The 288,358-nt window shown below is 45.7% G+C and overlaps 1 protein-coding gene across 2 annotated transcripts; it reads right to left on the bottom strand.

Moving 5' to 3' along the window:
- Positions 1-361: 361 nt before the first annotated feature.
- On the bottom strand, positions 362-208,066 carry gfra4a (GDNF family receptor alpha 4a). 2 transcript variants are annotated; one of them, XM_080194898.1, is made up of 9 exons: positions 207,816-208,066; positions 104,980-105,258; positions 69,996-70,076; positions 58,729-59,074; positions 53,256-53,365; positions 51,003-51,137; positions 48,113-48,276; positions 25,609-26,302; positions 362-2,681 (listed from the first exon to the last, which is right to left on the bottom strand). In XM_080194898.1, the coding sequence occupies exons 1-8, from the start codon at positions 207,853-207,855 to the stop codon at positions 26,159-26,161; spliced, it is 1,299 nt and encodes a 432-aa protein (XP_080051024.1). In that variant the 5' UTR covers positions 207,856-208,066; the 3' UTR covers positions 362-2,681; positions 25,609-26,158. The 2 variants fall into 2 exon arrangements, with proteins under 2 accessions (XP_080051024.1, XP_080050954.1); XM_080194828.1 differs by lacking the exon at positions 362-2,681 and adding an exon at positions 18,075-19,593.
- Between the last annotated feature and the right edge of the window lie 80,292 nt (positions 208,067-288,358).

Below are 288,358 nucleotides of genomic sequence, written 5' to 3' on the forward strand. Positions count from 1 at the left end.
TGATGATCTATATCCTTGAATGAAGGAACTAAGTGTACTGTGGACAAATTTGCTGACAATACAAAAATCAACAGGAAAGCAAGGTCTCAGAAGGATATATGCTGGCATTTTACGACCTCGCTTGGGTGAGGCTTGTAAAACACCGCCCGAGGCCAACAGAGAATTCTGTTCTCCGAGCCTGGGGGTGGTGGGTGTGATGGTAAAATTCAGGCAACAGAGTCTGCAAAGGGACAAAGATAAGCCAAGTAAGTGAGCTGAGCATAAATTTGACTCATTATGGTCACGTATTAGTATACAGTGAAAAGTATTGTTTCTTGCATATTATACAAAACATACCACAGAGAAGGAAAGAGTGCAGAATCTAATATTAGTCATAGCTTGGGTGCAGAGAAAGCTCAACTTAATGTAAGGTCCATTCAAACGTTTGATGGCAGCGGGAAGAAGCTGTTCTTGAGTTGGTTGGTACGTGTCCACAGACATTTGTATCTTTTTCCTTATGGAAAAAGATGGAAGAGAGTATGTCCAGGGTACATAGGATCCTTAATTATACTAGCTGCTTTTCTGACGCAGCAGGAAGTGTAGACAGAGTCAATGGGTGGGAAGCTGGTTTGCGTGATGGACTAGGCTTCATTCATGACCCTTTGTAGTTTCTTGTGGTCTTGGACAGAGCAGCAGCCGTTCCAACCAGAAAGAATCCATTCTATGATGCATCTGTAAAAATTGGTGAGTCGTAGCGGACATGACAGACTTCTTTAGTCTCTTGAGAAAGTAGAGGCATAGTTGAGCTTTCTTAACAATAGTATTGGCATTGAGTGATGACATGGAGTTGGTGGTGATCTGAACACCTAAAAACTTGAAGCTCTTGACCATTTCTACTTGACAAATTTGGCGTAAGAAGTGTCATGTTGGAAAATGTGAGCTTATCTACTTTGTTAGGAAGAACAAAAAGGGAGATTATTATATAAATGGAGGAGCTGCAGAGTGCCGTAATACAGAGATAGCTGTGGTGTGGCAGTCATGTTACTGGGCTAGTAATGCCCAGGCTCAGAGGACATGAGTTCAAATCCCAAACGGCAGCTGGTGGAATTTAAATTTCAGTTAATAAATCTGGAATCAAAAAGCTAGTTTCAACAATAGTGACTATAAAACATTGTTGATTGTTGTAAATCACGAATGCGCTTTATTCATTTCATGGGATATAGGCCTCACTGGCTGGGCTAGCATTTATTGCACAGCCCTCATTGCCCTTGAGAGGTGGTGGTGAGCTGTCTTGAGCCACTGCAGTCTCTGAGGTGTAGGTACACCCACAGTGCTGTTAGGGAGGAAGTTCCTCGATTTTTGACCCAGCAACAATGAAACAACGGCGATATATTTCCAAATCAGGATGGTGCATGGTTTGGAGGGGAACTTCCTAGTGGTGTTCCCATATAGCTGCTGTCTTTACCATTCTAGTTGGTAGCAGTTGCAGATTTGGAAGATACTATCGAAGGAACTTTTATGTGTTCCTGCAGCGTATCTTGTACAAGATATGCACTGTTGCCATTATGTTTCACTGGCAGAGGGACCAAATGTTTGTGGATAATCAACATAAGAACATAAGAAATAGGAGCAGGAGTAGGCCATCTAGCCCTTTGAGCCTGCCCCGCCATTCAATAAGATCATGGCTGATCTGAAGTGGCTCAGTTCCAATTTCCCGCCTTCTCCCCATAACCCTTAATCCCCTTGCCTACCAAAAGCCTATCTACCCACGTCTTAAATATATTTAGCGAGGAAGCCTCCACCACTTCAACGGGCAGAGAATTCCAGAGATTCACCACCCACCAAGAGGGCTGCTTCACCCCAGATTGTGCCAAAATTTTTGAGTGACAAGGGGCCAAATGCTGCCTTGATGTCAAGGGCAGTTACTCTCATCTCACCTCTAGAGTTCAAGCTCACAGCAATGTGGTTGACTTTTAATCCTCTGACATTGTTTAGCAAGCTAATCAATTGTAAAACAACTCAAAAGTCTACAAAAAAGCATGAAACTGACAGATCACCTGGCATCAACCTGGGCAGTAAGAAGTCTCACAACACCAGATTAAAGTCTAACAGGTTTATTTCGTAGTAAATGCCACTAGCTTTCGGAGTTCTGTCTCCCTCGTCAGGTGAGTGGAGTTCTGATCACAAACAGCGTTCTGATCATATAATGGCACACAGTTTACAGGATACTGATTAGAATGCAAGTCTTTACAGCTAGTCAGCTAATCAAATCTTAAAGATACAGACAATGTGAGTGGAGATAGCATTAAGCATAGGTTAAAGAGATGTGTATTGTCTCCAGCCAGGACAGTAAGTGAGATGTAGAAAGCCCAGGCAAGTCATGGGGGTTATAAATAGTGTGACATGAACCCAAGATCCCAGTTGAGGCCGTCCTCAAGTGTGCGGAACTTGGCTATCAGTCTCTGCTCAGCGACTCGGCACTGTCGTCTGTCATGAAGGCTGCCTTGGAGAACGTCTACCCAAAGATCAGAGGCCGAATGCCCGTGACCGCTGAAGTGCTCGCCAACAGGAAGGGAACAGTCTTGCCTGGTGACTGTCGAGCAGTGTTCATTCATCTGTTGTTGTAGCGTCTGCATGGTCTCCCATGAACATACCAGGAGCAGAACCAGACATACTTAAAATGAGGTGTCAACTGAGTGATCCTGCAACACAGGAATAAATGGATGCCAACTTAGACAAAGCAGCAAGCAACAGCATTCAGCAAGCACGCAGCCAATGGATCATAGAAACCCTGCAATGCAGGAGGAGGCTATTCAGCCCATTGAGTCTGTACCGATTCTCTGACAGAGTACCTTACCAGGGCCTTTCTCCCACCCTATCCCCGTAACTCCATATATTTACCATGGTTAATCCATCTAAACTACACATCTTGGGACACAAAGTGGCAATTTAGCATGGCCAATCCACACCCTACAACCAAAGCCATAAGTGAACCCAGGTCCCTGGTGCTGTGAGGTAGATCAGAGCTGAGTTTTGCAGTCGTGCCACATGCAGTCATGAATGGGCAGACAATTAAATGACTAACAGGGGTCATAGTCATACAACACAAAGAGCGGTCCTTTGGCCCGTCAAGTCCGTGCTGGCCATCAAACACCAATCTATTCTAATCCCATTTTAGAGCATTTGGTCTGCAGCCTTATATTCCATGGCATTTCAACTGCTCATCTAAATACTTCCTAAATGTTGTGAGTGTTCTCACCTCAACACCCTTTCAGGCAGAATTCCAAATTATCAGCAATGTTTGGATGAAAAAGTTTTCTCTCACATCCCTCTAAATCATAGAATCCCTACACTGCAGAAGGAGGCCATTCTACCCATTGAGTCTGCACCGACCACAATCCCACACAGACTCTATCCCCGTATATTTACCCTAGCTAGTCCCCTTGACACTAAGACACAATTTAGCATGGCCAATCCACCTAACCCGCATATTTTTCGACTATGGGAGGAAACTGGAGCACCTGGAGGAAATCCACGCAGGCATGAGCTGAACGTGCAAACTTCTCACGGTGTTCCGAGGCCAGAATTAAACCCAGGTTCCTGGTGCTAGGAGGGAGCAGCACTAACCACTGTGCCACTCCAAATCTCCTGCTCCTTATCTTAAATCTACGTTCCCTGGCTACTGACCTCTCTACTAAGGGGTAAAGTTACTTCCCATCTACCTTATCTATAATCACTCAATTTAGTACACCTTGATGAGGTCCCCTCAGCCTTTGCTGCTCTAACAAACTGGAAAATTAGCCTATCAGCTTCCCTTCAGAGCTGAAATGCTTCAGCCCAGGTAACATCCTGGTGAATCTCCTCTGCACCCTTTCTAGTGAAATTACATCCTTCCTACAGCATGGGAACCAGAACTGCACACAGTATTGTAGCTGTGGCTGAAAGGGCGATTTATACAGCTCCATAATAACTCTCTGCTCTTATATTCTGTGCTTCAGCTAATAAAGGCATGTATCCTAAGGGTGGACAATAAATCGTGGGATAACCAATGACATCCATGCCCTGTGTAAGAAGGAATAGAGGGATCCTTACACACGGATTTCAAAAGTTAGCATGTCGGTGTAATCCATAATTAGGAAGGAATATTGAATGTTGAGTTTATTGGAGTATAAAAATAGAGAAGGCTTGCCATAACTGTACACAGCATTGGTATGACCATATCTAGGGTACTGCAGACAGTTTTGGTCTCAGAAATTGGCTCACTGGATGAATGAGTTGTCCTATGAGAAAGAAATTGATGAGGTTGAGCCTTTATTGATTGGAGTTTAGAATAAGAGGTGGTGATCTTATTTAAGGTTCTAAGGGGGCTTGGGAGTAGAGATGTTGAAAGGATGTTCTTCATCATGGGGGAACCAGAATGAGGTAACGTATAAACACATAGATTAGGAGCAGGAAGAGGCCACTCGGCCCCCTCAGCACACTCCATCATTTAACTAGTTCATGGCTGTTTGTAACCTCAACTCCACATTTCCACATACCCCAATAACCTTTCACCACCTTTCTCATCAAGAATCTATCTACCTTTGCCTTAAAAATAACCAAAGATTGCCTTCTCCACTTTTTGAGGAAAAGAGTTCCAAATCTCGTGACCCAAGAAAAAAAAAATTCTCCTCATCTGTATTAAATGGGCAAAACCTTATTTTTAAACAGTGATCTATTGTTCTAAATTCTCCCGCAAGAGGAAATACCCTCTCCACATCCACCCTGTCAAGTCCCCTCAGGATCTTATGTCACTCTTTTAAACTCTAGCAGATACAAGTCTAACCTATCCAACCTTTCATCAGAAGACATCCCATGTATTAGTCTGGTAAACCTTCTCTGAACTGTTGTTAATGCAGTTACGCCTTTCCTTAATTAAGGAACTCCCTGCTTATATATTCAGTAACTATAAACAATAACTTTCTATAAGCTTTCCTATTTACTTTCCTATAATGTCCCGATCCCAACTTAACTTTCCTATCTTTGTGTCATCTGCAAATTTAGCAACCACACCTTCAGCCCCTTCATTCAGGCCCCCCCCCCAACTCCTCCTCCTCCACCCCCCCCCCCCCCCCCATATAAATATCTCCCACTTCCTACACCTTTTAACTTTGACAAAGGGTCATCTGGACTCAAAACATCAGCTCTTTTCTCTCCTTACAGATGCTGCCAAACCTGCTGAGATTTTCCAGCATTTTTTCTTTTGGTTTCATAAATTGAAAAAGGTTCAGGCCCCAGCAGTGATCCCCGTGGCACACTACTGGTTAAATCTGGCCAATCAGAAAATGAATCATTTATGTCTACTCTGTTTCCTGTCAGCTAGCCAATCTTCTATCCACACCAATGTGTTAATCCCACTTCTTACGAGTGAAGGAGCAGAGAGAGAGAGATAAGCTTTTACCTGTTAAAAACCTGTTTAAATAAGTTTAAAGCACTTTGTTCTTTGTAGAACTGTTTAAAGCATTTATTGTATTTACTGCTTTAAGAATTCTGAGGGAGTGGTTAGCAGGCAGTTGTGGGCCATCAGCTTTAAATCAGCGCCAGGTTTAAAAGGAGGCCTGGTGTAGACAGCGGGCAGCGTCTGAGCGGGCAGTGGAGTGAGAGGGAAGTAGAGTGAGCAATTAGGGCTTAATATCAAAAGGGCTGGAGAGAAAAAGGGCCAGGTGAGTTCGTGTGGAAATTTTCAACATTACTACAGTGAATAATGGAGGGGCATGTGATGTGTGGTTTCTGTATGATGTGGGAACTGGTGGACCCCAGGGTCCTCCCCAGTGACCATGTCTGCAGTAAGTGCAGGTTGCTGGAGGAGCTCCAGCTCAAGGTAGATGAGCTGGCCTCTGAGCTACAGACACTGAGGCTCATCAGGGGGAGAAAGGGTGCCATTGTCAATGGGGTGCAAGAGACATCCACCCCCCCTAGACTGGCTTACTGTAAGGGTCAGGAACAAGAGGGGGCTGCTGAGAGGAGGAAGGAGGGTGGGGAGAGGAGGCCTCAGACTCTCAAGCTGCATAACAGGTTTGAGGTTCTTGCTTCCAGTCTGGACAAGGACGAGGGAGGTGAGGTCGGTGAGCAGACTGCACACGGTACAGTGATGCAGCAGGACATAGGCAAAGAGAAGGGGAAAAGGAACGTAGTTGTAATTGGGGATAGTGGGGTTAAGGGTTTTGACACTGTCCTTTGTCACAATGACAAAGTGCACAGAAGGGTGTGTTGTCTGCCTGGTGCTCGGGTCCGGGATGTTGCATATGGGCTGCAGAGGAACCTGGAGTGGGAGGGTGAGAATCCGGTTGTTGTGGTTCATGTGGGTGCCGATGACGTAGGCAAAATGCAAACTGAGGATCTGGGGAGGGAGTATGAAAAGCTGGGAATGGAATTAAAAAGTAGAACCGACAAGGTGGTCATCTCTGGGCTACTGCCTGAACCGAGTGCAGACGGGTGTAGGGTTGATAGGATTAAGGAAGTGAATGGGTGGCTCAGGGATTGGTGTGGGAGGAATGGGTTTGAATTTATGGGGCATTGGCACCAGTATTGGGGTAGGTGGGACCTGTTCGGGCGGGATGGGGTTGGTCTGAACCGTGCTGGGACCAGAGTGCTGGCGAATCGTGTAAAGAGGACTGTAGACAGGGCTTTAAACTAATTAGGGGGGGGAGGGTGTGAGGGTAGGTGACATTACGGGGTCTAAAGTTAAGGAGACGGTACAGGTAAGGATAGAGGCCGAGGATGTCCCAATAATAGAGGGAGTAAGGGGCGTGAGTATGGTTGGTGGCGTTCCGGCAAATAAGGTCCAGGTGAAGGCTGGGATGAAGGCGCTTTATCTGAATGTGCGAAGCATTTGGAATAAAGTGGATGAGTTGGTGGCGCAGATCGACACAAATGGATATGATCTGGTGGCCATTACAGAGACGTGGCTGCAAGGTGACAGGGACTGGGAGCTGAATGTCCAGGGGTATCAAGTGTTTAGGAAGGATAGGTGGGAGGGAAAAGGGGGGGAGCGTAGCTCTGCTGATTAAGGATAGCATCACGGTGGTAGCAAGGGATGATATTGGAACCAAGGAGCAGAACGTGGAATCGTTGTGGGTAGAGATCAGGAACAGCAAAGGGAGGAAGACGCTGGTGGGTGTCGTCTATAGGCCCTGGAATAATGATCTGGAGGTGGGGCAGGCTGTTAACGCACAAATAAGTGCGGCGTGCAGGAATGGGACGGCCGTAGTTATGGGGGATTTCAATCTGCATATTGATTGGTCGACCCATGTTGGACAAGGTGGGCTCGAGGAGGAGTTCTTGGAATGCTGCCGGGATAGTTTCCTGGAACAGTGTGTGTTGGAGCCGACGAGGGAGCGAGCTATCTTGGATCTGGTGCTATGTAATGAGGCGGGTAGAATTAGGGACCTTGCGGTGCAGGATCCTCTTGGGGAGAGTGATCATTGTATGGTGGAGTTTCTGGTGCAGATGGAGGAGGAGAAAGTGGGTTCCCGGACACGCGTCCTTTGTTTGAACAGAGGGGAGTACGGTAGGATGAGAGAAGAATTGGTGAATGTGGACTGGGGGAGCGCATTGGAAGGTAGGTCTGCTGAGGAGCAGTGGAGGATCTTTAAGGAGATCTTTCTTGGTGCTCAGCAGAAATTTATTCCGATGGTCAAAAAGGACCGTAGGAGGAGAGGTAATAAGCCGTGGATAATGAAGGAGGTGAAGGAAAGTGTTAAATTAAAAGTGGAGGCGTTTAGAGTAGCTAAGAGTAGTGGGCAAGAAGAGGATTGGGAGAGGTTTAAATGTCAACAAAGATTGACAAAGAAGTTGATAAAGAAGGGTAGGAGAAACTATGAAGCTGGGCTAGCGCTTAATATAAAAAAGGATAGCAAGAGTTTTTATAAATATATAAGGAAGAGGCTGGCTAGGGTGAACGTTGGTCCCTTAGAGGATGAGAAGGGGGACTTAGTGGTAGGGGATGGGGATATGGCTGAGGTCTTGAATAACTTTTTTGTTTCAGTCTTCACGGAGAAGGACGTGAATAATTTGCCGGATGTTAGAGATGGAAAAGTGGTAGGACTGGAGGGTCTCGATGACATTACTGTTACTAGAGAGGTGGTGCTCGACAGACTGGAGGGGGCTGATTGTGGACAAGTCCCCAGGACCGGATGGAATGCATCCGAGGGTCCTGAAAGAAATGGCGGAGGTGATAGTGGATACCTTGGTGGTTATTTTCCAGACGTCGCTGGATTCTGGGGAAGTGCCGGAAGATTGGAAAATGGCTAATGTTACGCCATTGTTTAAGAAGGGTGCCAGGCAAAAGGCGGGGAATTATAGGCCTGTTAGTTTAACGTCTGTTGTAGGTAAAATGTTAGAATCTGTCATCAAGGAGGAAATAGCGAGGCATCTTGAGGGGAACTGCTTGATAGAGCAGACGCAGCACGGTTTCCTTAAAGGGAAGTCGTGTCTGACAAATTTACTGGAGTTCTATAAGGATGTGTCTAGGGTGGTGGATAGAGGAGAGCCGGTGGATGTGGTCTTTCTTGATTTTCAGAAGGCGTTTGACAAGCTACCTCACAACAGGTTATTGCAGAAGGTCAGGGGGCATGGAGTTGGGGGTAGGGTGTTAGCATGGATAGAGGACTGGTTGTCAAATAGGAGGCAGAGAGTGGGGGGTCAATGGGTGCTATTCGGATTGGCGGATGGTGACTAGTGGAGTGCCCCAGGGGTCGGTGCTGGGGCCTCAGCTATTTACCATTTATATAGATGATCTGGAGGAGGGAACCGAGTGTAGGGTGTTGAAATTTGCTGATGATACCAAGATTGGTGGAACGGCAAATTGTGCGGAGGGTGTGGAGAGTCTGCAGAAGGATCTAGATAGGCTGGGCGAATGGGCCAGGAACTGGCAAATAGAATTTAATGTTGGCAAGTGCGAGGTGGTCCACTTTGGTAGGAATAATGGTAGGAAGGATTATTACTTACGTGGCGAAAAACTGCAGCAGGTGACGGTGCAAAGGGACCTCAGGGTCCTTGTGCATGAGTCGCAAAAACCCAGCTTGCAGGTGCAGCAGGTGGTCAGGAAGGCGAATGGGATGCTGGCCTTCATAGCGAGGGGGATTGAATATAAAAGTAGGGAGGTCTTGCTGCGGCTGTATAGGGCATTGGTGAGGCCGCAGCTGGAGTACTGTGTGCAGTTTTGGGCGCCGTACTTACGCAAGGATATTTTGGCCTTGGAGGGAGTGCAGAGGTTTACTAGGCTGATGCCGGAGTTGAGGGGGTTGAGCTATGAGGAGAGGCTGAATAAATTAGGCTTGTACTCGTTAGAGTTTAGAAGAATGAGGGGAGATCTCATTGAGACATATAAGATGATGAATGGGATGGATAGGATAGAGGTGGAGAGACTCTTCCCGCTCAGAAAGGATAGTAGGACTAGGGGGCACAGCCTCAAGATAAAAGGGGGGCGGTTTAGAATGGAGTTGAGGAGGAACTTCTTCACTCAAAGGGTGGTGAATCTCTGGAATTCTCTGCCCGTTGAAGTGGTGGAGGCTGCCTCGCTAAATATTTTTAAGACGCGGGTTGATGGGTTTTTGATAAGAGAGGGGATTAAGGGTTATGGGGAGAGGGCGGGAATGTGGAACTGAGCCACGACAGATCAACCATGATCTTATTGAATGGTGGGGCAGACTCGAAGGGCTAGATGGCCTACTCCTGCTCCTATTTCTTATGTTCTTATAATCTTTAATGTGATACCTTATCAAATGCTTCTGGAAATTTAAGTATACTACATTCTTGAGCACCTCTTTATCCACAACACGTGGATAAAGACTCTAATAAATTGGTTGCATGATTTCCTTTTCACAAAAGCATGTTAATTCTGTCTGAATTCCTTGAACTTTTCTCAGTGCCCTGCTATAGCACATTCGATAATGGCTTCTAAGATTTTCCCTCCAACTAGCCTGCAGTTTCCTGCTTCAATTTTCTGGTCTGAATCTGTCATCCTGCAGTGATATCTCGGTAATTGCTGTCAGGTCATACTTATTTTTCTTTTTCTGTTCTCACTTATCTATTTTGTTATGAAAGCACTCAGATAGACTTTACCTTAGTCCCTTAGTATTATTTTTGTAATCTCCAACCTTACCTGCTGGTGTACTCTTTGATTTGTACTCTCTGCCTCTTCCTGTCAGTCTGTTTATCATTTTTCATATTAACACCTTTCTTTCTTGCCTTGTTTCTACTCTTTAGTTTACCACATCTTTTCAACTTTCATCCCTTATCCCCACTGTTTAGTTTAAAACTCTAGTTATGCAGCTCACTACTAAACAGATCCCAGCATTGCTAAACAATCCCAAAGATTATCTTTAAAGTTCTGCTTCTCAATTTGATGCCTAGGTCGTCACACTGGCAACGCATAGCCTCATTCTTAGTTCTACCTGTTTTGTATATAGACCATGACAACTGGATTCTCCCTCTCCCAGTGCAAATTCCACTCCAGCTCTGAGCAATATCCTGAACCTGGCACCAGACCCTTCTGGATTCTTGCTCTTTGCTGTAGAGAACAGTCTTATCTGCATAAGACTTATCTTGGATAGTCACATGAGCAGACTGGGAATGGAGGGATACAGAAGAATGGTCTAGTTGGACCAATGAGCGGTGCAGGCTTGGAGGGCCAAAGGCCTGTTTCCTGTGCTGTATTGTTTTTTGTTTAATCCTCACTGTACTGTCCCCTATTACCACTAAATTACTTTTTGTTTTGCCCGCTTAAATGGCTTCCTTTAGAACAAAGAAAATTACAGCACAGGAACAGGCCCTTCGGTCTGACCATGCTGCCCGACAGAACTAAAACCCCCTTCCGGGGACCATATCCCTCTATTTTCATCATATTCACATATTTGCCTAGACACCCTTAAAACTACTGTATCTGCTTCCACTGCCTCCCCAGCAGCGAGTTCCAGACGCACACCACCATCTATGTAAAAAACTTGCCTTGTACATCTCCTTAAACTTTGCCCCTCATACCTTAAACCTATGCCCCCTAGTAATTGACTCGTCCACTGTCGGGAATAGATTCCAATTATCCACTCTGTTCATGCCTCTCATAATCTTGTAGACTTCTATCAGGTCACCCCTCAACCTCTGTTGTTGCAGTGAGAACAAAGCAAGTTTCTCCAACCTCTCCTCATGCTTCCATACCAGGCAACATCCTTGTAAATCTTTTCTACCCTCTCCAAATCCTCCACATCTTCTGGTACTATGACGACCAGAATTAAACACTATATTCCAAGTGTGGCCTAACTAAGGTTCTGTGATGTCGCAACATGACTTGTCAAATTTTAAACTCAATGCTCCGGTCGATAAAGACAAGCATGCCTTATGCTTTCTTGACTACCATCTCAACCTGCATTGCCACTTTCAGTGACCTGCGTAGTTGTACACCCATATCCCTCTGCCTATCAATACTCTTAAGGGTTCTGCCATTTACGTATATTTCCTATCTGTATTAGGCATGCCAAAATGCACTCCCTCACATTTGTCCGGATTAAACTCCATCTCTCCACCACAAACTGATCTGCATCCTCTGATGGTCCTCATCGCTATCTGCAAATCCACTAACCTTTGTGAGGTGATGCATTTTGGCCGGAATAATGTAGGGGGGAGTTATATGGTAAAGGGTAAGCCCGTAAGGAGTGTAGAATCGCAGCGAGATCTGGGGGTGCAAGTGCACAAGTCTTTGAAGGTGGCAGTGCAAGTGGAGAGTGTGGTGAAGAAAGCCTATGGTATGTTAGCCTTTATAGGAAGGGGTATAGAATATAAGAGCTGGAGTCTAATGTTGCAGTTGTACAGAACATTGGTTAGGCCGCATTTAGAGTACTGCGTCCAGTTCTGGTCGCCTTACTACCAGAAGGACGTGGAGACTCTGGAGAGAGTGCAGAGGAGGTTTACCAGGATGTTGCCTGGTATGGAAGGACTGGGGTATGAGGAAAGATTGAAGAAATTGGGGCTCTTTTCCCTTGAAACTCGCCGACTGAGGGGGATCTAATAGAGGTATATAAGATTATGAAGGGTATAGATAGAGTAAACAGAGGTAAGCTATTTCCTATGATAGAGACACGTAGGACAAGGGGCAATGGACTTAAGGTGAGGGGGAAGAGGTACAACACAGATATTAGAGGGAGGTTTTTCACACAGAGGGTAGTGGGGGTATGGAATGCTCTGCTAAGGTGGTGGAGGCAAACACGCTAGAGTCATTTAAGAGTAACTTAGACAGACACATGACTGGGTTAGAGATGGGTGGATATAGGAGATTGTTTTAAATAAGGGTCATTAGCATTGGGGGCGTCCCTGGTAAGGTAAATGGACATGGTATGATAATAATGTTTTTTCTCTTTTCATTCACAGGTTTTAAGTCGGTCCACCTCGTGTCCAACGAGGGGCATACACGCGATGGGTCGTACTGGGCTTGCTCTTGATTGTTCGAGATGGGCCTAGTGCTTCATGTCGTTAGTGTGTGCCTAAACTGGACCAGATACTGGGCAAGATGACAGCTCAGTGACTATTACTGATTGCTGTGCAGACACATGCATTTGGGCCAGTGTCTGTGGGACTTTGCGCATTCTCCCCGTGCTTGCGTGGGTTTTCTCCAGGTGCTCCGGTTTCCTCCCACACCCCAAAGATGTGCTGTTAGGCTGGAATAAATTGTCTCTAAATCAGTTTCCCTCAATCTGGATGGTCATAAAACATTAGACAGGGGTCGTGGGTGGAGAGGGGGACTGGTGGTGTTGAGATGGCGGCGTGGGCTCATTGGGCCGAAGGGCCTGTTTCCCGGGCTGATTTTGTTCTTTGTGTCATCTAATCAAATCAGTTACATTTCCTCCAAGTCATTTATATATATTACAAACAGCAACGGTCCCAGCACTGATCCCTGAGGAACAGCACATGTCACGGATCGCCATTCAGATATGCACCCTTCCACCTTACCCTTTGTCTTCTATGACCTTGTCAGCTCACCTCCCATGCGACTGCACCAGTCTGCCATGAGTGATTGTTCAAGTGCTCAGCAAAAGTATATACCAGTGATAAGGAAGGACTGTAGAAAAAGAGATAATCCCCCATAGATATCTAAGGAAATAAAGGAGGGTATCAAAAATGCTTACAATGTGGCAAAGATTAACGGGAACCTAGAGGATTGGGAAATCTTTAAAGGTTGGCAGGAAGCCACAAAAAAAAAGCCATAAAGGTAAGATGGATTATGAGAGTAAACTAGCTCAGAGTATAAAAAGATAGCAAAAGTTTCTACAAATATATAAAACAAAAAGAGTGGCAAAAGTAAACATTGGTCTTTTAGAGGACGAGAAGGAGGATGTAATAACTGAAAAATGAGAAAATGGCTGAGGCACTGAACAGATATTTTGTGTCGGTCTTCATAGTGGAAAATACAAATAACATGCCAAAAATTGATGACATGGCTATGAAGGCTATGGCAGGTGTGAACCTAGAAACTATCATTCTCACAAAAGAGATAGTGTTGGGCAAGTTAATTGGGGTTGTGTGGGGGGGGGGGGGGGGGGGCTAAAGTTAGTCAAGTCTCCTGGTCCTGATGGAATGCATCTCCATCTCAAAGAGATGGTGGGAGAAACAGCAAATGCACTGGTGCATTTACCAAAGTCCGCTGGACTCTGGGGTGGTTCCTGCAGATTGCAAAACAGCACATGGGATGCCACTGTTTAAAAAATGCAGTAGCCAAAAGGCAGGTAACTATAGGCCAGTTAGCTTAACTTCTGTAATAGAGAAAAATGCTTAAATCTGTCAGCAAGGAAGAAATAGTGAGACATCTAGATATAAATTGTCCCATTGCTAAGATGGAGCATGGGCTCATGAGGGGCAGGTTATGTTTGACTAATTTGGTGGAATTCTTTGAGAACATTCCACATGCAGTGGACAATGGGGGACCTGTGGATGTAGTGTATCTGGTTTTCCAGAAGGCATTTGACAAGGTGCGGCACCAGACTGCTACATAAGATAAAAGTGCACAGTGTTATGGGTAATGTATTAGCACGGATAGAGGATTGATTAACTAACAGACAGCAAAGAGTTGGAATAAATGGGTGTTTTTCTGGTTGGCGATCAGTGACTAGTGGTGTGCTTCAGGGATCAGTGTTGGGATTGCAATTCTTTACAATTTACATGGATGATTTGGAGCTGGGGACCAAGTATCGTGTGTCAAAATTCGCAGATGACACTAGATGGGTGGAAGAGCAAAGTGTGCAGAGGATTCCGAAAGTCTGCAAAGGGATATGGATAATCTATGAACGGGCAAGGGTCTGGCAGATGGAGTACAATGTTGGTAAATACGAGGTCATCCATTTTGGTAGGAACAACAGCAAAATGGACTCTTATTTAAATAGTAAAAAATTGCAGCATGCTGCTGTGCAGAGGAACCTGCTTGTCCTTGTGCAGGCATCTCAAGGATTTGGTTTGCAGATAATTAAGAAGGCAAATGACGTTTTTGTCCTTCATTGCTAGAGGGATTGAGTTTAAAAACAGCAAGATTATGTTGCAGCTGTATAAGGTGCTGGTGAGGCCTGTGTACAGTTTTGGTCTCCTTACTTGAGAAAGGATATACTAGCACTGGTGAGGGTGTAGAGGAGATTCACTAGGTTGATTCCAGCATTGAGAGGATTGGCTTACGAGGAAAGATTGAATAGACTGGGGCTATACTCATTGGAATTCAGAAGAATGAGGGGAGATTGTATAGAAACATGTAAGATTATGAAAGGACTCGATAAGATAGAAGCAGGGAGTTGTTTCCACTGGCAGGTGAAACTAGAACTAGGGGGCATAGTCTCAAAATAAGGAGAACCAGATTTAGAACTGTGTTGAGGAGGAACTTCTTCACACAAAGGGTTGTGAATCTGTGGAACTCCCTGCCCAGTGAAGCAGTTGAGGTCATCTCATTGAATGTTTTTAAGGCAAGGATAGATAACTTTTTGAACAGTAAAAGAATTAAGGTTTATGGCAGGTAAATAGAGCTGAGTCCACAAAATGATCAGCCATGATCTTATTGAATAGCGAAGCAGATTCGAGGAGCCAGATGGCCTACTCCTGCTCCTAGTTCTCATGAGGGGCCTTTGTCAAATGCCTTACTGAAGTCCATGTAGACAACATCCACTGCCCTACCTTCATCAATCATCTTTGTCAAATCTTTGAAAAACTAGATCAAATTACAAAACCACGTTGTCTCTCGCTAATACGTCCACTTATTTCCAAGTAGTAGTAAATCCTGTCTTGAAGAATCCTCTCCAATAATTTCCCTTCCATTGATGTAAGGCTTACTAGCCCATAATTACCTGGATTATTCTTGCTACCCTTCTTAAACAAAGGAACATTAGCTATAGGGGGTCCCAGAGGATTAGAGAATAGCTAGTGAGGATAGGGCAGCATAGTGATACATTGGTTAGCACTGCTGCCTCACTGTGCCAGAGTCCCGGGTTCAATTCACGGCTTGGGTCACTGTCTGTGAGGAGTTTGCACATTCTTCCTGTGTCTGCGTGGGTTTCCTCTAGGTGCTCTGGTTTCCTCCCACAATCCAAAAATATGCAGGGTAGGTGGATTGGCTATGCTAAATTGCCCCTTAGTGGTGGAGGACCAGCTAGGATAAATGCATGGGAATATGGGGATAGCGCCTGGGTAGGGTTGTGGTCGGTACAGACTTAATGGGCCAAATGACCTCCTTCTGCACTGTAGGGATTCTATGATACAAAGACTTCACTCAAGGCCCCAGTGATTTCCTCCCTTGCCTCTCTCAGTATTCTTGAGTATATCACATCAGGCCTTGGGGCCATGTCTACCTTAATGTGTCTCAAGAGCCCCAACACCACCACCCTTTTGCCTCAAACTATCCACACACTCTTTCCCAGACTCATTATCCACAAAGTCCTTCTCTTTGATCAATACTGATGCAAAGTATTCATTTAATACCTCACCCATTTCCTCTGGCTCCCCGCATAGATTCTCTCTGTCTTTGAGTGGGTCAACCCTCTCCCTGGCTACCCTCTTGCTCTTTATGTGTGTATAAAAAGCCTTAATCCTGTTGGTTAATGATTTTTTGTGATCCCTTTTAGCCCTCTACTCCTTGCTTAAGTTTCTTTCATTGTATTCCACATTTGCTTTGTATGTTCCCAGCCACCTAGCCTTGACAAGTCCTTCCCTTTTTCTCTCTGACTAGGCTTATAATATCTCATTATCCAAGGATCGCAAAACTCACCATACTTATCCTTCATCTTTACAGGAATCTGCTGGTCCTGAATCCCTATCAACTTACACTTGAAAGCCTCCCACATGTCCTTAATTTGCCCTCAAACATCTGCCCCCAATCTACACTCTCCAGTTCCTCCCCAACATTGTTGTAATACGCCTTCCCCCAAATTACACTTATCTTTATCCATCAGTACCTTAAAGCTTACTGAATTGTGGTCACTGTTCCCCTACTGGCCAGGCTCACTCCCCAATTCCAGGTCCACTGTGGACTCTTCCCTAGTTGGATTATCTGCATACTTTTTCAAGAAGCACTCCTGAATGCTCCTTACAAACTCTGTCCCACTCATACCCCTAGCACTAAGTAAGTTACTATGGTGCATTGGTACAATGGGCATCTCATCCATTCTGCGGCTCTCACTCTCATCCAAACAAGCTGAAAGAGCCTCAAACTGTTGGACAAAAGCAAAGGCTTAGGGCCCATACCCTCTGGGTCCTCTTACCACCACACTCAGTCTCTGACCAAAGACCAAATCAGAAGCCCCTGTCCAGTGTGACTTTCTCCTGGTACATGGTATTCAGGTAGTTTCCCCCCTCCCTGGATTGTCACAGTGTCTGCCACTCAGCGACTGAGCCTAGCTCCCCAATCCACAAACACTTATTGCACGTATATATCCTGGACCATACAGCCTCAAGGAGCATCCATTTGCTGCATCTGCCTTTCCTGCCATCCTTTAACTACTCAAGTTATTTTATTCAATTCATTACTTTCTTTTTTAAAAAACATATTTTATTAACCTTACCACTAGTTTGTATACTTTAAATCTTACAAACAAAATAGACCATAACCAATTAGCAGATCCTCACCAAACTACTAACTCCTACTCCTGCAGTACAGCAAGAACTAATTCCTACAGGGCATAAATGTTAGCAAAGGTGCAAAGAAGCAGCTTCCTTATCCAACTCCCTTAATCACCCACTTCTAGCACTCCCTTTAAGATAGAAATGAGCATTTCTTCTGAGGGCAAGTACTTTTTGGAATTCTTTACTCTTGAGAGCAGTGGTTACAGAGACAGGGTGGAGCTGGTCTTAAGACTGCAGAGCTTTAATAACAAGGCTCACAAACAAAGGATGCACAAGCTTGGAATAAAGATTAAGTTTAAAATTGGATAATTATATCATGGGCAATGAGCAAAGAATCAGAGGACACAATTAAAAATTCAGAAACTTTGAACAAGGTCAGATTACTTTATTCATCCAGAAGATAATGGATGTAACATATGTAAAAGCTTTTGGTCACTGAAACTGTGATCATTATAAATGGGGAGTGAGGAGAAATGGTTGATTGACAGGGTAAGGGCAGAGATCCTGGAGGTGGCGATTCATCAATTAATTAGGTAGTCGTACACTGACCATGTAAAGAACAGGATTAATTGACAGATGTCCTGGTCTGACTGCAAGCTCTAGGTTTGTAGGTAATGCAGTGCGAATAAAGGACACTCACACCTGATTTGTTTACATTTTAATATGTATAATAAAAATCACTCATTACAATCAAAAGAAAATTCATACATAGCTTCCTAACAACAAGGACTCGTTGCCATAATGAGAACATTAGCATGAACAAAATGTTGTTTGCATGGTGGATGGGGGAGGGAAGGCGAAGAGGGGTGGATGAGGGGAGGGAAGGCAGAGAGGGGTTGGGGGGGGAGGGAAGGCAGAGAGGGGTTGGGGGGGGAGGGAAGGCGAAGAGGGGTTGGGGGGGGAGGGAAGGTGAAGAGGGGTTGGGGGGGGGAGGGAAGGCGAAGAGGGGTTGGGGGGGGGAGGGAAGGCGGAGAGGGAAGGCAGAGGGGTGGGGGAAGAGAATTGCCAGAATAGACATTGTACACCACAGAACAGGACACCCAGGTTCCAAATCAGTACACTGACATTTAAAGTAAAAACAAAAAGTACCGTGTGAAAGGAATGGCAATACATTGAATTGCAATGTTAACCCTTGTAGTTTCCCACCCCATAAGATGGTTGACAAAAATCAGCCAAGAATATGAGTAACACGTACACCTGCTCACATCATAGAACGTGGCCACATATACCTCAGAAAATCAGCTTGTTTTTAGAAAGACTTTCCGTACAGAAACATCTACAATTTTAGAAAATGTTTGACAATGCTTCATAAACTTCAGCAATGTTGCTAGCTTATGGTCTTCGCTGAATAAGCTGTGGCAGGGTGAGGTTTTAGTAGGCACTGCTACAAAAGTTAATCACTCAATATCTCTTTCCCGCTCCCCCCCCCTCAAATTTCTGTTAGATTTTCTAGAAGTGGCTCATTGTCAGCTTTGTACCAATTTTACAACTGAAGGCAGTACAAGGTCTGGTGACAGTTCAGGGTTCCCTCTCTGCTGCACCAATAATGTGTTCCTAACTGAGCCCTTAACTTCATAACAGCATTTCCATCTCCAAGTCAGAAAGTGCAGGGGATTCAAACCTTCAGCCAGACAGTTCCAGCTTTGAATTCTTGAGTTCAAGGCGCTCTCTCACCCAGTGAATACTGGTAAATCCCCACCATTGCATGGACTGTGGAATGCCATCAAATTTTGCCTCCATGTAGGTCTAAGCATCTTATTGGCTAACGTAAAGATGGTTACGATCATGGAAGGAACATTAATGACGTGACTGTTTATCAATCTGCAAATCCTTCCAGTATTTCACACAATTTATCATGCTTACACTCAACTATATGAAGCAGCTCAATTTGATTACTGTAGAACTTGTGTGTTGTCAGCTAGTATCACTGGGAACTGGCTTAAGGCTATTTACACTTGGGATTTTTGCAATCAGAAGCAGACTTCACAGCAGAATGACAAAGGCAGCAAACACATGCTGCCAGGGGTGGTGATCCTCTCCTAAGCCACACACCGCCCTATCTTGAAAGTATATCACTATTCGTTCACTGTCGCTGGTCAAAATTCTGGAATGCCTTAAAAGCACTGTGGGTGTACCTACATCACGGACTGCAGCGGTTCAAGAAAGCAGCTTATCACCATCTTCTTCTTGGCAATAATGTTGGACTCACATCCTCTGAATAATTAAAAATAGCTTCCCAGGTCAGGTCCTGATGAAGAGTCAAACGCAACGTGAAAAGTTAACTCTGATGCTGCCAGACCTGCTGAGTATTTGCAGCATTCTGCTCTATCTTTCTCAAGTCGTTTACTTGGGCTGACTTTAAATCCAGATCCAAAATTTAAAGGCAAAGTTTTTCATCATGGGGCGACGGAGGATAGGAGAGAGAGTAGCCTTTGTGCTGGTTCAGGTGAAGGCCCACTCTCATTACGTTTAAAAGTTTCCCCAGTGTGCATCCTGCATCAGAACGAAATGTTGAGATCAGGTACGTGATAAATTAAATGCAACATAGAACTCCCTCTCCTTCAGCAAAGGGAGATATTGCCCATATTCTTACCCCAATGCATCTCAATGCCAATCTCTAGAGCTCCTACATGCTCATGGCAGCCATTCCTGCCTCTAATCAAATATTTTCACAGTCAGTTTAGTGCTGTGAATTCAAGAGCTAATAGTCACTGAGCTGTGACTGTCCACAACTAATTCCGGTTAGAGCCCTCGCACATCCTTCAAAGAAGGCTCTATCATTCCATCGGTTTGAATGGATTCTAACCCACTTTCCTCAGCTAAGAACTGTGCTCTGAGAGAAGGGTATTTCTGGCACTATGGGATATTCTTCCTTTTTAAAAGAAACCTTACACAAAGTATAAGTTAAATAGGTACAAATGCAAATCTCTGACAGCACGGTAGCACAATGGTTAGCACTGCTGCTTCATAGCTCCAGGGTCCTGAGTTTGATTCCTGGCTTGGGTCACTGTCTGTGCGGAGTTTGCACACTCTCCTTGCGTCTGCGTGGATTTCCTCCCACAGTCCAAAGATGTGAGGCTATGCTAAGAAATTGCCCCTTAGTGTCCAGGGGTGTGTAGGTTAGAGGGATTAGTGGTTATGATATGGGGGTAGGGCCTGGGTGGGATTGTGTTTGGTGCAGACTCGATGGGCCGAAGGGCCTCTTTCTGCACTGTGGGGTTCTATGGTTCAACATCAAATAGTCAAATTGTGAAGAACTGGGCAGAAACTTTCAGTAAAAATACAGCCTTGAAAACTGGAATCTGTGGTCCACGAGGATGCGTGGCTGGAGTTGGCTGTGGGATTGTAGGGAAATAGGATTAATTGCTTTTTCTAAACATTTAGCTGTGACAATTAAGACATCCTATTTATCAGAGAGATGACTCATTGAGGTTATTTCCTAAAGTAAGAAAGCCTTTAGTGGCATGCAAATGATTCATTATTCCAACAAATACTATCCTCCAGTTCTGTCAGCTGTACAGAGCTTTGCAATTGGATGTCTCATCTTCCATTAGCTGTGTTAACAACCATGACAGGAACAAAAAGAGTTCATAACTGGGGCACCAGATCAGGGTTTTACTAATGTAAGGTGCAGGGTGCTTTAGCCGAAGATAATTGTGAAATGCTGGGGAATTCATAGAACAGTGCAGCACATAAGACCATTTAGCCCATCAAAGCTGTGTTAGCTCTTTGAATTAGTCCCATTCTCCCTTTCCCACAGCCCTGCATTTTTCTTTTCAGTTTTTATCCAATTCTCCTTTTGTAAGTTGTTAGTCCAGCTGTTTTTCAGACAGCGCAATCCAAATCATAATATTTGTAATTATGTTTCCCTTCATGTCGCTTTTAGTTCTTTTGCCAATGACCTTAAGTCTAAACCCCCTGGTTAAAGTAAAAGTTTATTTATTAGCCACATGTAGGCTAACATTAACACTGCAATTAAGTTACTATGAAATTCCCCTAGTCACCACACTTTGTTGCCCATTCAGGTACACTGAGGGAGAATTTAGTATGGCCAATGCACCTAACCAGCATATCTTTGGACTGTGGGAACACCCAGACTCTCCGCCCACTCCCTTAAATCCAGTGGGCAATCACTGGAAACATAGCTTAACCTAATTTTCTGCGGGTTTTTTTTTGGTTCCCTCCAAAATTGCAAAAGATGATGGACGGATTCATATAGACTTTCAGGATTTGTTTTTGCTGGTTAAATGATTCCTGGAACATAGTTGTTCTTCCTGCTTACACCGTGAACTCACACATGATAGGTCCCTTATGTAGGCATTAATAATTTGAACATCACAGATGGGTCTCTGGATCATCAATGTAGGTGGTACATAACATATAAAAATAACTCATTATGTATTACATCAGATTTCATGGAATTCTGATTTATACTCTGCGTCCTTTTACAGTGCAGCATTTATTAAAATTTGCTGAAATAACAACACCTATTTGAATTTCTATATAATTTTATCTACCCTTTACAACTTGGCAGAAGGGGGCTCAAACTGTTCTTTTAATAAAATTGCTTTGAGTTCATGTGACTGTTGCAAGATGACATGAGTCTTGGCAAAGCCATTGGGGTGGAAGTGAGAAGACCAATTAGCACCAGTAGTGCAAAATAGTTTGCAGTCCACTTTACACCATGACCACTTCCTTTCCTGAAATCAATTGATATCAAAGTCAATCTTTTAATTCACTGGCATTTATTGCCCATTCTTAACTGTCCTTGAGAAAGTGGCTGTGATCCACTTTCTTGGCAAGTTAATGGCTTGCTCAACCATTTCAGTTTACAGTTAAGAATACATTGCTGTAGATTTGGCAACACACGCAGACCAGACCAGGTGTGCATGGCAGATTTCCTTCCCCTAAAGAATGTATCATAGAATTCTTACACTGCAGAAGGAGACCATTCGACCCATCAAGCCTGCACCAACAACAATCCCATCTGTATTAACCCTACTAGTCACCCTGACGCTAAGGGACAATTTAGCATGGCTAAACCAGCTAATCTGCACATCTTTGTGGGAGAAAACCAGAGCAGCAGGAGGAAACCCAAGCAGACAAGGGGAAAATGTGCAAACTCCACACAGTGACCCAAGGCTGGAAATGAACTCACATTTCTGGTGCTATGAGGCAGCAATGCTAACCACTGTGCCACCGAATGGAGAGCAAAACATTTTACAACAATCCATAGTTTCAAGGTTATTATTATTTGTACGAGCTTTTACTTCCACATTTTATTTAACCAACTGAATTTAAATTCCTCAGTTGCTGAGGAGGGGGAAAGAATTGCTAGCTTAGGTCTCTGGATTACTAGTTAGTAATGTACTAAAACAGAAAGGATGGCATAATGGATATGCCAGTTGAAACAGGCTGCTCATTTATCAGCCCATTTTGCACCTTGCCAATGACCAATTTCATCCCTCAAGTTCCCAATGATCTGGATACATGCCACATGTTCTCTTTAGACATACCACTAAACTAAAAGCAAAACACTGTCAATGCCAGAAATCTAAAAATAAAAACAGCAAATGCTAGAACTCAGCATATCTGGCAGTTTCCATTGAGGGTGAAACAGAGTTAACGTTTTGAGTCCAATATGACTAGTCTTCAGAACTGTACATCAGGTTGGTGTCATCACTGATGGCCAAGTGAACAAACTGGATCATTAAGGATTCTTTCTTCAAGACGTGGAACCAAGTGTAGCCAGCTATTTAGTCAAAGGGTACTTTACTTCCTCGAGCAAAAGCTCCTTTTTGTCAGTGTTTAGATGCTCATGTTTCAATACAGGCTCTCACTGATTTCCAAAGAACAGACCAATTGCCACCAACTACCCACACAGCCTGAAGCAATGCAGGCCCAGTTGGGGTCAGACTGAACAAGTTCCCTGGTTTGTCAAAGGTACGATTGTGAGAAAGCTGCATGCCATTCCATCTACTTTCCATTCCAGATGGAATTTCTCAACAGCTCAGGGGGGCACCTTGTAGTTGCAGCCAACAAAATTGCTTCATTCTACTGCGGAAATAATTTGGTTTATTTTCTCATAATCTTCCTTGATCAGCGTTCCTCCAGCCTTACGTTCTAGTTGGCACTTTCCATTCATGTCTTCAAACGTCTCCTCCAACATCGCAAGTTAACATAACCCTGGACTCTGGAACTATTTTTCTAAACTCCACTAACTCGCTACATCTCTCTCCACTTCTAAATACACTCAAAACACATTAGAACATGCCTTTGGTCATTTACACCAACCATATCCTGGTGTCCAGTTTACCCCTTTATGAGGGATGTTGGGATGTTTCATCATTTTGCAAACAATGTGAGTGTAAAGCTCTGCTAGCAGTTGCTAAAGAATGTTGCCTTTAAGGTCCCATTCTTAATCTCTGAAACTTATAGAAGCATCCCAGGGAGAATTAAAGCTCAAGGTGGCTGCTCCTATCTATTGTCACTGAAGAATGTGACTTGGCGACTAACTAACAGAGAATGGAAAGTGCTTCCAGGACAAAGCGTTGCTATTTAACTTTGGTTCTGTAGACTGGCTCATATGAGGAAAGATGGTAATGCTGTTGCACTGTGTACAGTTCAAGTTTATCACTCCTTCAATGATGACATTAGAGGCACACAGTACAGTTCCTCAGATTCAGCACTAAAACCATTGTTGTTTGTTGCTCTTGTGAAGGTGGCAGTTGGCCTTTCTAATGCTGCAACAGTCCATTTGTTGGTGTTACCACAATACTGTTAGGTAAGGAGTTCCAAGATTTTGAGCCAGGACCCAGCATTCAATAAATTGGTCCAAAACACACAGGTTAACCATTAGCAAAAGCATACTATAGGGTTAACAATATTTTTCTAAAAACAGTTTAAGGACCATTAAGGGTCATTAATTTTAGGGATGAAGATGAAAGAAACTCAATACAAGTAATAACAAAAATAAAGGAGGTGCCTCTGATGGCTAAAAGCAAAATACTGTGGATACTGGAATCTGAAACAAAAACAGAAAATGCTGGAATGTCTCAGCTGGTCTGACAGTATCTGTGGAGAAAGAATAGAGCTCTGACAAAGGGTCACCCAGACTTGAAACGTTGGCTCTATTCTCACTCCACAGATGCTGTCGGACCTGCTGAGATTTTCCAGCATTTTCTGGTTTTGTTCCTCTGATGACTAGGTGGGTTACGTGGTCCAGAGTCATATCAACCAGGTAGGTCACAGCATTGTGGTTTCTGTTGCGATTTCAGCCAGACCAGGAGTAAAGAAAGAACTTGCACCTTTCATAACCTCAAGAAAACCCAAATAATTTTACATCCAGTTATGTAAAAGTAGACAATCAAATTGCAGTTGAAGCTACAATTGAACTTTTTTGTGCAGTATTTCTGCTTTCATTTGGAAAAAAAAGTTGCATAATTAAATAAACTGCAGATGATTCTCTGTGATTGTTACAAATTTACCCACATATCTGAGGAAGCCAACAAATTGTCCTTGGGATCTGGGGAGCTGAAATTCGGCATGGGAACTGCCTGAGATGATAAAAATCAAAGTGCAACAATGTGCATTTATACAGTAAAGGCAAAATACTGCAGATGCTGGAATCTGAAGCAAAAACAGAAAATGCTGGAAAATCTCACCATGCCTAACAACATCTGTGGTGAGAGAATAGAGCTAATGTTTCAAGTCAGGATGACTCTTCCTCAGAGCCAATATTTATTCCTTGGTCAACACCAAAATTAAGTCTAATCACTATAACATTGCTCCTTGTGCAAATTGTATTTCCTGTTGCATTTCCTACAGTCTAATTACATCTAATTACATTTCAGAATTAGTTGGCTGTCAAGCAATTTGGGACACTGAGATTGTGAAAGGTGTTATATAAATACACTACTGTAAAATGATTCAAGTGTATTGAGTGACAGGACTATTTTGCTCTGGGTAGCTAGCTGATGCTGTATTTCAGAATTGAGTACATGGGAGGGGAGGGCTGGGACTTTCTATAGCTGTGTCTCTGAAGGCTCATAAAGAGTCCCCAAGCCTGTGCCAATATTAATTGGTGTCTCCCTCACTTTTTAAGTCTTAACTACCAGAATTTCTCGCTTTTTATGGCAATGAGAGCCACCTTAAATTGCAGAACCAAATGACAATTCGTGAAAAAATAAATGTGCCAAGCCCCTCTTTAATTCGACAGCTCCTTACCATTTGACAAGGATACTTTATACTCTACACTTCAAATTTAATGAGAATGGATCATTAAGTTCCGATCCTGAACGTTGCAAAATGGGTACTGACGCTTATCACAATTTTTATTTTTTTAAAATTAATTGTGGTGAATTAAGTACCTTCGAAAACTGCTGGAAGGAAAAAAGCTTTGGGATGTCAGGCTGGGGCCAGTTTCCTTCCCCACCCAGACAGGTGAAGTTAGATTAAACTTTAAACTGGGTACTTAGCTGCTGCCCTTTAAACATAAAACATCCTTACGTTCAGAAGGCGGTATGAGCAGTTGTTGAAAGTTCTCCAAGGATCATCCTTGCTATTGTTGACACTGACTCATCAGCAGAAAGTTATCAACTAACACCATCCACCCCTCAGGAGGAAAGTAGGCCCCTCAAAATGGCTCCCCCGGAAATGCGTGCACCTCAAAATAACTCCCCCGGAGATGTGTGCTGTAAAATGGCTCCCCCCGGAGTTATGCGCGTCCCAAAATGGCTCCCCCGGAAAATGTCGCAGAATGGCTTCCCCGGCAACGTGTGCGTCACATGAAGGTTCCTCCGGAAATGCGTTCGTCACAAAATGGCTCCCCCGATGGAAGTCTTTCCGGTTGATGGCCGTTTAGAATCTTCGCCCGGTTTAAAAACAGAATGGAGTTCCAACGGCACCAAACCGCTTGTGTCTCTTGTTGTAAAATGTTTGTTGGCCTGGAGGGAGGTGAATGAAGTTAATATACATTGCGTTTGTATATATATATTTATATATATAGGTGTGTGGATGGAGGTTGATGGGGATCCTTCCAGCCCAGTGTCTGCATTGTTCACATTACAAAGTGAAGGTGGATGGAGGTGAGCAGCAGGACAGCCCAGACCAGCTCCACTTGGCCTCCCACAGCCACCGCCAGGCCCAAGGCCTCGGAGGCCGAGCGTGTTGACTCCCTCCACAGCGGCCTCTTGTCAGCAACCTGCAAGGAGAGACCAGGAATGAGACCAATATAATCTTATTTATTCATTCATGCCACAAGTAACACTACACTGTGAAAGTCCCTGAGTCGCCACGCTCCGGCACCTGTTTGGGTGCACCGAGGGAGAATTTAGCATGGTCAGTGCTCCTAACCAGCATGTCTTTCAGACTGTGGGAGGAAACCCACACAGACATGGGGAGAACTCCACACAGACAGTGACCAAAGCTGCGAATTGAACCTGGGTCCCTGGTGCTGTGAGGCAGCAGTGCTAACCACTGTGCCACCCATATCTTCGTAACTACCTTCATACTACTGTCGTTACTCAGAAGGTAGTAAGGGTATGGAATGCCCTGCCTGCAACAGTTGTGGACTTGCCAACTTTAAGGGCGTTCAAATGGTCAGTGGATAGGCATATGGATAACATTGGAATAGTTTAGGTTAGCGGGTCATTAGATTCGTTCCACTGGTTGGCGCAACATTGAGGGCCGAAGGGCCTGTACTGCGCTGTAATGTTCTATGTTCTATAACAGAAACTTCTCACCTCAGGAACCATTCTTGGGAATTTTTTCGTCAGGTGTGTGTGTGACCCACACACACGCCTGACGAAGAAACAGCGTTTCCGAAAGCTTGTGGCTTTACTATGAAATAAACTGGTTGGACTTTAACTTGGTGTTGTGAGACTTCTACCAGTGAGGTTCCACAGGGATTAATGCTAACGCCACAACTGTTTACAATATATATTAGTAACGAGGAGGAAGAAAGTGAATGTACTGTAGTTACATTAGTAGAAGATACAAAAATAGGTAAATTGCGACAGCAATACAATTTTCAAAGGGATAACGATTAGTTAAGTGTTGCAAAGTTAGTGTTTGTAAAATTGTCTGTTAAAAAGGTGGTGTTTTCTGTACTTAATGTTTTGAAAAAAAGAGATGCAGGTGTACATCTGAAACATTATATCGTGGCCAGGCAGTAGTGTTGTCAAGACAACAAGCTGCTTTTGAATTTTGCCAATCAGTTTAAACTAGGCACCTAGCTAACAGCAGTCTGTTAGATTTAAATTTGATGTTTTCATAATCAGAACCAATCATATTGTGGGGCTGTTGGTATGTCATCAGAGGTATAAGAGACAGCTCTCAGCTTAAGGGAGAAAGACAGTAACTACCATCTGCCACTGTAACGAATCACATTAATGTCTTAAAAGAAAGCCTCATCTCGATAGTGAAGATAGCAAAGAAGTCAGTAGTTTCCGGAAGATAAAACCTGGTTGTATTTTTTGTTAATAAGTGGAAATTGTATTTAGCTAAACAGTATCCCATTAGAACAATGTTTTATTTGGTTTGTTAACAGTTTAGTTAACCTGTTCACTGTTAGTTAGATGAAATAAAGTGTTACTTGTTGATTTTACAAAGAGAGTCTGAGATAATTATCTTGATTTAACCACTAAAAGTTGCTGAAGAACTGATCGTACTGTTTCTCACATACTTCTAACAGATTATAAGGCGAGCTACTCCTCCCTGGAGTGGTTAGGTGTCAGCTGTTGGAGAGAGGATCAACCTCTCCCTCTCTAAATGGGCAAAAACTTGGCAAATGGAGCAGAATGTGAGAAAATGTAAAGTTGTTCATTTTGGACAGGAGAATAGAAAGTATTATTTAAATGGAGAAAAATTGCAGAAAGCTGTAACACAAAGTGACTTGGGATACTTGTGCCCAAATATCAAATGTATTCAAGAGGTGGCTAGATATAGCACTCCGGACAAATGGGATCAAAGGTTATGGGGAGAAAGCAGGATTAGGCTGTTGAGTTGGATGATCAGTCATGATCATAATGATGGCAGATCAGCCTTGAAGGGCGGCCTCCTGCTTCTATCTTCTGTGTTTCTATGAAAACATAGGACAGCACATTGGTTAGCACTGCTGCCTCATAGCGCCAGAGACCCAAGTTCAGATCCAGCTTTGGGTCACTGTCTGTGTGGAGTTTGCATATTCTTCCCATGTCTGCGTGGGTTTCCCCCCACAGTCCAAAGATGTGTGGGTTAGGTTGATTGGCCATGCTAAATTCACCCTAGTGTCAGAGGGATTAGCAGGGTAAATATGTGGGATGATGAGAATAGAGCCTGGATGGGATTGTAGTTGATGCAGACTCAATGGGTTGAATGGCCTCCTGCACTGTAGGGATTCTATGATTCTGTGAACCACAGAAAGCTTGTAGCAGCTAATTAGGAATGTTGGCCCATATTTCAAGGGGGTTAAGGTATAAGACTAAGGAGGTCTTGCTGCAAGTCCTGGTGAGACCACATTTGGAGTATGTGATTAATGTTGCTTCCCTGTTTTAAGGAAATTCATTATTTCATTGAAGGTAGTTCAAAGAAGGTTCACTAGGCTGATTCCCAGTGTGGAAGGATTGTCTTATGAGAAATTTAGAAGACTAAGAGGCAATCTCATTTGAAACAAAAGATTCTTAAGGGGGTGGCACAGTGCTTAGCATGGCTGCCTCACAGTGTCAGGGACCCGGGTTCGAGCAGACCTTGGGTGACTGTGCAAAATTCACACAATCTCTCCATGTCAATGTGAATTTCCTCTAGGTGCTCTAGTTTTCTGTCTCAGTCCAAAAATGTGTAGGTTTGGTGGATTAGCTATTGTAAATGTGCAGGCTTACAGAGATAGGGTTGGAGTTTGGGCTGGGTACGGTGCTCTTTCAGAGGGTTGGTGCAGACTTGATGGGCCAAGTGGCCGCCTGCGCTGTAGGGATTCAATGATTCTTAAGGATCTTGACAGGTTAAATACTAAGAGGATGTCTTCCTTCATGGGAGATTGTAGGACCAGAGGGCACAGTCTCAGAATAAAGGAGCGCCGATTTAAGACTGACACCAGGACGAATTTCTTCTTTGAGGGTTGTGAGTCTTTTTAACTCTTTGCAACGGAGAACTGTGGGGGCAGAGTCATTGTGTATATTTAAGACAGTAAGTTTATAGGGAAAGGGCAGGAAAATGGATGAGGAATTTAGGATCAGTCATGAGTCCATTATTAAAGATGAAATTGCAGAGTACTTGGAAGTACATGATAAAGTAGGACTGACTCAGCACGGCTTTGTCAAAGGGAGGTCATGTCTGACAAATCTGTTAGAGTTCTTTGAGGAGGTAACAAGGAAGTTAGATAAAGGAGAGCCAGTGGACGTGATTTATTTAGATTTCCGGAAAGCATAAGAACATAAGAAATAGGAGCAGGAGTAGGCCATCTAGCCCTTAGAGTCTGCCCCGCCATTCAATAAGATCATGGCTGATCTGTCGTGGCTCAGTTCCACATTCCCGCCCTCTCCCCATAACCCTTAATCCCCTCTCTTATCAAAAACCCATCAACCCGCGTCTTAAAAATATTTAGCGAGGTAGCCTCCACCACTTCAACGGGCAGAGAATTCCAGAGATTCACCACACTTTGAGTGAAGAAGTTCCTCCTCAACTCCGTTCTAAACCGCCCCCCCTTTATCTTGAGGCTGTGCCCCCTAGTCCTATTATCCTTTCTGAGCGGGAAGAGTCTCTCCACCTCTATCCTATCCATCCCATTCATCATCTTATACGTCTCAATGAGATCTCCCCTCATTCTTCTAAACTCTAACGAGTACAAGCCTAGTTTATTCAGCTTCTCCTCATAGCTCAACCCCCTCAACTCCGGCATCAGCTTAGTAAACCTCCTCTGCACTCCCTCCAAGGCCAAAATATCCTTGCGTAAGTACGGCGCCCAAAACTGCACACAGTACTCCAGCTGCGGCCTCACCAATGCCCTATACAGCCGCAGCAAGACCTCCCTACTTTTATATTCAATCCCCCTCGCTATGAAGGCCAGCATCCCATTCGCCTTCCTGATCACCTGCTGCACCTGCAAGCTGGGTTTTTGCGACTCATGCACAAGGACCCCGAGGTCCCTCTGCACCGTCGCCTGCTGCAGTTTTTCGTCACGTAAGTGATAATCCTTCCTACCATTATTCCTACCAAAGTGGACCACCTTGCACTTGCCAACATTAAATTCCATTTGCCATTTCCTGGCCCATTCGCCCAGCCTATCTAGATCCTTCTGTAGACTCTCCACAACCTCCGCACAATTTGCCTTTCCTCCAATCTTGGTGTCATCAGCAAATTTCGACACCCTACACTCGGTTCCCTCCTCCAGATCATCTATATAAATGGTAAATAGCTGAGGCCCCAGCACCGACCCCGAGGCACTCCACTAGTCACCATCCGCCAATCCGAATTGCACCCATTGACCCCCACTCTCTGCCTCCTATTTGACAACCAATCCTCTATCCACGCTAACACCCTACCCCCAACTCCCTGTCCCCTGACCTTCTGCAATAACCTCCTGTGAGGTACCTTGTCAAACGCCTTATGAAAATCCAGAAAGACCACATCCACCGGCTCTCCTCTATCCACCGCCCTAGACACATCCTCATAGAACTCCAGTAAATTTGTCAGACACGACTTCCCTTTAACGAAACCGTGCTGCGAAAGCCTTTGACAAGATGCCACATAGGAGACTGTTAAGTGCTCGTGGTGTTAAGGGTAAGATCCTGGCATAGATAGAGGATTGGTTGACTGGCAGAAGGCAGAGAGTGGGGATAAAGTGGTCTTTCTCAGGATGACAGCCGGTGACTAGTGGTCTGCCTCAGGGGTCAGTGCTGGGACCACAACTTTTCACAATATACATTAACGATTTGGAGGAAGGAACTGAAGGCACTGTTGCTAAGTTTGCAGATGATACAATGATATGTAGGCTGACAGGTAGTATTGAGGAAGCGGGGGGGGGCGCTGCAGAAGGACTTGGACAGGTTAGGAGAGTGGGCAAAGAAGTGGCTGATGAAATACAATGTGGAAAAGTGTGAGGTTATGCACGTTGGAAGGAGGAATGGAGGCATAGACTATTTTCTAAATGGGAAAATGCTTAGGAAATCAGAAACACAAAGGGACTTGGGAGGCCTTGCTCAAGATTCTCTTAAGGTTAACGTATAGGTTTAGTCGGCAGTTAGGAAGGCAAATGCAACGTTAGCATTCGTGTCGAGAGGGCTAGAATAGAAGAGCAGGGATATACTTCTGAAGCTGTATAAGGCCCTGGTCAGATCCCATTTAGAGTATTGAGCAGTTTTGGGCTCCATATCTAAGGAAGGATGTGCTGGCCTTGGAAAGGGTCCAGAGGAGATTCACAAGAATGATCCTTGGAATGAAAAGCTTGCATATGAGGAAGGGTTAAGGACTCTAGGTGTGTACTCATTGGAGTTTAGAAGGATGAGGGGGGAACCTTTTTGAAACTTACAGAATACTGCGAGGCCTGGATAGAGTGGATGTGGAGAGGATGTTTCCACTAGTAGGAAAAACTAGAACCAGAGGGCACAACCTCAGGATAATGGGACGATCCTTTAAAACAGAGATGAGGAGGAATTTCTTCAGCCAGAGACTGGTGAATCTGTGGAACTCTTGCCACAGAAGGCTGTGGAGGCCAGGTCATTGAGTGTCTTTAAGACAGATAGGTTCTTGATTAATAAGGGGATTAGGGATTATGGGGAAAAGGCAGAAAAATGGGGATGAGAAAAAAAATCAGCCATGATTGAATGGCGGAGCAGACTCAAAGGGCTGAGTGGCCTAATTCTGCTCCTATGTCTTATGGTCTTATGATCCTATTGAATAGTGGAGAAGGCTTAAGGGGCTAAATGGCCTATTCCTGTTGCTATTTCTTGTGACCTTGTGATCAGGGTGACCAACTCTGTGGGTGGGGGGTCATAATTAAGGGACAGTTCTGTGGAAGGGTCATTTTGCTCTTGAAACATCCAGCGTTCGCAGTATTTTGCTTTTATTTAGTTAGCAGCACTTTGGCTTGGGGGAATTGTACAAGTTGGCAGGGGCACCTATGGGAGTGGGCGGGCAGGAAACAGGAAGGAATGGTTGGACGTTTGGGAGGCATAGGGTGTGAGGTGCTGGTGAACTTGTGAGTGTGTGAACAAGCAGCCAGGAGTGGTGCCAATGCGCATGCACAAAATGTAAAGATCTGAAATACACAATTACAGGACAATCGCGTAAAATTCTGAATTGTTTTTTACCTTGTTGTCAGTATATACCCGATTCCCTTTTGAAAGTTGACAATGCATGTCTGTCTCTTTAGATCATTTATCTACGGTATTTGTCTCACTATATTTGTCACCCAACAAGTCAGCACTGACATGTGAGAAACACCTGATCTCCATCCGAATCCCATTTACCAGCACTTGGCCCTTGAATGTTATGATGTGCCAAGTTGCCATCCAGATACTTTTTAAAGGACGTGAGGCAACTCCCCTCTACCGCCCTCCCAGGCAGCACATTCTAGACCGTCACCAACGGATAAAAATGTTTTTCCTCATGTCTAAACCTCCTGCCCCTCACCTCGGACCTATGTCCCCTCTTGACCTATCCATCAACTAAGGGGGAACAGCTGTTCCCTGTTCACTCTGTGCATGTCCCTAAGATCGGGTCACCCTTCAGTCTTTTCTGCTCCAACAAGAACAACCCAAGCCTATCCAACCTCTCTTCATAACTTAAGTGTTCCATCCCAGGCAACATCCTAGTGAATCTCCTCTGCAACCTATCCAGCGCAATCACAGCCATCCAATAATTTGGTGACCAGAAGTGCACACAGTACTCTAGCTGTGAATTCACCAAAGTTCTACGTAACTCCAACATGGCTTCCCTCCTTTTGTACTCTATGCTTCAAGTGTATGTATTAATTTTGTTTTCTGGATGCATTTTTCAATCTTCTTGTAAAATTGTCATCAGGCTCATCTGATTCCCACCTCAGACTGTGAAATTCATACCAGCTGATCCGATGATTTGACTGTGTAGAAAAATGTTGCTGAGTTTTCAAAGATTTTATCAGCGTTTTTACTGTTGTCTTTACTCAGCTCCAGACTATTAAATAAATTGAACCCTTTCTCTCCCTGTAGCTGATTTTGCAACTGACCCTTTCCTCCTCACTAGTGTCTTTCAGAAAGCTACATTTCTACTGTAATTCTGTTTAAATTTCTCAAATGCCACTGAGAGATTGCCAGCTTCGCAGTTCATCATGGACTCTAGCTGTTTGTTTATTGCTGCTGCAACCATTTGATTCACATGCGATTCACTAAGTTTTTCTCTCTGGCACTAATTCTGGTTGATTTTTCAACCTTATTCCACAGTGATTTAATTTAAGATGTTTGGATTTCTAGTCACGGATAACCACTGCCACCATGGGTTCCCATAAGTAATAAATAATCACAGCTTAGGCTCAAAATGCTGGAGTTGTGCTCCATGTGGTTGGTAGACCGATAATGTCACTTTTTTCAAATTCATTCATGGGACATGGGCGTCGCTGACTGGCCAGCATTTATTGCCCATCCCTAGTTCCCCTTGTTCGTAGTGCAATTGAGAGTTCATTAGAGGTTCATTAGAGTTTATAAGTGTGAAAGGGGATCTCATAGAAATTAATAAAATTCTAACAGGATTAGACAGGGTAGATTCAGAAAGAATGCTCCCAATGGTAGGGGAGTCCAGAACTAGCAGGCATAGTTTGAGGATAAAGGGGAAACTTTTCAGAACTAGTGAGGAAAATTTTCTTCACCCAGAGTGGTGAATGTGTAGAATTCATTACCGTAGAATGTAGTTGAGACCAAAATGTTGTCTGAATTCAAGAAGAAATTCGATACAAGGGATCAAGGGATATGGGAGGAAGGAAGGATCAGGATATTGAATTTTATGATCAGCCATGATCAAAATGAATGGTGGAGCAGGATCGAAAGCTGAATTTCCTATTTCTGTTTCTATGTTTCTGTACAAACAAAGCATATTGTTCATAGAGAAGGAAATCAGAGGGTGCACAATGTAATGTTACAGTAATAGCTAGGGTGTAGAAAAAGATCAACTTAATATAAGGTAGGTCTATTCAAAAATCTGATGACAGTAGGGAAGAAGCTGTTCTTGAGTTGATTGGGATTTGACCTCGGAGTTTTGTATAATAGTGCATTCTTAGAGTTGTCACAGTTTTAGAAGCATACAATGAGAGTAAAGATAGAATTAGGGGGTGTGCTGGGCACGGCTCGGAAGAAGCAGCCACTTTCCGGTGCCACCTTCCTGGCTATATAGTGGAAGCAGACACATTAGCAACATTCAAGGTGTATACTGATAGACGCATGAAAGAGAGGTGAATAGAGAGATAGAAACTGTGTATTGGCACAGGCATGGTGGGCTGAAGGGCCTGTTCCTGTGCTGTATTCTTTATTCTTTAGGAATAAGTCCATCTCCACGGAAACCTTACTATATGGAGGCAAAAATTAGAATATGAAGCTGAGAGGAGATTTAAAAGAAGGCTGTTAGGAGATTTGATAGAGATATTCAAAATTACGAGGGGTCCAGACAGATTAGACAGGGAGAAAATGTTCCCATTCGTGAAAGAATGAAGAATGACAGAGCACAGATTTAGAGTAATTGGTATAAGAAGCAAAAGCAACATGCAGAAGTACATCGTCACACAAGGTCTGGAATATATTGCCTGAGAGTGTGGTAGAGATAGGTTCAATTGAATAATTTAAATTTAACTGTTACCTGAAAATGAACAATGTACAAGGCTTATGGGGAGAAGATGGGGGTGAATTGCATTTGGAGTGCTTGTGTACAAGTGGCTGAATGGCCTACGCTACAAGACTACTGATAAACAAGACAAAGAAAGTGTGCCAATAAATTGAAATCAACAGAAATATGAGGTGGAATTTTTCCGTCCTGCCCACCATGGGACACAGACCATATGTAGCTCCATTGAACTTGGGTCAAATTTTCCCGTTTTGGGGCGAGTGCGGCTAGTAAAATCCCGCCCGTTTCTGCAATGTCTGATGGGGATTTTGTAACAACATGCACAACTAAGGAGGACATTTTGAAGAAAGCAGGCAAGGCTTTTTTTTGCATATGATGACCAAGAGACAGCTACAACTCTCGGGCACGTTCTGAGGAAGTAGAATATCTGATAATGACTGGCAAAACAGAGCAGGGGAGACACAGAGGAGGAAATACACTGACAACTTAAGAAGAATGGTACAAAACCAAGATGTAGGCTGCTACGATGGACAGTGAAAGTTGGAGAGCCATGATCACTGACACTGGCTCTCCGCTGAAGACTTATCACTGAAGAAGACTTATCAGTCTAACCAGCCATCATTAGCCTTGTTATCCAACCACACATCTATCCACCAATACATCTTTCTACCTCTGTTTGTCTATTAATCTCTCATTGAGTCTAACGTGACCCACATAAATAAACCATGCAATTGCTATCTGTCCATTTATCTATTTACTCCTGTCTTGCACAACTTATCTGTAATTTGATCGATCGTGGAATGAAAGCACAAAAAAGGCTATCTGTCCTATCATGCCTGTGCAGGCCCATTGAAAGTTTTTAAAAATGCATATCTACACACCCATTCTTCTGGGGGAATAGTGGTGGAAGGATTCCCGAGCTGATTATCAGCCTGTAGAACCGTTCCTTCCCTGGCTAACAGTTCCTGTTGTTGGACTTGAAACCAAAGTTTCCAGTCGTGTGGTGGGGGCGCTACCACTGTGCCACAAGGCCTCCTCTGAAAGTGTGCCAGTTAATCTCACCAGGCAACGGCCTTGCCATATTATTGCTAGACTACCAATCCAGAAACTCAGCTAACATTCTGGGGACCTGGGTTCAAATCCAACCAAGGCAGATGGTGGAATTTGAATTCATTGTAAAATACCTGGAATTAAGAATCTACCGATAATCATGAAACCATTATCGATAGTCAGAAAAACCATTTCCCTGGTCAGGCCTACACGTGACTCCAGAGCCACAGTAATGCGGTTAATTCTCCACTGCTCACCAAAGGCAATCAGGGATGGTCAATAAAGGCTGGCTAGCCAGTGATGCCTACGTCCCACAAGAACTCCTCTTTCCTATACCCATGCAAGAATTCCTCTTCAACTGAATCAATTAACTGAACTCCCTCATCCCTGTATGAAGACAATGTGTGAACTACACATTTAAACTTACTGCAAGGATACACTTGAATACAGCACAGAAGTGGAACCCAGAGGACATAAATGGAATGGGTGAGAACCAACAGTAGGAAAAGTATTACATGTGATAATGGAAAGGAGGACAATTTACATCAAAGCCAGTGCAAGAGGCAGGTGCACAACATAGCAATGTAGAAACACCAACACAGATGAAAAGATGGTGCACCAGAGTTTTGTATACTACAAACAAAAGAGGACCCAGCACTGATCTCTGCTGGCTCATTCCCCAATACCAGGTCTAGTACGGCACCCTCCCTGTTTAGATTGTCAACATACTGTACCAAAAAGCCCTCCTGGACACATCTAACAAATTGCTCTCCACACAAGCCCCTGGATGTAAGAAACTCCCAGTCAATATGGGAGAAGTTAACATAAGAACATAAGAAATAGGAGCAGGAGTAGGCCATGTAGCCCTTCGAGCCTGCCCCGCCATTCAATAAGATCATGGCTGATCTGCTGTGGCTCAGTTCCACATTCCCGCCCTCTCCCCATAACCCTTAATCCCCTTGCTTATCAAAAACCCATCAACCCGCGTCTTAAAAATATTTAGCGAGGCAGCCTCCACCACTTCAACGGGCAGAGAATTCCAGAGATTCACCACCCTTTGAGTGAAGAAGTTCCTCCTCAACTCCGTTCTAAACCGCCCCCCCTTTATCTTGAGGCTGTGCCCCCTAGTCCTACTGTCCTTTCTGAGCGGGAAGAGTCTCTCCACCTCTATCCTATCCATCCCATTCATCATCTTATATGTCTCAATGAGATCTCCCCTCATTCTTCTAAACTCTAACGAGTACAAGCCTAGTTTATTCAGCCTCTCCTCACAGCTCAACCCCCTCAACTCCGGTATCAGCCTAGTAAACCTCCTCTGCACTCCCTCCAAGGCCAAAATATCCTTGCGTAAGTGCGGCGACCAAAACTGCACACTAAGACAGTTTCTATGGAATGCCCAAGTTACCTGTTAGAAAACTCTGGTCTCCACAAAATGGTTATCACAGCATCTGTTCTATGAAATCACATGTGATTCCCATCTAGCACATTTTTAGCACAAAGATGCCCAGCTAACCTGTATAACCTTCTCAAAAGTATATCAAAATACAGGTAAAGGGAACCAGTGTTTTCCTCTATCTCTTGATTTCCTTCCTCTCCTGCAGGAGTAACAACTATTGTTACTTCTGTAACAATAGTACCAACACTATTGGATATCTTCATAGAAGAGACCAGATAGTGAACATTGAGAAAGTTTTTGAAGCTGAAGGTGACCATCACAGCTAAGTCAATCATTCTCTCTATCTGACAATCACAGTTCCCAGAAAATGTTACTCACCCCCAAAATAGTGAAGTTAAGCACCAACCAATCAGGGGTAATAAAGGAAGATTTTTAGTAGGACAGAATTGAATAACTGAAGAAACACCACATTCTGGAAATCTGACACAGAAATAGAACTAGTTTGTGATACTCTGATCATTCCAATTTCAGAGGCAACCTTATCTGTTATGCTTTGTAAATAGCGCTGTCTGATCAAGTTAAATGATGACACAATTTAAAAGTGGACGATTTAAATGGTGGTAACTATATGTACGCTGTTGTGAATTTTAAAATGCAGCAAATTGCACAACTTGTCCAAATATAAATGTAACTTTTCAAGCCAGCTAATTCGTAGTAGTTTAAAGGCAGTGTCCAAAGTACTGAGTTTAAACTAGTTTATCCTACTCTGAACTTTTAAACTCATTGTCACTGCACTTCATGAGATCTTCTTTGACTTGATTGATAAACCATTTACTTTAGTGTTTTCCACTTGACTATATTCTGTGGCCTCAATTTATTTCTTAGAGATAAGCATAGACAGGCTGTGACTACAGTGTATTAGTGATATAATCAGTCTGCCTGTGTTGTTCCACTTCCAATTGACTTTAATAGAATGTGGATGAGACCCATTTTAAAGACAATTTTTCCTGAATACCTAATATTTTCACTTGGTGTTTTAGTTCTATTGTTGACACCCTGAGGGGCCAGATTCCTCTTTTACCCTGTGATCTCATTTTGCATGGTCAAATTAAACCATCCTGTCTTCTATATTTGTTTTTAGTGCCCTTTTGAATTAGTAGCATTTAATGTACCATTATAGTCGAGTGTGATGTACTTCCTTGAATGCAGCTCCTAACACCCTATTCCTTTGCTAAACACAATACAAGATACTAGCTCAAACGCATTCCTGCCATTTGAGCCCATTTTGTCAACTATTGTCTCTCCTGATCAATCTGGCTTTATTAAGGGTCAACAGTCATTCTCTAAAACAATGGCCTTGGGAGAGGCGATGTCCTAGTGGTAGTATTGCTGGACTATTAATCCAGAGACTCAGGTTTGAATCCCACCATGGCAGATGGTGGAATTTGAATTCAATAAAAAAAATCTGGAATTAAGAATCTACTGATGATCATGAAACCATAGTTGATCGTTGGAAAAACCCATCTGGTTCCCCTTTAGGGAAAGAAATCTGCAGAAATCTGTGGCCAAGAAGGTGTATGGTGTATTGGCCTTCATTAATCGAGGGATTGAGTTTAGGAGTCAGGAGGAACTTTATAAGACCCTTGTCAGACCCCACTTGGAGTACTGTGCGCAGTTCTGGTCGCCTCACTACAAGAAGGATGTGGAAGCTATTGAAAGGGTGCAGAGGAGATTTACAAGGATGTTGTCTGGATTGGGAGGCACGCCTTATGAAGATAGGTTGAGGGAGCTAGGTCTCTTCTCCCTGGAGAGACGAAGGTTGAGAGGCGACCTGATAGAGGTTTATAAAATGTTGAGAGGAATAGATAGGGTGGATTCTCAGAGGCTATTTCCCAGGGCTGAAATGGTCGCTATGAGAGGACACAGGTTTAAGGTGCTGGGGAGCAAGTACAGAGGAGATGTTAGGGGTAAGTTTTTCACTCGGAGGGTGGTGAGTGAGTGGAATCGGCTGCCGTCGGTGGTGGTAGAGGCGAACTTGCTGGGGTCTTTTAAGAGACTTCTGGATGAGTACATGGGATTTAATGGGATTGGGAGTTACAGATAGTTCTATGGCCTGGTAGGTAGGGATATGATTGGTGCAACTTGTGGGCCGAATGGCCTGTTTGTGCTGTAGTGTTCTATGTTCTATGAAGGAGCCACAGCAATGTGGTTGACTCCCAACTGCCCTCTGAAATGGCCTAGAAACCCACTCAGTTTAACAGCAGTTAGGGATGGGCAATAAATGCTGGCCCAACCAACAATGATGTGGATATGCCGGAGTTGGACTGGGGTAACATCGCTCGACAATCACCAGGCAAGACTGTTCCCTTCCTGTTGGCGAACACTTCAGTGGTCACGGGCATTCAGCCTCCGACCTTCAGGTAAGCATTCTCCAAGGCGGCCTTCATGACACATGACAGCGCAGAGTCGCTGAGCAGAGACTGATAGCCAAGTTCCGCACACATGAGGACGGTGTCAACAGGGATCTTGGGTTCATGTCGCACTATCTGTAACCCCCGTGACTTGCCTGGGTTTTCAAAACCTCACTTACTGTACTGTCTGGAGACAATACACATCTCTTTAACCTGTGATCAGTGCTCCTGCCACACACATTGTCGGCCACTTCAGGACTTGAACAGCAGGTTAGGTGTAAAGATTCGCATTCTAATCAGTAATCTGTAAACTGTCTGTGCTTTATATGCTCTGTCTGAGGCCAGAACTCTCCATTCACCTGACAAAGGGGCTAACCCGAAAGCTTGTGAGTTTACTATCAAATAAATTGGTTGGACTAAAACCTGGTGTTGTCAGACTTTTTACTGTGTCCAACCAACAATGCCCATGTCCCATGAATGGATAAACTATTTATTATTATTCACCCCAAGTCTCCTTCTCCTCTTCCAAGTTATACTTTTCTTAGATGCTGAAAAAGCTGACCATGTATTCAAAGTTTTAGAAAAAAATGATTTTGAGCCAGTTTTTATCTTTTATAGATCTCTTTATGCCAGTGATCTGTTGTAATATCTGATCCAATACCCAATGTCCTTGACACTCTGCTCCAGTTTGGTAAATTTTCAGGCTATAAACTAAATCTTGAAAAAAGAAAGTTTGTTTTTTCTGATTAGTCTTTTTCCATTGGCCTCATCTTTTGTCTTATTCCCCTTTAATTTGGCTTCGGATAGTTTTACTCACTTGGGAATATCTGTAACATGATTTCAAGTTACAGTAAAAGTCTCACAACACCAGGTTAAAGTCCAACAGGTTTATTTGTAGCAAACACCACTAGTTTTCGGAACTCCACATCATGACTACCATCGACACAGGGGAGATGCCAGAGGGAGAACAGCTAATGTGATTCTGCTATTGAAGAAGGGTTGTAGAGATACGCCAGGGAACTACAGACCAGTGAGTCTTACATCAGTGGCAGGGAAACTATTGGAGAAAATTCTGAAGGAGAGCATCTACACTTGGAGAGGCAAGGATTGATCAGGGATAGTCAGCATTGTTTTGTCAGAGGGGGGAATCATGTCTAACAAATTTGATTGAATTTTTTGAAGAGGTGACCAGGTGCGTAGGTGAGGGTAGTGCAGTTGATGTAGTTTTTATGGATTTCAGCAGTCTTTGACAAGGTCCAACAGAGGAAACTTATGAAGAAGGCAAATGCATTTGGGATATAGGATAATTTGATAATGTGGATTCAAAATTGACTTAGTTGTAGTAAACAGAGTGATGACAGAAGGCTACTTTAGTGATTGGAAGCAAGTGTCCAGTGGCATATCTCAAGGATCTGCACTGGGTCCCCTATTATTCATAATTCATTTAAATGATATAGATGACTATGTGGGGGATAGGTTTGGTAAGTTTGCAGATGACACAAAGATTGGCTGGGTGGTTGACAGTGAGGTTGAGTACCTCGGGATACTCAAGTATCTTGGGAAGATGGTCAATGGACAGATGAGATGGTCAAATGGACAGATGGAATTTAACCCTGAAACATATGAGATAATACTTCAGACGGCATAACTTGACAAGGAAGTACTCAGTGAACGACATGACACTAGGAAATCCTGGAGAACTAAGGGATCTTGGTGTTTTCGTCCATAGATCTCTGAAAGACGAAGAGCATGTTGGTGGGATGGTTAAAAAAGGCATATGGGACACTTGCCTTTATGAATCAAGGCACAGATTACAAAAGCAGGGAGGTCATGTTGAAATTATATAGTACTTTCGTGAGGCCACAGCTACAGTACCATGTGCAGTTCTGGTCACCACATTTTGGGAAGGATGTGATTGCACTGGAGGGGGTACACACCACGATGCTGGCTGGGATGGAACATTTAAATTATGTAGAGAAGTTGGATAGACTTGGGTTGTTTTTGTTGGAGCAGACTGAGGGTGACCTGATCGAGGGGTACAAAATTATGAGGGACATAGACAGGATGGATATAGAGCAGCTGTTCCCCTTAGTTGAAGAGTCAGTTATGAGAGGACACAAGTTAAAAGTGAGGAGTGGGAGGTTTAGGGGGGAATGTGAGGAAAAACCTTTTTAAAGGGTGGTGATGGCCTGGAATGTGCTGCCTGGAAGATTGGTAGAGGGCAGTTTGCCTCACATCCTTTAAAAAGTATCTGGATGAGCATTTGACATATCATAACATTCGGGGCTACGGGCCAAGTGCGATTAGGTATCACCATCGCTGAATCCCCCATAATCAACATCCCGGAGATTACCATCGATCAGATACACAACTGGGCCAGCCTTATAAATGTGTTAGGTGTTTCTCATGTGTCAGTGTAGACTCAATGGTCCAAAGGGCCTCTTCTGCACTCTGTGATTTTGTAACATTCTTTTGAGAATGAAACCTGTCATGCTTTAATTTAATTTAATAAACATGTCAATAATTTGGTTTCTTAATGGTGCCATATGAAGGCTGATGGAGGCATTTATTTTCCAACTCACCTGTATGCAGAGCCATAGGGAGAAGGAATCCTCCTGATTTAGTAGCACTACCATTTTCCATTGTCAACCATCTGCTTGATTGGCATTTGCAGCTTACCCGCGATTTGTTGACGAAACCCAAGGCTCAAATGGATACAAGCCACAGTTTCTAGTAAAGTCAGAGTGCACCACTAATTTCAGGCTAGAAACAAATAAAGGCCAATTTCTAGGCCACTAGCTCCCGCTAGGTTATAGGTGCACTTGGAACTGGCAGTTATCTCAAACTCCGCTAAAGCATCCATCCTTCATGTGTCAAACAGTAGGACAGTGTCAACCATTTACCTACCCATGAATATTATTACTGCCATGCAAAATCCTGCCTTTAGCCATTGCACACGCACCCACACTCTCATCACAATAGGGTAAGGGTCCTGGTTGATGTTATTTTTCCTTGCCATCCCTAATCAAGTGCACTTGAGGCTATTTGTAACTCCCAGCTATTAATGTCATGGGATCCACTTCCTCAGGATGTACCACAAATATCTGCCTATTTACCCATGAAACCACTTGACCACATGACAGTGCAGAGTTGCATCAGGATATCTGTGAAGCAATCATGATTATCCTTTCAAGCGAATAAAGAGCACAACGGCAATATGGACAGGCAAGATACTCAGCCTCTCGAATCTGGAGACAAAGGCCGTTCACAGCCAGCCGCTGCTGCAAGCTAGGATGGAGAATTTAGCATTCAGCCACATCTCCGTTCACTACAGAAAATCCCACTGGCATGAATGGCCGGAAAATCTTGCCCAAAGACAATGAGACATCTCCATGCGAAACCATGTTGGTTCAGACATTGTTTTGACTTCATATAACCATCTAGAAATTATATCTGTCATTATGGATAGGGCAGCACTGTGTCACAGTGGTTAGTAATGCTGTCTCAGAGCTCCAAAGACCTAGGTTCAATTACTTGGGTCACTGTTGGTGTGGAGTTTGCACGTTCTAAGTGGGTTTCCTCCGGGTGCTCCGGTTTCCTCCCACACTCCAAAGATGTGTGGGTTAGGTGCATTGGCCATGCTAAATTAACCCTAGTGTCCTTGGGATGTGTAGGTTAGAGAGATTAGCGGGGTAATATGGGGAGAGGGCTTAGGTTAGATTGTTGTCGGTGCAGGCTTGATGGACCGAATGGCCTTCTTCTGCACTGTAGGGTTTCTATGTACCATTACTTATTGTTGAGTCATTTCAAATTATCCCTTCACCAGACAGCCTGAAATATAAGTAAATTTGCTTAGCCTTTTGAACTGTCCTTATGAGTGTGTGAGTTAAAAGTGTAGGGATGTGTACATATCACCACCACTATCACATCCCACCCCACCATCCTGCTCCCTCACCACCACCCTACTCCAACCCTCAGAACCCTCTTTTCCTGAGGACAGTTCTGGTGGCATGCAAAAATGCAACTGTATCCCACCATGTTCTGTTTGCACTGGACACTGGAGTTACTGGAGTGTCCAGCATTCAGAGCTCAGCATGGTGGCCTCAGAGGTGGAATAATTGGGGGTCTTTGCAAATGTTATTGGAGTGTGGCCATACATGAGTCCAATCAGTTTAAAAAAACATCAATTTGTTCAGGCAACTCACTGCCTTTCTTCTTCCAACTACAACTGGCCACAAAGTCTTTGGGCCTGTACTCGTTGGAGTTTAGAAGGCTGAGGGGGGATCTTATAGAGACTTACAAGATAATGAAGGGGCTAGATAGGGTAGAGGTAGAGAGATTCTTTCCGCTTAGAAAGGAAAACAGAACTAGAGGGCACGGCCTCAAAATAAGGGAGGGGGGGGTGCAGTTTAGAACAGAATTGAGGAAGAACTTCCTCACTCAAAGGGTAGTGAATCTCTGGAATTCTCTGCCCATTGAAGTGGTGGAGGCTACCTTGTTGAATATATTTAAGTCACGGGTAGATAGATTTCTGGTAGACAAGGGAATTAAGGGTTGTGGGGAGAAAGCGGGAAAGTGGAACTGATCCAATTCAGATCAGCCATGATTTTATTGAATGGCGGGGTAGGCTCGAAGGGCTAGATGGCCTACTCCTGCTCCTATTTCTTATGTTCTTATGCTTAACTCATCTGCCCTGAATGTGACTATGGTTCCACACACTAATGTGGTTGACTCTTCTTTCTGAAGTAGCCTAGCAAACCACTCCATTGCACCAAGTTACTAACAGTTTAAGAATGATTACCCACCATCCCTGTTAAAAGGGCAACTGAGGATGAGCAATAAACACTGGGCTTGCCAGTGACATCCACGTCCTGAAAATGAATAGTAAAAATAACTTTGATGGGTCTAGTGGATTTCACTTACCCTTGATCGTTCTGTTGATTGAAACAATACAAAAATTAATGATTCATCACATCCCTCCCAAGAGCCCTTCCACTAACAGCATCAATACTCATTGATTATCTTGGTCAAAATAGTTTCTAAGAAGGCTTCCTACTCGTTTCAACTTGATTAATAATAATCAGGTTTGGACTGATGAGTAGCTGCTAACATTCATGCCATGAAGTGCCAGGCAATGCCATCAAGAGAAAATCTAACCACCTCTCCTTGACATTTGATGAATCCATCGCTGAATCCCCCACAATCAACATGCCGGGGGTTGCCATCGATCAGCTACTGAACTGGACCAGCCTTATAAATACTGTAGTTGCAGGGTTGCGAATTCTGTGGTGAGTAGCTCACTTTGTGTCCCCTTTCACCTTTCACCCTCTCAAGGCATATGTCAGGAGTGTGATGGCATATTCTCCAATGAGTGCAGTTCTAACAACACTCAAAAAGCTGACATCATCCAAGATAAAGCAACCTGCTTGATAGATACCCCATCTACACTTTCTACTTCACTCCTTTCACTATTGATGTATAGTGGCAGCAGTGTGTACCATCTAAAACATGTACTACAGAAAGTCGCCAAGGATCCTTCGACAGCATCTTGCAAACCCATGACCTCTACAACAGGAAAGGGCAGCAAATGCAGATACCACCACCATTTGCATGTGAATACCATTACCTACAAGTTCCCCTCTAAGTCACATATCATCCTGACCTGAAACGATGTAACCGTTCCTTCTCTGTCGCTGAATCAAAATCCTGGAACTCTCTTCCTAATAGCACTGTGAGTAATTTTTAAAAATTCATTCATGGGACATGGGCATTGCTGGCTGACCAGCATTTATTGCCCATCCCTAGTTGCCCTTGTTCAGAGGGCAGTTGAAAGTCAACCACGTTGCTGTGGCTCTGGAGTCACATGTAGGCCAGACCAAGTAAGGTTGGTGAATTTCCTTCCCTAAAGGACAATAGTGACCAGATGGGTTTTTCTTGACAATCAACGATGGTTTCATGGTCATTAGTAGATTCTCAATTCTAGATATTTTTTACTGAATTCAAATTCCACTATCGCGGTGGTAGGATTCGAACCCGTGTTCCCAGAACATTAGCTGAGTTTCTAGATTAATAGTCTAGTGATCAGACCACTACGCCATTGCATCCCCTTGCCTACACCATGGACTGCAACCACCACCTTCTCAAGGGCTTAGGAATGGGTAACAAATACTGGCCTTATCAGTGATGCCCAGATTCTAAGAAAAAATATTAAAAAAACCCAGCCCAACTCCATTTAGTGGGATATATGCAACTTTCCACAAAAATGTAGCTTGCTGGCAAATCCCACATTTCTCTTACTAGAAAGAGGAAGAGACTGCAATGATGTAAGGACTGTTCCAGTATTCATAGGAAAAATAAAAACTCTCTTATCAAAAATAGGGCTCATAATTTTAATCAAGTGCCTTCACAATTACTACGAATATTGTTAAATCCCACCTCCAAAGGATTGCCATAAGGGGACAGACACAGGCAACCTGTGAGGAGAGAGGAAGGAGGAAAGAGATTGTGTTAGCCTCATTTGCAATTTGCCTTGGTCTTTGTGGGACACTCAGTTTGTAATTGTGTTGAATTTGGATTGTGTTTTGGATGTGTGGTGATCCATTCAGTTTATGACTGAAAATCTCTCACCAGGAGGAAGAAGACTCCTTTACAGCCAACCAAGTACTTTAGATGAGGAAGCAGCACAGAATTATTACAAAAGGTAGGGCATCGTAAACCATATGAAAAGCTGGAAATTTCAAAGAATCATAAAAATCTACAGTGCAGAAGGAGGTGACTTGGCCCATCAAGTCTGCACCGGTCACAATCCCACTCAGGCCCTATCCCGCTAATCGTATGTACTTATCCAAGACAGTCCCCTAACACTAAAGGACAATTTGGTGTGGTCAATCTACCTAACCTGCACATTTTTGGAATGTGGGATGAAATCAGGGCACCCGGAGAAAGCCCATGCAGACACAGGGAGAACATACAAACTCTACACACACAGTGACCCAAGCCGGGAATCGACCCAAGTTCCTGGCACTGTGAGGAAGCAGTGTTAACCACTGTGCCACCTTTGATGCAAGTGGAATACCCGGGAGGATGTGGCAAAGTTCCCTTGAATTTCCTTTTGCTGTGTATGACCTGCTAGTCATCCTGGACAGTTTCTTTAAGATTGCCAAGTGCTTGCGTGCACAAGCACACATCTCGAAGAGAATGTTGGCTGTTGCTGATCATTTCCTGCTCCTCACCACCTGAAGCAGCCGTGAGGCTGAGGAGGAACACTGGCAAAGTAACCCCAGGCTGAAATTTAGTTCAACCTTTGAAAATGTAGCATAGACATTTAAAACTGAGATAAATGTAAGTTAGTCAATGCTTAACAGATGCTGCCTGCCAATCAGCATTAAGTGATTGTCTGAATAGGGGCTAATTAACATGAGCAGTAAGTGACTATAACTCGGGTATGGCACAAAAAGGCATATAAAAGTAAACAATATCTGCTGATGCACAGTGCGTAAAGGCCGGGAGTTTGGTGCAGAGGGTGAAGCAAGTACTGTTTTATTGCCTCCAGCACATGTACTGGTTTGTGTTACAGGTAAATATTGAATTTAATCTTCCTACACATTTAAACTATATCAAGAAATTAGTTGAAAGACTGCAAATTTTAAGTTGATTTAATGAATAATGAATTAACTAAATAAAACAATGTTAAATGGGGACTGACTGCAGCATAATGGAGTTTGTGGAGAGCATTATGATCCCAGAAAACCATGTCTGCAGTAAGTTCCTTCATCTGGGGGAACCTCAGCTCAGAGCTATTGAATGTGTTCATGATTGTTGACAAAGCCTGAGAAAGAGATTGAATAATGCCTGTCCTGGAGTCCACAGATGGTATAAGTCCAAAAAATCAGGTGTCGAAATCCCCCTCACCATCACCATAATATTGTCTGGAAAGATTTCCTGAACACAAGTGGTTGATAGAAAGGAACTATGAGAAATACTGTAATGAGAGATGCTTGAGCAAGTGACTAATTAACGCAGCCTGGCCAGCACAGAATTAGAAACTGTTCATGACCTTCCAATACTCTGTGTAAGCAGCGTCCTTTGAGTGTAGACAGTGTGGCTATTCAAACTCAGCATCACAACCAGGTTCAGTCATATCTGTCATGTACATAACCCCTATCAACAAGGATCCCCTGCCAACAGCAATACCCTACAAACAAAGCTGTTAGCAAGAGGGATCCTCACTCATTTCTTTCAACTCTGTAGCACAAAGGTGCTTCTGTTTGAGGTAGTCTACATCACCAAGCATTAGAACGAGATCTTACTAGTCTGCATGGTTCAGTACAACTCTGCACAGTGGGAAGATCTTTCTCCTTCTTTCCGTTCCTACCTGTGTGGTTAGTGATGGACTGAACACATTTTCTTCTTGGTGTGAAAGATCCGTGTCATTTGTGTGTTTGTCCACTCGGGTCTGCGATGTGGGGAGAGTTGATTGTTGAACACTAGAGCCTGTATTAAGATCTGTCCCATTTCCAAATGCCTGAAATGCATTCTCTGCAGATAAAGAAAGACAAGTTTAAACCCAGAAAGAACGGGGCCTCAGTCTCGATTCATCACCCTGTATGAAATGTTGCCCTATCTCCTGAGGATGCTGTGATGCATTATTTTCCGCTTTAACCCACTCGCTACTTCTCAATTTTGTGTGTTGCTAAAAAAAAGACATGTTGTCAAAGCTTTTCATCTTGCACTCATTAGGACAATGTAAATGGAACCACAGTTTATACTGCATGAGAAGATTGATTGGCAAGTGGACTATGATTGGAAGAGGCATTGCTATGTAGAATGTACCAGTGGCTGGCAACTGAATGCCAAACTTTGCTTAAATTCAAACCAGGTGAATTGACTCTAATTGGTGAAGGCAATGCCCTGTGGAATGAATCATGATATGGCTGTTACCTGTTTTTAGTTGAAAAAGGCACATTGTGTATACGTGTTTCTTTGGTCTGCGAAGGATAGAGTCCTGTGTGTGAATATATGGAGTTTCTAGTACAGGTAATTGAGCTACACTGTGAGTTGACTGTTAATTATAATATGTTAGTCATCAATGTAATTCTTAGCATACTCAGGATTATTTAGCATTATTTTGTCCAATTGTGGAATCGCATTTAATGTTGGATACTGTGACTGGAATTTTCCCATCCCATCCATTACAATTCCCAAGGTGGGACAGGAACCATGCAAAGGTCCACTGACTGCGGGTAGGATTTTCCGGCACTGGGGCGAGTGCAGCCGGAAAATCCCATCAAACATTTTGAGTTTTGCATGATATGGAGATGCCGGCATTGGACTGAGGTGGGCACAGTAAGAAGTCTCACAACACCAGGTTAAAGTCTAACAGGTGTATTTGGAATCATAAGCTTTCAGAGCACTGCTCCTTCCTCAGGTGAGTGTGGAAGGAGCAGCACTCCAAAAGCTCGTGGTTCCAAATAAACCTATTGGACTTTAACCTGGTGTTGTGAGACTTCTTATTGAGTTTTGCAAGTATGGGTTGGTTGACTACGGTCTATACTTCTCTGAAATTTTCCTCATGTCTTCTCTAATTCTTCTACCAATCACCTTAAATCTGTGCACCCTGGTAATTGACCCCTCAGCTAGGGGAAACAAGTATTTCCTGTCTACCATGTCAAGGGCCCTCATAATTTTGTGCATCTTAATTAGGTCACCCATCCGCTTTCTCTATTCTAAGGAAAACAACTCTAGCCTGGCTAATCTCTCCTTTGCAGTAATGTGTACCCTACCACCTCTTAAATCATGAGAAAAAACATTGAAAAATAAAGAGGTTTAATATAACAATCATGAGGTTGTATTTTTATTAAACCAAAAGAGATTGACAGTTGATTTTGAATTCTCAGTAGTGGCTTATTTAAACTCCATAAAAACTAGATTAATGCATTACAAAAAAACCTTGAAAAAAATCCTACCTGATACCTTGGTGTGATCATGGATCCATCAAAGTCCACTGTCTCATTCCCTTCTCAGAGAGCATTGAGCCTGCATCAAATGTCCTGGATGCAGGATTCAGGTTCAGGCCTCACTGTTACTGGATGCCAGATAGGGAGAGGAGAGGGTTTATCATGCTTTCAACTCCCTTTATGGCCTTCTGATCCCTTCCTATTTGTAACTTCCCATGTGGTATCTTTGTTCCTCTAAATTCAAATTGAACATTTGGGGATTTAATTGCTCCACTATTGGTGGCCATGACCCTAAGCTCTGGAATTCCCTATCAAAGTTCTCCACCTCTCCACCTCTGTCTACCTTTAAAATGCTCCTTAAAATCTGTCTGCTTGACTGAAGGTTGTCTTCACTAATATCTCTTTAGATGGCTCTGTGTCAGATTTTGATTTATAATGCTCCTATTTTATGTTAAGGGTGCTACTCAAATGCAAGATGCTGGGGATAAACAGCTTTCCTAAATATTGTGGCAATCTACACTCCTTGGGCTGTAAAGTGCTTTGAACAGCCAGAGGTCATGAGATTTACTTTCTATGAAGATCTTTGAGTACCAAGTTGGGAAAAAAGGAGCAGTAGAGAATTAAAGGAAAAGGTCTTTGATTGGATGGTGATCAGAATGACAAAACTGATGATGATGGGGCAGCACAGTGGTTAGCACTGATGCCTCACAGCGCTAGGGACCCAGGTTCAATTCCCAGTTTGGGTCACTGTCTGTGTGGAGTCTGCACATTTTCCTTGTGTCTGCGTGGGTTTCCTCCAGGTGCTCCGATTTCCTCCCACAGTCCAAAGATATGCAGGTTAGGTGGATTGGCCGTGCTAAATTGCCAATTTAGCAGGATAATCACATGGGGTTACGGGTTAGGGCCTGCGTAAGATGCTTGGTCAGAGAGTCAGTGCAGACCTGATGGGCCAAATGGTCTCCTTCTGCACTTAGGGATTCTATGCTGCGAGGCAAAATAATGGTCAAGCAAAGAAATAAAGCTGGATCTAGAGGAGGTGAATTGTTAGCAGCAGAGAAAGATATTGATAAATTGGCAAAGCGAAGTGGCTAACCCAAGGAATGTCATGGGGGAAGGGAAGGGCAGGGGTATGGGCCATGTACCAGGAAGGGAGCACCAGCTCAGATCACCTCTCCAGGCTCTGGTATAGCAATTCACCAAAATCAGGACTGTTTTAGCTCAGATTTCTAGCATCCACAGCATTTCAGTTTGGTTTTAGGCAATAAATTAAATGTCAGTTACTTCCTGTTACCAAGTGGTCTTACTCACTGAGGCAGATGTTATCCGTGAAGAGGTTAAGGAAGCTCTCGCAGTCCTCCCTGTGATTTCCACTGCCACTGCAGGTACACCAGGGCGCTACATTGGAGCTGGAATTGTCAATGTAATTTGGGGTGACCACAGTACCTAACAGAAGAGATAAAGAACAAAACTTAACAGCTTCACAACAAAGGAAGATGTGATGGGCACATTTGAGAGACCATGAATGAGGATCACTGGTACGTAGTTTTTAAGAGTTATGTTCGTAAACTTCATATTCCTTCGGTTCCATCACTGCAGATATGTTTAGAATGATACTTCAGCACGTGGTTAGCTATAGCACACCCACTGAAAACACACAAGGGCCTGAGGTTTTTGTTTGTTGTGTGTACGCATTCCATGGGCCTGGGAGGTGGGTGTGAACCACGTTCCTGGCCATTGGTCCTGGAGTGCAGGTGGAATTTACTCTAGGAAAGGCTGACTGCTGCCAGGGAAGGCAGAAAGATGGTGGGCACCAAGAAAATGCAGCATGCATGCTGGCAATTTGATTGTGTTCCCTCAGGGGAACAGCCACTGCAGAACTGAGTCAAAGCACTGCAGACTTATGAAAAATAAATTGCAAGAGAAAAGCTATGCAAAGAGTATCCAGACAGCACATTCCAAAGCAAGCCTCAGTCCCCAGATACATTTTACATTTTATTTTAACCCTGACACTTTATCCTGCCCTGCAGAAACTAAAACATAAAGGCTGCCTTGGCCAATTGTCCTGCCCATCAACTTGTTAAAGCAGACAGGCCATGTAAAATTGTGTTCCTTTGACCTCCTTAATTGGCTAAACTGCCTGTCTGACTGTTAGTGAGCGTGCTTCCAACTCTGTCCACCGAAATATTGCGCGAGTGCATAATAACGTCGGGACATGCGTCTGATGTCTTCTGGACAATTTCACACACTTCCGGGTTGGGTGTGAGCCCGCTTGAGATATTTAAAATTCTTGTCAAGGTTTTTAATTGCTGCAAGGGGATTTTTTTTAAGAAAGGGGGAAGGGAAAAGATTAAATAGTCCCTCCATGCACTAGGAGTATTTTCATTGCCTTGGTAACAGTGCCAGGACTTGAAGAGGGGGGAGTGAAATAACCCATTGAGGTGACACCCAGTGACCGCTGCTGGAAAGTGAACATGCAGCTGGGACATCCGAGATCGTTCTGGTGACGTGGCGTCAGCTGTGGTAGTACCCTCACCTCCAAGATCCATTTCATAAGCATTTTGAAAAGACGCCAAGTTCTCCCCAGCATTTAGGCCAATGTTTCTCAAACAATATCACTAAAAATAGTCATTACGGTCTGTGGGACCTTGCTTTATGCAAAATTGGCTATCTTATTTCCTACTTTGAAACAGTGACTGTACTTCAAAAGTACTTCAATGGCAGGGAAGGGGAGGCAGTGTTATTGTCTCTGAACTGGTAATCCAGAGACCCAGTGTAATGCACTGGGGACCCAAGTTTGAATCACAACATGGGCAGATGGTGAAGCTTACATTCCATTAAAATCTGAAATTAGAAGTTCAAAGATGATGATAATGAAGCCATTGTTGGTCATTGTAAAAATCCATCTGATTCATTCCTTCCTTTAGGGAAGAAAATCTGCCATCCTTACCTGGTCTGGCCTACATGTGACTCCAGACCCACAGGGCAGCACAATAGCACAGTGGTTAGCACTGCTGCTTCACAGTGCCAGGGACCCGGGTTCGATTCCCGGCTCGGGTCACTGCCGTCTGGAGTTTGTATGTTCTCCCCTTGCCTGTGTGGGTTTCCTCTGGGTGCTCCATTAGGTGCATTGACCCAAACAGGACTGCGGTGACTAGGGGAATTTCACAGTAACTTCATTGCAGCATTAATGTAATCCTTACTTGTGACTAATAGATACACTTTACATGTGGATGACTCTTAAAAGCTCTCTGACATGAGTCTAGCAAGCCACTCAGTTCAAGGGTAATAGCCCTTGGCCCAGCCGATGACGCCCACATCTCATGACTAATAAATAAACTTTACAAATAAAAGCAAACTTTGGAACTGCAAATAACCTGCAGATCTTTCTTTTCTCTCCTTACATGATTGGGAGTGGGTAGACTGTTATTCTGTACCTAACATATGATGTGTGCAAACACCAGGGATGGCAGTGAGATTTTGAATGGGGAACGTTAACCAGCATAGAATTCAGTGCAAAATTGAAGTAACAAGCAGCTAAGAGGCAAGGCCCCTGGATCTTACCTATGATCCCAGTGTATGAGAGCAGACATGCAGCGTAGTTCTCCCTGAGACAACCACTCACAGACTGTGTGGAAGGCTGACAGCTCGTTTGGAATTCTGCTAACCTTGATCTGTCGGGGAAGGCAAAGAAAGGGAGAAATAAAAATTGGGGTCGTGTGACTTTCGAGCCAAGAAAGCGTAAAACAGTGAACCCTTCTCCTTCGACATGTTAGCGGATGCAATCTGTCACAACATCAGGACAACAGTTAAGTTGTTTCCATCACAAATACTTCTCTTTTACTTCACTAAGAGTGACTCAAACACTTGGTACAGCCTGATTTGTATTCTCAGAGTACAGCGTAAACTTATGGAATAGGCCAAGATTGACAACTATCAACCTAGCAAGTGTATTATTGCAGAATTGGGTTTCAAAAAGGTTGAAACCCCTAGTGAGACATTACTAAATGTACAAGTAAGACAAGTCAGATCGACTTGTATAAAAGTTAGTAGTTGGAGAATAGGAAGCTCTGAATTTATAGGTATTCTGCAAACTGCCACAAATTAATTGACTTCCTGCGCCGTATCTAAGGGAGGATGTGCTGGCCTTGGAAAGGGTCCAGAGGAGGTTCACAAGAATGATTCCTGGAATGAAGAGCTTGTTGTATGAGAAAAGTTTGACGATTCTGGGTCTGTACTTGTTGGAGGTTAGAAGGATGAGGGGGTGATTTTATTGAAACTTACAGGATACTGTGAGCCCTGGATAGAGTGGGCGTGGAGAGCATGTTTCCACTAGTAGAAAAACTAGAACCAGAGGGCACAACCTCAGGCTAAAGAGGTAATATTTTAAAACAGAATTGAGGAGGAATTTCTTCAGCCAGAGAGTGGTGAACCTGTGGAACTCTTTGCCACAGAAGGTTGTGGAGGCCAGGTCATTGAGTGTCTTTAAGACAGAGATAGATAGGTTCTTGATTAATAATCAAATCACATTTGGAATATTGTGTTCAGTTCTGGTCACCTCACTATAAGAAGGATGTGGAAGCATTGGAGAGAGTGCAGAGGAGATTTACCAGGATGCTGCCTGGTTTGGAGAGTAGGTCTTATGAGGAAAGGTTGAGGGAGCTGGGGCTTTTCTCTTTAGAGTGGAGGAGGATGAGAGGTGACTTAATGGAAGTTTATAAGATGATGAGGGGGATAGATAGAGTGGACGTCCAGAGACTGTTTCCTCAGGTGGATTAGCTGTTACTAGGGGGCATAACTATAACGTTCATAGTGGGAGATATAAGAGGGATGTCCGAGTAGATTCTTCACTCAGAGAGTGGTTGGGGTGTGGAATACACTGCCAGCTGTGATAGTGGAGTTGGAGACTTTAGGAACTTTCAAGCGGTTATTGGCTAGGCACATGGAGTGATAGGGAGTGGGATAGCTTGATCTTGAGTTTGGACATAGCTTGGCACAACATTGAGGGCCGAAGGGCCTGTACTGTTCTATGTTTCTAAAAGCTGGTACAGGGACAATGGGCTGAATGGCCTTTTCTGTGCAGTATCATTTGTAACATGGAGAAGTGTCCTTATACTGGAATAAGTCTTAACTTTATATGGCAAATGTTGATGTCTGCCATGCCAGCAGAGAAACTTCTCGCTGTTTGATGCATTTGAATGGTGAGGCACACCGACAGGATGTCATTTCCAAAAAGCTAAAAGCAGGGCTGCAGCTGTTGAACATCAGCTCTGAAATTTTCACATTTAAACACACATCTGTCCTCACTTGATGTTGCTGCATGATTTGCACATAAATAAATGTGAGCCTTGCTCTTATTTTGACAGTAAATTCCAGCCCAGCAATGAAGGTAAACTTATATTTCACTCCAGAGAATAGGTTAATAAGTTGCTTTTCTTCCCCCTTGCTGGATTTTGAGTGTTTTCTCTTGTAATTTGTTTTCAGCAGTTTGATAAACTGGTGATAAAGGAGCTGTTACGAATGCAGCCTTCAAGTGTAGTGTCTCTTCACAGTGATGCATTCCTGCTTTTATTCCACCGAGGGACCGTCTTGACCCCTCCAAGCTCCCCTCACTTGGGACTCCCACTATCTGGAAAGCACACAAAATAATATTCCTGCTCAGCCTTTATTGGAGATGAATAATAAATCATATTTAGGTCAGATCACAGGGGTTTATAAAATCAAATGAAAAGCAGTCCTTGAAAAATCCAACTACCTATGGACCACAGTAACTGTTCAAAGGAGAAAAAAACCCCTCCAATTTCAATGAAAATATCTATTACATTGGAAATCTGGAATACTCAGTTCTATGAGAAACATCTGGAGATATGTTTTCTGTCAGTCCCTCTGGACTGTCAGAAGTAAGATAAGAAGAGTGGGCTTAAATAGTTTCAGTAGCGCAGCAGTAATAACATCCACACAAAATAAATAAGGAGATAAAGGTAACTGTTCACTCACTCTGCATTTCCTTCAGTGTTCTCTGCTTCCAGGATTGGGGGGGGGGGGGGGGGGGGGGGTGTGGTGCGGGGCGGTGGCAGGGCTGTGTAATTTTAACCTAATCATTCACGGAGGGAGACTGCCGTCCATTTAGGGCGAAGTAGAAAGGGTCGAGAGCTTCGAGTTTTTAGATATTCAGGTCACCAACAACCTATACTGGTCCCCCAATGCCGACACTATAGTTAAGAAAGTCCACCAATGCCCCTACTTTCTGAGGTGAATAAGGAAATTTGGCATGTCAATTACAACTCTCACCAACTTCTACAGATGCACCATAGAAAACATTCTTTCTGGTTGTATCACAGCTTGGTATGGCTCCTGCTCTGCCCAAGACCACAGGAAACTACAAAATGTTTTGCATGTAGCCCAGGCCATCACACAAACCAGCCTCCCATCCACTGACACTGTACATACTTCCTACTGCCTCGGAAAAGCAACCAGCATAATTAAGGACCTCACACACCTCAGACATTCTCTCTTCCATCTTCTTCCATCAGGAAAAAGGTACAAAAGTCTGAGGTTACATACCAACTGACTCAAGAACAGCTTCTTCCCTTCTGCCATCAGACTTTTGAATGGACCTACCCTTGTAAGAAGCTGACCTTTCTCTACATGCTAGCTATGACGAGGACACTACATTCTGCACTCTCTCCTTTCTTTCTCTTCGTGTGTAAGAAACAATACTGTTCACTGTATACTAATACACGTAACAATAATAAATAAAATAAAATCATTTCACACTATCCCATGTTGCCTACTATTGACTTCAGCAGGAAGTAAAATGGAATGCGTTGCAAATTAGAATCTGGAGATATAGCCTCAGAGTAAAGGGACAACCCTTTAGAACTGAGATGAGCAGGAATTTCTTCAAATTTACTTATTAGTGTCATAATAGGCTTATACTAATACTAATATACTAATGAAGTTACTGTGAAAATTCCCTAATTATCACACACTGGTACCTATTCGGGTACACTGAGGGAGACAGAATTTAGCATGGCCAATGCACCTAACCAGCACGTCTTTCAGACTGTGGGAGGCAGCTGGAGCACCTGGAGGAAACCCACGCTGACATGGGGAGACTCAGCACAGATAATGACCCAAGCCAGAATTACAAGGACCCAGGTCCCCGGCAGTGAGAGGCTAACTACAATGCTATTGTGCTGCTCCTTAATATTCTTCAGCCAAAGGATGGTGAATCTGCGGTATATATTGCCACAGAAGGCTGAGGGGGCCGGGAGTGTATTTAAGACAGAGATGGATAGGTTCTTGATTAATAAGGGGATCAAAGGTTACAGGGAAAAGGCAGGAGAATGGGATTGAGAAATATATAAGCCATGATCGAATGGCGGAGCAGACATAATGGGTCAAATGGCCTAATTCTGTTCCTGCATCTTATGGTCTTCTGGACCTGATCCCACCAGACAGATCAGGAGCATAAGATCAGGAGTCAGCCACTTAACACCTTAAGCATGTCCTGTTAGATGCTCAAGATGATTACAACTGATTTGCAAGTTGATTCCACATACCTGTCATTACCTTATATCAAGTAATACAAAATCATCGAATCATAGAAAGTTTACAGCACAGAAAGAGGCCACTTGGCCCATCATGTTTGCACTGGCCAGAAAAACACACCATACGGCCTAATCCCACTTTCCAGCATTTGTTCTGTAGCTCTGGAGGTTTTGGTGCTACAGATGCACATCCATGCACCTTTGAAATGAGATAAAGATTGCTACTTCCTCCACCCTTTCAGGCAATGCGGTTGACTCTCAACTGCCCTCGGGCAACAAGGGATGGGCAATAAATGTCCCACAAATGTATAGTAAAAAGGCAGTGAGTTCCAAACCCCTACCATCCTCTGGGAGAAAAACAAAGTTTATCATCTCTCCAAAGATTAGGTTGATTGGCCATGCTAAATTGCCCCTTAGTGTCCCAAGATGTGTAGGTTAGGGGGGTTAGCATACGTAGGGTTACATATCAACTGACTCAAGAACAGCTTCTTCCCTGCTGCCATCAGACTTTTGAATGGGTCTACCCTCGTAAGAAGTTGATCGTAAGACAAGAACACATTCTGCACTCTCTCCTTTCCTTGCTTTTGCGTGTAAGAAATGATACTTTTCACTGTATACTAATACATGTGACAATAATAATCAAATCAAATCATACATAGGGTTATGGGGATAGGGCCTGGGTGAGATGGTGGTCGGTGGGCCGAATGGCCTCCTCCTGCACTGTAGGGATTCTATGATTGTACGATTCTTCTAAACTTCCTACCAATCATTGTAAATCCATGGTCCCTCGTCACTGATCATTTTGCTAAAGTAAATGGGGCCTTTCCCATCCACAAAGGACAAAGAAAATTACAGCACAGGAATAGGCCCTTCGGCCCTCCAAGACTGCCCCGAATCCAGGCTCCTCACAAGTGCCCGAGGGGACATAGCCTCAAAATAAGGGGGAACGGATTTCGGACTGAGTTGATAAGGAACTTCTTCACCTAAAGGGATGTGAATCTATGGAACTCCCTGGCCAGTGAAGCAGTTGAGGCTACCTCATTGAATGTTTTTAAGGCAAAGATAGATAGATTTTTGAACAGTAAAGGAATTAAGGGTTATGGTGAGCGGGCAGGTAAGTCAAGCTGAGTCCACAAGAAGATGGGCCATGATTTTATTGAATGGCAGAGCAGGCTCGAGGGGCCAGATGGCCCACTCCTGCTCCTAGTTATTATGTTTTTAAGTTTGTACATCCTAATCAAATCTCCCCTTAGCCTCCTCAGATCCAAGGAAAACAACCCCATGCTATCTGAGATAAAAGCAAAACACTGTGGATGCTGGAATCTGAAATAAACACAGAAAATTCTGGAAAATCTCAGCAGGTCCGACAGCATCTGTGGAAAGAGAATAGAGTCAATGTTTCGAGTTGGGCTATTTCACCAAATCACTCCGGTGTGTGTGTCACCTCACTGAGACAGCCAGTTTGCACGCTGCGTTATCTTTACCTGCAAACAACATTCATCTTGCACGACTCCAGCAACGTCAAGCAGTTCTGTTTCTCCTTAACGTAGTACGAACACGACGGGACGATGGTTTGCCTTCTGCGCTCCGCGCACGCCGTGTCCTCGCAGGGGCAGAAGAGCAGCTCATGCGTGAACTCGACGGGCACGCGGTCGAAGAACTTGCGGAGGGCTTTGTGGCACTTGGGGTGGTTGCAGGTCTCGGCCTTGCTGGAGCGCTTGATGCAGGAGGAGACGTACTCCGTCCGCAGCTTCTGGCACGACTCGTCCACGTTGCAGGCTTTGGCTGCGTCCAGGCAGCGATTGGCTCGTGTGATGCCAATGTCAGATCCTGTGAAACCAATTGGACAAACATTGAACCTTCCTATAGACCTTGTGCAAACTGAGGTGACGATGGCCTACAATCACGGCACACTCCGCAGAGACAGGAAGTGTACATTTACAGAGAAACTCCAGCCAATAACCACATTTATTTGACAAAAAAAAAACCTGGATCAATGCGGCAAATCTGTTAAAAACATCACCAAAATCCTGTGATTTGCTCCGAACTGGCCTCACTTTTGTTAGGACGTGGCAGCCATGTTGCGCACAGCAAGATTCCACAAACCAGCATTAAGACAAACGGAGGTTTAATTTCTGTTTTCTTTTTATTAGCTGTTGTAGGAGAGAAGGTGAAATGAATCCCCGATCAGGATTTTAGATGCCTGCAGACAAGGCAGAAGAAAAGCAAAGTGTCTCTCCATTCATTATTCCAACGCTAAATGATTATTTCAAAGTCAAGAGACCAGAGGAGAAGTCTGGAGTTTTCTTAGGGCAATATACAAATGTATGAATATACGAATTCGGAACAAGAGTAGTCCGTTTGGCCCCTCCTGCCAGCCCTCCCATTCAGTTACATTATGGCTGATCTGGTTGTGGCCTCAGTTTCCTTCCTACCCCCAATATCCTTTGACTCCCTTATCAATTAAGATTCTATCTAATTCAGCATTGACAATATTCAATCACCCTGCCTCCACCATTCTTTGTGGGTGGCACAGTGCATAGCACTGCTGCCTCACAGCACCAGGGACCCGGGTTCGATTCCGGCCTCAGCTCACCGTCTGGGTTTGCACTTTGTTCCCCTGTCTGCACTCTCCGAGTGCTCCGGTTTCCTGCCACACTCCAAAGGTGTGCGAGTTCGAATCATAGAAACTCTGCAGTGCCAAAGGAGGCCATTCAGCCCCTCGAGTCTGCACTGACAACAACCCTACCTCGGCCTTATCACCGTAACCCGACATATTTACCCTGCTAATCCCTCTAACCTATACATTTTGGGACATGAATAGGCAATTTAGCATGGCCAATGCACCAGCTCACACATCTTTGAATGGTGGGAGGAAACCGGAGTACTTGGAGGAAACCCACGCAGACATTGGGAGAACATGCAAACTCTGTACAGACAGTGATCCAAGCCGCAAATCGAAATCAGGTCCATGGAGCTGTGAGGCAGCAGTGCTAACCACAAAGTTACCACGCTGATCCATAAGGTTAAGTGGATTGGCCATGCTAAATTGCCCCATACTGTTAGGGAAACTAGCAGAGTAAATGCATGGGGTTGCAGGGATAGGACCTGGGAGGGATTGTTGTTGGTGCAGGCTCAAAGGACTGAATTATCTCCTTCTGCACTGTAAGGATTCTATGGATTCTTGGCAAAGCAGGTCTGTCATTTGAGGGAAGATGAAACCGGTTAGGATTATATTCACTGGCGTTTAGGAGAGTGAGAGGGGATCTCATAGAAACTTATAAAAGACAGGGTAGATTCAGAAGGAATGTTCCTGATGGTGGGGGAGTCCTGAGCTAGGGGTCACAGTTTGACGATAAGGGGTAAACCTTTTGGAACTGAGGTGAGGATAATTTTTTTCACCCAGAGGGTGGTGAATGTGTGGAATTCACTACCACAGAAAGTAGCTGAGACCAAAACGTTGCCTGATTTCAAGAAGGAATTAAATATAGCTTTTGGGATTAAAGGGATCAAGGGATATGGGAGGAAGAGGGGATCAGGATATTGAATTTGATGATCAGAATGAATGGCAGAGCAGGCTTGAAGGGCCGAATGGCCTACTCCTGCTTCTAGTTTCCATGTTTCTATGAAAAGAGTTCCTTGGACTCATGGCCCTCTGGTAGAAACACAATACATTTCATTTCTGCCGTAAATGGAAGGCAACTCATGTTAAAACTATATCCACCTAATTCATCCACAAGGGAAAACATCCTTTCAGCATCCTCCTTGTCAAATCCCATTTCAATAAGATCACTTCCAAGCTCCAATGGATCCAACTCCACCTGTCCAATCTATACTCATAGGGTGACACCATTAGTCCAGCAATCAGCCAAGTGACCCTTCTCTGAACTGCTTCTCATGCAATTATGTCCTTTCTTAAATAAATAGACAGAGTCGCTGATAGTGCCAGGGATTGTCAGAGGATAAAACAAGGTATAGACAGATTGGAGACTTGGGCACAGAAATAGCAAATGGGGTTTAGAACATAAGAACATAAGAACTAGAAGCAGGAGTTGGCCATCTGGCCCCTCAAGCCTGCTCCGCCATTCAATAAGATCATGGCTGATTTTTTTTGTGGACTCGCTTCCACTTACCCGCCCACTCACCATAACCCTTAATTCCTTTACCGTTCAAAAATGTATCTATCCTTGCCTTAAAAACATTCAATGAGGTAGCCTCAACTGCTTCATTGGGCAGGGAATTCCACAGATTCACAATCCTTTGTGTGAAGAAGTTCCTCCTCAGCTCAGTCCTAAACCTGCTTCCCCTTATTTTGAGACTATGCCCCCTAGTTCTAGTTTCGCCTGCCAGTGGAAACAACCTCACTGCTCCTATCTTATCTATTCCCTTCATAATCTTATATCTTTCTATAAGTTCTCCCCTCATTCTTCTGAATTCCAATGACTTTAGCCTCAGTCTATTCGGTCTCTCCTCATAAACCAACCCTCTCAACTCCAGAATCAACCTAGTGAATCTCCTCAACACCTCCTCCAGTGCTAGTATATCCTTTCTCAAACAGACCAAAACTGTACACATTACTGCAGGTGTGGCCTCACCAGCACATTATAAAGCTGCAACATAATCCAGATACACCACATCCACAGGTTCCCCACTGTCCACTGCGCATGGAATGTTCTCAAAGAATTCCACCAAATTAGTCAAACATGACCTGCCCTTCATGAACCCATACTGCATCTTCCCAATGGGACAATCCAGACAAATTCAAAGTGATGCATTTTGGAGGATCAAATTTAGGTGTGAATTATACTGTAACTGGCAGAACCCTTAGGAACATTAACATACAGAGGGATCTGAGCGTGCAGGTCCACAATTCCCTAGAAGTAGCAATACAGGCGACCAAGGTGATTAAGAAGGCATATGGCATGCTTGCCTTCATCAGCTGCGGCACTGGGTACAAGAGTTGGGAAATCATGTTGCAGCTATATAAAACCTTAGTTAGGCCGCATTTGGCGTATTGCGTGTAATTCTGGTCACCACATTACCAAAAGGATGAGGAAGCTTTAAAGAGAGTGCAAAGTAGGTTCACCAGGATGTTGCCTATGAGGAGAGGTTGAATAAACAAAGGATTGTTTTCGCTGGAAAAAGGAAGGTTGAGAGGAGATCTGATAGGGATTTACAGAATTATGAGGCACAGACAGGGTGGATAGTCAGAGGCTTTTTCCAAGGATGAAAGTGTCAATGACAAGGGGGCACAGGTTCAAGGTGAGAGGAGGAAAGTTTAGAACATAGAACATAGAACATTACAGCGCAGAACAGGCCCTTCGGCCCACGATGTTGCGCCGACCAGTTAAAAAAAAACAATGACCCTCTAACCTAAACCAATCCCTTTCCATCCATAAACCTATCCACAGATCTCTTAAACGCCCCCAAACTAGGCGCATTTACAACTGCAGCAGGCAGGGCATTCCAATCCCTCACCACCCTCTGGGTAAAGAACCTACCCCTGACATCCGTCCTATAACTACCCCCCCTTAATTTAAAGCCATGCCCCCTCGTGCTAGCTTTCTCCATCCGAGGCAAAAGAGAGATGTACGAGATGTTTAAGAGAGATGTATGAGGGAGGTTTTTCACACAGAGAGTGGTGGATGGCTGGAATGCACTGCCAGAGGAGGTGGTGGAAGCAGGCACATTGGCAACATTTATGAGGCATCTGGATGGGTATATGAATAGGGAAGGAATAGAGAGGTATAGACTGAGTAAGGGAAGAAGATTTTTTTTAGTTTAATTAGGGCATCATGGTGAGTACAGGCTTGGAGGGCCGAAGGGCCTGTTCCTGTGCTGTACTTTTCTTTGTACTCCAGATGTGGTCTCACTAATACTGTGTACAATTGTAGCAAAACATCCCAACTTTTATAGTCCATTTACCTCACAGTAAACAACAACAGTCCTCTTGCCTTCCAAATTATCTGCCATACCTGTGTACGAACTTGCTGTGACTCAATGTGGTTGACTCTCAACAGACCCCCAGGGGCAACTAGGAGTGGGCAATAAATGCTGGTCAGTCAGTGATGCCCATGTCCCACAAATGAATAAAAAATAAATAGAAAGAAACGTTCATATACCAGAACACCTAGATCCCTATATACCTCAGAGTTCAATTACTAGGGGGCATAGGCTTAAGATGCGAGGGGCAAGTTTTAAAAGCGATGTACAAGGCAGATTTTTTCACACAGTGAATAGTGGGTGCTTGGAACTTGTCATCGTGGGAGGTCGTGGAAGCGGATACAGTAGTGACTTTTGAGGGGCATCTTGACAAGTACATGAATGAGATGGGACTAGAGGGATATGGTCCCCAGAAGTGTAGATGGTTTTAGTTAAGTTGGTCAGCATGGTTAGTGCAGGCTTGGAGAGCCAAAGGGTCTTCCTGCGCTGTAATTTTCTTTGTTCTTTGTGCAATACTTCCCTGTTAAACAATTTGCTGCCTTTTTATTCCTGCCAAAGTGCACAAGTTCGCACTTTCCCACATTATACTCCATCTGCCTTTTTTTGTGGCCACTCATTTGACCTATCTGTAACCCTTTGCAGACTCTTTATGTTCTCTTCACAACTCCCCTTCCTACCTATCTTTGTATTATCAGCAAATTTAGCAACCATACTTCTGATCCCATCATCCAAGTCATTTATATAAATTGTAAATACCTGAGGCCTCAGCATTGATCCCTGTGGCACTCCACTTGTCACATCTTGCCAACCCAGAAAAACCCATTTATGCCTACTCTGTTTTCTGTTAGCGAACCAATTCTCTATTTATGCAAACATGTTACCCCTATACCGTGAGTTCTTATATTCTGTAATGACCTTTTATGTGGCACCTTGTCAAATACCTTCTGGGAATCTAAGTGTACCTCATCCACAGGTTCTCCTTTATCTACACTGCTTGTTACTTTTTCAGAGAACTGACAAATTAATTGTTACAGAGCGTCATTTTCAGTACAGTTTGTGTCAGCCTTTCTTCTATGTAATTATCTTACTGGCATCTGTTGAGGGTTCTGAACATGTGTGGGTTTTGGGGGGGGCGCTTTTCAGTCTGCAACTGAGTGTTCTGAAAGCAAGACCTGTTTTACTCATGCTCTCGCTTTCAATTATCACTGTTATTACTGTTCTCTGAGTAACTGTTCCTGTTAAACTTTGTTACTTATATAAAGTTCCTTTTTAACAACGCATTCAACTACTTTGTGATCTCAAGTTACCACATCTTTTTTGGCAAGAAGGAGAAAATGTCAGGAAAAGAATACAACACCGGAATTCTACTACCAATTCCATGGAATCAGAGCAGGCAAGGGCGGACAGTGGAAATGTCCACTGACCTTGGGCGAGAATTTCCAGTCTCGGTCGAGCGAAGCCGTAAAATCCCACCCAAGGTCTTTTGATGTTCAGTTTAGCAACATGAGATCACATGGAGTGAGTAGCAAGCCTATATCGTGAATTTATTCGAAGGAATTTCAAGTTAACAGCACCATGAGTATGTTCAGTGCTCAGTGTTCAGGTGAGTTCAATGAAAGAAGTGGGGACTGAGCTGAATATACAGAGAGGTTACATGATTTCTTTAACCCTATATTCCACACCCTCTCCTTTCCCTCTCCCCTACGTACTCTATAAATGGCATGCTTTGTCTGTACAGCATGGAAGAAACAATACTTTTCACTGTATCCTAATATATTTTAATAAATCAAATCAAATGGGATGGAAGATAAGGTGAAATTCTCCTATGTGTGTGTGGGATGAAGACTTGTAAGTTAATAAGGAATCTGGTCATGCCACGGAAGCCAGGAGACTTTTAATTTGCAGATTTTGTTGCTCTGATCCAGAATTATCAGAACCCAAGGCCCTTGGTGATTGTGCAAAGATTCAAATTTCATAACCATGTTTGAAAACAAGGTCAATCAGTAGCAAACTCTGTGGCAGAATCACGCCAGCTTTCACAGCATAGTGATTTCGGAGCAGTTGTAGAAGATATGCTCAGAGATCGGCTGGTCTGCGGAATTAACGAGGACAGCATTCATCATTCGGTTGGATGAAGCCTCACGAGGATCCTTTAGCGAAGAAATGCGGAAGCGCAAAAAACAAGGCGGAGGCTGAGCAAGAAAATTTAAACTCGAGGAAGCCTCAAGCAACTATACACCATGTGGAAAGTTCGGAGCAGGCAGAGGAGCATACATACAACATGTTTAATGTTAATGGGGCACAAGTGCAGCCTATTTATACTACAGTGGCAATGGATGGGAAGCAAATGAAGATGGAAGTGGACACAGAAGACTCCACATCCTTTATTAATGAGGAGACCTGCAACCTGATATGGGACTCTAACCGAGCGCTAGTCCTTACTCCTGCACACATATCTACAGTGTTGGCTCCACTGTACCTACAACGCACAGAGGAAGGCTTTCAAAGATGTGAAAGCGTTGCTGCAATCAGCTAATCTACTCATCCATTTTGATCCAGACAGGGAATTTATCCTTTCATGTGAAGCCTCACCCTATGGTGTGGGGACAGTACGTTCCTATTTAATGGAGGACCAGTCCAAGACACCTCCTGATTTTGCACCTAGGATGCTGACAAAAGCTGAAACGGTACCTTCATAGTTGGACAAAGAGGGTCTAACTATTGTTTCTGTGGTGAAAAGATTCCATCAGTACCTCTACAGGAAATTCTAGGCCGTTCATTTTTGCTCAGGGCAATCTCCTTAAATACTTACACACCTTCTTTACTGAAAATCACTCTCTCAACTATGTATCAGCTGCAAGAACTTATTCTTGTCTTTAGGGACATTCCTTTTTTAGGACAAGACACCTTCTCATTATGTTACGCATGACGTCATATGGGACAAGTCTTCATGTGACTCACTGGAGTGTAACATTGTCTTTTCTCTCTGCACAGGAGAATAGGCCACTGAAGGACAAATAGGACATGCAATTGCCAGATGGATAGGAGAGGCTGTAGGAGTGAGGTTGGAGGTTAAGTGGCAAAAGAAGGTTGCTAAGAGCACAGGATTGTTACAGCACAGAAGGAGGCCATTCAGCCCATTGTTCCTGCATGAGCTCTGTGTAAATCTCATGTCAGGCAGCGTTGATGTGTCGCACATTTCGTAAAGATTTGCAATGCTCTTCCATTCATCCTCTTCCTCTTCAAGGAGGCATTTTCTTGCATGTACAGCTCAATAAACTCTGTTTTTTGTTGCCTTGGAGGAAGAGGCCAGCCACTGCCAAGGATTCCGAGGGCACTTCCATATCAAAAGCTGTGCCATGTTCTTGCCAACTCTATCCTGGTACCTGAGCTGTGAGGCATCACAGATAATGCTTGCAAGGTGTTAGACACCTGAAATCTGAAAAATGTCACAACACCAGGTTAAACTCCAACAGATTTCTTTGGAATCATGAGCTTTCGGAGCGCTGCTTCTTCATCAAGTGATTCCCTTGTGATTCCAAATAAACCTGTTGGACTTTAACCTGGTGTTTTGAGACTTCTTACTGTGCCCATCCCAGTCCAACGCCGGCATCTCCACATCTGGAAAATCATTGAGCTCTTGTGAGAGCAAGAACCGAGGAATGGAAACGAGCTATCGAGAGGAGTTAGAAGTCTTGAAGGCAATAGAGTTCCCCTGTGAATTAAGTACAGCAGAGTTCCCTGGGAAATGGATGTGAAAATGTTTCACTGCAGTTCCCACACTTACAGATGGGCAGCACAAGGGACAATGGGGTGAGAACTCTGATAACTACAAGCCAGAACAGTAGGTACGGATGTTTGGATGGTGTAACTGTATAGGTATACTTTGTGAGTAAATAATTATTACAATTGGACAAGCAGGAAGAGAGGCTATAACTGGTGAACTATATTCGCCTGACATAAATGAAGTAATCAGAACTATTAGTTGTAACTGGATATCAAAGACTTCAGAATAGATTAATACTTGTGATAGGTATACGTAAATCATTTGTAAGATAAGCAAAGATATAATTGTGTGTGCTATGTACCACTGTGTAAGCCACCTGAGGCAGACTTCCTTGCTATAGTGCGAACGAAGATCAATTTAAAACTCCAAAAGCTTTGCCTGGTTTGTCGATGGTAGCAAGGTGCGATTTTGCTGGATGGCGGTGAAATTCCGTATCAGTTTCTACTCAGAGGGGCGGGGAGAAAGAGTTATTCTTGGTTGATATATTTCAGCGTGCTAGGTCTCAGGACTTCAATTTGCAAATGAAGAACGGTTCAAGAGTATTGATTGCGCAAGAGGATAGAGGAAGTGAAGACTGTCTCTATGTACATGAAGAATGGTGGTGAGCTATGCTCTTAAATTCTCTCCCTATACCTTCATAAGGGAGAGTTTCAGACAAGAGTCAAGTACCCCTGTCTACTACAAAGACCAGAACAAACCTTCCTGAGAGCTATCTCAGGTGTGTGGGATTCAAGGGACAATACACGCCAGGCAGCCACAGTTCAACCATGACACTTAGTGATCAACTCTTAGAAACAGAAGATTACAAGCAAGAGCAAGTTAGCTGAAGGTTAGTCATATTGTTAAAAAGTAGCTGTAGAAAGAATATATTTTGTTGCTATTTCTTGTTGAATGTCATTTCAAATAAAGACATTTTGGTCACAGTGGAGAATTCATTTTCATTTCTCCTTTCAACTCTTCCCAGTTAGATGATGGCATGGGAAATGTGGATTTATGGAAAGAGCTAGTAGAGATACAACTGGCCGAATGGCTCCCTTCTGTGTTGAATTTTTCAGATAGTGGAGTCCAGAGAATCCGCAGGGAACAGGTCCCCAGTGACTCTGATAGGCCTGCTCAAGTCAGCATTGATTGGTGGTAGGTCGGACTTTCATCTTCACATGGGAGGAAATCCCGTCTTGGAGTGCTGATGGCCAATCAGATTGGCCAATAGCTCTCCAGTCCATCCAGGCACAGCACTGCAGTGGCTGGAAAATGAACCGCAATGCCGGACCCCGTATAAGCACAGGGAACTGGTGTGAGGTAAGCGGCAGGGGTCTTAGGGAAGGAAGGGTAGGGGATGCCCTAGGGGTGGGAGAGTGAGGGGGGTTCAGCATGAGATCATGGGTAGTGCAATTTCCTGTTTCCCACTCTGAGGTATCGTGAAAATTGAGGCAGGGCTGGAAAAGGGCCTTGGGTGGCCATTGAGTGGCTGCTTAAGGGCCTTGATAGAGACAAGAGCGGACTTCCACCCTGCCCACCCCATCATAAAATCACACGGTAACACAATGGTTAGCACTGCTGTCCTCACAGTGCCAGGGACCCAGGTTCGATTCCCAGCTTGGGTGACTGTCTGTGTGGAGTCTGCACGTTCTCCCCATGTTTGCATGGGTTTCCTCCAGGTGTTCCTGTTTCTTCCCACAATCCTGGAGGAAATGCATCTAACTTGCTGGTTAGCTGCACTGGCCGTGCTAAATTCTCCCTCGGTGAACCCAAACAGTGCCTGAGTGCGGCGACTAGGGGGATATCCACAGTAACTTCATTGCAGTGTTAATGTAAGCCTCCTTGTGACACTAATAAATAAACTTAAAACTTTAAATCGCATCTAAGCTGGGAGGGCAGGATCCTCGAGGGAATATTGTCCGTGCAATTTCAAACTCCCCCCTTGCCTCAAAACGCACCAACGGAGTGTAGAATTCAGGCCAATAATTCTGTAAGTGGCTAGCCATGCCCATCTGACACTATTTGAATGTGGTAAAATGGACTTGCAGTGCACCTTAAAGGGCATCGACATTTTGATGAATAAACTAAACCTTTAATGTTCTCTTATTGGACTTAAGATGGTATCTTAAGGGTGCATTTTTCTATTTGCCACCGTATGTGTCCCATTGCCTACTCCAAAACAGATAAACCCAGAACCTGACCTCAATTCAACATCCCCAGCTGAACAATATGCTGGTGTGGAGAACAGGAGCTGCATTTTAGAAATAGGTACGGACAGGAGTCAGGCAGCACTGCGGTTTTGCACCACCTGCTATTGTACCAATGATCTGGAGTCTGCCCCAGTTTGGAAGAGGCCGGGTTGGGATCAGAGCAGCCGTGTGTAAGCAGCTCTGAGTGAAAGTAGGGTCAATAATGGGGCTTTATTTCCAACGCTGAGTTCAATTTCTGGTCAGGATTGCAGGCAATAAACATCGGACCATGGCTGTGCAACTGTGACAGTCTCAGGTTGGAAATGCTTTTGGGAGGACAGAGAGGGCTGGAGGTTGTGTTGAAGTCCACCTCTCATGGCTGTCGGGCCACATCCCACAGCTGCTAGGAGTCCCATGGATCATGGTTAGGCGTCTGTGGCATTTCTAAATGGGCTGACCTTTGCTTCCAAGGGTGAGGCAGCCATATTGAGGCAGCAGCTTTCTCTATCTCTCATGGATCCCACCTTGGCCTGGTGGTGTGGCCAGTTTGTTAGCCCTCCCATTGGTGCTCCAGTTGCGTGAGCCCCACCTGATGTCATCCTTAACTGGATGGTGAGCTTACTCCTTGCCCAACCTAATGCCGACTTCAGGTTTGCAAACCCAGGCTGAAGATACAGCCCCAGGAATTCAGTAAGGAGATATTTGCCTGAGCCTGGGGTGATGCAGAGTAAGTGCCACAACTGTGCTGCTGGCATTCCCCACTCCAAAACTGCCTAAACAGACCCACTCAAACACTCAAGGCTGTGTCCATGGGCACTGGAGAACCCTTCTATCTAATAAATAGGAGACTCACCTGCTGTTATTGAGGCCAGTCTGGCATAGTCATATCCCCTCTTGCTGGGCTCATAGGGTGAGCTATCGTCCATTTCCTCACCTGCAAACCAAAGAATTTACAACATTATGCTCGTGTCTGCCTATTTCACATCTTTTTTAACCAGCTCACTGTGTAAATAGGATGAAATGTAGGGCTGAATTTTACTCTGCCAGTGGGTTTGTGAGACATGGAGATAGAGGGTCTGGCAAACTAACGCAGCAACAATAACCTCTCCCTCAATGTCAGTAAAACGAAGGAGATTGTCATCGGCTTCAGGAAGCGTAAAGGGGAACATGGGTCTGTCTTTATCAATGGGGATGAAGTAGAAAAGGTCGAGAGCTTCAGGTTTTTAGGTGTCCAGATCACCAACAATCTGTCCTGGTCCCCCTGTGTCGACACTATAGTTGAGAAAGCCCACCAACGCCTCTACTTTCTAAGGAAGTTTGGCAAGTCAGCTATGATTCTCACCAACGTTGACAGATGCACGATAGGAAGCATTCTTTCTGGTTGTATCACAGCTTGGTGTTGCTCCTGCTCTGCCTAAGACGACAAGGAACTACAAAAGGTTGTGAATATAGCCCAATCCATCACACAAACCAGTCTCCCATCCATTGACTCTGTCTACACTTCCCGCTGCTTTGGCAAAGCAGCCAGGGTAATGAAGGACCCCATGTACCCCGGACATTCTCTCTCCCGCTTTCTTCCATTGGGAAAAAGATACAAAAGTCTGAGGTCATGTACCAACTGACTCAAGAACAGCTTCTTCCCTGCTGCCATCAGACTTTTGAATGGACTTACATTAAGCTGATCTTTCTCTATACCCTAGCTATGATTGTAACACTACATTCTGCATTGTCTCCTTTCCTTCTCTATGAATGGTACGTTTTGTCTGTATAGTGCGCAAGAAACAATACTTTTCACTGTATGTTAATACATGTGACAATAATAAATCAAATCAAATCAAATTTCCTTGGATGGGCTTCCGTTGGGTTCCTACCTGCCCGACCTCTCTGTAATTTCTTGTTGGAGCGGACGAGGCCTCGGGCTCTCCCTTGCTCCAACTCAAGCATTCAAGTGGCTGATCGTTGACCATTTAGGGCCGTTTCCAGCACAGCTTCAGTCTTCAGGCTGATGGGAGGATGGGAAGTCTGAAAATAAGTCGGGTTCAGGCCTCAGGTGGGAAGAAGCAGCCCCCTTTTATCATTGGGCTCCTGCAAATCCCTCCTGACTAACATGTGGGCCAAACTTGAGAGAGCGGTCCCACAGATTAGTTAAGCATAAGCCTAACATTGTCACCAAATCAAACTTTACAGCCGATGTCAGAGACTCCTCCATCACCATCTAGAAAAACAAGGGCAGCAGGCACATTGGAACACCATGATCTGGAAGTTCTCCTCCAACCTACTCACCATCCTGACTTGGAACTATATATTCGTTCCTTCACTATTGCTGGGTCAAAATTCTGGAATTCCCTCCCTAATAGCACCGGGTGGGTGTACCTGCACCATGTGGACTGCAGCAGTTTAAGAAGGCAGCTTATCACCACGTTCACAAGGGCTATTAGGGATGGACAATAAATGCTGGCCCAAATCTCATATATAAAAAAAAATTTCTGTTAGGATCTACTGAGCAGAGGTGGCGGCACATTGGTATACAGGGAGGGACAGAGAGATCCTGCGTGTCCTAAATATTGATTCCTGACACCATAAAGTCATTAGGTCTGTAGGTCAAACATGGGCAAGGAAGCTTTCTACCAGTTACCACCTATGACCCATCTCAGTTGATTAATCCGCCACTCGCCATGTTGAACAAAAATAGAACGAAGCACTAAGGGCGGAACATTCAGCCAGAATGATGGTATATTATGAAGCCAGACTAGACCCCAACAATTTACCATTTTGGCATTAGTGTGAGGATATGATATTTCACTCCAGGTGTGATTCTACTTGCAAACAAGGAAGATCTGAACAAAAAAAATTAACAGCACAGTTTAACAATAACAAATGAATTTGCTTAACCTTTAATAACTGAACAATACTTAAACATGTCAATATACAAGTCTTAACTGCTAACCTATCACTATGTGTTCCAATTCAAGCAGTATTTCTCTTCCTCTTATACAACCCATCCAAAATTAGTTAGCAAAACATAGGCATACTTACTCTGATTTACATTAGTAACCCTGCAGCTCTCAGAGAGGTCTTTTCAGGGAGAGAGAGAGAAAGACTATTTTCTTCTGGCAGTTCAGGCAGCAACTGTTTATGTTAAAAATGAAATTGAAAGCCTTTCTTTTCTACAAGCTGAGTTTCTGCTATTAATCACATGATTCTGTCTCTGTGAATCCACTGAATCAAACCTCTATGAAACCCCAGGAGGAACCCAAATAAACACAAATGCATTAGCTCTGCTTAAACAAACACTGTGTCTAAAATTAGTACTCATCTTGTGCTTCCAGTTATTAATTTAAAGGTTTTCTTTGACAAAACAGCACCCTAAAAAACAGAGCTGAATTCAAAAATACCCTTTACAAGGAACATAATATAAATATATATCTTAAAGGCACAGTGTCATTATACAATTTAACAATGAACTGGAGAGGTACTATATAATAATCTATCCTCATTGATAGAGGACTTGAGCACTTCATGAAGAAGACAAGGCTGAAGCATTTTCAATTATCTTCAGCCACAAATGCTGAGTGAATGATCCATCTTGGCATTATCATGAGGTTCCTACCATTCTCAATGACAGTCTTCAAATAATTCAATTCACCGGAGACACTGAATAGTGCAAAGGCTATGGACCCTGGCAACATCTGACTTTGTGCTCCAGAACTAGCTGTGCCCCAGCCCAGTACAGGTACAGTTCTGACAACTGCCTGAAAATGTGGCAAATTACCCAGGTAAGTCTTGTCCACATAAACAGTACAAACTCAAACTAGGCAATTGCTTCTTCATGAATTTAGTCTCCTTCATTAGTAAAGTGATGGAAGGAGTCCCTGACAGTGCCATGAAGTGACACTCAGCAATATCCTGCTTGCTGATGCTCGGATTGTGTTTTGCCAGGGCCATTCAACTCCAAACCTCATTACAGCCTTGGTCCAAGCATGGATAAAAGGGATGAACTCACAGTAAGGTGAGAGTGACAGACCTTGACATCACAGCAACATTTGAATGGTTGGGCCAAGGTCACTTCCCTAAGAAACTCCTACAATGCTGTTCTAGGGCTGTGGTACTTGGCCTCTAATAAGCACAACCATCCTCGGGTGTGGCATCAAAGAAGTCTAGCAAAACTCGAATCAATTGGAATCAGAGGGAAAACTTTCTACTGGACTGCGTCACACCTTGCATTAAAGAGGATGGTTGTGCTTATTAAGGACCAGGTATCACAGCTCTAGAACAGCACTGCAGGAGTTTCTTAGGGAAGTGACGTCAGCCCAATCATTCAGCTGCTAAATAATTGACTCTCATTGTGTTTAAAATAAAAATGAAACTAAAATCCTTCCTTTCCTGCAAACTGAGCGCCTCCAATTAATCACATGACTTTGGCTCTGTGAATCAAGCCAATCTAAACTCAACTCATTCCCTATAGTTGAGAAATCCCACCAACGCCTCTACTTTTTCAGGAGACAGGAAATTTGGCATGTCCTCTACAACTCTCACTAACTCCTACAGATGTACCATAGAAAGCATTCTTTCTGGTTTTACCATAGTTTGATTTGGCTCCTGCTCTGCCCAAGACCGCAAGAAACTAAAAAGTGTCGCGAATGAAGCCCAATCCATCTCTCAAACCAGTCTCCCACCCATTGACTCTGTCTACACTTCCCGCTGCCTTGGAAAAGCAGCCAGCAAAATTAAGGATCCCACGCAACCCGGACATTCTCTCTTCCACCTTCTTCCATCAGGAAAAAGATACAAAGGGTTGAGCTCATGTACCAACCAGCTCAAAAACAGCTTCTTCCTTGCTGCTGTCAGACTTTTGAATGGACTTACCTCGCATTAATTGATCTTTTGCTACACCCTATCTATAACTGAAACACTACATTCTGCACTGTCTCCTTTCCTTCTCCATGAATGGTATGCTTTATCTGTATAGTGCGCAAGAAACAATACTTTTCATTGATACATGTGACAATAATAAATTAAATCAAATCAAGTGGGGTGGTGGTTGATTGCACAATGTTCAGCTAAGCAGGCTTGAAGTTCCGAATAGCGGACTCCTGCTCCTAATTTGTATGTTTGTATCTGCAGTAAGACCTGGCCAATATTGAGACTTGGTCTGGTGAGTGGCAAGTAGCATTCTTGCCACACAGGCAATGACCATCTGCAATAAGAGCAAATCTAAGCATCGTCCCTTGACATTCAGCGGCACTCCCATCGCTGATTTCCCCCACCAACGACATTCTGCGGTTACCAGCAACCAGAAACCCAACTAAAATGACTGCGGTTCCGAAAGCTGGAGAACAGGCTGGGAATTCTGCAGTGAATAATTCTCCTCCTAACTCCCAGAGACTGTCCATCATCCGCAAAACAAAGTCAGGAGTGTGATGGAATAGTCCCCACTTGCCTAGATGAGTGCAGCATCAACAGCATCCAAGAAGCTCAGTACCATCCAGGACTAAGCAATGCTTGCTTGGCACCTGACTCACCATTTCAGAGGGCAGTTAAGAGTCAACCACATTTCTCTTGGTTGAGAGCCTCGTGTAGGCCAGACCAGCTAAGGACAGCAAATTCCCTCCCCTAAAAGTGAACTTGATGGGATTTTACAATAAACAATGATAGTTGTTATGGTTAACATTGCTGAGGCTTGGAATGACATCATCATTGGAGAGGAAGTCATTGGAATTTAAAGTTTATTTATTAGAGTCACAAGTAGGTTTACATTAATACTGTGAAAATCCCCTAGTCACCACACTCCAGCATCTGTTCAGTGAGGGAGAAGTTAGCATGGCCAATGCATCCAACCAGCACATCTTTCAGACTGTGGGAGGAAACCGCAGCACCCAGAGGAAACCCACACAGACATGGGGAGAAAGAGCAGGCAGTTACCCAAGTCGGGAATCAAACCCATGCCCCTGGCGCTGTAAGGCAGAGGTGCTAATCATTGTACTAACGTGCTGCCACATGGTTGACAAGTAGTCATCTAACCCCACTTTCCAGCTTTTGATCCGCACTCGTATCACACAAACTGTGTGGTCCAAGGGGGCAGTTCACCATCACCTTCTCAATAAGTACATCACAAGGACAAATTTTTAAAAACTACCTGAATAGGAGAAGCATAAAAAGATATGGAAAAGGAAATCAGTCTGGATTCACTGGAGAACATTACAGAGAAAGAGAAACAATGAAGAGTTTTCAGTGATTAGAGAGGACTGATAAGAATTTCTTTGACACAGCAAGTCCTGATCAAGATCTCATTGCCCAGAAGCTGATTCATTAGTAACTTTGAAAAGGGAATTAGATAAGTGCTTGAAGGGAAAACATTGCTTAAAACAGCAGAAGAAAGGAGAAACTAATTGAATAGCTCTTTCAAAAAGCCACGTACATTAAGCTCAGTGATTTCCTCCTTTGTGACTTCTTCGACCAGCTCCAGTTGATGGGATTGTTCGGTCAAATGGGCTCTTTTTGTTCCATCCTATCTTTTAAGTTTATTTACTACTGTCACAAGGAGGCTTACATTAACACTGCAATGAAGTTACTGTGAATATCCCCCGAGTCGCCACACTCCAGCGCCAGTTTGAGTTCACTGAGGGAGAATTTAGCATGGCCTATGCACCCAACCAACATGTCTTTTAGAATGTGGGAGGAAACCGGAACCCCTGGAAGAAACCCACGCAGACACAGGGAGAATGTGCAAATTCCACACAGACAGTGACCCAAGTTGGGAATCGAACCCAGGTCCCTGGCGTCGTGAGGCAGCACTGCTAACCACTGTGCCGCAGAATCCTATGCCTCTGGAGGTGGCGATATATAGGATGAGTGCACACAATTAGCCTCAGCATTGCTGAAGAACACAGCCACACTGTGAAGTGTCCAGGTGACCAGCAATGGCACCTGTTGTCACACACTGTCCAGAAATGGCTACTTTTGGCGGGGAAATCATATAATTCACAAGGATCGCGCTTTCTGCAGTCTAAGTACCAAACAGCACCTTGGCATTAACTGAGAAGGCCTGAGTTTCCGCCCACCTATTGAGCTATCAGTCTCGGCTCACTGCCTCTAATTATCTGGCTCTTTGCACCTTGCGTATCGTCTCTTCCAGGAGTTTGCTTCACGGGGGAACAGGAGGAAACCGGGGAAAATTACTGGCTTGACATCCCAATGATAACTCGAGCTGCTGCGGATCTGTTTGCAACTACTTCCAGCCAGACGGTGCTCGTGGCAAATTGGCAAGCACTGCTCCCATGCCAGCTCTCCCACCACCACCCCGGCTTCTCCACTCTCCTCTCTACATCGGCTCAGCACTGTCAGAATTTGACTGCAGGCTGCCACTGAAAATGTGATCTAGCTGGGTCACCTTCAAAGATTTATTTTTTTAACTAAAACAAATCCACCTCTCTAAACTGCTGGACAGTATAATATGTTCTGTGGGTGGGGGCACGGTGGAGGTTGCTCGTGGTGTCTGGCTTGGAACTAGGGCAGCCCTCCTCATGGTGAGGAACAGCACTCAGCACCTGAAAGCTGCCCAGTGCCACTGCTCCTAATGGCAACTAATTAGGCAGCTAGCCTAGCTAGACGTGCGCTGCCCTGTATCTGAACAGCAGGAGCAGACCAGCTGGGCCTCAGTGCCTTCCGCGGACCCCCCCCCAAAAAAGAACCTCCCAACAACATTTCAAAGACATTTTCAGCTGAAAGCCTTTTTCTCCTTAAATTATTTCCTCCCAAAGTTTGAGAAACTTAGGTAGAATGGCCAGCAACAACATCACAATATGTTCCAGGCAACGATGAGCGATGTGTTGCATCCCCTTGAGTATCATCCATCCTTTGTGCTTTCTGGCTTTTCGCCCTCTGGGATGAGGAATGGTAGAATTTGAAAGCTTCCTTAATGGCCATTCCCCTCCCTCTCTCCTCCCCCTTTCCACCGACAGATTTTCCAGATGCTTCCATCTGGTTTTCGTCAGGAAGGAGTAAACCAAGCTACATCACCCTCACACCACACCCTGCCCCCGGTGCCCCACCCAATCCCCCACCCCCACCCCACCACCCCCCTTCCACCTCCTGTCTCTCCAGCCTTAATGATCTATTCCAATGAAAGTGTTTTCTTCATGGGGGTCGCTCAAAGGCTGCCAAGGAGATTCATGTCTTTGCTAATGTATTCTACTCAAGGTGGACTGTCAACTTAAAGAATAACATTGTCCCCACTGAGATATTAAAATTAATAAGCTCCAGTTGTGCGAGCGAATCCATGTAGGTCCAATTTAAGGAGTCACTCTGAAGGGGAAGGAGAGAAGGCTCAGGCCAAGTACTTATATTTTCTGGAACACTCCCCCGATATAATATTGAAAACAAATGTTGCTCCAAACTTTGCCATTAGCCTTTTTATTAACAATACGCAGCACACCAAGGTGGCTCCTTTGTCCATTTGGAGCAACACACCTTATTAGATGAACACCTATGAAGAGATGGGGTGGTGATGGCCTCGTAGGTATTATCACTAGACTATTAATCCAGAAACTCAGCTAATGCTCTGTGAACCCGGGTTCGAATCCTATCACAGCTGATAGTGGAATTTGAACTCAATGAAAAAAAATATGGCCATGACCGTGAAACCATTGTCAGTGATCGGAAAAACCCATCTGGTTCACTAATTTCCTTCAGGGAAGGAAATCTGCCATCCTTACCTGGTCTGGCCTATGTGTGACTCCAGAGCCACAGCAATGTGGTTAACTCTCAATGCCCTCGGGCACCTAGGTATGGACAATAAGTACTGGCCAGCCAGTGGCACCCACTTTCCATGAATGAATAAAAAAAATTGCGGGGGATGAAGGGGATTCTCTGGCCTTCCCACTGACTGCACCCAATGCCACCAGGAACCCATGGTAGGGGTGTGCCGTCAGCAGGAGCAGAAGATCCCATCGGCAAGAACTGTTGGATAATTCCAGCCAAAGTCTACATACACGATGAACACCCGAATCAACAGCATCAGCGAGGTAATTATTGGGATGGGAAAGACCACTGAGGCTAATGATTATTGATCAGGATAAATGTGCCGTCTCAATATACCTGGGGTCACTGTTGAAAATTAAAGGATCACTCATTTAGGACAGAGATGAGGAGAATTTATTTCTCTCAGAGGGTGGTGCGTCTCCCTTCCTCAAAAGGCAGTGGAAGCAGAGTCTTTGAATATTTTTAAGGCTGAGCTCTCAGCTCTTGACTAACAAGGGGGGGTGAAAGATTATTGAGGTTGAAGTGGGGTTGAAGTTACAATCAGATTAGCTACGAGCTTGTTGAATGGAGAAGCAAGCTCGAGGGGCTGAGTGGCCTACTCCTGCTCCGAACTTGTGTGTTTGTATGTTCGTATGTGCCTCAAAGTATCCCCACAGGTAGCTATCGTCAGCATGAGAACTGAGCCCAAACTGGACACTGCCATGCAGTAGTATTTGCAGTGTATGTTAGAACAATAAAGAACTATTTCCTGAGCTGTCTTCCTGATAATGACCATATTCATTGCCATCAGGCTTGGACTGAAATAGTTTAAATGATGGATGGAACTCACAGGGTGGGGGGTGGGTGAATGGGGACTAACTGCATTAAAGAAGTTTGGTGCCCTAGGAAACAGTGAAATAGGGGACTGTGTAAAGGATTGTAATTTTAAACTCTGAGGATAGAATCATAGAACCCTACAGTGCAGAAAGAGGCCCTTTGGCCCATCGAGTCTGCACCGAACACAATCCCACCCAGGCCCTACCCTCATATCCCTACATATTTTACCCACTAATCCCTCTAATTAGGGATTAGAGGGATGTGAAACATCCCTGGACACTAAGGGTCAATTTAGCATGGCCAATCAACCTAGCCTGCACATCTTTGGACTGTGGGAGGAAACCAGATCATCCGGAGGAAACCCACGCAGACATGAGGAGAATGCGCAAACCTCCACACAGACAGTGACCCGAGCCGTGAATTGAACCCGGGTCCCTGGAGCTGTGAAGCAGCAGTGCTAACCACTGTCCTACCGTGCTGCCCCAGAACAGAGAAAGCAGCATGGCATATAGACCATTCAGCCCACTGTGCCTCTGCTAGCCCTTTGAAAGAACCACCCACTTAGACCTGTATCTTGCTCTTTTTCTATAACCCTGTTTATTTTTTTTCCCAAATTTATTTTTTTTGAAAGTTACTATCGAACCTGTTTTCATCACCCTTTCAAGCAGTGCATTCCAGATCACAATAACTCATTTTCTGGCCACACTTGCCCCAAGACTGGAAAATCCTGCCCGAGGTCAACGGACCTTTGCATGATCCAGGTCCCACTCGCTATGGTTCCCGTGTTGGGAATGGTGTAAAGGAACAAATATCTCCTCAATCGCTTCCTGGCTCTTCGCAATCATCTTAAAATACAAGAGCTTAACAAGAAGCAAAGAGGTACATGAGCCAAAGGGGGATTGGTAACAATAGACACAAAAAAAGTGGAAGAGAGAGAGAGAGGTGGGAGCCAGAACTAACACAGGCAACAAATACGTTTCGAGCCCAGTGTTGGAGGGTAAAGCCTGTTAACATGAATGTGGAAGGGAAAATAAGTGGAGGGCTTTGAAAGGGGGGAAGAAAATCTTGCAGCAGTTACTGCAGACATAGGGAACTCATTTGGGCGGCACAGTGGTTAGCACTGCTGCCTCACAGTTCCAGGATCTGGGTTCAATTCCAGCTTTGAGTGACAATGTGAAGTCTGTCCATTCTCCTGGTCTCTGCGTGGGTTTCCTCCGGGTGCTCTGGTTTCCTCCCATACTCCAAAGATGTGTAGAGTAGATGGATTAGCCATGGTAAATGTGCAGGGTTACAGGGTTAGGGCGGGGAGCAAGCCTAGGTAAGATGCTCTTTTGGGCAATTGGTGCAGACGCAATGGGCCGAATGGCCTCTTTCTGCATAGCAGGGATTCTATGTCATTTCCAGATGAATATAAACGCAGGGAGATTGGTGAGGAGAAGATTGGTGACATCCAATTGTGAGGTGGTAAAAGCAGTTGGGCTTTGATGATGGAATGTAAGGGATAGGGATGCAGGTGGGCAATGTTGCAGATTCCATAGAATGGACATGGTGACAAATTCTGGGGAGATGGTAGCATGGAGGTAATGTCACTGGACTAGTAATTCAGGGGCTCAGGCTAATCTTTGGTGATACAGACTTAATTCCCACTACAGCATCTGGTAGAATTTGAAATCAATGAATAAAATCTGGAATTGAAAGTAAGCCTCTGTAATGGTGACCATGAGACGATCTTCGATTGCTGTAAAAACCCATCCAATTCACATATGCCAGCCTTTCCCCGGCACTGCCCAAGGGGCAAAGTGGCAATGCACGAGGGGCACTTTGGCACTACCCATTGGACATCGGGCAGTGTCAAGGGGGCGGGGCCTATGGGAGCAGGGCAGAGAGGGGATCAGTAGGGTAGGGTCCCACTGCTACTCTGAATAGGGATCCGTGAGGGAGGGAAGGGGCTGATGGGGGCTAGCCATTGGTGGGCAGGGGGCTGTCGGGTGGGGGGTGTTTATGACTGCCGGGGGCGCGGCAGTCAAACTGGCCTGGAGGCATCCAGGAGGCCAGCCATTGGGGGTGGGGGTGGGGGGTGGGGGTGGGTTTGGAGGGCTGATCAATGATTGAGAGGCCAGCAGTACCGTGCACTGCGCTTGTACTGATCTCTGCACTGACAGATTGGCACACGCGCAGTGGCCTCCTCAGCGCTACGCTGCCGGTCTCTCCAATGGGAATAGGCTTCGGCACAGAATTTAATCGCGAGTCTCGCTCAGACACTCTGCAGTGCTCAGAGTGTGGGAGATTCATTTTGAAAATGAAAACAGCAGGAGTTACTTCAGTTTTCATGCAAATTCGGAACTTAGAACATTTTTGGGAGAATCTCGGCCGTTGTATTTGATTTCATAATACTGATCACTAATTTGCAAATAACTGTGATTGTTGTGAGTGATACAATTAATGCAGGTTCTTTGTTCCAGCTGAATATTTCATGAATGCACAATAATATAATTTTAGTGCTTCAAATGTGATAGTGGCACCGATATGGAGACTCTGAGACAGACGGGAGTATATAATTCCCTTTAGGACTCATGTGCAGAAAAGATTTATGAGAATGGATCCCGACATAAGGGACTTTAGTTGCATGGATAAATTGGAAAAGCTGTGGATTTCTTTTGAGAAGGGAATGTTGAGAGGAGATTTGATAGAGGTGTTAAAAATTATGAGAGGCTTAGAGAGCAGATTCCCATCACTTGAACCAGAGGATACTGGTCAAAGGTGATTTGCAAAAGGAGCTAAAGTGTCATGAGAGAAGGCTTTTTTATGCAGTAAATGAGGGAGGGCGAACAGTCAGAGATCATGGTCCACACTGGGACCAATGACATGAGTAGGAAGAAGGGATGTTCTAGAGGAGTCAAGGATGGAATCTCTCTGGCTAGAGGTACAGAATGAAAAAGGTGCAATAGATCGATTAACCGAGGTTATTCATAAAGGCCTGGTCTGAGGTGTGGTGATCCTTAGGTTAAATCATCATCAGTCAGTTCTCTCCCTTAAAGGGGAAAACAGCCTATGGTCATCTAGGACTATGGCGACTTTATCTAATATTTATATGCTTATAGAAGACTGTGAGATTCTCTTTGACGTTAGCTGTCAGTATCTTTTCATACTCTCTCCTTGCTTTTCTTATTAATTTCTTCACTTCCCCTCTGCTCCTTCTATAACACATTGATTGGTGTGGTATATAGACTACCAACTAGTGGGGTGTACAGAAACAAAGTTGCAAAGAAATTTCAGAGAACTGCAAGAATTATAGAGTAATTATAATGAGGGACCTCAGTTATCCAACTTTAGGAATAGTGCAAAGGGTGAAAGCTCCCGGAAAATATTCAAGATAATTTTCTGTAACCATATGAGAGCACAGGCACTGTTGGACCTGGTTCTGGGAATGAAATGGCCCATGTGAATCAAACATCAGTCAGAGAATATTTAAGGACAGTGAGCATTGTATATAAGGTTTAAGTTGGTCATGGAAAAGAATAGAACTCTTACAGTGGCCATTTGGCCTATCGGATCTGCACTGACCCATCTTTTTATCGTACCCAAGTTCCATCCCTTTACCCCTCTAATCTACACACCTTGGGACACTCAGGGACAATTTAGCATGGCCAATCCACCGAACATGCACATCTTTGGACTGTGGGAGGAACCGAAGCACCCAGAGGAAACCCACGTTGACATGGGGAGAACATGCAAACGCCACACAAACAATGATCCAAGTCTAGAACTGAACCCGGCTCCCTGGCGCTGTGGGGCAGCAGTGCTATCCACTGTGCCACCATGCCACCCACAAGGACAAGGAATAATCCAGATCCGGAATAATTATTTGGGGAAAAAAAACAAATGCAATGGGATGAGAACACATTTGAGTCAAGGGAGTTAAAATCAAATGTTGGCAGAAAATGATGGCTGGACAATAGGCAAACTTCAAAAAAAAAGTATTGCAGACAATGTCAAAATATATTCCCTTCAAGGGCAAGGGAAGGTGGGACAAATAAATATAGAGCATCCTGCGTGATGAGAAAGATAGAAGAGAAGGTGAAAAGAAAAAAGTACATGCATGACTGATGTCAGGTAGAAAATACAATGGACAGTCAGGCTGAATATGGAAGAACCAGAGGGGAAGTGAAGAAAAGCAAGGAGGGAGTATGAAAAGAGACTGGCAGCTAACATACAAAGGATCGTGAGCGAAGCCCAGTCCAACACGCAAAACAGTCTCCCATCCATTGACTGTCTACACTTCTCGCTGCCTTGAAAAAGCAGCCAACATAAATTAAGGACCCCACGCATTCCGGACACTTCTAACTTCTTCCTATCAGGAAAAAGATACAAAAGTCTGAGATCACGTACCAACTCACTCAAAAACAGCTTCTTCCCTGCTGCCATCAGACTTTTAAATGGAACTACCTTGCATTAAGTTGATCTTTCTCTACACCCTAGGTATGACTGTAACACTACATTCTGCATTCTCTCTTTTCTTCTCTATGAACGGTATGCTTTGTCTGTATAGCACACAAGAAACAATATTTTTGACCGTATAGGAATACATCTGACAATAATAAATCAAATTAAATAAAAAAGCAATTTCACAGTCTTCTATAAGCATATAAATAATAGGTAAAGTTGCTATAGGTAATTCTGTGTATTATCTCCAAATTGTAAATTATGCCCTCCCCTCAGGTATGTGACCCCTCCCTCCTACCTGACACGGAAATTGTTCCCCCCTTCTGACCTCCCCAAGGCATCGCCTACCCTCCTGTCCCTTGGACCCCAGGACTTGTCTGAGGTGTGCTCCTAGGCCTCAGGCTCAGGCACGTCACTGCAGTACCTCTTTTGGCCACTGCAGCGCTGTAACTGGAGGGACTGAAGAGGTGTCAGCTGATTTGATTCTACAAGGTGGGACTTCTGTCCAAGGAAAGACGAAAGTCACGCCTGCTGCCAATCAATGCTCAGTTCAGTGCGTCACTCAAAAATTCAGCGGGGATGTGTCCCCTGTCTACTGTCAGAATGGTGGGTGCCATGAAAATTATAGGCCTGAAATTTCAGGCCTAATGTTGAGGAGAAATTTCTTCACCCAGAGGGTGATGAATGTGTGGAATTTACTACCATGGAATGTAGTTGAGGCCAAAACGTCTGATTTCAAGAAGAAATTAGATATAGCTCTTGGGGCTAAAGGGATAAAGGGATATGGAAGGAAGGGGGAATCAGGATATTGAATTCGATGATCAGCCATGATCAAAATGAATGGCGGAGCAGGCTCGAAGGGCCGAATGGCCTACTCCTACTTCTAGTTCCTATGTAGGACAAAATTGATAGTCATTTCAGCAAGTGTAGGATAATTAAAGAAAGCCAGAATAGATTCAATAAAGGAAAACCATATTTAACTAACTTGCTGAAGGTTTTTGAGGAGGTAACAGAGAAGGTTGATAAGGACAACACTGTTGATGTTGTACATTTTGCTTTTCAAAAGACATTTCGTACAGAACCACACAACAGATCAAAATTTTAGCTCAAGGAATAAAAGGAAAAGAAGTCACTTCAATAAGAAACTGTCTGAGTGACAGGAAACAAAGTGTAAAGAGTAATGGATGTTTTTTTTAATTGGAGGAAGGTTTGCAGTGGAGTTCCCCAGTGGTCAGTTAAGGGATCATTACTCTTCCTGATATATCAGTGACCTAGACTGGGTGTCCAGGATGTGGTTTCAAAATTTGCAGACGATATGAAGATAGGGAACGTTGTCAGCTATAAGGAGGATGATCCTAGGCTGGCATGTTATGGCCATTCACACCGATGAGATTTTTCCGTCCCGCTGCAGTGAATGGTATTTTGGCTGGGCAGTAAGTTCTCCGACCACCCTGCAGCAGGAGTGTGGTACGAACAGGTGAGATCACGCCCTTAAACTTCAAAGGGACATAGATGTGTTGGTGGATTGCGGTAGATAAAGTTCAATGCAGAGGAATGTGAGGTGATTCATTTTGGCAGAAAGGATATGAAGAGATAGTAAAAAATAGAGGGAGAAACTTTAAAGGAAGTGCACGAACAGAAGAACCTCAGCTTTGACAAAGGGTCGTCTGGACTCAAAATGCAGCTCTTCTCTCTCCTTACAGGTTATAGAAATCATAGAAACCCTACAGTGCAGAAGGAGGCCATTCGGCCCATCGAGTCTGCACCGACCACAATCCCACCCAGGCCCTATCCTCATAACCCTCTAACCTACGCATCTCAGGACTCTAAAGGGCAATTTTTAGCATGGCCAGTCAACCTAACCTGCACATCTTTGGATGTTGCCAGATTGTGCTAAGATTTTCCAGCGTTTTCTCTTTTAACCTCAGTGTATGCGTTATTGATGAGGGTAGGGCATATCGAGAGAAGAATTAATGAAGCATAAAGTATCTGAGGCTTTATTAATAAGGATATTGAATATAAGAGTAAGGAGGCCATGCTGAGCTTGTATAAGGCACTAGTTAGGCTTCATCTGGAATACTGGACCAGTTCTAGGCAGACAGGATGAGAAAGGATGTGAAGGAATTGGAGAGGGTAGAGAAGATTCACTAGAATAATTTCAAGAATAATGAACTGTAGCTTTGAGGATAGATTGGAGAGATTGGGACAGTTTTTCTTGGAGGAAAGAAGGCTGAGAGGAGACTTGATAGAGGTATTTAAGATCCTGAGGGCTGTGGACAGGGAGAAACTTTTCCTTCTCAAGAGAGCATCAAGAACTAGAGGGGCAAAGATTCAAAATAATAGGCAAAAGGAGTAAAATTGATGTGAAGAAAATATTTCACCCAGAGGGTGGTTGGAGTCTGGAATGAATTTCCTGAGAGGATGGTGGAGGCAGGTTCCATTGAGCTGCTCAAAAGATTATCTGAAAAGAACAATGTATAAGTTATGGGGGAAAGGCAGGGGAGTGGGATTAGATACAATGCTCTTTCAGAGACCAATGCAGTCTTGATGGGCCGAATGGCTTCCTTCTGCACTGTAAAGATTCTGTGAAGTGGTTAGAGTCTGGAATGCACAGCCTGTCAGAGTGACGGAAACAGTTATAATCGCGTCTTTCAAGAAGCAGTTGATTGGGAAGCTGAAGAGAAAATCTTTGTAGGGTTGTAGAGTCAGAGTGGGTAAACTGCTCTTGCACAGAATTGACATTGGCTTGATGGGCTGAATGGCCTTCTTCTATGCTGTAATGTAGGGTTAAATTGTCTTACGAGGAAAGGTTAAATAGTTGGGACTCCACTCTGTTATGAAGTTGCATATGTAATGTTAAAACTGTGGTGTTTGAAAGTGTAAAAAGTGAAAAGAAATGCTAAGAAAAAACAGCAGAAATCATGTAGCATTGTCTCTTTAAAAGCTGATTTGTGAGTGCCTGATAAATCTGCTTTGGGTTCGATGCTGAAATGTTTAAATTTCAGAGAGCAGGCTGCAGAAGCAGCTCTTTGCAACACTGTATCAAAACCTAGAAGTCAGTGTTCCAACCTAACCAAAACAGGCTTTTGAATTGGACCAGTGCACACTGAGACACAAAACCACTGGAATTCAAATGTGAAGGTTGTAGACAGCTTCAAGCCACTCAAATTGCAAGAATACTGTAAGGTATATGAGGTATATGAACCCGGTATATGAACCAGGTATATGAACGCGGACAAGGGGAAATAACTGGCAGAGTATGCTTTCCGCCTCTTAAGTCGGAAGGAGGGAAAGGCGAGGCTCTCAAGTAAATCCTGCAGTTGCCTGTATGTCTTTATAGAGCCACCATTAGAACAGAGAGAGATGCCAACCCAGAAAGTGTTCCGGACATGAACATCATTGAAGAAAGTTCATATTTCCAAAGATGCCTGTTTGTATTTTACTCAAGAGTGACTAAATTCTGAAATAATTTATTTCATTATTCCTGAATGAGTCTTGTAATATTCGAGCGGCATTCTATTGGGATTTTATTCAGTTTGTTAATTGTTTTTAATAAGGTTGTCACCAGTTTTAAAATAAACACCTGTTAATTGTTCATGAGTGTCAGATCCTGCTTTAATTTACCAAAACCAATAACTTCTGACTCCCTCACACACATTCCTACAAGATTACAAGGTGAGATATATACCTTTGGGTGGTTCCAAAGTCACGCAGAGGGAAAAAAATCACCTCCAAGTTGTAACAACTCATCGGAATTTAGAAGAATGAGAAGTGATGTCACTGAAACATAAAGGATTCTTAAGGAGCTTGACAGGTTAAATGCTGAGGGGATGTTTCCTCTCATGGGAGAGTGTAGGGCCAGAGGGCACAGTCTCAGAATAAAGGGGTGCCAGTTTAATGCTGAGATGAAGAGGAATTTCATCTCTCAGAGAGTTGGGTGAATTGTTGGAACTCCTTGCCACAGAGAGCTGTGGGGGCAGAGTCATTGTGTATATTTAAGGCTAAAATAGATAGAATTTTGATCAGTAAGGGAATAAAGGGTAAAGATGAAAGGACAGGAAAGAGGATTTGAGGAATGTTGGATTAACTAAAACCCCATTGAATGCTGGAGCAGGCTTGAGGGGCCAAAAGACCTACTCCTGTTACTATTTCTCTAATTAAATTATACCATGCAATCCTTGCCTCTGCGCTAAGTCTGAGGCAGCAGCTGGGAGTAAAATGTTAAAACATAAGAAATCTGGGCAGGCCTAGGCCATTCAGCCCCTCAATAGAGAATGATCATGTGGAAATACCCAGCAAATGTTGTCCCTGGTTCATTCCCCTTGGCAATGCCTTGAATAATCAGAGTCAACATTCCCGCTTTGAACTTGGCAGTTAACTGCTCCTGATGCATTCTCCATGGCAATGTCTCTACAGGAAAGAGTCCACTTGCTAATCAATCAGCACTCTTCTCATGCAGTATAAATTGTTTGATTCTTTGTTTTTGGTATTCTTGCCAACTGTCCTGATGAGTGCAAGACAGAAAGCTTCAACAACACTTTTTTTTTAGCAATATTCACATTCTGTCCTACCAAATAACTATTTTTTATTTTATAGTCCAATATCTTTGTAATAAAGGCTAACATACCATTAGCTTCCAATTTTATTGCTGTACCAGAAAAGAGGAAACTCAATAAGCAAAATTGCTCCTAATTGCCTTTTGGAGAGCTTCAGTTGCTTCCTCCTCCATCATGGCGATTCCCTGTTGTGCCTCCCTTGGATAGCTGGAAGGGGGTGCAAATATTTTCAATGAATTAGCCATCACCGCCACTCCCAAACTCATCTGAACCAGCTCAGGCAAATTCTACCCTATGCACCCAAGATGAATTGAACTGGAAACACCAGAGAATGGTTGGAGTTATAGTGGCAAAGGGATAAATTAATTCAAATTTGAGGATTAAAATGCCAGCAGTCATGGTGTTGAAAGGGAGGAGAGTGCAGCAGGTCAGGGTCAGTGTGAAGCAGACCGGGAGGAGAGTGCAGCAGCTCAGGATCAGTGTGAAGCAGACCGGGAGGAGAGTGCAGCAGGTCAGGGTCAGTGTGAAGCAGACTGGGAGGAGAGTGCAGCAGGTCAGGATCAGTGTGAAGCAGACCAGGAGGAGAGTGCAGCAGCTCAGGATCAGGGTGAAGCAGACCGGGAGGAGAGTGCAGCAGCTCAGGATCAGTGTGAAGCAGACCGGGAGGAGAGTGCAGCAGGTCAGGGTCAGCGTGAAGCACACCGGGAGGAGAGTGCAGCAGCTCAGGATCAGTGTGAAGCAGACCGGGAGGAGAGTGCAGCAGGTCAGGATCAGTGTGAAGCAGACCGGGAGGAGAGTGCAGCAACTCAGGATCAGTGTGAAGCAGACCGGGAGGAGAGTGCAGCAGGTCAGGATCAGTGTGAAGCAGACCGGGAGGAGAGTGCAGCAGCTCAGGATCAGTGTGAAGCAGACCGGGAGGAGGGTGCAGCAGGTCAGGGTCAGTGTGAAGCAGACCGGGAGGGGAGTGCAGCAGGTCAGGGTCAGTGTGAAGCAGACCGGGAGGAGAGTGCAGCAGGTCAGGGTCAGTGTGAAGCAGACCGGGAGGAGAGTGCAGCAGCTCAGGATCAGTGTGAAGCAGACCGGGAGGAGAGTGCAGCAGCTCAGGATCAGTGTGAAGCAGACTGGGAGGAGGGTGCAGCAGGTCAGGGTCAGTGTGAAGCAAACTGGGAGGAGAGTGCAGCAGGTCAGGACCAGTGTGAAGCAGATCGCGTGGAGAGTGCAGCAGGTCAGGATCAGTGTGAAGCAGACCAGGAGGAGAGTGCAGCAGGTCAGGATCAGTGTGAAGCAGACCGGGAGGAGAGTGCAGCAGGTCAGGATCAGTGTGAAGCAGACCGGGAGGAGAGTGCAGCAGGTCAGGATCAGTGTGAAGCAGACCAGGAGGAGAGTGCAGCAGGTCAGGATCAGTGTGAAGCAGACTGGGGGGAGAGTGCAGCAGGTCCGGGTCAGTGTGAAGCAGACCGGGAGGAGAGTGCAGCTGGTCAGGATCAGTGTGAAGCAGACCGGGAGGAGAGTGCAGCAGCTCAGAATCAGTGTGAAGCAGACCGGGAGGAGAGTGCCGCAGGTCAGGGTCAGTGTGAAGCAGACTGGGGGGAGAGTGCAGCAGGTCAGGGTCAGTGTGAAGCAGACCAGGAGGAGAGTGCAGCAGGTCAGGGTCAGTGTGAAGCAGACCGGGAGGAGAGTGCAGCAGGTCAGGGTCAGTGTGAAGCAGACCGGGAGGAGAGTGCAGCAGCTCAGGATCAGTGTGAAGCAGACCAGGAGGAGAGTGCAGCAGGTCAGGATCAGTGTGAAGCAGACCGGGAGGAGAGTGCAGCAGGTCAGGATCAGTGGGAAGCAGACCGGGAGGAGAGTGCAGCAGGTCAGGATCAGCGTGAAGCAGACGGGAGGAGAGTGCAGCAGGTCAGGATCAGTGGGAAGCAGACCGGGAGGAGAGTGCAGCAGGTCAGGGTCAGTGTGAAGCAGACCGGGAGGAGGGTGCAGCAGGTTGCTGGAGCGAGCGGAGTGAAGGTTGCACGGAGTAAAGGTAAGCGATTACCTTTGTAAAGATTTTCGCAGGCTTTAAATGGTTTTTCTACTTTAAAAATCAGACAGGAAGCGGGCCGCGGGGCTTTGTGGGAAGGGATTTTTTTTTAATTTAAAAGGAGGCTTGCTGTAGACAGCGGGCAGCGTTGGGAGCGGGCAGCGGAGTGAGAGGGAAGCAGAGTGAGCAGTAAGGGCTTTGGATCAAAGGGCTTGGCAGAAAAGGGCGAGGTAAGTTTAAATTCTTAAATGTGTTTAGAAATCACTAGGAGACTGTGATGGGGGAGGCATGTGATGTGCTGTTTCTGTATGATGTGGGAGCTGGTGGACCCCAAGGTCCTTCCCAGTGACCATGTCTGCAGTAAGTGCTGGTTGCTTGAAGAGCTCCAGCTCAAAGTAGATGAGCTGAACTCTGAGCTTCAGTCACTGAGGCTCATCAGGGAGAGGGAGTTTAACCTGGATAATGGGGTACAAGAGAGATTCACACCCCAGACTGGCTATCTCTGAGGGTCAGGAACAAGAGGGTGCTGCTGAGGGGAGGAAGGAGGGGGGAGTGGGGAGGAAGGGTGAGAGGAAGGAGGGGGGAGTGGGGAGGAAGGGTGAGAGGAAGGAGGGGGGAGTGGGGAGGAAGGAAGGGGGAGTGGGGAGGAAGGGTGGGAGGATGGAGGGGGGAGTGGGGAGGAAGGGTGGGAGGATGGAGGGGGGAGTGGGGAAGAAGGAAGGGGGAGTGGGGAGGAAAGAAGGGGAAGCGGGGAGGAAGGGTGAGAGGAAGGAAGGGGGAGTGGGGAGGAAGGAGGGGGAGTGGGGAGGAAGAGTGGGAGGATGGAGGGGGGAGTGGGGAGGATGGAGGGGGGAGTGGGGAGGATGGAGGGGGGGACCCAAAGGCCTCAGCCTCTCAATCTGCACAACAGGTTTGAGGTTCTTGCTCCCAGTGTGGACAAGAATGAGGGCTGCGAGGTTGATGAGCAAACTGCCCACGGTACAGTGGTGCAGACACAGGACAAAGAGGAAGAAGTAAAGAGGAATGTAGTGGTTATTGGGGGTAGTGTAGTTCGGGGTATAGACACTGTCTTTTGTCACAATGAGAAAGAATACAGAAGGGTGTGTTGTCAGCCTGGTGCTCGGGTCCAGGATGTCTCATCTGGGCTGCAGAGGAACTGGAGTGGGAGGGTGCGAATCCGGTCGTTGTGGTACAACGACATAGGCAAAATGGGAACTAAGGATCTGCAGAGGGAGAATGGAAAGCTGGGAATCAAATTAGAAAGCAGAACCGACAAGGTGGTTATCTCTGGACTACTACCTAAACTGTGTGCAGATGGGCATAGGGTAAATAGGATTAAAGAGATGAATGGGTGGCTCAAGGATTGGTGTGGGAGGAATGGGTTTGCATTTATGGGGCATTGGCACCAGTATTGGGGCAGGTGGGACCTGTTCAGATGGGATGGTCTTGGTCTGAACCGTGCTGGGACCAGAGTCCTGGCGAATCGTATAACTAGGACTGCAGACAGTGCTTTAAACTAATTGGGGGGTGGGAGGGTGCAGGGGTGGGAGAAATCACAATATCTAAAGTAAAAGAGAGGGTACGGGCATGGGAAAATGTTGAGGATATCCCAATAATAAAGGGAGTAGGGGGCATGAGAAAGGTTGGTAGCGTTCCTTCAAATAGGGTCCAGATAAAGGCTGGGATAAAGACACTTTACCTGAATGCACAAAGCATTCGGAACAAAGTGAATGAGCTGGTGGTGCAGATCAGCACAAATGGATATGATCTGGTTGCAGGGTGACAGGGACTGGGAGCTGAATGTCCAGGGGTATCAAATGTTTAGGAAGGATAGAAGGGAGGAAAAAGGGGGTGGGGTAGCTCTGCTGATTAAGGATAATATCAGGGCGGTAGTAAGGGAAGATATAGGCTCCAAAGAGCAGAACGTGGAATCATTGTGGGTGGAGATAAGGGACGGCAAGGGGAGGAAGACGCTGGTGGGTGTGGTCTATAGGTCCCCCAAATAATAACTTGGAGATGGGGCGGGCTATAAACAAGCAAATAAATGATGCGTGCAGGAATGGAAAAGTGATAATTATGGGGGATTTCAATCTGCATATTGATTGGTTGACCCAAGTTGGACACGGTGGGTTTGAGGAAGAGTTCTTGGAATGCTGCCGGGATAGTTTCCTTGAACAGTGTGTGACGGAACCGACGAGGGCGCGAGCTGTCTTAGATCTGGTGTTGTGTAACGAGGCAGGTAGAATTAGGGACCTTGTTGTGAGGGATCCTCTTGGGAAGAGCGATCATTGTATGGTTGAGTTTTTGATGCAGATGGAGGATGAGAAAGTAGGATCCCGAACCTGTGTCCTCTGTTTGAACAGAGGGGAGTACGATAGGATGACAGAGGAATTGGCTCATGTAGATTGGGGGCACAGATTTGTCGGTAGGACGACTGAGGAACAGCGGAGGATCTTTAAGGAGATCCTTTTCAGTGCTCAGTAGAAATATATTCCAATGGTAAAGAAGGAACATAGGAGAAGGGATAACCAGCTTTGGTTATCGAAGGAAATAAAGGAGAGTATTAAATTAAAAGCTGATGCGTTTAGAGTGGCTAAAAGTAGTGGGTGAGTAGAAGATTGGGAGAGGTTTAAAAATCAACAAAGAATAACTAAGAAGTTGATAAAGTAAGGAAGGATAGACTATGAAGCTAAACGAGCACTAAATATAAAAAAGGACAGTAAGAGTTTTTACAAAATATAAAGAAGAGGAGGCTGGCTAGAGTGAATGTTGGACCCTTAGAGGACGAGAGGGGGATTTAGTGGTGGGAGATGAGGAAATGGCTGAGGCCTTAAATAAGTTTTTTGCCTCGGTCTTCACAGAGGAGGACATGAATAGTTTGCCTGATATTAAAGATAGAAGGATGGTAGGAGTTGAGGGCCTTAATGCGATTACTGTCACTAGACAGTGCTTGATCGACTAATGGGACTGATGGTAGACAAGTCCCCAGGACCGGATGGAATGCATTCCAGGGTTCTGAAGGAAATGGCAGAGGTGATAGTAGATGCCTTAGTGATTATTTACCAAACTTCGCTGGATTCCGGGGAAGTGCCGGAAGATTGGAAAACGGCTAATGTTACACCGCTGTTTAAAAAAGTTAGCAGGCAAAAGGCAGGGAATTATAGGCCGGTTAGTTTAACGTCTGTTGTTGGAAAAATGCTTGAATCCGTCACCAAAGAAGAAATAGCAAGGCACCCGGAAAGGAATGGTTTGATAGAGCAGACGCAGTACGGATTCATTAAGGGGAAGTCGTGTTTGACGATTTTATTGGATTTCTATGAGGCTATGACTAGTGTGGTAGACAGAGGGGAACCGGTGGATGTGGTGTTTCTTGATTTTCAAAAGGCGTTTGATAAGGTGCCGCACAAAAGGTTGCTTCAGAAGGTTAGGGGGCATGGAGTTGGGGGTAAGGTGTTAGCGTGGATAGAGGATTGGTTGTCTAATAGGAGGCAGAGAGTTGGTATCAATGGGTGCTATTCTGACTGGCGGTTGGTGACTAGTGGAGTGCCACAGGGATCGGTGCTGGGGCCTCAGCTATTTACCATTTATATAGATGATCTGGAGGAGGGGGCTAAGTGTAGGGTGACGAAATTTGCTGATGACACAAAGATGAGTGGAAAAGCAAATTGTGCGGAGGGTGTGGAAAGTCTGCAGAGGGATCTAGATAGGCTGAGCGAGTGGGCGAGGACCTGGCAGATGGAGTACAATGTTAGCAAGTGTGAGGTTATCCACTTTGGCAGAATAGTAGGAGGGATTACTATTTAAAGGGCGAAAAGCTGCAGCATGCTACAGTGCAGAGGGACCTGGGGGTCCTTGTGCATGAGTTGCAAAAACCCAGTCTATAGGTGCAGCAGGTGGTCAAGAAGGCGAATGGTATGCTAGCCTTTATAGCAAGGGGGATAGGATATAAAAGCAGGGAGGTCTTGCTGCAACTGTACAGGGCACTGGTGAGGCCGCAGCTGGAGTACTGTGTGCAGTTTTGGTCGCTGCACTTGCACAAGGATATTTTGGCCTTGGAGGGAGTGCAGAGGAGGTTCACTAGGCTGATACCGGAGATGAGGGGGTTAGACTATGAAGAGAGACTAAATAGACTGGGTCTGTACTCGTTGGAGTTTAGAAGGATGAGGGGGCATCTTATAGAGATGTATAAGATAATGAAGGGGATGGATAGGGTAGAGGTAGAGAGATTCTTCCCGCTCAGAAAGGACAGCAGGACTAGAGGGCACAGCCTCAAGATAAGGGGGGGGTAGTTTAGAACAGAGTTGAAGAGGAACTTCTTCACTCAAAGGGTGGTGAATCTTTGAAATTCTCTGCCCGTTGAAGTGGTGGAGGCTGCCTTGCTAAATATATTTAAGGCGCGGGTAGATAGGTTTTTGACAGACAAGGGAATTAAGGGTTATGGGGAAAAAGCGGGAAAGTGGAGCTGAGCCACTTCAGATCAGCCACGAATGGCTATCAGCTATTGAATCAGCTATTGAATGGCGGGGCAGGCTCGAAGGGCTAGATGGCCTACTCCTGCTCCTATTTCTTATGTTCTTATGCAGCAGGTCAGGATCAGTGTGAAGCAGACCGGAAGCAGTATGCGGCAGGTCAGGATCACTTTGAAATAGACTGGTGTAAGTCATATTAAGGTCAGTTGCAATCTAATTCACCTAACTCAGTAAATTTTGTCAACACAGCTAGAAAGGACCATTTTAATTTTAGCACATGACCTAGAGGGCATTTTAGTATGGGTTTTTGTATTTCTGTGGGTCAGCATAACAATATGCACTCCTTTTATTTAATGTATTTAAAAAGTGTAGATGTATGCAATCCTAGAACTATGTTAACATATTTAAACATGTGCCAGAAGAAACAGAATAATTGAAAGAAATGTACCTTGGCAGCAAGCCAAGATATTAACCATACTCAGCAGAGCTGACACTGAATATTCACACTTCTAAGTTTACAACCATTATTTTAGCTTTTAAAAATTCTGCACTCAAGATAGAATAGTTTCTCAAAAACCTATATGCTCTTCATAAATTAATTTCATGTTATACTCACTGTAATAAGCTAACAAGGTCAAAACACCATTTTTATACTGACACACATAAGAAGCCATTGTGTGTTCCTTACTTTACAGTCACTCACATATATTAATTCAGGGTTGTTACATAATTAGGAGCCAGCTAGAAATAGATGACCGAATAGTGTAACTCAATTAAGTTGTAACAAAAGAAGTTGTAATTGAAGAAAGAGTAATTAATCAAGTGATTCTGTTAGGGCTGGATTTAAAAATTTATAAGTTTAAAGTTTCTGCTTTGGATGAAAATTAAATCAGATATTTTGTGCTAAGCTTAACATAACGCATACCAAATGGACCACAGACGATTGTGCAAAGTAATGTAACAAAAGACGCCGACTGGGATTCTCTGGCCATTCATGCCGACAGGACTCTACGGGATTGCCAGCAGCACACTCCCACTTGCACTGGCGGCTTGGGGTGATGTCAATGGAATTTGACAGTGGCAGGCCAGAGAATCCCACCACTGGCAAACAACGCACCCGCCTCCCGTCAGCGGGAAACACGCAGCTAGAGAATCTTTCAAGGTTCTTTCAAGGGATATTGTACGCAGGAGGTCCAATGGAAACCAGCTACTATTTATCCAATAATTATCCAATTTTAACCAGTAATTAACCATTTTAACCAATAAGTAACCAGTTTTGAAATTACAAATAGTTGGAATGAGATGGCGAAAACTTGGGGAGTAAAGCTTTGCTGTCTTGTCACGTACGAGATGCTCCCTGGGCAGAACTGGAAAGAATTGCTGTCAATAAAGGAACTGGAGAACAAGATTACTCTTCAGCAATGTGCACACTTGTTTGTAGTTGTGAACTCTATTTTGTGTTCTTTTTTGAAATAACTTTTTTCATTTACTATTTGAGAGACAATTTACTGGTGATGTCAGGTTCAAACCAAAGCATTGATTGGATTTTATTGGGTTCATTTGAAATCAGGTAATTGCTTAATCAAGGATCAAGATCCATTAAACTACTACACACACACACACACACACACACACACACACACGAGTGGAATGTGAATCAAATCATGCTCAGTGTGAAGCAGACCGGGAGGAGAGTGCGGCAGCTCAGGATCAGTGTGAAGCAGACCGGAAGGAGAGTGCAGCAGCTCAGGATCAGTGTGAAGCAGACCGGGAGGAGAGTGCAGCAGCTCAGGATCAGTGTGAAGCAGACCGGGAGGAGAGTGCAGCAGCTCAGGATCAGTGTGAAGCAGACCGGGAGGAGAGTGCAGCAGCTCAGGATCAGTGTGAAGCAGACCGGGAGGAGAGTGCAGCAGCTCAGGATCAGTGTGAAGCAGACCAGGAGGAGAGTGCAGCAGGTCAGGATCAGTGTGAAGCAGATCGGGAGGAGAGTGCAGCAGGTCAGGGTCAGTGTGAAGCAGACCAGGTTCGGGATGGGTGTGACTTGCACACAGTGCACTGGGAGACCCAGATGCATGCACCATAGCAACCCCTACAGCTCAGTAACTGGCTTCCCCAAATGAAAAGGCTCTGTCAGCTTCCCCTACTTTGCCTCTTTATTTTCTAAGTGCTATACGATTGCATCTTGGAGCTTGTCCAAAAAATGGGCGTGACTCTCTTCTGTTTTCATTCTCATTTGGTACTGTTTTTGGTATACAGCTCCCTCAGTGAGATCAAAGAGGTCCAGGTTCAGATTGTTCCTGGAAATCCATCTTGTTTCTCAGGGAGTCCATCCTCTTTCTACCAGAGGTCAGTAATGTTGGGCAGCTTTTCAAAATAGCACCTCGATGTGATACCTGCCCCACCACGGAATACATCACAAAATCTGTGTGCATAATTAATGAGGTCAAGGCTAGGGGATAGGGCACTGACAATGGCAAATGATTGTGTGAAAACCCAATTGTTTTGTCCTTTAGGGAAGGAAATCTATTGTCCTTACCTGGTCAGGCCCACTGATTCCAGGCCCCACCAGAAATGTGGTTCACTTATCACTGCCCTCGGAAATTGCCAAGCAAGCCACTTAGTTGTTTCAAATCACTGCTACGCAGAGAAAGAAATGTAACTGGACAGACCACCGAGCATTGGCCTAGGCACTGGAAACAGCAAATCCAGCCCTGTCAATCATGCAAAATGCTACTTAATAATTTCTGGTGGCTTCATCCAAAACTGGGAGAGAGTTGTCCCACGGTCTGGTGGGCAGTGCGGTGGCACAGTGTTTAGCACTGCTGCCTCACAGGGACCTGGGTTCAATCCCGGGCTTGGGTCACTATCTGTGTGGAATTTGCACATTCTTCCCCATGTCTGCTTGGGTTTCCGCTGATGCTCCGGTTTCCTCCCACAGTCCAAAGGTGTGTGGGTTAGGTGGATTGGCAATGCTGAATTGCCCCTCGGTGTCAGGGGGACTAGCCAGGGTAAATGCATGGGGTTATGGGGATTCGGGCCTGGGTGGGATTGTGGTCGGTGCAGACTTGATGGGTCAAATGGCCTCATTCTGCACTGTAAGGATTCTTTGATTCTATGGTCAAGCAACAGCCTGACATTGTCACACTCATGGAATCATCTTTCACAAAGAAGGTCCTATTACTGGATATGTCCAGAGTCACCCGAGGTGAAGCACCAGTGATATACAGCTGGGAGGGAGTTACTCTGACAGCCCTCAACTCCGGACCTGAGGAAGTCTCATATCTACAGGTCAAACATGGGCATGGAACCCTCTGCTAATTATCATCAAACCTCGCTCCTCCATTCCCTAGCTGATGAATCAGTACTTTCCATGTTGACCAACACTTGGGGGGAAGGACTGAGGGTGGCAGGGCACAGGAAGCTCTCTGGGAGTGGGACTTCAATGTCTTGCACCAACAGTGTCTTGATGATACCACTACTGACTGATCTAGCTGAGCCCTAAGGGATATAGCAGCCAGATCTGGTGTATAATAGGTAGCGAGGGAATCAACAAGAGGGAAAAATGGTGTCCTCACCAATCTTCCTGCCCAGATTCACCTGATCCTGACGGTATTGGTAGGAGTGACCAGTGCACAGTCTTGTGGAAATGAAGTCCAGTCTTCACATTGATGATACTCTCTATTCTGTTGTGTGGCACTACCACTGTGCTAAAGGGGCTAGTTTTCAAACACATCTAGCAGCTCAAAGCTGGGAATCCAGGAGGTGCTGTGGGCCATCAGCAGCAGCAGAATTGTACTCCAGCACAATCTGTAACCTCACAGCTTAACGTATACCCTTACCCTACCATTAACGTCAAGCCAGGAGATCAACCCTGGTCCAATCAGGGCATGCCAGGATCAAGCATACCTAAAAATGAGGTGCCAGCCTGGTGAAGCGACAACACAGGACTACTTGTGTGCCAAACATAACTTGGGCATTAGGTTCAAGGTGCTTTTGGCGTTACTGGATTTGGTGCTGGTCTGGCCTATACGCCAATCCTGTGCTGCAGTGGTCATCCAAACCATCTCCTATTTTACCTGGAAATTAAAAATGTACCATATTCACAAGGACACCATGCATAATCCTCTGGATAAAGTGAGGGATGGGGTAGAGGATTTGACTTTTTTGATTTGATTTATTATTGTCACGTATTAATATACAGTGAAAAGTATTGTTTCCTGTGTGCTATACAGATACAACATACTGTTCATAGAGAAGGAAACAAGAGAGTGCAGAATGTAGTGTTGCAGTTATAGCTAGGGTGTAGAGAGAAAGATCAACTTAAAAGGAACATAGAAGATTGGAGCACGAGGAAGCCATTTGGCCCTTCAAGCCTATTCTGTCATTCATAGCTGATTGTCCAACTCAATAGCCTAATACTATTTTCTCCCCATATCCTTTGATCCCATTCACCCTAAGTACTATATCCTGCCACTTCTTGAATACACTCAATATAATGCGAGGTAGGACCACTCAAAAGTCTGACAGCAGCAGGGAAGAAGCTGTTCTTGAGTTGGTTGGTACACGTCCTCAGACTTTTGTATCCTTTTCCTGTTGGAAGAAGGCAAAAGAGAGAATGTCTGGGGTATGTGGGGTCCTTAATTATGCTGGCTGCTTTTCCAAGGCAGTGGGAATTGCAGCCAGTGTCAATGGATGGGAGGCTGGTTTGCGTGATGGACTGGGCTTCACTCACAAGCCTATGTAGTTTCTTGTGGTCTTGGACAGAACAGGAGCCATACCAAGCTGTGATACAACCAGAAAGGATGCTTTCTATGATGGATCTGTAAAAGGAATGTATCCAACGTCACCCTCATCCTGAGGATCATCTTTTTGTGTGGCAGCAACAAGCTGTGCATAGATCCTTGTAACAATTTTTACTGGGTGTTGAGATTCTAACTGTCCCTGGTGTGTTGAAAGATAGGATAGTCTCAGAACGCCACATTCAATTGTAATATCTCGGACCACCTGTCCCTTGGGGAGAATTTTCTGTCGAAAAATACCTTGACCTCAAGTCCATCTCAGGTACATGTAATGCACCTTTGGGAAAAGGAGATGGTGGATAGTGTTGGAAGGTTCCTCAAGCAGACTGTCATTTGGTAGAAAGTTTCATTCAGAGAACTCCCAAACATGCACCAATACTTAACTGATGACGAGAAGGTCTTTTCGCATCAGATCCGTCAAGCATACCCTGAGTCTGTACCCTGTATACCGGCTCCCTGGAGGATGTGGCTGGGAACAGACTGTTGCCCACCTCCTTGTGGAGTGCGCTTTGCAAAACAGGTTTGGGAAGAGATGCAATAGTTTTTGTCAAAGTTGATTCTGAGCAACTTCCATAATGCAGGACTCCCCTCCACAGGCTATTCCCACCAACGCCTCGACTTTCTCAGGAGGCTAAGGAAATTCAGCATGTCCGCTACGACGCTCACCAATTTTTACAGATGCACCATAGAAAGCATTCTTTCTGGTTGTATCACAATTTGGTATGGCTCCTGCTCTGCCCAAGACCGCAAGAAACTACAAACAGTCATGAACGAAGCCCAGTCCGTCACGCAAACCAGCCTCCCATCCATTGACACTGTTTACACTTCCTGCTGCCTCGGCAAAGCAGCCACCATAATTAAGGACCCCCATACACCCCGGACATTCTCTCTTCCACCTTCTCCCATTGGGAAAAAGATACAAAAATCTGAGGTTACCAACTGACTCAAGAACAACTTCTTCCCTGTCAGACTGTCAGACTTTTGAATGGGCTTACCTTATATTAAGTTGACCTTTCTTTACACTCTAGCTATGACTGTAACACTACATTCTACACCCTTTCCTTTCCTTCTCCCCTATGTACATTAGTCAGTGGCGGTGGAGGCGAACTCGCTGGGGTCTTTTACAAGACTTCTGGATGAGTATATGGGGTTTTATGGGATTGGGGGTTATAGGTAGGTCTATAGATTGGTAGGTGTTGATGTGTTCGGCGCAACTCGTGGGCCGAAGGGCCTGTTTGTGCTGTAGTGTTCTATGTTCTATTACGAACTCACCTAATGAAGAAGCAGCACTTTGAAAGCTTATGCTACCAAATAAACCTGTTGGACTTTAACCTGGTGTTGTGAGACTCCTTACTGCACTCTGTGAATAGTGTGTTTTGTCAGTATAGCATGCAAGAAGCAATACTTTTCACTGTATATCAATACATGTGACAATAATAAAGCAAATGAAATCAAATCAAATCCTAGGGACATGCACTGAGACAAACACCAACGACTAAGCCTATCAATTTTGTCAGAATCTTGTTGGTCTCCCAGAACAAGGAGCTGTCCACAACTGAGTGTTGCAAACTGGTGCGTTCCAAGGTCCAGGACTACCTAATGAGGCGTGCGTTAAAGCTCAGGGCAACTGCTGCAGAAACAGGAAAAGGTCACAGTCTAAGCCCCTCACTCCAGTCCCCATGGGCTGGAAACCTCGTAAAACCCTGCAGTCTGCATGCACCAGAGAATGTTTGACGTAAAATTACTTCTTACAATTTAAAGTGTAGTGAGCAATATGTACCATATTGAAGAAAAGTGAACTGCATAGTATTTATGTCATGTCAAATTTGAACTGTTAAGTCATGCACTTTCATGGATTTAGAAATACTGTCCATGTTTCAAAGAAAAACAATCTTCCGCAGATAGATTATGAAGATGAGATCAAGTAAAATTTTCCCTCTTGTTGGCTCTCTCACCACCTGCCACACAGCCATTCCAGCAGAAACATCCTTCAGGACTCAGCCAGCTTGGTCAATAGAAATACTACCACTATTGACGTCCCTCACCCAGAGTACCTTGCTACCCTCAGTACTTCTTTCAACTCGTATTCAGTGGTTCATCAGTTGAGTTGGGGGTTGCGGGGGGTAGTGGGGGTTTGGGCAAGGGATAGGTGCGGTGGCTGGGTGCTGATCAGGCAGGAGGTTTGACATGAGATCAGGAGTCAATGTTCAGGATTCCCAGGGCTGCCCTTCAGGGAAGTCAACTTTGTGGGTTCCTAAACTGGTCTGACGTATATATGCCTCCAAGCCCGGGTATACGACTGTGCTGTCACCACTGGTAGGTATGTCCTGCTGGTGGGACTGGACATACTCAGGGTGCTGATGGTGGTTTTCTTGGTACATTGTCTGTAAGGTATGATTCCATGAGTATGTCTAGTCTGTGAGACAGCTCTCCCAATTTTGGCACAAACGCTCGAATGTTAATGCGGAAGACTTTGCAGGATCAAGACTTTACAGGGGAGGTGATGGCCTAGTGGTATTATCCAGAAACTCAGTTAATGTTCTGGGGACCCAGATTCGAATCCTGCCATGGCAGATGGTGGAATTTGTATTCAATAAAAAATATCTGGAATTAAGAATTCACCACCTGCCATGGCAGGATTTGAACCCAGGTCCTGGAGCATTAGCTGAGTTTCTGGGTTAATAGTCTAGCAATAATACCACTAAACCATCACATCCTCATGCTGAAGCTTTCTGCCTCTTTTGAATTACCCACAGGCTTGAGGAGCCTATGGTTGCCCATTGCTTTTTCCTTGGTTAATCAGTGCCAACTTGCCAACCAATTACCACTTCTTTTCTCTTGTAATATAGTGGCTTTGATCATTTGAAATTTGGTATTCTTGCATTTGTCCTGATGAGTGCAAGACAGGAAACTTTGGTACACGTCTCTTCTCTGAAATGTATTAGTTAATTGAATTTAGCTGCCACCGTGGGGTTTGAACCCACTGTTCTGGAACATTAACAACAAAAAGAGAAAATGCTGGAAAGTCTCAGCAGGTCTGACAGCATCTGTGGGGATGGAATAGAGCTGTATAGAAGCAAGAATTGATCTTACCATTTGATAACAGAAGACACAGGGTGGTTATAAAGGGTTGTTTTTCAAACTGGAGGCCCGTGACTTGTGGTGTGCCTCAGCAGTTGGGGCTGGTCCATGGTCAGAGCTTTGAGAAAGGGTAATCTAGACTTGAAACATTGGCTCTATTCTCTCCTCAGAGGCGTGTTACCAAAGTTTCCTGTCTTGTACTCATCAGAACAAATGCAAGAATTGGTATCCAATTGGCTACCTCACCCTGGAGTCTGTGAAATTTAACCTTATGCAAGAATCTACCATTGGTAACTTGTCAACAGCCTTATAATAACTATAATATACAATATATGTATAGTCAAAAACAATACCTAATCTGCCCATTTGACCATTCTGTCCATATCTTCTTGTAGTCCAAGACACTCCACCTCAATGTTAACCATCAGTCCAATCTTTGTGTCATCTGCAAATTTACTAATCCTTCCCTCCATGAATGTCATTTATATAAATGATGAATAATAGAGGGCCCAACAGAGATCCCTGTGTTACGCCACTAAATACAGGCTTCCAGTTACTAAAGCAGCCTTCTGCCATCAGACTCTGTCTCCTACAACTGAGCCAATTTTGAATCCACTTTATCAAATTATCCTGTATCCCATGTGAGTTTACTTTCTTTACAAGTCTCTCATGTGGAACCTTGTCAAAGGCTTTGTTGAAATCTATGTAAACTACATCAACTGCACTACCCTCATTGACACACCTGGTCACCTCCTCAAAAAATTCAATCAAATTTGTTAGAAATTTGATTTATTAGCATACAGTGAAAAGTATTGTTTCTTGCACACTCTACAGCCAAAGCAAACCATTCATAGAGAAGGAAATGACAGCATGCAGAATGTGGTGTTATAGTCAAAGCTGAAGTGTAGAGAAAGATCAACTTAATGCAAAGTAGGTCCAATCAAAAGTCTGATGGCAGCAGAGAAGAAACTATTCTTGAGTCAGTTGGTACGTGACCTCAGACTTTTATATCTTTTTCCCAATGGAAGATGGTAGAAGAGAGAATGTCTGGGGTGCGTGGGGTCCTTAGTTAAGCTGGCTGCTTTGCTGAGGCAATGGGAAGTGTAGACAGAGTTAACCTCCCTCTGACGAAGCCATGCTGACTATCCCTGATCAAGCTTTGCCTCTCCAAGTGGAGATAGTTGCTAATAATTTCCCTACCACTGACTTGAGACCCACTGGTCTATAGTTCCTGGTTTAGTTCTACAACCCTTCTTAAATAAAGAACCACATTAGCTGTTCTCCAGTCATCTGGCACCTCCCCTGTGGCCAGAGAGGAATTGAAAATTTGAGTCAGAGCCCCTGCAATCTCCTCCTTTGCCTTCCATAACAGCCTAAGACACCATTCATCCAGATCTGGAGATTTATCCACTTTTAAGACTGCCAGCACCTTCAATACCTTATTCTTCCCTATGTCAATTTACTCAAGAACCTCACAGTCCCTCTCTCTGAATTCCAAACCATCATCCTCATTGTCTTTGGTGAAGATGGATGTGAAGTTATCATTCAACGCTGTACCAATGTCCTCTTGTTCCACCCACAGAATCCCCACTTCATCCCGAATCTTTCCCTTGTTATCCTCTTCCCAGTGATATACTTATAGAATCTTATGGGGAAATAATCTGTAAGATGAATTTTAACTGTGTAAATGTAATTTTGTGTGTTTAGGTTTTTTAGTAATGTTTAATTTTGATAATTAAAATCTCTAAAAGTGTTACTGTAATTTGTGGCTCCTGATTTCAGTACTCATATTTAAAGAGCTGTGATAACTTTCAAGTTTCCCTTGTTGGGATTTGGCTCACATGGTACTTGCCAACTGCCTGATCACAATGATAATGAAGCAATAGAAATGTATGATTGCGAGTGATTCCGCCAATGTGCTTCCTCCCTCAGGGCACATTTAATGATATTTAAGATGAATCTCCACGGGTGATAGCAAAATGACTGAAACTGCAGTGACCCCAGACAAAAGCAACTTGCAGTAGTGGAGGACCCCACTGTAGCGGGGTCTCCTGACTGATGGGAGGAATGGCCTGTCCATTTCTGTTCTGGCTTGGGCTGACAAGCGGCAAATAACATTTGTGCCACACAAATGCCAGGAAATGACCATCACCAATAAAAGACACTCTAACAACCACCCCTCAACATTCAGTGGTGTTACCATCACTGAAACTCCCACTGTCAATATCCTTGGGGTTACCATTGGCCAGAAACTCGACTGGACTTGCCACATAAACATAGTGGCTACAAGAGCAGGTCAGAGGCTAAGAATACTGTGGCAAGTAACTCACTTCTTGACTTTCCAGAGCCTATCCATGATCTGCAATGCACAAATCAGGAGTGTGATGGAATAATCCCCACTTTCCTGGATGGGTGCAGCTCCAAACAACATCAAGAAGCTTGACTCCATCCAAGACAAAACAGCCCACTTGATTGGCACCACATCTACAAACATTCAATCCCTCCCACCACTGATGCTCAGTAGCAGCAGTGTGTACTATCGACAATATGCACTGCAGCAATTCACCAAAGATTCTTAGACAGCAACTTCCAAACCCATGACCACTTCCTTCTAGGAGGACAAGGGCAGCAGATACATGGGAACACCACCACCTGCAAGTTCCCCTCCAAGCCACTCACCATCCTGACTTGGAAATATATCGCCATTCCTTCGCAGTCATTGGGTCAAAATCCTGGGATTCCTTCCCTAACGGTATTATTGGTCAACCCACAGCACGTGGACTGCAGCGATTCAAAAAGGCAGCTCACCACCACCTTCTCGAGGGCAATTAGGGATGGGCAATAAATGCTGGTCAGCCAGCGATGCCCATCTCCCACGAATTTAAAAAAAACTAACCTTGCGTCATGCTCTCATGCAGGCTCCAGTAGATCCCGAGGCAATTTTTCTCTTTCTTCATGCCTCGCTTGCACTTGCAGTTGTGCAAAGGGCTGGACAGAAGTGACATGACCGCACTCATGCACTGGTTCTTGGCTCCAGGCCCGAGGGGAGCGGCACTGCTGCCCGCCATGCATTGACGGAACGTCCTGTACTTGGGGCTACATTTGGGGTCATTGATGCAGATCTCGCTGGCTTGCAAACAGTCATTGTGGGCCCCTTCCACATTCGACAGTCCATCTACCAAGGGAGGAAAAGAACAAAAAACATCCACGTTTAGTTAACTGAAGAGAAAGGCTTCCAAAGAATCTGGCATGAAAGAATGGATTCCAACATTAAAATGCTGAATGGATCTATTTCAAAGGGTTAGAATAAGTTTGATGGGCTGAATGGTTTCCTTCTGCCCTGTAAGATTTTGTGATTCTACATAGCAGTTTTATGTCCAGCCTACATTGACCAATTAGCATTCATATATTACTCTTAGCATGGGAAAAATGTCTCAAAGAGGGCAGCAAGGTGGCACAGTTAGCACTGCTGCCTCACAGCACCAGGGCCCTCGGTTCAATTCCCGACTTGGGTCACCGTCTGAGTGGAGTCTGAATGTTCTCCCCGTGTCTGTGTGGGTTTCCTCTGGGTGCTGCAGTTTCCTCCCATAGTCCGAAAGACGTGCTGATGAGGTGCATTGGCCGTGCTAAATTCTCCCTCGGTGTACCCGAACAGGCACCGGATGAGGGGATTTTCATAGTAATTTCATTGCAGTGTTAATATAAGCCAAATTGCGACACTAATATTAAAGTTTAAGAAGTAGAGGAGAGCGTCATTTTATATGGCATGTTGTGATGTGGAATCTGCCTAAATGTGTGGTGAAAACATATTCAATATTATCTTTCAAAATGGAATTAGAGAACCGACGCTGTACATCCTTCACCTGGCATCTACATTGACACAGAAACTGGAGATAGGAGCAGGGGGAAGTCATTCAGCCCTTCGAGCCTGCTCTGTAATTCATCACGATCATGGCTGATCATCCAACTCAATAGCCTAATCCTGCTTCCTCCTCATCACCTTTAATCCCGTTCACCCCAAATTCTATATCCAGCCACCTCTTGAATACATTCAATGTTTTTTCACCAACTATTTCCTGTGGTAATGAATTCGACAGGCTCACCACTCTTTGGGTGAAGAAACGTCTCCTCATCTCTGTCCTAAATGGTCTACCCTGAATCCTCAGACTGTGGCCCCTGGTTCTGAACTCTCCCCACCATCGGGAATATCCTCCCTGCATCTATCCTGTCCAATGCTGTTAGATTTTTTATAAGTCTTTATGAGATCCCCCCTCATTCGTTTGAACTCCAGCGAAAACAATCCTAATGTAGTCAATCTCTCCTCATACATCGACCCTACCATCCCCGGAATCAGCCTGGTAAACCTTCGCTGTACTCCCTCGAGAGCAAGAACATTCTTCCTCAGAAAAGGAGGCCAAACTGCACACAATACTCTAGGTGTGGCACCACCAAGGCCTGTATAATTACAACAACACATCCACGCTCCTGTACGTGAAACTTCTTGCAACGAAGACCAACGTGCCATTTGCCTTCTTGACCACCTGTTGCACCTTCAGTGACTGGTGCAAAAAACACCTAGGTCTCGATGCACACTCCCCTCTCCCAATTTACAGCCATTCAGGTAGTAATCTGCCTTCTTGTTTTTGCTTCCACACTGATGCCAAAATCCAAAGTGAATAGCCTCACATTTATCCAAATTATACTGTAGCTGCCATTGATTTGCCCACTCACCCAACCTGTTCTGAAGGATCTCTGCATCCTTGACACAGTTCACCCTCCCACCTAACTTGGTATTAACTTTGAGATGTTACATTTTGTTCCCTCATCCAAATCATTAACATATATTGTGAATAGCTGGGGTCCCAGCACCAATCCCTGTGGCACCCCACTAGTCACTGCCTGGCAATCTGAAAAGGACCTATTAATTCCGATTCTTTGTTTCCTCTCTTCCAACCAGTTTTCTGTCCATCTCAATAATTTCCCCCAATCCCATGCGCTTTACTCTTACACGATAATCTCTTATGCATACATAGATTTTTTAATAGTCACGATGGCAATCCGATGTGCGAATGTCGATAGGCCATTTTTTTTTGCCTTCTGACTCTGGGATATTGTCCTTCTCACTGCCCTCACAGAAAATGCCTATTAGTTGTGATGATACTGTGCCTTTAAGAAATGTATTTTGTGTCATGTTTCTTGTGAGAAGTCTATTTTATACTCCAGCTCTGATTATGGTGCCAATTGATGACAACAGGCAGCCTACATGCTGAGCATGCAGAAAAATAATTGCTCATAATTATTGGAGTGTTTGTTTTAATCCGAGTTAATGCAGTTTTGTTTTTTTTAGTGTTGTCACCTGGGGTTTCAGAGCATGGTTAATTAGGCTGAATGGCAGAATATCATGTAAATGGGTGGTCCTAGGCTTATAGAGAGACAAGCAGGCAGTTGTCTGCTGAATCTGTAAAAGGCAAGAGGTGTTTTCTCCCTCTCTGCAGTTCTGCTGTGTGGAAACAGGACTTTCTCTGGAGGCTGTTGTCTGAGAGTCAGCAGACAGGTATCTCTCTCTCTATCTGTGTTCAGAGTTGTCAAAGGCTGAAGGACTAGCAACTCACGTAAGCCTGTGTGTTTTGTTCCCTGATTCTGAGGAGCAGTTTACGTCTATGGGGAATATTGCTTAAATAGGCACTAATAGATATAGCTGGCAGTGAAGAATTATATCTTAACAGAAAATGCTGGAAAATCTCAGCAGGTCTGACAGTATCTGTGGAGACAGAACAGAACCAACGTTTCAAATCTGGATGACCCTTTGTCACAGCTCTATTTTTTCTCCACAGATGTTATCAAATCTGCTAGGATTTTGCAGCATTTTCTGTATTTGTTCAGATTACAGCATCCACAGTATTCTGCTTTTCCTTAGTAACTTGTAATGTTTAAATATTTCAACTGGTAATTCATTTTTGTTATAGTTCATTCTAATTCATTTTTGTTATAGTTTAACTGTGTTGTTAAATAATGTTTATATGAATAAAAGCTTCCTAGTGGGTCAATATTTATTATTTATTAGTCACAAGTAAGGCTTACATTAACACTGTAATGAAGTTACTGTGAAATTCCTCTAGTTGCCACACTCCGGTGCTTGTTCGGGTCAATGCACCTAACCAGCACGTCTTTCAGAATGTGGAAAGAAACTGGAGCACCTGGAGGAAACCCATGCAGACACGGTGAGAACGTGCAAACTCCACACAGACAGTGACCCAAGCTGGGTATCGAACCCAAGTTCCTGGCACTGTGAATCAGCAGTGCTAACCACTGCGTTACCCTGCCGCCCACAGAATCATACTAGGAATGAAACATCTTATGCGCGCATTAATGCCAAAATCAAAACAAAATTTGGGGTCTAGGCTAATTTCATAATACACCTTGGCATTACTAACCTGACCCCTAACATAATTATTTAATAGATTACGAACAGAGGAACAGGAGTAGGCCATTCAGCCTTCATGTCCATTACGTCATTAGAAACATGGCTTATCTGAACCATTTTGAACAAGAGTGAACATAAGAACATAAGAACATAAGAAATAGGAGCAGGAGTAGGCCATCTGGCCCTTCGAGCCTGCCCCGCCATTCAATAAGATCATGGCTGATCTGTCGTGGCTCAGTTCCACTTTCCCGCCCTCTCCCCATAACCCTTAATCCCCTCTCTTATCAAAAACCCATCAACCCGCTTCTTAAAAATATTTAGCGAGGCAGCCTCCACCACTTCAACGGGCAGAGAATTCCAGAGATTCACCACCCTTTGAGTGAAGAAGTTCCTCCTCAACTCCGTTCTGAACCGCCCCCCCTTTATCTTGAGGCTGTGCCCCCTAGTCCTACTGTCTTTTTTGAGCGGGAAGAGTCTTTCCACCTCTATCCTATCCATCCCATTCATCATCTTATACGTCTCAATGAGATCTCCCCTCATTCTTCTAAACTCTAACGAGTACAAGCCTAGTTTATTCAGCCTCTCCTCATAGCTCAGTGGGATGTGTCTGAGATTCCCTGCTGAACTACATGAAAATCGGTGGCATGTTAGCTAGCCAGTGTGTCCCTCAGGAGATAAGGATCAGAAAGTAGGGGGAAGTGGGGAGAGGAGGATGAAGAATAACAAAGGTATAAAGAATTAGAATTGAATGTGCCAAGCAGGAATTGGGTAAATGGTCAAATCAAGAGATAGAAAGATAACACTTCATGAAATAATTCCTAAAAATCGAGAGGAGGGGGGTTCATTGAATCCTTACAGTGCAGAAGGACGCCATTCGGCCCATCGAGTTGGCACCAACTCTCTGATAGAGTATTTTGCCATGGCCCCAATCCCAGCTCTTTCCTCTGTAATCGTACTTGCAATCTACAAATCTCGGGATACTTACAGACAATTTAGCATGGCCAATCCACCTAACCTGCACATCCTTGGACTGTGGGAGGAAACCGGAGCATCCGGAGGAAACCCACGTAGACACGGGGAGAATGTGCAAACTCCACATAGACAGTCACCCGAGGCCGGAATTGAAGCTGGCTCCTTTGGAGCTGTGAGGCAGCAGTGCTAACCACTGTGCCACCCTAAATTGTTTTAACTTAAACCATCAACCCAAGACATAATGTCAGCTCTTAATGTTAACTAATGTTTGACTATAGGATTTTAATGTGCGTACATTACATTGTACGATGAATGTTAACAGAGATGTAATAGATTGTCCAGAGGAATCTATTAAAAACACTCACTCTTTGCTGTTATGGGACTTTTCATATCCAGTGCAAGCTGCTTCCATTAATCCTGCTTTCTCTCAAGATCCCGCAAGCTATTTGCTCCAGTCAAACTGATGGCTTGATGACTAATACCCACCAGAGTTTAGGAAACAACACTGCCTTGATCTTCCAGCATCACCATTGTGTTTTGACTGTGAATAGAATAAAGCATATCATCTGCCGCATGGTCTCTTGTGCCTGAGATTAGACGGATCCCTCAGAACGCAAAGTGACATCTTGCAGAAACCTTAGCTGGGTTTAATTTCTCACTTCCTTCAAACGTTCCTTCGACTGCCTTGAGTGCTGAACCGCCTGGAAAAGCATTTCAATGAGCTTAAATCCATTTGGCAGATGACCGAACGGATAACTGCTGTGCTAATGAGCTGTACAGGAATGTTGCATCCTGCTTTCAGTCACATCACCTCACCTCCCCGAGCAGAGCAGGGAGGGATTGCAGTGGACGTCCCGGGTTAGAGGTAAGGGAAGTGGGGGATTAAAACAGATCAGCCGGGGCTCCTTTTCCAGCCGGTGACAGATGCTGCTAAGCGTCTATTCTTCATCCTGCGATGCTCCCCTAGTCAAATAGCTCAGCAATATTTACAATCCAGGGGTGGGATTTTCCGGGTCGCGCCCTGATAATTTCCGCCCAAGGTCAACGGACCTTTCCATTAGTCCGTCAAAGTACCTGTTTTGCCAGTGACGTTTCCCGCTGCAGGGTGGGGAGATTTGGTTCACGTGTAGGATGGAGATTTACAGCACGGAAACAGGCCCTACAGCCCAACTCATCCATGCCCACCAGGTTTCTTAAACTGAACTAGTCCCATTTGCCTGCGTTTGGCCCATATCCCTTTCCCATCCATGCCTGTCCAAATGTCTTTTAAATGTTGTAATTGTACCTGCTTCTAGCACCTCCCCTGGCAGCTCATTCTATTTACACCCCACCTTCTGGATAGAGGAGGTGGATAGAGGAGAGCCGGTGGATGTGGTCTTTCTGGATTTTCAGAAGGCGTTTGACAAGGTACCTCACAAGAGGTTACTGCAGAAGGTCAGAGGACATGGAGTTGGGGGTAGGGTGTTAGCGTGGATAGAGGATTGGTTGTCAAATAGGAGGCAGAGAGTGGGGGTCAATGGGTGCTATTCGGATTGGCGGTTGGTGACTAGTGGGGTGCCCCAGGGGTCGGTGCTGGGGCCTCAGCTATTTACCATTTATATAGATGATCTGGAGGAGGGAACCGAGTGTAGGGTGTCGAAATTTGCTGATGACACCAAGATTGGGGGAAAGGCAAATTGTGCGGAGGGTGTGGAGAGTCTGCAGAAGGATCTAGATAGGCTGGGCGAATGGGCCAGGAAATGGCAAATGGAATTTAATGTTGGCAAGTGTGAGGTGGTCCACTTTGGTAGGAAGAATGGTAGGAAGGACTATTACTTACGTGGCGAAAAACTGCAGCAGGCGACGGTGCAGAGGGACCTCGGGGTCCTTGTGCATGAGTCGCAAAAACCCAGCCTGCAGGTGCAGCAGGTGGTCAGGAAGGCGAATGGGATGCTGGCCTTCATAGCGAGGGGGATTGAATATAAAAGTAGGGAGGTCTTGCTGCAGCTGTATAGGGCATTGGTGAGGCCGCAGCTGGAGTACTGTGTGCAGTTTTGGGCGCCGCACCTGCGCAAGGATATTTTGGCCTTGGAGGGAGTGCAGAGGAGGTTTACTAGGCTGATACCGGAGTTGAGGGGGTTGAGCTATGAGGAGAGGCTGAATAAACTAGGCTTGTACTCGTTAGAGTTTAGAAGAATGAGGGGAGATCTCATTGAGACGTATAAGATGATGAATGGGATGGATAGGATAGAGGTGGAGAGACTCTTCCCGCTCAAAAAAGACAGTAGGACTAGGGGGCACAGCCTCAAGATAAAGGGGGGGCGGTTTAGAACGGAGTTGAGGAGGAACTTCTTCACTCAAAGGGTGGTGAATCTCTGGAATTCTCTGCCCGTTGAAGTGGTGGAGGCTGCCTCGCTAAATATTTTTAAGAAGCGGGTTGATGGGTTTTTGATAAGAGAGGGGATTAAGGGTTATGGGGAGAGGGCGGGAAAGTGGAACTGAGCCACGACAGATCAGCCATGATCTTATTGAATGGCGGGGCAGGCTCGAAGGGCTGGATGGCCTACTCCTGCTCCTATTTCTTATGTTCTTATGTTCTTCTGTGTGAAAAAGTTGCCCCTTGGATCCCTTTCAAATCTTTCCCCTCTAAACCTACAGTCTCTAGTTTTATACTCCTCTGCCCTGGGGAAAAGACCTTGGCTATTCACCTTATCTATGCCCCATAAACTTCTATAAGGTCACCCCTCAACCTCCTACACTAAAGGGAAAAAAATCTCAGCCTCTCCTTATAATTCAAACCTTCCAGTCCCAGTAACATCCTTGTAAATCTTTTTTACCCCACTTCCAGTTTAGTAACATCCTCCTTAAAGCAGGGTGACCAGAATTGTACGCAGTACTGTAAATGCAGCCTCAGCAATGCCTTGTACGGTTGTAACATAACGTCTCGGCTCACTGTTCCCGTGGAACTTTGCCGGGTGGGTGGCGGCACTTTGAGACGTAAATAAAATTGGCGGCAGTCGGGGAATGGAAACAAATAAGTATAAGGGAATGCTGCAGCTTCCAGCCCTGCCCCATCCGGAATTAACTCCGGATTTGCATTCTCTTCCTGAGGCAGCGATTGAATGGGACGGGGAAATGGAAATGGGATCGTGGCTTGGATATTCATGCCTCTTTTTTTTACCCTCAATGAGGGTTCAATGAACCACCTTCGTGGCTGTCGCTTCTGTGCCAATATCTCCCACCCCACCCGCCCTCCATGAATGCGGTTAGGAGTCACTCCCGCTGGCTAGTCGTACTCCAGTACACTCTGCCAGTTCATTTAAGTATTAGGATCCTGGGTTGCTTTTCGTGCCTGCCCACCAGCTTTTCGTGGTTTGCATCAGAAGAGACCTCATTCAAAGGTGTGCAAGTTAGGTTGATTGGCCGTGTTAAATTGCTCCTTAATGTTAGCGGGGGGGGCTAGCAGGGTAAATCGATGGGGTTAAGGGAATAGGGCCTGGGTAGGATTGTAGTCGGTGATGAGCAAAATGGCTTCCTCCTGCACTGTAGGGATTCTATGATTCACACTACCCTGTGGTTCTAGCAAGTCTAGCAAACTCCGCCACTTGGGAACAGTGTTATAAGCTCCCAGTGCATGCACTCTTTATAACTCCAGCCACTCACTGGGTTCTCCAAGCTACAATTGGTTTAGGGAACGGTACATTGGCACTACATTAGGACAGCATAGTGGTTAGCGCTGCTCCCTCACAGCTCCAGAGATGTGGGTTCGATTCCTGGCTTGGGCCATTGTCTGTGTGGAGTGTGCACGTTCTCCACATGTGTGTGTGTGGGTTTCCTCCGGGCGCTCTTGTTTCCTCCCACAGTGCAATGATGTGCAGGTCAGATGGATTGGTCGTGTCCTGCATTGTGTAGGCTAGATGGGTTAGTCATGAGAAATGTGTGGGGTTACGGGGATAGGGTGGGTGAGAGGACCTGGGTAATATACTCTGTCACAATGCAGACTTGATGGGCTAAATGGCCTCTTTTGCACAGTTGGGATTCTATGAAAAGATGCCAAAGGCACGGAAAATGTTTCACTACGACATGCAAGGAGGGTTAATGGCTTCAGTTATAAGGGAGCACTTAAAGTTGGGACATGTTTCAAAGCAAATTAAGTTATAACGTGTTTTAATAACTAAGTTGAATAGAGAAAACAGGAATGGACCATTCAGCTCCTCGAGGTTTTTATGCCATTCAATTAAACGATGGTTAATCTGTGCCTTTGCTCCGTATCCCACTTTTAACAAAAAGTAAAGCTCAGTTGATCTCAGTGGGAAAGTTCTTCCTGTTCAAATCCCTTCGTTACCCCAATGGCTGAATGTCCATAGCCTTTTCTGAGATTTCCACCACTTTTTATAGGACAAAGTACCTCCTGATTTCCACACCGAACTGGTCTAGTACATTATTTTTGAGATTCTGCCCTCTTGTGGTGATAGTTCACAATATGTACCATTCTTCCAACATTTGGCTTTCTCTCAACAGCTTGTTGAGAGAAAGGCAAATGTTACTGTTATCAATTGCCACCAACGTTTCCCGCTCGGCTTTGCTGGGTCAACCGTTTCAACTTTAGTTGAATTCTCTGGCCTCTAAATGGGCCCGTGAATCATGTTTCTAGCCTAATTCCATTGGTATCTTGTTTGTTGGGTGTTTAATGAGGAAAGATTTGCCATTCTCTAGAAGTCAAGCACCAAACGTAACACACTATCTCATAGGATCCCTAGAGTGCAGAAGGAAGCCATTCGGCCCATTGAGTCTGCACTGACCACCATCCCACCCCAGACCCTATCCCCACAATCCCAGACATTTACCCAGCTAACCCCCCTAACATCCTGGGATACAAAGGCCATGCTCAATTGCCTAATCAACCTAACCCGCACATCTTTGGACTGTGGGAGGAAACCGGAGCACTCGGAGGAAATCCACACAGACATGGGGAGAACATCCCCGTGGATGGGATTTAATGGGATTGAGGGTTATAGATAGGCCTGGTAGGTAGGGATATGATCGGTGCAACTTGTGGGCCGAAGGGCCTGTTCGTGCTGTAGTGTTCTATGTTCTATCCCATTGTGTCTGCACCAACAACAATCCTATCCTCCTAAGCCACATATTTACCCCACTAATCCCTTTTCAACCACACCTCAGGACACGAAGGTGTAATTGAGCATGGCCGATCAAACTAGTCTGTAGCTCTTTCAGACTGAGAGGAAACCAGAGTGCCAGGAGGAAACCCAGACGGACACAGAGAGAACATACAAACTCCACACAGACAGTGGCCCAAGCCGCGAACTGAATCCAGGTCCCTGGAGCTGTGAGGCAGCAGTGCTAACCACTGTGCTGCCCCCAGTGCAAATTTCTGCATCACATTTAATAGCACACTCAGAGCTGGAATTTACTGTAAGCTTCAGGACTCTGACATTCAAAGAACACTTTAGCACAGGAAGAGATCCTTTGGTCCTCCAAGCTTGTGCTGGCACATGACACCTTCTGAACCAAAGAAGTACGCAGAGCCAGACTGACTGCACAACTTTCCGATAATGGCCTGCTAATTGAGCTCCTATATGCTCACTGTTCAATATCAGGTGGGCTCCCAATGCAGAAAAGATTGACTAAGATGACCAGGACTTGATGGTTTGAGTTATAAGGAGAGGCTGGATAGAGTGGGACTTTTTTTTCTGAAGCATAGGAGGCTGAGGTTTGATCTTATAGAGGGCTATAAAATAGATAGTCAATATCTTTTCCCAAAGGTAGGGGAGTCTAAAACTAGAGAGCATTGGTTTAAGGTGAGAGGGGAGAGATACAAAAGTGTCCAGAGGGGCAATATCTTTCACACGGAGGGTGGTGAGTGTCTGGAACAAACTGCCAGAGGTAGTAATAGAGGCAGGTACAATTGTCTTTTAAAAAGCATTTAGACAGTTACATGGATAAGATGGGTATAGAAGGATATGGGCCAAATGTGGGCAATTGGGACGAGCCTAGGGATTTAAAAAAGTTGGACAAGTTGGGCCGAAGGTCCTGTTCCCGTGCTGTAAACCTCTGAGAGGGGAGTATTGCCACCGGTCTACTAATCCAGAAACCCAGGATAATGCTCTGGGTTCCAGGTTTGAATCCCACCATGTCAGATGATGAAATTTGAGTTGGATTGAAAAACACCCAGAATTAAATAACGTCTACTGATGGCCATGAAACCATTGTCGATTGTCGAGGAAAAACCCATCTGATTCACTAATATCTTTTAGGAAAGGAAATCTGCCATCCTTACCTGGTCTGGCCTACATGTGCCTCCAGATGCTTGAACACCCCCTGAAATGGCCTGGCAATCCATTCAGTTCAAGGGTAGTTAGGAATGGGCAATAAATGCTGGTTAGCCAGTAACGCCCATGTCCCACGATTGAATATAAAAATCCCCTGATCGACTAACAAGTCAGCAGCTCTGAAATCTCCACAGGCCCACCAGGAGAGGTGGGCACTGCTGAGGCAGGCACATCAAAATGGAGGCACTCTTCGAAGTGTGAAATTAAAATTTCTGAGGGACAATGGCATCAAGTTTGGTGGGGAAACTTCTGAGTGAATTGTTTTGGCTGCTGGTGCAGATTTATGGAACCCTTTTTTTGCAGCACAGATGTTTTGGCTCCAATGGATCCCACCCTGCCTCAGGAACACCGTCTCCACTGAGCTGGCAGCCTTTGCATGTGGAAGAGCTAACCCCTTGATGAATGGCAAGCCTACAAAATCACATCTCAAGCACATTAATAGGCTGCCTTCCTCTACGTAGCCAATCTTAATCCCATTTGCACTGGGAAAGTTTCTTCATGGTGGGAATGGGGAGCTATCTGAACATGACTCTCCATGTTTTACCAGCTACCCCTACCCCTCCCCGAGACCTGCCATCATGAGACTAAGAATATTTAGCCTAGGATGTCTGCATCTTCCCAGATGATCTTCCTCCAAACAAAGACGGGGTTCTAATCTGGAGTCCAACCTATTATTGGGTTAAACATTAACCTATTATTGGGTTAAACATTAATTTCAAGAATGTATAGAAAGTGGGGGCACTTGTAAATATGCTTTTAAGGGATTGCAGCATGATATCATAAGAAAGGAAGTGTGTCATGTGATCCAGTTTTAGTGTCACTTTGCTTTTAAGCAGAGCACACGCAGACAGCTCTGCAGCTGGTGCCTTCAAGCTTTATGCCTTTGTATTAATGTTTTCAAGTGCCTAGTTTTCAATAAATGTCTTTATCCACTCTCATGATTGATTGTTGATTTTTTTTATCATTATATAAACATGACAGTGGGCCCATTCGGGAGTATGCATGACACACAGCAAGGAATAATGTGAATAAGGGGATATCGTCCCGCAGGGCCTGAGCCATTTGTTCATCTTGCAGATATATTGACAAAATAGAGCTTATCAAATCTATCCAGTGGGTTAATGGAGACCATACTCTGATAATTGCTCACTGTGTATCACTCATACTCACAAGTGGACTTAAGGCTGCCACTGTTGGACTTAGAGTGTCCAGTCCACCTCACATTAACCTGGGAGGGTAAGGTATCTCACCAGTTTGAACATCTGAAATGAAGCTAGCCATTTGACACTGCTACTATGCAGTAGCAACATAGGTAGAGCTTTCAACTTACAGGATGCTGCTGTCAACCGGCAGATTATATCAAACAGCACGTTATTAAACTGGAAAGTGTGCAAAAAAGATTGGCAAGGATGTTACTGGGATTGGAAGATTTGACTTGTAAGGAGTTGTTGGAGCGGCTGGGACGTTTTTTTCCCCTGGAGCATCAGAGGATGAGGGGTGACCTTATAGAGGTTTATAAAATCATCACGGGCATAATATAGGACAGATGTCAGGGGTAGGTTCTTTACCCAGAGGGTGGTGAGGGATTGGAATGCCCTGCCTGCTGCAGTTGTAAATGCGCCTAGTTTGGGGGCGTTTAAGAGATCTATAGATAGGTCTATGGACGAGAAGGGATTGGTTTAGGTTAGTGGGTCATTGTTTTGTAACTGGTCGGCGTAACATCGTGGGCCGAAGGGCCTGTTCTGCGCTGTAATGTTCTATGTTCTATAACTACGGTGAATAAATTTTATTTCCATTGGTCAAAGGAATTGAGGGAGGAGCATAGATAAGGCGAATAGCCAAGGTCTTTTTCCCAGGGTAGAGGAGTCCAAAACTAGAGGGCATAGGTTTAAGTTGACAGGGGAAAGATTTAAAAAGGTCCCGAGGGGCAACTTTCCCACACAGAGAGTAGTGCATAAATAGAATGAGCTGCCAGAGAAGGTGGTAGAAGCAGGTACAATTACAGCATTTAAAAGACATTTGGACAGGGACATAGATAGGAAAGGTTTAGAGGGATATGGGCCAAATTCAGGCAAATGGGACTAGTTCAGTTTAGGAAACCTGGTCGGCATGGATGAGTTGAGCCGAAGGGTCTGTTTCTTTGCTGTAAATCTCTGTGACTCTATGCCCCTTTGGTTGTTCGCAATAGTTTGCATACTGATCACCCAACCAGCCCGAGCTTGCAAATCTCAAAACAGAATGTTTCACGTTAAATGGGATTCTCCAATGGGGCAATACAATCCTGAATGTGCTAAGGTTACACTAACAACCAATTTAAGATCGTCCCTGGACTCGTAATGTGGCTCACTTATGCCTGCCAGAAGTTACATAGGTCCATAGGCAGGCGCCTGGCCACTGTAGCAAAAGGAACATGTCCAAGCAAAGTGAAGGTGTCTGGAATCTTCTCTGGAACTTTCTCCATGGCAACAGCTCAACCAGAGTCAACTTGACAACCAATTGGCACTCTTTACTGATACAGTAAATTGTTGTTCCCTTTGAAATTTGGTATTCTTGTATCAGTCCAGATGAGTACTTGACAAAAAGTTTCAATAGCATTTTTTTTTAAGTGTAACTATCAATACCTCCTCATAATTTTACACTTTCATCTACAACACTCATAATAATGTCTATCATTGTGACAGAGACAAAATTTCTGCAAAGTTTTTGTCGCGCAGACCTAGAATACCTGATGCTAAAATGCCGCCCCTACTACCTTCCATGAGAGTTCACCTCCATTACCCTGACGGCAGTTTACATCCCACCCTTTGTGGACATGAACTGGACGAAATATACACAACTATGAATCGGCTTGAGACGAAACATCCCGTGGCCTTGTTCATTGTGGCTGGGGACTTCAATCAGGCCAAGCTCAAGAGCGTACTACCAAGTTACCACCAGAGGCCCAGACATCCTAGACCACGGCTATACAAATATCAAACATGCCTATCCCTCTATCGCCTGCCCACACTTTGGCAAATCTGACCACAAGGCTATGCTCCTGCTCCCGGCTTACAAGCAAATACTGAAGCAGGAGAATCCATCAAAGAAAGTTGTGCAATGTTAGTCTGAGGAATTGGATGATCTCCTACAGGGTTGCTTGGAGTTAGTGGACTGGTCAGTATTTAAAAACTCTGCAACCAGCCTGAACGAGTACACCACTGTGGTAACTGACTTCATTAGTAAGTGTGTAGAAGATTGTGTGCCAAAGAAGCAAATTTGTGTGTTCCCCAACTAGAAACTGTGGATGAACAGGGATATCCACTGCTTGCTGAAGTCCAGGTTGGAGGTGTTCATGTCAGGCGACCCTGACCTATACAAGAAAGTCAGATATGATCTAAGGAGATCCATCAAAGATGCCAAAAGACAGTGCCAGACCAAGCTAGAGTCCCAGACTAGCAACACAGACATCTGCTGACTATGGCAAGGTCTGCAAGACATAACAGACTACAAGATGAATGCGTGTAAAATCGCCGGCTCCAACGCACCCCTCCCTGATGAGGTCAATGCATTCTATGCTCATTTTGAGCAAGAGGTCAGTGAGAGTATGCCCTCCACCCTGGATGAACCTGTATCTGGGGTCACCATTGCAGAGCAGCTTTCTTGAAGGTCAACCCATGGAAAGCAATTGGCCCAGAAGCTGTACCTGGACGAACACTCAGATCCTGTACGGGTCAGCTGGCGAGGGTGTTCGCAGACAAATTCAATCTCTCTTTACAACAACCTGAGGTTCCTATCTGCTTCAAGAAGAAGATCATCATCCCGGTACCTAAGAAAAGTCAAGCAGCGTGCCTTAATGACTATCAGCCGGCGGCTCTGACATACATCATTATGATGCTTTGAAAGGCTAATCATGGCATGAATCATGGCACTATGTGGATCCACTACAATTTGCCAAACACCACAACAGGTCCACAGCAGATGTTATTCTCCCTGGGTGTGCACTCAACCCTGGAACACCTAGGTAACAAGGGCATCTATGTCAGACTGTATTGACTACAGCTCAGCCTTCAACCCCATTATTCCCTTGAAATTTATCTCCATACTCCGTGGCCTGGGCCTTGACTCCTTCCTCTGCAACCGGATTCTAAACTTTCTAATCCACAGGCCACAATCAGTAAGGATAGGTAACAACACCTCCTCCACTTTCATCCTCAACACCGGTGCCCCATAAAGCTGTGTTCTCAGCCCTTACTATACTCCTTATACACCTATGACTGTGTGGCCAAATTCCTCTCCAACTCAATATTCAAGTTTGCTGATGACACCACCGTAGTGGATCGGATCTCAAACAATGACGAGACAGAGTACAGGAATGAGATAGAGAATCTGGTGAACTGGTGCGGCAACAATAATCTCTCCCTCAATGTCAACTAAACAAAGGAGATTGTCATCGACTTCAGGAAGCGTAAAGGAGAACATACCCCTGTCTACATCAATGGGGACAAAGTAGAAAGGACTGAGGGTTTTGAGCTTTTAGGTGACCAGATCACCAACAACTTGTCCTGGTCCCCCCATGCTGGCACTATAGTTAAGAAAGCCCACTGACGCCTCTACATTCTCAGAAGACTAAGGAAATTTGGCATGTTAGCTACGACTCTCTCCAACTACAGGTGCATCATAAAAAGCATTCTTTCTGATTGTATCACAGCTTGGTATGGTGCCTGCTTTGCCCAAGACCGCAAAGAACTACAAAAGTTGTGAATGTAGCCCAATCCATCACCCAAACTAGCCTTCCATCCATTGACCCTGTCTACACTTCCTGCTGTCTCAGCAAGGCAGCCAGCACAATTAAGGATCCCACGTGCCCCAGATATTCTCTCTTCCACCTTTTTCCACTGGGGAAAAAGATACAAAAGTCTGAGGTCACGTACCAACCAACTTAATAACAGCTTCTTCCCTGCTGCTGTCAGACTTTTGAATGGACCTACCTTGCACTAAGTTGATCTTTCTCTACAACCTGCCTATGACTGTAACACTACATTCTGCACTCTCTCGTTTCCTTCTCTATGAACGATATGCTTTCCCATATAACATGCAAGAAACAATACTCTTCACTGTATACTAATACATGTGACAATAAATCCAATCAAATCAGGATACTTGGCTTTCTATCCCATCATCTCCCACACTTGGTAGGGAATACACTGAAAAGTGGAGGTCTCAACACAAATCCATGTGGGACACCAGATGTACCATTCTACCAATTGGAGTACATGCCTTTTATCCATATTCTCTACCTCATTCCACTTATCCAATTTCCTAATAAGGTCAATTATTTGATTTTAATGCAAAGCAATCAGAGGTTATGGTCCTAACACAACATAGAAAATAGGAACAGGAGTAGGTCATTCAGCCCCTCAGGCTTACTCCACCATTTAACATGATCATAACTAATCCTTTAGCTCAACACCATACTCAGCACACTCCCCCCATACCCTTCGTCACACTTAGAGTCTAGAAATATATCTATTTCCTTCTTGAATATATTCAATAACTTGGTCTGAACAGCCTTCTGTGGTAGAGAATTCTGTAGGTTCATCACTTTGAATGGAGAAGTTTCTCCTCATCTCAGTCCTCAATGATCTATCCCATCCCCTGAAACTGTAATTTGTTCTAGATGCCCGCTCCACTAGTCAGAGGAAACAACTTTCATGCATCCTGCGTGTCCAGTTCTGGAAGAATTTTGTACATTTCTTTTAAGTTGCCTTTCATTCTTCTAAGTTTCAGTAAAAACAGAACTAGTCAACCCAATTTCTTCGCATACAACAGTTCTGCCATCACAAATATCAATCTGGTGAACCTTTGCTGCACTCCCCTTGCGTCAAATTAATTCTCTTTTAGGTAAGGAGACCAAAACTGCACATAATACTCCAGGTATGATCTTACCAAGACACTGTAGAGCTACAGTAAGACATCCTTACTCCTGCACTCAAGTCCTCAAGGAATATGGCAGATCTGTCATATGAAGAGATTAGGATTATATTCACTGGAGTTTAGAAGAGTGAGAGGGGATCTCATAGAAACTTATAAAACTCTAATAGGGTTAGACAGGGTAGATTCAGAAAGAATGTTCCCAATGGTGGGGAGTCCAAAACTAGAATCATAGAGATTTACAGCATGGAAACAGGCCCTTCAGCCCAACTTGTCCATGCTGCTCTTTTTTGTTTAAACTCTTAAGCTGGTCCAAATTGCCCACATTTGGCCCATATCCTTCTATACCTATCTTACCCATGTAACTGTCTAAATGCTTTTTAAAAGGAAAAATTGTACCCACCTCCACTACTACCTCTGGCAGCTTGTTCACCACCCTCTATATGAAAAAATTGCCCCTCTGGATCCTTTTATACCTCTCCCCTCTCATCTTAAACCTATGCCTTCTAGTTTTAGACTCCCCTGACTTTGAGAAAAGAGATTGACTATCGAGCTGATCTGTGCCCCTCACTATTTGACAGACCTCTATAAGATCACGCTTCAGAGAAAAAAGCCTCAGTCTATCCAGTCTCTCCTTATAACTCAAACCATCAAGTCCCGGTAGCACCCTAGTAAATCTTTTCTGCGCTCTTTCTAGTTTAATAATATCCTTTCTGTAATAGAATGATCAGAACTGCACACAGTATTCCAAGTGTGGCTCTACCAATGTCCTGTCCAACTTACAACAAGATGTCCCAACTCCTGTATTCAGTGTTCTGACCAATGAAATAATGCATGCTGAATGCCTTCTTCACCATTCTGTCCACTCAAGGAGCTATGAACATGCACTCCTACATCTCTTTGTTCTGTAGCTCTCCCCAACGCCCTACCATTGACTGAGTAAGTCCTGCCCTGGTTCAATCTACCAAAAGGCATCAGCTCGCATTTATCTAAATTAAACTCCATCTGCCATTCGTCAACTCACTGGCCCAATTGATCAAGATCCCATTGTAATCCAAGATAACCTTCATCACTGTCCACCTATCTCACCAATAGTGGACTAGGGGTCATAATTAGAGGATAAGAGGTAAACCTTTCCGAACTGAAGTGAGGAGAAATTTCTTTACCCAGAGGGGGGTGAACGCGTGGAATTCACGACCACAGAATGAAATTGAGGCCAAAATGTTGTCTGATTTCATGAAGATATTAGATATAGCTCATGGGGCTAAAGGGATATAGGGAGAAGAGGGATCAGGAAATTGAATTCAATGATCAAAATGAATGGTGAGACAGGCTCGAAGGGCCAAATGGCCTGCTCCTGCTTCTTATTTCTATGTCCTCTCACAATGAAGGCTGACATACCATCTGCCTTCCTGTTTACTGTATCTGTATGCTTGCTTTCAGTGGCTGGTGTATTCGGACACCCAGGTCTCATTGTACATTGATGTTTCCCAATCTATCGTTGTTTAAGTAATACCTTGCCATCCTGTTTTTTGGACTGAAATGGATAACTTCACACTTATCCATGTTATACTGCATCTGCCATGCATTTGGTCACTCACTCAACTTATAGGGATAGGGCCTGGGTGGGAGTGTTGTCAGTGCGTGCTTGTCATGCAGGTTTGATGGGCCAAATGGCCTCCTTCTGCACTGCAGGGTGACTATGATTATCTAAAATCATTTGGAATTCTCTTAACATCCTCCTCACCACCCAATTTCCACCAAGTTTTGTGTCGTCAGCAAATTTGGAATTATTACCAGGAGAATACTGTAATGCATTATACTTAATGATGTTTGCTGCTCTCATTCATATGGGTGACAATTGGTTTTTGCAAAATGAGGCCTAACTCACTGGATACTTGTACCCCTCACTAACTACTGACTTCAACGGAACCCAATATTGTGGGCAGAGTATAACAAACAACCGGTGCTATGTCATCAGTACTTACATTATTACTAAAAAAGAATTACTACACAGAATCTACGAGCAAAAGAGAAAAAAAAGCAAGAATCATAGAAACACCACAGTGCAGAAGGAGGCCATTCAGTCCATCGAGTCTGCACCAACAATAATCGCATCCATGCCCTATCCCCGTAACCCATATATTTACTCACTAATCCCTCTAACCTATCCCAGGACATTAAGAGGCAATTGAGCGTGGCCAATCAACCTAACCTGCACGTTTTTCGGACTCTGGGAGGAAATCGGGGCACCCGGAGAAAACCCACACAGACACGGGGAGAATGTGCAAGCGCCACACATACAGTGACCCAACCCGGGAATCGAACCCAGGTCCCTGGGGCTGTGAGGCAGCAGTGCTAACAACCCCAATGTATACAGTTCATCAAAATTCTGTTTATTAGAGTCATTGAGAATCCCTACAGTGCAGAAGGAGGCCATACAGTCTGACTCTCTGAAAGAACATTCCATCCAGACACTGCTCTCCGCCCTATATGATATTGTCACTGCACTAATAATCCAGAGACTCAGGCAATGCTCTGAGGACCCAGGTTCAAATCTTACCATGGCAGGTGATGAAATGTGAATTCAATGAAAATCGGGATTTTTCTGGATGACCATGAAACCATTGCCGATTATCATAAAAACCCACCTGGTTCACTAATGAAGTTTAGGGGAAAAAATCTGCCATCTTACCCAATCAGGCCTATATGTGACTCCAGACCCACAGCAATGTGGTTGACTCTGAAATGGCCCAAGGAGACACTCGGTCCAAGGGCAATTAGGGATGGGCAATAAATGCTGGCCCACCCAGTGACGTCCACATCCCATGTAGGAAAGCTCATTAGCGAGAGGAGTTTTGTGTTGTCCTGCATACACATGGCATTAAATTTCCAAAAGACCACTGCTGCATTGCAGGGAGTTTCAGGATTGAGTGACAAGGAGGACTTTGCAACTATCAGGTTACCACTGCAGGTTTATAAGAGAACAGAAATGGTTTCAAAGGCTGAAAAGAAAATGGTTGAGGCAGAATGCAAACTTAGATGTAAATTCTGTTACGTTACGGAGCAGTGAAGATCCCAATTAAAAAAAAAATTAGTTGACTGTGTTAGTGTCATTTCTATTCATTAGTGCAGTGTATTAGAATCTGAGCTGTACCAGTACACTGCGAATGCTGCAGTAACAGTGTGTGATCCTTCATTAAATCATTCATCACTAAAAGTCGACATTGCTTTTTTCCTCTTCTCAGTCTTTTCCTGTCACAGTGTGCTTGATAGTCTAAATCACTTAGAGATTTGTACCCACACATCATTGCTGCTTGACCGCAGTCTGACTCCCCTATTTATTTGGTTTCAATTAAGTTTCTATGTGGGCCTGGCAATTGTTGCACAATATTTTATACAGAGAGATATCGATTAAAGGTTAGCAAAACAGAGGTGCTAAGTAGAATACTTTTACAAATAGCATCTTTTACAACTGGCCAGAAACATTATTAAGAAGAAAACTTTTTGTTCTTTTCGGGAAGTTTTAGGTAAGTCAGGTAGCATGATCGGTGCAGGCTTGGAGGGCCAAAGAACCTGTTCCTGTGCTGTAATTTTCTTTGCTCTTTATCTGGTTACGATCTGGAACACACTGGAATGTTTAAGTTTAATTATTAGTGTTATAAGTAGGTTTACATTAACACTGCAATGAAGTTACTGTGAAAATCCCCTAGTAGTCACACTCCAGCGCTTGTTCAGGTACACTGAGGGAGAATTTAGCATAGCCAATCCACCTAACCAGCACATCTTTCGGACTACGGGAGGAAACAGGAGCACCTGGAGGAAATCCACGCAGACATGGGGAGAATGCACAGACTCTGTACAGTGACCCAAGCTGGGAATTGAACCCGGGTGTCTGGAGCTGTGAGGCAGCAATGCTAACCACTGTGCCGCCATGCGTAATGGAAGCAGATTCAGTAGCAATTCTCACAAAGAAACCGCAAAGGTTAGGGCTAGGGGGGAAAGACAGGAGGAGTGAGATCATTTGGACACCTCCTTCAAGGAGCTGGCACAGATCGATGGGCTGACTGGCCTCTTTCTGTTCTGTATGATTCCTATGATTCTGATTGCTGGGTACTGCCTAGAAGAAAGACTGGCTAAAGTATACATTGGAGAAGAAGTGTCAAGATTGCTAAGGATAAAACTCAGAGGGACCAAGGAATCGATGAAAGTAAAATGGATCTTGGACTGAGGTAGCAAATCTCCAGTCCATTTTACATCCAATTTTATTTTTTATTGAAGTCAATAAAGGACTTGACTGCATACAGCGCCTTCCAATGACCTTTGGTCACCCAAAAGTGCTTCATAGCCATGTAAGTGCTTCTGAAATCTAGTCGCTGTTGTAATGTAGAAAACATGAAATGAAACAAGAAAATCAGGCAAGGTGTAAAATGAGCACCTGATTCACCATCACCCATCTGACATTATTACCAACGTGTTGAAAATACAAAAGAACAATCAATAAAGCAAATAGAATGTCGAGCTATACACGGTGGCGCAGTGGTTAGCACTGCTGCCTCACAGCGCCAGGGTCCCAGGTTCAATTCCAGCCTTGGCTCGCTGTCTGTGGGGAGTTTGTGTGTTCTCCCTGTGTCAGTGCGAGTTCCCTCCGGGTGCTCTGGTTTCCTCCCACACCCCAAGGATGTGCAGGTTAGGTTGATTGGATATGCTAAATTGACCCTAGTGTCAGGGGGATTTGCAGGGTAAATGCATGGAGTTATGGGAATAGGGCTTGGGTGGGATTGTGGTCAGTGGGCTATATGGATTCTAGGACTCTATCCCAAATGGGAGTCAGCAGGGGTCACATTCAGATCGTACAATGTGATCCCAGGCTGATACCAATGTCTACTTCTGATTACTGAGACACAAGTGGGATATGTGAGCATTGGAGAAGGTGCATTTAGATCTCTGATTTACAATCTGGTGCATAAATCTCTGAGGCTGTATTTAAGGCCCTTCACTGGATATTTGAAGACGGAGTTGATAGACAGCTCATAAAATAAAGCATGTGACTTTTCCACTGCCTTCCCACCCCCCCCTTACCTGTCCCCATGTTATGCTGGACAGTGAAGGCTTCTGGCAGCTAGCCCACCCTAATAGAACATAGAACATTACAGCGCAGAACAGGCCCTTCGGCCCACCATGTTGCGCCGACCAGTTACAAAACAATGACCCACTAACCTAAACCAATCCCTTTTCGTCCATAAACCTATCCACGGATCTCTTAAATGCCCCCAAACTAGGTGCATTTACAACCGCAGCAGGCAGGGCATTCCAATCCCTCACCACCCTCTGGGTAAAGAACCTACCCCTGACATCCGTCCTATAACTACCCCCCCTTAATTTAAAGCCATGCCCCCTCGTGCTAGATTTCTCCATCAGAGGAAAATGGCTATCACTATCCACCCTATCTAAACCTCTAATCGTCTTATATGTTTCAATAAGATCCCCTCTTAGCCGCCTTCTTTCCAGCGAAAACAACCCCAAATCCCTCAGCCTCTCCTCATAGGACTTCCCCTCCATACCAGGCAACATCCTGGTAAACCTCCTCTGCACCCTCTCCAAAGCCTCCACATCCTTCCTGTAATGTGGGGACCAGAACTGCACACAATACTCCAAGTGCGGCCGCACCAGAGTTGTGTACAGTTGCAACATAACGCTGCGACTCCTAAATTCAATCTCCCTACCAATAAACGCCAAGACACCGTATGCCTTCTTAACAACCTTATCTACTTGATTCCCAACTTTCAGGGATCTATGTACACATACACCTAGTTCCCTCTGCTCATCCACACTATTCAAAGTCCTCCCGTTAGCCCTATACTCGACACATCTGTTTTTCCTACCGAAGTGAATTACCTCACGCTTCTCCGCATTAAACTCCATCCGCCACCTCTCGGCCCAGCTCTGCAACCTGTCTAAGTCTTCCTGCAAACTATGACACCCTTCCTCACTATTTACCACACCTCCGACTTTGGTGTCATCAGCAAATTTACTAATCCACCCAACTATACCCTCATCCAGATCATTAATAAAAATTACAAACAGCAGTGGCCCCAAAACAGATCCCTGAGGCACACCACTCGTAACCAAACTCCATGATGAATATTTACCATCAACCACCACCCTCTGTCTCCTATCCGCTAGCCAATTCCTGATCCAATTCCCTAGATCACCCCCAATCCCATACATCTGCATTTTCTGCAGAAGCCTACCATGGTGAACCTTATCAAACGCCTTACTAAAATCCATATACACCACGTCCACTGCCTTACCCCCATCCACCTCTTTGGTCACTTTCTCAAAAAACTCAATAAGGTTAGTAAGGCACGACCTACCCGCCACAAAACCATGCTGACTATCTCCAATCAATTCATTACTCTCCAAATAACTATAAATCCTATCCCTAATAATTTTTTCTAAAACCTTGCCCACAACAGAAGTGAGACTCACCGGTCTATAATTCCCGGGGAAGTCTCTGTTCCCCTTCTTAAACAATGGGACAACATTCGCTAACCTCCAATCTTCCGGTACTATACCAGAGGCCAACGACGACCTGAAGATCAGAGCCAGAGGCTCTGCAATCACTTCTCTTGCCTCCCAGAGAATCCTGGGGTAAATCCCATCCGGACCAGGGGACTTATCTATTTTCAGACCCTCCAGAATATCCAGCACATCCTCCTTATCAACACTGTCAATTCTACTCCCCTGCAACCCAGTGTCCTCCTCAGCTATATCCATGTCCCCCTGCGTGAACACCGAAGAGAAATATTGGTTCAATGCCTCTCCAATCTCCTCTGGTTCCACACATAACTTCCCTCTGCTATCTATAACTGGCCCTAATCTTGTCCTAACCAACCTTCTGTTCTTGACATACCTATAGAACGCCTTAGGATTCTCCTTAACCCTATCAGCCAAAGTCTTCTCATGTCCCCTTTTAGCCCTTCTTAGCTCACTCTTCAACTCCCTCCTAGCCAATCTAAAGTTTTCTAGTGCACTACCCGAGCCCTCATGTCTCATCCGAACATAAGCCTCCTTTTTCCTTTTAACCAACGAATCAACTTTTTTGGTGCACCACGGATCCCTAGCCCTACCAATTCCTCCTTGCCTGACAGGGACATACCTATCACGGACTCGCAGTAGCTGCTCCTTGAAAAAACTCCACATTTCGGACGTTCCCAGTCCCTGTAATCTCCTAGTCCAACCTATGCTTCCTAATTCTCTCCTAATAGCCTCATAATTACCCTTCCCCCAGCTAAAACCACTGGCCCGAGGTTCATGCCTATCCCTTTCCATCACTGAGGTGAACGTAACTGAATTGTGGTCACAATCACCAAAATGCACACCAACTTCCAAGTCTAGCACCTGGTCTGGCTCATTTCCCAGCACCAAATCCAATATAGCCTCACCTCTAGTTGGCCTATCTACATACTGAGTCAAAAAACCTTCCTGCACGCTTTGTACAAAAACTGACCCCTCTAACGAGCTAGAGCTATAACAATTCCAATCAATATTAGTAAAGTTAAAATCCCCCATAACAATTACCCTATTACTTTCACTCCTAACCAGGATCGTCTCCGCAATCCTTTCCTCAACCTCTCTAGAACTTTTAGGGGGTCTATAAAAGACTCCCAACAGGGTGACCTCTCCACTCCTATTTCTAATCTCCGCCCATACTACCTCAACAGACAAGCCCTCGTCAAACTTCCTCTCTGACACTGTGATACAGTCCCTGACCAATAACGCTACCCCTCCCCCCCTTCTACCTCCTTGTCTACTCCGACTAAAACATTTGAACCCCGGGACCTGCAGCAACCATTCCTGCCCCTGCTCTATCCATGTCTCTGAAATGGCCACAACATCGAAGTCCCAGGTACTGATCCACGCTGCAAGTTCATCCACTTTATTGCGAATACTCCTCGCATTAAAGTATACGCATTTCAAACCCTGCTCCACCCCACCCCTCCGATGCTGTGCATTGCAGTCCCCATCTATGCCCCCCTCACTTTCAACCCCTCTACTCAGGATCCCACCCCCCCTCCGAATCAGTTTAAACCTCCCTGCATAGCCTTAGCAAATTTACCCCTCAGGATATTTGTTCCCCCTCTGATTCAGGTGTAGACCATCCCTCTTATAGAGGTCCCACCTTCCCCAGAATGAGCCCCAATTGCTCAAGTACCTGAACCCCTCCCTCCTGCACCAACCCCTCAGCCACGAGTTCAAACTTTACCTCTCTCTATTCCTCTCTAAACTATCCCGTGGCACAGGCAAGAGTCCGGAGATAACCACTCTATCAGACTTGGCCTTTAGTTTCCACCCCAACTCCATAAATCTCTGCTTAATATCCCCTTCCCTTAACTTCCCTATGTCATGTGTCCCCACATGAACTATAACTTGGGGTTGATCTCCCTCTCCCCTAAGAGTCCTGAATACCCTTTCTGATACATCCCGGACCCCAGCCCCTGGTAGGCAACACACCAGCCCTGAGTCCCTACCATTACTACCGACTCTCCTATCTGTCCCCTTAACTGTGGAGTCCCCAGTCATGAGGCCCAATCTTTTACAGCCCCTAACCACCTGAGCTTTCACACTAGGCTCACCCCCAGAGACCTGCTCCCTTTGGCTATCCCCAGTTGATTCCTCCTCAACTGTAGCCTCCAGGACCGAAAACCTATTTTGGAGGGGAACAGCCCCAGGGGATTGTCCCCCCGATTGCTTCTTTCCCCTCTTCCTGGCAGTGACCCAAGACTCATTTCTAGGAGTGACTATCTCCTTATAACTCCTATCGATTTCCACCTCCGCCTCCCGAATTATGCGGAGTTCCTCTAATTCCACCTCCAGCTCCTTTACACGCTCCTCCAGAAGCTGCAATCTAACACACTTCCTACAAGTAAAATCCCCTGAAACACTACTGGATTCCCTCACCACATACATCCCACAGGAGATGCAGCTTACTGCCTGAACTGCCATCCCTGAAGCAATTACCAGCAGAAAAATAAAAATAAAAAAAAACTTCCCCCACACTTATAATTAGGTTAGAGGAGGTGGGAGGGTGGGATTCTCTACCAGTGTAGAGGATCGGGTGTCCTCTCTACACTAATTTATAGGGTTAGGGGCCCGAGAACAAAAAACTACAACTACCGGCAAGCGTCCTAGTGACGATTTCCGGTTTCTAACTAATTTTTAAAAAAAACCGCCAAAACTCGCGACTTTAAAACTATAAATAAAAAGTTAAACAATATAAACAGAAAAATGTACCTTTTTGCTGCCTCCTCTCACGCCCAAAAATCGCGGCCTCTCGATACTGCTCCTCAGGAACAATGAGCCCACTAAGGCCCTTAAATGGTCAATTCATGGCTTCGATCCATCTCTGCCGCTACTTTACCCACATCAGCAGAAAGCAGAGGCAAGATGGGTGGCCTGGCAACTTTCACTGTCCAACTGTTGCTGGAAATGAAGATTGGGAGATCCCCTTTGCCCATTGGAGGTACCGCCACCTTTAGCTCCCTCCCCAGCCCTCTCAAATCTGTCCCCAGCCTCCTCTGCACCCCCCCAACAAACACACACACACACACCACCCATGCCTGTCTAAAACCTCAGGTGTACCTTTAAGTCTTGCCTCCATCAGTTACCTCCTCAGGGTCTGCCTACAGTCCAAACAATACCCATTGCTTGAATGAGCTCACCAATTTCTACAGATGCACCATAGAAAGCACTCTTCCTGGTTGTATCACAGCTTGGTATGGCTCCTGCTCTGACTGCAAGAAACTATAACGTGTTGTGAATGAAGCCCAATCTATCACGCAAACCAGCCTCACATCCACTGACTTTGTCTACAGTTCCCACTACCTTGGGAAATCAGCCAGGATAATTAAGGACCCCAGACACCCCGGACATTCTCTCTTTGACCTTCTTCTGTTGGGAAGAAGATACAAAAGTCTGAGGCCACGCACCAATCGACTCAAGAACAGCTTCTTCCCTGCTGCTGTCAGACTTTTGAATGGACCTACCTTGCATTCAGTTAATCTTTCTCAACACCCTAGCTATGACTATAACAGTATATTCTCCATTCTCTCCTTTCCTTCTCCCCTATGTACTCTATGAATGGCATGCTTCATCTGTAAAGTGCGTGAGAAACAATATTTTTCGCTGTATACCAATACATGTGACAATAATAAATCAAATGAAAGTAAATCTTCTCCCACCACAATATTCTTGGTGGGGGGGGGGGTGGGTCATGGGGAGAGGGGGCAGCTAGGATTTGGGTGAAAGGGCTGGTGACCAAGATTTTGATCAGAGGTGCAGGAAATGGGGCGCCGCATAAATTCCAGCCCCAGGTTTCTGGCCTTCACGTGTGTCCATACACAAATCTCGAGTGTCCAAGTTAGGAGGAAACTTGTCTCTTCCAAGCCAAAAATGAACCAACAAATTGCCAATTGCATCAATAATGCAGCGTTTTCCTTCAGTTAGGTTATATATAAGGTTATTTTCCATTGGTTAAATACAAAACTATAGCCAGTTTGTGCAGAATACACAAATTACATATAACAATACACTATACAGACACTAAAGGTGCTGCTTTAGTGTACTCAGCACAAGGCACAGGCATCAATGATTCAGGGAGACCTTCAGGGAGGCTGGTTTATTTTGATTGCTGTTATTGGAATTGATTTGGAACCTTGTCTAAAAGGTCACAGAAAGTGTTTGACACGGATTAAGGGAATGAGCCAGTAGGTTGAAGCATTCTACATAATGGACACCGAATCCAGCTGACAAGAGCTCAGAGCAGGAATTCCCTATCCTTTTCCCAGCTGTGATTGTGCCAGGATTGTGGTGGGATTCCTGTTTACACATGAAAGCAGAACAGGAGCTGCTTCAAGGAAATTTGGCACTGTGCGGCTTTTACTGGGGAAGGAACTTTCTTTTTATACTTTGGTGGGATGCCAGTGTCACTGGCAAAGCCAGTTGTCCATCCCTAAGTGCCTGCATTTAGTCCATATCCCTTTAAATTCTTCTCATCCTTGTACCTGTTCAAATGTCTTTTAAATGTTGTAATTGTACCCACTTCTACCACCTCCTCTGGCAGCTCATTCTATTTACGCCCCACCCTCTGTGTGAAAAGATTGCCCCTCAGGTCCCTTATAAATCTTTCCCCTTCCATCTTAAACCCGTGCCCTACGCTGGGCTATTCACCACCGGTGAAGAAGTGGTGTAGTGGTATTGTCGCTGGGGGAGTAATCCAGAAACCGAAGTAATGCTCTGGGGACCCAGGTTCAAATCCCACCTGGTCTGGACTACATGTGACTCCAGATCCACAGCAATATGGTTGGCTCTTAAATGCCCTCAGGGATGGGCAATAAATGCTGGCCCAGACGGCGATACCCAAATCCCATGAATAACTTTAAAAACTTTATCTGTGCCCCTCCCTCAATCCTCTGACCAATAGAAATAAAAATTGTGAGATGCAAATTGGCTGGCAACTCAGATGGCGGGATTCTTCACACTCGCTTGTCCCTAAACTGTAAAATCCCGCCTGATGTCAATGGCCCTTTCCATGTTTTGCCCCTTGCCTGCTCCAATTGGTGGAAGGGGCATTAAGATTCCGATTCTTTTCACACTATCCCACAACATCAATGTTGCGCCCAATCTGGTGCATCATAAAACCATAAAACCATAAGATGTAGGAGCAGAATTAGGCCACTCGGCCCATCAAGTCTGCTCCACCATTCAATCATGGCTGATATTTTTCTCACCCCCATTCTCTTGCCTTTTCCCCATAACCCCTGATCCCCTTATTAATCAAGCACCTATGTATCTCTGTCTTAAAGGCACGCAATGACCTGGCCTCCACAGCCTTCTGCGGCAAAGAGTTCCACAGATTCACCACTCTCTGGCTGAAGAAATTCCTCCTCATCTGTGTTAAAGGGTCATCCTTTTAGCCTGAGATTGTGCTCTCTGGTTCTAGTTTTTCCTACAAGTGGAAACACCCTCTCCACGTCCATTCTATCCAGGCTTCGCAGATTCCTGTAAGTTTCAATAAGATCCCCCCTCATCCTTCTAAGTCCTCAAATGTTCCTTATATGACAACATCTTCATTCCGGGGATCATTCTTGTGAACCTCCTCTGGACCCATTCCAAGGTCAGCACATCCTTCCTTAGATACGGGCCCAAAACTGCTCACATTACTCCAAATGGACTCTGACCAACATCTAATTTTAACTGAGTCAGGAGTTTTGCACTGTCCAACAGGTTTGTGTTTATTCAGTAGCCCCGTGGCAGTGTTAGCAATGAATGACTGTGTTCCAGGAATCACCTTTACAAAGAGGGTTAATGTGGGTGTCCAAAAGAATGACCATGTCAAAAATCTTGAAAGTTTTGATATTTGAAGAATTTCTAATTACTGTAAACAAATATTTTGTACTCACTGGTTTAATGTTAACAAACATAACTGTTGGTTTATCACCAGGATCCAATGAGCAAGTATTGTTTGACAATAGAAGATGAGGAATCCACATGGTGGTGGGTGGGAATGGTAGCAGAGTGGGCATGTCACTGGACTAGTAATCAAATAGGCTGGGTCCATTAATCCAGTCAGATGGGTTTATACCAGGAGCTAGGGAGTTAAATTCAGTGAATCAAATAAGTCTAAAATAAAAAGTTAGTCTCAGTAACGTTGTGTTTTTCACTCTGCGTAAATGAATTGATCATACGCAAGGATTGGTGAAAAATAATGTGGTTTATTTTAAGATAGACTATTTACAGATAGGGGAGGCGATGGTCCAGTGGTATTATCTGCAAACTATTAATCTAGAAACTCAACTAATGTTCTGGAGACCCGGGATGAGTCGCAAAAACCCAGCTTGCAGGTGCAGCAGGTGGTCAGGAAGGCGAATGGGATGCTGGCCTTCATAGCGAGGGGGATTGAATATAAAAGTAGGGAGGTCTTGCTGCAGCTGTATAGGGCATTGGTGAGGCTGCAGCTGGAGTACTGTGTGCAGTTTTGGGCGCCGCACCTGCGCAAGGATATTTTGGCCCTGGAGGGAGTGCAGAGGAGGTTTACTAGGCTGATACCGGAGTTGAGGGGATTGAGCTATGAGGAGAGGCTGAATAAACGAGGCTTGTACTCGTTAGAGTGTGGAAGAATGAGGGGAGATCTCATTGAGACGTATAAGATGATGAATGGGATGGATAGGATAGAGGTGGAGAGACTCTTCCCGCTCAAAAAAGACAGTAGGACTAGGGGGCACAGCCTCAAGATAAAGGGGAGGCGGTTTAGAACGGAGTTGAGGAGGAACTTCTTCACTCAAAGGGTGGTGAATCTCTGGAATTCTCTGCCCGTTGAAGTGGTGGAGGCTGCCTCGCTAAATATTTTTAAGAAGCGGGTTGATGGGTTCTTGATAAGAGAGGGGATTAAGGGTTATGGGGAGAGGGCGGGAAAGTGGAACTGAGCCACAACAGATCAGCCATGATCTTATTGAATGGCGGGGCAGGCTCGAAGGGCTAGATGGCCTACTCCTGCTCCTATTTCTTATGTTCTTATGTTCTTATGTTCCAATCCTACCATGGTGGATGGTAGAATTTGAATTCAAAGTAAAGTTTAAAGTTTATTTATTAGCCGCAAGTAGGCTTACATTAACATTGCAATGAAGTTACTGTAAAAATCCCCGAGTCGCTATACTCCGGCACTTGTTCAAGTGCACTGAGGGAGAATTTAGCGTGGCCAACGTACCTAACCAGCATGTCTTTTGGACTTTCAATAAAAAATATCTGAAATTAAGAATCTACTGATGACCATGAAATCATTGTCGATTGTCGGAAAAATCCATCCTGTTCACTGACATCCTTTAGGGAAGGAAGTCTGCTGTCCTTACCCGGTCTGGCCTACATGTGACTCCAGAGCCACAGCAATGTGGCTGACTCTCAACTGCCCTCCAAGGACAGCAAGGGATGGACAATAAATGCTGGCCAGCTAGCGATGCCCATTTCCCACAAATGAATTTAAAAAAAGATAGCATTCACTAGGAAACTATAGAACATCTAATCTCTACCACTGCTGCTTGTAGACTGATTACAAGTCATGGGACCAATATGATAGAGCCTGTTGAGGGAGTAATGCAATCATCTCATAACACCTCCCTTTTTTCTAACTAGAAGTATCAAACTATTTACAAAGTAAAATAAAAGATGCGTAGGGCAGGGGGATTAGCATAGTAAATATGTGGGGTTATGGGGATAGGGCCTGAATGGGATACTCTGTTGGAAAGTTGGTGCAGACGCAATAGGCTGAATAGTCTCCTTCTGCATTGTAGGGATTCTATGATATGAGAGTATCAGTAAGTGATGATTGGGTAGTATTGTCTTCATGCGTCTGCCAAATAGCAATTCCAAGTTGGTTCCTCAGAATGACATTTGCAAGTTTGGAATGAGTGTGGTGTTGGCTGTGTTAGAACATAGAACATAGAACACTACAGCACAAACAGGCCCTTTGGCCCACGAGTTGCGCCGATCACATCAACACCTACCAATCCATAGACCTATCTATAACCCCCAATCCCATTAAATCCCATATACTCATCCAGAAGTCTTTTAAAAGACCCCAGCGAGTTCGCCTCCACCACCACTGACGGCAGCCGATTCCATTCACTCACCAGCCTCTGAGTGAAAAACTTACCCCTAACATCACTTCTGTACTTGCCTCCCCGCACCTTCAATCTGTGTCCTCTCGTAGCGACCATTTCAACCCGGGGAAATAGCCTCTGAGAATCCACCCTATCTATTCCACTCAACATTTTATAAACTTCTATCAGGTCGCCTCTCAACCTTCGTCTCTCCAGGGAAAAGAGTCCCAGCTCCCTCAACCTAACTTCATAAGGCATGCCTCCCAGTCCAGGCAACATCCTTGTAAATCTCCTCTGTACCCTTTCAATAGCTTCTACGTCTTTCCTATAGTGAGGCGACCAGAACTGCGCACAGTACTCCAAATGAGGCCTGACAAGGGTCTTATAAAGTTGCAGCATTACCTCCCGATTCCTAAACTCAATCCCTCGATTAATGAAGGCCAGTACACCATACGCCTTCTTGACCACATCCTCCACCTGCGAGGCCGATTTAAGAGTCCTGTGGACCCGGACCCCAAGATTCTTCTGCTCTTCAACATTACTAAGACTCCTGCCCTTGATAGTGTACTCGTTCATCCCATTGGTTCTGCCAAAATGGACGACTACACATTTATCCGCGTTGAAGTCCATCTGCCACTTCTCCGCCCAGTCCTGCATCCTATTTATGTCCTGCTGCAACTTTTGACATCCTTCCAGACCATCCACAACACCACCGACCTTCGTGTCATCAGGGTTGCAGGGTTAGGTGATCTTTTCCGAGTGTAAGCATAGAGTTTCCAATGGTACGCCTTGTATTCTGTGACAATACCATGGCTGATGCTCAAGGACAGGGGGCATGGCCTCAAAATAAGGGGGAGCAGATTTCGGACTGAGTTGAGGAGGAACTTCTTCACACAAGGAGTTGTGAATCTGTGGACTTCTGTGTGACACAGTTGAGGCTACCTCATTGAATGTTTTTAGGGCAAGGATAGATAAATATTTGAAGGAATTAAGGGCTATGGTGAGTGGGTGGGTAAGTGGAGCTGAGTCCAAGAAAAGATCAGCCATGATCTTATTGATTGGTGGAGCAGGCTCGAGGGGCCAGATGGCCTACTCCTGCTCCAAGTTCTTATGTTCTTGTACGCTGGTAGCCTATAATCATAGGATCTATGGTGTCTGAAAAACAGGATTTCTGCAGTGAGTGACCAGGGTGAGTTTTTGTAGCAACACCTGAGTGTGATGGATCCTTAGGATGGAATCTCCGAGCCCTTGTACGCAGTATGCTTGACAGTGATTAGTTGAATCATCAATTGCCCCACATCTTTGAGTATATATTTGTGTCAAGTCAAGCTTTTGAGACCTGATCCTTAGGCAAAAAATATGGTGATGATTCTTAGAAATAGAAAATAGAAGGAGTGGGCCATTCGGTCCTTCAAGCCTTCTCCGCCATTCATTTTAATCGTGGTTGATCATCAAATTCAATATCCTAATCCTCCTTTCCTCCATAACCCTTGACCCCTTTAACTTCTTCCTGTTTATCTCTGGAGGAGTTCCTCCGCCACCCGCTGCACAGTCGTGGTGACTTTCTCCCAGAATGCTCCTTGATGAAGTCTCTCTGCTGGATCTCTTCCTCCTGTTTATCTCTGGAGGGGTTCTTCACCTCCCATTATGCAGTCGAGGGAACAGTACTGACTTCTCACAGAATGCTCCTCAGTGATGTCTCTCTGCCACCTCTGCTGGAGTCTTGAAAGGTTAATGCTTTCGAGGGGTCGAAATCCACACCAGCTCTTGGGAACTGCTGAACTGCCAATAACCACAGTGTTTCAGCAGTTGCTGGCCATGGTCCTGAATCCTCTATTTCTGATAGCTTAATGAGTAAAGAGCAAACGTGACCAAATCCACTGTTCACACCAACCTCACTTCATAAGAACATAAGAACATAAGAAATAGGAGCAGGAGTAGGCCATCTAGCCCTTCGAGCCTGCCCCGCCATTCAATAAGATCATGGCTGATCTGTTGTGGCTCAGTTCCACTTTCCCGCCCTCTCCCCATAACCCTCAATCCCTTCTCTTATCAAAAACCCATCAACCCGCTTCTTAAAAATATTTAGCGAGGCAGCCTCCACCACTTCAACGGGCAGAGAATTCCAGAGATTCACCACCCTTTGAGTGAAGAAGTTCCTCCTCAACTCCGTTCTAAACCGCCTCCCCTTTATCTTGAGGCTGTGCCCCCTAGTCCTACTGTCTTTTTTGAGCGGGAAGAGTCTCTCCACTTCTATCCTATCCATCCCATTCATCATCTTATACGTCTCAATGAGATCTCCCCTCATTCTTCTAAACTCTAACGAGTACAAGCCTAGTTTATTCAGCCTCTCCTCATAGCTCAATCCCCTCAACTCCGGTATCAGCCTAGTAAACCTCCTCTGCACTCCCTCCAGGGCCAAAATATCCTTGCGCAGGTGCGGCGCCCAAAACTGCACACAGTACTCCAGCTGCGGCCTCACCAATGCCCTATACAGCTGCAGCAAGACCTCCCTACTTTTATATTCAATCCCCCTCGCTATGAAGGCCAGCATCCCATTCGCCTTCCTGACCACCTGCTGCACCTGCAAGCTGGGTTTTTGCGACTCATGCACAAGGACCCCGAGGTCCCTCTGCACCGTCGCCTGCTGCAGTTTTTCGCCCCGTAAGTAATAGTCCTTCCTACCATTCTTCCTACCAAAGTGGACCACCTCACACTTGCCAACATTAAATTCCATTTGCCATTTCCTGGCCCATTCGCCCAGCCTATCTAGATCCTTCTGCAGACTCTCCACACCCTCCGCACAATTTGCCGTTCCCCCAATCTTGGTGTCATCAGCAAATTTCGACACCCTGCACTCGGTTCCCTCATCCAGATCATCTATATAAATGGTAAATAGCTGAGGCCCCAGCACTGACCCCTGGGGCACCCCACTAGTCACCATCCGCCAATCCGAATAGCACCCATTGACCCCCACTCTCTGCCTCCTATTTGACAACCAATCCTCTATCCACGCTAACACCCTACCCCCAACTCCATGTCCCCTGACCTTCTGCAATAACCTCTTGTGAGGTACCTTGTCAAAGGCCTTCTGAAAATCCAGAAAGACCACATCCACCGGCTCTCCTCTATCCACCGCCCTAGACACATCCTCATAGAACTCCAGTAAATTTGTCAGACACGACTTCCCTTTAATGAAACCGTGTTGCGTCCGCCCTATCAAGCAATTCCCTTCAAAAGCTAACACAAGGACAGTGAAAAAACTAAGGAATATGAGGGCCAATGGTAGGGGGTAGACTCTTACACAAGATTGAGTTGTTACTTTAAAAGTTTATTTATTAGTCACAAGTAAGGCTGGACAATAACACTGCAATGTAATTACTGTGAAATTCCCCTCGTCCCCACAATCTGGTGCCTGTTCAGGTCAATGCACCAACCAGCGTGTCTTTCAGGGAGGAGACCGGAGCACCCAGAGGAAACCCATGCAGACACAGGGAGAACATGCAAATTCCACACAGACACTGACCCAAGCCACGATTCAAACCTGTGACTCTGGCGCTGTGAAGCAGCAGTGCTAACCACTGTGCTACCATGCTGCCCTCACACTTACATTGCAAAGTCATGTTTGTCCCTATCCAGTTTTACGTAGAAGTATGTTGGCCCTGCATCTGGGGGCATATAATCTGGACAGTGGCAAAGACTTCCTTTGGTACCATTACATAATTTTACGCTCCACTAGTTGAATGTCGGCTCACTCCGTGCGTTTAATATCTGACCATGCTGGTTGTTTGACCATATAGCTTGACTACACATTTGATGGATAGTGTCTTGATGCTATTTGTATACGTTCTTGGGTCATTTGGGTTGCCATACTTTTGTGGTTTTTGTCACATGTCAGACTGCTTTTGGCCTTCGCTTTCTAATTGGTGTTTCTAGTGTCCTCTAGTTCCATACAGTATTAAAAACTGACTGTTTTCTTGGTGCATGTATGAGGCAGCACTACCTGCATTGCTTACTCGACTTGCCTGTATTGGCTATCATGCCAAAGATGGATAAATTACACTGAGCCTGTTGTCTACCCATCAGCATGGCTTTGAATTTGCATCCAATATGTAGCAATCTTTAGGTTGATCCAAGAAGGCAGCACGGTGGCACAGTGGTTAGCACTGCTGCCTCACAGCACCAGGGATCTGGGCTCAATTCCTGGCTTGGGTCACTGTCTGTGTGGAGCTTGCATGTTCTCCCCATGTCTGTGTGGGTTTCCTCCAGCTGCTCCGGTTTCCTCCCACAGTCCAAAGATGAGCGGGTTAGGTGGATTGGCCATGCTAAACTGACCCACAGTGTTAGGGGGACTAGCTAGGGTAAATGCATGGGATTATGGGGAGAGGGTCAGGCCTTGGTCTGGGTGGAAATGTGGTCAGTGCAGACTCGATGGGCATAATAGCCTCCTTCTGCACTGTATGATTCAATGTCTTTTTGGAATGCTTTCATGGGTGTAGATGCTGATGAACCAGATTACTCTGCTCTGTTGCCGTGAAGTCACAATCACATCCCTTGCACAGACAGTGACCCACGCCAGGAATCGAACCTGGGTCCCTGGCGCCGTGACGCAGCAGTGCTAACCGCTGTGCCACCGTGCCGCCCTAAATGTAGTGAATGAGTTTTTAATCAAGCATGGGTCCAGAGGTCTGCCCTGGTGGATAGTGGGTAAATTGGCACGGAGAGTGTGCAATTGGTGATGGTTGAGGGGCATGAATTGGCACTAAGTTGGCATAGGGACTATAAAAGGCTATGGGGGTAGGTGAGGATCAGAGGGCATGGAGGTTATGAACAGCCATGGGAAATGGTTAGGGGGCATGAGGTGGCATGGGAAGTGTATGGGAGAGGGGATGTGAGGAGTGATGACCTGTCAGCTGCTTTAGTTTCACTCTTTCTTTTCATAGCTTTGACAAAGTGCAGGAGCACCAAGGCTGGCCTCTCACCCAGTCCTCCTCCTCTGCACTCAACAACCTCTGTGCAACCTTCAAACTTTTTTGTGAGGAGGGTGGAGTGGGAGCAGGGGAAGCTGAAAGTCTCAGTTTCACTCTCTGCCCCCCACCCCCCACTTCCCGACCCTGGAAGAATATCCGGGCCACTTTCCCCCCGGGTCAGGTTAGCTGGAGGCAGGAATTGTCCGGACTCTGTGCTGCTGATCCAGGAGTGAATGTTCAGACCTGTGGGTGTGGGCAGCTCATGGGGAGGAGCCAGAGGGCAAAGAGGGACATCCACATGCTCACATTTGGCAGTGGGACTGATTGGACTGTCATCAGACTTGGGTATCATGGCTTTTTTAAACACTCACCTCCTCCACTCCATCTCTAGCCCAGAGTTACTGGGTGCTATTGTAGAATCCTGCTTGAGATCAGCAAGAACATTGCAAACTGGGGGCAGATTGTTGAATTTTCACTTTTTGTAAAGCTCATCTCTATCCTAAGAAGCCTAATTTACTTAAAAAAAACATATTTTATCTAAAATAACAGTGGGCAGCACCTTTAATAAGGAAAGACATCTGAAAGGGGGAGAAGGTTCAGTGGAGAGGTGCGGGCAGAAATTTCTTTTACACAGAGGGTGGTGGGGGCCTGGAAGGCACTCGCAAGGGAGGTGGTTGAGGCAAACACGTTAGCGGCATTTAAGACTTATCTGAATAGACGTATGAACAGAAGGGATGCAGAGGGATACAAGTGGTTGGTCTAGACAGGACAATGTGACCAGCGTAGGTTTGGTGGGCCGAAGGGCCTGTTCTCATGCTGTACTGTTCTTTGATCTTTAAAAGTGGTTCACAGTGTTAATTGTACAGGAATTGAGTATCTACTTCCATTCACAGGGGGGGACATTAACTGGGATTCACTTGTGTTCCTATGTGTGGGAGCAGACTGAAACCATGGTTAAGAGGTACGTGTCTGTAATGGGTGTCTTTGTGAATAAAAATTTTACCAAGTGGATAAATACATATTGGGCTCCAGTCCTATTTATTGCTCACTGCTTGGCTACCTGGAGTAGAACATGCAAGGTTGTTTTCAGCTAAAAATTATCACTGAGTCAATGGAGGAGAATCAAGTCATATGACCAGACATCACAAAGAGTTCTAAAGTTCATTTATTAGTGTCACAAGTAGGCTTATGTTAACATTGCAGTGGAGTTACTGTGAAAATCCCCTAGTTGCCACACTCCAGCACCTGCTCGGGTACACTGAGGGAGGATTTAGCACGGCCAATGCTCTTAACCAGCACGTCTTTCAGACTGTGGGAGGAAGCCAGAACACCCGGAGGAAAACATGCAGACAGTAATCCAAGCCAGGAATTGAACTCGATCCCTGGCGCTATGAGGCAGCAGTGGCAACCACTGTGCCACCATGCCACCGACGGTTTTAAGCTAGGTTATAAGGAGGGTCTCACAGAAAGAGACAGAGCTCGAGTTGAGGAATTCCAAAGCTTCAGGTCTCGACGGCTGAAGGCCACCAATGTTGGAGTGAAGGAAGTGGGGGATAGATGTGGGTGTCCCTAAACCACATGGACTACAGTGGTTCAAGAAGGCAGCTCACCACCTCCTTCTTCAAAGGTTGGGCAATAAATTCTGGCTTCGCCACTGACTGCCATGGTACATGAACAAATAATAAAGCGGCCAGAACTGGAGGAACGCAGAGACTCTGTCAGGTTTAAAGCTTGGAGTAGGTTACAGAATTCAGGAAAGCGAGGCCACAGAGTGAATTGAACATGAGGAAGAGATGTTTAAAATTAAGGCGCTTGTCAACTGTAAGTAGGTGTCATCTTAGGACATGTTGAACAGATCCAGAATCAATTGGTATTTTAAACATGATTCAGTGGTTGTGTCCATTATTTTACGATGTGGGTGGCACAGTGGTCAGCATTGCTGCCTCACAATACCAGGGACCCGGGTTCAATTCCAGCCTCGGGTGACTGTCTGTGTGGAGTTTGCACATTCTCCTCGTGTCTGAGTGGAAGTTCCAGTTTCATCCCAGACTCCAAAGATGTGCAGATTAGGGTCGATTGACCATGATAAATTGTCCCTTAATGTCAGGCGGCTTAGGAGGGTAAATATGTGGCATTTTACATAGGATATGGGAGAACCTGAGTGGAATTGTTGTTGGTGCAGGCTCAGTGGGCCAAATGGCCTCCTTCTGCACTGTAGGTTCTAAGACTCATGCACTGAATTCATGATCCAGTTGATATAGATATGTCACTTTGTACAACACTGATTACGAGGGATGGTAAGATACCCCCCAAAGCATTACAGAACAGTGAGTTGGCCTGACTGTGAAGTACAAGCGTGGTGAAATTAATTTCTTTTAATAAAAAATGAAACATCTCGAAATTATAGATGGAACTATCTGTCAAATTCACAGACCCAGAATTAGAAATAATTTCTTCAGCCACAAATAAATGAACAGTGCACACTCGCTTCATCTATCAGCAGTTTCTAGGCTCTTAACCCTTTGGGTCCTCAAAGGCCTTCAGTGCTTTTGAAAGGTTTGCACTACTTTTATGTCACAAACTATCTGGCTGTGAGACTGTGCGATAGTGACTGCTGGGAGAAAAGAAACTCGCAGGAGTGCTTAATGCTTCTTTCAAGTGGTAGAACCACATGGTGGCGGCACAGTGGTTAGCACCGCTACCTCACAGCGTCAGGGACCTGGGTTCAAGTCCGGCCTCGGGTCACTGTCTCTGTGGAGCTTTGCACGTTCTCCCCATGTCTGTGAGGGTTTCCTCCAGGTACTCCGGTTTCCTCCCGCACCCTAAAAGTGTGCAGATTGGCCATGATTCGTGCCCAAAGATGAGTAAGTTAAGTGGATTAACCATGTAAGGGGTTATGGGAAGAGAGTGGATTTGATTTGATTTATTATTTTCACATGTATTAACATACAGTGAAAATATTGTTTCTTGAGCGTGATACAGACAAAACATACTGTTCATAGAGAAGGAAACGAGTACAGAATGTAGTGTTACAGTCATAGCTAGGGTGTAGAGAAAGGTCAACTTAATGCAAGGTAGGTCCATTCAAAAGTCTGACAGCAGCAGGGAAGAAGCTGTTCTTGAGTCAGTTGGTAAGTGACCTCAGACTTTTGTACCTTTTTCCTGAAGGAAGAAGGTGGAAGAGAGAATTCTTCATGATGCTGGCTGCTTTGCCGAGGCAGCAGGAAGTGTAGGAAGAGTCAATGGATGGAAGGCTGGTTTGCGTGATGGATTGGGCTACGTTCATGGCCTTTTGTAGTTCCTTACGGTCTTGGGCAGAGCAGGAGCCCATACCAAGCTGTGATACAACCAGAAAGAATGCTTTCTGTGGAGCTATTCACTCCACTTTCCGTGGAGTTGGTGATAGCTGACATGCCAAATTTCCTTAGTCTTCTGAGAAAGTAAAGGCGTTGGTGGGCTTTCTTAACTATAGTGTCAGCATGGGGGGACCAAGACAGGTTGCTGGTGATCTTGAAGCTCTCGACCCTTTGGAAGGTGAGATGCAACAGGCTGAATGGCCTCTTTTTGCACTGTCGGGGTTCTATGGTTCTAACCCAGTGTCAGCTTGGCTTGTGACAACTTGTGCTGTTGAACGGCTTTGTGGCTCATGTGCATGAAGAATTACTACTTGGAGGTCCTGCAGCATGGCTGATATCCCAACAACGGTACACCAGACAAGGAGTCAATACCTTTAAGACAGAAGGGATGATGGAGGAAAGCGAGAAGACTCTGGGAAGAGGAGGGATAGAATAATACTGCACCCATTAAAAGGAGGAGCTAGACAGTCAAACAGGGTGACAATGATCTAACAGGTGATGCAATGATAGGTTCAGTATGTCGATCAAAGAATCATATCATGGAATCATACAATCATAAAGCACAAGTCTAGCATATACTCAATGGGCCAAATAGCCTCCTTCTGAAAGTTTAAAGTTTATTTATTCGTAACACAAATAGGCTTATATTAACACTGCAATGAAGTTACAGTGAAAATCCCCTAGTTGCCACGCTCTGGTGCCTGTTTGGTACAAAAGGGGAGACGTTAGCATGGCCAATGCACCTAACCAGCACATTTTTTCGAGTATGGGAGGAAACCGGAGCACCCAGAGGAAACCCACACAGACATGGGAAGAACGTGCAGACTCCACACACACAGTTACCCAAGCTCGATATTGAACCCGGTCCCTGGCGCTGTGAGGCTGCAGTACTAACCAATGTGCCACCGCCATAACTCTAAATGACTCTTGAGAAGGGGGCCTTTCACCCATTATACTTGTGTTAGTTTTTTAAAAGCTATCTAACTTAGTCCCATCTCCTGGCTTTTCCCCCCATAAACATCAGACTTATCCTCTTTACGTACATGTGCAGTGCTATCACCTTATGAAAGTTCCTTTGGGTTCTGGTTCCCTGTACTGCATTCCGGACCATAATAACCCTGCATGCGTACATTCCCTGGCTCCACACACAACTTTCCTCCACTATCCTTTCCTTAGCTACCCTCTTCCTCCTTACATAACCATAAAAAGCCTTGGGATTCTCCTTAATCCTGCCTGCCAAGGACATTTCATGGCCCCTTTTTGCCCTCTTAAGCCCCAGTTTAAAGCTCTTTCTAACTGCTTCAAAGTTCCCTTCCAATAACATGCATTAGCTCGATAAGCACAAAATCCATACCTTGTCCTCTTCAAAAAAAAAGTAATCAGTACCTTTAGCGTGAAAGGAGATGTTGCTATGGCGACGCCTTTGAATAAGGTTGCGTAGTTCTGCGGCATTTATGGATTTCTAACATATGCAAATTTTTATGTATTGATGCTTGACACAGAATTTAATTTGATAGGGAAGAGGATATCAACAATTCAGGAGCAAAGGTCAAAGCTCCGAATTTAAATCCTTCAAAAAATAACGCTCACGCCACACAAATTCGATTATATTTTCTGAAGTAGTTACGAAATTGAAGGTGTCAGTTATACCAATTTCATAAATAATGAGAGTCAAACCCTTAAAAATCAAGAGATTTGGTTTAAAATTCCAAACGTAAAACAATACAGCAACAATACCGGTTTACAAAACTCAATACGGGATTATTTAATCCATAACAGGTCACAGAGCTCTTCATGTAAATGTACCTGGAAGCGCTTTTCAGAAAAGATTTTTAAAATCCAACCGGTTATCCGGGTACAATCGCAGCTCCACCTGAGGTGAAAGGGGTTCATTGTCTCATTCCCTGCTCAGAGGCCTACAGCAAAAGGATGCGGAACGCTGGCCCCAACTGTTGGTGTTGGACAAAGGGTGAAGACTAAGATAGTGCATCTTGGCTTTAAAAACTCAGCTTTAAAAACTTTAAGTTTTATTTATTAGTGTCACAAGTAGGCTTACATTAACACTGCAATGAAGTTACTGTGAACAAAGAACAACCCAGCATGGGAAACAGGCCCTTCGGCCCAACGAGCCCACGCCGCCATTTCAACAAAGCCTTTTCCTACACCTACCCTGCCCCGTGTGTATGCGAACGGTACCCCTAATGTAGCCAGATTCAGGGGAGAATAGCGTACGGTCAATTTGCTACACTAATCAGCCTAAGAGCACATCTTTGGGGTGTGGGAGGAAACTGGAGCACCCGGGGGAAACCCACGCAAGCACAGGGAGAATGCGCAAACTCCCAGACACAGGCCCAAATCCATGTATCTGCACAGCTAGATCCCCCAGTCGCCATACTCCTGCGCCTGTTTAGGTACACTGAGGGAGAATTAAGCATGGCCAATGCACCCAACCAGCACGTCATTCGGACTGTGGGAGGAAACCAGAGCACCCAGAGGACACGAGGAGAATGTGCAAACTCCACACAGACAGTGACCCAAGCTGGGAATTGAACCCGGGTCCCTGGCGCTGTGAAGTGGCAGTGCTAACCTCCAACATCAGGGGATGTTGGAGGGAGAGGATGTTGGCGATACTGGGATCTCTTCCCTTCACCAGCAGTGAATTTTTAAAATTTTGTCATGGGATTTGTTGTTGGGTGCCCTCGGATTGAGTGGTTTACTCGGCAATTTCGGACAATAGTGGAAACATAGAAGATAGGGGCAGGAGGCGGACATTTGGTCCTTTAAGCCTGCTCTGCCATTCATCACGATCATGGCTGATCATCCAACTCAATAGCCTAATCCTGCTTCCTCCCCAAAACTTTTGATCCCATTTGCCCCAAGTGCTATATCCCGCTTCCTCTTGAATACATTCATGCTTTGGCATTAAGTAATTCATGTGATAATGAATTCCACAGACTCACCACTCTTTGGGTGAAGAATGTCTCCTCATCGCCATCCTAAATGGTCTATCCTGAATCCCATTACCGTGGATCTGGAGTCACACGTAGGCCAGCCCAGGTAAGGCACCCTCTCGAAGTCAGGGGTATAATGGAAAACTTTCCACAACTGAATCAAGAACAGCTCCTTCCCTGCTGCCAACAGACTTTTGAATGGTCCGTACCTTACGCTAAGTTGATATTTCTCTACACTCTGTCTAGGACTGTAACACCAGAATCGGGGCAGGCGAGGCTCCAGAATGGCATTCTCCATTGGCCTTGGGCAGGATCTTACCAGCCTTGAGCAGGCGAGGAGGTAACATTCCAGCAGATATTCTGCACCTTCTCCCCTACATACTGAATGAACGGTATGCTTTGTCTGTATAGTGCACAAGAAACAATACTTCTCACTGTATCCTAACACTTGTGGCAATAATAAATCAAATCAAAAACTTCCCTGAATAAATACACTTCCCGTAACATTTGAATGCAACAATGCAACCAGTTTGATCAGCATCCTATCCACCCCCTTTTAAAATTCACTTCAACATTAACGCACAGTGCCAGTCCTATCTACCATCCACAACATGCACTGCAGCAACTCACCAAGGCTCCATTGAAAGCACCTTCTAAATCCACAACTTCTACCACCTTGAAGGACAAGGGTAGCAAATACACAGGAACACCACCAACTGCAAGCTCCAATTCAAGTTCTCACCATCCTCACTGAGAATAACAGCGGGAATTTTCAGGATGATGGTGAACATAACATAGATAGAAACATAGAACAGTACAGGCCCCTTGGCCCTCAATGTTGTGCCGAGCTACGTCCAAACTCAAGATCAAACTATCCCACTCCCTATCATTCTGGAGTGCTCCATGTGCCTATCCAATAACCACTTGAAAGTTCCAAAAGTGTCCGACTCCACTATCACGGCAGGCAGTCCATTCCACACCCCAACCACTCTGAGTGAAGAACCTATCTCAGACATTCCTCCTATATCTCCCGCCATGAACCTTATAGTTATGCCCCCTAGAAGCCTGCATCTAATGAACATGGGACCTCTGCCCATCATGCAGGTGAAAGAGCTGTCTTGGAGAGCTCCCCAATCCCTCCAAGCACAGCACTGCAGTGGCCAGCAGAGGCATTGCAGGCAGCTAGCAGTCTGTCACTGAGTCCAGGAACCCAGAGGGCAGGGGTCCCAGGGCCGGGAGGGGAGGGAACAGCTAGGGAACTGTGAGGGTGGGATGATGAGATGGAGGAAGGGCTTTAAGATGAGCGGGGGGGGCGCCCAGCCAGAAAAGGCATTCTGATATCGACACACCATTCCTGCTGAAGATCCAACGACCTTTATTTGTGTGTTTTCCCCTCCGAGCTGTCTGCCAACCAGCTGAAAAATAGAGGCTGGGTGGGAAAAGGCCATTAAGTAGCCATTTAAGGGCCTTAAGTGGGACAAGGATGGGCTTCCCATCCAAATCCACTGCCAGATCAGGGCAGATGGGGTCCCCGGATGGGAATCCTGTCTAGCAAATCCACATATCCCCCCACCCCCAACCTCAGAACCCACCGGCGGAGTGGGGAGGGAGAAATTCCAGCATCCCAATTCCTTCACCGTCATTGGGTCAAACTTCTTAAACACCTTTCCGAACAGCACTGTGTGTTCTGTACCTACTCCACAAGGACCACAGCCATTCAAGATGGTGGCTTATCCTTCTCAAGGGCAATTAGGGATGGTCAATAAATTCCAGCCTAGCCAGTGACGTCCACGCACTGTGAATGTATAAAACCGAAAGGTGTATTTCCTTCCCTAAAGGACAGCAGTGAACCAGATAGGTTTTCATAACAATCACTGCGAGTTTCATGGCTACCATTACGCAAATTAGTTTTCAGCTCCAGATTTTATTGTGTGATTTTAAATTTCACCAGCTGCTGATGTGGGATTTGATCTCAGATCAGGGCTTCTGGGTCATTAGTCTTACCGCGAGCCTATCACCTCCCGTCAGCTACCAGAGCTCCAAGGTAAACCCATATACCAAGGGCCTGAGCCACTCCAACAAGACCAAGTATCTCATCACCAGGAATCCACAGCCCCCAGCCTGGGCCCTGAGGAGCAGGAGCTGCCAGGGAGAGAGGTCCAGGAGGTCACGCTGAGGAACAAGAAACTGGTTACATAGAAACATAGAAAAACTACAGCACAATACACAAAGTTTGGCCCACAAAGTTGCCTTAGGCTTACCTATAACCCTCTATCTTACTAAGTTCCAGTAAGATTGAAGTTGACAGTAACCTCTGAAAGGTTGAGCTACCAAAGCTCCTGTGCACAGAATCATAGAATCCCTAAAGTGCAAAAGAGGCCATTCAGCCCATCAAGTCTGTACCATCTGTCTGACAGAGTATCTTACCCAGGTCCTCTCCCCTCTGTGGGCCTGCTGTGCTCTGTTTCTACACTGTGACCGGGTATCCTTGACAGGAGCATAAGGGCATGAGCTGGAAGTAACAGAGCACAGCAGGTCCACACCGGTGAGACAGAGCACAGCAGGTCCACACCGGTGAGACAGAGCGCAGCAGGTCCACACCGGTGAGACAGAGCACAGCAGGTCCACACCGGTGAGACAGAGCACAGCAGGTCCACACCGGTGAGACAGAGCACAGCAGGTCCACACCGGTGAGACAGAGCACAGCAGGTCCACACCGGTGAGACAGAGCACAGCAGGTCCACACCGGTGAGACAGAGCACAGCAGGTCCACACCGGTGAGACAGAGCACAGCAGGTCCACACCGGTGAGACAGAGCACAGCAGGTCCACACCGGTGAGACAGAGCACAGCAGGTCCACACCGGTGAGACAGAGCACAGCAGGTCCACACCGGTGAGACAGAGCACAGCAGGTCCACACCGGTGAGACAGAGCACAGCAGGTCCACACCGGTGAGACAGAGCGCAGCAGGTCCACACCGGTGAGACAGAGCACAGCAGGTCCACAGCCAAGGAGCAGAGCACGGCAGGAGTTGTGACTGCACACAGCAGGCTTAGGGACAGAGTGAGCAGGAGTAGGGGTAGAGCGAGCAGGAGTAGGGACAGAGCGAGCAGGAGTAGGGACAGAGCGAGCAGGAGTAGGGACAGAGCGAGCAGGAGTAGGGACAGAGTGAGCAGGAGTAGGGACAGAGGAAGCAGGAGTAGGGGTAGAGTGAGCAGGAGTAGGGACAGAGTGAGCAGGAGTAGGGACAGAGGAAGCAGGAGTAGGGGCAGAGGGAGCAGGAGTAGGGACAGAGGAAGCAGGAGTAGGGACAGAGCGAGCAGGAGTAGGGGTAGAGTGAGCAGGAGTAGGGGTAGAGTGAGCAGGAGTAGGGGTAGAGTGAGCAGGAGTAGGGACAGAGCGAGCAGGAGTAGGGGTAGACTGAGCAGGAGTAGGGGTAGAGCGAGCAGGAGTAGGGACAGAGCGAGCAGGAGTAGGGGTAGAGTGAGCAGGAGTAGGGACAGAGCGAGCAGGAGTAGGGACAGAGTGAGCAGGAGTAGGGACAGAGTGAGCAGGAGTAGGGGTAGAGTGAGCAGGAGTAGGGACAGAGCGAGCAGGAGTAGGGGTAGAGTGAGCAGGAGTAGGGGTAGAGCGAGCAGGAGTAGGGGTAGAGTGAGCAGGAGTAGGGACAGAGCGAGCAGGAGTAGGGATAGAGTGAGCAGGAGTAGGGGCAGAGTGAGCAGGAGTAGGGGCAGAGTGAGCAGGAGTAGGGGCAGAGCGAGCAAGAGTAGGGACAGAGTGAGCAGGAGTAGGGGTAGAGCGAGCAGGAGTAGGGACAGAGCGAGCAGGAGTAGGGACAGAGCGAGCAGGAGTAGGGACAGAGCGAGCAGGAGTAGGGGCAGAGCGAGCAGGAGTAGGGACAGAGTGAGCAGGAGTAGGGGCAGAGTGAGCAGGAGTAGGGGCAGAGTGAGCAGGAGTAGGGGTAGAGCGAGCAGGAGTAGGGACAGAGTGAGCAGGAGTAGGGGTAGAGTGAGCAGGAGTAGGGACAGAGTGAGCAGGAGTAGGGGCAGAGCGAGCAGGAGTAGGGGCAGAGCGAGCAGGAGTAGGGACAGAGGGAGCAGGAGTAGGGGCAGAGTGAGCAGGAGTAGGGGTAGAGCGAGCAGGAGTAGGGACAGAGGGAGCAGGAGTAGGGACAGAGGGAGCAGGAGGAGGGACATAGTGAGCAGGAGTAGGGACAGAGCGAGCAGGAGTAGGGGCAGAGCGAGCAGGAGTAGGGACAGAGCGAGCAGGAGTAGGGACAGAGTGAGCAGGAGTAGGGGCAGAGTGAGCAGGAGTAGGGGTAGACGGAGCAGGAGTAGGGGTAGAGTGAGCAGGAGTAGGGACAGAGTGAGCAGGAGTAGGGGTAGAGTGAGCAGGAGTAGGGACAGAGTGAGCAGGAGTAGGGGTAGAGGGAGCAGGAGTAGGGACAGAGCGAGCAGGAGTAGGGGCAGAGGGAGCAGGAGTAGGGACAGAGTGAGCAGGAGTAGGGACAGAGGAAGCAGGAGTAGGGACAGAGTGAGCAGGAGTAGGGACAGAGCGAGCAGGAGTAGGGGCAGAGGGAGCAGGAGTAGGGACAGAGTGAGCAGGAGTAGGGACAGAGGAAGCAGGAGTAGGGACAGAGCGAGCAGGAGTAGGGGTAGAGTGAGCAGGAGTAGGGACAGAGCGAGCAGGAGTAGGGACAGAGTGAGCAGGAGTAGGGACAGAGTGAGCAGGAGTAGGGGTTGAGTGAGCAGGAGTAGGGACAGAGCGAGCAGGAGTAGGGGTAGAGTGAGCAGGAGTAGGGACAGAGTGAGCAGGAGTAGGGGTAGAGTGAGCAGGAGTAGGGGTAGAGTGAGCAGGAGTAGGGGTAGAGTGAGCAGGAGTAGGGACAGAGCGAGCAGGAGTAGGGACAGAGTGAGCAGGAGTAGGGACAGAGTGAACAGGAGTAGGGGTAGAGTGAGCAGGAGTAGGGACAGAGCGAGCAGGAGTAGGGGTAGAGTGAGCAGGAGTAGGGGTAGAGCGAGCAGGAGTAGGGACAGAGCGAGCAGGAGTAGGGACAGAGTGAGCAGGAGTAGGGGCAGAGTGAGCAGGAGTAGGGGTAGACGGAGCAGGAGTAGGGGTAGAGTGAGCAGGAGTAGGGACAGAGTGAGCAGGAGTAGGGGTAGAGTGAGCAGGAGTAGGGACAGAGTGAGCAGGAGTAGGGGTAGAGGGAGCAGGAGTAGGGACAGAGCGAGCAGGAGTAGGGGCAGAGGGAGCAGGAGTAGGGACAGAGTGAGCAGGAGTAGGGACAGAGGAAGCAGGAGTAGGGACAGAGTGAGCAGGAGTAGGGACAGAGCGAGCAGGAGTAGGGGCAGAGGGAGCAGGAGTAGGGACAGAGTGAGCAGGAGTAGGGACAGAGGAAGCAGGAGTAGGGACAGAGCGAGCAGGAGTAGGGGTAGAGTGAGCAGGAGTAGGGACAGAGCGAGCAGGAGTAGGGACAGAGTGAGCAGGAGTAGGGACAGAGTGAGCAGGAGTAGGGGTTGAGTGAGCAGGAGTAGGGACAGAGCGAGCAGGAGTAGGGGTAGAGTGAGCAGGAGTAGGGACAGAGTGAGCAGGAGTAGGGGTAGAGTGAGCAGGAGTAGGGGTAGAGTGAGCAGGAGTAGGGGTAGAGTGAGCAGGAGTAGGGGCAGAGTGAGCAGGAGTAGGGACAGAGCGAGCAGGAGTAGGGGTAGAGCGAGCAGGAGTAGGGGTAGAGTGAGCAGGAGTAGGGGCAGAGTGAGCAGGAGTAGGGGTAGAGCGAGCAGGAGTAGGGGTAGAGTGAGCAGGAGTAGGGACAGAGCGAGCAGGAGTAGGGGTAGAGTGAGCAGGAGTAGGGGCAGAGTGAGCAGGAGTAGGGGCAGAGTGAGCAGGAGTAGGGGCAGAGTGAGCAGGAGTAGGGACAGAGCGAGCAGGAGTAGGGACAGAGCGAGCAGGAGTAGGGGCAGAGCGAGCAGGAGTAGGGACAGAGTGAGCAGGAGTAGGGGCAGAGTGAGCAGGAGTAGGGGCAGAGTGAGCAGGAGTAGGGGTAGAGCGAGCAGGAGTAGGGACAGAGTGAGCAGGAGTAGGGGTAGAGTGAGCAGGAGTAGGGACAGGGTGAGCAGGAGTAGGGGCAGAGCGAGCAGGAGTAGGGGCAGAGGGAGCAGGAGTAGGGGCAGAGTGAGCAGGAGTAGGGGTAGAGCGAGCAGGAGTAGGGGAAGAGTGAGCAGGAGTAGGGACAGAGTGAGCAGGAGTAGGGACAGAGTGAGCAGGAGTAGGGACAGAGCGAGCAGGAGTAGGGACAGAGGGAGCAGGAGTAGGGACAGAGGGAGCAGGAGTAGGGACATAGTGAGCAGGAGTAGGGGCAGAGCGAGCAGGAGTAGGGGTAGAGTGAGCAGGAGTAGGGACAGAGCGAGCAGGAGTAGGGACAGAGCGAGCAGGAGTAGGGACAGAGTGAGCAGGAGTAGGGGCAGAGCGAGCAGGAGTAGGGACAGAGCGAGCAGGAGTAGGGGTAGAGTGAGCAGGAGTAGGGGTAGAGGGAGCAGGAGTAGGGACAGAGTGAGCAGGAGTAGGGACAGAGCGAGCAGGAGTAGGGGCAGAGGGAGCAGGAGTAGGGGCAGAGCGAGCAGGAGTAGGGGCAGAGGGAGCAGGAGTAGGGACAGAGCGAGCAGGAGTTAGGACAGAGCGAGCAGGAGTAGGGGTAGAGTGAGCAGGAGTAGGGACAGAGTGAGCAGGAGTAGGGACAGAGGAAGCAGGAGTAGGGGCAGAGTGAGCAGGAGTAGGGACAGAGGAAGCAGGAGTAGGGACAGAGCGAGCAGGAGTAGGGGTAGAGTGAGCAGGAGTAGGGACAGAGTGAGCAGGAGTAGGGGTAGAGTGAGCAGGAGTAGGGGTAGAGTGAGCAGGAGTAGGGACAGAGCGAGCAGGAGTAGGGGTAGAGTGAGCAGGAGTAGGGGTAGAGCGAGCAGGAGTAGGGACAGAGCGAGCAGGAGTAGGGGTAGAGTGAGCAGGAGTAGGGGTAGAGTGAGCAGGAGTAGGGGTAGAGCGAGCAGGAGTAGGGACAGAGCGAGCAGGAGTAGGGGTAGAGCGAGCAGGAGTAGGGGCAGAGTGAGCAGGAGTAGGGGTAGAGTGAGCAGGAGTAGGGGTAGAGTGAGCAGGAGTAGGGGTAGAGTGAGCAGGAGTAGGGACAGAGTGAGCAGGAGTAGGGGCAGAGGGAGCAGGAGTAGGGACAGAGTGAGCAGGAGTCGGGACAGAGGAAGCAGGAGTAGGGACAGAGCGAGCAGGAGTAGGGGTAGAGTGAGCAGGAGTAGGGGTAGAGTGAGCAGGAGTAGGGACAGAGTGAGCAGGAGTAGGGACAGAGCGAGCAGGAGTAGGGGCAGAGGGAGCAGGAGTAGGGACAGAGCGAGCAGGAGTAAGGACAGAGTGAGCAGGAGTAGGGGTAGAGTGAGCAGGAGTAGGGGCAGAGCGAGCAGGAGTAGGGGTAGAGTGAGCAGGAGTAGGGGTAGAGTGAGCAGGAGTAGGGGTAGAGTGAGCAGGAGTAGGGACAGAGGGAGCAGGAGTAGGGGTAGAGTGAGCAGGAGTAGGGGTAGAGTGAGCAGGAGTAGGGGTAGAGCGAGCAGGAGTAGGGGTAGAGTGAGCAGGAGTAGGGACAGTGTGAGCAGGAGTAGGGGTAGAGCGAGCAGGAGTAGGGACAGAGTGAGCAGGAGTAGGGGTAGAGTGAGCAGGAGTAGGGGTAGAGTGAGCAGGAGTAGGGACAGAGGGAGCAGGAGTAGGGGTAGAGTGAGCAGGAGTAGGGGTAGAGCGAGCAGGAGTAGGGACAGAGTGAGCAGGAGTAGGGGTAGAGTGAGCAGGAGTAGGGGTAGAGCGAGCAGGAGTAGGGGTAGAGCGAGCAGGAGTAGGGACAGAGTGAGCAGGAGTAGGGGTAGAGTGAGCAGGAGTAGGGGTAGAGCGAGCAGGAGTAGGGGCAGAGTGAGCAGGAGTAGGGGTAGAGCGAGCAGGAGTAGGGACAGAGCGAGCAGGAGTAGGGGTAGAGTGAGCAGGAGTAGGGACAGAGCGAGCAGGAGTAGGGGTAGAGCGAGCAGGAGTAGGGACAGAGGGAGCAGGAGTAGGGACAGAGCGAGCAGGAGTAGGGGTAGAGTGAGCAGGAGTAGGGACAGAGTGAGCAGGAGTAGGGACAGAGCGAGCAGGAGTAGGGGCAGAGGGAGCAGGAGTAGGGACAGAGCGAGCAGGAGTAGGGGCAGAGCGAGCAGGAGTAGGGACAGAGCGAGCAGGAGTAGGGACAGAGTGAGCAGGAGTAGGGACAGAGCGAGCAGGAGTAGGGGTAGAGGGAGCAGGAGTAGGGGCAGAGGGAGCAGGAGTAGGGGTAGAGGGAGCAGGAGTAGGGGTAGAGCGAGCAGGAGTAGGGACAGAACGAGCAGGAGTAGGGGTAGAGTGAGCAGGAGTAGGGACAGTGTGAGCAGGAGTAGGGGTAGAGCGAGCAGGAGTAGGGACAGAGGGAGCAGGAGTAGGGGTAGAGCGAGCAGGAGTAGGGGTAGAGGGAGCAGGAGTAGGGACAGAGCGAGCAGGAGTAGGGACAGAGCGAGCAGGAGTAGCGGTAGAGGGAGCAGGAGTAGGGGTAGAGCGAGCAGGAGTAGGGGCAGAGTGAGCAGGAGTAGGGGTAGAGGGAGCAGGAGTAGGGGTAGAGCGAGCAAGAGTAGGGACAGAGTGAGCAGGAGTAGGGGCAGAGCGAGCAAAAGTAGGGACAGAGTGAGCAGGAGTAGGGGCAGAGGGAGCAGGAGTAGGGGTAGAGCGAGCAGGAGTAGGGGTAGAGCGAGCAGGAGTAGGGGTAGAGCGAGCAGGAGTAGGGGTAGAGCGAGCAGGAGTAGGGACAGAGTGAGCAGGAGTAGGGGTAGAGTGAGCAGGAGTAGGGGTAGAGCGAGCAAGAGTAGGGACAGAGTGAGCAGGAGTAGGGGCAGAGCGAGCAAAAGTAGGGACAGAGTGAGCAGGAGTAGGGGCAGAGGGAGCAGGAGTAGGGGTAGAGCGAGCAGGAGTAGGGGTAGAGCGAGCAGGAGTAGGGGTAGAGCGAGCAGGAGTAGGGACAGAGTGAGCAGGAGTAGGGGTAGAGTGAGCAGGAGTAGGGGTAGAGCGAGCAGGAGTAGGGACAGAGGGAGCAGGAGTAGGGGCAGAGTGAGCAGGAGTAGGGGTAGAGTGAGCAGGAGTAGGGGTAGAGCAAGCAGGAGTAGGGGTAGAGCGAGCAAGAGTAGGGACAGAGTGAGCAGGAGTAGGGGCAGAGCGAGCAGGAGTAGGGACAGAGTGAGCAGCAGTAGGGACAGAGCGAGCAGGAGTAGGGGTAGAGCGAGCAGGAGTAGGGACAGAGGGAGCAGGAGTAGGGGCAGAGTGAGCAGGAGTAGGGGCAGAGCGAGCAAGAGTAGGGACAGAGCGAGCAGGAGTAGGGGCAGAGCGAGCAAGAGTAGGGACAGAGTGAGCAGGAGTAGGGACAGAGCGAGCAGGAGTAGGGGTAGAGCGAGCAGGAGTAGGGGTAGAGCGAGCAGGAGTAGGGGTAGAGCGAGCAGGAGTAGGGACAGAGTGAGCAGGAGTAGGGGTAGAGCGAGCAGGAGTAGGGGTAGAGCGGGCAGGAGTAGGGGTAGAGTGAGCAGGAGTAGGGATAGAGCGAGCAGGAGTAGGGGTAGAGCGAGCAGGAGTAGGGACAGAGCGAGCAGGAGTAGGGACAGAGCGAGCAGGAGTAGGGGTAGAGCGAGCAGGAGTAGGGGTAGAGCGAGCAAGAGTAGGGACAGAGCGAGCAGGAGTAGGGGTAGAGTGAGCAGGAGTAGGGACAGAGCGAGCAGGAGTAGGGGCAGAGTGAGCAGGAGTAGGGACCGAGTGAGCAGGAGTAGGGGCAGAGCGAGCAGGAGTAGGGGCAGAGCGAGCAGGAGTAGGGGCAGAGGGAGCAGGAGTAGGGGTAGAGTGAGCAGGAGTAGGGGCAGCGTGAGTAGGAGTAGGGACAGAGGGAGCAGGAGTAGGGGTAGAGCGAGCAGGAGTAGGGGCAGAGGGAGCAGGAGTAGTGGTAGAGTGAGCAGGAGTAGGGGCAGCGTGAGCAGGAGTAGGGACAGAGGGAGCAGGAGTAGGGGCAGAGTGAGCAGGAGTAGGGGTAGAGGGAGAAGGCATAGGGGTAGAGCAAGCAGGAGTAGGGGCAGTAAGAAGGGATGGATTTATTTGGAAATCTCTTCAGAGGGGTCTGGGGGAATGAGTTTCACCGTTACTGTTTACTGATCCTTACAATGACTAATGGATTTAAGTGTTGGGGCACATATTAGCTGATACTGTGCGAGTGTCAGGGCTTTGAACAATGGCTGCTTCAGATAGGTCTGAGTGTGTCAGGAGATAGGTTTCATAGATGCTAAATGAATAGCACAATATTATGATCAAGTATTCTGGGAAAAGCTCCACGTTCAGATGTCCTTCAGGGAAAAGCATTAAAATGGGTCAACTATGGTCTGGGCATTCTAGTTCATAGCTTTCTACAATCAAATTGGATGTTGCAGTGATTTCTAGGACAATTGACTATAAGGCAGCAGTCTCTGAGTGGAAAGGAATGCAAGCAGAGAACTGGCATCAATATCGCACTCTTAAATCAGACAGATTTCTTCTACCTTGAATATAGTTTGTAGGAAAGGAATATAATTCTGGCATTGGAAATGGCTTGTTTGTGTGTTTCGCACAAAGAACTTCCTATTGCTCTCAGCATTTAGGAACCCAGTGTCCCAGACCCAGCCATCTTCAACTGCTCCATCACCAACTTTCCCTCTGTCATAAGGTCAGAAGTGGGAATGTTTGCTGATGATTGCACAATGTTCAGCAGAACACAGCAGGCCCAGTGGAGGCTCAGACATTGAGGGAGTCTGTGTCCACATGCAGCAAGATCCAGGCTAAATTTAAGTTTGGGCTGACAAGTGGCAAATAACATTCACGCCACCCAAGTATCCAGTAATGGCCATATCCACCAAGAAAGAATTCAACCATCTCCCCAAGACACTTAATGGTATTTCTACTGCTGAGTCCCCCACTGTCAACACCTTTGGATTTACCAGAAACTGAACTGCACGAGCCATACAAGTATTATAGCTACAAGTAAACGTCACAGGCATTGAATTCTGCAGAGAGGAACTCACTTCCTGACTCCTCCGTCTATCAGGCTCAAGTCAGGAGCAGAATATCTTGCACTTGTCTGGATGAATGCAACTCCAACAACACTCAGGAAGTTTGACACCATCCAGAACAACAGCCCACTTGACTGGCACCCCATCCACAACCTCCACCACCAGCACACAGCGGTAGCAGTGTGTACTATCTGCAGGATGCACTGCAAGAGCTTGCCAAGGCATCTTCCAAAACCTCTGACTTCTACTGTCCAGGAGGACACAAGCAGTTGACATCTGGGTACACCACCAACTGGAGGTTCCCCTGCAAGCCACTGACCACCCTGACTTGAAAATATATCACCATTCTTTCACTGTCGCTGGGCCAAAACCCTGAAATTCCCTCCCCACAAGTACTGTGGGTGTCCCTATACCTCAGGGACTGCAGTGGTTCAAGGAGGCAGCTCACCACCACCTTCTCAAGGGCCATTATGGATGGATAATGAATGCTGGCCTAGCCAGCAACAGGGCAGCACGATGGCACACTGCTGCCTCACAGTGCCAGGGACCCGGGTTTGATTCCCGGCTTGGGTCACTGACTGTGTGGAGTTTGCACATTCTCCCTGTGTCTGTGTGGGTTTCCTCCAGGCGCTCTGGTTTCCTCCCACAGTCCAAAGATGTGCGTGTTAGGTGGATTGGCCATGCTAAATTAGTGTCAGCGAGACTAGCTAGGGTAAATGCATGAGATTGGGGAGTGGGGCCTGGGTGGGATTGTGGTCGGTGCAGACTCGATGGGTCAAATGGCCTCCTTCTGCACTGTAGGGATTCTATGACTCTCACTCACATCCCATGAAAAGTCTAAAAAATATATATTGCAATGTCCTATTGATTAATGATATTGCGTTGCACTTTGGGATGGCTACGTGTAATTTTTTTAAACTGTCCACTCAGTGAAAACAGGTTAAAACCAGTGTTATACAGAATGCAGGAGTCCAAAACCTAGCATTTTCATTATTAAGTTATGTCCATATTAAACAAGTGACATTACAAATATCATTCCAACACGTTGAACATTATTTGCGAGTATTTGACAGGGATCAATGAACACACTTCTGTTTTTCTGTTTTGGTTGTATTGATGTCACAGGCTAACATCCGTATTTCACCAACATTTGTGAATGAAACAGCAATGTAATGATGACCAGATAGGAGTCCCAAGATAAAGGGACATGACCACCCCAGAGTTCTGGACTCTGCTCTCCCAGCAAGGCGCTGTTGGGAAGATGTCACTGTTCATTCATTCATTGTCATCACAGCTTCAGTTTTTCTTTGCTTCTTACATTGCCTGAGGGTGTGGTCGAGACAAGTTCAATCCAGGCTTTCAAAAGAGAATTGGACCGTATTTGAAAAGGAACAATACTCAGAGTCACGGGCAGAAGGCGGACGGAATGACGTTTGGTAAATTGCTCACTCAGACAGCCAGTGCAGACTTGATGGGCCGAACAATTCTATAATTGTGGGAGCTGACGGTCAGAAGACTAATGAAATTTGGCATGTCAGCTACAACTCTCACCAGCTTTTACAGATGCATCTTAGAAAGCATTCTTTTTGGTTGTATCAGTTTGATATGGCTCCTGCTCTGCGCAAGACTGCAAGGAACTACAAAAGGTCATGAATGTAACTCAATCCACACAGCATCAGCCTCCCATCCACTGATTTTGTCTATACTTCCCTCTGCCTCGGCAAAGCAGCCGGCATAATCAAGGACCTCACACACCCCGGACATTCTCTCTTCTGCCTTTTTCCGTTGGGAAAAAAATACAGAAGTCTGAGGTCACATACCAACCGACTTCTTCCGTGCTGCAGTCAGACTTTTGAATGCACCTGCCTCGCATTAAGATGATCTTTTTCTACACCCTAGCCATGATTGTAACACTACATTCTGCACCCTCTTGTTTCCTTCTCTATTAACGGTATGCTTTGTCTGTATAGCATGCAAGAAACAACACTTTTCACTGTATACTAATATATGTGACAATAATAAATCAAAATTACACAGGTGGAGGGGTCAAGGTTTGTTTTTTTTTGAGGAGAGGTGTGACAATCATAGAATTATAGAATCCCTACAGTAATCGAAGGAGGTCATTCAGCCCATCGAGTCTGGACCGACCACTATCCCACCCAGGCCCTATTCCCATAACCTCACACATTTACCCTGCTAATCCCCCTGACACTAGAGGCAATTTAGCATGGCCAATGCACCTAACCAGCACAACTTTGGACCATGGGAGAAAACCAGAGCACCTGGAGGAAAACCCATGCTAACAATGTCAGCAATGTTAATAATCTAACATGGGAGGCAGGAAGGAAAGCTGGATTATCAGTCATTTAGTTAGGTTGCGAGAGTGGTCACGGACAAGATGAGTTAACTAAACAGTATTCTCACTTGGGCGACACATTGGCACAATGGTTAGCACTGTTGCTTCACAGCGCTAGGGTCCTGGGTTTGATCCCCAGCTTGGGTCACTGGCTGTGTGGAGTCTGTACATTCTCTCCGTGTCTGCATGGGTTTCCTCCTACAGTCTGAAAGACATGCTGGTTAGGTGCACTGGCCTTGCCAAATTCTCCCTCAGTGTACCCGAACAGGCGCCAGTGTGTGGCAACTAGAGGATTTTCACAGTCACTTCATTGCAGTGTTAATGTAAGCCTACCAATCAATAAGCTTTAAAACACTTCTTTATGTCTCATTACTGATTGACTGGTCAAAACTTTTATTCATTAAAAATCCTGCATCTCTATGTCAAAATAAGTCATTTATCTCAATCCATCTACAGATGAATCTTTGTCCATCTCCTTGTTATCTCTGGGTTTGATAGTTTGCAATTCTTTCCTGTCTGGCTGCTCAATTCCCACCCTTCATGAAATTGAGTTTGTCTAAAACATTATTGCACAAGTCAGAACTCGCACCGAGTCCCAATCACCCATCACTCCTGTTCCCAATGATCTCTATCGGCTCCTGGTTCAGCAAGTGCCTTGATTTTAAAGTTCTCAACCTTCCTCACACGTCTCCCCTCCACATCCCCACACCTCCCTGAGGTGATTTCTTCACCCAGAGGGTGGCGAATGTGTGGAATTCACGACCACCGAAAACAATTGAGGCCAAAACGTTGCGTGATTTCAAGAAGAAGTTAGATTTAGCTCTTAGCTCCTAAAGGGGTCAAAGGATATTGGATAAGGGAACAGATGTTGAGTAATAAAGTCATAGAGAATTACGGCATGGAAACAGGCCCTTCAGCCCAATTTGTCCATGTTGCCCTTTATTTTGACCATTAAGCTCGTCCCAATTGTCCATGCTTGGCCCAGATCCCTCTATACCCATCTTACCTATGTAACTGTCTTTTAAAAGACAACATTGTACCCCCTGTACTACTACCTCTGGCAGCTTGTTCCAGACACTCACCACCCTCTGTGTGAAAAAATTGCCCCTCTGGACCCTTTTGTATCTCTCCCCTCCCACCTTGTGGGGGGAAGATGGGATCAGGATATTGAATATGATGATAAGCTATGACCAAAATGAATGGCACAGCAGGCTCAATGGGGTGAATGGCCTCCTCCTGCTTCTAGTTTCTATGTTTCCTTTTGCTCCCTGTAGCCTCCTCCCCCACAACGCTCTGAGATCTCCGCACTCCCCCAATTCTGGCCTATTATACATCCATAATTTTAATCACCCCCAACACTGGGGCCTCCCTTCAGATGGCTATACCCAAAGCCATTGAATTCTCTTCGTAAACCTGTCTCTCCTGCTGTAGGACTATTCTTAAAATCTATTTTTCTGTAGTATCTCCTTCTGGGGTTCAATGTCACTTCTTGTTGGATAACCCTCCTCTGAAACACCCTTTTCTTAAAGGTGCTACATAAATGCAAGTTGTGGTTAAGTTGAATGTCAAATCTCACTCTGGAGAAAAATCTAGGTTGGGACTCCGGTGCAGTACTGAAGGAGTGCTGCACTGTCAGAGGTGCTGTCTTATGAATGAGAAGTTAAATCGAGGCCCTGTCAGTCAGCTGGACATAAGTACCCCACGACACCATTAGAAAAACAGCAGAGGATCCTCTCCTTACCTGGCTAATATTCACCCCTCAACCCCGAGAACAGATTATCTGGCCACCATTGCAACGGTATTTTTGGGAGCTTGCTATGCACAAATTAACTGCTGCATTTCCTTCATTGACTGCAATTCAAATGTGTTTAATTGGTTATAAACCCTGAGGTTGTAAATGCAAGTCCTTTTTGTTAATAGCTTGCTCGTAATGGCTTCAATACCACATTTTGCTCCCTCTCCTTTCCTTCTTGATGTACAGTATGCTTTGTCTGTATAGCGTGCAAGAAACAATATTTTTCACCATATACTAATACAGGCAGCCTGGTGGAGCAGTGGTTAGCACTGCCGCCTCACAGTGCCAGGGACCCAGGTTCAATCCCAGCCTGGGGTGACTGTTTAATCAGTGCAGAAGGAAGCCATTCGGCCCATCGAGTCTGCACCAACCACAATCCCACCCAGGCCCTATCCCCATAACCCTATGCATTGACGTTAGTTAGTCCCCCTTACACTATGGGTCAATTTAGCATGGCCAATCCACCTAACCTGCACAGCACTGGACTGTGGGAGGAAACCCATGCAGATATGGGGAGAATGTGCAGACTCCACACAGACAGTAACCCAAATTGAACCTGTGCCCCTGGCGCTATGAGGCAGCAGTGCTAACCACTGTGCCGCTCTGCTCTGAAGTAAACTTTTGCTGTTCCTTTCCTACTGTTTCACTTACTCATCTGTCCATATCTATGGTTACATTAAAGAAGTGTGGCCACTTGTACGTAGAGCTTTCTCCTCAGTAACACTCTAAATGGCCTCACCCATAGTAAAACAATGGCCAACACAGATTGACACCTGACAACCAGTTGGCAGTGGGGAATCAGCAATGCATGTCTCCTCTGTCCCAGCAAGGAACAAGGCAGTGAGCAGAACAGGGCTGTATAATAACCCTTTAGACTTCACAAGACATATTTGCATACCACAATCATTCCTTGATTGCTTGACTGACTCGCCTGAATGAAACCTCAACGTCTCCCCCACAACAAGGGACTAAAAACAAGACATGTGGAGCGTTGAAAATGAGAGGTCAAGTCAGCTGGTCTGTCAGGCTGCCAAAATGATTCTGCTTACTCTCGTCACCCTTCAAGCAACCAGATATCCATCTATCCAGTCTGTCAAAGCAGGTTCCGGCTGAGACCGACTCTCACTGCAATGCTCTTCAGTGCTTGCAGCCGGGGTTAATGACGCCTGCTGAATTTAAGGCACTTGCTGGTCTCTTTCAGGGGCAGCGCGGTGGCGAAGTGGTTAGCACTGCTGTCTCACAGCGCCAGGGACCTGGGTTCAATTCCGGCCTCGGGTCACTGTCTGTGTGGAGTTTGCAAGTCCCCCTCCATCTCTGCGTCGGTTTCCTCCGGGTGTTCTGGTTTCCTCCTATAGATGTGCTGGTTAGGTTGATTGGCCAGGCTAAATTGATCCTTAGTGTCAGGGCAACTAGCTAGGGTGAATACATGGAGTTACAGGAATATGGCCAAGGTGGTTGGTGCAGACTTGATGGGCCGAATGGCCTCCTTCTTTATGTAGGGGATTCTATGATTCTATGATTAGCTAACAAAACGAAAATGCAAAGGAATGTTTATCGGAATGGTATAATCCACTGTCTGTCAATCGCAACATTGGGCGGCATGGTAGCACAGTAATTAGCACTGCTGCTTCACAGCGCCAGTGAACCTGGATTCGATTCCCGGCTCGGGTCACTGTCTGTGTGGAGTTTGCACATTCTCCTCGTGTCTGCGTGGGTTTCCCCTGGGTGCTCCGGTTTCCTCCCACAAAGATGTGTGGCTTAGGTTGATTGGCCATGCTAAAATTGCCCCTCTGTGTCCTGAGATGTGTAGATTAGAGGGGCTAATGGGTAAATATGTAGGGATATGGGGCTAGGGCCTGGGTGGGATTGTGGTTGGTGCAGACTTGATGGGCCAAATGGCCTGTTTCTGCACTGTAGGGTTTCTATGGTTCCTGATTCTATGAACATGTAACATCCGCTTAACAGCTGACTGGGCCAAATTTTGACTTCAGGCAGGCGTACGGAACAGGTAATATCAGAGCAACGGCCCATTATACCCTATTTCATGTGGCAACATAGAATCATTGAGTCATACTGTGCAGAAGAGGCCCAACGAGTCTGCACTGACACATTAGGAACTCCTGAACTCCCACCTAACCCCATCTGCCCCCCGCACTTGGCCCATAGCCCTGAATGTTATGATGTGCCAAGTGCTCATCCAGGTACTTTTTAAAGGATGTGTGGCAATCTCTACCACCCTCCTGTTGGATTCTGGAAGGGTCCCAGTAGATTGGAAAATAGCAAATATTTATTCAAGAATGGAGGGGCACAATATGTAGGGCCTGAACTTTTATGGTGCTGGGGCTCGGACATTCCTGCCAACCCTAATGCCACATTAAACTCTAACAAGAATTGATTGGCATAAGACAGGACTTCTGCCCTCACTCCGGAAGAATTCCAACTTGTATACCCATTTGAGTTTAGGAAATGGAGAAGCAATCTTATTCAAATTTATGACATCCTGAGGGGACTCCACAGTGGATGCCCAGTGTATGTTTTCTCTTGTGGGGGAGACTTAAACCAGTGGACAAAGCTTAGGAACCAGAGGTCTCCCACTCATGAAGGTGATCAGGAGAATTTGTTTTCTCTCAGATGATCATTGTTAGTCTATGGAATTTGCTTCTTCAGAAAGCACTGGAGGCTTGATCATTGAACTTATTCAAGTCCAAAGATGTGCAGGTTAGGTTGATTGGCCATGCTAAATTGACTGTGTATCTGTGTAGCAATTGGGGGTGCGGCCTGGGTGGGATTGTGATCAGTGCAGACTCGATGGGCCGAAGGGCCTCTCTCTGTATTGTAGGGTTTCTATGATTTCTATGACTGTGTTAGACAGATTATCAATAGATAAAGGAAGGATTATGAGAGGACAGCCAGGAAAGTGGGTCCACAGTCACATCAGCTGCGGTCATACTGCAATGGGTTCCAAGGGCCGAACGGCCGACCCCTAAGTCCTATATTCCTATGTTGTATTTGGTACACACTGCTGCCACTGTGCCTCAGTGGTGGAAAGTGATGTTTAAGGTGGTAGATGGGGTGCCTATGCAGTGGGCTGCTTTGTCCTGGATGATGTTGAGCTCCTGATTGTTGTTGGAGCTGCACCTATCCAAGGAAGTGATGAATATTCTATCAGACTCCTGACTTGTGCCTTGTGGGTGGTGGGCAGTCTTCGGGGAGTCAGGAGGTGAGTTACCTGCTGCAGGATTCCCAGCCTCTGACCTGGTCTTGTAGCCAGTTCAGTTTCTGATCAATGGTAACCCCAAGGATGATGATGGTGGGGGATTCAGTGATGATAACAGCATTGAATGTCAAGGGGAGATGGTTGGATTCCCTCCTGTTGGAGATGGTCATTGTGTGGCATTACTTTGTGAATATTATTTGCCACCTACTAGCCCCAGTTTGATGTTGTACATGTCTTGCTGCACATGGACACAGGTTGCTTCAGTATTAGGAACACAGACAACAGGAGCAGGAAGAGGTCATCTGGCGCTCCGAGTCTGCTCTGCCATTCATTATCATCATTTCAGGAGTTACAAGTTGAACTGAATATATTATTTTACTGGCAGTGATGTTGGCCCTATTACCATGGCTCCTAAACTACACCCAAACTTCAGTAGGAATTCTCTGCAATTAAATGCAAAACCCTACTGCTTGAATCTTAGCATTCCATTCATCCATTGACTGACATAGTCTCTCCCAGTCAGGCAATATCTTGATTTTAAAATTCTCCTCCTTGTTTCCAGGTTAGTCCACAGCCTTGCACCTTCCTATCTCTGTAACCTCCTCCAGCCCTTTAATCTCTTGAGATATCTGCATACTCTAATTCTGGTTATCTGTACAAAGAACAATACAGCACAGAAACAGGCCTTTCGGCTGACCAAGCCTGAGCTAATATGCGGTTTCGAACCCTCTGATTGCCTCCCGTTCATGTGTCTATCGAGGTATAAGTTGAACGTTGCTAATGTACCTGCTTCCACCACCTCCACTATCAGCGCGAACCAGGCACCTACTGCTCTACGTGTGAAAAACTTTCCCCGCACATTGCCCCTAAACTTACCCCCTCTCACCTTAAACCTGTACTCTCTTGTAATTGATCCTTCCACCATGGGGAAAGGCCTCTGACTATCCACCCTATCAATGCCTCTCATAATTTTGTAGACCTCTATCAGGTCACCCCTGAGCCTCCACCTTTCCAGGGAAACAATCTGAGATTATCCAAACTCTCCTCATACCTAAAACCCTTCAGATCAGGTAACATCCTGGTGCACCTCCTTTGCACCCTCTCCAAAGCATCCGCAGCCTTCTGGTAGTGTGGCGACCAGAACTGCATGCAATATTTTGAATATTGGGCAGCACGGTGGCACAATGGTTAGCACTGCTGCCTCACAGCGCCAAGGATCTGGGTTCAATTCCCGGGTTGGGTCACTGTATGTGCGGAGTTCGCACATTCTCCGGTGCTCTGGTTTTCTCCTAAAGTCCGAATGACGTGGTGATTAGGTGCACTGGCGTTGCTAAATTCCCCCTCAGTGTACCCAAACAAGTGCTGGAGTGTGGCAACTTGGGGATTTTCACAGTAACTTCACTGCAGTGTTAATGTAAGCCTACTTGTGACGAACTTTAAATGTGGCTTAACTGAAGTTTTATACAACTGTACTGGTACCTCTTTACGTAGCACAATGTCAGTTTATTTGATATAGCTCCCGTGAAAGGCTTTGGGTTGTATTACAGCATGAAAGGCGCTGAATAAATGCAGGGTTTTGTTGCTGATGGAGAATCTCAGATACGCTTGTTTCCAACTCACAAGGTGTTCGAACTCTCTGAAACCTTTATTTTCCTGGATTAGAGAAGCACAGTGTAATGAGGCCTCAGTAACGTGCTCTCAATTAGCAGGTTTATGGTGGAATGCCTCATTTGAAAAGCATCTAATGACTGCCGTGTAGCCTCGCATCACTGTCAATGTGAGTCACATATCCGAGGGCTGAATTCTGCAATGCTTTCACAATCAGTTTTCAAATGGTTTCACCGCGATGGCTCACTGCTGATGGCCAGTGAGAGTACCCAGGGCTGTGACTTTGTCCTTTAAACAGGAGAACCTTTGTATATTCATTCTGTCATTGCTGACAAACAGAATATTTTACAATTTTAGTTTTTGTCACAATGACGCCCTCAGTCTTGTCCACAGAATGGAAAAGGGCATAATGTTCTGTTGGCGCATCGCCAACAACATACGTATTGAAATCAGGAATATATCAGGTTTATTTATTCATGTCACAAGTAGGCTTACATTAACATTACAATGTGAAAATCCCCTAGTCGCCACACTCCGGCGCCTGTTCGGGTACACTGAGGGAGAATTCAGCGTGGCCAATGTATCTAACCAAGCACGTCTTTTGGAGTGTTGGGGGGGAAACCGCAGCACCCGGAGGAAACCCATGCAGACATGGGGAGAATGTGCAGTCTCCACACAGTCAGTGACCCAAGCTGAGAATCGAACCCTGGTCCCTGGCGCTGTGAGGCAGTGTCACCATGCTACCCTCTGGAGCATCAGTAACATTCTGCAGTGAGTTAAATTCATATCCATCCCTGCAAATCTAATTTCTTAAAGCTCATGGGGTGTTCAACAACATGATCTGGCTTTTGCCAGGGTTAATGACAGAAAGATATTAATTTTCCAGCCAAATGTGCTAACTTGGAACTCTCAGCATATTCCCTCTTTGCCACAACCTGCTGGGTACTTTACAGACTGCTAAAAGGCTTGCCATAATTTGCGCTGTTCTTTTTCCAGCCAATTCTGGTTTGTTGTCTCAATCCTTATGTTTACAGTTTTCCTACAAGCAGTGAACTGAGGCAATGTTCAATCCCACTGTGTGCTGAACTCAGAAGTACTCTAGCAATAAGGTGTGAACAGGAAAACACAGACTGGAAGAGAGGTGACAATCCTTTCATTAGTGACTTTAAAAAGGAAGGCTTTTTCTACATATGAGAGGAAAATATATGCAGAACCACGTTGGCACAGTGGTTAGCACTGCTACCTCACAGCACCAGGGACCTGGGTTCAATTTCCAGATTGGGTCACTGTGCAGAGTTTGCATGTTCTCCCCGTGTCTGCGTGGGTTTCCTCTGTGTGCTCTGATTTCCTCCCACAGTCCAAAGATGTGCAGGTTAGGTGGATCGGCCACGCTAAATTGCCTCTTAGTGTCCTGAGTTAAGTACCCTAGGGGGATTAGCCATGTGAAATATGTGGTGTTATGGGGATATAGCCTGGATAACATACACCGTCAGAAATTTGGTGCAGACTTGGTGGACCGAATGGACTCTTCCACACTGTAGGGCTTATATAATTCTCTTTCAACTGCTGGATGAATAAATCTTCCACGTGAATGTTGCTAAACTATACAGTCCAGAAAGACCCCCAGGTTACATTTCAGTTAATCGCAACGTGTCTCGAGAATTGAGTAGAATACCACAGAATAGAATATTTCACTCGAGCTCAAAAATTAAAATATTTCAGATCCACAGAAGGCTTGACCGAGTAGGTGCTGAGAGGCTGTTTCCTCTGGTCAGACAGTCTGGAACTAGCAGGCATGATGCAAGGATAAGAGGGTGGCCATTTTGATTTGATTTGATTTGAAACCGGAAGTTTTGATTTGATTTGATTTGAAATCATCAAGATTTACAGCATAGAAACAGGCCCTTTGGCCCAACTTGTCCATGCCGTCTTTTTTTAAAACCCCTAAGCTAATCCCAATTGCCCGCATTTGGCCCATATCCTTCCATACCCATTATACCCATGTAACTATCTAAACGCTTTTAAAAAGACAAAATTGTACCCCTGGTAATCTGTGCAGAATCTGCATGTTGTCCCTGTTTTTGCATGGGTTTCCTCGGTGTGCTCTGCTTTTACGTAATGTGTCCATTCCGACGACCAAAAAGACACATTACTTGAATTGGCTTGCACACTTTTGGTTAAGTTTAACTAAAGTTTATTTCTCACCGTCACAAGTAGGCCTACATTAACACGACAATGAAGTTACTGTGAAAATCCCCTGGTCGCCATGTCCCGCTGCCAGTTTGGGGTACACCGAGGGAGAATTTAGCATGGCCAATGCACCTAACCAGCACGTCTTTGGGAGGAAAGCCAGGCAGTGTGACTATTGGCTGGTGGCTCTGACATCCACCATTATGAAGAGCTTTGAAAGGTTAGTCACGTTAACCACTGCTGCCTCACTGCTTACCTAGTCTGAACTATGTGTGACTCCAGAGCCACAGCAACGTGGTTGACTCTTAAATGCCCTCTGAAACGGCCGAGCAAGTCACTCAGTTGCATGCAAAGCCTGTGAAGAGGGATGAAACCAGGCAGACCACCCGGCATCAACCTAGGCCTCCAATGTCGCGGATCAAAACCCTGCAACTCCCTCTCTCTCTAACAGCACTGTGGGTGTTCAAGAAGGCTGCTCACCACCACCTCCTCGAGGGCATTAAGGGATGGGCAGTAAATGCTGGCCTCGCCCACCTCCCGCAGAATGAATTTAAAAATGGGCTCCATGGAGCTTTTAGAAAGAAGATGTGGAGTTTGCCCAGTTTGCCCACCACGGCTGGCACGGTATCAGCTTTGGGGGATGGGGGGGTATATATAATGAGGGGTTTTGATGGAGTAGACGGGAGAACCTGTATTCAGTAACTACAGAAGGTACGATATAGAATGAAAGAACTGGAACAGGGGTGGCTGAAAGGGCAGCAGAAACGCAAGGGGCTGAATGGCCTTCTGACCTGTATGATTTCTATAATTCATTCACTGTGGTTTGAAAATATGCAGCACACTGAGATATTTTAATGTGTTCAGGTGCTCCAGAAATACCAGTGGAGTACAAATTAATTAATGTGCCCCTCGGTGATAATAACTGAGCAAAACGTGACTACAAGCACCGGAGCATAATAAGATGAGCATGTAATGTCAGAATATCTAAATGTTGGCAAGTTGGGATCACTTAGACTCACACTTGCTTCAATACAACAGTTCCTGAGCTCAGTTCATTTGAAATAGAAAAATAGAAACTACAGGGTGGTGTGGTGGAACAGTGGTTAGCACCGCTGCCTCACAGCACCAGGGACCCAGTACTTTGGAAGCTCCAAGTTTTGTTGGAAAACACTAATATCAAATATCAGGCATTGGGCTGCACAGTGGCATGGTGGTTAGAACCGCTGCTTCACAGCGCAAGGGTTCAATTCCCGGCTTGGGTCGCTGTCTGTGTGGAGTTTGCACATTCTCCCCATGTCTGTGTGGGTTTCCTCTGGTTGCTCCACTTTCCTGCCACAGTCCGAAAGATATGCGGGTTAGGTTGATTGGCCATGCTAAATTGACCCTAGCTTTGGGGTGATTAGCAGGGTAAATATGTGGGGTTACGGAGATAGGATGGGATTGTTGCCAGTGCGGGCTCGATGGGCTGAATGGCCTCCTTCTGCACTGTAAGGGTTCTGTGGATAAACTCAGCAGGTTTGACAGGAAAGAAACAACTTTTACAGAACTGAGTTCAGTTGGCTGGGTGGAATGAGAGAGAAGAATTAGAACCTGCTAGTATGAAATTGCCTATTGAATATTAGGAGCTCTGTTGATTAGGGTGTTTAAAGGATTTGATAGAAACTGTTTGCTCTGCTTGCGGAATCACGAAAAAGGGGACATAAACTGAACATAATGGCCTGACCATTAGTTTTCTTCGTTCATTCATGGGTTGTGGGCCTTGCTGGCAAGGCCAACAGAACATTTCTTTATACATTCATGGGATATGGGTGTCACTGGCTGGAATAAATAAAAATAATTTACTGCTCGTCTCCAGTTGCCTGAGGGCAGTTGAGATTCAACCACATTGCTGTGGCTCTGGAGTCACATGTAGGCCAGACTGGGTAAGGACAGCAGATTCCCTTCCTTGAAGGATATTAGTGACCAGATGGGTTTTTCCAACAATCGACAATAGTTTCATGGTCATCGGTAATTACTTAATTCCAGATATATTTTATTGAGTTAAGATTCCTCCATCTGCCATGGTGGGATTCAAACCCCGGTCCTCAGAACATTAGCTGAGTTTCTGGATTAATTGTCTAGAGATAATAGCGATTTGATTTGATTTAACATTCAGTGAAAACTATTTTCTCTTGCATGTTATACAGACAAAGCATATCGTTCATAGAGAAGGAAACGAGAGAGTGCAGAATGTAGCTGGGGTGTAGGGAAAGATCAACTTAATGCGAGGTAAGTCCATTCAAAAGTCTGACAGCAGCAGGGAAGAAGCTGTTCTTGAGTCGGTTGGTACGTGACCTCAGACTTTTGTATCTTTTTCCCAAAGGAAGAAGGTGGAAGAGAGAATGTCCGGGATGCGTGGAGTCCTTAATTATGCTGGCTGCTTTCCTGAGGCAGCGGGAAGCGTAGACAGAGTCAATGGATGGGAGGCTGGTTTGTGTGATGGATTGGGCTGCATTTGTGACTTTTTGTAGTTTCTTGTGGTCTTGGGCAGAACAGAAGCCATACCAAGCTGTGATATAACCAGAAAGAATGCCATCACCTTCACTGACCATTTGCTGCCCTTGATGGTTTGCTAGGTCATTACAGTGGGCCATGTTAGAGTCAGCAGTGTTACCATGGGTTTGGAGTCACAGATAGGCTAGATAGATTTTTACAAGAACTGATTATAGTTTCTCCATTGCCGAGACTAGTATCCAATTCAAGATTCATTTAAATTTCACCAGCTGCCGTGGTGGGGTTTGAACCTCTGTCTACAGAGCATGAACCTAGACTGCTGGATTACCAGTCCAGTGACATGACCACTACACCACCATCTCCCAGTAAATCAGGCAGCACTTTCCCAGAAGGCCATGAATAGGGTTGCTCGAAACCGCTGGTGATGGTGAGGGAACTGGGAAGGTGAAGTGGAGCAGGCACGCAGCTGCTGGAGGCCTGGTTAGACTGGGCAACTGGGCAGCACCCCCCTCCGCAGTCTGAGAAGCCTCATGCAGAGGCAGATTCCCCTCCTGTCTGGGAGATACAATAATCTGGGGAATCAGTGATAGGAACTCCAGCGACTGAACTCTGCTGCATGGCTGATTAGAGATCAGGAGTTAAGCTCTTGACAGTGTAAAGTGTGAAGGCAGCGACATCTGTGAATATCCATTATAAATAACCTGTTCCTCTAAGTTAAACATTTTATAATAGGGCCTGGGTGGGATTGTGCAGACTTGACAGATGATCAGTCAGACAGTGGGTTAAATGGCCAGTCAGTCAGTCAGTTGGTCAGTCAGTCAGTTAGTCAGTCAGTCAGATGGTCAGTCAGTCAGTCAGTCAGTCAGTTGGTCAGTCAGTCAGATGGTCAGTCAGTCAGATGGTCAGTCAGTCAGTTGGTCAGTCAGTCAGTTAGTCAGTCAGTCAGTCAGTCAGTTAGTCAGTCAGTCAGATGGTCAGTCAGTCAGTTAGTCAGTCAGTCAGTCAGTCAGATGGTCAGTCAGTCAGTTAGTCAGTCAGTCAGATGGTCAGTCAGTCAGTTAGTCAGTCAGTCAGATGGTTAGTCAGTCAGTTGGTCAGTCAGTCAGTTAGTCAGTCAGTTGGTCAGTCAGTCAGTTGGTCAGTCAGTCAGATGGTCAGTCAGTCAGATGGTCAGTCAGTCAGTTAGTCAGTCAGTCAGATGGTCAGTCAGTCAGTTGGTCAGTCAGTCAGTTAGTCAGTCAGTTGGTCAGTCAGTCAGTTGGTCAGTCAGTCAGATGGTCACAGTCAGATGGTCAGTCAGTCAGTTGGTCAGTCAGTCAGTTAGTCAGTCAGTCAGTTGGTCAGTCAGTCAGAGGGTCAGTCTGTCAGATGGTCAGTCAGTCAGTTAGTCAGTCAGTCAGATGGTCAGTCAGTCAGATGGTCAGTCAGTCAGTTAGTCGGTCAGTGGAATAGAGGATTGATAACCTCCAGTGCAGCCATGGTTAGCACTGCTGCCTCACAGCACCAGAGACCTGGGTTCGATTCCAGCCTCGGGTCACTGTCTGTATGGAGTTTGCACATTCTCCCCGTGTCTGCCTGGGTTTCCTCCAGGTGCTCCGGTTTCCTCCCACACTCCAAAGATGTGCAGGTTAGGTTGGTTGGCCAGGCTAAAATTAACCCTAGTGATGGGGTACAAGCAGGGTAAATATGACGGGTTGCGAGGATAGGGCCTGGGTGGGGATTGTGCAGACTTGATGGGCAGAACGGCCTCCTTCTGCAGTGTAGGGATTCTACCACAACTCTCTGTTACAGACGCTTGCAACAACGCAGCACTCTGGCAGTACTGCCACTGGAGACTCTGCTGTGATTTCTGTCCTGATGAGAATTGAACCCTGACAGACCATCTGACTGACTGACTGACCAGCTGACCGACTGACTGACCATCTGACTGACTGACTGACCATCTGACCGACTGATGACCAACTGACTGGCCATCTGAACGAATGACTGACCGACTGACCAATCGACAGACCATCTGACTGACTGACAGTCCGACTGACTATCTGACTGACTGACTGACTGACCATTTGACTCGGCTTGGGACCTGGCAGTAGGAAGGCTTCGCTCTGAGCCACAGCCAAAGCGAGGCGGAAATCTGTCCCTCTGAGCCCGAAAACGCTGTGGATGTGAGGGGTTACTGGAGCTTTCATAGCCGAGATTGATACATTTTTGTTTGATCACTCCATCCAGGGATATTATCATCCCTGCCCTTGCGACTGCCTGTGGCAAAGCATTCTGCTCTGTGGTAAGTCTGTGCATGCAGGATGTTTCTCTCACTCAGTCACCCCACTCTCACAGTGACAATTTTAAATGGATGATATTTCATTATTGACTTTCCAACCAGGGGAAACAATCGTCCTCTATTAATTCACTCCATCCAAACCCTTCAGAGATTTGAACAACATCATTCCGTCTCCTCTCAGCATTCTCTGCTCCTGTGGACCGATGATTTACAATCTCAGGATTTCGATTTTACTTGTGACACATCCGTCTATTTAAGTTTGGCAAATTGGGACCAGAGGGAGTCCTCAGCCAATCCTCTCTGGAAGCCCAGCCATCGTGCTGCTAAAAGTCATCCGTAACGGCCACCGGAAATCCTTTTCGAGCACCAGCCTCGGTCCGGGTGTCCCAATGGACCAAAGAATGGATCACTAAAAAATAGGAATTTCGGAAGGAGTAGGCCATTCGGCCCCTTGCGTCGGCTCTGACATTCGGTTAGAGCATGGCTGATCGGCACCTCAACTAACAGCCAGTCGCTCAGTCAGTCTGCTGGTCCGTTAGTCCGATGGTCAGTCAGTCAGTGGGTTAGATGGTCAGCCAGCCAGTCAGTCAGTCAGTTAGTCAGACGGTCAGTCAGTCAATCTGTCAGTCAGACAATCAGTCAAATGGTCAGTCAGTCTGTCAAATGATCAATCAGCCAGTCAGTCAGATGGTCAGTAAGTCAGTCAGATGGTCAGTCGGCCAGTCAGTCGAATTGTCAGTCAGTGAGTCAGTCAGTCAGATAGTAGGTCAGTCAGTCAGATGATCAGTCAGTCAGTCAGATGGACAGTCAGTGAGATGGTCAGTCAGTCAGTCAGTCTGTCAATCAGTCATTTAGATGGTTGGTCAGTCAGTTAGTCAATCAATCAGATGGTCAGTTAGCCAGTCAGTCGGATTGTCAGTCAGTGAGTCACTCAGTCAAATGGTCAGATGATCAGTCAGTCAGATGATCAGTCAGTCAGATGATCAGTCAGTCAGATGGTCAGTCAGTGAGATGGTCAGACTGTCAGTCAGATGGTCAGTCAGTGAATCAGTCAGCCAGTCTGTCAATCAGTCATTTACAGGTCAGTCAGTCAGTTAATCAGATGATCAGTCCATCAGTCAGATGGTCATTAAATCAGTTAGATGGTCGGTCAGTCAGTCAGTCAAATGGTCAGTCAGTCAGTCAGATAGTCAGTCAGTCAGATGGTCAGTCGATTGGTCAGTCGGTCAGTCAGTCAGATGGTCAGTCAGTCATTCAGATGGCCAGTCAGTTGGTCATCAGTCGGTCAGATGGTCAGTCAATCAGTCAGATGGTCAGTCAGTCAGTATGCTGGTCAGTCGGTCAGTCAGGCCAGCCAGCTGGCCAGTCAGTCGAATGGGCATACAGCCAGGCAGGTGGGTGATCAGTCGGTCTGTCTGGGTGGGCAGGCGGGTCAGCTGGTCTATCAATCAGCCTTGGGGGAGACTTCCAGGTTTGCACTAACTATTGTGTGAAAAAAGTGCTTTCAGGAATCATTCCTGAAGGTCCAGTTCTAATGACCCTCTTAGAGCAGGAATGTACTTCTGAGGTTGTATAAGGCTGTGGTCAGATCCCATGTGGAGTATTGTGAGCAGTTTTTTGGCCCTGTATCTAAGGAAGGATGTGCTGGCCTTGGAAAGGGCCCAGAGGAAGTTCACAAGAATGATCCTTGGAATGAAGAGTTTGTTGTATGAGGAATGGTTGAGGACTCTGGATCTGTACTCATTGGAGTTTAGAAGGATGAGGGAGGATCTTGGAAACTTACAGGATACTGCGAGCCCTGGATAGAATGGACTTGGAGAAGGTGTTTCCACTAGTAGGAAAAAGGAGAACCACAGGGCACATCCTCAGGCTAAAGCGATAATCTTTTAAAACAGAGATGAGGAGGAATTTCTTCAGCCAGAGGGCAGTGAATCTGTGGAATTCTTTGCCGCAGAAGGCTGTGGGAGGCCAGGTCACTGAGTGTCTTTAAGACAGAGATAGATAGGTTCTTGATTAATAAGGGGATCAGGGGTTATGGGGAAAAGGCAGGAGAACGGGGATGAGAAAAATATCAGCCATGATTGAATAGCGGAGCAGATTCGATGGGCCGAGTGGCCTAATTCTGCTCCTATATCTTATGGCCTTATGGCAGCTTATCACAGCTATTTCTTTTATTTAGCCAATCCACAAAAGAGAAAGGTTTATTTAATTTAGTTTCACAACTTGTCCTGGTAGGATCGAGGTACCTGTGTTTCCTGGCCTTTCAACCGCTCCACTACCCATTACAATACAAAAAGAAATTAATGGTTCATACATTGCTGATTTCTTGGTGGGATGTCCGAAAGGCAAAGCTCTCCCTCATCCTCAAATGATGCAAACAGAAAAATTAACCCTAGCCAGTCTGATCTTTCTACAGTCCAGTTGGGAGACAGAAAGATGTAGAGGGAATAATAGAAACGAAACTCGGAAATTATTCGATGGAAATAAGTTCAAAGTCCATTCACTCATGGGAGATAGGCGTCGCTGGCTGGGCCAGCACTTAGTGCCCATCCCTTGAACTGAGTGGTTTGCTTGGTCATTTCAGAGGACAAGTTGAGGGTCAACCACTTTGCTATGGGCCTGGAGTCACATTGTAAGCCAAACCAGGTGAGGATGGCCCATTTCCTTCCCTAAAGGGCATTAGTAAACTAGGTGTTTTCTCAACAATCAACAATGGTTTCACGGTCATCAATAGATTTTTAATTCCGGATTTTTTTAATTGAATTCAAATTCCACCATCTGCTGTGGCAGGATTCAAACCCACATCTCAACTGAGTTTCTGGAAAAATAGTTTAGTGATAATACCACTAGGCTATCACCTCCCCTAGTTTGCCATCTGCCAAACTGGCGATTGTATGATAGAACAGGAATGAGGTTATTGGCTCATCTAGTTACCCATCTCTATTGATTAGAACCAGAAACAGAACGCGATGACACACCAGTGCTGGAAAGCTTACAACCCCAACTCATACTTTTCACATCTATGGCACTTACCTCATTTTACGTGATCTTACCAGCCGTTCACACCCCATCGCCGCTGCAAGCGAGGTGGTTGAGGCAGGGAGAATTTGGCGTCCAGCCCGATCTCCGTTCACTGCAGCGGGACCAGAGAATCCCGCCAGCGTGAATGCCCGAAGGATTCCGTCCACTGTGTCCCAAAATGTTATTTTCTGAATTTGTGCTTGGGTGAATCAATACTAACAGCTCCAATGACCTTCCTGGGATTCTGCTTCATTGATTGATCACCCAGCCAGTGAAATGTAGCGGCGTGGATCTTGCATAGATGATAACATTGAGACCAACTGTGCATATCATTATAATAGGACAGCAACTTCCAACATTCACAAGCGTGTTGTTAAACCTGGAAATCAGGAAGTTGCTGCCATAGGTACCCTGGTCTTCCGTGATAGAATCTAGTAAGATTCTGAAGGGCCTTGACAGGTGGAGAGGTTGATTCCTCTCCCTGGGGAACACAGAGGCACAATTTCAGGATAAGGGGGTGATCACTGAAGACTGAGAGGAGAGAGATCACTTCACTTAAAGTATTGTGAATCTTTGAAATTCTCCACCTCAGTGAACTGTGGAAGCTCTATCGTTGAATACATTTAAAGTTGAGATTGATAAATCTTTGGGCATGAAAGGGAATCAAGGGATATGGGGAGTAGGCTGGAAGCTAAGGCAGAAAATTAGCCAAGATTGTATTGAAGGGAGGGAACAGGCTTAATTGGCTAAATGGTCAACTCTTGCTCCTGTTGTAATCTTCACCAATAAACTTAACATTAAAATCATGGCAATGGCGTGAAACTGCTGTATTGGTCCACTGAAAATATTAGAGCTAGCACACTCACAGGTACAGTGAGCTTTTAACCATATAAGTGATAACTACTGCCAAACAACCTCTCTAGCTCTGAAAATCGGAAGTGTGGAATCTCATTCTTTTACCATGAATTAACGTTGGAGGTTTAAATTTCTTTTCAAAAATCTTTTCTGTCCATCTCTTTTAACCCCATCTGCATTTCCCAATCTTCTGTATATCATTCTTTTATAGATCACCTTGCCATAGGAAAGATGTTATTAAACTGGAGAGAGTGCCGAAGGCACTTACAAGGATGTTGCCAGGACTCAAGGGACTGAGTTATGGGGAAAAGTTGGACAGGCTGGGACTTTTTTCTTTGGAGCATAGGAGACTGAGGGGTGATTTCATAGAGGTGGATAAAATCATGAGAGACATGGAGGGGGTGAATGGACCCAGTCTTTTCCCCAGGGTTGGGGAATCGAGAGCTAGAGGGCAGAGGTTTAAATCAAGAGGGGAAAGAGTTAATGTGACCCTGAGGAGCAAGTTTTCTACACAGAGGGTGGTACATATGTTGAATGAGCTGCCGGAGGAAGTGGTTGAGGCAGGGACATTGACAACATTTAAAAAGCATTTGGACAGATATATGGATAGGAAAGGTTTAGAGGGGGGATATGGGCCAAATGCAGGCAAATGGGGTTAGCGTAGATGAGTATTTCGATCGGCAAGGACCAGTTTGGGCATGAGGGGCTGTCCCAATATCGTAGATTCTATGAAATCTACTTCATACTTCCAGCTTTATACTTCCTGTTATAATTTGCATGGTTTAATGAGGATTGTGCAATCATTTTGTTTAAAGCATCTCATTGCTTCTTGATCTGCTTGCAACTAGACTCGGTCCTCTCTAAAGAATTACTGCCTGAATCAGGTACCAGATTAGAGCAAAACAGTGCTCTAACCCGAGAGAAACAATGTGGATAACAGCGAATACCATTCCTTCATCGCTGACACTAAAATCCAGGCCACTGCTTCTGCAGCTCAGTTCTGAATTTAGCGTTCTTCAAACGCAGGCATATCCCATAGCTCTACTGTTCTGCACATGGTGGAACCGCTTGTCATGGTTTACATTACCCAGTCCCTCTGGAATCTTTAAAACAATAATCTGAACTCCTCTCTGCCTCTGCTTCACCAGTGAAAACATAGCTTTCTTAATGATTCCATCACCCAGCTATTCTCCTGAAAAAGGACAACATCACCTGGTTCTTGAAAGTAGACAAGCAAAATGCTCATTAACTAATTGTAACTTCACAATTCATCCAAGGATGAATTATGAAGGTATATCATGCAAACCAGCCTCCCATCTATTGACTCTGTCCTCACTTCCAGCTGTCTCAGGAAAGCAGCCAACATAATCAAGGAACCCACACATCCCGGTCATTCTCTCTTCCATCCACTTCCGTCGGGAAAAAGATACTAAAATCTGAGGTCACGTACCAACTGACTCAAGAACAGCTTCTTCCCTGCTGCCATCAGACTTTTGAATGGACCTACCTCGCATTAAGTTGATCTTTCTCTACACCCTAGCTACGACTGTAACACTACATTCTGCACTGTCTCATTTCCTTCTCTACGAATGGTATGTTTTGTCTGTATAGTGCGCAAGAAACAATACTTTTCACTCTATACCAATATATGTAACAATAATAAATCAAATCAAATCAAAATGGATTGCTGTTCTGTAGAGAACACCCATCCCCTATCTAGCAGCATGGGAGATATCATTCCTGGATAACCTTCATCCTTGTTATTGTTCACCGGATTCTCTTTTCATTTCCACTTTACAGTACACCCAAATTTGTTTCAGACATATGACCGTCAGATAAAGAAACCACGTGCTCACAGAAGATTGTCTACTCTGCATCGATTGGCATCTTATAAAAGAGCTTTTCGAACGTTACGGTAAAAAGTGTGTACCTTCTATAAACTGCACTGCATAAACTCACCAAGGGGCCTTCAATAGCACCTTCTAAACCTGTGACCTCTACCACCTAGGAAGCCAAGAGTAGCAGATGCATGGGAACACATGTATAACACGGTGGCACAGTGGTTGGCACTGCTGCCTCACAGTGCCAGGACCTGGGTTCAATTCCCGTCTTGGGTCACTGCCTGTGTGGTGTTTGCATATTTTCCCCATCCCTGCGTGGGTTTCCTCCGGGTGCTCCGATTTCCTCTCTCCATCCAAAGATGTGTGGGTAGGTGGATTGGCCATGCTAAGTTGTCTCTTAGTGTCAGAGGGATTAGCTAGAGTAAATGTATGGGGTTATGGGATAGGGCCTGGATGGAGTTGTGGTCTCTGCAAACTCGATGGGCCAAATGGCCTCCTTCTGCACTGTAGTGACTCTATGATAAGTGCACTGTCTGCAAGATCTTCTCTCCACCACACACAACCCTGACTAGGAAATATAGCTTTCCTTCACTGTTCCTGGGTCAAAATCCTGGAACTCCCTCCCTAACAGCACTGTGAATGTACCTACACATCAGGGATGGCAGGGGTTCAAGAAGGCAGCTCACCACCACCTTCCCAAGGGCAATTAGGGATGGGCAAAAAAATGCTGGTTTGGCCAATGATGTCCACATCTCTTGAGTGAATAAATAAAAACACACTTCTGAAAGAACTATCCAATTCGTCTCACTTCTCAATCCCTTCTTTATAGCCCTGCATTTCCCCCCCTTTTAAGGGAACATCCAAACTTCTTTTGAAAGCTAGTCTTGAATTTTGAGCATCGCGCTTTAAGAAATAGATTTCAGGGACAGCGTTCAGGAGAGTTTAGTGAGAAAGGTACCAGGGAAGACACTCGGAGACACAGGAGCAGAGAAGGCTAAGAGGAGATTATTTTAGCATCATAGAACAGCAACAGTGCAGAAGGAGGCCATTCAGCCCATCGAGTCTGCGCTGGCTCTCTGACAGAGACTCTTATCCACGCCCAATCCCTTCTCTATCCTGCCCATTTTCCATGGCTAATCCACCGAATCTACACATCTTGGGACACTAAGGAGCAATTCATCATGGCCAATCCACCTAACCTGCAAATCTTTGGACTGAGGGAGGAAACTGGAGCACCCGGAGGAAACCGGGGAGAACATGCAGACTCCACACAGTCACACAAGGCTGGAATGAAACCTGGGTCCCTGGCACTGCGAGGCAGCAGTGCTAACCACAGTGCTACCCCACCGCCCAATGATTTTGATAGAAGAACTGAAAGGAAATGGCCTCATGCGGCAGACAGCTTGGTCACCAGAGGACACAGATTTAGATCCGGAGATGACATGAAACACTTAATTTACCCAGTGAGTTGTTATGACCTGCAATGTTTGGTGATGGGAGCAGATTCAACGATGACACCCGAAGGAGAACGGGAGAGAAACATGAAGGGAAACAAAGAGCAGGGAAGTGGGATTTGATGGAAAATTCCACCAAAGAACCATCACAAGCATGATGGGCCAAATGTGCAGTATCATCCTCTGATTCCAGGAATCTGATTCTGTCAACCCTTCAGGCTAGGATTTGGTTGGCTCGGGGGATTCCTGGGGTCTGTCCTCTTCATCTTCTTGCTGACTGCCTTTAACAGCTGGGAGAATGCGGTGTTTGGAAAAAGCTTTCAAGCAAAGATATTTCCAGAGGTCACAGTGTGCTCACTTTCCATCAGCTCTTGTCCATCGAGTCTGTGTGCCTACATGTTTTATGAATTCCAGATCGTAGTATTCCTTGCTTTGCTGAGCTTCCCACTTGGTCGGCTCCCAATATCTTTGGTTTCAAAAGCGTGAATTACGAGAAAAGAGGCAGAAAATGTGAACCTTTCGGTCTTACAAGGATGTGTGCGAGGAGGGACTTTGTAGAGGCAGCAATAACACAACATACCAACTGATAAAAGGGCAAGCTCACAACTTATGTCAGCAATTGCATTTTCATCCAAGGAATTATTAATAATGGGAATGATCTCCCGGAGAGAAGGGAACAACTCTGGAACTTTGAAACCTGTTGGGGTGAATCATAAACGTATGTTGAAGGATTAAGTAAGTGAGTTGAATAACTTCCATCATCTGCCCATACCTGTCTGATCTTCGAGTTCAGTGTGTAGTGAGAGCATACAATACAGTCCGAGGGGAACTGAGAGAACATCTGCTCAAGACTGAGCTTGGAGATTAGAGGGATAAGTAGAAAGAGATGATCAAACAGTCTATTGAACATGTGCTGTTGGGACTAAGGGATTCTCTCTCTCTCTCGCTCTCCAGGATGCAACTGGCCGGTATTGAATAATGCAGACTGTTAGATTGATATCCTGAAGTTTTGCTACATTACTTTAGGGAGCCAAAGATAACATTTCGCCAAGCTTTATCTTCTTGGCGATTTCATGGATAATTGACTTTAGTGAGTGGCTATTAAAACGTGCCATACAAGAGGGAATTAATTTTATCTGTAACTGGGGAGACTTCTGCAGGTAAAAGGAAACTTTGCACCACTGCGATGCTGATCTTTCGGTATTTCATCTCTGCCCCAACAAAGCTTTGCAGGGGCTCTTATAGAATCATAGAAAATAGTTACAGGAGAAGGCCATTTGGCCCTTCGAGCCTGCACCACCATTCAACATGGTCATGGCTGATCGTGCACTTTCAGTCTCCCACTCCTGCTTTCTCTCCGGTGGATAGAGGAGAGCCGGTGGATGTGGTCTTTCTAGATTTTCAGAAGGCGTTTGACAAAGTACCTCACAAGAGGTTATTGCAGAAGGTCGAGGGACATGGAGTTGGGGGTAGGGTGTTAGCGTGGATAGAGGATTGGTTGTCAAATAGGAGGCAGAGAGTGGGGGTCAATGGGTGCTATTCGGATTGGCGGATGGTGACTAGTGGAGTGCCCCAGGGGTCGGTGCTGGGGCCTCAGCTATTTACCATTTATATAGATGATCTGGAGGAGGGAACCGAGTGTAGGGTGTCGAAATTTGCTGATGACACCAAGATTGGGGGAACGGCAAATTGTGCGGAGGGTGTGGAGAGTCTGCAGAAGGATCTAGATAGGCTGGGCGAATGGGCCAGGAAATGGCAAATGGAATTTAATGTTGGCAAGTGTGAGGTGGTCCACTTTGGTAGGAAGAATGGTAGGAAGGACTATTACTTACGGGGCGAAAAACTGCAGCAGGCGATGGTGCAGAGGGACCTCGGGGTCCTTGTGCATGAGTTGCAAAAACCCAGCTTGCAGGTGCAGCAGGTGGTCAGGAAGGCGAATGGGGTGCTGGCCTTCATAGCGAGGGGGATTGAATATAAAAGTAGGGAGGTCTTGCTGCAGCTGTATAGGGCATTGGTGAGGCTGCAGCTGGAGTACTGTGTGCAGTTTTGGGCGCCGCACCTGCGCAAAGATATTTTGGCCTTGGAGGGAGTGCAGAGGAGGTTTACTAGGCTGATACCGGAGTTGAGGGGGTTGAGCTATGAGGAGAGGCTGAATAAACTGGGCTTGTACTCGTTAGAGTTTAGAAGAATGAGGGGAGATCTCATTGAGACGTATAAGATGATGAATGGGATGGATAGGATAGAGGTGGAGAGACTCTTCCTGCTCAAAAAAGACAGTAGGACTAGGGGGCACAGCCTCAAGATAAAAGGGGGGCGGTTTAGAACGGAGTTGAGGAGGAACTTCTTCACTCAAAGGGTGGTGAATCTCTGGAATTCTCTGCCCGTTGAAGTGGTGGAGGCTGCCTCGCTAAATATTTTTAAGACGCGGGTTGATGGGTTTTTGATAAGAGAGGGGATTAAGGGTTATGGGGAGAAAGCGGGAAAGTGGAACTGAGCAGCGACAGATCAGCCATGATCTTATTGAATGGCGGGGCAGGCTCGAAGGGCTAGATGGCCTACTCCTGCTCCTATTTCTTATGTTCTTATGTTCCTTGATCCTTTTAGCCACAAGGACCACATCCAGCTCCCTCGTGAACATATCCAACAAACTGTTTTCTGTGGTAGAGAATTCCACAGGTTCACAACTCTCTGAGTGAAGAAGTTCTTCCTCAGTCCTTAATGGTTTACACCTTATTCTTAGACCGTGTCCCTAGTTGAGGACTTCCCCAACATCGGGAACATTCTTCCCTCATCTAGCCAGTCCAGTCCCATCAGGATTTTATATGTTTCTATGAGATCCCCTCTCATTCTTCTAAATTCCAGTGAGTATAAGCCTACATCATCCAGTCTGCTCTTCCCCACTGTCCTGCAAACCATTCCTCTTCAAATATCCAGTCAATCACCTTTGGAAGTCAGAACTCTAAGTTGCTTCCGTCATCTTTGAAGGCACCATGTTCCTGGGAATAGGGGATGTGATGGTCTAGTGGGATCATCACTAGGCTATTAATCCAGAAACTTAGCTAATGATCCGGGGACCCGGGTTCAAATTTCCGAAATGGTAAAGGGTGGAATTCAAACTCAATAAAAAATATCTAGAATTAAAAGTCTACCCATCATCATGAAACCATTGTTGAGTATTGGAAAAACCCCTCTGGTTCACTAACCTCCTTTAGGGAAAGAAATCTGCAGTCCTTACCTGGTCTGGCCTACATGTGACTCCAGAGTCACAGCAATGTGGTTTGCTCCCAACTGCCCTCTGAAATGGCCTAACAAGCCACTTGGTTCAAGGACAACTTGGGATGGGCAATAAATGCTGGCCAGCCAGTGACGCTGATGTCTCACAATAAAATATAAAATAAGCAGCCCTGAGGGATGCTATTACCATTAACAGCTGGAAGTTTGGGGCGGCATGGTGGCACAGTGGTTAGCACTGCTGCCTTACAGTGCCAGGGACACGGGTTTGATTCCTAGCTTGGGTGACTGACTGCGTTGAGTTTGCACGTTCTCCCCGCGTTTGCGTGGATTTCCTCCGGGTGCTCCGGTTTCCTCCCACAGTCTAAAGATGTGTGCTAAATTGACCCTTAGTGTCAGAGGGTTAGCAGGTTAAATCAATGGGGTTATGTGGAATTGTGGTTGGGGCAGGCTCAAAGGGCCAAATGACCTCTTTCTGCACTGTAGGGATTCTATCATTCTAAGTAGGACCCAGCATAGTGCACACCAGGATAATGAAATGCTCCCTTGTTGACAGTGGAGAAGTTGAAGCCATGCACCTGAGCCTCATATACAAGTCTGCTTATGAATGAATTAATTATTAGTCACAAGTTATTTGTGGTATTTGAGGAAACCTAATCCTATCATGAATCAAAGATCTAGGGCTAAAACTAGAATCTGCACATTCTCCCCGTGTCTGTGTGGGTTTCCTCTGGGTGCTCCGGTTTCCTCCCACAGTCTGAAAGACGTGCTGGTTAGGTGCATTGGCCATGCTAAATTCTCCCTCAGTGTACCCGAACAGGCGGCGGAGTGTGGTAACTAGGGGATTTTCACAGTAACTTCATTGCAATGTTAATGTAAGCTACTTGTGACACTAATAAATAAACTTCAAACTGATCTTTAACAGCAAACTTTAACAGCAAATGTCACATCCGTGTTGTATATCATTGTGTGTCGACAGTTGCAGCCATTTCTGCCAAATTGGACCATTGCTTAAGCTAGGTTATAATGAGATTTCCAGCAGTAAGATATACTCCTGTTGTTTCACCCATGTTACTATTGGGAGTCATAAATATCCCACTAATTGTCTACAATCTCATGCTCAACTACAAATATGTTTTAACCATTAGTTTTCTTACATCTCACATGAAACTTTGGGTTGTGTTGTTTATTCCTCTGTGTTGGGCAGGGCGAATGGTAGCGGTGATGCTGGACAATTTTTATTATCATGTGTCAATGCTGAGGAATCCCAATATTGATTCAATTAGCAAACCCCATCGAAGCGTGCACTCTGAACGAGTGTTCATTCATCACACAGCACACCAAACAACGAACAGTTTGATGTCTTCGGTGAACTTGTTCTATCGATTCCTAAATGTGCAAGAGTGGATGTTTGTGAAGGATGTTAGTGACTGTCTGAGGGTGGATGTGTGGGGGTGTTTGGAATGGGAGAGAGACTGCATTCATTCTTCCTCAGTATCGGCTAACACTGTGATTTTATAATGGTGTCTATTATAATGATATTGAGCAACTTAACAGGTCTGATGCACTACGTCTAATATTATGGGGATAAAATATATCTGAAGTACAGGATTACTGAGGTGAGTTTGCCCCTCTGGGGTGGAACTTTACATCCTTGTCGTGGAAAAAGTGCAACTAAAAATACAGCAAGTCATTCAAAAGTCCATTAACTTTGCTGGTACAGGAAGATCCCACTGTGAGAGGGATCATAACATCCTGCCCTAGAGTTTTTCAGACTCTCTTATTCTGGATACATAAGGCCTCTGTGTTTTCAGTTCCTCTCTGAGGGAAGTCAGCACCAGCAGCTTGAGATTATCTTCAGTCACTGGGATATCCACATAGGTTCCTGATAGTGAGCTCTGGCCTCCCATCCATTGACTGTCTTGGAAAAGCAGCCAGCATAATCAAGGACCCCACGCACCCCAGACATTCTCGCTTCCACTAGGAAAGAGATACAAAAGTCTGAGGTCAGGTACCAACCGATTCAAGAACAGCTCCTTCCCTGCTGCCATCAGACTTTTGAATAGACCTACCTCGCATTAAGTTGATCTTTCTCTGCACCCTAGCTATGACTGTAACACTACATTCTGCACTCTCTCCTTTCCTTCACTATGAATGGTATGCTTTGCCTGTGTACAGTGCAAGAAATACATTTCACTGTATGCGAATACATGTGACAATAATAAATCGGATCAAATAGAAACTACATGCGCACCTGTCTGTAAGTGACTTGAAATGGCCAGGTGGTTCCATTCAAAAACAGAAAATGCTGGAAAATCTCAGCAGGTCTGATAGTATCTGCGGAGACAGAACATTCTGAATCAGGATAACCCTTTGTCAGAGCTATCGAACACAAGGAGGGAAGTGGTCCAATTAGTTATTTCAAATCGCTTCTAAAATGTCAAAAGGTCAAAACTGGACTGACAAGTTGGCAAAGGTGCGGACATCAGAAACGACAAAGAAATACCCTGCCAGTTGACCCTGTAAAGTCCTCCTCAATAACATCTGGGGACTTGCGTCAGAATCGGGAAACATATCCCCCACACTAGTAAGGGACAGCCTGACATTGGCTTTAAGGTATGATTCAATAATTGGAAAATGCCCCCTCAGCACCGCTTGTTAAGTCCGGTACCCACCAGAACTGGGTGGCAGAGTGGTATCAGCCAGGAGGGAGTGGCCCTGAGATTCCTCAACATTGACTCTGCACCTCATGACATCTCATGGCACCAGGTCAAACATGAGCAAGGAAACCTCCTGCTGATTATCACACACCATCCCTCCCTCAGTTATTGAATCAGTACTCCTCCAATATTGAACACTAACTGGAAGAGGGACTAAGGGTGGCAAGGACTCTGAATATGTTCTGTCTGGAAACATTGATGTCCATCACAAATGGAGCTCTGTAGTAATCCTTCTCCTGTTTAATATGGAGATGAGCAGAATTTTCTTCCTCTTGGAGGGACGTGAATCTGTGGAATTCTCTTCCCCCTGACAGCGATGGAGGCAGGGCCAGTAGATATTTTTAAGACGGGTTGGATAGATTCTTGATTGACAAGGGAGACAAAGGGCAAAGGTGCATCCAGGAGCTCCGAGGTGAGCCCAGCCATTCCGAGGTGGATCCAGGAACTCCGAGATGGGCCCAGGCATTCCAAAGTGGATCCAGGAATTCCCATGTGGGTCCAGGCATTCCGAGGTGGATCCAGGAATTCCCAGGTGGACTCAGGAACTCCAAGGTGGACCCAGGCACTCCGAGGTGGACTCACGAATTCCGGGGTGGACTCAGGAACTCCAAGGTGAATCCAGGCAATCTGAGGTGGACCCAGAAAATCCGGTGGATTCAGGAGCTCTGAGGTGGGTCCAGGCACTCAAGGTGGGCGCAGGAACTCCAAGATGGGAATCAAGTAGATAGGGTTGTTAGGAAGGCATACGGTGTCTTGGCGTTTATTGGTAGGGGGATTGAATTTAGGAGCCGCAGCGTCATGTTGCAACTGTACAAGACTCTGGTGCGGCCGCACTTGGAGTATTGTGTGCAGTTCTGGTCCCCACATTATAGGAAGGATGTGGAGGCTTTGGACAGGGTGCAGAGGAGGTTTACCAGGATGTTGTCTGGTATGGAGGGGAGGTCCTATGAGGAGAGACTGAGGGATTTGAGGTTGTTTTCATTAGAAAGAAGGCAGCTAAGAGGGGACCTTATTGAAACATATAAGATGATTAGAGGTTTAGATAGGGTGGACAGTGATAGCCTTTATCCTCGGATGGAGAAAGCTAGCACGAGGGGGCATAGCTTTAAATTAAGGGGTGGTAGTTATAGGACGGATGTCAGCGGTAGGTTCTTTACCCAGAGGGTGGTGAGGGATTGGAATGCCCTGCCTGCTGCAGTTGTACATGCGCCTAGTTTGGGGGCGTTTAAGAGATCCGTGGATAGGTTTATGGATGGAAAGGGTTTGGTTTAAGTTAGAGGGTCATTGCTTTTTAACTGGTCGGCGCAACATCGTGGGCCGAAGGGCCTGTTCTGCGCTGTAATGTTCTATGTTCTATGTTCTAAGATGGATCCACGAACTCTGAGGCAGATCCAGGATCTCCGGGGAGGAGCCAGGAACTCCGAGGGAGACTTGGGCACTCTGAGGTGAACCCAGGCACTCATAGATGGACAACAGGGACTCTAAAGATATCTGCTGTTATTTAGATATAAATTTGGAAAATATGTTTCATGACAAATTTTCCCTAAGCCCTGAAAAAAAACAGCAAAATTTACAACAGGGTTGGAAAATGGTTGAATTATCCAGGGAGATAAGCCGAAGGGAAATATTCAAGTTGGCATGGCCTAGGGAGTTGGGAATGGGAATATTTGGCAGTGGCAAAGGATCCTGGCTGGTTCCACCATGACTCCTACTGCTAGCTATTTTGGACTCAGAGTCAGTTCACTCAGGGGCAATGCCCCTTTAAACTTACTATGAACATGCCAGCGCTGTGCTGCCTAGATTCCTCTAACTGATTCCAGTCTTCAGATGACACAGTAAAACTGAGTGCTTGTCCATCAGTGTAGGTGGTGTTTGAACTGTGCACTGCAACAAGATACCAGCCTTGGTGCAGGAGGTAACCCTCCCATCTCTCAGTCAGAAGGTTCTGTTTTCAAGACAACATGAGGGGGATTATTTTTTTACACAGCAAGTAGTGATTGGGAATTGACTACTTAACAGGTTGGTAGAAGCAGATACATTCGTGACTTCCTACAAGGAATTCAATAAACGCTTGAAAGGGGAAAATTCCTTGGGGCTATCGGCAAAAGGCATGATGCGAGACCAATCAGACGGTTTGTCAATAGGAGACGTGGCATGCTTAAGATTCTGTCTCACTCAGGGACTTGAGCACTTCATTAGGACATAAGGGCGGCATGGCGATACAGTGGTTAGCACTGCTGTCTCACAGCACCAGGGACCCGGGTTCGATTCCCAGCTTGGGTCACTGCCTGTGTGGAGTTTGCACATTCTCCCTGTGTCTGCATGGGTTTCCTCCAGGTGCTCCCACGGTCCAAAGATATGCGGGTTAGGTGGATTGGCCATGCTAAATTTCCCCTTAGTGTCAGGGGATTAGTTAGGGTGAATGCATGGGGTTATGGGGTTAGGACCCGGGTGGGATTGTGACCGGTGCAGACTCGATGGGCTGAATGGCCTCCTTCTGCACTGTAGGATTCTATGATCATTCTATGATTCTACGATCATAAGAAGCAGGAGGGTGCTATTCAGTCCTCTGAGCCTCTTCCACCATTTTTTAAAGTTTACTTTATTAGTGTCAGAAGTAGTTTACATTAACACTGTAATGAAGTTACTGTGGAAATCCCCTTGTTGCCACATTCCGGTGCCCGTTCGGGTATGCTGAGGGAGAATTTAGCATGGCCAATGCACCTAACCAGCATGTCTTTCTGACTGTGGGAGGAAATCAGAGCACCCAGAGGAAACCCATGCAGACTTGGGGAGAGACTCCACACAGACAGTGACCCAAGCTGGGAATCGAACCTGGGTCCCTGCTGTTGTGAGGCAGCAGTGCTAACCACTGTGCCACCACGTCGTGAGATCACAACTAATCTTTTACTCCAGCATCGATGTGCTGCACTATCTCCCCCTTGATGTCTTTGATGTGTAATAAGCCATCGATCTCAGTCTTCAGCGCACTCAGTGGACTGCCTCTTAATTCCCAAGTGGCCTACCCCTTCCTCCCTTCATCCAGGTAGAGATTAAATCGAGGTAATGAGGGAGTGCTGTGCTGCCAGAGGTGCTGTCTTTGGATGAGACATTAAAATGCCCTCTTCGGTTGAGATTAAAAGATCCTATTCAAAAAAGATCAGTGGAGGAAAATCTTTACGCCCAGTCTCCTTTCCAAAAATAAGTGATCTGGTCATTCATTTCATTTTTGTTTAGGCGATGTTTCTGCGTGCTTCAGACATTGCTGTAGAATGTTTTCGGACACCCTGAGGTCATGAGTGGTGCTATATAAGTTCTTTCTTTTACAGTTCAGCTAAAAAGCAACACTTTTTTGTTCCATATCCTTAACAAATTTCTCTCCAGTTACAGGCTGAAGTGTCATTCACCTTGTTGCTGTATTTGGCCTCTTACTATGCATAAAGAGTATACAGCAAATTCAAAACAACTCATGTATATGCATGAAATGCTGTGAGAATTAAGTGCACATTGCTTCGTTTGTGCAATGGACTGTAAGTGGCCATAAGAATACTTCAAAGCAGTTCATCTCTACTGCAAACCTGACTCATAGCACATTTTCCATGGCTGACTTCTACTAATGATGTGGAGATGCCGGCGTTGGACTGGGATAAAACAGAAAGAAATCTCACAACACCAGCTTAAAGTCCAACAAGTTTATTTGTAGCAAAAGCCCCAAGCTTTCGGAACACGTTGATCCTTCGTCAGGTGGATCCTTTAAGCTGGTGTTGTGAGATTTCTTTCTGACTTCTACTACCCAGGACAGGAGGTAGCAGGAGAACACCTCCACCTGCAAGTTCCCCTCCAAGCCACACACCAATCTGACGTGGAAATATATCGCTGTTCCTTCACTGTCGCTGGCCCAAAAACTTAGCACTCCCTCCCTAACAGCACTGTGGGTGATTTGATTTGATTTATTATTGTCACATGTATTGAGTTACAATGAAAAGCACAGTTGCTCGTGTGCTATTCAGGCAAAACATACTGTTCATAGAGTTCATAGGGGAGAAGGAAAGGAGAGGATGCAGAATGCAGTGTCATAGTTACAGACAGGGTATAGAGAAAGATCAACTTAATTTGAGGTAGGTCCATTCAAAAGTCTGATGGCAGCAGGGAAGAAGCTGTTCTTGAGTCGGCTGATACGTGACCTCAGACCTTAGTATCTTTTTCTTGATGGAAGGAGGTGGATTTTGATTTGATTTGATTTTTTATTTTCACATGTATTAGAATACAATGAAAAGCATTGTTTCTTGCGTGCGATACAGACAAAGCATACCGTTCATAGAGCAGGAAAGGAGAGGGTGCAGAATGCAGTGTCACAGTCATAGCTAGGGTGTAGAGAAAGATCAACTTAATGCAAGGTAGGTCCATTCAAAATTCTTATGGCAGCAGGGAAGAAGCTGCCTTTGAGTCGGTTGATACGTGACCTCAGACTTTTGTATCTTTTTCCTGAAGGAAGAAGGTGGAAGAGAGAATGTGTGAGGTGCATGGGTTCCTTAATTATGCTGGCTGCTTTGCCAAGGCAGCGGGAAGTGTAGACTGAATTGATGGATGGGAAACTACTTCGAGTGATGGACTGGGCTTCGTTCAAGACCCTCTGTAGTTTCTTGCGGTCTTGAACAGTGCAGGAGCTGTGATACAACCAGAAAGGATGCTTTCTATGGTGCGTCTGTAAAAGTTGATGAGAGTCGTACCTACATCACTTGGACTATAGAGGTGCAGGAAGGCAGCTCACCACCTTCTCAAGGGCAATTAGGGATGGGCAATAAGTACAGGCCGAGCCAACAATGCCCACAGCCAAGAATGGCAATAGAAGCCAATTACTGAATGTGTGAAGTTTGAGTGTCATTTATGGAAATGCCCAGCAGATGGCAGTCATTGTTGAAGGTTCCCTACTCTCTTCATGAGTACAGCTTGGAGCAATGTTGGCTGTATGATATATATATATTTAAATGTAAGATTCTATTAATTAGACATATTGCTCCTAGACGCAATGATGATTTGACCACAGAAGCCAATGTCTGTTCCTTCACCAAGTATCCAAGTTGGTTTTGAACAAATGCATTTGAACTGTGAATATTTTCTGGATATGACAGTTTTCTCTGAATCGATCATGGAATCGAATGTCCTGAATGAATATTGACTGAGCAGCAGGTTCACTGGCAAGTGGCAATCTTCTCTCCTGCAATGCTGCACTTTCACAGTATTTCTGCTGTGCCTTTGCAAACACGCAGGACAGGTGGGCTGGAGTCACGAGTGACAAGGCGAGAACCAGAGGAGGGGACATGGGATGGCAAGTGTCCACTTCACCATACCCTGGTTGGCCTCTTTTTAGAGACGTAGAGGTTTACAGCATGGAAACAGGCCTTTCGGCCCAACCTGTCCGTGCTGCCCTTTATTTAACCCCTAAGCCAGTCCCAATTGCATACAGTTGGCCCATATCCCTCTATACCCATCTTACCCAGGTAACTGTCTAAATGCTTTTCAAAAGACAAAATACTACCTTTGGCAGCTTGTTCCAGACACTTCTGTGTGAAATCTCTCCCCTCTCACCTTAAACCTATGCCCTCTAGTTTTAGACTCCCCTACCTTTGGGAAAAGATACTGACTCTCTAGCTGATGTGTGCCCCTCATTATTTTATAGACCTCTATAAGATCACCCTCAGCCTCCTATCTGCCAGAGAAAAAAGTCCCAGTCCATCCAGCCTCTCCTTATAACTCAATTTAATACATAAAATTTTTAATATACAGAGATTGCCAGGCTCAGGTGTGGAGCAGATGAATGTTGTCTGTGTAAACTGAGAAGTTTGGGAAAAGAAAATCTTACATTGAAACATAAAAACCAGAAACAGGAGTACGCCATTAGGCCCTTCAAGACTATTTATTCTGATCATGGCTGATGATTGAATTCAGTATCCTGATTCCTCCCATATCCCTTGATCCCTTTCGCCTTGCATTTTCATGGCACCTTCACGATCGATGATCCTTGGACAGGGTGCCATCAACCTCACAAAGGGTGTGGAGTGGGGTTTGGGGGGTGGGGGGTGGTTTGGTGGGGTGTGGAAGTGAGAGCAGGCGGAGGAATCACATAAGCAGCTGGACAGCAGTCTGATGTTCCTAAAGCTTGTTTTAATACTCTCACGGAAATTTGAAACATGGGCCAGAATTTTCCAACTCCACTCTGCCAGTCCTGCCAAAGTCCCACTGCTGGAGAACCGGCAGTGGGGGGGGGGGGGGGGGACAACTTCGGCGGGACTGGAAGATCCCACCAGTAGGCAAGTCTGGAAGGTCCATGATAACTGTAGTAACGTTCGCCATAAGACAAAGAAATAAATATATTAATACAGGGTTAATGAAGAGAATAATTATGAATGAATTAAAGGGCAGTTTAACATCCATATTTACCGCTCCATTGGCATCCTACTTGACATGTTTCTGCTCTTCTGTCATTACGCTAAATATATTTTTACTGAGTTTACACACATGCAATCCAGCAAGGATGGAGCTGCCTTTTTGCAAATCATCCCAGTCATTGAGACGCTGACCTTGTCTCAATGGCAGCAAATTTGCAGTGGAGCCCTGGAACTTTCATTTAAATAGCGCCTTTAATGCAGTGAAATGTCCTCAAGGTGCTTCACAGGAGTGTTAGAAAATGACCATGTGATCATAAGATATAGGAGCAGAATTAGGCTATTCAGCCCATCAAGTTTTCTCTGCCATTCAATCACGGCTGATAAGCTTCTCAATCCCATTCTCCCACCTTTCCCCATTAGTTTTGATCCCCTTACCAATCAGGAACCTATCCATCTCAGTCTTAAATACCCTATGTCTTGGCCTCCACAGCCTTCTGTGGCAATGAATTCCACAGGTTCACTACCCTCTGGCTAAAGAAATTCCTCCTGATCTCGGTTCCGTAGGGTTCTGAGGCCGTGCCCTCGGATCCTAGTTTCTCCTACTAATGGAAACATCTTCCCCATGCCCACTCTGTCCAGGCGTTTACAACTAACCTCTTTACAACTAACCTGCTATTCAAGTCTTAAAGATGCATCTTTAAGACTTGAATAGCAGGTTAGTTGTAAAGACTCGCATTCTAATCAGTAATCTGTAAACTGTCTGTGCTGTTATATGCTCCGCCTGAGGCCAGAACTCTCCGTTCACCTGACGAAGGGGCAAACCCCTAAAGCTTGTGAGTTCACTATCAAATAAATTGGTTGGACTTTAACCTGGCGTTGTCAGACTTCTTAACATGCCAACTTTGCCAGTGATCCCGAGAACAAATTAACAAAAGAATAACTCCGGGTGAAGGGTCAGAGTGCGTGGGTCAGGGAGGTTGAAGCGGGTGGGACTGGGGCAAACTAAATGGGGGAAAAGAATACACAGGTGGCATTGAGCTTGAAGTTTAAAAACCAGATGGGATTCTGCAATCTAGTCCTGCCAATCGGAGATGAATACTGACTCAAATCGGTCAGCAGACCAAGGTGGAATGGGGGCGAATCGGGGGGGGGAGAGATTGCGGAATCGGGTGCAGAATGGTGAGAAATGCCAAACTCACGCACGCATCATGAAAGGCAAAATTCCGATGTAAGTAAGAATAGGTTTCCCTCCAGTTGCTCTTTGGTTTGTTTCAATAGTGTAAACTCCTCGTGCTGCTGCATTCTAAATTAATAATCATAGAACCCTACAGAGCAGAAAGTGGCCCTTCAGCCCATCGAGTCTGCACCGAACATAATCCCACCCAAGCCCTACATATTATACCCACTAATCCCTCTAACCTACACATCCCTGGACACTAAAGGGCAATTTCTTAGCATAGCCAATCAACCTAACCCGCACATCTTTGGACTGTGGGAGGAAACCGGAGCACCCGGAGGTAACCCACACAGACAGGAGGAGAATGTGCAAACTCCACACAGACAGTGACCCGAGCCAGGAATCGAACCCAGGATGTGAAGCAGCAGTGCTAACCACTGTGCTACCATGCCGCCCTAATTCATCTTTTGTAACGTGTCAAACTTGCATTTAATACTTTGCCCAATAGAATATAGGAGCAGAATTAGGCCATTTGGCCCATCATAGTTGAAGCTCCAGAGTTTTGAGACCCATGGAACGATAGTGCGTCAGTGCAATCACAGTCCCAGTCACAGTTAGTGTGGCAGTGCGAATTGGACAAGACAACTAACGACATTCTATCTGAGAGAGGGCAGTGGGATCTATTGTCAAATGAGGTGGCTTACCACGTCTGGGTTGGGCGTAAGCAAAATTTTTTGGAGCCAACCAAATGCTTGGAGCTGTCTGTCCATCAGCAGTATTTGGTTCCAAGTTATTAATTACGCAACAGATTTCAATCATGCTAAGGTGCCTTACAGGGGTCAATAAGCTGAATAAACTCCAGATAACAAGCAATGAATGAAAGCACTCCTAAGATTCAGACACTCTCTTGTTGGCTGGAGTCTTGTGCCTACCCTGTTCTATCACACATACGCACGCCCATCTTAAATCAACCTCAAATTGTCACCCTCAATACTGACCCTCCAATACCCCACTGGGGTCTTTTGCTTTGTTTCAAAGCACATTCCATGAGCCACAAGAGCAGCTAGGGTTTCCTCTGCAGTGAGCAGCTCAAGTGATTAAATAGATCAGCCAAAATCTGCTAGGCATAAGTCAGGAGTGCGATGGAACACTCTCCGCTAGCCTGGACGAGCGCAGCTGTAACAACATTCAGGAAGCTCGACACCAACCAGGAGAAAGCAGCCCCGCTGGATTGCTACCCCTTCCACAAACATTCACTTCCTCCAGCACTGATGTACAGCAGCAGCTGTGTGTACCATCTACAAGATGCACTGCAGGAACTCACCAAGGTTCCTCTGGCAGCACTTTCCAAACCCACCACCACTATCAGCTTCAGGAGCAGCAGATATCTGAAGACACCACCTCCTGCAAGTTCCCCTCCAAGTCATTCTGAAGGCATGGTAGCACAGTGGTTGGCACTGCTGCTTCACAGCGCCAGGAGCCTGGGTTTGATCCTTGGGTCGCTGTCTGTGTGGGGTTTGCACATTCTCCCTGTGTCTGTGTGGGTTTCCTCCCACATTCTGAAAGACGTGCTGGTTAGGCGCATTGACCCGAACAGGCGCCGGAGTGTGGTGACTAGGGGAATTTCACAGTAACTTCATTGCAGTGTTAATGTAAGCCTTGCTTGTGACAAATAATTAAACTTTACATTTTAGATCCTGAGTTGGAAATATATCGCAGTTCCTTCACTGTCATTGGATCAAAATCCTGGAATTCCCTCCCTAACTGCACTGTGAGTGTACCTACACCTTGTGGAATGCAACAGTTGCAGAAGGCAGCTCACCGCCATCTTCTCAAGGGCAACTAGGGATGGGCAATAACTGGTGACCTAGTCAGGGATACCTGGATGAATTTAGAGAAAGGTATCTGTGTTACAGGCAAGGTTCTGTATTGCTGCAGTAGTGAAAATGTGCCCAGACTCACACTATGACACATTGTTGGGGCAGATTAGAGGGAATTTCACTCTGCACCCAGCTGCCCCATCCCTGGTTTGAGGAGTTCCTGCTGCTGGAGTCTCGAAACTGTGTCGTGGAAAACGAGTGCCGAAGAGCCCAATGCAGGGTGCACATGCTCAGTTTGCCTCCAATTTGTACCACAAGCCACGCTGGTTAAGTTCACGTCTACTGATGCAAGACTCCTGTGTGAACAAGACATGAAGCCCATTGCTGATACAGACCGAGGGCCAGAAACCCTCTTTCAGGCCAATTTTCAAAAGCGTTTAGTGTCTGACCATGCCCACTGTGATCGGTTCTGAGACTTCTCTGAGAGAAGTCAAGCTAGTGAAAGTCGCCACCAAAAAGGAGAAGCAAAGCAAAGGAAAGGAAATGTATCTCCTGAGTGTGCACTCTATCGTTAAAAAGGGTGGTTCTCCACCACCAGTTACTCCTGCCTTCCCACTCTCACCATCTCCTCCCCCCGAGCCCTCAGCTGGCCTGGTATCCCAGCTTCACCTTCTTTGCAGCCTGCATATTGGGGAATAGCAAGGTTCCTGTGATGCAAGAAGACCATAAGTTCATAAGATACAGGAGCAGAATTAGGCCATTCAGTCTGCTCCGCCATTCGAACAGAGTGAAATTCCCTCTACTCTGCCCCAACAATGTGTCATAGTGTGAGGCTTGGGCACATGCCCACCACTGCAGCAGTACAGGACCATGCCTGTAACACAGTTACCTTTTTCTAAATTCATCCATGGGACATGAGTATCCCTGGCTGATATACTTCTCATCCCCATTTTCCTGTGTTCTTCCCATAACCCTTCCACACATTACCAAATAAAAATCTGTCTAACTCCTCCTTAAATTTATTCATTGTCCCAGCACCCACTGCACTTTGGGGTAGCAAATTCCACAGATTCACAACCCTTTGGGAGAAGTAGTTTTACCCCAACTTAAATTAAGACTGTGGCCTCTCGTCCGAGAATGCCCCCCAAGAAGAAACATCCATTCCATGCCTACTTTATCCATATCTTTTATCATCTTGTATACTTCAATTTGATCTTCTCTCATTCTTCTAAATTCCAGAGACCAGAGGCCTAAACTGTTCAATATCTCTTCATACGACAAATCCCTCATCTCTGGAATCAACCGCCTCTGAACTGCCTCCAATGCCATCACATCTTTCCTCAAATAAGGGGGCCAAAACAGCGCACAATACTCCAGGTACGGTCTCAATTTTGCCTGGCCCTCCTCCTCACTGGCATTGATTTAGAGAACTTCACTTGTTCCTGTGTTGGATTCCTGGATGTCTGAAAGAGGAATTGTTCCATTTCCCACCATAACACCTTGATTGGAAAGGCAGCACAGATTTATCAGGGGAAAACCATGTTTAGCAAACACACTGGAGCCTTATTGCTGAAACATTACAGAGGGTTGATGAGGGTCATGTGGTTGATGTGGTGTACATAGACTTTTAAAGGGCATTGGATAAAACGTCACATAGTCAGCTTGTCAGCAAAGTTGAATGTTGTGGAATAAAATGGACAGTGAGAGCAGGAATATGAGGTTGGCTGACTGACAGTAAACAGAATAATGGCGAATGGCTGTTTTTCAGAGTGCAAGAGGGTCCAGAATGGAATTCCCCAATGGTCAAAATTAGGATCCCTGGTCCTTCTAACAAATATCAATGAGATAGACCTTAGTGTAGAGGACATCATTTCAAAATCTGCAGATGATATGAAGCTTGGAAGTATTGTGAACTGTGGGGAGGATTGTGATAGATTCCAAGATGTCACAGGGAGACTGGTGGAATGGGTAGACATGAGGCAGATAAAACAAAGGGAAGTGTGAAGCAACATATCTTGGTGGGAAGAATGAGGAGAGGAAACAAATAGTGCCATTTTAGCGAGAATGTTGGGAGCAGAGGGACCTGGTGAGATGTATGCACAAATCACAGAAGAATTGAGAACATGGTAAGTAACACACTCAAGATCCTTGCAAATAGAGGCATAGAGAACACAAACAGAGAGGTTAAAGTGAATTCCTACAAAAACTGGTTCATTCACAACTGGAGTGTTGTGTCCACGTTTTGGCACCACATTAGAAAGGATGTGAAGACATTACACAGCGGGCGCAGTAACGATCCCAAAGGATGGTCCCAACGACCAGGGATTTCAGTTGAAGGAAAATACTGTGAATGCTGGAACCTGAAACAGAAACAGAAAATGCTGGAAAATCTCAGCAGGTCTGACAGCATCCGTGGAGAGAGAGAACAGAGCCAATGTTTTGGATTCCCCTTTGTCAGACCTGGATTAAGGTTCCAGACTCTGCGGGGGTGTGGGTTCGAATCCCACCACTGCCAATCCTTTATAGAGAAAAGAGGGATTGTTTGAGGGATTTCAGTTAAGTGGGTAAATCGAAGAAGCTGGGGTTGCTCTCCTTAAAGAGGAAGTTGAGAGGAGATTTGATAGAGGTGTTCAAAATCATGAGGGGGGTTGGAACAAAGTCAATGGAGAAACACTGTTCCTGTTGGCAGAAGGGTTGACAACCAGGGAACGCCGATTTGAGGTGGATGGCAAAAGAGCCAAAGAAATCATAGAAACCTTACAGTACAGAAGGAAGCCATTCGACCCATCGAGTCTGCACCGATAACGATTCCTATCCCAAATATTTACCCTGCCACTTCCTCTAACCTAAGCATCCCAGGTCACCAAGGGTTAATTTAGCATGGCCAACCTATCAACCTAATCTGCACCATCTTTGGACAGTGGGAGGAAACCGAAGCATCCAGAGGAAACCGACACAGACATGGGGAGAATGTGCCAACTCCACACAGACAGTGACCCAAACTAGGAACCGAACCTGGGTCTCAGGAGCTGTGAGGCAGCAGTGCTAACCATTGTGCTACCATGCCGCCCAAAGGCAAAACATTTCTGCTCTGCGAGTGGCTAGGATCTGGGATGCACTACCTGAGAGTATGGTGGGAGCAGAATCAATGGTGGCTTTCAGAAGAGAATATGATATTTACCTCGGGGGAAAAAGAGCGGCAGGGTTACAGAGCAAGGGCAGTGCAGACATAATGGGCTGAAAAGCATCCTGTGGTATAGCCATTGTAATGATTCTAAGTAAGCACCAAAAATCCTCTTGTCTTTTCCTAGAATTATACAATCCCTATAGTGAAGAATGAGGCCATTTGGCCTATCGGGTCTGCACTGACTCTCCAGCAGAGCATCCTACCCAGGCCCTTTCCCTGTAACCCCATTGCTAATCCTCTTAACCTACACATCTTGGGAAACTGAGGGGAAATTTAGCATGGCCAATCCACCTAACTTGCACATCTTTGGGAGGAAACTGGAGCACTTGGAGGAAACCAATGCAGACACAGGGAGAATGTGCGGAGTTTGCACAGTCATTTTTGATTCATTCGTGAAACATGAGCGTCGCTGCCTGGCCAGCATTTATTGCCCATCCCTAGTTGCCTTGAGAAGGTGAGCTGCCTTCTTGAATCGCTGCAGTCCACGTCCTGTGGGTTGACTCACAATGCCGTTAGGGAGGGAATTCCAGCATGTTGACCCAGCGACCGTGAAAGAATGGCGATATATTTCCCAGTCAGGATGGTGAGTGGCTTGAAGGGGAACTTGCAGGCGGTGGTGTTCCCATGTATCTGCTGCCCTTGTCCTTCTACATGGAAGTGGTACTGAGTTTGGAAGGTGCTGTCTAAGGATCTTTGGTGAATTGCCGCAGTGCAATTTGCAGATGGTACACACTACAACTGGCAGCATTGAACTCAGGTCCTTAGTGCTGTGAGGCAGCATTGCTAACCTCCGTGCTGCCCTCTACCTCTGTCAATCACCTGTCCCAGCAGTAACTGATATGACTGGCATTGGGATTGTAACAATGCAGGGCATTGAGGAATGTACAGTTAAACCTGGCACTGTATCATATATCATAGAATATAATTACAACATTATCAGAACCATAAACCATGGCAGAGTGGACCTGTGAGAAATAGTTTCCACTGGGCAGGGGCAGGTGAGCACATCAGGGATTGGAGTTGATAACTGGAGAGTGACGCAACCCTAAGGTAATTGATAAAAGAATCAGAGAGGAGGAAAAGGTACACAGTGGCTAAATATCCAATAGGAAATTTAAATGACTGCCTGACAAGGTGTTTGGTGGAAGCAACCTTTGAATAGTTGCAAAGGAGAAATTTGCAAGGAAAAGAGAGGGGAGGTAGTGCCCACTGGAGTGCACTATCACAGAGCTAGCACAACCACAAGGGGCAGAATGGCCTCTTCCTGTGGTGTATGATTTGATGTGTCAAAGTGAAACTTTTTCTTCCCTCTAGATTCTGCTGTGAGAGATGGTGTACAGAAGGTTGACAGCGAGTTAAGAGGTGATTATTCAATCACTGGGTTACGACGTCAAAAAGCTCCAGGGTACAATATCTGTCTGAAGCTGCAATATTTACAAAACTGCCACTATAAACCAACAAGAGTTCAGTTAAAGATTTTGCTTTAAACTTTGGGCACGGGGAAGATATATCTGCTTCAAAGTGAGCGTGTTTCATTTAGAGAAGAGTCTCTGGGACTGAAAGCTTTCTTCATACACCGGGGAGCCTTGGGTGAAATCATAAAAGGCCCATAGAACGGGCCCACTCAAAGCTGGAATGAATGAGGCATGTTGAGCAGTGATGATTAGGTGAGACAAGCTTGAATATGTCTGTTTGTAAAGTCAATGGAAAGAGCATAGGGGTGAAATAAGGGAATGTACATAGTCGTTAAATCCTCATAAAGCATCCCTGTCCTTGAAAAGTAGCATCAGTGAATGCACCGAGACTTTGACTGATTTCAGTGTAGGAGACACACTGTTACCACACAAGCTACTGGAGTAACATTTGACTGACATTTTAATGAAGAAAGTATGTTTTCCTGGGTGAGACAATGGTGGCATCACAGTGTGATGTAATGTCTGACTGGGCACTGCCTTAAGTACGCAGGGGGAGAGTTTGCAGTCCTGTACATGGATTCCAGTTAGAATGTTGATTCTAGTTTTACCTTAGCCTTCTCTCTATTGGTAGTTTAATAATGATGTACCGCAGAAATGTGTCTCTATTCGAGAGTCTTAACCCCAATAAACATTACAATCGCCGTGTTATTAAGCAGCTGCTTTTGCTTATAGTCCCTCTATCCTGTCAAACTACAATACACAAGATCTTAGGGATTGCTACAATGGGGTCACTGCTCTGGGGTGGGGTATTGGCAGGTACAATGCATGTTCAGTTATACAAGTGCCATGAATGTGGGATCAGATCCATTCAGCTCTACGTTCAATTTTCAGCAAAGTTCAGGTTAATATGTTAGGCACTGCGGGCTCCACCCTGTGGCCACCCTAGGGTCACACTGGGGAAGTTGGGGTGGGCAGGTGGTGGCTAACAACTGTGCAGTCTGAAACCAGAACATGTCCTGACTTCATAGAATCCCTACAGTGCAGAAGAAGGCCATTCGGTCCATCGAGTCTGCATTGACAACAATCCCATGCAGGCATCTGTCCCAGCCCAAACATCTAGCCTATCCCCACTACCCTGCAAAATTTCCTCTAGCCAATCCACCTAACCTGCACATCTTTAAACTGAGAGAGGAAACCGGAGCACCCGGAGGAAACCCATGCAGAAACGGGGAGAACATGCAGATTCTACCCAAGCCGGGAATTGAACCCGGGTCCCAGGCGCTGCGAGGCAGCAGTACTAGCGAGTTTCTCTCTCTGCTATGCAGCTGTAACCATTTACCTTTGGTGGGCCCTCCTTTTGTTTTTACTTGTCCCAATATCATCCCTTTTTGCCTTGACTCTCTTCCCTTTGGCCATTTAATCCGTCCATCTGATCACATTCCCTACTTTCTGCCTGTGCACTCCACCACCCCTGGCCTGCTCCTGTTCATAAGGTGTTTGTGTCTCTGAAGAAGGCTCGTTGGCCAAAAACTGTTACTCGGGTTTTCTCTCCACAGATGCTGCTGGATCTGTTGAGTGTTTCCAGCTTTGTTTTTAAAGGATCTGTCTCGTGCTGCTCACTCCCTCTCTGTTCTTGTCCTGAGGATGAGGGCTGACCTGAAACGGGTTAACGAATACAGGGAGGAAATCACAAGGGAGAAATTTCAGTGTGCATCACACTGACGGAGAATTAATAATTGCACTGTTGTGAAATAGAAAACCCCAAATCCAAATGTAGAAGACTTAGCGGTGATCTCATTGAAACATAGAGGAGGGGCTTGATACAGTAAATGCTGAGAGAATGTTTCCCCTCCTGGGAGAGGTACGACCAGAGGCACAGTCTCAGAATAAAAGGACGCCAATTTAAAACTGAGATGAGGAGCTGTGGGTTTTTCAGAGGGTTGCGGGTCTTTAGAATTCTTTGCCACGGACAGCTGAGGGGGAAGAGTCCTTGAGTATATTTAAGGCTGAGATAGATAGATTTTTGATCAGTAAGGGAATCCAGGGTTACGGGGCAAGGGCAGGAAAGTGGAAATGGGGAACGTTGGATCAGTCATAATCCTGTTGAATGGTCAAGCAGGCTCAAGGGGCTGAATGGCCTACTTCAGTTCCTGTTTCTTAATTTCTTATTGTCTCATGGCATATCTGCAATCCCCCCTCCCCATTTCCACAATCTGATTTACCTTCAGTGGACTCCTAATGGAAAACAGCTTTTAAAACACAGATTTGTCTTCTATTCAAGCGTCTCCCAGGTACGTTAGGTGACTTAGAAACTTGGTCAAGAAGGGAGTATATCTGCCCATTTAGTTATCCTGTGCCAGCTCTTTGCTAGAACAATCCCACTGCCCTACCACTCTCTCTCTGCATCTCCCAATCAGCAATATGAATCTACATGGGAACGTGTGCTCCTATCATTGTTTTGGGGTAATCATGACTCTTCTATACAAAGTTTGATGAGTAAAGGTTGAGGTAAAAACCCTGTGAATTAAAGGGGGGGGGTGTTATTATTGCTGGTAGCAGTCTCATTTATCTATCATTATGTTATCACTCAGGAGTACGTAGCAATGCTCCAGGTGACACAACAGTACATTAGACAGTGAACCACAGTCACAGTATCGCTGATTTTGGCAGAAGGCAATGAACAGTTGGCCAAGTGTTCTTGTTTTTTTCCAGCAGAGGCGATACCTCTTTACGTGACGCCCCATCTAATCATCTCAGCTCACTGCCAACACCACCCTCCGCCCCACAACTGTCTGCACTGATCGTGTAAGTTAAAGCACTGGACACACACCCCACTTACTGACTGATCTTATGCAACAGGCATAACACCAATAGTGAGTTCAACTTTAACAACAACGTTTACAAAACAATTTATTGAACAAGTACATTCCTGTGGAGTGGGACTAGTTCAGCAACACGCCTGTTATGCCTCGAAATGACATTCTTTCAGTCAAAACAAGCACATAATTTTATTCTAGTAATATGATTCTGACTGTGACCTCCTTCATTCCAAATGTCCCCTTTTTAAAGGCTTGCTTAATTTAGGAAAGGATTTGTAAAAAAATCAGAAGAAATAAGGTATATTTTGTTTCGCAATGATTTATTATGATCTAGAATGCACTGCCTGATTGGAAATCTTTCGTTTATTTATTCATCAATGTCACAAGTAGGCTTATCTTAATGCTGCAATGAAGTTACTGTGAAAATCCCCTAGTTGCTGCACTCCGGCATTTGTTTGGGTACACTGAGAGAGAATTTAACATGGCCAATGCACCTAACCAGTACATCTTTCTGACTGCGGGAGGAAACTGGAGCACCCAGAGGAAATCTACGCAGACGTGGGGAGAATGTGCAAACTCTGCACAGACAGTGACTCAAACCAGGAATCGAACCCAGGTCCCTGGAGCTGTGAGGCAGCAGTGCTAACCACTGTGCCACTGTGTAATGGAAGCACATTCGATTGGAAATTTCACCAGGAAGCTTGAAGAATCACAGAATTGCTACAGCACAGAAGGAGGCCATTTGGCCCTTTGTGTCTGCACTAGCTCTTCAAACGAGCATCATGACTTAGTGTCATTCCGCCTGCCTTTTCCCCCTAACCCTTCACATTGTTTCTTTTCAAATAATCAGCTAATGCCCTCTTGAAAGTCTCAATTGAACCTGCCTCCACCACACTTCCAGGCAGTGCATTCCACTCACTGGGTGAAGAAGTTTTCTTCCTACATCACATTTGCCTCCCTCTTTCAGCGGGGCAGCAGAAGCACGATGGGCTGAGTGGCCTTCTTCTGCATGGTATAATCCTGCGAATCTATAAGACTCTACAAATGCTGGAAATCTGAAATACAAGGCTGCAGAGCTGGAAACACACTGTTTAGTCAGAAGCTGTGGACAGCATTAGCAATTTTGCCAGACCTTCTTCCTTTCGATTCAGGGGTTCTGAGGCTAAAGCAATGTGTGAATCTTAAAAAAAAACCCCCACCCCAAACCCCACACACTCTGCCCATTCTGACTAACTTGCTGCTGGGTGCTTCTCCTTCTGTGTTTTTTTTTAACTATTGATTTGGATAAGTTAGTGGATAAGTTAGTTAGTCAGTCCAGTTAATAAGACCTGTTGCGCTTTAAAACAGATAGCTGGCACATTTCCCATTTAAATCAGAGACTGACAGAGGGACAGCTCAAAGAAAGGGATAAAACCAGCAGCGCCATATTAACTCCTTCTGCACCAAGCATCCAACTCTGCACCCTTCACAGTGCATCACACTCGCATTGTCACGCTCATGGTAAATATTTTGAATAAAAGGATAAAATTAAATAAATTCAACAGATTCCCATCCCTATATCACCTCACAACAATCAATGCTGATCTTTAAAAATCACCGCAATGTCTAAACTATGTGTAATTATTAGTTAGATATTTAATATATCTTAATTTAGGTAGGCTATAGGCAATAATGCTAAATAAATTCACAAAATGAGACACAAGGGATAGGAGCTCAAATGGGAATTGCTACCTGGGGCTAGATTTCTTTAAATGATGAACAACTTCATATATGCATACACATGTTTAAACACATATGTAGTTAAACACACATACATACATTCATACGCACACATTACATTTTCATACACTAACACATCTACCATTTACACCACACACACTTACACCATTAACATATTCACACCCATTAACACCTATTCACACACACTAGCACATATTCACATACTCACACCTATTCACACACACATTAACACATATTCACGCACATATACAGATTAACAAATATATCCACTTAACCACATTAATACATTCACATATACCCATTCACACACACATTATCTGTTCACACACGTATACACATTAACACATATATACACTTAAACACATTAATACATTCACATATACCCATTCACACACACACACATTAACACATACTCACGCACAAATACACAATGACACGCACTCACATACACACCGGCTCACGCACACGCACACACACCCACATTAACACATTTGCACCATTAACGCATATTAACACACACTGACACATTCACACACACACATTAACACTTCACACGCTTACGCCCAGACGCACACACATTAACACATTCACACGCATAAATACACATTCGCACGGGTACTTGAACACTTTCTCAAACCATGACACACATACTTATCCACATTTACATACTTGTACACGCACCTTTGAACATACGCTGGCTCATCCTTAACATACCTGCACACATAATAGGAACACACACACACACACACGTATATCTAAAAAGAAATAGCCCAATTCTCATCACAAAGAGCAGAAGGCGAGTCCAACAATTTACTTCTAGCATCTTTTAAAAATATTTTCAGTCCCTCCGTGTCTTTGTAACGCTGTGAGATCGCTTCATGTGGGGATGGGGGAAAGTCGATCTTAATATCCTGGAGATAATTCTGTCCCATTCAAACGCACATTCGTTTCTCTCTCAGCCGTGGCTGGCTCTGAACACCAGCACGCCCCAGTAAAGTTCTTCGTATCTTAATAGGAGGCAAGGACTCGATCGCTTGGCGCAAATAATCCCAAATGTGCATCTCCAGCAATTTTTAATTTTACCAAAATCTTTCGCGATTAAGAAAAGTTGCGGATTGTTTTAAAAGTTGAAGATCTTTTTTTTCTGAAAAAGTCAGGAAAAAATTGTGGAATTGGGACAATTAAAACAGGAATAATTTTTCTTTTAGAAATATATTAACTATCCGCTCCAACTTAACAAAAAAGTAACCCAGATGAACCTGCTGATGTGACGGCAGCCACTTCTTAAATGCGAAAGCAACATGAAATTGCAAGTGTAAACATCTGATGCTTTGCAAAAGAGTCCTGCTCGAGATGTCCCTTCATGTGCATTGAGTGCACCATAAAAACTGTTTATTGCACCCTCTCGATTAAAGATAACTGGGTACTTACCAATAAGTGTCAAGATTAAACAAATCCCCATCAGCAACATTGCGTGTGAGCCGTTTCCCCCTTCAGCACACTCTCCGCCTCACAAACAAGAAATCGATTCAGAATTCACTTGTCCAGTCTTGTATAAAAATTATAATCCGCTGGGTTTTGCTGGGACCTTTCTGAGGGATCATTCCTTTTCGGATTCGATGCAAAAATACAGAAAAGAGAAAGTCCGATCAATTTTTGGCTTGAGGGCTGCCAGACAGAGAGAGAGAGAGAGAGAGAAATGGAACTCTTGTTTAAATCCCCAGTTTTTTTTCTCTCTCTCAAATAAAGCTTAGGAAGGGGGTGGGGGGGGGGGAGCGGAATCAGATGAGGATGAGTGTTGGCACTGCAGCCCCGCTGCTCTGAGCTCGGCAACGTCTTAAATCCGCTGTATTTAGGTAGTAAATCATTGTCCTATTGTTTGCTGCGACCCACTTTGGAAGAGGGAAGAGTCTGAGATATTGGTACTCTTCGATCAAGCTTCAATTCTCAACCCCCACTCTTCGCCTCTCTCTCTCTCTCTCCCTCTCTCTATAATGAAACATTCACCTCTAATTGTGCCGCCTGGCGTCACTGGGAAGGAGGCAACACTTAAAGCGAGACAGCCCCCCCCCCCCAGCCCCACCTCCCCCCCACGACCTACCCAAATTCACATCCCACCTTGTTCTACCGCCTCCCCCCACCCCCCCCCCCCCACCTTCCACCCCCTCCCCAAGTCTCCCTGATCAGAAATGAACAGCATGCGTTGGATGCCTCGGGTTTAACCCTTCCAGCGCTCTCTCGCTATGGCAGTCCCCATAAAAACCACCCCCCTCCCATTAAAAGTTTTACAAAGGAATATATGTGTGCCCCCATCGTTTCTTTCCTCTTGTTAGGAACTCTGGGTGGGTGGGCGGGTGGCGGAGGGGGTGGATTTTGGTCTCACGGTGGTGGAGGGGGCGGTGGTGGTGGTGGTACAGATGTATTCTTGCAACTACTTTCCATTCTAATGTGACTCTTGGAGTATTGAGTATCAGAGGGCTAATCCCAGAATGGTTCTTGTCCAAAAGTAGAAGCAGATTCAGCCGTGACCTTCAGAGTGGGCTTGGATAAATACTGGAGAAGGTGGGGGTGGTGGGGGTGCCTGCAGAAAATGAGACCCATTCAAAAGAGCTTTTTTTTCATTCATTCTTGAGTCATGGGCATCGCTGGCTGGCCAGCCTTTATTGCCCATCGCTGGTTGCCCAGGGGCAGTTGAGAGTCATAGAATCATAGAAACCCTACAGTGCAGAAAGAGGCCATTGGGCCCATCGAGCCTGCACTGACCACAATCCCACCCAGGCCCTACCTCCATATCCCTATATATTTCATTGAATCATGGAACCCTACAGTGCAGAAAGAGGCCCTTTGGCCCATCGAGCCTGCACCAACCACAATCCCACCCAGGCCCTATCCCCATATCCCTACATATTATACCCACTAATCCCTCTAATCTACGCATCTCAGGGCACTAAGGGGCAATTTTAGCATGGCCAATCAACCTAACCCGCACATCTTTGAGAGCAGAGGAAACTCATGCAGACACAAGGAGAATGTGCAAACTCCACACAGTGACCCAAGCCAGGAATTGAATCCAGGTGTCTGGAACTGTGACACAGCCGTGCTAACCACAGTGGTGACGTGTGCCCATTGCTGTGGCTATGGAGTTGCATGTAGGCCAGATCAGGTAAAGACAGCAGATTTCCTTCCCGAAAGGACATCCGTGAACCATATTTTTTTTCCAACAATGGTTTCATGGTCATCAGTAGATACTTAATTCCAGATTTTTTTACTGAATTCAAATTCCACCATTTGCCATGGTGGGATTCGAACCCGGGTCCCTAGAACATTAGCTGAGTTTCTGGATTAATAGCCTAGCAATAATACCACTAGGCCATCACCTCCCCTTGGCATGAGTCTGATAGGCCACATAGCCTCCCTCTGCCACTATGTCAGTTCTAAGGAGGTACAGCGAACTAAGGCAAATGTTGCTCTGGGCTGGGAGCTGAGCTTCTCAAATTTCAGAATGACTTTTAAAAAGTGTTCCATTTACAATGATCTGATATCCACAGGGGTGCTGCATCCTTATTGGCCTGGGTGGAGGTGGGATCATCTAATAGCGATTGACATAGTGCAGATGCAACTGGCGAAGGTGGCTAAACCCAGGTGTTTGAAGACAAACTGTATACTTCACAATGAACCTTTTTGGTGTGCGTGTGAATCAAGTTTTTTTAAAGTTTATTTATTAGTGGCGCAAGTAGGCTTACGTTAACACTGTAACAAAATTACTGTGAAAACTCCCTAGAATTTAGTGTGACCAATGCACCTCACCAGCACATCTTTCAGATTGTGGAGGGAAACCGGAGCACCTGGAGGAAACCCATGCAGACATAAGAACATAAGAAATGGGAGCAGGAGTAGGCCATCTAGCCCTTCGAGCCTGCCCCGCCATTCAATAAGATCATGGCTGATCTGAAGTGGATCAGTTCCACTTTCTCCCCTTAACCCTTAATTCCCTTGTCTATCAGGAATCTATCTACTCGTAACTTAAATATATTCAACGAGGTGGCCTCCACCACTTCAATGGGCAGAGAAATGGGGAGAATGTGCAGACTCCACACAGGCAGTGACCCAAGCTGGGAATCGAACCCAGTCCTTAGTGCTGTGAGGCAGCAGTGCTAACCACTGTGCCACCGTGCCATTGTCAACTGAATGATATTCTAAAGCATCAAGGGGGCGATTTTCCCATTCCGCTGCGCTGCTTTGGTTTCACAGCCAGCTGGGATACTCGAGCAGAGGCTGTTTAACGGGTTCCCCGTTGGGTGCCACAGCCTCCGCGAGTCTGCGGCAGCCTGATTTCCAGCACTGTCACTTCCGCGCTGGAAATCGGCGCGATTTGTGTGAAGGGAAGGGGCAGCCTGCTGGGGGGAGATGGCCGGGGCTGCGGGGGCAGGTTGGGACTGTTGGGGGGGGTGGTCAGGGCTAGCGGGGGGGTTTGGGACTGTAGGAGGGGTGAGGGGGGTCAGGGCTGCAGGGAGTGTGATCTGGTGGGGGGGTGGGTGGATTAGGGGATTGGGGCTGTGGGGGTGGGTGAGTGTTTGGGGGAGGTCATAAAAACATAAGAACATAAGAAATAGGAGCAGGAGTAGGCCATCTAGCCCTTCGAGCCTGCCCCGCCATTCAATAAGATCATGGCTGATCTGTCGTGGCTCAGTTCCACATTCCCGCCCTCTCCCCATAACCCTTAATCCCCTCGCTTATCAAAAACCCATCAACCCGCGTCTTAAAAATATTTAGCGAGGCAGCCTCCACCACCTCAACGGGCAGAGAATTCCAGAGATTCACCACCCTCTGAGTGAAGAAGTTCTTCCTCAACTCCGTTCTAAACCGCCCCCCCTTTATCTTGAGGCTGTGCTCCCTAGTCCTACTGTCCTTTCTGAGCGGGAAGAGTCTCTCCACCTCTATCCTATCCATCCTATTCATCATCTTATACGTCTCAATGAGATCTCCCCTCATTCTTCCAAACTCTAACGAGTACAATCCTAGTTTATTCAGCCTCTCTTCATAGCTCAACCCCCTCAACTCCAGTATCAGCCTAGTAAACCTCCTCTGCACTCCCTCCAAGGCCAAAATATCCTTGTGTAAGTACAGCGACCAAAACTGCACACAGTACTCCAGCTGCGGCCTCACCAATGCCCTATACAGCCACAGCAAGACCTCCCTACTTTTATATTCAATCCCCCTCGCTATGAAGGCCAGCATCCCATTCGCCTTCCTGACCACCTGCTGCACCTGCAGGCTGGGTTTTTGCGACTCATGCACAAGGGTCGAGGCTGGCCCAGGCATATTTGGGGGGGCCAATGATTGGGCTGTGGGGTGGAGAGGCCAGCGATTGAGCTGGCCAACAACTGGGAGGCCAGCAGAAAGGAACCACTGCGCATGCACCGATCTCGAGACTGACAGATTGGCGCGTGCGCAGTAGCTCGCTCAGTGCTGTACTGGAATAGACTCCACCCACTGGTTTTTGAACTGATTCACGCTAGTGCACTCAGCAGTGCACAGAGTGTGGGAGATTCATTTGGAAACTCCCACTAACAAAACCAGCATGACGTACTCCAATTATTACGCAAATTCAACACTTAGAATTTTTTTGAGAGAATCGCCACCCCCCCCACCATCCTTACAGTTGCTGTCAAATATCTACACGCAAATCACCATTTCAATGAAAGCTTTTTTTAACATGGTGTTAGAACGCAGAGGACGCAAATAGGTCATTCAGCCCACATGGGTCCATGCCGCCCCCTTCAATCAGTATACCCTCCTAATCCTTTCTCTGTCATGTAAGATTCCCCTTGAAGAAGTTTTCTCCAGCACTGAATTTCTCAGTTTTAATTTCAGGTAGTATATATCTTGGTGAGAAAAAAAAATCTCCTGCTCCATCTCAGTCAGTGATGCTGGAATTTGGTGGGAAAGGATGGTGGGTTGGGGAGGATGGGGTGGGGCGGGGGTTGCTGGAGAGTGGCCTTTTGACAGATTGCTCACCCAAGCCCACACTAATGGCACTGAGATAGGGAACTCAGTATTCCAAGGGGATTGTCGACAGAAAGCCATAAAGCCACTAAGCTGTGTGGAATTCGAAGTTCTCAAGCATCGTGTCTCCGTACTAAAGTAAATTCATTCAGAAGGTTTCCTAGACCACAGTGTCTGTGAAAATGTTAGAGGTTTGCCCAAACATTTAGTCGGTGAAATAAATGCATAAATGCTCCCTAATGCATGCCGGGAAAAGCAAGCTAATTAAAGAATCACTTGTTCTTTCTGATTCTAGTCTGGAGGGTATTAGCTGTGAGAAGAGGTTGGATAAACTCGGTTTGTTCTCACTGGAGCGACGGAGGTTGAGGGGTGACCTGATAGAGGCTTACAGGATTATGAGTGGCATGGACAGAGAGGATAGTCAGATGCTCTTTCCTAGGGTAGAAAAGTCAAGTACTAGGGGACACAGGTTTAAGATGTGTGGGGAAAAGTTTAGAGGAGATGTACGACTTTTTACACAATGGGTGGTGAATGTGCTGCCTGGGGAGGTGGTGGGAGCAGGTACGATAGTGGCATTTAAGGAGCATCCGGATGGATACATGAATAGATGGGAATTGGATGATATGGATTCTGTAAGTGCATACGGTTTTAGTGTAGACAGGCATCATGATCTGCGCAGGCTTGGAGAACCGAAGAGCCTGTTCCTCTGCTGTAATGTTTTTTGTTCTTTATAATGACCCACCTCGATTCTCTTCATGGTCCTAATTGATTTGATTATGTTACATGTATTGGGATACAGTGAAAAATAATTTTTCTTGGACGCTTCCGAACCAAAACATAGAGTACACAGGGGAGAAGGAAAAGGTAGGGTGCGGAATATAATGTTGAACTTGGATTGCAACTTGGGTCACTGGGTGAAAGGGTCCAGCTTCGACAAGGCGGGTGCAGCTGGCTGTATTTAGACTCTCTCTGGACGCCCTCTTACACTCCATGCCAGCTGCAGAACTCTTCCATTTCTTCCTGACCCAGGTGCCAACTTCAGCGTATTTCCCCACACTCACTCATGCCCCTTTAGTGCAGGAAACCTGCTACCCTTACCCGGTCTGGCCAAAAAACAATATGGTTGACATTGAATTGCCCTGTGAGTTGGCCACTCACTTCAAGGGCAGTTAGGGATGGGCAAAAAAATGCAAGGGGAGTCAAAACCCCATGAAAGAGTTAAATAAATATGTAGCCCAATGTAATATCTTCATTCAGGCCATTGAGGTTGGCCTATTGGAATATGAACTCCCTGATTAAGTCAATTGATGTGCCAACCAGTGAGTCTTTTCCTTGTATTTACCGGGAGTGTCAGTTCCTCAGGCACTCCTGAAGGTAGACTGTTGACCGGAAGCGCTCTGTGTACTGCTGTTGGAATTGTAAATAAAGGGATTTTGGTGAAGGGACTTCTGCCTCCAAAGACTTATTACAGCTACATTCTGCCTATACTACATTCTGCACCCTCTCCTTTCATTCTCCGCCATGTCTTTGTCTGTGTAGCGAGCAAGAAACAATACTCTTCACTGTGTCCCAATACCCGTGACAATAATACAATAGATCAAAAAAGTCTGGTGGGATAAATGTGCACATTGCCTTTCTGTGATGCCCTCCACAGCCCAATTGCGCAAATTCCACCCCAGCAAAAGTCATCAAGCTATGGTGAGGATGGAAGAAAGGTGTTGGTGGGGGGAGGTAAAGTGGGTGGGGGTGGGTGGGGTTTGTTGAGAGTTGCCAAAAATGAACAAAAGTAGCACTGAGTTCTTGCAGGGGGCCACCAGAAGATCAATAACTAGTGCATTCATTGGACACAGCCGACAAACTGCATCTGTTATTGATGAAGACGCCCGGGCGAGTCTGTAAAGTTCTTCACAACATCGCTCAAGTAAAGCATGAAACATACTTTCCAAAATCTCCGGCGTGACTCGACTGACATTTGGACAATTTTCCCCGGCTCTCTCTCTCTCTCTCGCTCTGTGTTGAGCTACCTCCTACAGAGGGTGCTGTTGTCAGTACAGTAAGTTACCTTCATTAGTCATTTCTCTGTAAGTTGCTCTCTGCGAGTGGAGCATTAATTTCCTTTTGTGTTCACAGATTCTCAGGTCTCTGCGTAAGCGGGCGACATGTCAAGTAGATTTGCGTTTTTGGCAGCACGAACAAGTCTCTGCAAACGTTTGACGTTTAGATGCAGGGAAATGGGCATAAATGGTCTGTAAATAGACTGGCTGTCAATCATGTTGTGTACTCGTGTCCATGGAAATAGGTAACACTTGGGTGTTATTAAGCAGAAATGGACATGGACGAGTGGCTACAGGAAAGGAGCACCACTGATGGGTTGAGGCTTGATATAAGGAATACCTTTAATTTGAATTAAATTGCCAGTTCTCTCCGGGAGAAGGGAGCGGAAAAAGGTCACTCTCGCTCACCTTGGTGGAAAACACGCTGAATGTGGCTTGGAATACATTAATGATTGTATTAAGGGGAATCCCTGGGATCAGCTCCCACCTCTCCATTGTCCAGGAAGTGAGGAGGGCAGCATGGCAGCACAATGGTTAGCACTGCTTCCTCACAGTGCCAGGCCGCAGGGCTCAATCCTGGCTTAACAGGCCCTTCAGCCCTTCAAGCCTGTGCCCATCATAATGCCCTAACTAAACAAGAAAAAGCCTTCTGCCCTTACTAGGTCCACATCCCTCTATTCCCTCCCTATTCATGTACCCATCCAGATGCCTCTTAAATGTTGCTAATGTGTCTGCTTCCACCACCTCTTTTGGCTGTGTGTTCGCTCTGCGTGAAAACCTTCCCTTGCACATCTCCCTTAAACTTTCCCCCTTTCACCTTGAACCTGTGCCCCCTTGTAATTGACACTTCCACCCTTGGAAATAGCCTCTGATTATTCACCCTGTCTGTGCCTCTCATGATTTTGTGTTCCTCAATCAGGTCTCCCCTCAGCCTCTGTCTTTCTAGTGAAAATAATCCTAGTTTATTCAACCTCTCCTCATAGCCAACACCCTTGAGACCTGGCAACATGCTTGTGAATCTGTCTAAAGCTTCCACATCCTTCTGGTAGTTTGATGACCAGAACTGATCTTCCAAAATGTGTCACCTTGCCTTTGTTCGGGTTAAACTCCATCTACCATTTCTGTGCCCAAGTCTCCAATCTATCTATATCCTGTTGTATCCTCTGACAATCCCCAGCACTATCAGCTACTCCACCGATCTTCATGTCATCCGCAAACTCACTAATCCCATCCTCATTTTCCTCCAGATCATTTATACGTACTACAAACAGCAGAGATCCCAGCACAGATCCCAGCGGAACATCACTAGCTACAGATCTCCATTCTGAAAAAAACCCTTCCATTGCTACTATCTGTATTCTATAACCAAGTCAATTCTGTATCCATCTTATCAGCCCACCCCGAATCCCATGTGATTTTAGTTTTTGTACCAGTCTGCCATGTGAGACCTTGTCAAGGGCCTTCCTAAAGTCCATTTCAACTGCATCCACAGCCTTTCCCTCATCAATTATCTTTGTCACCTCTTCAATAAATTCAATCAAGTTGGCGAAACATGACCTTCCCATACAAAATCATGCTGCCTATCACTAACTAGTATATTTTCCTCCAAATGTGCATCTATCCTATCCTTCTTCTCCAAAAGCTTCCCCACCACTGATGTCAGGTCCACTAGTCCATTTTTTCCTAGATTATTCCTTTCTTAAACAAGGGAATGTCATTGGCTATTATCTTGTCTCCTGGACCTCACCTATGGTCAAAGAGGATGTGATGACATCTGTTAAGGCCCCAGCTATTTCTCCCCTTGCATCCTGCAATAACCTGGGATAGATTCCATCTAGCCCCAGAGACTTGTCTACCTTACTGCAACTTAGGATATACAACACTACCCCCTTTAATATATTGACATTCCCTAGAGCATTCACATACTTATCCCTGATCTCAACATCCATCATTCCTTCTCCTTGGTGAATATTGATACAATGTGCTCATTAAAAATTTCACCCACTTTCTGTGGTTCCACCCATAACTTACCTCCATTGTCCTTGAGTGGGCTTACTCTTTCTCTTGCTACCCTCTTGCTCCTAATATAGGCATACAAAGCCTTGGGATTCTCCTTGACCCTGTTTGCTAAAGACACTTCATGGCACCTTTTAGCCCTCCTATTTCCACCTTTAACTTCCTTCCAACTTTCACTGTAATCCTCAACGGTTTCATCTGTCTTTAGTTGCCTAGACCTATCGTATGCTTCCTTTTCCCTTTTGACTGAGCTTACAGTTTCCCTTGTCATCCATGGTTCCCGAATCCTGCCATGTCTATCCTTCAATTTTGCAGGGATACGCCTGTCCTGCACTTCAATCAACCGGCCTTTAAAAGCCTCCTCGTGTCAGACATGGATTTGCCCTCAAATAGCCACTCCCAATCCACATTCCTCAGTTCCTGTCTAATTTGGATGTAATTGGCCCTCATCCAATCAAGCACCCTCACCCAAGGGCCACTCTTGCCCTTATCCATGACCATCCAAAATCTTGTGGAATTATGGTTGCTAAGACCAAAATGCTCCCCCACTGAAACATTGATCACCTGACCTGGCTCATTCCCCAATGCCAAGTCTAGTATGGCCCCCCTTCCTGGTTGAATTGTCAGCACATGGTATCAAAAGTCCCCCCTGGACACATCTAACAAATTGCTCACCATCCAAGCCCCTGGCTGTGAGGGATTCCCAGTCAATATGAGGAAGTTAAAGTCATCCACTCAACTACCCTGTCTTGTTCACACTTTTTCAATATCTGACTACACAACCGCTCCTCTGTCTCCTGCGGGCTCTTGGAAGGTCTATGGTATACTCCCAACATTGTGATTTCACCCTTCTTATTCCTGAGCTCAACCCATAATGCCTCACCACAAGATCACTCGAATGTGTCCTCCCTCAACACAGCAATGCAACTCCCCCATGTCTTTTGTTTACCTGTTTGTCCCATCTAAAATAATGATATCCAGGAATGTTAAGCTGCCAGTCCTGTCCCTCCTTGAACTCTGCCTCTGTAATTGCAATCACATCATAATCCCATGCAGTAATCCAGGCTCTCAGTTCATCTGTTTTATCTGTTATACTTGCACTGAAGCAAATGCACTCCAGACATTCAGTCCCATGGCTTCCCTCTGCCTGTCCTTACTTTGCGCTATGTTTATCTCAGTCTCACTTTTTTCCCCAATCTCTACACTTACTGGCCAACTGTTCCGGTTCCCATCTCCATACCGCACTAGCAGTAGCAAACTTCCCACTCAGGATATTCGTCCCCCTCCAGTGGAAGTGCATCCCGTTCTTTTTGTACAGGTCCCACCTTCCCCAGAAGGCGTCCCAGTGTCCATATATCTAAAGCCCCCGCTTCCTACACCAGCTCTTTAGCCACATGTTCAACTGTGCTATCTCCCTAGCTTGGGTCATTGTTTGTGCAGAGTCTGCACTTTCTTCCCGTGCCTCCAAGTGCTCTGGTTTCCTTCCACAGTCCGAAATATGTGCAGATTAGGTGCGTTGGCCATGCTAAATGCTCCCTCAGTGTACGCACAGAGGGCTGGAGTGTGGCGATGAGGGGATTTTCACGGTAGCTTCATTGCAGTGTTAATGTAAGCCTACTTGTGACACTGATAAATAAACTTAAACATGGTAAGGGGTGACGAGCAGAATTTTTGTAGGCAGTGAGTTGTTCTGATCTAAAAGCTTCTATAAGTACATAAATAGGAGGAGAGTAGCTAAAGTGAATGTTAGTCACTTGGAAGATGAGGCTGGGGAGTTAATTATGGTAAGTGCAGAAATGGCTGAGACACAAATCAATATTTTGCCTCAGGTTTCATGACGGAAGACACGAGTACCATCTCTATAGTAACAGAATGTGCAGAGGGTATAGAAAGGGAGGAACTTAGAAATGTCATCATCACTAGAGAAAAAGTACTGAGCAATCTATTGGGATTGAAGGCAGACAAGTCCCCAGGACCTGATGGCCTACATCCTAGAATCTAATAGAACGCGGCATTGAGGATATTGTATCCCTTAGTTATAATATTCCAAAATTCCCTGGATGTGGGAATGCTGGAAAAATGCTAATGCAATACCCTCATTCAAAAAGGGAGAGAAGCACTAGGCCAATTGTTTAACATCTGTCATTGGGAAATTGTTAGAATCCATTATAAAGGAAGTAAAAAAAGGACATTTAGAAAGTTGAAATGCAATCTATCAGAGTCAGCATGGTTTTATGAAGGGTAAATCATGTTTGATTAATTTGCTTCAGTTCTTTGAAGATGGAACAAGCAAGCTGGATAATGGGGAACCTGTAGACGTTGTATTACTGGACTTCCAGAAGGCATTTGATAAGGTGCCACACAAGGTTAGTTCACATGAGATTAGGGGTGATTTATTAGCTTGGATAGAGGATTGACTAGCCAACAGAAAGCAGAGAGTTGGGATAAATGATTTTTTTAGGTTTAAGTTTTTATTTATTGTCACATTATCACTGCAAGGAAGCTACTGTGAAAATCCACTTGTCATTGCACCCCAGCACCTAATTTGGGTACACCGAGGGAGAATTTAGCATGGCCAATGGACCTAACCAGTGCATCGTTTGGACTGTGGGAGGAAACCAGAGCACCTGGAGGAAACCCATGGAGACATTGGGAAAATATGCAGGCTCTGCACAGATAGTGACCCAAGCTGGGAATTGAACCTGGGCCCCTGGCGCTGTGAGGTGGCAGTGCTAACTGCTGTGCCACTGTGCCACCCCCAGTTTGCAAGATGTAACTAGTGGGGTGCCACTGGGTTTGGTCCTCAGGCTCCAACCATTTACACTCTATCTCAATGACTTGGATACAGAGATAGCGGGTACCATAGACAAACTCACTACTTTTATATTCTATTCCTTTAGTAATAAATACTACAGACAAATTCACAGATAAGCCTAAAATAGGTGGGATAGTATGTTGAGGTAATGAAATAAGAAATTTACAAATTGATCCGGATAAGTGAATGGGAAAAAATTGTCAGGTGGAATTTAGTGTGGATATGTGTGGGGTTTTCCATTTTGGTAAGAAAAACACAAAGGCAAATTATTGTCTAAATGGAGAGATACTTCAGAATGCTTTAGTGCAGAGGAATCTGGGTGCCATCATGCACAAATTGTAGAAAACTAGTATGCAGGTACAGCAGGCAATAAAGAAGGCAAATAGTATTTATTGCTGAAGGAATAGAATATAGAAGTAGTGAAGTGATGCTGCTACTATATGAAGTATTAGTGAGACAGCACTTAGAATGTTGTGCATAGTTTTTGTCCCCTAACTTGAAGAGGGATTCGGGGTGGGCTGACAGTTGCATTGGAGGCAGTTTCGAGGAGGTTCATTAGATTGATTCCAGTGATGAGGGGTTTGTCTTATGAAGAGAGATTGGGCAGGTTAGACCTGTACTCCCTGGGGTTTAGAGGAATGAGAGGAGATTTAATTGAAGTGCACAAAACAATATGGGAGATTGACAAAGTAGACGTGGAGAGGATGTTTCCCCTGGAGAGGATGTTTCAAGTACAGAGGAGATGTTAGGGGTAAGTTTTTCACTCAGAGGGTGGTGAGTGAATGGAATCAGCTGCCGTTAGTGGTGGTGGAGGCGAACTCGCTGGGGTCTTTTAAAAGACTTCTGGATGAGTATATGGGATCTAACGGGATTGGGGATTATAGATAGGTCTATGGCTTAGTAGGTATAGATGTGATCGGCGCAACTTGTGGGCCGAAGGGCCTGTTTGTGCTGTAGTGTTCTATGTTCTATGTTCTTGTGAGGTATTCCAGGGCAGGAGGTCATAGTTTTAGGGTAAGGGGTAGCAGACGTAAAATAGAGATGAGGGGAAATTACTTCCCTCAAAGGGGTGATGAGACTGTGGAAGTTACTACCCCAGAGTGCGCTGGATGCTGGGACATTGAGTAAATTTAAGAAAGAGGGGGATAGATTTTTAAATTAGGAACAGTTTGAAGGACTATTGGTGAACAGGCAGGTAAGTGGAGTTAAGGCCAACACAAGATGAATCACAGTTGTATAAAACAGTGGGGGGGCATGAGGGGCTATATTGCCTGCTCCTGCTCCCAGTCCTTGTGATTCATATTATTTTTATGATCTGCAGTGCACTGCCTGAATAAGCGGCGGAAGCAGATTCACTTGGAGATTTCAAAAATGAAGATTCATGGAAGGCAAATCTCTAAAGGGCTAGGTACAAACGCGGGGGAGTGGGACTAATTGGATTGCTGTTCCAAAGAGCCTTCACCAGCACAATAGGCCGTATGGCCTCATTTAGTTAAATTGCAACATATTTTGTACCTTCAATTCTTACTGTGGGAAATCCTGTACAGAATGAGTGATGAGTTGACAATTCAATTGATGGGTTACGGTGAGAAGGATTTCAAGGAGATATACAAACATATGAATTAGGAACAGGAGTAGAACATTTGGCCCCTTGATCCTGCTCCGCCATTCAATAAGATCATGGCTGATCTGAATAGAACACTGACCCCATATTCCTGTCTACTGTTCCCTAAGTTGAACTCCAAGGCCAGAAACTCCAAGGTATCGTTTGAAGTTAGCCTAGACCTGAATATTTTTGGGTGACACGATAGCACAGTGGTTAGGACTGCTGCCTCACAACGCAAGGGACCTGGGTTCGATTCCCAGCTTGGGTCATTGCCTGTGTGGAGTTTGCACATTCTCCCTGTGTCTGCGTGGGTTTCTTCCAGGTGATCCGGTTTCCTCACACATTCTGAAAAATGTGCTGGTGAGGTGCATTGACCTGAACAGGAGGCGGAATGTAGCAACTAGGGGAATTTCACAGTAACTTCAATGCAGTATTAATGTAAGCCTTACTTATGACTAATAAATAAACTTTATTTTTCTGATTTTGGCACTTGGACAAGCATAAGATGTATGATTCTATTGACCAGCTAGGAAGCTTTTATTAAAACAAACTTTATTTAATGTCACAGGTAAAATATTACAAAACGAATTAGCATAACTTTTACCAATTAAAATACTTAAACATGAAAAAGTATAATTCTTAACAGCTAGCTATCTCTATAATTCCAAAGTAAGGAATATTCCCATAGGCATAACTCCCTCTTGAGAATAAGTGGGCACTAAAGTAGATATACTCACATGGGTGCTATGTTTCCAGCCTTTTAAGCCCTCTGGACTAATATAGAAAGACAACTGTCTTCTGACTCCCATGTAGCAGCCTCCAGTGAATGCTACTTATTTTCTGGCAAATCCCAGTCTCCAAATCCAAAGAAACAGAGGCAATACTCGCCTACAATTCCAAATGGCAACTGACTTGATTTCTTTGAGTAAGCCAAAGCCTGTCCAGTCACATGATTTTCCTGTCAATTAACCTAATCAAACCCTGCTCTAAAAAACCCCAGGGGAAAAGCTGTAAAATGATGGCACTGTATTAGCCCCGATTAAAACAAACACTTTAGCAATTACCATCAATTATGCTTCTGCAGTGTCAACATGGGCTGCTGGTTATAGACATAGCGGCACTGATAAATAGAACTGACTCCTAAAAAATCCTTCTCAAGAAACATGACACAAATAAATTTCTTAAAGGCACAGTACCATCACGAGACCTCCAATAACCCTTCAGCCCCTTATTAATCAAGAATCTATCTAGTTCTATTTATCCATGAAAAATTACAATATTCACAATGTGCTTAATTATAAACAAACAATGTAATGCTGCCTGGGATGGAGCATTTAAGTTATGAAGAAAGATGGACAGGCTTGGGTTGTTTTCTCTGGAGCAGAGAAGACTGAGGGGTGACCTGATTGAGGTGTACAGGATTATGAGAAACGTGGACAGAGTGGGTAAGGAGCAGCTATTCCCCTCAATCACGAGGGGATATAGGTTCAAGGTGGAAGGGCTGGCCTCGGGAGGATGTGAGGAAAAAATATCTTGGGCGTTAGCATAGACTCAAAATTTAACTGTGGCTTGGTAAACACTATGATTTCAAAAGTAGGTCAGAAGCTGAGAATTCTGTAGTGAAAAATTAATCTCCTGATTCTCCAGAGCCTGATAATTATCTAATGCACAGGTCAGAAGTGTGTTGGAATACTCTTGCACTTCCTTTAAGCTCTAGCAAAATCAGACAAAGTGACCCACTATTTGGTAGCCCGTTCTCCTGTTTAAAAATCCACTCTCTCCACCTCCCTCGCACAGTGGCAGCTGTGTGTACTAGCTCCAAGATGCAGAAATTCACCTGTCCACTCTTCAACTTCCAAACTCACAAATCCTACCACCTAGAAGGACAAGGGCAGCAGATGCATGGAAAGCCCACCACCTGGAATATTCCCTTGACGTCGCTCACCTGACTTGGAACAATATCACTGTTCCTTCGTTGTCACCTGGTCAAAATCTTGGGACTCCCTCCCTACCATCACTGTGGCTGGTGTGTGGACTGCAGTGCTTCAAGAAGGCGGTTCACCCACCACCTTCTCAAGGGCAATTTGGTATGGGCAAAAAATACTGATTTTTTTCAACAATGCTCATATCCCAGAATGGAATAGGCATAAACAATTATTTAATGCCCACACAGTATGCCAGCTCTTGAGATATGACATCAATGAGATAAAAAAGATAATGTCGCCACAACCCCAGATGATCAGAGCCTGTTCTCCCCTTTGAAGGGGAGAGCTGACTGGTGGTGATTTAAGCTGAGGATCACCACACCGCTGGTGAGGGGCAAGGTTGAAAAGGTGGCACCTTCATGAATAACTTCAGCCGGCATGGGAATTAAACCCATGTTATTGGCATCGGTCTGTACTACTAACTAGCTGTCCAGTCAACTAAACTAGACCAACTCCCCATTAATGAATGAATCACTGTGAAGCACTGCTGCTTCACAGCTCCAGGGACCTGGGTTTGATTCCCGGCTTGGGTCACTGTCTGTGTGGAGTTTGCACATTCTCCTTGTGTCTGCGTGGGTTTCCTCCGGGTGCTCCGGTTTCCTCTCACAGTCCAAAGATGTGCGGGTTAGGTTGATTGACCATGCTAAAATTGCCTCTTAGTGTCCTGGGATGCGTAGGTTAGAGGGATTAGTGGGTAAATGTGTAGGGATATGGGGGTAGGGTCTGGATGGGATTGTGTTTGGTGCAGACTCAATGGGCCAAAGGGCATCTTTCTGCACTGTAGGGTTCTATGGTTCTACGGAATCAAGCCTTTGGCTGATGGCAGACTAGGATTTGATTGTTTGACTTATTATTTTGTCACATGTATTGGGATACAGTGAAAAGTATTGTTTCTTGCACACTATACAGACAAAACATACCATTCATAGAGTACATAGGGAAGAAGGTAACAACAGGGGGCAGGGTGTAGTATACCTAGAATGCCAAGAATGATCAGCTTAATATAAGGTAGGTCTATTCAAAGTCGGATGGTAGGAATGAAGAAGCTGTTCTTGAGTTGGTTGGTACGTGATCTCAGACTTTTGTATCTTTTTCCTGATGGAAGAAGGTGGATTTTGATTTGATTTGATTTATTATTTTCACATGTATTAGAATACAATGAAAAATATTGTTTCTTGCACGCTATATGGACAAAGTATACTGTTCATAGAGAAGGAAATGAGAGGGTGCAGAATGTAGTGTCATAGTCATTGCTAGGGTGTAGAGAAAGGTCAACTTAATGCAAGGTAGTTCCATTCAAGATTCTTATGGCAGCAAGGAAGAAGCTGCTTTTGAGTCGTTTGGTACATGACCTCAGACTTTTGTATCCTTTTCCTGACGGAAGAAGGTGGAAGAGAGAACGTCTGGGATGCGTGGGGTCCTTAATTATGCTGGCTGCTTTTCTGAGGCAACGGGAAGTATAGACAGAATAAATGGATGGGAGGTTGGTTTGTGTGATGGATTGGGCTACATTAGCAACCTTTGTAGTGTCTTTACCAAGCTGTGGTACAACCAGAAAGAATGCTTTCTGTGGTGCATCTGTAAAAGTTGGCGAGAGTTGTAGCTGACACGTCAAATTTCCTTATCTTCTGAGAAGGTAGAGACGTTGGTGGACTTTCTTAACTATAGTGTCAGCATGGAGGGGCCAGGACAGGTTGTTGGTGACCTGGAAACCGAATAATCTGAAGCTCTTGACCTTTTCTACTCCATCCCCGTTGATGTAGAAGGGGCATGTTCTCCTTTACACTTCCTGAAGTTGATGACAATCTCCGTTGCTTTGCTCTCATTGAGGGAGAGATTATTGTCTGGGTATGTGGAGTCCTTGATTATGCTGGCTGCTTTCCCGAGGCAGCGGGAAGTGTGGACAGAGTCAATGGATGAGAGGCTGGTTTGCGTGATGGACTGGGCTATGTTCACAACCCTTTGTAGTTTCTTGAGTGATGATGCCTACAATACTGGACAAGTGGTTGTGAATTACTACAATAATATACATCAGATATCCTGAAGGACAATTGAATTTTTGGAGAAAATTCCTTTCCTTTCCCCACCCACTATTCAAAGAGGAGTAGAAAATTCTCCCAGCTTCCCGATTACTTCAAATTTGGCAGGGAAATGACCTTGCCTCACAGAACAGACTGGAGAAGTTGAATAACCTAATCTTATGTGTCAGCATCATCTAATTATTATTAAAGCTATTTATCTCAAAGAGTGGTTAAATATTATTTTGGTTTTGGACAGTTTTAATGAATTAATTATATTATGAGCAATGTTTTGCTTCAAACACAAGGAATAGTAAGTACGGTAGTTAGCACTGCTGCCTCAAAGTGCCAGAGTCCTGGGTTCGATTCCTGGCTTGGGTCACTGTCTGTGTGGAGTTTGCATGTTCTTCCTGTATCTGCGTGGGTTTCCTCCGGGTTGTTCCGGTTTACTCCCACAGTCCAAAAGATGTGCTGGTTGGGTGTATTGGCCATGTTAAATTCTCCCTCAGTGTATCTGAACAGGTGCCGGAGTGTGGTGACTAAGGGATTTTCACAGTAATTTCATTGCAGTGTTAATGTAAGCATACGTGTGACACTGAGCAGGTTATTTCATTAGTAATTGAGCCTGTTCCCATTACAAATATAGAATCCTTTTTGAGAGTTTTATTTTAGTGTCCTGCTGCTGCTGTGGCTCAGGCTAAAGTACATCATACTCCTGAGTCAAAACATTGTAGGTTCAAGTTCCACTTCTGAAAACTAGGGGAATTTTCTTGGAGTGCCTGGGAAGAGGAACTTCACTTATGAAGATAGGTTAGAGAATTTAGGACTGTTCCCCTTCAAGAGAAGATGCCTTCGAATGCCGGAACAGGCTCGAGGGGCTGAATGGCCTACTCCTGCTTCTTTCTCTTATTATCTTATGGTCTTACCTTTTATTGCCCTGGGTGATATTTACAACTTGGGTTGTTTTCACTGGAGTGTCGGAGGATGAGGGGGAACCTGATAGAGGTTTACAAGATTATAACAGGCTTGGATAGAGTGGATATTCAGAGTCTTTTTCCCAGGGTCAAAGGGCCAATTGCTCGGGAGCAAAGCTTGAGAGCGAAGGGGAGGGGAAAGTTTAAAAGAGATGTAAGGAGCCAGTTTTTCACCCAGAGAGTGGTGAATGCCTGGAACGCATTGCCAAAGGAGGTGGTGGAAGCAGATTCTATAACAGCGTTCAAGAGGCATCTGGATAGATACATGAATAGGTAGGGAATAGAGGGATATTGGACCACATAGGGGCAAGAAAATATTAGAGAGACATCCATGTGGCATAGACTTGGTGGACTGAAGGGTCTGTTCTTGTGCTGTACTGCTGTTTGTTCTTCATTCTATTTCTACCCAGACTGATTCCGCATCTTGATCTCCAGTGCTTATAATCATTTCTCACTACAGCATTGATCCCTTCCTTTGTGTCTCTGCTTTGAACTTGTTTATCCTTAGAACAAGCTAAGCACATAACATGAATTCTTTTAAGGGGTGGATTGATAAATGCTTGAGGGAGAAGGAATATAAGGAAAATTCTGTTGGGATTAAAAGAAGTATGATGAAATTCAAGGGACAAACACCAGCATAAAGCAATGTTTTTATTTCTTAGAAATCATAGAAACCCTACAGTACAGAAAGGGGCCATTTGGCCCATCGAGACTGCACCGACCACAATCCCACCCAGGCCCTACCCCCATATCTCTAAGTATTTACTCACTAATCCCTCTAACCCACGCATCTCAGAACACTAAGGGCAATTTTAGCATGGCCAATCCACGTAACCCGCACATCTTTGGACTGTGGGAGGAAACCGGAGCACCTGGAGGAAACCCACGCAGACACGAGGAGAATGTGCAAACTCCACACGGACAGTGACCCAAGTCGGGAATCGAACCCAGGTCCCTGGAGCTGTGAAGCAGCAGTGCTAACCATTGTGCTACCGTGCAGCCCATTTGTTTATGGGATGTCGGCATCGCTCGTTCGGCCAGCATTTATTGTTCATCCCAAACTATCTTCCATTTCAGAAGGCATTTGAGAATCAATCACATTGTTGTGGCTCTGGAGTCACATGTAGGCCAGACCAGGTAAGGAAGGCAGATTTCCTTCCCTAAAGGACAGTAGTGAACTAGATGGGCTTTTATGACAATTCACAATGGTTTCATGGTCATCATTAGACTTATAATTCCAGATTTTATTGAATTCAAATTTCATCACCTGTTATGGTGGGATTCAAACCTGGGTCCCCAGATCATTGCCCTGGGTATCTGGGTTACTAGTCCAGTGACAATACCACAATGGCACCTATGTAACAGAATCATAGTCATAGAAGTTTACAGCATGGAATCTGGCTCTTTGGCCCAACTTGTCCATCCACCTTTTATTTTACCACTAAGCTAGCCCCAATTGCTCACGTTTGCCCACTTCCCTCTATACCCATCTTATCCATGTAACTCTCTAAATGCTTCTTGAAAGAAAAAAATTGTACCCGCCTCTATTACTACCTCTGGCAGCTCATTTGAGACACTCACCACCCTCTGTGTGAAAAAGTTGTCCCTGTGGACTCTTTTTATCTCTTCCCTCTCACCTTCAATCTATGCCCTCTAGTTTTAGACTCCCGTAGTTTGGGAAATGATGTTGCCTATCTAGCTGATCTATGCCTCTCATTATTTTATAGACTGTTACAAGATCACTCTGAAGCCTTCTACACTCCAGGGAATAAAGTCCCAGTCTACACAGCCTCTCCTTATAGCTCAAACCATCAAGTTCCTGTAGCATCCTAGTAAATCTCTTCTGCATTCTATCTAGTTTAATAATATCCTTTCTATAATAGGGTGACCAGAACTGTATATGGTATTCCAAGTGTGGCCTTACTAATGTATAATGCTGGGTAATGCCATGAAACCTACCCTAAATCAATCTCTGTTGATTAGAAGAATTTTGTCACCTCTTCCCCAGTATCGCACTGCTTTGTTCTACATCATATTCAAACTGGGAGTTAGTCATCTGTGGCTCTTCACGCAAGCAGTGTTTCTCCGTTTCTGATGCATTTTCTAACAGTCAGAATCCCTGCCTCCTTCCCACTTTTGCAACAGATTATTACTAGCTGGAAGGCAATTTCCCCAGAGAGAAGAAATTCCTGATTCAGAAACATCAATCTTTGATGTTCCTTGTGCAGCCATTATGTAGCTGGAGGCAGAGTTTTTTGATGAGTTTTCTTTGTACCCTGTTTCCTAACCTTTAGGTGGTGAGAGGCAAGTATGGAATTAAATCCCTGCAGGGACTTCATCACCCCAACAGCACATCAAGAAAGTGTTTTACGATGGTGAACCTGTCCATTCAGTGCCACGCTCGAGTTTAAAAGCCTTCTCACAAACATCACCCTTTCCTCTGTCAGAATGGCACAAGGCATCATAGAGCATCGACTGAGAAAATGCTGGATAAAACAGGGCACTTTGCAGGTTTCAGTGAAGGGATAGGAGTTTTTAAAAAAATTTATTAGTGTCACAAGTCAGCTTACATTACAATGAGCTTATTGTGAAAATCCCCTTGTCGCCGCGCTCCCGCACCTGTTCTAATACACTGAGAGAGAATTTAACATGGTCAATGCACCTAACCTGGATATCTTTCAAACCGTGGGAGGAAACCAGAGCAAACTCATGCAGACACGGGGAGAACATGCAGACTCCGCACAGACAGACACCCAAGCCAGGAATCGAACCTGGGCCCTGGGGGCTGTGAGGCAGCAGTGCTAACCACCGTGCCGTGATGGTAGGTTGACTGTCTATTAGGGGAAGCAAACTAAAGTTAAGGGGTGGGATTCTTCCAAACAAATTCGAAGTGCCAAATTTGCATAAAAGCTGGAGTAAACCCTGCTGGTTTTTTTCTGTAGGATTTACAATGACTCTCCCACGCTCTGTCCATCACAGAGTGCACCAGCGTGAATCAGGCTAAAAATCAGTGGGCAGGGCTTATTCCCCCTGGAGAGGCTGGTAGTCTAGTGCTGAGCGGGCTGCTGCACATGCGCCGATCTGTCAGTGCCGAGATCAGTACATACGCAGCCTACATGCTAACACCGACCCGGCCCACCTTGATCTCCGTCACCCCCTCCCCAGCGGCAGCTCCGATCCCCCTGGCAGGCTCTCCCACACCCCGATGGCCAGCACCAATTGCTGGCCTCCCTCCATCACTAATCCCAGTGCAGAGTGACAGTGGGATCTACCCCCCCCCCCCCCCCCCCCCCGCCCCCCCCAATGTATCTCTCTCCCAGAAGCCTCACCCTCATATACATTCCCCACCTGCCCCTGCCCCCTTGGCACTGCTTGATGCCTGGTGGGCAGTGCCAAGGTATTTCCTGAGCATGGGCACTTTGCCCCTTTGGGCAGTGCCGGGGGGGGGGGTCAGGCTGGCACTGTCAAGTTGGCAATGTCCAGGGGGCATCCCCCTTATCCCCGATCCTTTTGGGGGGGGGGGGGTGGCGGGGGTCCCCGTGGCCTCCCTTCACTCTAGTGGTGTTGGGCTGCCATATCACTGCGTGGGTTTCCTCCGGGTGCTCCGGTTTCCTCCCACAGTCCAAAGATGTGCGGGTTAGGTTGATTGGCCAAGCTAAGAAATTGCCCCTTAGTGTCCAGGGAAGTGTAGGTTCGAGGGATTAGTGGGTATAGTATGTGGGGGTAGGGCCTGGGTGGGATTGTGGTCAGTGCAGACTCGATGGGCCGAAGGGCCTTTTTCTGCATTGTACGATTCTATGATAGTGGGGAGCTGTTGTAAAGCCCCCTTCACTCCTGGTGGGGCCGGGAGAGGCTAGCAGGCCCGGAGACTTCAGTCCTGAGCCCGCTAATGATGTGTTAATTATGTTGAAAGCAGCGTTTCCATAACTCATTCAACTTCGTCCCATTTTCTGGTGTGGAGCTGACAATGTTGGAAATCTGGCAGGTAGAGATGTGCCAATGCCCTGGCATCCAGCAGGAAGCGTGCCACAAAACCTCCACTTAGCCCACTGCGCCGGGCTGGGGAACAGGTAAAGCAGCGCAGCGGACTGGGAGAATTGCCCCCAAGGAGTAAAGCCCGTGAGGGTGGGTGAATATGCTGGAATATTCGAAGACCATTTCGTTCTCGTTCTGAGGTTTTTTTTCTCCTTTGTAGGGAAGTGTCGAGTAATCACTGTAGAATACGTAGCTGGCTCCTGGGCAACGAACTTATCCAGCCCTGTGGACTTAGAACCACACTGTTTCCATTCTTCATCCCACGGCGAAGCGAAAACGAGGGGGATAAAACCTCCATTCAATCTGGGTGATTGATTTGGCATTTAAAGCCCATAGCTGGTTAATTCATCTGAGGAGAAGAAAGACTAGCCTTTGTGTAGAAACTTCGACCATTCCAAACTGCTTTACAGCTAAAACAGGAGCTTCTGAGGCCTCTTCCCCGTTGTAGTGAAGGAAACTAGGCGGCCCGTTAGAGCACAGTAAGATCCCACGGACAGCAAAGCAAGGAAAGATTTGGATTTATGTAGCGATGTTCACGTCTACCCAAAGCCTTCATGGCAATGGAGTGTGGTCACTGTTGTAATGTAGGAAATGTTAATAAGTCATAGTGTCATAGGGTTTTACAGCATGGAAACAGCCCTTCAGCCCAACTCGTCCGTGCCGCCTTTTTGTTTAACCACTAAGATAGTCCCTATTGCCTGCATTTGACCCATATCCCTCTATACCCATCTTACTCATGTAAGTGCCTCAATGCTTTTTAAAAGACAAAATGGTAACCATCTCTACTATTACCTCTGGTAGGTTGTTCCAGACACTCACCATCCTCTGTGTGAAAAAATTGTCCCTCTGAACCCTTTTATATCTCTCCCCCCTCACCCTAAACCTATGGTTTTAGACTGATGTAGGCAACTAATTTGCACACAGCAAACTCGCATAAACACAATTATCACACAATCTTTTTAATGTGATATTGGTTGAGGGATAAATATTGTCCAGGACACAGGGAGCAGCTCCCCTGCCATTCTTCAAAATGGTGCACTTTTGAGCATCTGATCCAAACAGGGTGGCCAATTCTGTGGGAAAAATATGATGGACATGTGGCTACGGGAATCTTCAGCATGAGACCGGCTGGGGAAGACGGGTAGGGAGGGGGTGAGGAGTACCTGTTTCAGGTCCAAGGCTGGTACAGCTAGCTGAGTGAGATCCCATCCCTCAGAGACCCACTGGACATCTTCCAACCCTTGATGTAAAAGTTTATTTATTAGTTGTAAGTAGGCTTACATTAACACTGCAATGAAGTTACTGTGAAAATCTCTAGTCACCACGCTCTGGTGCTTGTTTGCGTACACTGAGGGGGAATTTAGTATGGCTAATGTACCTAACCAGCACGTCTTTCAGGTTGTGGAAGGAAATTGGAGCAAACCCGTGCAGACACGGAGAGAACATGCAGGCTACGCATGGACAGTGATCCAAGCCAGGAACCGAATCTGGGTCCCTGGCGCTGTAAGGTAGCAGTGCTAACCACTGTGCCACCGTGCCACCCTAAAGCCATCTACTTGCGAAACTCAGAGGCTCAGGCTAATGTTCTGGGGAGCACGGGTTCAAATCCCACCAACGCAGCTGGTAGGATTTGAATTCAATTGATAAAAATCTGGAATGTGAAGCTGGTCTTTGCAAGGGTGACCATGACAACTATCATTGAGCATTGTGTAAAAAGCCAGCCAGTTCATTGATGTCCTTCAGGGAAGGAAATCTGTTGACTTTACCTGGTCTGGCCTATGTGTGACTCCAGATCCACAGCAGTGTGTTTTACTGCCCTCTGCAGTGATCTAGTAAGTTGCTCAGTTCAAGAGGAATTCAGGATAGGGGGATAGGCAACAAATATTGGCCCTACCAGCGACACTCATCCATCAACGAAAATAAAAACTACTGTATGATTGTTAGATGTTTCCATGTATTTAACTTGATTACTTAGTCTATATATGAAGTTTTGATAGCGGTCACACTGCAATTCAGCCTTGGGGCTGCAATCCTATTTCTTGAATAAAATACCATTAATTTTATGGAATTCAAGATCTCACCTATGAATCTGCACCTCCAGAAATGTAGACAGTAATCCTGTTTACAACACTTATTTATTTATTTAATTTATTAGTGCCACAAGTGGGCTTACATTAACACTGTAATGAAATTATAGTGAAAATGCCCTAGTCACCACACCACAGTGCCTGTTCTGGTAAACTGAGGGAGAATTTAGCATGGTCAATACACTTAACTAGCACATCTTTCGGACTGTAGGAGGGAACAGGGGCACCCAGAGGAAACCCACACAGACATGGGGAGAGCGTGTAGATTCCACACAGACAGTGACCCAAGCTGGGAATCAAACCCAGGTCCCTGGTGCTGTGAGGCAGCGGTGCTAACCACTGTGCCACTGTGAGAGTTAGTCTTGACATCTCAGCAAGATGGAAGTCTCAGTGCAAAGTCTTGCATCCACAGCTGACCCAGGAGTGACTGTTCCACCTCCAACATTCCCCTGTTCTGACACAGAAATGGAGTTGTGCTGCAGCAGGTCAGATGTTGAAGGAGGATCAACTCCAGTCAGAGTCCCAGTCATAGCACAGGGTCCCTGAAGGTCGTGGACCAGAGCTATCTGTCATGAGTTATTAGCTCTCAGCTTTAGTTGTCAGAACAGTCAGATTCCCAATGGCAATTATCTGTCCCATTGTTTGCAATGAGCCATGAATTGATCCCACATGGCATATAATTAACCTGTGAGAGTTGCAATGAATACCAGCATTTTTTCACGTAGAAAGCACACAAATTGATATTGCAGAGTGCCGCAAAAAAAGTGTGCCTATTATATGCATGAACACGTCTTACCTGCAGTTAAATGGGAGGTTAGAAGTGAATTACAGATTGATATGTACTGCAAACCTCACGGTTATGTAGTTTGCTTTTGTCATAGAGATGCCCAATAGGTGAAGAAATTGGTTCTTTGAAGAAGCTGACACAGTGGTACAATGGTTAGTGCTGCTATCTCACAGTACCAGAGACCTGGGTTCAATTCTCCAGCTTGGGTCACTGTCTGTGTGGAGTTTGCATAATCTCCCCATGTCTGCGTGGGTTTCCTCTGGGCGCTCTGGTTTCCTCTCACAGTCCAAAGATGTGCTGGTTAGGCGCATTGGCCATGCTAAATTCTCCCTCAGTGTACCCAAACAGGTGTGGGAGTGTGGTGGCTCAGGGATTTTCACAGTAACTTCATTGCAGTGTGAATGGAAGCTGACTTGTGACTAATAAACAGACTTTAAGCTGGACTGTATTGAACCAGTGGCTCTGAGGTTAGTTTGCACCTTGGGAGCTGCAGTGTTTTTTTTAAAATCTATTTTTGTGGAATGGGCAATGCTGAATGGGAACATTTATTGAACTGTCATGCAAAAAGTTTGAAGTGATCTGTTAGGAAAGGTGTGTGCTTGCCGGACCTTTTGAACACACCACAGATTGAGATCCTTCAAAGTGGGCAGCACAATGGCACAGTGGTTAGCACTGCTGCCTCACAGCACCAGGGAGCCAGGTTCAATTCCCAGCTTGGGTCATTGTCTGTGTGGAGTTGCACGTTCTCCCCATGTCTGTGTGGGTTTCCTCTGGATGCTCCAGTTTCCTTCCACAGTCCAAAGATGTGCGGGTTAGGTGAACTGGCCATGCTAAATTGTCCCTTAGTGTCAGGGGGATTAGTAGGGTAAATATATGGTGTTACAGGAATAGGGCCTGGGTGAGATTGCTATTGGCACAGGCTCAATGGGCCGAATGACCTCCTTCCTATATTGTATGGATTCTATGATTATAAAAGTTTATTAGTCACAAGTAAAGCTTACATTAACACTGCAGTGAAGTTACTATGAAATTCCTCTAGTCGCCACACTCTGGTGCCTGTTCGGGTCAATGTACCTAACCAGCATGTCTTTCAGAATGTGGGAGGATACCAGAGCACCTGGAAGAAACCCACACAGACACGGGGAGAAGATGCAAACTCTACACGGACAGTGACCCAAGCCAGGAATTGAATCTGGGTCCCTGAGTGTTGTGAAGCAGCAGTGCTAACCACTGTGCCACTGTATTGCCCTAGGAAGCTAGGCTGGAGAATACAGATACTGCAGAAGACAATGTCCATCTGCAAAAAGACCTTTAGGGTCTATGATTCTATGAAATAAATAACTTAATTGCACATGGTTGGACACAACACCATGTTTGAGGAAACTGATATGGAATTTATAGCACAGAAACAGGTCATTCTGCTGATGGGTAGACAGTAGTAGTACTGTCACCCAACTAGTAATCGAATAGGCCCATGGCTAATGTATCAGGGGACATGGGTTCAAATCTAACTCTTTCCAGCTGGTGGAAATTCAAATTCGATTGATTGAATCTGGAATTGAAAGCTTGTCTCAGTTCATGGTGACTCCGAAGGCACCATCAATTGTTGTACCAGCTCTTCTGGTTCATTAATTCAGTCAGCTGTCCCGACCTACACGTGACTCCCGACCCATGGCAATTGAGTTTTACAGCAAGATTCTCTCACACCTAACTTCTGATGCCACTGGTATATCATGAAATATGGTTGACTCTTAACTGCTCCCTGAAATGACCCAGCAAGGTCAGTTCAAGGGCAATTAAGGATGGACAACAAATGCTGGCCTTGCCAACGATGCCCACATCTCATGAAATAATGCAGGGCAGGGTGGGGAGGGGGGATGGTCTCGTGGTATTAAATTTATTTATTAGCGTCGCAACTAGACTTAACACTGCAATGAAGTTACTGTGAAAATCCCCTAGTCGCCACACTCCGGCACCTGTTCAGGTACACTGAGGGAGAATTTAGCATGGCCAACACACCTAGCCAGCACGCCTTTCGGACTGTGAGAGGAAACTGTAGCACCTTGAGGAAACCCACTCAGACACGGGGAGAATGTGCAGAATCTGCACAATCGCCCAAGCCAGGAATCAAACCCGGGTCCCTGGGCAGTGTGAGGCAGCAATGCTAACCACTATCTCCCCAAGCGCCCCCCCCAGCAAAACAATGTAGGCTCCCATTTAGATATAAGAATTAGACCATCCAGAACCACTGCCAGGTAAATTTCAAAACAGGCCACATGACCCCTTAAATTGTCATAGAAGTCCCACAATGCAGAAAGAGGCCATTTGGCCCATCAAGTCTGCACCGACCACAATTCCACCCAGGCCCCAGCACCATATCCCTACATATTTTATCTACTAATCCCTCTAACCAATGCATCTCAAGGCACTAAGGGGCAATTTTAGAATGGCCAATCAACCTACTCTGCACATCTTTGGACTGTGGGAGGAAACCGGAGCACTGGAGGAAACCCATGCAGACACGAGGAGAATGTGCAAACTCCACTCAGATAGTGACCCAAGTCAGGAATCGAACCCAGGTCTCTGGAGCTATGAAGCAGTAGTGCTAACCACTGTGCTACTCTGCCACCCCGAAAGAGCATTCCAATAGATAACACTCTTATGAAGCTATAATTCTAACACCGACAACAGTTCAAAAAGTACTGCAAAGTGCAATGAAACTTCCTAAAGTTGCGAAAGACACTGTACAAATTGAAGCAATTCTTCCTTTGTGGCAAAGCCTGAGATGGGAAGATCTGCTTAAAGTACTTGATGATAATTTAATTTGATTTATTATTGTCACATGTATTAGTATTCAGTGAAAAGTATTGTTTCTTACATGCTATACTGACAAAGCAAACTGTCCATAGAGAAGGAAAGGAGAGTGCAGAATGTAGTGTGACAGTCATAGTTAGGGTGTAGAGAAAGATCAATTTAGTGCGAAGTAGGACCATTCAAAAGTCTGATGGCAGCAGGGAAGAAGTTGTTCTTAAGTCAGTTGGTACGTGACCTCAGACTTTGGTATCTTTTTCCTGATAGAGGAAGGTGGAAGAGAGAATGTCTGGGGTGCGTGGGCTCCCTGATTATGTTGGCTGCTTTGCCAAGGCAGTGGGAAGTGTAGACAGAGTCAGTACACAGTGTAGTGAGTCTGGCAATCGATGGAACGTTTGGAACTCATGGCCATGTGTTGTTCCCTTTAGGGCTGTCCATACCACTAAAGGCAGATGAGGTTTGGATATACATTAGCTGTGGGCTTGAAATGTTCCTATATCCAAACTTTGCCGAGAAACTGCAAACCTTCAACTGATGGAGCTGCTGTCCACTATTGTGCGGTGTACATGGACAAGGAGCAGCAGTTGGCCATGCAGCCCTCCTAGCCTAGAGTCCCTTTGGCCCAACTCATCCATTCTACCCAGGTTTCCTAAACTGAAACTAGTCCCATATAGAGCCTGTTCCACCTTTTAATTAGATCATGGCTGATCTGCTAGTGATCTCAAATCTGCATCCCACCTGCCAAAGATAACATATCACTCCCTTGCTTACCAAGAATATATCCATCTCTGCCTTAAAAATATTCCAAAGTTCTGCTTTCACAATCCTTGAGGAAGAGAGTTCCAAAAACTCACTGAGTGAAAACATTTTCCCTCACCCTTTTAAACGAGTGACCCCTTATTTTTAAGTGGTGAACTCTAATTCTAGATTCTCTCACAAGAGGAAAGACCCCCTCCACATCTATCCTGTCGATACCCCTCAGGATCTTATAGGTTTCAAGCAAGGTTTTTGTACATTAGTCAGGAGTTTTGCAGCAATGCATTTGCCATTTGGTGATGAGTAATGAGGCTCATGGACACCTTCTGCATGATGAGCGCTCTGACGCTTATGTCCTTGATCGATGGGAAGTCCTCCATTACTCGGTGGCCATGGATTAGCTCAGGGATTGGCAGCCTTGATAAGAAGGTATTTTTAAAGTGCAGTCAAAATTGCAATATTGCAAGAGATGCAATGCTGTTGTACAATGGCCAATAATAATCATAGAATCATAGAATCCTACAGTGCAGCCCATCAAATCTGCACCAATCACAATTCCACCCAAGCCCTATCTCCATAACCTCATGCATTTACTCTTGCTCGTCCCCCTGACACTAAAGGGCAATTTACCATGACTAACCCGCAAATCTTTGGACTGTGGAAGTAAATTGGAGTACCCAGAGGAAACCCATGCAGACACAGGGAGAACATGCAAACTCCACACAGGACAGTGACCAGCAATAATGATCATTCATGGATGCCTGTGCTACACCTTTTTACTGTGATTCATTCACATTCTTGCATGATTCACCAGGAGCTTGAACTGAATTTATAACCTTAATCTGAGGCTTGACAATACCTTGTGTCCATTTTCACTGTTCTGTCCCTCATGGTTTTTGCAGATAAGGGCAGGTTTTTAACTTTTTGAATAATTGTGTTTCTGTTTATAAAATCACTATTTGACTGCTTTTTTTAAAATTAATTCATGAAACATGGGCGTCACTGGTTGGCCAGCATTTATTGCCCATTCTTAGTTGCCCTTAAACTTGCTAGGCCATTTTACAGGCATTGAGAGTCAACCACAATACTGTGGGTCTGGAGTCACAGGTAGGCCAGAGCAGGTAAGGAGAATAGATTTCCTTCCCTAAAGGCTCTCACACTTTGACAACCACTCGCTTACATATCTCTTCAACTGTCACAGACATTTGTGAAAGAAATGAACTAGAATGCGTTGTCTGGGAAGGTGGTGGGGGCGGGAAGCCTCACATCCTTTATAAAGTACCTGGATGAGTACTTGGCATGCCAAGGACATGGGGTGGCAAGTGGGATTAGGTGGGCAGGTCAGGACCTTTCACGTGTTGGTGCAGACACGATGGGCCAAAGGGTCTTTTCTGCACTGTGGCATTCTGTGATTCATTTGTATTCATTCCTCACACAGCTGGCCTCCCCGAATGTCCCATTTGCAATGAGAAACTCACCAGCCACAAAAAAATTAAAATCTCAAGAGGCATTTTACCTAAAAAAGACACTACCTTAGCCAAAAGGTATCCAGAAAGAAAGCTATGGAAGACATGAAATACAAGACGGAGACTGGTTTGCGTGATGGATTGGGCTACATTCACGACCTTTTGTTGTCCTAATACTTTTTGTAAGCCGACTTGGACACCAATAAATAAACATTTCTCTCTGTTGACATTTCAACCCACCTAATTATGTCATTTTCTTCAAATTAAATGCAAATGCTAATCGGCATAAAAAATCAGCCAACCTTAGTATTTTGTACAGTGCTATTGATGAATGCCTCAAACTCATTCCCCTGTAATAAATTATTTTTTTTTGTAACGTAACAGCCTCAAAACAAATGCCACAGCTAGTTTCTGTATTGATGCAAAAGTCTGGGAGCGTCTCACATAATCGGCTGGTGGGCGATAGGAGGGACATTAGCGCGGTGGCACTTGACATCAATTTGTTTGACCAAACAGCACAACTGTACCTTGTGATGACTTTTGATCCAAGCCACTTTGCTTCAGAGTTTCATATTTTCGGCACGCTTAAATATTTCCAGCTGCTATCTGTCAACAAACTATCCATCACCGAGGAGGCTTTCAAACCTCTGAAGCCCTTTTTCAATTAGAAGCACATTAGGATGACTATTTTCTAGAAATTTATAATGGGCAAAGTCAAGATCGAGCAAGTTCAGGAGCTGCTCATGAGTCCTTAATGAGTTGCATGCCGTAGAGCTGTGGTTTGCCGACTGCTGCTTTAGCTGGTTAAAACCCTGTATAAAATTGGTGGCCCCCGAAAGCCAGTCTATAGACCATTGAATCCCTGCAGTGCAGAAAGAGGCCATTTGGCCCATTGCGACTGCACCAACTCTTCAAAAGCACATCCCACCCAGGCCCTTCCCTCTGCCCTATCCCAAGGTGTGCTAGTTTGGTGCATTGGCCATGCTAAATTTTCCCTCAGTGCACCCAAATGGGCGCTGGAGTGTGGCGACTAGGGGATTTTCACAGTAACTTCATTGCAGTGTTGATGTAAGCCTACTTGTGATAGTTGGGTAAAATGTATGGGATTATGGGGGTAGGGCCTGGGTGGGATAGTGGTTGGTGCAGACTCAATAGGCCGAATGGCCTCCTTCTGTACTATAGGGATCGTATGATTCTATGATTTTATAATAAATAAACCTTAAAACATATATTTAGCATGGCCAATCCACCTAACCTACATATCTTTGGAGTGTTCGGAGGAAACCCACACAGATATGGGGAGAAGGTGCGAACTTCACACAGACAGTGACCCAAAGCTGGAATCGAACCTGCGTCCCTTGCACTGTGAGTGCTAACCACTGAGCTGCATCTAAGTTGTCTGAACTCGGATTACAGGTGTTGGACAACATCATTTGACAAGGGCAAAGTGCTCAGTCTGTTTGTTTGAAGACTGGAAAGTGGGTAGAACATAGATCATAGAACCCTACAGTGCAGAATCAGGCCCTTCGGCCCATCGAGTCTGCACCGACCACAATCCCACCCAGGCCCTATCCCCATACCCCCACACATTTACCCGCTAATCCCTCTAACCTTCACATCCCAGGACACTAAGGGGCAATTTTTTTAGCATAGCCAATCAACCTAACCCGCACATCTTTGGACTGTGGGAGGAAAGTGGAGCACCCGGAGGAAACCCACACAGACACAAGGAGAATGTGCAAACTCCACACAGATAGTGACCCGAGCCGGAAATCAAACCCAGGTCCCTGGAGCTGTGAAGCAGCAGTGCTAACCACTGTGCTACTGTGTCGCCCTGTCAGGGTACCTGTCAAGCAACCAAGCGAACTGCATCAGAGTCCCCAAACCAAAATGAGCCCCCTCGAAGTGAAAAGAGAGGCAGCTGGTATTTCAGCCAAATGGTTATTGCCTGCAGGGTGACCATGATGGCAAGTTGACCAGAACCCTCATCTACAGAAAGATGGATTGGTGCTTGTGGGAGAAACACATTTTCAGGAATAATCAAAGTTAGAAGCAGCGGGTGAAACTGAAATTGAAGTCCGTGAGAAAAGATACTGGAAGCGTCTGGAGAGCAGGGAGGGTGGTAACCAGGCGGAAGAATCTCAGAACCTATGATCCTGTTCCTTGAATCTGCTTGGACCTTCAGTCAGATTGTGGTTCATCTGTACCTCAGCTCTGTTTAAAGTCATGGAGGTTTACAGCATGGAAACAGGCCCTTCAGCCCAACTTCTCCATGCTGCCCAGTTTTTAACCACTAAGCTAGTCCCAATTGCCCACATTTGGCCCATACCCCTCTATACCCATATAGTTGCCTAAATACTTTTTAAAAGACAAAATTTACCTCCTTACCTGCCTGTGCCCCATAATCCTTGCCCCATAATCTTGTGTAGTTGAGAAGGTAGCTGCCAAGTATTACAGAGTACCAGTGCTTTCTCCCAAAGCTTTGTCCGAAATAAAACTGTATTACTGAAACCTCCAAGTCTGACTCCAAAGTGGTAAATTTCCCACAACACTTTACAACACCAGACACCCAGTCAATAGCTCAGGTTCTGCTCACTGCACTGAATGAAAGCACAAACTCAGGTAGCGGCTGTACTTAAAAATGGGATTTGCACTTAGATTGCTTTATTCTCGGGGCTTCCAAGGCACTTTGTGTATGTGATGAGTCCTTTCAAAAATAAAGCACAGCATTCATTTAATAAGTTTTTCTTTTGTTGCAGAAACATGGCCATTGCTCTTGAGAGGGGCTGACTATAGTCATAAATCTGTTGATGGAATCAGCAGCAAGGTCTGGAAATTGCAATGGGAAACAAGGCAGAAACTGTTCTGATAAAGCCAGCAGCTGTTTGATTTTCTAACTGCACTGGGAATCCTTAGCTCTCCCGAAAGACTCCTTCAGTAAAACAGGAGTCAGCATCCCTTTGATCTACGAGTGAGATTCTGGAGAGGTAGGAAGGGAATTAGCTACAGCTCGAATCACCTTCTCCAGACAAACCTCTGGATGGCAGAGATTAGTGTCTGTTCAGTTTACACAATTGCCGCAGGGGCAGAAGAGATTTACCAGGACGGTACAAAGGATGGGAGAACTTCAGTTACGCGGCGAGGCTGGGTAAAAAGCTGAAACGCAAACCAGAAATCGCTGGAGAAACTCAGCAGGACTGACAGCGTCTATGGAAAGAGAATCAAGTAAGAAGTCTCATGACACCAGGTTAGAATCCAACCAGTTTATTTGATAGTAATCTCACAAGCTTTCGGAAACTGTGTTCCTTCGTCAGGTGAGTGGAAGGTTTCTGACACACATACCTGACGAAGGAACACCGTTTCCGAGAGCTTGTGAGATTACTATCAAATAAACTGGTTGGATTCTAACCTGGTGTTGTGAGATTTCTTACTGTGTTTACCCCAGTCCAACACCAGCATCTCTACATCAGAAAGACAGTCGAGCCAACTTTCGAGTCAGGAAGACTCCCCTCCCTCAAACGTTGGGGCTGATGGAAAAAAGCTCAGTGGAGATTGAATAGAGGAGCTCAAAATAATGAGGGCTTAGATAGAGTAGAAGGGGAGGAACTGTTTCTGTGCCCCAGGAAAGTGGGCAGCACGGAACCACAATCAGGCAGCACATTGGCACAGTTGTGTGGCACAGTGGTTAGCACCGCTGCCTCACGGCAACAGCGATCTGGGTTCGATTCCCAGCTTGGGTCGCTGTCTGTGAAGATTCTACACCTCCTCACCGTTTCTGCGTGGGTTTCCTCCGGGTGCTCCGGTTTCCTCCCACAGTCTGAAAGATGTGCTGGTTAGGTGAATTGACCATGCTAAATTCTCCCTCGGTGTATCCGGGCAGGCGCTGGAGTGTGGCGACTCGGGGATGTAGCTTTAAAATGGTTGACCGATTGAACCCTGAGTGAGGGAATAAAAAGAAATGTTTTTTTACACAGCGAGCTACGGTGACCTGGAATGCACTGGGTGGAGGAAGCAGATTCAACAGTAACTAGAGCTGGATACACACTTGAAAAATACATTTAATTGCCGGGCGATAGGCAAAAAATAAGAGGGAGGGTGAGGCTAATTACCTCTTCCAATGACTTGACTACAGGCATGGTGGGGCAAAGCGTCTCCTCTGTGTTGTATAATTGATGCACAATCTAACTGAAAGCAGAATAGGTTCAAGAGGTTGAACAATCTATTTCCACGCCTATATTCTTCCACCTCCTCCCCTTGTTCTCTTTCACCATGGCTCGGTCAGTCTTGACTCTGAGACAGAAGGTTCATAGAATCATAGAATCCCTACAGTGCAGAAGGAGGCCATTTGGCCCCTCGAGCCTGCACCGACTACAGTCCAAACCAGGCCCTATTCCCATAACCTCAGGTATTTACCCTGTTAGTTCCCCCTGACACTGAGGGGCAATTTAGCACGGCCAATCAACTGCACATTTTTGGAGGGTGGGAGGAAAACTGGATCACCCGGAGGAAACCCACGCAGACACGAGGAAACTCCACATGGATAGTGACCCAAGCTGGGAATTGAACCCGGGTTCCTGGCGCTGTGAGGCAGCAGCGCTAACCACTGTGCCACCGTGCCACCCTAAAACTTAAATCTAGTCTGGCAGCAGTGGGTTTCGAACACATGCCCCTGCTAGGATTGGAGCGATGGGTTGTGGCTACATAAGTTTGACTGACACTGTGCTGAGGGAGTGCTGCACTGTCAAGCATTGCGGACTGGGTTTATCGCGCAACTCACTGCATGTTTCACCGCATCGGGAGGTGGTCTGTCATTGGCTGGTGGCAGGGCCTTCTGATCCCTCTGTTGTCAGCGGATATTCTGTCGGCGGAAGGGAAGATCCCACTAGCGTGAATGGCGGGCAAGTTCAGGCCAGTGTCTTTTAGTTGGGGTGTTAAATCAATGCCCCCCCCCACTTCCCCTCAAGTGTATGTACAAAGTATTCGTGGGAGCTTTCTGTGAACCAACTTGACTGCTGTGAATGAATCCTGTTAATTAATTCAACACCATTTAACAACACTACTCCATTGGCTTTGGGACAACTGGAAGTTGTGAAAGTTTCTGCATAAATGCCAAATAGTTTCATTTCATTACCCTCCAACACAATTTTCAAGTTTGTTGATGACACCACCACTGTAGGTCGGATCTCAAACAATGATGAGATGGAGGACAGGAATGAGATAGAGAATCTGGTGAACTGGTGAGATGACAATCATCTCTCTCTCAATGTCAACAGAACGAAGGAGATTGTCATCAACTTCAGGAAGTGAGTGGAGGACATGCCCCTGTACATCAACGGGGTTGAAGTGGAAATGTTTGCGAGCTTCAAGTTGATCGCCACCTCCCTGCATGCCAACACTATAATTAAGAAAGCACACCGACACCTCTATTTTCTCAGGAGGCTAAGGAAATTTGGCATGTCTGCTATGACTCTCACCAACCTTTGCAGATACACCATAGAAGGCACTCTTTCTGGTTGCATCACACTTGGTATGGCTCCTGCACTGTCCAACACGGCAAGAAGCTACAAAGAGTTATGAATGAAGCCCAGTCAATCACATTGACTCCATCTACACTTGCAGGCAGCATAATTAAGGAGTCCACGCACCCTGGACATACTCTCTTCCACCTTCTTCTGTCAGGATAAAGATACAAAAATCTGAGGTCAGGTACCAAGTGACTCAGGAACAGCTTCTTCCCTGTTTCCATCAGACTCTTGAATGGACCTACCTCATATTAAGTTAATCTTTCGCTACACCCCAACTATGACTGTAGTACTACATTCTGCACTCTCTCCTTTCCTTTTCTATGTAATGTTTTGAAACATAAAAACATAGAAGCACAGAAGATCGGAGCAGAAGGAGGCCATTTGGCCCTATGAGCCTGCTCCGCCGTTCATTACAATCATGGCTAATCATCCAACTCAATAGCCTAATCCTGTTTTCACCCCCTAATGCTATAACCAGCTGTCACTTGAATACATTTTCACTGCATACTAATACATGTGACAATAATAAATCATATCAACTCAAATCGAATCACGGTTTCCATTTGGGGCACCGTACTTTATATGCAGCCTTTCATATTGTCTCTCATGTCTGCCACCTCCCCTCACCCCGCTGACTTATTGTAAGAGATGACTCAGAACGGCATCCTGCTGTCAATCACCATGATTCACTGTTGAACAGTAAGCATCAGTATTCCTCCCACCTCTGAGTGTTACAGATCTCTACACAAACCAGGTGTGTCAGCCAATGAAATCCCACCTCTTTCATTACGATCATTTGTAAAAAAATGTTCATAAGCAGTGAAACACGTTCTACATCTGTCGTATGCACTGAAAAAAAATGCTCAAGTCCAGGTCATTATGAAGTTACAATTAATTAAAGCTCACCTTGCATGACAGATTTTTCTGGGGTACAAGGTACCACACTCTTAATGGGTAACTATTGAGTGGGTATTGAATTAACTACAGGTAGTTCAATATCATGATGGGCAGGTTGAATTGGGCATGTTGATGCCAACCTTGCCTGAGGTTACAGGTTAGGCAACTAGAATTTCTTTGGGGTTCTGGTGGCCTCGTGCCATAACTATAGCAGAATCCAGCCTAGTCTTCTGGGAAGTGACAGAGACCCACTTCCACCTGCCTCAGAAGTAGCAATGTAATTTTTGTTGAGAGAAGGAGGGGCCAAGAGCATTCTGGGAATTCCTGTTTGGGTGCCTCACCTTCTGAAGTCAGTTCAGGCCTTTGGATCTCCAGATGGATCGACCCATTTTTTATAAAATTCATTCGTGGGATATGGGTCAGCATTTATTGCCCATCCCAAGTTGCCCTTGAGGAAGTGTTGGTGAGCTGCCTTCTTGAATGTCAGCACACAGTCCATGTGCACTGCGGATTGACCCACACTGCGGAGCACACAGGAGGCAGAGAATGTGATTGATACTGGTTACAGGGAAGTTGTCACACCACAGGTTCAGACAGGTAGATGGTTGACTACCAGGAGAGGCAGGCAAGTAGCGCAGGAGTCTCCTGTGGCTATTCCCCTTTCAAACAGGTATGCCATTTTGGACACTGTTGAGGGGGATAACCTGTCAGGGTGAGATACCAGCAGCAGTCAGGCCTCTGGAAGCACATCTAGTTCTGCTGTAGAGCAGTCAAAGAGCAAGCAAGAAGTAATGGGGACTCACTAGTTAGAGGCAGACAGATGTTTCTATGGCCGCGATCGAGGTTCCAGGATGGCATGTTACCTCCCTGGCGCCAGGGTCAAAGACGTCTCTGAGCAGTTGTAGGACATTCTTAAGGGGGACAGTGAACAGCCAGAGATCATTGTACATATTGGTACTAACGACATAGGTGGGAAAATGGATGAGGTCCTGAAGTGTGGATAAAGGCAGAAGACTAAAGTGCAGGACATTAAAGGTAGTAATTTCTAGACTACTACCGATCCCACATGCTAGTGAGAATAGGAATAAGAAGATTAGGCAGATGAATATGTGGCTTGAGAGCTGATGCAGGGGGTAGGGATTTAGATTATTGGATTTTTGGGATCTCTTCTGGGGAAGGGGTGACCTATTCAAGAGGGACAGGTTACACCTGAACTGGAGGAGGACTAACATCCTGGTGGGGTGATTTGCTAGAACCACTCGGGAGGGTTTAAACTTAGCTTGGCAGGGTGGTGTGACTCAAAGCAATAGGAAGACTGAACAGAAGGCTGAGGACAGTACAGAAGTTAAAAAGAACACGTTGATTACTAAAGGCAGCGTCAGTAATCCTAGTACCAGACAGATCGGGCAAAAGCAAGGCAGAGAGCAAGGGAAGTCCAGATCATACTGCATTTATTTTAACGCAAGAGGCCCGACGGGCAAGGCAGATGAACTCAGGGTATGGATGGAAATGTAGGACTGGGATATTATCAATTACTGAAACATGGCTAAGGGAGGGACAGGACTGGCAGCTCAATGTTCCAGGGTACAGATTCTATAGGAAAGTTAGAACAGGAGGGAGAGATTTGCACCTTTGATTAGGGAAAGCATCAGGCCGTATTGAGAGGGGATATATCCGAGGGTTCGGCCACTGAGTCGATATGAGGAGAACTGAGAAATAAGAAGGGGGAAATCACTTTGATAGGGTTGTACTATAGGCCCCCAAATAGTCAGAGGGAAATTGAGGAACAAATACGTAAGGAGATTACAGATAGCTCCAGGAAAAATAGGGTGTTAATAGTGGGGGATTTTAACTTTCCCAACATTGACTGGGACAGCCATAGTATTAGTGGGTTGAATGGAGAGAAATTTGTTGAGTGTATTCAGGAGGAATTTCTCATTCAGTATGTGGATGGCTCAACGAGAGAGGGGGCAAAACTTGACCTCCTCTTGGGAAATAAAGTAGGGCAGGTGACAGAAGTGTTAGTGAGGGATCACTCTGGGAGTTTTAGGATAGCTATGGAAAATGGGTCCGGCCCAAAAGTTAAAATTCTAAATTGGGGCAAGGCCAATTTTGATGGTATCAGGCAGGAACTTTCAAAAGTTAAATGGGGAGTCTGTGGGAAGGCAAAGGGGCATCTGGTAAGTGGGAGGCTTTCAAAAGTGTGTTAACCAAGGTTCAGGGTAATCAAGTCAGGATGGTGAGTGGCTTGGGGGGGAACTTGCAGGTGGTGGTGTTGCTATGAATCTGCTGCCCTTGTCCTTCTGGATGGAAGTGGTCGTGGGTTTGGAAGATGCTGTTTCAGGATTTTTGGTGAATTGCTATAGTGCATCTTATAGATGTACACACTGCTGCTACTGGGCGTCGATGGTGATGTCCAGGTCGGTAATGTCTGGCATTGTGGGCACGGTGGGGCACTTGGACTGTTCCCAGCCTCCCCAGCATTGGCAACTGGATACTACAGATCGCTGCCACACTGGGGGGCATCAAGATCACATCTGTAATGGCTAATGTGCCATGCAAATAATGTGTATTCCCACTGGGTGGCACGATGGTACAATGCTGCCTCACAGCGCCGGAGACCTGGGCTCGATTCCCGGCTTGGGTGGCTGTCTGTGCGGTGGCTGCACCTTCTCCCCATGTCTGTGTGGGTTTCCTCCGGGTGCTTCGGTTTCCTTCCACAGTCTGAAAGATGTACTGGTTAGGTGGATTGGCCATGCTTAATTGTCCCTCAGTGTACCCAAACAGTCACTGGAGTGTGGCGACTAGGGGACTTTCAGAGTAACTTCATTGCAGAGTTAATGTAAGCCTACTTGTGACTAATGAATAAACTTAACAAAAAACTGAAACTGACCTCACAAACTCTAGTGTGGGGTGAGCTCTGGGAAGACATTGAAACATATAAGATGATTAGAGGTTTAGATAGGGTGGATAGTGATAACCTTTTTCCTCTGATGGAGAAATCTAGCACGAGGGGGCATGGCTTTAAATTAAGGGGGGGTAGTTATAGGACGGATGTCAGGGGTAGGTTCTTTACCCAGAGGGTGGTGAGGGATTGGAATGCCCTGCCTGCTGCGGTTGTAAATGCGCCTAGTTTGGGGGCGTTTAAGAGATCTGTGGATAGGTTTATGGATGAAAAGGGATTGGTATAGGCTAGTGGGTCATTGTTTTTGTAACTGGTCGGCGCAACATCGTGGGCCGAAGGGCCTGTTCTGCGCTGTAATGTTCTATGTTCTAAGACAGCGATGGAATCCAGCACTTCATTTGCTAAGGAATTACTTCAGATTTTTGGGGCGTCACTTGAAGTCCTGCTTCTTTCTGCAACAAAAATGTGTTTTGGTACATATGCTGCTCAGGTCAGTACAGGGGGTTGTTAAAATATCTGATTTTGAGCATGGAGGATTCCTCATTCACATTCTCCACTTATTCATCACTTTTAAAACTTCCACTTCTGCTGCCATCTGGGAAAAGGCTGCTGGATCTCAGCTATTTCCGGACCCAGTGCCCATTGGGAACAATGACACAACATCACCGGGCTGTCATCTCCTGACACTTTACACTCTGTGATCGCAGTAGCCACCACAACCCAAAAGGGGCCTAATGGCCTACTCCTGCCGCTAATTTGTATGCTCATATCCTCCGCCAGCCATACAGATCTTCAAATTGCCAAATGCAGGCAATTGGGACAAGCTGAATGGTCAAAAAAAGGGAGGCATGGACAATTTGGATCGAAGGGCCTGTTTCCATGCTGTAAACCTCTATGACTATACGAAATCCACATTCCCGTCAAACCTCAATAACTTTTCATTTCCTTTCTTATCAAGAATCTATCTATCGCTGCCTTAAAAATATTCTAAGACGCTGCTGATTCAATATTATTATTACATTTTATATATTATTATAGTATATATTATTATACTATTATTATTCAATATAAAAATATTCAAGACACTCTTGAGAGAGAAAAAATCCTTATTTTTGCCTAAAATGGGTGGCCCTTATTTTTAAACAGTGACCTCTAACTTTAGATTTTGCCACAAGGGGAAACATCCTTTCTGCAGCCACCCTGTCAGACCCCTGAGGATCTTCTATGTTCCATTAAATCGCCCCTTACTCTTGAAAACTCTAGCAGATACAAAGCTAGGCTATCTAACCTTTTCTCTTTGGACAACCCACCCATTCCAGGTATGAGTCTGGTACAGCTTCTCGGAACTATTTCCAGTTTATATCCTTCCTTAAATAAGGAGATCAATACCTTGCACAGTACTCCAAATGTGGCGTCACCAGTGCCTACTTTAGAAATCAATTCTCCATGCGATAACTGATAATATTCCATGAGCTTTCCTAATTCCTTGCTGTACCTGTATTCTGGTGTTTTGTTATTCATGTACTAGGGCACCCAGATCCCTCTGAATGCCTGTAAACTCTCATTATTTAGATAATATTCTTCTCATTTATTCTTCCGGACAATTCCACATTTTCCGCATTCTATTAACATATCCTACACATTTGTCAGATCTTTGCTAACTCACTTAAACTATCCATATGCTTTTGGAGCCTCCTTCTGTCCTCTTCACAACTTACATTCCCACCTTTCTTTGATATTGTGAGTGGCACAGTAGTTGGCACTGCTGCCTCACAGCGCCAGGAGCCCGGGTTCAATTCTAGCTTGGGTGGAACTGTGTGTGTGTGTGGAGTTTGCACATTGTCTGTGTGGGTTTCCTCTGGGTGCTGAGGATTCCTCCCACAGCCCAAAGAAGTGTGGGTTACGTGCGTTGGCCATACTGAATTCCTCCTTAGTGTCCCGGGATGTGTAGGTTAGAGGGATTAACAGGAATAGGGCCTGGGTGAGATTGCTTTTGGTGCAGACTGGATGGGCCAAATGGCCTCCTTCTGCACAGTTGTGGTTCTATGATTTCTATATCAGCCATGATTGAATGGCAGAGCAAGCTCGATGGGCCGAGTGGCCTCATTCTGATCCTATGTCTTATGGTCTTATCCTTCTCTTTGGGTCATTACCAATTGACTCGGTAATGGGCCATATCAAATGACCCCCACCCTTCTAGTCCTTTGAACCATTTCAATGTTACATTTTGGTCTCATAGCTCAGTTTGGTGATTTCACACCAACTGGAATGGACTCCAGCAGGTCTCCTGGCAGCAGCCGGTCATCATCTCTCAATTCCTCAATGTCTGTTCGATTTTGAAAGCATCCAACCATCTCCTGCTAAACAGTCTCTGTGTGGAAACCCCATCGTGCTTCATCTCATTTTCTTTCAAGGACTTTCGTGCTGCTGTCTCCAACCAGGAACTCATCTGAACTGAACTCTGCCATGAAGGAAATGCCCTTTGGACTTTGCATTTCTAGACTTTGGAATTCGTGTGAACTAATTTTATCTTGGTAGTTCTTTTTTCATTGTTATCCATAGTTGCAAAAACTTACTCTTTTCTATCCCCATCCGTGTGTGTGTATATGTGTGTGTGAGCATGTGTGCCTGTGTACGTACGTATGTGTGTGTGTGTGTGTGTGTGTGTGTGTGTGTGTGTGTGCATATGCATAGGTGGCAAATATCATCCCTCCTGGGGGTATGAATGTGCGATCTACTAATGTTTTGCGTTAAGTAAGAAGTCTCGCAGCACTAGTTTAAAGTCCAACAGGTTTATGTAGTATCATGAGCTTTCGGAACACTGCTCCTTCATCTGCTGAGACAAAGTTTTGAGTTACAGTTAGGCGATGGGCTGGTGATATTATTATAGAGCCATACAGTCACAGAGGTTTACAGCATGGAAACAGGCCCTCTGGCCCAAATTGTCCATGCCACCCTTTTTATTTAACCACTAAGCTAGTCCCAATTGCCCGTGTTTGGCCCATATCCCTCAATACCCATCTTACCCGACTAACTGTCTAAATGCATTTTAAAAGACAAAAGTGTACCTGCCTTTTTTACTACTTCTGGCAGTTTATACCAGACACTCACCATACTGTGAGTGAAAAAAGTGCTCCTCTGCACTGTTTTGTATCTCTCCCCTCTCACCCTAAACCAATGTCCTCTAGTTTTAGGCTCCCTTACATTTGGTAAAAGATGTTGACCATCTATGCCCCTCAATATTTTGTAGATCTCTGTAAGATCACCCCTAAGCCTCCTATTCTCCATGGAAAAAAGTTACAGGGTATACAGCCTCCCCTTGTGACTCAAACCATCAAGTCTGACTAGCATTCTAGTAAAGCTTTTCTGCACTCTTTCTACTTTAATAATATCCTTTCTACAATACGGCGACCAGAACTGTACACAATATTCCAAGTGTGGTCTTACCAATGTCTTGTCCAACTTCAACAAGACGTCCCAAACCTGTGTATTCAATGTTCTGACCAATGAAACCAAGTATGCCGAATGCATTCTTCACCACCCTGTCCACCTGTGACTCTACCTTCAAGGAGCTATGAACCTGTACCCCTAGATCTCTTTGTTCTATAACTCTCCCCAACAGTCTACCATTAACTGAGTAAGTCCTGCCTCCATTCAACTTACCAAAATGCATCATCTCGCATTTATCTAAATTAAACTCCATCTGCCACTCGTCAGCCCACTAGCCCAATTGATCAAAATCCCACTGCAATCCTAGATAACCTTTCTTACTGTCCACTATGCCACCAATCCTGGTGTCATCTTCAAACTTACTAACCTTATCTAGGTAGGCTGGGCGAATGGGCCAGGAAATGGCAAATGGAATTTAATGTTGGCAAGTGCGAGGTGGTCCACTTTGGTAGGAATAATGGTAGGAAGGACTATTACTTATGTGGCGAAAAACTGCAGCAGGCGATGGTGCAGAGGGACCTCGGAGTCCTTGTGCATGAGTCGCAAAAACCCAGCCTGCAGGTGCAGCAGGTGGTCAGGAAGGCGAATGGGATGCTGGCCTTCATGGGGGATTGAATATAAAAGTAGGGAGGTCTTGCTGCAGCTGTATAGGGCATTGGTGAGGCCGCAGCTGGAGTACTGTGTGCAGTTTTGGGCGCCGTACTTATGCAAGGATATTTTGGCCTTGGAGGGAGTGCAGAGGAGGTTTACTAGGCTAATACCGGAGTTGAGGGGGTTGAGCTATGAGGAGAGGCTGAATAAACTAGGCTTGTACTCGTTAGAGTTTAGAAGAATGAGAGGAGATCTCATTGAGACGTATAAGATGATGAATGGGATGGATAGGATAGAGGTGGAGAGACTCTTCCCGCTCAGAAAGGACAGTAGGACTAGGGGGCACAGCCTCAAGATAAAGGGGGAGCTGTTTAGAATGGAGTTGAGGAAGAACTTCTTCACTCAAAGGGTGGTGAATCTCTGGAATTCTCTGCCCGTTGAGGTGGTGGAGGCTACCTCGCTAAATATTTTTAAGACGTGGGTTGATGGGTTTTTGATAAGAGAGAGGTTTAAGGGTTATGGGGAGAGGGCGGGAAAGTGGAACTGAGCAGCGACAGATCAGCCATGATCTTATTGAATGGCGGGGCAGGCTCGAAGGGCTAGATGGCCTACTCCTGCTCCTATTTCTTATGTTCTTATGTAACCATGCCTACTAAATTCTCATCCAAATCATTAATATCACAAGGCTATTAATCCAGATACCCAATTAATGATCTGGGGTCCCGGGTTCGAATCCTGCCATGGCAGCTGATGGAATTTGAATTCAATAAAAAATATCAGGAATTAAGAATTTACTGATGACCATGAAACCATTGTCAATTGTTGGAAAAAACCCATCTGGCTCACAGATGTCCTTTGAGGAAGGAAATTTGCCATCCTTACTTGGTCTGGCCTACATGTGACTCCGGAACCACAGCAATGTGGCTGACTCTCAACTGTCTCCGGGCAACTAGGGATGGGCAATAAATGCTGACCCAGCCAGCGATGCCCATGTCCCACAAATGAATAAATAAAAGAGTTATAAAGACTTATGTATAAAATAGATCATATAAAGTAGGAATTTCAAAACAATTGGCAAGTGTCTCTGCTTACAGACAGGCAATGAGAGGATAAAGAAGTTCCATTTATGTCTCTCTCCAGCCTGTAACATTTTATTGTATCTTTCTCACAGCCTCAATACCCTTTCAAAATCATGGGGCTCAATACTGTACAAATTGCTCTAACTGAGCTCTTTTGAAGGTTTTATATAGATCCGTCATTACTATTTGTCCTCCACACTCTTGTTGCAAAATGTCGAATTCTATTAGTTTTTATTGTAGCCTTTTTAACATGAAGTGCTGTCTTCACTGCTCCGTGAATCTATATCTTCGAAACCTCTGCTCCTCCATCGTATTGATCCTACCTCCTTCCATTCAGAAAATAATTACTGTTGAGCTTTATTATATCTAAAATGTAAAACCTCACATTTACTGACATTGAATTCCCTCTGCTACTTTTTTTTAGCTCATTCCTGCGATCATCAATATATGACTGAAGCTTTCCTTGGTTTACTAAGTCTTCAACATAGAGTCATAGGATCCTTACAGTGCAGAAGGAGACTGTTCGGCCCATCGTGTATGCACCGACAACAACCCCACCCAGGCCCAATCCCCAAAAGTCTACACATTTGTCCCAATTCCTCTTACATACACATCCTAGAACACTAAGGGTTAATTTAGCATGGCCGAACCATCTAATCTGCACATCTTTGGACTATAGAAGGAAACCGGAGCACCCAGAGGAAACCCATGCAGACATGGGGAGAGCATGCAAGACTCCACACAGTGACCCAATCCGGGAACCGAACCCTCTCTCTCTCTCACACACACTGGGCAGAATTTTACTGTGCTGCCCACCACAGGAATTGTAGCAGATGGAACAGGACCATGCCAAAGTGACCTCAGGCAGGATTTTCTGGCCTTGGAGTGTGGCCTGAAAATCCCACCCATTCACTCTTACAATTTTTGTGAAAAAGCCCAAGCCTCTCAACTTTCTCTTCCTAACTCCTCATTCATAAGAACATAAGAACATAAGAAATAGGAGCAGGAGTAGGCCATCTAGCCCTTCGAGCCTGCCCCGCCATTCAATGAGATCATGGCTGATCTGTCGTGGCTCAGTTCCACATTCCCGCCCTCTCCCCATAACCCTTAATCCCCTCTCTTATCAAAAACCCATCAACCCGCGTCTTAAAAATATTTAGCGAGGTAGCCTCCACCACCTCAACGGGCAGAGAATTCCAGAGATTCACCACCCTTTGAGTGAAGAAATTCTTCCTCAACTCCATTCTAAACCGCCCCCCCTTTATCTTGAGGCTGTGCCCCCTAGTCCTACTGTCCTTTCTGAGTGGGAAGAGCCTCTCCACCTCTATCCTATCCATCCCATTCATCATCTTATATGTCTCAATGAGATCTCCCCTCATTCTTCTAAACTCTAACGAGTACAAGCCTAGTTTATTCAGCCTCTCCTCATAGCTTAACCCCCTCAACTCCGGCATCAGCCTAGTAAACCTCCTCTGCACTCCCTCCAAGGCCAAAATATCCTTGCGTAAGTACGGCGACCAAAACTGCACACAGTACTCCAGCTGCGGCCTCACCAATGCCCTATATAGCTGCAGCAAGACCTCCCTACTTTTATATTCAATCCCCCTCGCTATGAAAGCCAGCATCCCATTCGCCTTCCTGACCACCTGCTGCACCTGCAGGCTGGGTTTTTGCGACTCATGCACAAGGACCCCGAGGTCCCTCTGCACCGTCACCTGCTGCAGTTTTTCGCCTCGTAAGTAATAGTCCTTCCTACCATTATTCCTACCAAAGTGGACCACCTCACACTTGCCAACATTAAATTCCATTTGCCAGTTCTTGGCCCATTCGCCCAGCCTATCTAGATCCTTCTGTAGACTCTCCACACCCTCCGCGCAATTTGCCGTTCCACCAATCTTGGTGTCATCAGCAAATTTCGACACCGTACACTCGGTTCCCTCCTCCAGATCATCTATATAAATGGTAAATAGCTGAGGCCCCAGCACCGACCCCTGGGGCACTCCACTAGTCACCAACCGCCAATCCGAATAGCACCCATTGACCCCCACTCTCTGCCTCCTATTTGACACCCAGTCCTCTATCCACACTAACACCCGACCCCCAACTCCATGTCCCCTGACCTTCTGCAATAACCTCTTGTGAGGTACCTTGTCAAACGCCTTCTGAAAATCAAGAAAGACCACATCCACCGGCTCTCCTCTATCCACCGCCCTAGACACATCCTCATAGAACTCCAGTAAATTTGTCAGACACGACTTCCCCTTAACGAAACCGTGCTGCGTCTGCTCTATCAAGCAATTCCCCTCAAGATGCCTCGCCATTTCCTCCTTGATGACGGATTCTAACATTTTACCTACAACAGACGTTAAACTAACCGGCCTATAATTCCCCGCCTTTTGCCTGGTCAGTGGTGAATGCAGAATCAACCAATGATTCCAAAGGACATTAGATGGACACTTGAAGTAAATAAGCTTGCAGGGCTGCAGGGAGTGGGACAGACTGGATTGTTCTGCAGGGAGCAGAATGGTAAAAAATTGCAGCATGCTGCTGTGCAGGGGGACCTGTGCAAGAATCACAAGGAGATGGTTTGCCGGTGCAGCAGGTAATTAAGAAGGCAAATGGAATTTTGTCCTTCATTGCTACAGGGATGGAGTTTAAGAACATAAGAACATAAGAGCTAGAAACAGGAGTAGGCCATCTAGCCTCTTGAGCCTGCTCCGCCATTCAATAAGATCATGGCTGATCTTTTCATGGGCTCAGTTCTACTTACCCGCATGATCACCATAACCCTTAATCCCTTTACTGTTCAAAAATTTACCTACCCTTGCCTTGAAAACATTCAATGAGGTCGCCTCAACTGCTTCACTGGGCAGGAAGTTCCACAGATTCACAACCCTTTGTGTGAAGAAGTTCCTCCTCAACTCAGTCCTAAACCTGCTCCCCCTTATTTTGAGGCTATGCCCCCCTAGTTCTAGTTTCACCCACCTGTGGAAACAACTTTCCTGCTTCTATTTTATTTATTCCCTTCATAATCTCATATTTTTCTATAAGATTCCCCTCATTCTTCTCGTTTAAAAACAACAAGGTTATGTTGCAGCTGCACAAAGTGCTGGTGAGGTCACATCCAGAGTACTGTGTACAGTTTTGGTCTCCTTACTTGAGAAAGGATATACTGGCACTGGAGGGGGTGCAGAGGAGATTCACTAGATTGATTCCGGAGTTGAGAGAGTTGGCTTAAGAGGGGAGACTGAGTAGACTGGGGCTATACTCATTGGAATTCAGAAGAATGAGGGGAGATCTTATAGAAACATGTAAGATTATGAAGGGAATAGATAAGATAGAAGCAGGAAAGTTGTTTCCACTTGGCGGGTGAAACTAGAACTAGGAGGAAATGGCCTCAAAATAAGGAGGAGCAGATTTAGGACTGAGTTGAGGAGTAAGGAGGTCTTGCTGCAGCTGTATAGGGCATTGGTGAGGCCGCAGCTGGAGTACTGTGTGCAGTTTTGGGCGCCGCACCTGCGCAAAGATATTTTGGCCTTGGAGGGAGTGCAGAGGAGGTTTACTAGGCTGATACCGGAGTTGAGGGGGTTGAGCTATGAGGAGAGGCTGAATAAACTAGGCTTGTACTCGTTAGAGTTTAGAAGAATGAGAGGAGATCTCATTGAGACGTATAAGATGATGAATGGGATGGATAGGATAGAGGTGGAGAGACTCTTCCCGCTCAAAAAAGACAGTAGGACTAGGGGGCACAGCCTCAAGATAAAGCGGGGGAGGTTTAGAACGGAGTTGAGGAGGAACTTCTTCACTCAAAGGGTGGTGAATTTCTGGAATTCTCTGCCCGTTGAAGTGGTGGAGGCTGCCTCGCTCAATATTTTTAAGACGCGGGTTGATGGGTTTTTGATAAGCGAGGGGATTAAGGGTTATGGGGAGAGGGCGGGAAAGTGGAACTGAGCAGCGACAGATCAGCCATGATCTTATTGAATGGCGGGGCAGGCTCGAAGGGCTAGATGGCCTACTCCTGCTCCTATTTCTTATGTTCTTATGTTCTTAACTTCTTCACACAAAGGGTTGTGGCTCTGTGGAATTCCCTGCCCAGTGAAGCAGTTGAGGCTACCTCATTGAATGTTTTTAAGGCAAGGAGAGATAAATTTCTGATCAGTAAAAGAATTAAAGATTATGAAGAGTGGGCGGGTAAGTGGAGCTGAGTCTATGAAAAGATCAGCCATGATCTTATTGAATGGCGGAGCAGGCTCGAGGGGGCCAGATGGCCTACTCCTGCTCCGAGTTCTTATATTCTTATGAGCTATCATAAGAATGGCCTTCTTCTGTGCTGTAAGTGACTCTGTGACTCGAAATGGCACTCCAGAATATTGGTGGGACCAACTTATTATCCATTGGGGTAAAGATAATGTAACTCACCATGTGGGGTCTCCAAGTCTTACCTGTGTGCAAATCAATGGACAGAACTCACCACACCCCCAGCAGCAGTCTGACAGCTTTGGGGGTGCAATAAATTGGGTGGAATTGAGGGAGGGGGGAGGGGGAGTCTCCAAGCCTATCACCTGCCCACTATACATGCATAATTAAAGAGTGGAAAGGATCTCCTGTCAGCCTATATAAATCCTAATATTATTAGATTTTCACAGTCACTTCATTGCAATGTTAATGTTCATAAGTTCATAAGATATTGGGGTAGAATTAGGCCATTCGGCCCATCTGCTCCCCCGTTCAATCATGGCTAATATGCTTCTCAGCCTCATTTTCCTGCTTTTCCCCATAACCCCTCAACCCATTAGCAATTAAAAATCTGTCTAACTCCTCCTTAAATTTATTCACTGTCCCAGCATCCACCACTCTGTGGGGTAGCGAATTCCACAGATTCACCACCCTTTGGGAGAAGTAGTTTCTCCTCAACTCTGTTTTAAATTTGCCACCCCTTATCCTAAGACTACGACCTCTCGTCCTAGGATGCCCCACAAGAGGAAGCATCTGCTCCACGTCTACTTTATCCATACCTTTTATCATCTAGTATACCTCAATCTGATCTCCCCTCATTCTTCTAATTCTGATTCCAGAGGCCTAAACAGTGCAATCTCTCTTCATACGACAAACCCCTCATCTCTGGAATCAATCTAGTGGCTCTCCTCTGAGTTGCTTCCAATGTCAATACATCTTTTCTCAAATAAGAGCCCAAGCTGTGCACAATACTCCAGATGCAGTCTCACCAATGGCTTGCATAGTTGCAACAATGCTTGCTTATCTTTATATTCTAGTCTTTTAGTAAGCCTTATGTAAGTCTTTAATGTAAGCCTGCATGTGACACCAGTAAATAAAACTTAAACATGTACGTAGGTGTTTGCTCTTATGCATGTGCAGGCTAGTTAGTTAGCAGGTACAGTTAATAGAATCGGGAAACTTGCAATCACTGTATGTCTGAACTGGCAGTCAAAAAATGAAGTCATTTTGTTGGTGGATCCCTGCAGTGTAGCTATAGCAAGGCTCGTGTTAAATACAATTTAACCGCACACTTAACTTGTACTTGGTAATTAAGATGGGAAAAACAGAGTGACTGGTTACATAATAACTGAGTCTCGCACAACAGGACAGATAGGCACCCTGCTAAGTACTTTATGAAAGACATGGTTCTTTCTTTGAACACTCCATGACATGTTTACAACGTGCTAATTTTGATGTCAACAGTAAGATGTATTGTATGTGTAAAGTTTCCTTCAAGAGGGTTTAATGTAAGCAGTCCATGTGCCGTTTACAATGCGCGAAAAGTAACAAGTACTTGCCGTGAAGACAAGCGAAGTGCGGGAAATGGATCCGCCCAGGATCTGGGCTTGAATGTTATTGGGAGGGACTTAGATCTGAGATGAGGAGGAGTTCCTTCAGCCAGAGGGTAATGGATCTGTGGAATTCATTGTCACAGAAGAATGTGGAGGCCGGATCATTTAGTGTATTTAAGATAGAGATAGATAGGTTCTTGATTGGTATGGGGATCAAAGGTTAGGGAGAAAAGACGGGAGAATGGGGTGGAGAAATTTATCAGCCATGATCGAATGGCAGAGCAGACTCAGCGTGCTGATTGGCCTAATTCTGCTCCTATATCTTATGGTCTTATGGGATCCAGTGGGGAGGTGGATGAATGGTATTATCTCTAGACTATTAATCCAGAAATTCAGCTAATGTTCAGGAGGGTTGGGTTCAAATCCCACCACAGCAGATGGTGGAGTTTGAATTCAATTAAGAAAATCTGGAATTAGGAATCTACTGATGAGAATGAAACCATTGTTGATTGCTGGAAAATCCCATCTGGAAAAAAGAACAGGCCAGCATAGGAAGGTCCTTCGGCCCACCGAGTCTGTGCCAATACAGATGCCTCTCTAATCTAATATTTTCTCGCCTCTACGTGGTCTACATCCCTCCCTCTTGTATAACCCCTCAAGCCACATATTCATCTTAGCTACCCTGATCTTCCTACTCTGTCTAGGTAGCCTACGTGACACAGGTAATAATCGCAAAATTACTACCTTTGAGGTCCTACTTTTTAGTTTAACTCCTAACTCACTAAATTCAACTTGTAGGACCTTGTAGGACCTCACCCCTTTTTCGTTGGCGCCTGTATACACCACGACAGTTGGCTGTTCACCCTTCCCCTCCAGAATGCCCTGCAGCTGCTCTGTGGCATTCTTGACCCTTGCACAACTTTAGGGAAGGTAATCTGCTGTCCATACTCAGTCTGGCCTATGTGTGACTCCAGGACCACAGCAATATGGTCGACTCAAAACTGCCCTCCAAGTGCAACCGGGGATGGGCAATAAATGCTGGTCAGCCAATGACGCTCATGTCCCACAAATGAATTAAAAAAAAGTCCTTGTCTCCTTCTGTCCTTGTAAACGATTGCCCAATCTTCAACCACTCTTTCCTCTCCAAACTGGGTTAACTCATAGAAACATTGAAACATAGAAGATAGGAGCAGGGGGAGGACATTCAGCCCTTCGAGCCTTCTCTGCCATTCACCACGATCATGGCTGATTCTAATCCTGCTTCCTCCTCATAACCTTTGATCCCATTCCCCCAAGTGTTAGATCCAGCCGCCTCTTGAATACATTCGATGTTTTGGCATCAACTACTTCCTGTGGTAATGAATTCCACAGGCTCACCACTCGTTGGGTGAAGAAATGTCTCCTCACCTCCGTCCTAAATGAATCCCCAGACTGTGACCCATGGTTCTGGACTCCCCCACCATCGGGAACATCCTTCCTGCATCTACTCTGTCTAGTCCCGAGATCCCATCTCACTCGTCTGAACCCCAGCAAAAACAATCTTATCCCAGTCAAACTCTCCTCAATCCGCAAGTTTGGCCCTCGCCAATTGTCCGATAATGCTCCTTGTGTGCTGGGGATGTCCTTAAAGGTGCCATATGAATGTGTCATGTCCCCTAACCCACAACTGCTGGAACACTCTAATCAGTCCACACCACCCAGCTCTATACACTGAGTCCCTGATGCTCCACTCTGTCCCTCCCCAGGTCCCTGGTCATTAATAATAACATCTTTCATTGAAGTGGGTGATCACATTAGACCCCAAGTGGAATAGAAATCCACAGGTGTTAGAACAAAGGGAAACAAATCTGGGGGAATAGCGAGGGAAACGGCGAGCAAGGAGAGATGAAAAGAAATTGTCACTGCCGAAAATAGAAAGAAATGTGGGAAATAGACAAAGGCCAGAAAGGGAGAGATAAAAGTTCAAGGAGACATCCTCGACCATTTAACCTAATTTAGAGTCATAGAGGTTTACAGCATGGAAACAGACCCTTCGGCCTAACTTGTTCCTGCCCCCCTCTTTTTTAACCCCGAAGCTAGTCCCAGTTGCCCGTATTTGGCCCATATCCCTCTATACCCATCTTACTCATGTAACTGTCTAAATGCTTTTTAAAAGACAAAATTGTACCCACCTCTACTACTACCTCTGGCAGTTTGTACAGACACTCATCACCCTCTGTGTGAAAAAATTGCCCCTCTGGACCCTTATGCATCTTTCCCCCCTCTCAACTTAAACCTATGCCCTCTAGTTTTAGACTCCTTAACTTTGGAAAAATGTGTTGGCCATCTAACTGATCTATGCCTCTCATTATTTTACAGACTTCTTTAAGATCACCCCTAAATCTTCTATGCGCCAGGGAAAAATGTCCCAGTCTATCCAGATTCTCCTTGTAACTCAAACCATCAAGTCCCAGAAGCATACTAGTAATTCTTTTCAGCACTCTTTCTAGTTTAATAATATCCTTTCTATAATTCAGGAAGCTCCCTCGCATATTTCGCTTAATTTAATGTGCTGCTCTCCCCCCCACCTAGAAGTGCAGGGTACTAGTCTGAGAGTGGGGGGGTATGAGTGGGGCAATGGGGGACCATATAGTGGGTAGAAAGGATTAGGCTGGAGACCCTGCTGCTTTCCCAACCATCCCCCCAGTTCTGCCAGGGGTGGAAAGGGCTAAGGACAGCCTTTCTGGGCAGAAGCTAGCTGAGATCCTTAGGTGGCCCTCAACCTGTTAGTACACCAGTGGTGGGAGGGGGCCACACTCCATGGGCAAGTTGCCAGGCATACCTGAGTGGGTGATTGGCAGCAAGGGCTGTTACTGTGGGGAGACTCTCCTTTACCCTTTACACTGAGCTCCTTCTGCCTCCTTGCCAAGGGTCTGCCTGACCAGTACGTTCCGACCTTGTCGGGTTGGTTTGATCAAATCCATTACAGGGCAAATAAAACATACTGCACAAGAGGAGGCCATTCAGCCCATCATATTTGGGTCAGCTGTTAAACAGCCAGCCAGCACAATCCCTCTTTTGAGCTCTTGGTTTGTAGATTTGTGCATTATATCATTGCATGTCCATATCCAAGTATTTGTGTAAATAATATGAGGATTTCTGCCGCTGCCACCCTTCAGGAACAGAATTCCAAACCCCACTACCCTCTGGATAAATTTTTTCTCAGCCCACTACTCCCCAACCGATCCCAAACTTCCTCCAGCACTAATCCTTCAACTAAATCTTTTAAATCTATGTTCCATGGTCATTGATACTGGAAATAAAACTTAAACATAGAATCCTACTGTGCAGAAGGAGGCCATTCAGTCCATCGAGTCTGCACTGACAACAATCCCATCCAGGCCCTATTCCCATAATCTCACATACTTACCCTGCTAATCCCCTGACACGAGGGTCAACTTAGCATGGCCAACCAACCTAACCCATCTTTGGATGGTGGACACACCTGGAGGGAACCCATGCAGACATGGGGAGAACGTGTAATCTCCACACAGACAGCGACCCGAGACCAAGAATCGCACCCGGGTCCCTGGCGCTGTGAGGCAGCTGTGCTAACCACTGTGGCACTGTGCTGCCCATGCCAAATCTTCCTATCCACGCTCAACTCCTTATCATTTATTATAAAGTGAGGCGATGGCCTAGTGGTATTATGGCTGGACTATTAATCCAGCAACTCAGCTAATGTCCAGGGGACCCATGTTTGAATCCTGCCATGCAGGTGGTAGAATATGAATTCAATAAAAGAAAATTTGACTTAAGAATCTACTGACGACATTGTTGGAAAAACCTACCTGGTTCACTAATGATCTTTAGGGAAGGAAATCTGCTGTCCTTACCCTGTCTGGCCTACATGTGATCTAGAGCTACAGCAATGTCACTTGCCCTCAGGCAAGTAGGGATGAGCAATAAATGTTGGCCAGCCAGCAATGCCCACTCCCATGAATGAATTAGAAAAAAAATCCTCAGTTAAATCACCTCTTCAGCCTCCTCAATTCCAAAGACAAAAGCCCCGGTTTATGCAACCGTCCTTCTTGACTAGAATTCTCCATTCCTGGCCAACTGGTCCATCGTCTGCTAAACCGATAAAACATTTGCAGCTGTGCAGCGTCTTTCTCACGTAGTCACTATTATAAGGTAGGGAATGTGCTCGCTAATTTACACTCAGCAAGCTTCCAAAGGCAGCAATAAAGTAATGACTGTAATCTGCTTATTGTGATGGGGATGCTTGAAGTGCGTCATGCCTTTATTCTTCCCCTCTCTCGGATTGCATTTTCTTACCTTCCATCCAATCTCTCTCCGACTCGCTGGGTGAAATGTCCAGCTCCAAACATTAATCAGCTTCAGGGGCTGAATCTGAGTGGAGCTGCAAGGAGTGTTTCACAACCTTTGTCCTGATGTGACCCTATTTTAATAGTCCAGAATTTATAGAGCTGGGGGGAATGGAGATGGGCTGGCATTGGGTTTGAGGCTATGGGGGGGTGGGGTGGTGGGCAAAGTTGGGGGGGTGTCTTTCAGCTGCTGAGCTTATGGAGGAAGGACTGAACTAAAAAGCTGAAAGTGAGAAAAAAGAGGACAATAAAATTGATGATTTTTTACCACTGATAATGGTCACACTACTCACAGTTTGTGGCTTCACAACGTCCTTGTAAATTACTCCTTGACAATGACAGAGACAGGGCTAACTCTGTCCAGGAGAACTCATGAGAGAGAGACAGCTTCTTAATCTCCTTCTGGTATTGATTTCATTTACAGGGATTCGTGTATAATGTCAGATTCCACAACACCCAGTTCTTGTACTCGGAGGATGGGACTTGACAGACACTGGGGAAGAGCTCGGTCTCATTAAGCTCGCGCTCTTGCCTCTCAAGCCAATAAGCCAATTCTCAAACTTCAGCGTGATTTGTTGGTGTCATAATGCCCTCAGCAAACCGAATCCATTGCTCAAGAAGATTGGACTTGCAGACATTTATCTTTTCTGTTTGGCATTGCCATCTTGCTTCAGATGCCAATAATGGCTCAGTGGGTGGAGCTCTTGCCTCTGAATCAAAAACTGGAGAGCTTTATCATAGAATCCCTACACTTCAGAAGAAGGCCATTCAGCCCATCAAGTCAGCCCTGCCCTCAGTCCCACCCAGGCCCTATTCCTGTCACACCAATTTAGAATGGCCAACCAATGGCCGAAGGGCCTGTTCCGCGCTGTAATGTTCTAACCTAACCCACACAGCTTTGAACTTTTAGTTATGAAGAGGGATTGGATAGACTGGGGTTGTTTTTCTTGGAGCAGAGGAAACTGAGGAGAAACACGATTGAGATGTATTAAATTATGTTAAGGTAAGGTTTAGAGGGGATGTGATAAAAATCTTTCTCACTCAGAGGGTGGTGGGAGTCTGGAACTTGCTGCCTGAAAGAATGATGGAGGCAAAGACCCTCACAACCATTTACGAAGTATTTAGATGTATGGGTGGCACGGTAGCACAGTGGATAGCACTGCTATTTCACAACTTCAGGGACCTGGGTTCGATTCCCAGCTTGGGTCACTGCCTGTGTGGAGGTTGCATGTTCTCCTTGTGTCTGCGTGGGATTCCTCTGGGTGCTCCAGTCTCCTCCCACACTCAGAAAGACGTGCTGGTTAGGTGCATTGACCCGAACAGGTGCTGGACTGTGGCGACTGGGGGAATTTCACAGTAACTTAATTGCAGTGTTAATATAAGCCTTACTTCTGACTAATAAACTTTTGTAACTTTAAAAATGTGCACTTGCGATGCCAAGGCACGCAATGTGCTGGAAAATGGAATTTATCAAGCTGGTTAGGTGAATTGTCTTTGACCAGCATGGCCATGATGGGTTGAAAGGCCTTTTTCAGTGCTGTAGACCTCTATGACTCTATGGGTAGAATTTTCCCATGGGAATCATTGTGGGTGGGACACGGGCCATGTAAAGGTCTATTGACCTGGGGTGGGATTTTCCGCCATTGGAGTGAACATGCCTGGAAAATACGCCCCCCTCTCTACACCCCCTGCCCCTCGCCCCAACTCTATGATGGGTCCAAGACCTTCTCCAGAGATTTGAGCACGCGTTATCCAGGCTGACACTTCTGTGTGGAACCGAAGGAGTGCTGTATTGTTGTAGGTGCCATCTTTGGGATAAGTTGCATTTGTGGAGATTTACATTCACCTTTGCACTGTCTGTGGCGTTGAGAGGAAAATCTGTTGTGAGCTTTGCATCCTCCTCCCTGACACAATTCCGACTGACTCCTGTCCCTCTGAAACTTTCTGCAAAGAATGGATTGGGAGAGAGAACAGAAGAAGTTTAACAGTTTTCCATTCTGACTGGAGAGAACGTGGATCCTTTCCATCGAATAGAGATTACGTGGAGCTGACTTCCAGCGAAAGCAGTTGACCAGATTTCTCCTGTGTTTCCTCCTTCAGGACTGAAAGACGAGAGGGGCGATGGCCTAGTGGTATTATCGCTAGGCTATTAATCCAGAAAGTCAGCTAACGTTCTGGGGACCCCGGTTCGAATCTTGCCAAGGCAGACGCTGGAATTTGAACTCAGTAAAAAGAAATCTGGAATTAAGGATCTAATGATGACCATGCCATCATTGTCACTTGTCGCAAAGACATCTGGCTCACTAATGTCCTTTAGAGAAGGAGATCTGCCATCTTTACCTGGTCTGGCCTGCACGTGACTCCAGAGGCACAGCAATGGTGTTGATTCTCAATTGCCCTCTGAAATGACCTAGTCAAGGGCAACTAAGGATGGACAATAAATGCTGATCAACCATGTCCCATGAATGAATTAAAAAAAGTACATGTTAACCTGGTAAGGACTGTGTTTGCAGGTTACCCAGGAATAAATGATCAAATACTCAAAAAAGCATTTGCCAAAACAATTGTCATCAAATGTAAGGAGCATCAATTGTAAAGACAAAAAATGACTATGGTATAATTGTCGTTTTCCTTCTCAGGCAATTCTTTGGCCTTGGTGATCTTAGAAGTGGTGAGAGTTCATGATTCCCTTCAGCTTGGTGGCAAAAAAATCCCCAAACTGTCCCCTCTGTTCGAACAGGAGCTGACCACTCAGACCCATGAATGTGCTCCATCACTCAGTTGATCATTGTTGATTAGTATCTAAAAGGGAAAGCAATGGTACAGTGACATTGTCACTGGGCTATCAATCCAGAGACCTAGGGTAATGTTCTGGAGACCTGGGTTCATATCCCACCATGGCATGTGTTAAAATTTGAATTCAATAAACGTCTGGAATTAAAAGTCTAATGGTGACCATGAAACCATTGTCAATTGTAGTTAAAATCCATCTGTAGGGAAAGAAATCTAAAGTTTATTTATTAGTATCACAAGTACATTAACACTGCAGTGAAGTTACTGTGAAAATCCCCTAGTCGCCACACTCTTGCACCTGCTCGGGTACACTGAGGGAGAATTTATCATGGCCAATGTACCCAACCAGCATGCCTTTTGGACTGTGGGAGGAAACCGGAGCATCCGGAAGAAACCCACACAGACATGGGGAGAACATGCAGACTCTGCACGCGCAGTGACCCAAGATGGGAATTGAACCATTGCTAACCACTGTGCTATGCTGCCCCTTGTGGGTAGCAGAGTGGAGCACTGCTAATTTGTCGCAGGAAGCAAGACCTCTCTTGTCTGCTGAGATGTGGAGGCAGCTTTGGAGTTTAATTGACTACAGAGTGCTAAATTAATTTGGAAGAACACTTTGTGCTTTGTTGGAATATCGTAAGAGCGGACAGAATTCGCTTTCTAACCACAGTCCACACAGGGCCAGCAGTCTCCTGGGAGTTTGGGGAAAACTTGATTCCGTGAAAGCAGACACACCTGAGAATATTTTTTATTATTAGCTCAATATATTTAGAACAGATACTTGAGCAGTATTGCTGTGAGGTGGGGAAGTGGCCTGCTCCTTAACTATCTTTCTATTTGATTTCATTCACAGATTCTGAAAGTTCCTCAGCATCATACAAAGGCAGATAGTTGCCTTTTCTTCTTTCTACCTTTGGTACTTTTAACCTGCTGGACCTGAACCAACAGAATTGACACGGTAAGCTATGGCAAACATAGAAACATAGAAGCTGGGAGCAGGATTAGTCAACTCTGTCCTTTGAGCCTATCTGCTATTCAATATAATCATGGCAGATCCTCTGCCTATAGAACAGATGGGGCACCCAGATGTGCACTCAGATCCTGCGCAGATCAGATGGCGGGGGTATTCACAGACTTCTTTAATCTCTCTTTACAACAATCTGAGGTCCTTACCCGGTACCTAAGAAAAGCCAAGCAGCGTACCTTACAACTACTGGCCAGTGGCCCTGTCATCATTATGAAGTGCTTCAAAAGATTGGCACAAAACAATTCCAGCTTTCCGGACTACCTGGATCCATTACAATTTGCCTACTGCCGCAACAGGTCCACAGCAGATGCCACCTACCAGCAGATGTTATCTAGAACCTAGATAACAAGAACACCTATGTCAGACTCCTATTTATTGACTACACCTCAGCCTTCAACACCTTATTCCCACAAAACTTATCTCCAAATTCCGTGGCCTGGGCTTCAGTACCTCCCTCTGCGGTTGGATCCTGAACTTTCTAACTCACAGACCACAATCAGTAAGGATAGACAACAACACCTCTTCCATGATCATCCTGAACACCGGTGCCCCACAAGACTGTATTCTCAGCCCCCTACTGTACTCTTGTACACCTATGACTGTGTGGCCAAATTCCTCTCCAATTTGATTTTCAACTTTGCTGACGACACCACCGTAGTGGGTCGGATCTCAAACAATGATGAAACAGAGCACAGGAATGAGATAGAGAATCTGGTGAACTGGTGTGGCAACAATAATCCCTCCCTCAATGTCAACAAAACGAAAGAGATTGTCATCAACTTCAGGAAGCATAAAGGAGAACAGGCCCCTGTCTATATCAATAGGGGTGAAGTAGAAAGGGTTGAGAGCTTCAATTTTTTAGGTGTCCGGATCACCAACAACCTGTCCTGGTCCCCACATGCTGACATTATAGTTAAGAAAACCCACCAATGCTTCTACTTTCTTAGAAGATGAAGGAAATTTGACATGTCAGCTATGACTCTCAACAACTTTTACAGATGCACCATAGAACGCATTCTTTCTGGTTGTATCACAGCTTGGTATGGCCCCTGCTCTGCCCAAGACCACAAGGAACTACAAAAGGTCATGAATGTAGCCCAATCCATCAGGCAAACCAGCCTTCCAGCCATTGACTCTGTCTACACTTCCCATTGCCTCGGCAAAGCAGCCAGGATAATTAAGGACCCCACGCACCCCAGACATTCTCTCTTCCACCTTCTTCCTTCGGAAAAAGACACAAAAGTCTGAGGTCACGTACCAACTGACTCAAGAACAGCTTCTTCCCTGCTGCCATCAGACTTTTGAATGGACCTACCTTGCATTAATTTGATCATTCTCTATAGCCTGGCTATGACTGTCATACTACATTCAGCACTCTCTCATTTCAATACTTTTCACTGTATGTTAAGGCATGTTACAATAATAAGTCAAATCAAATCAAATCAAACCAATGCCATTCTCCCGCTTTCTCCCCACGTCCCTTTAAGCGGTGAACTCTCTGTGGGTCATGTTGGCCAATCGGGCCGGAGTTCCAGCGACCGAGCGCAGGGTTTCCCTGGTTGTTGGGACTCCAGTGTTGTAGAGTGTTGTAGCCTTTTCATCATTCTCTGTAAACAGTTAGCTCAATGAATCATTTATTAGTTAACCTAACTGGTGGTAGCCTGTTGTTCAGGTTGTTACATTTGATGGACCAGAGTGCCTTCATATTGCCAAAGAAATCGGGAGCGCGTTCGTGTGGAAGTGTTTTGAAACAAATTAGTTCAAAAAAACTCCACCTCCAGTGACAAAATCTGGCTTTCCAGTAAACTGGAATCATTCAACCAAAACATGGGGCAGCTGGGCTGAATGGCAAATACTTACATTATTTCTTTATGGCTGATGAAATTGTGGGGGTAGAAAAGCATTGAGTTATCCTACTAACATACTGTGGGGCTCAAACTTATAATCTGATAAGGAGTCTGACTTCCCCAGATACCCCCTGCTCTAAAACCTTCGAAGATTTTGTGGAATTTGTTAAGGGACATTATCATCCAAAGCCTTTGGTGATAATGCAACAATGCAAGTTCCATTCAACAACATGAGCCTCGGAGAGGCAATCCCTTAAGCATGCTGAACAGCATGAGTTCGGCCTACACTCAATGACATGTTGAGAGACAGGCTGGTCTGCGGTGTTAACAACATGGCTATACAAAAAAGGTTATTAACAGAAGGAGACATGACTTCAAAGAGAGATTGCTTAGGCTATGAAAAGTACTGAGAGTGTGCAGGCGGATGAGATCTATCAGATTTGGCAGGAAGCCATTGGTGGTGTGGTGCCAAAGTTAAGAATATGGACAGTAATGAGCAAAAAAGGTTGGAGCAAAAGAGAGTGCAGAAACATAGGGAATGTGGTCTGCAGACCAGGAGTTGAAAAGAATTCTACCAGAGTGGGGGAGATTACCCACACCAGGAATCATATAAATTCAGGGATTCTGTGTGATTTGCCTGCAAAAGGAGGGGGCACATTAGAAACAAATGCAAAATTAAGCAAAACCTACTGCGGGGTCAAGAAGAATAAACTGCGGCTCCAGTATTTAATGTTGAGAATAGCCCTGAAAACGGATTTGAAATATACAGATTGAACAACATTAAGATGGGCAAGATGGCCCTATTTATAATTGTGTTGATGGTGAACGGTCAACCACTCAGAACAGAGGTGAAGGCGAACATCTCCGCTCCAGCTATTGGAGAACGAACGTATCATTATCTGCAGGGTAGGGTCCAGTCCTTGAAGTTAAAAAATGACCAGGCTAGCCATGTGTTTTGGGGAACCTTTCAGGATCTTGGGAACAACAGCAATGCCCGTAAGCTGCTGCCACCAGTCAGCTCAATTTACTAGTAATGTGGGGAAGAGGCGGGGCGAAGGGTCAAGCTTGATGGGCCAATATTGACTTCATCAAAACAGGTTAAATTGGTTTGAAATATTCAAAACTAACAAGGGAGATTTTGATGACAACTTAAAGAAAATACCAAGAGGCGTTCCAAGATGAGTTATGCCAAACACAAGGGGCAAAGATTTACATGTCACGCACAGGTTTTACAGAACCTGACCGGTACCCTGTCCTTAAATGAGAAGTTTGAATCAGAACTCCAGAGGCTGGAAGAAATAGGCATCACCAAGCCTTGCAATTTTCGGAGTGGGCGGCTCCCATTGTGCCAGTGTTCAAGCCTGATTGAACTGTCAGGATATACAGTGACTACAAATTAACGATGAATCAAGTGGCCAAATTACACTGATATTTGAATTGAAGATTATTATGCTAAATTAGCAGGAGTTTTAATGTACTCTAAACCCAATATAAGCCATGCGAATCAACAATTAGGATTAGTTGAGACATCTAAAGAATTTGTGCATATAAACCTGCACAAAAGCTTATACCAGTATACTTGGCGACCCCTCAGAGTTTCATCAGCGCCTGCTATTTTCCAGCACAAGATGGAAATTTTATTACAGGACCTTAGACCTGTATATCTAGATAGAAACATAGAAACAAGAAACAGGATTAGGCCATTTGGCCCATTGTGCCTGGTTCACCATTCACTTTGATCATGACTGACCACTGAATTCATTATCCTGATCTCCCCTTGCACTGCCATATCCACTGATCCTTTTAGCCCCAAGAACTATATCTAATTTCTTCCTGAAATCACACGACGTTTTGGCCTCAACTACGTTCTGTGGTCGTGAATGCCACACATTCACCGCCCTCTGGGTGAAGAAATTTCTCCTCACCTCAATTCTGAAAGGCGTACACCTTGTCCTCAAACTATGGTTCCATGTTCAGGACTCCCCCACTACTGGGAACATTCTTTCTGGATCTATCCTGTCTAACCCTGTTAGAATTTTGTAAGTTTCTATGAGATCCCCCCTCACTCTTCTAAACTCCAGTGAATATAATTCTAAGTGACATAATTTCTTCTCATATGACAAACCTGCCATCCAGGAATCAGTCTGGTAAACCTTTGGTGTACTCCCTCTATAGTAAGGACTCCCTTTCTCAGATAAGGATATGAAAACTTCACACAATACTCCACGTGTGACCTCACCAACACTCTATACAATTGCAGCAAAACATCCCTATCCCCGTACTCAAATTCTCTTGCTATGAAGGCCAACATACCATTTGCCTTCTTTACTGCCTGCTGTGTCTGTACGCTTGCTGTCAGCAGCTGATGATGAACTGATTGCAGGAGCATCCAAAGGAAAACAGCTTGCAAATCTCAACAAAGTTGCTAAAAGATTTAAGCAGGCTTGAAAATGCATGTTCCAAGCTCATGAAGTTTTTAAAATTCTTTTTATGAGATGTGGACATCACTGGCTGGGCCCAGCATTTATTGCCCTAACTGTCCCCCATTTCAGAGACCACTTGAGAGTCATGCACATTGCTGTGGCTCTGGAGTCACAAATAGGCCAGACCTGACAAAGATGGCAGATTTCCTTCCCTAAAGAACCAGATGGGCTTTTACGACAATCTACTTTGCATTAAGTTGATCTTTCTCTACACCCTAGCTATGACTGTAACTCTACATTCTGCACTCTCTTATTTCCTTCTCTATGAATGGGATGCATTGTCTGTATAGCACACAAGAAACAATACTTTTCACTGTATGTTAATATATGTGACAATGATAAATCAAATGGTTTCACTGTTATCAGTAGACTTGGAATTCCAGATTTTATTGAATTCAATATTCACTGTTTGCCTTGGCAGGATTTGAACCTAGGTCTCCTGATCTTGCACTGGAATATTAGTCCAGTGACAATACTATTGTGCCATTGCTCCACCCATAAGTGATGTACATAGGGTTTAAAGTTGATGCCCAAAGACTGAACCCTATACAAGAGGAAAGTAAAAACAAGCAAGAAAGCACCAGATCCTAAAGAAGTATCTGAGTTGAAATCTTTTCAGAATGGTGAATTATTATGGCAGATTTATTACTAATCTTTCCGCAGTGTTGGCACCCTTACACACACTGCTCAAGAAGCACCAGAGATGGCAGAGAGTTTCAGAAAGAAGTTTTTGAAAAGGTTAAACTGGCATTGCAATCATCCACTACCTCAGTTCATTTTGATCCCTCAATTCTTATTTGTGATTCATCTCTGTATGGAACTCTCAATGAATGGTATGCTTTGCTTGCATTTCATGCAAGAAACAGTACTTTTCATTGCATTCTAAATCATGACAATAACAAGTCAAATCAAACAAGGGCGACCCCTGATTTTAAAACAGAACCCTCTAGTTCTGGACTCACCCACAAGAGGAAAAATAAACCTATCCATGTCCACCTTGTCAAGACCTTTTCTGATCTTATAAACTTCAATCAAACCACCCCTCACTCTTCTAAACTCCATACCCTAACAACTTGCTGAGTAAAATAAATTTTCCTCACGCTTGTCAATTATCTTAAATGACTGCCCTTAGCTACTGTTAATGCATCATAAAAACAAGTTAATTGGCATTGGTGAGCTGACATCACAGAAATGAAGATATTGGAAATTGCTGCATCAGCGGAAAGAAAGGTCTTGAATCAATTATTGAACATATTCTGCAAAGAGAAGGCTGTTATCGACAAGTAGGAATACAGGAACATTGGACTTGGGAGCAGGAGTAGGCATTCAGCCCTTTGAGACTGCTCCGCCATTCTTTCGATTTTTTTAAAATTTGATTTATTATTGTCACATGTGTCAACATACAGTGAAAAATGTTGTTTCTTGCGCACTATATAGACAAAGCATACTGTTCGTAGAGAAGGAAAGGAGAGAGTGCAGAATGTAGTGTTACGGTCACAGCTAGGGTGTAGAGAAAGATCAACTTAAGGCATTCAAAACTCTGAAAGCAGGAAGGAAGAAGCTGTTCTTGAGTCGATTGGTAGGTGACCTTAGACTTTTGTATCTTTTTCCAGATGAAAGAAGGTGGAAGGGAGATGTCCGGGGAACGTGATTATGACTGATTAGGTAAGGTCTCAGCTCCATTTTGCCATCTGCCTACCCCCTATTACTCTTGAACGTCCCCCCCCCCCCCCCCCCCCCCCCCAAGCTGTCTAACCCAAGCAAAATCACAAAATACTGGAAAACTCAACAGGTCTGACAGCATCTCAGGAGAAAGAACAGAGCTGACGTTTTGAGTCTGGATGACCCTTCGTCATCACCATACCAGTCACCGTCCTGACTTGGAACTATATTGCCGTTCCTTCACCGTCACTGGGTCAAAATCCTGGAACTCCCTCTCTAAAAGCACTGTGGATGTACCTACACCACACAGGCTGCAGTGATTTCATGGACTCCATAGACTCCATGGAATCTACAGTGTAGAAGAAGGCCATTTGGCCCATCAAGCCCGTACTGACAACAATCCCACCCAGATCCTACCCTCCTAGTCCCCCTGGCACTAAGATGCAATTTATCATGGCCAATCAGCCTAACCCACACATCTTTGGAGTGTGGGAGGAAACCGAGCACTCGGGGGAACCCATGCAGACATAGAACATAGAACATAGAACATTACAGCGCAGAACAGGCCCTTCGGCCCACGATGTTGCGCCGACCAGTTACAAAACAATGACCCTCTAACCTAAACCAATCCCTTTTCGTCCATAAACCTATCCACGGATCTCTTAAATGCCCCCAAACTAGGCGCATTTACAACTGCAGCAGGCAGGGCATTCCAGTCCCTCACCACCCTCTGGGTAAAGAACCTACCTCTGACATCCATCCTAACTACCCCCCCTTAATTTAAAGCCATGCCCCCTTGTGCTAGATTTCTCCATCCGAGGAAAAAGGCTATCACTATCCACCCTATCTAAACCTCTAATCATCTTATATGTTTCAATAAGATCCCCTCTTAGCCGCCTTCTTTCCAGCGAAAACAACCCCAAATCCCTCAGCCTCTCCTCATAGGACCTCCCCTCCATACCAGGCAACATCCTGGTAAACCTCCTCTGCACCCTCTCCAAAGCCTCCACATCCTTCCTGTAATGTGGGGACCAGAACTGCACACAGTACTCCAAGTGCGGCCGCACCAGAGTTGTGTACAGTTGCAACATAACGCTGCGACTCCTAAATTCAATCCCCCTACCAATAAACGCCAAGACACCGTATGCCTTCTTAACAACCTTATCTACTTGATTCCCAACTTTCAGGGATCTATGTACACATACACCTAGATCCCCCTGCTCATCCACACTATTCAAAGTCCTCCTGTTAGCCCTATACTCGACACATCTGTTATTCCTACCAAAGTGAATTACCTCATACTTCTCCACATTAAACTCCATCCGCCACCTCTCGGCCCAGCTCTGCAACCTGTCTAAGTCTTCCTGCAAACTATGACACCCTTCCTCACTATCTACCACACCTCCGACTTTGGTGTCATCAGCAAATTTACTAATCCACCCAACTATACCCTCATCCAGATCATTAATAAAAATTACAAACAGCAGTGGCCCCAAAACAGATCCCTGAGGCACATCACTCGTAACCGAACTCCATGATGAATATTTACCATCAACCACCACCCTCTGTCTCCTATCCGCTAGCCAATTCCTGATCCAATTCCCTAGATCACCCCCAATCCCATACATCTGCATTTTCTGCAGAAGCCTACCATGGTGAACCTTATCAAACGCCTTACTAAAATCCATATACACCACGTCCACTGCCTTACCCCCATCCACCTCTTTGGTCACTTTCTCAAAAAACTCAATAAGGTTAGTAAGGCACGACCTACCTGCCACAAAACTATGCTGACTGTCTCTAATCAATTCATTACTCTCCAAATAACTATAAATCCTATCCCTAATAATTTTTTCTAAAACCTTGCCCACAACAGAAGTGAGACTCACCGGTCTATAATTCCCGGGGAAGTCTCTGTTCCCCTTCTTAAACAATGGGACAACATTCGCTAACCTCCAATCTTCTGGCACTATACCAGAGGCCAACATGGGGAGAGTGTGCAGACTCCTCACAGAACAGTCATCCGAGACCAGAATTGAACCTCGGTACCTGGCAGTGTGAGGCAGCAGTGCTAACCACTGTGCCACCCCTTCCACCGCCCCACCCCTACATTCACCACTGTTCACCACCACCTCCTCAAGAACAATTAGGGATGGGTGATAAAAGCTATTGATGCTCACAATGATATGGAGCAAATGCAGAAAACCAGCATTTAGCCTCAGATGAGCCAAACTTAATGGCACAAAAGGCTCAAACAGAATGGCCCCCTTGTTTTCCAAATGTTTCAGTGCCACTACTCAGGAGTTTTCTCTTTGTAAGGTATATTTAGATTCCAATCTCTGACATCTCAGTTGGAAGAATTTACAGGACTCCTTCCCAGTTGATCTCAGCATCTGAAACACGCACTCAACATGTCAGCGATGACCCTCCATTTATTTCTCTAACCAGTGGATTATTCAGTGCTTGACCTGAGTGAAAGAAAACTGCACAGATATCAACAGCTATGACCGCGAAGCATGTCCTCTAACTCTCAGGAGTCTACTCCAAGGAGTTCATGTTGAGCTGAAAGAGTGCAGACTGAGCGGGCTGGGTGGGCAAGTCTCCAGGAGCTGTGCACTCATTTTGAAATGTGGTGCTGCAGGCTGCACACAGGCTACAGGTTGACAGGAGCGGGATTCTGTCCTCTTGACAATTGTGGCATCAGTCACACAAGTGGTGGGTGCACAGCCCCTCAGGTGCTATGTCTGGTTGCTTGGACGTGGAAGAATGCTGCCACCATGTGAAATTGCAGTGTCCTTGTCAAGCTACTGCTGCCCGAGAAGGCAGAGAAATGTCTTGCTGTAATAAACCAGGCAACTGGCATTTGCTTTGTGCACCAGCGTTCTGTTGATTGGTGAATGGAGGGGTGTCCTGTATGGGTTGCTGCTGCACATTCTTCGCCTCCTTGTTTGAGACACGGATACGCCTGTCTTGCTGCTGTCCAGTGGTGGAGGTCCCCAGTGAAGGTCCCTCTATTGACCCTCCACTTAACAACAGGGACCCGGGGTTGTGGGTGCTACATGCAGCAACCCCATATAATCATGGGTTGAGGCCATTCATGGGCTCCCTAAAGGCCTGGCCTTCTTGTGACCTTGTGGAGACCGTGGACTATGGTTGTGGTGGAATGCACCCCCTTTTTCAGTTTCTTGAAAAACGTTTTGTTACAGTTTTGTTTGTACTTCAGCCCCAAGCTCCTATTTCCGGGAATCAGGTGTGGAGAGGGGTGGGGAAGGAGGAGGGCCTCCTTGAGAACCTGCCTGGCCAAACTTGCCACTAACAGGTACAGGCAGTGGGTGACCCAAAGATTTGTCCCAACTCTCTGCCCCTCTACCGCTGTGGGTAAATGTATTCTGACTTACCTTGGCCAGTTTTCAGTAATGCTTTTTAATTTAGGTGCGTTACGTGGTGAGATTGGCAAAGGGGACATGAGCCAGGTGAAGGTTTCAACAAATCTTTATTGAACACGGCATGGGTTAGTACTGTTGCCTCACAGCAAAGTAAGAAGCCTCACAACACCAGGTTACCCCAGTCCGACACAGGCACCTCTATATCATGGCCTCACAGCGCCAGAGACCCATGTGCAATTCCTGACCTCAAGTCACTGTCTGTGTAGAGTTTGCATGTTCTCCGTGTGCCTGTGTGGGTTTCCTCTGGCTGCTCCGGTTTCCTCCCACAGTCCAAAGATGTGTGGGTTAGGCGGATTGGCCATGCTAAAATTGCCCCTTAATGTCAAGGGGAATAGCAAGGGTAAATGTATGGGGTCAAGAGGAAATGGCCTGGTTGGAATTGTGATTGATGCAGACTAGATGGGCTAAATGGCCTCCTTCTGCCCTGTAGGGATTCTACCATTCTATGATTTATCAAGGAAAAACAATATTCAATCTCTTCACAGAACTCTTCAGTAGATAGTCTTAAATCTCTAAGTAAGCAGTCTTAAATCTACACTAGTAATGGACTTCTGACATGCGTTTCCGAGAATTCATTACACTCTATCCACGGGTCACCATCACTATATTTGAACTGTTTGTCTGAAAAGGCTGGTAATATCCATTCAACAAGGCTGGCACAGGTTGATTCTGGTCTTTGAGCTTTGGATGATGTTTCAGAATTGGGCTTTCCCTCTCATCTTGGGCTGATCCTGATCTTTGGGTCTCCTCACCGGGATCTTCTTCTGGCTCTGGTCAGTCTGACAATGTTTGCCACAAGGTACAAGGAGCTGGAGATGTGGCACTGCTCGTCTGCCAGTTGAAGGTGGCTCCTGAGATACTGTTGAAGAGGGTACCAAAAGCAGGGAGAGCTTGAGCTCCAGGTTGCTCCTTTTATCCTCCTCTTCCTGCCCTTCTGGAAGGTTTGCTGCCTGTGTCCAATACTAATATTGGACATGGGCAGGCAGATCCAATGAGGTGACTACTTTCAATATTTGGAGGTCGCAGAACATGGTTTTGAACCTTTAACTGTCAAGTGCCGTCCTTGTCATGCTATTCCCCTGGACTCCTACTCAGCTAAGTGCCACCAAGTCTGTGTTAGCATTCTTCTAACAAAGTAGATCCACTGGAGGTGTCAACAATGGTTTGCTCTGAAACATTGCGGCCATTAGCACCTGGACAAGCAGTTCCAGGCCTGTAGGGTTTCGAGGGGACATTAATTTTCCAAAGCCTGGATGCATGATCACTGTTTTTGTTCTTTGGATGTCGAGAGAGAGAGAGACGGAGCAAGCCGTGTCCAAGAGCATCATTCTGTGTGCAGTGGACACTGTTGAGTCCAGGGTGCCTTATCGACCTACACTTTTTGGTGTCCTTATCTGAGGAAGGATGTCCTTGCTACAGAGGGAGCACAGCGAAAATTTACCAGGCTGATTCCTGGGATGGCAGTTCTGTCCCATGAGGAGAGACTAAATCAGTTAGGATTATATTCATTTGAGTTTAGAAGAGTGAGTCTCATAGAAACTTATAAAATTCTAATAGGTTCGACAGGGGTAGATTCTAAAAGAATGTTCCCAATTGTGGAGGAGTCCGGAGCTAGGGGTCATAGTTTAAGGGTAGGGGGTAAATCTTTTAGAAGTGAGGTGAAGAGAAATTTCTTTACACAGAGGGTGGTGAATGTATGGAATTCACTACCACCGAAAGTAGTTGAGGCCAAAACATTGTCTGATTTCAAGAAGAAATTAGATATAGCTCTTGGGGCTAAAGGGATCAAGGAATATGGGGGAACGGCAGATCAGGATATTAAATTCGATGATCAACCATGATCATAATGAAAGGTGGAGCAGGCTCGAAGGGCCCAATGGCCTCCTCCTGCTTCTACTTTCTCCAGCTGTTCCAGCTCTGCAGTTTGCAAATTGCAGAGCCTGGCTAGGTTTAAACTTGGCTTCCGCATTTCAAGTTTTCATCCACGCTCATGAAAAAAATCAATATTTTATGCACTAGAATAGAATCTGTACAGTGCAGGAGTCCATTTGGCCTATTGAACACCTGCACTGACAACTATTCTCCCCAGACCCTATCCCCCTAACCCTGTGTATTTACCCTTCTAATCCTCTCACACAAAGGGGCAAATTAGCATGGCCAATCCACCTAACCTGCACATCTTTGGACTGTGGGAGGAAACCAGACTGCATGCAGACAAAGGGAGAATATGCAAACTCCACACAGATAGTCACCCAAAGCCTGCATTGTATCTGGGTCCCTGGCAATGTGAGACAGCAGTTCTAACCGCTGTGCCACTATGCCTGACAATCTGCAATAATACTATAAAGTCATGGGTCATCTGATCACAGCACGGCTACATTGGCAGCTGGGTTAGGATATCGTGATTAGGACATACTGACTGGCATTGACTTGGAGGGCTGAAGGGCCTGCTCCTATGCTTCACTTTGCTTTTTGTGCTGAGATTTTCCAGCATTTTCTCTTTTGGTTTCAGATTCCAGCATCCATAGTAATTTGCTTTTGCCTCCTGCCAATCCTCAGAACACTACCATAGAACACTACGGCACAGAAACAGGCCTTTTGGCCCTTCTTGTCTGTGCCGAACCATTTTTCTGCCTAGTCCCACTGACACCTGGACCCTATCCCTCCACACCCCTCTCATCCACGAACCTGTCCAAGTTTTTCTTAAATGTTAAAAGTGAGCCCACATTTACCACTTTATCCGGCAGCTCATTCCACACTCCCACCACTCTCTGTGTGAAGAACCTCCCACAATATTCCCTTTAGACTTTTCCCCCTTCACCCTTAACCCATGTCCACTAGTTTTTTTTCTCCCCTAGCCTCAGTGGAAAAAGCCTGCTTGCATTCACTGTATCTATACCCGTCATAATTTGACACACCTCTATCAAATCTCCCCTTATTAACGTAATAACTCTCCATATTTTGCTATTTGGTAATTGTCATGGTAACTTATTCTTTGTTTTTATCCCGCGTCCTAATCTTGGGATGCGGTGTTTATGGAACAGGGATTTTAGATTTAGTGGCTGATCTTGATAACGTAAGCATTGACCTGACTGAAGGCCGTGTTTGGCTAATAACCATTTTCCATTACTTGACAGACATTTTTTTGACAATTATGGAACTTTAATTGTTTGTAACCTGACTTCCACAAGCTGGGCTGCAGACCCACTTTAAGTACGTGGCTTAAATCTCAGGCACTGCTACCCTCCTCCCCTCAAGGCCATCACCCCCACAATTCCCCCCCGACAAACTCAGATCTCCGGCTTCAGATTCCGGCGTGGGTTTGCCGGTGGGTGAGCTCACCCATGCTAAAATTCAGGAATTATCCTGCTGAATTGGAATTTGGACAGTGTCATTTTGTTATTTATATAGGCTCTGAGAAATGAGTTCAGAAATGATACGGTTATCAGTCAGCTGTGGGGACGTTACATCAATCTATTATTAAGGACAGTGTGATTGAGCATTTGAAGAAATATGAACTGAGTACAGAGAGACAACATGGATTTGTAAAGGGTATATCCTGTCGAACAAACCACAGTCATTTTTGAAGGTGTAACCACCATAACAGAAAAGAGAGGTCTGAAAAATATTATTTATAACCCAACATTGGGAAATGGAGATTTCGCCTCCTATCTAATTAAGTCATCCTACTTGCCACATTTCCAATCTTACATTCTCCATTAAATACCAACGTTGGAACACTACAATAGCCAAAAGGTGGTAAAAATTGGGGCGTCACAGTAGAACAGTGGTTAGTACTGTTGCCTCACAGCACCAGGGATCCAGGTTCAATTCCTGGCTTTGGTCACTGTCTACGTGAAGCTTGTGTGTTCTCCCCGTGTCTGTGTGAGTTTCCTCAGGTGCTCCGGTTTTCTCCCACAGTCCAAAATACGTGCTGGTTAGGAGCATTAACCATGCTAAATTCATAGAACCATAGAATAATCTAGGCATGTAGATCTACAGTTACCTGAACTTGGCAGCTCAGGTAGACAAGAAGGCGTATGGCATCCATAGAACCCTACAGTGCAGAAAGATGCCCTTCGGCCCATCGAGTCTGCACTGAACACAATCCCACCCAGACCCTACCCACCATATCCCTACATAGTATACCCACTAATCCCTCTAACCTACACACCCCTAGACACTAAGGGGCAATTTCTTAGCATGGCCAATCAACCTAACCCGCACGCCTTTGGACTGTGGGAGGAAACCGAAGCACCCGGAGGAAACCCACACAGACACAAGGAGAATGTGCAAACTCCACACAGACAGTGACCCGAGCCGGGAATCGAACCCAGGACCCTGGAGCAGTGAAGCAGCAGTGCTAACCACTATGTTACCGTGCCGCCCCTATTTTTACCACCTTTTGGGTATTGTAGTGTTCCAACGTTGATATTTAATGGAGAATGTAAATTCTCCCTCGGTGTACCCGAACAGGAGTGTGGATTTTCAGCTTGATTGCAGTGTTAATGTAAGCCCACTTGTGACTAATAAATATCCTTTAAATTAGAATAGAATCCATTTTGAGGTCAGTTGATCCGTTCAGCCTGACTCTCTGACAAAGTATCCTACCCAGGCCCTATCCCAGTAACTCCCCCTCATACTAAAGGGTAATTTAGTATGCCCAATCAGCCCGACCCATGCATCTCTGGACTGTGGGAGGAAACCAGGGCATGTGGAAGAAACCTACGCAGATGTAGGGTGAACGCACAAACTCTACATATACAGTAATCCAAGGCCAGAATTGAACCTGGGTCCCTGGCTCTGTGAAGCAGCTGCGCTAACTACTCTGCCATCTTATCGCTCCCTTCTAAATCGCAAGTGGAAATTGATAGTTGATCAATTGTAAATTTGAAATCTGAGATTGTTAATCAGAGAGGTTAAGCAATATGGAGCAAAGGTCATAGATCAGCCAAGATATCATTGAACAGTGATTTGGTTTGATTTATTATTGTCACATGTGTTAGTGTACAATGAAAAGTGTTGTTTCTTTTGCACTATACAGACAAAGCATACTGTAACAGAGACGGAAAGGAGAGAGTGCAGAATGTAGTGTTGCTATCATTGCTAGGGTGTAGAGAAAGATCAACTTAACACGAGATAGGTCTGTTCAAAAGTCTGACAGCAGCAGGGAAGAAGCTGTTCTTGAGTTGATTAGTTCGTGTCCTCAGACTTCTGTATCTTTTTCCCAATGGAAGAAGGCGGAAGAGAGAATGTCCAGGGTACGTGGTGTCCTCAATTATGCTGGCTGCTTTTCCGAGGCAGCGGGCAGTGTAGAAAGAGTCAATGGATGGGAGGCTGGTTTGAGTGATGGGCTGGGCATCGTTCATGATCCTTTGTAGTTTCTTGTGGTCTTGGGCAGAGCAGGAACCGTACCAAGCTATGATACAACCAGAAAGGATGCTTTCTATGGCGCATCTGTAAAAGTTGTGAGAGTTGGAACTGACATGCCAAATTTCCTTGCTCTTCTGAGAAAGTTGTGGCATTGGTGGTCTTTCCTGACTATGGCGTTGGCTGAAAGAAGGGGGGAGGGTGGGGTGGTGGGGGGATATCCAGGACAGGTTGCTGCTCATCTGGATACAGTAAAATTTGAAGCTCTAGAAAAAAATGAAACAACGTTGAGAAGTTAAATGGCCTCGTGGCCTCCTTCTGTTCTTGCATTCCTCTAAAATCAAATCAGAATTAAACATGAAAGCCACTCGACAAATACTGCTCTTGAAATTCTTTTCTATGCTCTACTTACTTTTTTCCATAAGTAGAGAAAACAATTTTATAATCAGACAAAGTCAACATGGATTTACAAAAGGAAAATCATGCTTGACAAACCTACTGGAATCCTTTGAGGATGTAAGTGATGGTGTTGACCAGGGAGAACCGGTGATGTGATTTATTTAGACTTTCAGAAGGCTTTTGACAAGGTCTCACACAGCAGATTACTACTATGTAAAGTTAAAACGATGGGATTGCAAACAAGTGGACTGCTTTGATAATGTTGAGCTTCTTGAGTGTTGTCAGAGCTGCACTCATCCAGGCAAATGAAGAGTATTCCATCACACTCCAGGCTTGGGCCTTGTAGATGGTGGACAGGCTTTGGGGGTGAGGAGGTGATTATTGGCTGCAAATTTCTCAGCCTCTGACCTGCTCTGGTAGTCAAAGTATTTGTATGGCTGGTTTTAATTCAGTTTCTGATCAATGCTAGCACCCAGGATAATGAGGGATTCAGCGATGGTAATGCCATTGAATGTCAAGATGCGATGGTTAGATTCTCTCTTCTTGGAGATGGTCATTGCCTGGCACTTGTGTGGCACAAATGTTACTTGTCACTTGCCAACCAAAACCTGAACGCTGTCCAGGTCTTGCTGCATTTGGACACCTGAGGAATCTACTTCAGTATCTGAGGAATGGTGAATGGCGCTGAACATTGTACAGATATCAGTGGACATCCCCACTTCTGACCTTATGATGGAGGGAAGGTCATTGATGAAACAGCTGAAGATGGTTGGGCCTAGGACACTACCCTGAAGAATCCCTGCAGTGATGTCCTGGGACAGAAATAAAATTTATTTATTAGTTACGAGTAAGGCTTACATTGATATTGCAATGAAGCTACTGCGAAATTCCCCTAGTTGCCACACTCCGGTCCCTGTACAGGTCAATGGACGTCTTTTGGAATGTGTGGGGAAACCAAAGCACCCGGAGTAAACCCACGCAGACATGGGGAGAATGTGCAAACTCCACACAGACAGTGACCCAAGGTGGGAATTGAACCCAGGTCCCTGGCGCCGTGAGGCAGCGGTGCTAACCACTGTGCCACCGTGCCACTCCATGATTGATCTCTAACAACACCACAACCATCTTCCTTTGTGCCAGGCATGACTCCAACCAGTGGAGAGTTTTCTCCCGATTCCCATCGACTTTTCTCGGCCCATCAAGGCCATACATTAGGGGTACCATTCACATACACACGGGGCAGGGTGGGTGTAGGAAAAGGCTTTGTTGAAATGGCGGCGCGGGCTCGTTGGGCCGAAGGGCCTGTTTCCCGTGCTGGGTTGTTCTTTGTTCTTTGTACTCGGTCAAAAGACTGCTTTGACGTCAAGGGCAGTCACTCTCATGTAGCCTCTCGAGTTTAGCCCTTTTGTTTCAATCAATACTGACCTTAGTCAGGGGTCCAGTTGCTCTGATAGATTATTTCCAGATTAATTTTCACTAAATTCAAATTCTCAAATTATAGTGGTGATTCTTACTTCAGGTCTCTGAACTACTGATCCAAACGGTAAGCATTATTATTTTATTATTAATATTACACATTAATAATGTATATTTTATATATATGCTATTATATATATATTTTACTATTAAACATTTTATTCCTATTTGACGCAAGAGCAGAAAGGGAACTGTGGCCAAACCATAGCTCACAAGGGAAATTAGATGGTGTAAAAATCAAAGAAGAAGGATAGAAATTGGCAAGAAGAAGCAATAGACCTGAGGATTGGGAGCGATTTAGAATTCATCAAAGGATGGCCAAGGGATTGATTAAGATGTGGAAAATGGAGTATGAAAGTAAGCTAGTGGGGAACATAAAATTGATTGTAAAAGTATCTGTAAAGAGAGGAAGATTGACAAAAATTAATGTAGGCCCCTTACAATCAGAAATGGAGCAATTCATAATGTGGGACAGAGGCCGAAGAGCTAAATTTTTACTTTGCTTCTGTCTTCACAAAGGTGGGCATGAATAATGTACTGGGCGTTCTGAGAGAAACATGTTTCTGTGAGGAGCTGAAGGAAATTAGTATTAGTATAGAAATGGATTTTGGGGAAATTAATGGGATTGAAGGCAGATAAATTTCCAGGGCCTGATAATTTTCATCCCAGAGGACTTAAGGAAGTGGCTCTGGAAATAGTAGATCCATTGGTGGTTGTTTTCCAAAATTCTTTGGACTCTGGAATGGTTCCTGGTGCAGTAGGTGGGTGAGTGGGTGATGGGGTAGGTGGGGGTGTCGGTGGGTGAGTGGGTGATGGGGTAGGTGGGGGTGTCGGTGGGTGAGTGGGTGAAGGGGAGTAGGGGGGGTAGGTGAATGAGTGGGTGATGGGGTAGGTGGGGGGGTTAGGTGGGTGAGCGGGTGTTGCTGTAGGTGACTGAGTGGGTGGGGGTTAGGTGGGTGAGTGGGTGATAAGGCAGGTGGGTAAGTGGGTGATGGAGGTTAGGTGGATGGGTGGGTGATGGGATAGGTGGGTGAGTGGGTGATGGGGTAAGTGGGTGGGTGGGTAGGGGTAGGTGGGTCAGTGGGTGTTGGTGGGAGGTGGGTGGGTGGGTGATGGGGTAAGCGGTTGGGTGGGTGATGGGTTAGGTGGGTGGGTGGGTGATGGGGTAGGTGGGTGGGTGATGGGGTTGGTGGGTGGGTGGGTGGGGTTACATGGGTAAGTGGGTGTTGGTGGTAGGTGGGTGGGTGGGTGGGTGATGGGGTTGGTGGGTGGGTGGGCGATGGGGTAGGTGGGTGGGTGGGTGATGGGGTAGGTGGGTGGGTGATGGAGTTGGTGGGTGGGTGGGTGGGGTTACATGGGTAAGTGGGTGTTGGTAGTAGGTGGGTGGGTGGGTGGGTGATGGGGTTGGTGGGTGGGTGGGTGATGGCGTAGGTGGGTGGGTGGGTGATGGGGTTGGTGGGTGGGTGATGGGGTTGGTGGGTGGGTGGGTGATGGGATAGGTGGGTGGGTGGGTGATGGGGTAGGTGGGTGGGTGATGGGGTTGGTGGGTGGGTGGGTGATGAGATAGGTGGGTGGGTGGGTGATGGGATTGGTGGGTGGGTGATGGGGTTGGTGGGTGGGTGGGTGATGAGATAGGTGGGTGGGTGATGGGGTAGGTGGGTGGGTGGGTGATGGGGTTGGTGGGTGGGTGATGGGGTTGGTGGGTGGGTGGGTGATGGGATAGGTGGGTGGGTGGGTGATGGGATAGGTGGGTGGGTGGGTGATGGGGTAGGTGGGTGGATGGGTGGGGTTACATGGGTAAGTGGGTGTTGGTGGTAGGTGGGTGGGTGGGTGGGTGATGGGGTTGGTGGGTGGGTGGGTGGTGGGGTTGGTGGGTGGGTGGGTGATGGGGTAGGTGGGTGGGTGGGTGATGGGATAGGTGGGTGGGTGGGTGATGGGGTAGGTGGGTGGGTGGGTGATGGGGTAGGTGGGTGGGTGGGTGATGGGGTTGGTGGGTGGGTGATGGGGTTGGTGGGTGGGTGGGTGATGGGGTTGGTGGGTGGGTGGGTGATGGGGTAGGTGGGTGGGTGGGTGATGGGGTAGGTGGGTGGGTGGGTGATGGGGTTGGTGGGTGGGTGATGGGGTTGGTGGGTGGGTGGGTGATGGGATAGGTGGGTGGGTGGGTGATGGGATAGGTGGGTGGGTGGGTGATGGGGTAGGTGGGTGGATGGGTGGGGTTACATGGGTAAGTGGGTGTTGGTGGTAGGTGGGTGGGTGGGTGGGTGATGGGGTTGGTGGGTGGGTGGGTGGTGGGGTTGGTGGGTGGGTGGGTGATGGGGTAGGTGGGTGGGTGGGTGATGGGATAGGTGGGTGGGTGGGTGATGGGGTAGGTGGGTGGGTGGGTGATGGGGTAGGTGGGTGGGTGGGTGATGGGGTTGGTGGGTGGGTGATGGGGTTGGTGGGTGGGTGGGTGATGGGGTTGGTGGGTGGGTGGGTGATGGGGTAGGTGGGTGGGTGGGCGATGGGGTAGGTGGGTGGGTGGGTGATGGGGTAGGTGGGTGGGTGGGTGATGGGGTTGGTGGGTGGGTGGATGAGTGATGGAGTAAGTGAGTGAAGGGTAGTTAGTTTGACGGTAGACATGTTGACCTCAAGACACCCCAAGCTACTTGACAGCCAATGAAAAACATCTTTACTATTGTAATACAGGAATCCCAGCAGCCAATAGGTGTAGAGCAAGCTTTCAAATGCAGCAATGTAGTATCGACCAATAAATCTGTGTTAAATACTGATGTTGATTGAGAGATAAATATTAGCCAAGACGCTGGGGAGGGAAGGAGCATGCAGTATCCGAGGGCACTGTTGAGGCCTTGTGTGCCCGCTGGGCACCGCAGGGGCTGGAGTGTATTATCAAACCCTTTAATCACATTTTAGTTTGATGTTTTAAGTCTCCTCTTTGTCTTTTGTTTTGGGCAGCTCTTTTCTTTTTGGGGATTTGCCCCATTTAATTAGTCCCTCAGTTAATTTGATTTAGTTTAATTATTTAGTCAAAAAGATTGACACGGGGGGGGGGGCGGGGCGCGTGGAGAATGCCACTGCGCTCCTTTGAATTAATCTTTTACTTCCACCTGAGAGGGCAGGTGGCACTATGGTTTAACGCCTCATCTGAAAGATGCCATCTCTGCCACTGCAGCCCCCCTCCTTTGGCATTACACTGGAGTTTTGTGCTCAAGCTTGTGACTCTCAGGCAGGGAGTTGTCAGCTCAGTTTTATGAAGGAAAGGAGGTTGGGGAAGATAAAAGCGAAGAAGCCAGCAGCCAGTATATTGAAATGGAAATTTCTAACACGTGTTAACTGGAAGAAAGCAAAGTGCCATTGCAAATTCTACACAGCAGAGTTGTTGATGGATGAAGGGGTTGGTTGGGTCAAGATCCCTGTCATTAATTCAGTTCGTACTGTGCTGCAGATTTGACGGCAGCATCAGTTTGTCAGCTTGTGGTCTATGCATTGCAGTGGGATGTATTGTACAGTGACTTTTTATTGCATAAATGGAAGAGAATCTTCACCACAGCTTCCTTTGTTTCTCATAGTTTATTAAATGATTCTTGAAATGCATTATGTAACATTAAGACTAAGTAACTTTCAAGGGTATAGATGTCTTACGTGTTTGAGTGTATATTTATAAATGTAAGAGTCAGCAGATCTGAGTCATTTTTGATGTGTGTGCTTGTGCGTGCGTGTGTCTGTATGTGCGTATGTGTGTCTTTGTATGTGTGTCTGTGTGTGTATACATTTGGATGTGTGCGTCAGGTTGTATAATTGTATGCACCAGTGTGTACGTGCCTGTGTGTGCATGTGTATATCTGTATGTGTACATGTCTGTGAGCTTGTATGTGTCTGTACGTGTGTGTAACTGTGAGTGCGTGTGTGTGTCCGTGTGTGTATATAACTGTGATTGTGATTATGTGTGTGTGTATATATATATATACATAATATGTCTGTGAGTGTGTTTGTGTTTGTGTGTGTGTGTGTGTGCGCACGCGCGCATATATAAATCTGAGTGTATGTGTGTCCGTGTGTATATAACTGTGTGTGTGCATATATATAGCTGTGAGTGTGTGTATGTCAGTGTGTATACAATGTAAGTGTGTGTGTATATGTATATCTGTGTGTGTGTGTGTGTGTGTGTGTGTGTGTGCTTGTGTACATAATTGTGTGTGCTTGTGTGTGTGTGTGCGTATATATATCTGTGAGTGCGTGAGTGTCTGTGTGTGTATATAACTGTGAGTTTGTGTGTGTGTGTGTCTGTATGTGTATATAACTCTGAGTGAGTGTGTTTGAGGGTGTGTGTGTATCTGAGTGTGTGCGTGTGTATGTCTGTGTGTGCATGTGTATATGTGTGTACGTGTATATCTGCGAGTATGTGTGTGTATCTGTGAGTGTGTGTGTGTCGGTGTGTGTATGTGTGTGTGTGTGTCTATGAGTGTGTGTGTGTATATAAAACATAGAACATAGAGAAACTACAGCACAAACAGGCCCTTCAGCCCACAAGTTGCGCTGATCATATCCCTACCTACTAGGCCTACCTATAACCCTCAATCCCATTAAATCCCATGTACTCATCCAGAAGTCTCTTAAAAGACCCCAACGAATTTACCTCTACCACCACCGACGGCAGCTGATTCCACTCACCCACCACCCTCTGAGTAAAAACTTACCCCTGACATCTCCTCTGTACCTACTCCCCAGCACCCTAAACCTGTGTCCTCTCGTAGCGACCATTTCAGCCCTGGGAAATAGCCTCTGAGAATATATGTCTATATCTATGAGTATGTGTCTCTCGGTGTGTGTATGTATACATCTACGTGTGTTTGTGTGTGTGTGTGTGTGTATCAGTGTGTGTATATGTATATCTATGTGTGTGTGTATGTGTGTGTGTGTATATGTGTCGGTGTCTATGTATATATCTATGTGTGTGTGTGTATCCGTGTGTATATGTGTCGGTGTCTATGCATATATCTATGTGTGTGTGTGTGTGTGTGTGTGTGTGTATCCGTGTGTATATGTGTCGGTGTCTATGTATATATCTGTGTGTGTGTGTGTGTGTGTGTGTGTGTGTGTGTGTGTGTGTGTGTGTGTGTGTGTGTGTGTGTGTGTGTGTGTGTGTGTGTGTGTATAATATGGTTAAGCAAGGGGTTTGGGGTTAGGCTAATGGGACTGACCTTGAGTTAAAAATATACGGAATGATTGCTGTGGGAATTGGTCTGTCAGCCTAAGAAAGGTATGTGTTAAGATGCCGACTGTTTTAAGGCCCTATCCTACCTTGAATAAATGGATGAAAAGATGGGATTTAAATAGAGATCTCTGTTCTTCAATATTAAATGAGCACAGGCTTGGTGTTACTTTAATGTTTAACTTTACAAAGGCTGTCTGATTTCTGGGGTTAATGCTTAATAATAATACTTAATTCCAGGGC

This window comes from Carcharhinus amblyrhynchos, chromosome 1, assembly GCF_965287045.1.
Source record: "Carcharhinus amblyrhynchos chromosome 1, sCarAmb.v2.hapA, whole genome shotgun sequence".
NCBI lineage: Eukaryota > Metazoa > Chordata > Chondrichthyes > Carcharhiniformes > Carcharhinidae > Carcharhinus > Carcharhinus amblyrhynchos.

What these genes read in the sequence shown, in the direction of transcription:
- gfra4a (XM_080194898.1), bottom strand. Translation starts at nt 207,855, where the DNA reads ATGTTGCTGATGGGGATTTGTTTAATCTTGACACTTATTG. An exon ending in TTTAATCTTGACACTTATTG is followed by an intron (nt 105,259 to 207,815) that starts GTAAGTACCCAG and finishes CTCCCTTGGTAG; the next exon opens with ATGGACTGTCGAATGTGGAA. An exon ending in CTCATACACTGGGATCATAG is followed by an intron (nt 51,138 to 53,255) that starts GTAAGATCCAGG and finishes CTCTTCTGTTAG; the next exon opens with GTACTGTGGTCACCCCAAAT.